The 285,489-nt window shown below is 34.6% G+C and overlaps 26 protein-coding genes, 8 long non-coding RNA genes, 3 other non-coding genes and 2 pseudogenes across 59 annotated transcripts; 25 read left to right on the top strand and 14 right to left on the bottom strand.

Annotated features, from left to right (window-relative positions):
• The first annotated feature begins 334 nt into the window (after positions 1 to 334).
• Positions 335 to 17,671, top strand: LOC103849037 (putative FBD-associated F-box protein At1g61330). 2 transcript variants are annotated; one of them, XM_033277950.1, is made up of 5 exons: positions 335 to 3,774; positions 4,127 to 4,291; positions 4,375 to 16,080; positions 16,433 to 16,597; positions 16,681 to 17,671. In XM_033277950.1, exons 3-5 carry the CDS (start codon positions 15,175 to 15,177, stop codon positions 16,966 to 16,968), a joined length of 1,359 nt encoding a protein of 452 aa, XP_033133841.1. In that variant the 5' UTR covers positions 335 to 3,774; positions 4,127 to 4,291; positions 4,375 to 15,174; the 3' UTR covers positions 16,969 to 17,671. The 2 variants fall into 2 exon arrangements, with proteins under 2 accessions (XP_033133841.1, XP_033133845.1); XM_033277954.1 differs by having other exon boundaries at positions 4,127 to 16,080.
• Positions 2,869 to 4,662, top strand: LOC103830539 (putative FBD-associated F-box protein At1g61330). Its single transcript, XM_033276058.1, has 2 exons — positions 2,869 to 3,774; positions 4,375 to 4,662. The coding sequence occupies exons 1-2, from the start codon at positions 2,869 to 2,871 to the stop codon at positions 4,660 to 4,662; spliced, it is 1,194 nt and encodes a 397-aa protein (XP_033131949.1).
• A 5,633-nt stretch (positions 17,672 to 23,304) lies between the features above and the next one.
• Positions 23,305 to 23,949, top strand: LOC103831498. The gene has a single exon (XM_009107380.1). It carries the CDS (start codon positions 23,305 to 23,307, stop codon positions 23,947 to 23,949), a length of 645 nt encoding a protein of 214 aa, XP_009105628.1.
• Positions 23,950 to 29,749: 5,800 nt separating this feature from the next.
• Positions 29,750 to 29,856, top strand: LOC117129072. Its single transcript, XR_004452642.1, has one exon. It is a non-coding gene; the product is annotated as a small nucleolar RNA R71 (small nucleolar RNA).
• A 2,077-nt stretch (positions 29,857 to 31,933) lies between these two features.
• Positions 31,934 to 35,839, top strand: LOC103830560 (F-box protein At1g61340). Of its 2 annotated transcripts, none has more exons than XM_009106367.3 (4): positions 31,934 to 34,165; positions 34,256 to 34,553; positions 35,211 to 35,285; positions 35,360 to 35,839. In XM_009106367.3, the coding sequence occupies exons 2-4, from the start codon at positions 34,290 to 34,292 to the stop codon at positions 35,561 to 35,563; spliced, it is 543 nt and encodes a 180-aa protein (XP_009104615.1). In that variant the 5' UTR covers positions 31,934 to 34,165; positions 34,256 to 34,289; the 3' UTR covers positions 35,564 to 35,839. The 2 variants fall into 2 exon arrangements, with proteins under 2 accessions (XP_009104615.1, XP_018512425.1); XM_018656909.2 differs by having other exon boundaries at positions 34,050 to 34,161; positions 34,254 to 34,553.
• Positions 35,840 to 42,154: 6,315 nt separating this feature from the next.
• Positions 42,155 to 45,421, bottom strand: LOC103860285. The gene is made up of 3 exons (XR_631340.2): positions 43,696 to 45,421; positions 43,459 to 43,596; positions 42,155 to 43,151 (listed from the first exon to the last, which is right to left on the bottom strand). It is a non-coding gene; the product is annotated as an uncharacterized LOC103860285 (long non-coding RNA).
• Positions 45,422 to 54,603: 9,182 nt separating this feature from the next.
• On the bottom strand, positions 54,604 to 57,827 carry LOC103830568 (G-type lectin S-receptor-like serine/threonine-protein kinase SD1-29). Its single transcript, XM_033277599.1, is given in 7 exon segments — positions 54,604 to 55,067; positions 55,147 to 55,297; positions 55,386 to 55,623; positions 55,717 to 55,927; positions 55,998 to 56,146; positions 56,149 to 56,328; positions 56,433 to 57,827. Coding segments are annotated over 7 exon segments (2,502 nt in total). The 5' UTR covers positions 57,697 to 57,827; the 3' UTR covers positions 54,604 to 54,758.
• A 1,568-nt stretch (positions 57,828 to 59,395) lies between these two features.
• On the top strand, positions 59,396 to 71,457 carry LOC117127802. Its single transcript, XR_004450753.1, has 3 exons — positions 59,396 to 59,408; positions 66,388 to 66,393; positions 71,242 to 71,457. It is a non-coding gene; the product is annotated as an uncharacterized LOC117127802 (long non-coding RNA).
• On the bottom strand, positions 61,168 to 65,292 carry LOC103830577 (G-type lectin S-receptor-like serine/threonine-protein kinase At1g61490). Of its 3 annotated transcripts, XM_009106390.3 has the most exons (7): positions 63,016 to 65,292; positions 62,812 to 62,922; positions 62,545 to 62,708; positions 62,252 to 62,462; positions 61,928 to 62,165; positions 61,694 to 61,844; positions 61,168 to 61,604 (listed from the first exon to the last, which is right to left on the bottom strand). In XM_009106390.3, the coding sequence occupies exons 1-7, from the start codon at positions 64,310 to 64,312 to the stop codon at positions 61,311 to 61,313; spliced, it is 2,466 nt and encodes an 821-aa protein (XP_009104638.2). In that variant the 5' UTR covers positions 64,313 to 65,292; the 3' UTR covers positions 61,168 to 61,310. The 3 variants fall into 3 exon arrangements, with proteins under 3 accessions (XP_009104638.2, XP_033133452.1, XP_033133456.1); XM_033277561.1 differs by having other exon boundaries at positions 62,812 to 65,289; XM_033277565.1 differs by having other exon boundaries at positions 61,355 to 61,604; positions 61,690 to 61,844; positions 62,812 to 65,292.
• LOC108871938 lies at positions 66,069 to 70,186 on the top strand. Of its 3 annotated transcripts, none has more exons than XM_033278349.1 (2): positions 66,069 to 69,286; positions 69,394 to 70,186. In XM_033278349.1, the coding sequence occupies exon 1, from the start codon at positions 67,917 to 67,919 to the stop codon at positions 68,184 to 68,186; it is 270 nt and encodes an 89-aa protein (XP_033134240.1). In that variant the 5' UTR covers positions 66,069 to 67,916; the 3' UTR covers positions 68,187 to 69,286; positions 69,394 to 70,186. The 3 variants fall into 3 exon arrangements, with proteins under 3 accessions (XP_033134240.1, XP_033134246.1, XP_033134244.1); XM_033278355.1 differs by having other exon boundaries at positions 69,645 to 70,186; XM_033278353.1 differs by having other exon boundaries at positions 69,692 to 70,186.
• Positions 71,458 to 89,735: 18,278 nt separating the features above from the next.
• LOC103830602 (putative U-box domain-containing protein 46) lies at positions 89,736 to 91,990 on the top strand. The gene is made up of 2 exons (XM_009106426.3): positions 89,736 to 89,990; positions 90,281 to 91,990. Exons 1-2 carry the CDS (start codon positions 89,883 to 89,885, stop codon positions 91,256 to 91,258), a joined length of 1,086 nt encoding a protein of 361 aa, XP_009104674.1. The 5' UTR covers positions 89,736 to 89,882; the 3' UTR covers positions 91,259 to 91,990.
• A 294-nt stretch (positions 91,991 to 92,284) lies between these two features.
• Positions 92,285 to 99,373, bottom strand: LOC103830619 (annotated as a pseudogene).
• LOC108871940 lies at positions 95,651 to 96,493 on the top strand. The gene is made up of 2 exons (XR_001958599.2): positions 95,651 to 95,979; positions 96,068 to 96,493. It is a non-coding gene; the product is annotated as an uncharacterized LOC108871940 (long non-coding RNA).
• Positions 99,374 to 106,250: 6,877 nt separating the features above from the next.
• Positions 106,251 to 111,686, bottom strand: LOC103830629 (G-type lectin S-receptor-like serine/threonine-protein kinase At1g61500). The gene is made up of 7 exons (XM_009106445.2): positions 110,094 to 111,686; positions 109,845 to 109,955; positions 109,559 to 109,710; positions 109,274 to 109,484; positions 108,941 to 109,178; positions 108,704 to 108,854; positions 106,251 to 108,635 (listed from the first exon to the last, which is right to left on the bottom strand). The coding sequence occupies exons 1-7, from the start codon at positions 111,334 to 111,336 to the stop codon at positions 108,342 to 108,344; spliced, it is 2,400 nt and encodes a 799-aa protein (XP_009104693.1). The 5' UTR covers positions 111,337 to 111,686; the 3' UTR covers positions 106,251 to 108,341.
• Positions 111,687 to 111,841: 155 nt separating this feature from the next.
• On the top strand, positions 111,842 to 115,577 carry LOC103830648. The gene is made up of 4 exons (XM_018659000.2): positions 111,842 to 114,642; positions 114,766 to 114,816; positions 114,994 to 115,040; positions 115,123 to 115,577. Exons 1-4 carry the CDS (start codon positions 114,531 to 114,533, stop codon positions 115,261 to 115,263), a joined length of 351 nt encoding a protein of 116 aa, XP_018514516.1. The 5' UTR covers positions 111,842 to 114,530; the 3' UTR covers positions 115,264 to 115,577.
• A 5,358-nt stretch (positions 115,578 to 120,935) lies between these two features.
• Positions 120,936 to 122,229, top strand: LOC103830657 (photosystem I chlorophyll a/b-binding protein 3-1, chloroplastic). Its single transcript, XM_009106469.3, has 3 exons — positions 120,936 to 121,199; positions 121,284 to 121,345; positions 121,438 to 122,229. Exons 1-3 carry the CDS (start codon positions 121,056 to 121,058, stop codon positions 122,051 to 122,053), a joined length of 822 nt encoding a protein of 273 aa, XP_009104717.1. The 5' UTR covers positions 120,936 to 121,055; the 3' UTR covers positions 122,054 to 122,229.
• LOC103830668 (MLO-like protein 6) lies at positions 121,964 to 126,103 on the bottom strand. Its single transcript, XM_009106480.3, has 14 exons — positions 125,756 to 126,103; positions 125,354 to 125,411; positions 124,979 to 125,244; positions 124,776 to 124,892; positions 124,608 to 124,668; positions 124,361 to 124,524; positions 124,160 to 124,254; positions 124,026 to 124,075; positions 123,889 to 123,929; positions 123,624 to 123,797; positions 123,488 to 123,523; positions 123,336 to 123,403; positions 123,173 to 123,233; positions 121,964 to 123,088 (listed from the first exon to the last, which is right to left on the bottom strand). The coding sequence occupies exons 1-14, from the start codon at positions 125,900 to 125,902 to the stop codon at positions 122,639 to 122,641; spliced, it is 1,788 nt and encodes a 595-aa protein (XP_009104728.1). The 5' UTR covers positions 125,903 to 126,103; the 3' UTR covers positions 121,964 to 122,638.
• A 78-nt stretch (positions 126,104 to 126,181) lies between these two features.
• LOC103830677 lies at positions 126,182 to 133,440 on the top strand. Of its 7 annotated transcripts, none has more exons than XR_625769.3 (7): positions 126,182 to 128,461; positions 128,714 to 128,775; positions 128,891 to 128,947; positions 129,046 to 129,094; positions 129,166 to 129,315; positions 129,933 to 130,412; positions 130,574 to 133,440. It is a non-coding gene; the product is annotated as an uncharacterized LOC103830677 (long non-coding RNA). The 7 variants fall into 7 exon arrangements; XR_625770.3 differs by having other exon boundaries at positions 126,184 to 128,344; XR_625764.2 differs by having other exon boundaries at positions 128,357 to 128,775; positions 129,933 to 130,259; positions 130,342 to 130,412.
• A 1,378-nt stretch (positions 133,441 to 134,818) lies between these two features.
• On the bottom strand, positions 134,819 to 136,832 carry LOC103830716 (protein RALF-like 9). Its single transcript, XM_033282277.1, has 2 exons — positions 136,375 to 136,832; positions 134,819 to 135,039 (listed from the first exon to the last, which is right to left on the bottom strand). The coding sequence occupies exon 1, from the start codon at positions 136,699 to 136,701 to the stop codon at positions 136,474 to 136,476; it is 228 nt and encodes a 75-aa protein (XP_033138168.1). The 5' UTR covers positions 136,702 to 136,832; the 3' UTR covers positions 134,819 to 135,039; positions 136,375 to 136,473.
• Positions 136,833 to 141,463: 4,631 nt separating this feature from the next.
• On the bottom strand, positions 141,464 to 145,354 carry LOC117126872. Its single transcript, XM_033276071.1, has one exon. The coding sequence runs from the start codon at positions 144,026 to 144,028 to the stop codon at positions 141,464 to 141,466; it is 2,565 nt and encodes an 854-aa protein (XP_033131962.1). The 5' UTR covers positions 144,029 to 145,354.
• Positions 145,355 to 148,700: 3,346 nt separating this feature from the next.
• Positions 148,701 to 149,321, top strand: LOC103830706 (protein RALF-like 15). The gene has a single exon (XM_009106524.3). The coding sequence runs from the start codon at positions 148,834 to 148,836 to the stop codon at positions 149,059 to 149,061; it is 228 nt and encodes a 75-aa protein (XP_009104772.1). The 5' UTR covers positions 148,701 to 148,833; the 3' UTR covers positions 149,062 to 149,321.
• A 7,909-nt stretch (positions 149,322 to 157,230) lies between these two features.
• Positions 157,231 to 159,967, bottom strand: LOC103830735 (60S ribosomal protein L3-2). Its single transcript, XM_009106553.3, has 4 exons — positions 159,858 to 159,967; positions 158,909 to 159,015; positions 158,521 to 158,631; positions 157,231 to 158,428 (listed from the first exon to the last, which is right to left on the bottom strand). Exons 2-4 carry the CDS (start codon positions 158,991 to 158,993, stop codon positions 157,455 to 157,457), a joined length of 1,170 nt encoding a protein of 389 aa, XP_009104801.1. The 5' UTR covers positions 158,994 to 159,015; positions 159,858 to 159,967; the 3' UTR covers positions 157,231 to 157,454.
• Positions 159,968 to 160,472: 505 nt separating this feature from the next.
• Positions 160,473 to 163,691, top strand: LOC117128900. Its single transcript, XR_004452314.1, has 2 exons — positions 160,473 to 162,651; positions 163,265 to 163,691. It is a non-coding gene; the product is annotated as an uncharacterized LOC117128900 (long non-coding RNA).
• Positions 163,692 to 166,360: 2,669 nt separating this feature from the next.
• LOC103830747 lies at positions 166,361 to 168,878 on the bottom strand. Of its 3 annotated transcripts, none has more exons than XR_625792.3 (7): positions 168,426 to 168,878; positions 168,177 to 168,349; positions 167,873 to 167,961; positions 167,700 to 167,757; positions 167,496 to 167,632; positions 166,901 to 167,416; positions 166,361 to 166,829 (listed from the first exon to the last, which is right to left on the bottom strand). It is a non-coding gene; the product is annotated as an uncharacterized LOC103830747 (long non-coding RNA). The 3 variants fall into 3 exon arrangements; XR_625793.3 differs by having other exon boundaries at positions 166,901 to 167,390; positions 168,177 to 168,331; positions 168,426 to 168,872; XR_625791.3 differs by having other exon boundaries at positions 166,901 to 167,390; positions 168,426 to 168,871.
• Positions 168,879 to 171,554: 2,676 nt separating this feature from the next.
• LOC103830765 (probable serine/threonine-protein kinase PBL15) lies at positions 171,555 to 174,210 on the bottom strand. Its single transcript, XM_009106582.2, has 5 exons — positions 173,547 to 174,210; positions 172,920 to 173,055; positions 172,694 to 172,830; positions 172,437 to 172,560; positions 171,555 to 172,176 (listed from the first exon to the last, which is right to left on the bottom strand). The coding sequence occupies exons 1-5, from the start codon at positions 173,985 to 173,987 to the stop codon at positions 171,761 to 171,763; spliced, it is 1,254 nt and encodes a 417-aa protein (XP_009104830.2). The 5' UTR covers positions 173,988 to 174,210; the 3' UTR covers positions 171,555 to 171,760.
• Positions 174,211 to 174,797: 587 nt separating this feature from the next.
• On the top strand, positions 174,798 to 179,270 carry LOC108870615. 2 transcript variants are annotated; one of them, XM_033272674.1, is made up of 5 exons: positions 174,798 to 177,585; positions 177,657 to 178,179; positions 178,252 to 178,351; positions 178,420 to 179,113; positions 179,201 to 179,270. In XM_033272674.1, the coding sequence occupies exons 1-4, from the start codon at positions 175,509 to 175,511 to the stop codon at positions 179,110 to 179,112; spliced, it is 3,393 nt and encodes a 1,130-aa protein (XP_033128565.1). In that variant the 5' UTR covers positions 174,798 to 175,508; the 3' UTR covers position 179,113; positions 179,201 to 179,270. The 2 variants fall into 2 exon arrangements, with proteins under 2 accessions (XP_033128565.1, XP_033128562.1); XM_033272671.1 differs by having other exon boundaries at positions 174,801 to 177,585; positions 178,420 to 179,250.
• A 252-nt stretch (positions 179,271 to 179,522) lies between these two features.
• On the top strand, positions 179,523 to 182,289 carry LOC103869222. Of its 3 annotated transcripts, none has more exons than XM_033272682.1 (6): positions 179,523 to 180,140; positions 180,222 to 180,502; positions 180,727 to 180,853; positions 180,973 to 181,260; positions 181,350 to 181,583; positions 181,717 to 182,289. In XM_033272682.1, the coding sequence occupies exons 2-6, from the start codon at positions 180,291 to 180,293 to the stop codon at positions 182,170 to 182,172; spliced, it is 1,317 nt and encodes a 438-aa protein (XP_033128573.1). In that variant the 5' UTR covers positions 179,523 to 180,140; positions 180,222 to 180,290; the 3' UTR covers positions 182,173 to 182,289. The 3 variants fall into 3 exon arrangements, with proteins under 3 accessions (XP_033128573.1, XP_033128578.1, XP_033128569.1); XM_033272687.1 differs by having other exon boundaries at positions 179,523 to 179,876; positions 180,268 to 180,502; XM_033272678.1 differs by having other exon boundaries at positions 179,523 to 179,871; positions 180,268 to 180,502.
• A 4,913-nt stretch (positions 182,290 to 187,202) lies between these two features.
• LOC103849404 lies at positions 187,203 to 192,929 on the top strand (annotated as a pseudogene).
• Positions 192,930 to 208,206: 15,277 nt separating this feature from the next.
• LOC103849692 (putative G-type lectin S-receptor-like serine/threonine-protein kinase At1g61610) lies at positions 208,207 to 213,090 on the top strand. The gene is made up of 7 exons (XM_009126412.3): positions 208,207 to 209,970; positions 210,063 to 210,170; positions 210,331 to 210,542; positions 210,640 to 210,850; positions 210,916 to 211,153; positions 211,230 to 211,377; positions 211,463 to 213,090. The coding sequence occupies exons 1-7, from the start codon at positions 208,674 to 208,676 to the stop codon at positions 211,760 to 211,762; spliced, it is 2,514 nt and encodes an 837-aa protein (XP_009124660.2). The 5' UTR covers positions 208,207 to 208,673; the 3' UTR covers positions 211,763 to 213,090.
• LOC103849691 lies at positions 212,979 to 216,418 on the bottom strand. Its single transcript, XR_629528.3, has 2 exons — positions 214,005 to 216,418; positions 212,979 to 213,597 (listed from the first exon to the last, which is right to left on the bottom strand). It is a non-coding gene; the product is annotated as an uncharacterized LOC103849691 (long non-coding RNA).
• Positions 216,419 to 216,446: 28 nt separating this feature from the next.
• LOC103849690 (putative G-type lectin S-receptor-like serine/threonine-protein kinase At1g61610) lies at positions 216,447 to 224,849 on the top strand. Its single transcript, XM_009126411.3, has 7 exons — positions 216,447 to 217,737; positions 217,827 to 217,946; positions 218,016 to 218,200; positions 218,371 to 218,581; positions 218,646 to 218,883; positions 218,979 to 219,126; positions 219,210 to 224,849. The coding sequence occupies exons 1-7, from the start codon at positions 216,447 to 216,449 to the stop codon at positions 219,507 to 219,509; spliced, it is 2,493 nt and encodes an 830-aa protein (XP_009124659.2). The 3' UTR covers positions 219,510 to 224,849.
• Positions 224,850 to 231,119: 6,270 nt separating this feature from the next.
• Positions 231,120 to 231,226, top strand: LOC117129075. The gene has a single exon (XR_004452644.1). It is a non-coding gene; the product is annotated as a small nucleolar RNA R71 (small nucleolar RNA).
• Positions 231,227 to 239,417: 8,191 nt separating this feature from the next.
• LOC103830773 (E3 ubiquitin-protein ligase CSU1) lies at positions 239,418 to 241,022 on the top strand. Its single transcript, XM_009106592.3, has 2 exons — positions 239,418 to 239,746; positions 240,139 to 241,022. Exons 1-2 carry the CDS (start codon positions 239,508 to 239,510, stop codon positions 240,830 to 240,832), a joined length of 933 nt encoding a protein of 310 aa, XP_009104840.1. The 5' UTR covers positions 239,418 to 239,507; the 3' UTR covers positions 240,833 to 241,022.
• A 223-nt stretch (positions 241,023 to 241,245) lies between these two features.
• LOC103830809 (equilibrative nucleotide transporter 3-like) lies at positions 241,246 to 243,961 on the top strand. Its single transcript, XM_009106627.3, has 8 exons — positions 241,246 to 241,448; positions 241,586 to 241,690; positions 241,968 to 242,123; positions 242,233 to 242,376; positions 242,463 to 242,568; positions 242,675 to 242,951; positions 243,184 to 243,445; positions 243,658 to 243,961. The coding sequence occupies exons 1-8, from the start codon at positions 241,305 to 241,307 to the stop codon at positions 243,769 to 243,771; spliced, it is 1,308 nt and encodes a 435-aa protein (XP_009104875.3). The 5' UTR covers positions 241,246 to 241,304; the 3' UTR covers positions 243,772 to 243,961.
• A 9,654-nt stretch (positions 243,962 to 253,615) lies between these two features.
• On the top strand, positions 253,616 to 256,550 carry LOC103830827 (equilibrative nucleotide transporter 7). Of its 2 annotated transcripts, none has more exons than XM_018658995.2 (10): positions 253,616 to 254,074; positions 254,259 to 254,405; positions 254,505 to 254,609; positions 254,717 to 254,872; positions 254,960 to 255,103; positions 255,189 to 255,294; positions 255,387 to 255,559; positions 255,665 to 255,828; positions 255,933 to 256,191; positions 256,278 to 256,550. In XM_018658995.2, the coding sequence occupies exons 2-10, from the start codon at positions 254,370 to 254,372 to the stop codon at positions 256,386 to 256,388; spliced, it is 1,254 nt and encodes a 417-aa protein (XP_018514511.1). In that variant the 5' UTR covers positions 253,616 to 254,074; positions 254,259 to 254,369; the 3' UTR covers positions 256,389 to 256,550. The 2 variants fall into 2 exon arrangements, with proteins under 2 accessions (XP_018514511.1, XP_009104893.1); XM_009106645.3 differs by having other exon boundaries at positions 253,617 to 254,074; positions 254,355 to 254,405.
• A 271-nt stretch (positions 256,551 to 256,821) lies between these two features.
• On the bottom strand, positions 256,822 to 259,594 carry LOC103830838 (uncharacterized aarF domain-containing protein kinase 2). Its single transcript, XM_033274540.1, has 6 exons — positions 259,220 to 259,594; positions 257,821 to 259,111; positions 257,468 to 257,731; positions 257,238 to 257,393; positions 257,018 to 257,153; positions 256,822 to 256,974 (listed from the first exon to the last, which is right to left on the bottom strand). Exons 1-5 carry the CDS (start codon positions 259,234 to 259,236, stop codon positions 257,034 to 257,036), a joined length of 1,848 nt encoding a protein of 615 aa, XP_033130431.1. The 5' UTR covers positions 259,237 to 259,594; the 3' UTR covers positions 256,822 to 256,974; positions 257,018 to 257,033.
• Positions 259,595 to 259,874: 280 nt separating this feature from the next.
• LOC103830846 lies at positions 259,875 to 276,515 on the top strand. 2 transcript variants are annotated; one of them, XR_004457324.1, is made up of 2 exons: positions 259,875 to 272,849; positions 272,934 to 276,515. It is a non-coding gene; the product is annotated as an uncharacterized LOC103830846 (long non-coding RNA). The 2 variants fall into 2 exon arrangements; XR_625805.3 differs by having other exon boundaries at positions 259,875 to 272,489.
• Positions 276,179 to 276,260, top strand: TRNAS-UGA. The gene has a single exon. It is a non-coding gene; the product is annotated as a tRNA-Ser (tRNA).
• Positions 276,516 to 282,123: 5,608 nt separating the features above from the next.
• On the bottom strand, positions 282,124 to 284,660 carry LOC103830854 (transcription factor bHLH112). 4 transcript variants are annotated; one of them, XM_009106679.3, is made up of 8 exons: positions 284,161 to 284,660; positions 283,644 to 284,040; positions 283,450 to 283,548; positions 283,298 to 283,363; positions 283,112 to 283,177; positions 282,957 to 283,010; positions 282,711 to 282,838; positions 282,124 to 282,627 (listed from the first exon to the last, which is right to left on the bottom strand). In XM_009106679.3, exons 1-8 carry the CDS (start codon positions 284,478 to 284,480, stop codon positions 282,570 to 282,572), a joined length of 1,188 nt encoding a protein of 395 aa, XP_009104927.1. In that variant the 5' UTR covers positions 284,481 to 284,660; the 3' UTR covers positions 282,124 to 282,569. The 4 variants fall into 4 exon arrangements, with proteins under 4 accessions (XP_009104927.1, XP_009104936.1, XP_009104922.1 ...); XM_009106688.3 differs by having other exon boundaries at positions 282,125 to 282,371; positions 283,450 to 283,551; positions 284,161 to 284,616; XM_009106674.3 differs by having other exon boundaries at positions 282,128 to 282,627; positions 283,450 to 283,551; positions 284,161 to 284,621.
• Between the last annotated feature and the right edge of the window lie 829 nt (positions 284,661 to 285,489).

Here is a 285,489-nt window from a genome sequence, read left to right on the forward strand (position 1 = left end):
GTAAATAATTATATTAATTAAATTAATGATTTATACTAAAATCAGGATTATATTAACTAAATTAATGATTTTTCCTAAAATCATGGAGAAGATGACAAGTAAGCAAATTTACTTCTCAAATAATAATAATAATAATAATAATAATAATATAGGTGGATATTTATTTATTAATTAAATGATCTTAATATCTTGATATGTATATATATTAAAATATATATTTTAAATAATAGTATATATATATATATCAGTTGAATAATTTAATATTTATTGACTATCTTAAATATCATTATATTTATAAAATAAAATTTTAAATAATTATATTAATTAAATTAGTGATTTATCCTAAAATATATTTATTTATTTATTCAATGTTCTAAATATCTTGATAAGTATAGATATTTAAATATATATATATATATATATATATTTAAATAACAGTATATATATATATATCAGTTGAATAAATTAATGTTTATTGATTATCTTAAATATCATTATATTAACTAAATAAAAATTAAAATAATTATATTAAATAAATTAATGATTTATCTTAAAATTATGGAGAAGATGACAACTACGCAAATTCACTTTTTAAATAATAATATATATATGTTGTCAAAAAAACAATATATATATATATATCACATTTAAGTTCTATGCAATATATATTATATACACCAAATAATATAGTAAAATTAATATAAATTTCATATTTCAAAAAAGAATAATTAATTCTTTATACTAAAATCAAATATTTTCTTATCTTAGAATAAATATATCTTAAAATAAGAATTTTAATTAAGAAATTTTTTGAAAATTAATATTTCTATAAATTAATAAAATTTCAAAGTCCAAACATTATTAATTTATAGAGGTTCTACTAGTTTTTTTTTTCAAATTTTGTTTTTCCAGATATCTATTTACCACGAACAACTTTGTACGTGAGACATGAATGAAAAGGAAGGAAATTTAGACATAAATCATAATTCCATTGAAGACAAACATGTATAGTACTTTTGTTGATTAGTTTTTTTTCTTGGTTTAAATTATAGTTTGATTTACTTAATTTAATTTGTTGGTCAGAATGATTTTGGTTTAATTCAATTGAAACTATTGTTCTACTAAAAAAAATCATAATTTAATGGTTAAATTAATCAGGTTTTCAATAACCAGTGTGGTTACCTGTGGCCAAAGAATTAACAAATATGTAGCCAATGTAATTTTTTTTGTCAAATTGCATTAAATATGTGGTCAATGGATAAATAAATTTATCAAAATATAAAATCAGTCAAATTAAGTAAATCTGCGATCAAAAGATAATAGATGTATCAAATTCATATTAAATCTTTTAAAACCTAAATAAATCTGTCAAAAATAGGTAAATCAATGGCCGAAGAAAAAAACTTAATCTATCAAATTTTATAAAAATCTGTTAAAATTAAGTAAATTTGTCGACAAATAAACTAAGTTTAATTAAATTTGTAAAAAACATCATAAATCTGTGACCAAACGTGACAAATTTGTAGAAATCTAATTAGTTTATAGCATTTAAGATAAATCTGTCACAAAAAAATAAAAATAAGTTTGTAATTACATAAAACGTGAACAAAATAAGTCAACTAGTAATGTAATTTTCGTAGTTATTAGTTTTATATCAAATGAGCTAGGGGTAAAACATGTACGAAACTAAATTAGTAATTATAATAAAATTAGAGTCTTTCTAGTAATCAACTAATGAATTAGGGTTGAACTAAAATTTCCCCTTAATTTATTAAAAATATAATTCTAAATATTTAAACTATCTTTCTTACGTTGTATTCCGCCTAAAAATGTTTTTGCTGTCAACTCTCTTAGCGATTCCAGTGATCACTTTCGGCAATATGGACCATTTCATTTGATGAAAAAAAGATATGAAGAAGAAAAAAAAGGAAGAAGATTGTTGAACCAAAAAAGTTGAATCAATGTGATTCAATGTCACTCAATGTCAAAAACAATATCAGTTTAGATAAAATCATAAGGTTTTCTCAGATTTAAAACATAGAATGCATATCAAAAAAAAGAAGATAAAAAACGTATATGACGTTAGAGTATAAATTCTAATGTGTTTAGAAGGTAGCATACATGTAAGGAGTAGTTATTTTATCAACGATATATGATATAGTAAGAGATAGAACATAAATGAATGTTATCTATATTTTTCAACAATGAAGTAAAAAGCGTACAATATATGTTGTACTTTATAATAATAAATACGTTTGGTTAGAACTGAGGTACCCATATTCTATATTTAGATATACCATAGAGAATACTTTAAAATATGAATAGTAACCTTTATAAAAGGTTGAAGCAATTAGAACATTTATTTAATCCTTGTAAATAGTTATAATATGCAATCTAGCAAATCTAGATCAACATATCCAAATTCTTTTTGGAAATAAATTTTTGTATTCCAAAACTTGTAAAATAATATAAGGATCATATTGATTTTCCATAATTTTTTATTTATATTTAGTTTTAATATTTTTTTGGTATTATTAGGATAATTATTTTAAAACTGACTATTTAATACAAAATTATAAAGAGACAAAAACATTCTCATTATGGCTTATTTTGTGGATTTCTCTTTTATAAAAAGGTTAAAAAGCAGACTAACAACTTGTTCTTCACTAAAAAAAAACTTAAATTCTCAATTCAGTGTTTCCTAATTTGTGAATATATATTGCCTAAGTGATTTATTGACTATATTACTTCCATTTACAAAAGCAAAACACAAAAACATATCCAAAGCTTCCTTTTACCATGAAATCATCTATATAAAGATCATTACTACTGAAGAAATAATTTATCATTCCAAGAAAAATATTAAAAATGTCAGAGCCCAAAAATAAGAAGATCAAACACATTGACGAGCTGCCTGAAGATCTCACTGTAGAGCTGCCTGAACATCTGGTGGAGTACATCATATCAACATATTTGCCCATCCAATATGTTCTACAAAACCATGTTGTGTCCAAAACATTCAGGGAAGCAGCAATTCGATCCCGAGACCTTGATTTCGGCAGGATATACTCCAGGAGACGTAGTCAATCAGAGGTTGTACATATAATTGAAGAGATTTTTAATCAACACAAAGGATCAGAAATCAACCGATTTGTTCTGATTCTCAATCATATTGGCGTAGAGGATAAGGTACTCTCGTGGGTAAAAACATGCCTAAGTAAAAACATTCAAGAGCTGACGTTAAACTTCTCCAAATCCAAGAAAGTCATGGATCTCTCTGTTGATTTCTCGGCCATCGAGACACTAACTGTCTTGAATCTAAGGTGGTGTAAATTCGAAATACCGAATAATACCCCAAAGGGTTTAAGACTCTTGAGGACACTTGCGCTCATGAAGTCCAACGTAACACCAGAGATGATAGATGCAATATTCAGCAACTGCATTCACCTCGAGACGCTTGAACTAACCAGATGCATAACGCATGGGGTATTGAGCATCAATGCTCACAATCATAAGAAGTTCAAGGAACTGGTCCTGTATTGTATGCCTAATCGCTTGCAAATCATTTTAGATGCACCTACTCTTGAATGCTACAAGTATGAAGGATTTGTTAGGATTCTTGACTTTTCAAAAGTGGACGCACTTAAGGAGGCGAAACTCCATTATATCCAGAATTACAATTGGCGTTATTACGATTCGTCTAACATGGTGCTTGCTAACATGGTGGCCTATACAGGAGTTCATGTCCTCTCAACGACAAATATCTTTCTTGAGGTAAACTTTTTCGAATTTACTTTTCTTATATTTATAAAAGTGTTTCCTGTTTTTATTGCAATGTCTGAGGAAAATTTATATAAGGTATCATTTTTCCACAAAATGAAATATAGGATAACTTTACAGATAGAGACACTCTTGAGTGAATTTTTAGAGTTCCTTCTGCAGTTTTGCACAAATTCTTTAGGTGATCAACTGATCATGATAGAGGATGTTCATCTTAGATAGACTATGCAACATTCACATGCGTTTGTTTCCTGTGTTTATATAACTCACTTTGTTTTGTTTATAACTTTGGCAGTCTTGGTTTACGTACATGAATTTTTATGTTTCCTTTGACATGTATATATAGGCATTCAAGGAAAGATACATAGAGGGAGAAATGAGAAGCCCCATTTTCAAATTTTTGAACTTGAAAGAATTCAGTATTCTTTTTAAAGCTCCAAACTTGTGTACTCTTTATCACATTTCTGAATTCCTCAAAAGATCCCCTAAGGTCGAAAAGGTTTTGATCGATGTACGTATCTCTCTATCTATCTCAAAATCAATAATTCTCTAACTCTAATTAAGTTCATTAAAATTCTCGTTTGGTAAGTGCAGATTAAGGAGTTCACATTTGAACCTGGTATGCTTTGGATAATTCATCAAATGTCATATATGGAGAGCAGCAACTGCGAGTTTAACTCTATCAAGGAAGTCACGATTGATGGCTACAAAAACCATTGGCATGAGCTTGATATAGTGGAGTTCTTTTGCAGGCACGCAAAATCGCTAAAGAAGTTGAAGTTGATCATTCCAAAAAACGTTAAGAAAAGAGCTCGCGGACTCGATTATGCTAGGCTGGATTACCTAAAAAGCAGATTTACAGGTGTTATAGTGGAAGTTTAAATTCAGGATATGACCAAGCATGGCAAACTATAATAGCTCTTCTGATGTGTTTTTTCTAAAAAAAAATTTAATGTTATTTTCTGAGATTTGAACTCTTTTGTTTTTAGTTTTGGTAATGTTTAAGCTATAAACTATGTCATGATCCGCGTAACCTCGCAGATTTCTTTTCTAGCGAATGGAATAAAACATATAAAAATATAAATAATATGATGTGTGGTGTTATATAATTTTGTTCTATAATATTTATTTATCTAAATTAATTAACATTATTTTAATTTATACAAAACTAATAGTGAATCAGTTATTTTATAAATCTGTCGAAATATTAGGAAAGTAAAAATAATGAATTTGTTAGTTTATAAACAGACAAAATGGATATATTAAATTGAAAAACATACAAAACAATAATTAAGTTCAAATGAATGTTTATGTTTAAATAGTATAAGATTTATTGGAATCATTGATATCAAAGTGGTTTTGGTCTAATTTGCTCATAAACTACTCATACAAAAAAGTTTAGAGTCATATAAAATTGGAAAAACAATAATAGATGCTAAATTTTATTACAATCAATAATTATTTCTTATTGTGAAATTACTATAAATTACTGTTAGTAATTTGTTTAGCATCCATTAAGTAAGAAATCAACGTTGGTCAGTATTACTTCATTCATGCTTCAGTTGGTAAAAATTAGAAGAAGAACAAATAAGAGGGAACACAATGCTCCTTAAAAATTTACACCATTGGGAGAAAAATAATTTGAACATCCAAACTTGTTTTTCTTCTTGTTCACGAGAAAAGCAGTGATATAAACAATGAGAAAAAGTGATGAAATCAAAGAGAATAGACTTGGAACTGCGAAGATAACAACATCCTTTTGACTTCGGAAAACCCAGATAAAGAAGAAGCTTTCTGATCAAGAGAGAACCTCTGATTGCATACTGACATTTCTTCATGTCTCCGTTGAGCGACTCGTAGTCTACTAGTTTGAGATACATTTTCAGAATTGACTTTTCACACAAATAGCAAACACGCTTAGCTCGATTATGGAGTGAAGGCGGAGATGATTAAAGTGGTGACGATGGCGATGGTGATGAGCGGCGCCAGAGATGATGACGAACGAGATAATCGCCGAGACGACGCCGGAGATAATGATGACCGAGATGATCGACGCCGGGGATGACGCAATCTGTCATCGTCGATTTCGTGATTTAAATTTTATTTCAATTTTTAGAAAAATGTAAGTAGAGAAAGAAAGGGGTAAAACGGTAAATGCCATATTAAATGAAACATTTTTGTGATTTTGAGCCTTCATGTCTAGAATGAGAAGAAAAAGTGGATATAAGGCTATCTAAGGCCATTTCTTGTTTTTTTTTTAATGTAAATCTTAATTATAGATATATTTGAAAAGTTGTTTGTTGTTTAAAATTATGCCATTATATTACTTTTTACAATACTTTTAGGTTGTATAATTTTGTGAAGTAGTTTTTTGAACTATTTTATTAACTAGTTTAACCAATTAACGTTGATATTAACCTACCAACTATGATTTGATGCCACATTAAATATAATTTTATCTAAAGTGTTAAGAAGACTAAACGCCATTAACAAATATTTTAAAATAAGCTTCAGATTTAATGGCAAACTAGAGTTGGAACCGCGCGCCCGCGTGAATGTTTAGTTTTACCATTTACAAATAGTCTTAGGCATTCGCTTCTCGGTTCGGTTCAAGATCGTTTCTTTTGTTTTTTTTTGGCTTTAGAAATTTAAGATCCATTAGGGTATTTAAAAAGTTTGGTTTAGTTCCGGTTCAGTTTAACTTTCGGTTAATTTGGGTTGAAAAAAAAAATCAGCTTTTCGGATTAAATATCAGATTTTTGGGGTTTTCAGATACTAATTTGGATAATTCAAATAATTTTAAATACTTTTGATAAATAAATATTATAGTAATTCGATTTTTTGGGTATTTTGACAATCAAATAATCATAAAACAATAATATTTTATAAACATATAAATTATAATATAGAAATTTGGATATCCACTTGTTTCTCGGTTTGGTTTGGTTTTGATCCAGTTCCTGTTTTTAGCTCTAGAGATATAGAATCCAAAAATAATAATTAACAGGATTTAAATCTGAACCAAACCTTTTTTTCGGTTTGGCTCGGTTCTGTTCTTCGATTATGGGTAAAAGTACCCAAGCCTAATTACAAAGATCAATAGTTTATATACTATATGTTTGTTTATATATTTTTATATATGATTGTACATTATAAAAATAGAATCTATAAATACTGAATAAATAAATAATAGAAAATAGAATGGCCGTTCGATGTCAAAAAAAAAAATAATAATAATAGAAATAATTATCACTTTATATATATAGTGATATAAATAATCACTTTTATATATATATATATTTACTCTTGAGCTACATTCACTTTATATATATATATATATATATATATATATATAAAGTGTTGTTTTTATTTGTAAATATATAAAAATAGGAATACATAAAGTGAATGAACCAATTAAAACAGAAATTATGTTTATTAATTATTTAATATACATTCCTTTTATTGTTAAATAATTAATAAACATAATATTATTTTTTATATAAGCCAAACGTGATTTGCAAATTTTAAAAAGAGAATATACAGATTGTGCTAGTAAGATTAATATCCTTTTAGTTATGATGATTGCCTTAAAATAGGATTTCTTTTTCTGTAAACTAAAATAGCAAAAGTTTTTAAATTTTAATGGTAAACTAAATATTTACCGGTAGCTAGGGTTTAATTCATTAAGTAAAATTAGTTTGAGAGTTTTACGTTAAATACTTAGAGGGTTTTACCCAAAACAAACTTAGTTAAAGGGTTTTAACATTAAAAATCCAATTTTAAATATATTTTGCATTTTATACAAACCTATTTAATGTAGAATCTTATATTTACGTCTCTTCTCTTGGTATTGTTTTTGTATGAGAAGAAAAGTGCTTTTGAAGGTCAAGCTTTCACTCAATAATGTTTCGTACATGTTTTAAAGAAACCTGGAAAAATACACAATTGTAACAAAAACATGAACCATACGTAATTGATTTTGTGGTATACGTGAAAATTTTCTTAGATGAGAAACAGTTCCTCGATAATTACACTCTTGATTAATCATGATATATATTGGATCAAATTTATGTGGTAGGTCTTACACAACTGATGTATAATATAGCCTATTGAATTTTGTATAAATTGGATTTGATTCTGCACTAACATAAACTGATGTATTTTTGGAATTGAATCTATATTAAAGACCAATGGCATAGGATTGTAATTGTTTTGGAAAAATCAGGATTATTTCTTTCTTATACTCTTATTTTAATAGATTAGATTATGTTGTTTTTTTTTTGAACAAAATCTAGTCTATACTATTAAAAGGGAGGCATTCTTAAAAAATCTATTTATGCAAGGTTATTTGGACCTATTAGTTAGACTACCTATTAGTTAGACTAACACCACATAATTCAGCATATTTTTAAGCCAAAGTAATATTTCATACATCAACTCATAATTTCTTTAATGTACAAAAAGAGATATTGTAACTAACAACGATATTTTACGTAAAGATTTTATTATTTTTTTTAATACAGAAAATAACTTAAGGAAATAGTCATAACAAACGGATCAATATTAATGTACTTATTTTTGGACCCTACATATAGATTATCGAACATATGATGCATACCTTTGTATTACAAACTTAACAATATTCATTCCACTTTTTAAGTGATGTGTTATTCATGTATATCTTGACTCTTTTAATGAAATGTTATCACAAATTTAATATCTGAAATTGAAAACTATATCAATACTAAAAATAATTGGTTTTATAGTAATGTAAATTCATAGTTGTAACTATGATATAAATATATGCGAGGAAAATTCATTTTTAATTTAAATTTGATAGCTTGTGTGTTAATGACAATATTTTGAAAACCGAACGGGGCACTGATTCAACATTGCACTTGGATCAATGGTCGGACAGGTTTAACCGCTAAATTTTAATTTAATTTTAAATTAAGTAACTATATATGTAAGTATAACTATAAATTAATTTTGATATAAGTTTATATCAATGTTATATTTTAAAACTGATATGGAAAAATAAAATGAAAAATTCAAAAACTAAAACTAATTTATTTATATATGTAGTAGAAAACAATATTAAATTTTGATGAAATCTTATTAAAATTTACAATTTTTTTTTAACTTGAATTTGCCAAAACTGGGTTTTAATATTGAACTAGGTCCGATTTAACTCAAATTCGGTTTTTAGCACAACTCAGAACCAATTAGAAGAGCGAGTCAGAATCCGACTGGTTCGATCGTACGGTCCGATCAGATTTTCAAAACATTGGTTAATACAGTTCAAGAATTAAAATATATATTTTTAATAATGAATATCTTTACTACTAAAAACATACATATCATCTTTAAATCTATTTCAAACAAATCTCACACTATAAAAAATAATGAATAATAAAAACATTAAAAATCAATAGTTATAATGTGAAACAAAAAAAAATATACTAGATTTAAAATTTATTAAAGATTATAAACCTCAAACCCGCGCTTTTTAAGCGCGGATCAAAATCTAGTCTATACTATTAAAAGGGAAGCATTCTTAAAAAATCTACTTATGCAAGGTTATTTGGACCTATTAGTTAGACTACCTATTAGTTAGACTAACACCACATAATTCAGCCTATTTTTAAGCCAAAATAATATTCCATACATCAACTCATAATTTCTTTAATGTACAAAAAGAGATATTGTAACTAACAACGATATTTTACGTAAAGATTTTATTATTATTATTTTAATACAGAAAATAACTTAAGGAAATAGTCATAACAAACGGATCAATATTAATGTACTTATTTTTGGACCCTACATATAGATTATCGAACATATGATGCATACCTTTGTATTACAAACTTAACAATATTCATTCCACTTTTTAAGTGATGTGTTATTCATGTATATCTTGACTCTTTTAATGAAATGTTATCACAAATTTAATATCTGAAATTGAAAACTATATCAATACTAAAAATAATTGGTTTTATAATAATGTAAATTGATAGTTGTAACTATGATATAAATATATGCGAGGAAAATTCATTTTTAACTTAAAATTGATAGCTTGTGTGTTAATGACAATATTTTGAAAACCGAACGGGGCACTGATTCAACATTGCACTTGGATCAATGGTCGGACAGGTTTAACCGCTAAATTTTAATTTAATTTTCAATTAAGTAACTATATATGTAAGTATAACTATAAATTAATTTTGATATAAGTTTATATCAATGTTATATTTTAAAACTGATATGAAAAATAAAATGAAAAATTCAAAAACTAAAACTAATTTATTTATATATGTAGTAGAAAACAATATTAAATTTTGATGAAATCTTATTAAAATTTACAATTTTTTTTAACTTGAATTTGCCAAAACTGGGTTTTAATATTGAACTAGGTCCGATTTAACTCAAATTCGGTTTTTAGCACAACTCAGAACCAATTAGAAGAGCGAGTCAGAATCCGACTGGTTCGATCGTACGGTCCGATCAGATTTTTAAAACATTGGTTAATACAGTTCAAGAATTAAAATATATATTTTTAATAATGAATTTCTTTACTACTAAAAACATACATATCATCTTTAAATCTATTTCAAACAAATCTCACACTATAAAAAATAATGAATAATAAAAACATTAAAAATCAATAGTTATAATGTGAAACAAAAAAAATTATACTAGATTTAAAATTTATTAAAGATTAAAAACCTCAAACCTGCGCTTTTTAAGCGCGGATCAAAATCTAGTATTCTATTAAAAGGGAAGCAGTCTTGAAAAATCTACTTAAAAATGTTGTTTGGACCCTTTCATTAACTAACAATATTTTTGGTCTTACCATAATAATTGACTAATAATATATTACCTTATATTTCTCTAACAATAATTTAGTCACTGCTATATATCTTTGTTTTTTTTTTGAACTGAGCTATATATCTTTGTTAGACTTATTAAAATCAAATATCTTACAATAAGCATAACACCAACTTATTTGATTTTAATAAGTCCAACAAAGATTTATGGAAAATAGAAGTTGGAGCCCTGATACCTTTTGATAAAACCAAATATCTTACCATACGTATAACACCAACTTATTTTGATTTTAATAAGTCCATTCACCAACCAATAAGTTTAAAACCAAACATATTGTTAATTTTGGAGTAAACAAACCTATTTACTATACGTACTGATATATATATATTTAATATTGTATTCTAATGTTTGTGGAATATTTATACAAACAAGTTAAAAAGTAATGATATAATATTTATATAAACAAGTGAAAAAAATGATCTAATATACATTAAAATACGAGTCGTTTAAATCCATAACTTAAATACCTGTAAAATTCTTAAAATTTTCAGGTATGTAACTGATTCGATTAGGTTTGGGTATCTAAAACCCAAAGTACCAGTAAGCCTGAAAATACCTGAGACTCCAAATAAATACCCAAATAAATATGCGAAAAGCCCGTATTTTAACCTAAATCATGAATCGAAAAACTAAAAATACTTAAAATTTAATTTGAATACCCAAAATATATTTTAAAATTGGAATTTTACCCAAAACCTGAAACAATAACCAAAAACCCAAACTTAAAATTTAAAAGAATATCCAAATTTAAAACATATACGAAATACCCATACATACCTAATATACTAAAAAGATCCGATTAATTTGGGTACCTGATCAGGTCTCGGCTATGATCCGGACCAGATCAAAACCTGTGGGTCTTAAAAAATAACCAATAGATACTTTGTCCTGGACTCGAACCGAACCTATATTTTCAAGTCGGTCTTGGTTTGTGTTTTTGGATCCAGATAAAATAGACAGACCAAAAGAGTTAAATAAAAATGTACACACAAAATCTTAAATAAACTTATTTATGAATTATATAATTTTACAAAAATTATCTGCCTCAATATAATAATATTTTGTAACATAATAATGTACAACAATCTACAAATATTAATTCATATCATATTGTTATACTTTAAAAAAAACCCGCGCTTTCTAAGCGCGGGTCAAAATCTAGAAAGCGCGGGTCAAAAACTAGTTATGTGGTTAAAGACCCCTTTAACCATTCTTTTTAATGAACGTTCATGTTTCTTTATTGTTCTCATAAAAGCAAAACACAGGGGTTTCTCATCCTTCATCGTTGTCGGTTTCTTCTGAGGGTGTAGAGAGTTGAGGCTCGATTTCGTCATTCCTCGGACGATCCCCCATTTAACAGGCGGCGTGGGAAGCCTCAGTTCCACCGTTGAGGAGCATAGATTCTGCCTCCGACAAGCTAAGGGTTACTGATGCTCTTGGAAAGGCTGCTCGTTAAATTTCCTGTTGACGTCTTTTATAATCAAGAAATTTGATTTCATCTTTTCCATTATGTATATGATTTGAATCTGAGGTCTTTGATGTGTTTTGAGCGTGACGTCTCAAACTTCTCCTTTTTGTTTGTTTGCTTGATCTCTAATAATTTTGTTCTTCAGTGCTTCGGAAGATGTCAAACCTGATGGTACCATCCAACTATACGCCTATGCATGTGAAATTCTTGAAGAAGATGGGATAGAGCAAATAGCCTTTGATCTCGAGAAGTAAGTTCTTGCTTACCTTCCCAAGTTCAAGTTCAAGTTCCATTGCACATGGATATGTTATTAATAATTTGTGAAAGAATAAGCTTTTCTATGCTTCAGATACCTACAGCAACAAGAAACATGAACAGTTTAGTATAATTTGAAAATGTGATACCAGTTCCTGTATCTGATCTTTTCATTTTTGTCGGTAGGATTGATGCTTTTCTGAAAATGATCAGAACGGAACTGCTAGCAGGTTGTTCACAGTCTATAATGAAACCTACATCGATCAAATCAAGAAAGTGCAAGTTCAGATGAATGCTGGTGAAGATCTCGACTAGGATGATCTCACTTAAAGATTCTCCTATTTGTAAAGTTAAGACTCCTACACTTGGCTTATGTTCAAGCCAGAGTACTTAAAGAAAGTTATCATTTTGGTCCGATCCTGGTTATGTGAATGATTTGATTATAAAGGCTCTGAATAACGTTTTGTGCTTGTTTCTATACTAAAACCCACTTGAGCACTCTTTCAAGCCTTTGTTTTAATTTGTTTTAATATGTTTAACATATTCTGGTAATTTCTTCATTTGTGGTAATGTTAGCGAAACCTTCGTATATCTGCGTATCAATATCATTTTCGTAACTAGTTTTGTCGTTCACTGCTATAGTTTCACTCTTCTTTCCTTTATGAACACCAAATAACCATTTGGAGTTTCCAGATATCAATTTACTACAAACAACTTTTACGTGAGACATGAATGAAAAGGAACGAAATTTATGACATAAATCGTAATTCCATTAAAGACAAACACGTCTGGTAACTTTTGTAGATTAGGTTTATTTTTCTTGGTTTAAATTATAGTTTTGGTTATAGTTTGATTTACTTAAAAAAAAAATTTGATTTACTTAATTTAATTTGTTGGTTAGAAAGATTTTGGTTTAATTCAATTAAAACTATCAGTATACAAAAAAAAATCAGAATTTAATGGTTAAATCCAGTTTTCAATAACTTTTGGCCAAAAAATTAACAAATATGTTGCCAATGTAATTTTTTTTTGTCAAATTGCATTAAATATGTGGTCAAGGAATAAATAAATTTATCAAATTAACATTAAAGCAGTCAAAATTAAGTATATCTGCGATAAAAATATAATAAATATATCAAACCCATATTAAATTCTTCAATATTACGTAAATATGTGATCAAAAGATAATAAATCTGTTAAAACCTAAATAAATCTATTAAAAATATGTAAACCAGTGGCCAAAGAAAAAAAAAATTAATCTACCGAATCTTATAAAAATCTGTTAAAGTTAATTAAATTTGTCGGCAAATAAACTAAATTTATTTATTTTTTTTAAAAAACATAAATATGTTGACCAAACGTGAAAAATTCGTAGAAATATAATTAGTTTATAGAAATTAAGATAAATCTGCCACAAAAAAAAGTTAAAAATAAGTTTGTAATTACATTAAAACGTGAACAAAATAAGTCTACTAATAATGAGGTTTTCGTATTTATTAGTTTTATATCAAAGGAGGTAGGGGCAAAACAGGACTAAATAAAATTAGTAATTATAATAAAATTAGAGTATTTCTGGTAATCAACTAATGTATTAGGGTTAAACGAAAAATTTCCCATTAATTTATTAATAAAATAATTATAAATATTTAAACTTTCTTTTTTTACGTTGAACATCTTGTACTCCGCCTAAAAATGCTTTTGCTGTCAACTCTCTTGGCGATTCTGGTGATCACTTTCGGCAATAAGAACCTTTCATTTGATGAAAAACAGATGCGAAGAAGAAAAAAGAAAAAAGATCGTTGAATCAAAAAAGTTGAATCAATATGATTCAATGTAACTCAATGTCAAAAACAAGATAAGTTTAGATAAAATCATAAGGTTTTCTCAGATTTAAAACATAGAATACATATTTAAAAGAAAAAGATAAAACACATATATAACCGTAGAGTATAAATTCTAATGTGTTTAGAACATAGCGTACATGTAAGGAGTAGTTGTTTTATCTACGATATATGATAGAGTAAGCGATAGAACATAAATGAACATTGTCTATATTTTTTAACAATGAAGTAAAAAGTCTACAATATATGTTGTACTTTATAATAGTAAAGAGGTTTGGTTAGAACTGAGATACACATATTCTATATTTAGATATATCGTAGAGAATACTTTAAAATATGAATTATAACATTTAAAAAATGTAGAAGCTAGATCAATTAGAACATTTATTTAGTCTTTGTAAAAAGTTATAATATGCAATCTAGCAAATCTAGATCAACATATCCAAAAACATTTTGGAATTAAATTTTTGTATTTTAAAACTTGTAAAATATTTTAATGATCATATTGATTTTCCATATTTTTATTTATATTTAGTTTTAATAATTTTTGGTATTATGAAGATAATTATTTTAAAACTGTCTAGTTAATACAAAAGTGTAAAGAGACAAAAACATTCTCATTATGGCCTATTTTGTGGATTTCTCATTTATAAAAAGGTTAAAAAGCAGATTAAAACTTGTTCTTCACTAAAAAAACTTAAATTCTCAATAATGGTAACTTTATATTTTATACAAAAAGACAAACAGAAAAGAGACTACAATTCAGTGTGTCCTAATTTGTGAATATATATTGCCTAAGTGATTCATTGACTATATTACTTCCATTTACAAAAGCAAAACACAAAAACATATCCAAAGCTTCCTTTTACCATGAAATCATCTATATAAAGATCATTACTACTGAAGAAATAATTTATCATTCCAAGAAAAATATTAAAAATGTCAGAGCCCAAAAATAAGAAGATCAAACGCATTGACGAGCTGCCTGAAGATCTCACTGTAGAGCTGCCTGAACATCTGGTGGAGTACATCATATCAACGTATTTCCCCATCCAATATGTTCTACAAAACCGTGTTGTGTCCAAAACATTCAGGGAAGCAGCGATTCGATCCCGAGACCTTGATTTCGGCAGGATATACTCCAGGAGACGTAGTCAATCAGAGGTTGTACATATAATTGAAGAGATTTTTAATCAACACAAAGGATCAGAAATCAACCGATTTGTTCTGATTCTCAATCATATTGGCGTAGAGGATAAGGTACTCTCGTGGGTAAAAACATGCCTAAGTAAAAACATTCAAGAGCTGATGTTAAACTTCTCCAAATCCAAGAAAGTCATGGATCTCTCTGTTGATTTCTCGGCCATCGAGACACTAACTGTCTTGAATCTAAGATGGTGTAAATTCGAAATACCGAATAATACCCCAAAGGGTTTAAGACTCTTGAGGACACTTGCGCTCATGAAGTCCAACGTAACACCAGAGATGATAGATGCAATATTCAGCAACTGCATTCACCTCGAGACGCTTGAACTAACCAGATGCATAACGCATGGGGTATTGAGCATCAATGCTCACAATCATAAGAAGTTCAAGGAACTGGTCCTGTATTGTATGCCTAATCGCTTGCAAATCATTTTAGATGCACCTACTCTTGAATGCTACAAGTATGAAGGATTTGTTAGGATTCTTGACTTTTCAAAAGTGGACGCACTTAAGGAGGCGAAACTCCATTATATCCAGAATTACAATTGGCGTTATTACGATTCGTCTAACATGGTGCTTGCTAACATGGTGGCCTATACAGGAGTTCATGTCCTCTCAACGACAAATATCTTTCTTGAGGTAAACTTTTTCGAATTTACTTTTCTTATATTTATAAAAGTGTTTCCTGTTTTTATTGCAATGTCTGAGGAAAATTTATATAAGATATCATTTTTCCACAAAATGAAATATAGGATAACTTTACAGATAGAGACACTCTTGAGTGAATTTTTAGAGTTCCTTCTGCAGTTTTGCACAAATTCTTTAGGTGATCAACTGATCATGATAGAGGATGTTCATCTTAGATAGACTATGCAACATTCACATGCGTTTGTTTCCTGTGTTTATATAACTCACTTCGTTTTGTTTATAACTTTGGCAGTCTTGGTTTACGTACATGAATTTTTATGTTTCCTTTGACATGTATATATAGGCATTCAAGGAAAGATACATAGAGGGAGAAATGAGAAGCCCCATTTTCAAATTTTTGAACTTGAAAGAATTCAGTATTCTTTTTAAAGCTCCAAACTTGTGTACTCTTTATCACATTTCTGAATTCCTCAAAAGATCCCCTAAGGTCGAAAAGGTTTTGATCGATGTACGTATCTCTCTATCTATCTCAAAATCAATAATTCTCTAACTCTAATTAAGTTCATTAAAATTCTCGTTTGGTAAGTGCAGATTAAGGAGTTCACATTTGAACCTGGTATGCTTTGGATAATTCATCAAATGTCATATATGGAGAGCAGCAACTGCGAGTTTAACTCTATCAAGGAAGTCACGATTGATGGCTACAAAAACCATTGGCATGAGCTTGATATAGTGGAGTTCTTTTGCGGGCACGCAAAATCGCTAAAGAAGTTGAAGTTGTTCATGCCAAAAAACATTAAGAAAAGAGCTCGCGGACTCGATTATGCTAGGTTGGATTACATAAGAAGCAGATTTCCAGGTGTTAAAGTGGAAGTTTAAATTCAGGATATGACCAAGCATGGCAAACTATAATAGCTCTTTTGATGTGTTTTCAGAAAAAAATATTTAATGCTATTCTCTGAGATTTGAACTCTTTTGTTTTTAGTTTTGGTAATGTTTAAGCTATAAACTATGTCATGATCCGCGTAACCTCGCAGATTTCTTTTCTAGCTAATGGAATAAAACATATAAATAAATAAATAATATGATGTGTGGTGTTATATAATTTTGTTCTATAATATTTATTTTATTAAATTAATTAACATTATTATAATTTATGCAAATTAATAGTGAATCAGGTATTTATAAATCTGTCGAAATATTAGGAAAGTAAAACTAATGAATTTGTTAGGTTATAAACATACAAAATGAGATGTATTAAATTTAAAAACATACAAAACATTAATTAAGTTCAAATGAATGTTTCTGTTTAAATAGTATAAGATTTATTGGGATCATTGATATCAAAGTGGTTTTGGTCTAATTTGCTCATACACTACCCATAAAAAGAAGTATAGAGTCATATAAAATTGGAAAAACAACTAAATTTTATTATAATCAATAATTATTGCTAATTGTGAAATTAGCATAAATTACTGTTAGTAATTTGTTTAACATCCATTAAGTAAGAAATCAACGCTGATCAGTATCAGAAGAAGAACAAATAAGAGGAAACACAATGCTCCTTAAAAATTTATACCATTAGGAGAAAAATAATTTTAATATCCAAACTTATTTTTCTTCTTGTTCTTCCAAAAAAATTATCAAAAAATTGTTTCTTAAATATTGTTTTCTAAAAAAAATATTTACCAAAAAGGAAGAAAAACACACATCTCGTCCCCTATTATACCTTCCAATCTTCTACACCCATTTTTGTCCAAATAGTATTTAGATTAATGATAATCCTATTTTACCCTTATTTATAAACCAAATTAATAAAGATTAATATTAAAATGTAAAATAATAATGAAAAATATAAAGAGAATAACGGTCAAAGCTAGCGGGTGATCGAACAAGTTTCTATCAACAGAAGAAAAAGATAGTCATGCTCCAAATCTCTCCCATCCCGTCATATGTGATGACATGCTTCAAGCTCCTGGTCTCGCCATGCAAAAGGATTCAATCGGCAATCACTAGATTTTGATAGGATGCAAGAAGTGGAAACAAAAAGATGGCTTGGATCTCATGGACGACGACGATGACAAAACCGAAGGTGCATGGAGGACTTGGATTTCAGGATTTTCAAAGTCTCAACGACGCTTAGCTTGCTAAGTTTAGCTTGAGAGTTATCAACAATCCGTCATGTCTGCTCAGCAAGGTCTTCAAAAGAAAATACTGTCGGGATTCATTGTCCTCCAAGCAATCCACAAGTCCGTGGAACCTCATGGATGGAAAGGCTGCTAATCGGACGTGACCTCATTCTCAGGAACACCGGATGGGCTGTGGGGAATGGAGAAACAATCAGAAACAATCCACGGCTAAGCTACAATGAGCAGATTCGACTTATTGGTCCGGCTCAAGCAAATCAACAATCATTGACAGTTGTAATTCTACTCAAACTGGACTGATCAAACTGGGACAGAGAGGCTATCCAGTGTTTTATCCCTCATGAAGAGGAAAGGATTTTGATAGTAAAACCGATAATAACCTAATTTGTTTGGGTACCGAGTCAGGGGAGTACACCACAAAATCAGGGTATAGAACAACTTTGGCCTACACAGAACCAACCCATAATGAAGACCTAGTGGACTCTTTTAATTGGAATGACGACATTTAGAAACTGCATACAGTTCCGGAAATTAAGCTTTTCCTATGGAAAGTGTTTAGTGAAGCCCTCCCGGTGGGAGATTGCAGCAAGAAACATCACCTCATTTACTACCTGCAAAAGATGCAATAACACTGAATCTATCAATCATCTATTCCTCTATTTCTATCTAGCACAAAAGGTATGGAAGCTTGCTCCCTTTGCTATTGATGTTGATGCTAGAATATTTCTAGATTTATCTACTTGTTGGAGTATGCTCTGTGATATAGTATGTTTCCCGCCTTCGGATATTGTCACAGGCCAGTGATATGCCATGGAGAGTATATACTACGAGAAGGAAGAGGTCATTGGAAGAGGAAGCTAGGAAGAGATCTTTGGAGGAGGAAGCTTTACGTAATTGAAGAAGAAGTGTATTAAGTCAAACAAAGAATAAAGTCAACAGAGTTTGTTACAGATATTTGTACGTGGACCTTATACTATAAAAGGACTCCATTAGCTTAGGATTTGGTTATTGATGATTTGTACTTGGCTTAACTCTCCGGCTTGTGGAGATCAAGAGTGGGCAGTTGGGAGGATACTAATCAATATACATCACAGTTCATAACAAATTGGTGCGAGTGAAGTGTTCTGGATCGAACGATCGTGGCGGAAACGATGACGAGACCGACGCAATCATCAGGAAATCTTGAATCGCTTTCGATGCAAGTCGCAGAGCAGAGAGAGACGAGCGTACAGTTGCGAGAAAGTATTGACGAAGTTAGGTTGACGATGACGGAGCTGGAGCAGCGGCTCGATGTCAAGTTCGAAGCGATTCTGCGGAAGCTCGATAAAAGACCGATGGAGGAGACGAGTCTTCCTTCGAATCCGATCACTCTATCGCAAGATCCTCAGGTACATTTCTCAAACACGGAACCTGGCCGAAGTTTTAGGGAGAGTCGCGATAGTTTGATTAAGAAGGTTGAACTTCTGACTTTCTCGGGAGAGGATGTTTACGGTTGGATTGCCTTGGCTGAGCGTTTCTTCAGAATTGGAGGTTATGGTGAGCTGATGAAGATTGAATTGGTTTCTGTCACTCTCGGGGGAGACGTGTTGAGCTGGTTTAACAGTGATATTTTGCGACATCAATTCAGCAGCTGGTGTGACTTTAAGAACAAATTGATTGAACGATTTAGCAGAGTGAAACTTTGTGATCCGAGTCAGCCCTTCTTTGCCGTTCAACAGACGGGAACAATTGCCGAGTATATTCATAAGCTCGAAGATCTGTCGACACAAGTGGTGGGGTTAACTGATACACAAAAGGAGGGGATTTTCATAAATGGTCTGACACCAGAAATGAGAGAAGTTGTTACAATGTGCAAGCCTGTGAACTTGCCAGACATGATTTCAACTGCTTATCAAATGGAAGATAGCTCCTTGTTCAGTGTGATTCAAAAAGAAATGAAGAGCAGAAACATGGCGACGTTGAGACCCCCGGAGAATAAAAGCAAGTCTTATTCGAATTTCAACACAAATACAGGATGGAAGCAAGCTGCACAACCTTTGCAGCCAGTCACAACTCAAAAACAATGGAGACAACCAACGAAGCCACTTCCGCAGCTTAGATTGTCTTAAGCACAGATTGCGGATAAGAGTAGACTTGGTTTATGTTACACGTGCGACGCGAAATGGTCTAGGCAGCATGTGTGTCCAAATGCATCTTTACAAGTCCTGACTGTGATCGATGGATGTGATGTGGCATTATTGGATCAGGAGGTGAGTGAGATGGACGAAGATGAAATTGTGTGGGAACCGCAGTTAAAGACATTATCTCTAAGATCATTTCTTGGGCGTTCTTCACCAACTACAACTAAAATGACAGGATTTTTGAAGAAGTTGGCGATGATAGTGATGTTAGACAGCGCAGCAACGCACAACTTTATCACTCCGGCGTTAGCTTGTCAAGCTAAACTGAGAGTAGAAACGCTGAGAGGATTGGACATATTATTGGGAATTGGAGTGGCAGTTCAAGGAGGCGGGGTGTGCAGAAATGTAGTTTTTGATCTACAAGACGTGAAGTTTGTAGCAGACTTTATTGTCTTGGAGCTGGGGCAGATCGATATGATTTTGGGCATGCAGTAGCTGAGAACACTTGGTAGATGCCAAATTGACTGGGAGAGACATGAATATGTGTTTTGGTATCAAGGACAGAAGGTTAAGCTAGTGGGAGATCCTACTTTACACTTGATGCTAAAAGGAGGCAAGCCTGGTGTTGCTCAACTGGAGATTCATGAGACGATTCTGGAAGTGCTGAAGTCCTTTGAACATATTTTCAGGGAGCCGACTGAGTTACCGCCGATACGGGGCAGAGAACACGGTATCACTTTGCAACCAGGAACGGGACCAGTGAGTGTAAGACCGTATAGGTACCCTCAGATACACAAAGACGTTATGGAGAAGAGCGTTCAGGTGATGTTAGCTAGTGGTTCAATAAGACCAAGTCACAGTCCCTATTCTAGTCCCGTATTGTTGGTTAAAAAGAAGGATAAATCTTAGAGATTCTGCATGGATTATAGGGCGGTGAACAGAGTAACAATCCCTGATAAATACCCTATTCCGATCGTTGATCAGTTGCTGGATGAGTTACATGGAGCTAAATACTTCTCTAAGCTTGATTTGAGGTCGGGTTATCACCAAATTCGAATGAAAGAGGCAGATGTGGAGAAGACTGCGTTCCGTACTCATGAAGGTCATTATGAGTTCTTGGTCATGCCTTTCGGCTTGACCAATGCACCAGCCACTTTCCAAGCATTGATGAATGAGGTGTTTCAGCCGTTCCTGCGAAAATTCGTTTTAGTCTTCTTCGATGACATACTTGTATATAGCTCAACATTGGAGGAGCATGTGCAACATCTAGCAGCGGTTCTAAAGGTGTTTGAAGAGCAGTCGTTATTTGCTAATAGAAAGAAGTGTGAGTTTGGCCAGAGGAAGGTGGAGTATCTTGGACATGTGATCTCTGCTTTGGGAGTTTCAACAGATCCTAAAAAGATTGAAGCAGTTACAAACTGGCCAAATCCGAGAACGGTTAAGGATTTGAGAGGGTTTTTGGAGCTCACTGGATACTATAGAAAATTTGTTCAAGCTTATGGGATGTTAGCTAAGCCAATTACCAAGTTTTTAAAGAAGGAGCAGTTTTTGTGGGCAACAGAGGCGCAATTAGCATTTGATAAGCTTAAGGTGGCGATGACAACAATTCCGGTAATAGCGCTACCAGACTTCACTAAGATGTTTGTCATCGAGTCAGACACTTCAGGGTTTGGATTAGGAGCGGTTCTAATGCAAGATAGGCATCCAATTTCCTACTTCAGTCATGCCTTGACCTCAAAAGAGCAACTAAAACCCATTTATGAACGGGAACTGATGGCTATCGTGATATCTATACAAAAGTGGCGTCATTATCTTTTGGGAAGAAAATTTTTGGTGCGAACTGATCAACAAAGCTTGAAATATTTGCTTGAGCAAAGGGAGGTGACGTTGGATTATCAACGATGGCTGAAACGTATATTGGGGTATGATTTTGACATTGAGTACAAGGTGGGAACGGAGAATAAGGTAGCATATGGACTCTCTAGAATTGTTCAGTATTCAGCTGCTGAATTACAAACGAGGTTGTGTTCTTTGACAATTCCGGCAACACTACATATGAAGGACATTTTAGCGGAGATTTAGACTGATCAGGGTATTCAGGAGATGATTGCTAAATTGCAAAATGGTGAGGCAGTGAAAAGTGGCTATACGTTGAATCAAGGCCGGCTGTTATATAAGGGGAGTTTGGTGTTGCCAAAAACATCGCAATACATTCCTCTCATTTTACAAGAGTGCCATGATGGATTGCTAGGAGGACATGCGAGAGTGTTAAAGACGTTAAAACGTATTCGAGAATGCTTTTACTGGCCTCAATTGAGGAAACATGTCAGTGAGTATGTGGCTGCTTGTGAGATTTGTCAGACGCATAAGTATTCCACATTGTCTCCTGCTGGTTTGCTTCAACCAATAGAGCTACCTACCAGGATATGGGAATACATTTTGATGGATTTTGTTGAGGGCTTACCTTCGTCACGAGGCGTAAATGTTATCTTGGTTTTGGTTGATCGCTTGAGCAAATACTGTCACTTCTTGACATTGAAACATCCTTTCACAGCAGCTGAGGTGGCTCAGAAGTTTCTTTCTGAGATTGTACGCTTACATGGATATCCTAAGTCGATTATATCGGATAGGGATAAGGTGTTTTTGAGTAACTTTTGGAGGGAATGTTTTAAAGCTTCAGACACGAAGTTGCGCTTTAGCACAGCTTTCCACCCTCAATCAGATGGTCAGACTGAGGTTTTGAATAGATGCTTGGAAACGTATCTACGGTGCTTTGCGTCTACTCATCCCAAGACATGGGCTAAGTACTTAATGTGGGCTGAATTGTGGTACAATACCTCTTACCATACAGCAACACAGTGTTCTCCTTTCAAATTGGTATATGGCCGTGATCCACCGTCGTTATTACGATTTGAAGACGGTTCACGCAAAACTTTGAGCTGGAAGTGATGTTGAAAGAAAGAGATGCATTGTTGAATGATGTGAAGAAACATTTGTTGCGAGCGCATGAGATTATGAAAAACAATGCTGATAAACATCGTCGAGATTTGGAGTTTGATGTTGGTTCATTGGTTTATTTGAAGCTGAGGCCGTATAGACAGCAGTCGGTGCAGAAGCGTATTTGTCAGAAGTTGGCTGCTCGTTACTATGGGCCCTACGAGATGCTAGAGAGAATTGGAAAAGTGGCTTATCGACTACGTTTACCGGTAGAGTCGAAGATCCACCCAGTGTTTCATGTCTCTCAATTGAAACCAGTGATAGGGCGTGGTGAAAGGGTTACACCTTTACCACCTGTGTTGTCTGTGGAAGAGGAGTTGATCGTGGAACCGTTGGAGTTGTTGGATACTCGTTATAGTGGAGATGGATTTTTGGAAGTCTTGGTACAGTGGAAGAATCTACCGGCGCATGAGACTTCTTGGATGAGGATGAAGGAATTTAAGACGCAGTTTCCATCATACGAGCTTGAGGGCAAGCTCGGTCTACGAAAGGGGGGTATTGATATGCCATGGAGAGTATATATTACGAGAAGGAAGAGGTCATTAGAAGAGGAAGCTAGGAAGAGATCTTTGGAAGAGGAAGCTTTACGTAATTGAAGAAGAAGCTTATTAAGTCAAACAAAGAATAAAATCAACAGAGTTTGTTACAGATATTTGTACGTGGACCTTATACTATGAAAGGACTCCATTAGCTTAGGATTTGGTTATTGATGATTTGTACTTGGCTTAACTCTCCGTCTTGTGGATATTAAGAGTGGGCGGTTGGGAGGATACTAATCAATATACATCACAGTTCATAATAGCCAGGTGGCTCCGTGGATCCTATGGTCCTTATGGTGGGTTAGCAAGAAACAACCTTGTCTTCAAAAATAGAGAAGCTACCTCTGAGGAAATTATTTGCAAAGCCACTGTTGCGGTATGGGAATGGCTAACGGAACAGAGCATTAGCACCCTTGTCTCCCACCAGACGCAACCATAATCGATCTGAAAACAGGGTCTCTTGGGGTAGGTGCTGGTTTCAGGCGAAAACAGAGTCTCCTTCATGGCTCACTGTCATCTTGTTAGCTCCCTGTTGGTTGCGGAGAGCTTAGCACTTAGGGAAACTATCCTAGCATGCATTTAGAAGGGACTCCGTCAAGTGAGGTTTGAATCTGACTCGCCCAAGCTGGTGAAAGCCCTCTCCTCCGATGGGAGCAGAAATCTATGGGATTGTAGCTGATATAATTTGTTTATCTTCAGCTTCTGAATTATCTCCTTCTCGTGGATTCATTGTGGTAAAAACAGAGATGCCGTTTCTTTTGGAAAGCAAGCTCTGTGGGATGATGAATCTATTGTAATGACTCCTATGAATAATGGAGTCTAAAGTTATGTTTTAATGAAAATTTGTGTTACCAAAAAAATAAGCAGAATATTTAGTCTATGTAGCGGTCATCTCTTCTCTCTCATTCTTTATTTTCGGTAAGTAAATTCTCATCTAAATTTCCTTATCCTTCTCTCTTCCTTTGTCTATCCTCGTCACCCTTATTTTCTTTTTGATTTGTTCAGCATAATCTTCTCTTCCGAAGGATTGCATCTCTAAAGCAATAGGCCATTTTCCCGTTTTGAGGCCAACCCAAAAAGATCAAGAATTGTACGTGTAGAATGATGTTAGGAGTTTTCAAGGCTCCTAAGACAAATGTTGTAGTATAAAAGATTGTCGAACCAGTTCTGAGGGATATCAAAGCACTGAGAATGCAAGTACTCACTTAATCTAAGTGCAACCAATGATTTAGATGGGTTTTAAGCTATGACTAAAACTAGAAAGCAATAACAGAATGATACTTTCTTGACTAAGGAAAAAGAGAACTCATGGGCATAGGGATTAGACCTTGGGTGATCAAGTATCGAACTAAGGATGGCAAACGATCAATCAAACTATCAACCTTAAGCCTAGACACAATTCTAAGCAAGCTCTATGTCTAGATGAATGCTCATTTGCTAACATTTCTCAAACATCAAATGTCTTTGGTTGAATAATATGAAAGCAATCATTACTAACAAGTCTATTAGCTATCTTAGCATCTTTAACAACAAATGTCTTTGGCAAAGTATACTAAAAGCCTAGGAGAGTTGTCTCAGGCATTTCATCAAACACCTTTTGGGTGGGAAATGTCTATTGATCAACTTTTGAGTGGCCAACTCAGAAGATGCATTATGAATACTCTACTAGCAAGGAACAAGAATGATCTACACTAAAACATCCTAGAACTAACCTAATCACCCTTAATCTCCCTAACCCATGAATTCAAAAGGTGATTACTCACTAATCTCCATGATTCCTCTTAAACCCATATTGGATTTTAGATTAACCATGTAGAGAAATAGATAAGAAATCAACAAGAACACAAGATGAAAGCAATGAAATCTGAATCAAAAGAGGTTTTTTTACTAGTTCTTCTCTAGAAAAGAGATTCTCTTGCCTCCCATGGCTTACAAAGTACTTAACTTAGGTTTAGAAAGTGTAAAACATCAAAACAAATGACCAAAAGGCCCCTGAAATAACATAAAAATTGTCCAAGCAAAACACGCGGAGCGACCTAGCATAGTCGCTCCAGGAGGTCGCTCCCGACGCGTTTTTTTGTGTCTCGACGCGTCAAAACGCGAGTGACTTGAGCTGGTGGCTCTGGCTGGGAGTGACTTGAGGTAGTCGCTCTGGACTGGTCGCTCTGGCTGGGAGCGACCTCGGTAGGTCGCTCTGAGAGGTCACTCTGCGATGCTCGACCAGGATGGATATGCCTCTAGTAAATTGATCATAACTCCTTCATTACACCTCCAAATGACTTGAAACCACTTCCATTAGAAAGCTAACTCAATTTTCTGTGTCTCCACAAAATCTTAGCAACAGAAGATTTCTCTAAAGGCTCCATCCATGCTCATCTTTCACCCCCTTTTGGATCACAATGCTCCCAAACATCTCAAATCACTCTATGGCACACTCCAGCACCTAATAAGGACAATGAATGCAAAATTCAACCTAGACATGGCTAAATCCTAATCTATATGATGAAAATGCTCATGGATGAATGGATAAAACAATGTAAATATGCAAGATATCAACTCTCCCAAACTTGTTCTTTTACTTGTCCACAAGTGAACTTTCTAGAACTCATAGGGAGAGAGGTTTGAAGTTGGGAGCTCATAGCCAAAAGAAACACAACTAGCAAACACAATTAGCACACTCTCTTATTACACTCTAGCTTCTCTAGGCCTATCTCAACTCTTTTTGCCCTTACACTCATCATCAAGCATCCACACATTCAAATCAACCAACTCTCACATTCATTAAGCACAAAACATCAGGTGAATTCTTGCAACTGGTCAGTTGGTCCAAGTCATTTGGTTGGGTAAGGGAAGGCTTTTATTCAAGTGATTCAAGAGGTTCAAAACATATGATCTTTAAGGTGGTTTACTCTCGAAACAAGTAGCCTTGACATTGCACATAATATATCTAAGAAAGGGATCAACTCATGCATACAATGCTCAATCTCCATTGTTCTACCCTTTTTCTAAACATACAATTACACAATCATTCCCAAATGTCAAACCCAACTCACATCTCTCACCAAAAGATCCTAAGAACTTTAACTCCTTCTCTTTGAAATCTACAAGGGATTTTTTCAGAACCTCAAAATATTTCTTAGCTCCTAACAACTTTGCTAGCCTCTTTTTCTTTTTTTTTTCTTTTTCTTTTCTCTTTTTTTTTTTTTTTAGGTTGGGGGCCAATACTTTCAAAACTTGAGCTAGAGGCTTCTCTACTTATCCCAATAAAACAATTCACTTAAGCACAAAGAGTCTATTCTTTTTCTTTTTCATTTCTCCCAAATCATAATCACAACACTCACCCCCCCCCCCCACCTATAGCTAGACAATAGAGTGCCCAATCTAGCATGAATGAAGATCAAGCATTGTCGTTCCCGATACTCTCAACATTATGCACATGTAAGACTTTCCGAAAAAGGCCTCACTCATCAAACAATGAAAGCTTAAAAGGAGGGAAAGGTTTTGGGAGTGGTCTACCACTAGAGTTTGTCAAAAAAGATTGGCATAAAAGATGTGACAACTCAAGTGTGTATAGCCATGACTTAGTACACAAGGGACCATGAGCAAGAAGCATTAAGTTCGTTCAGTTCAAATAAGGTTGTAGTTAGCTTCAAAGACTGAGTTTCAGCAATCAACAAGTTTCAGGAAGAGTTTTCAAGGCTCGAAACATACAAGTCTTTTTGAGAGGTGCAAAAGCTACTCAGGTGCAACGTAGTGTTCTTTACAAGGCATTTAAAATCATTGCTCCTAATGCAAGTGAATGCAACCTATATGCTCTAGACTCTCCTAGAAATGCAAATGATGCAAACTAAATGAATGTTTTTTTTTATATGCAAATAGGTATGCAATGCATGACTCAATGAAACAACATCAAAGCAAACATGATCAAATACTTGGTACCTCCCCCAAACTTGAGTTACACAGTCTCTGTGTTGTCAAGTAGAGAGAGCTACCCAAAAGAAGACTAATATGCAAAAATGAAATGGTATATACAAGGGAGTGTGGTGGTTTACCTTCTATGGGGAATGAGTAGAGAGAGATGCTCCCTCCTCGTCGTCCTCAGGTGGTAACTCTTCAAGATGCTCGTCAGCAGGAGTGGCCATCTCTTCAATGTAGAAGGCTTGCCCGAACACAGTTGGTTTCCTCATTTTCTCCTTGATGTCAAAGTGTAGGATGTTCTCTTTACCCAAATGGAGATCAATCGTGCCTTCCTTCACATTAACAATAGCTCCTGCTGTTGCTAAGAATGGCCTTCCTAGAATCAATGGGTCTTGAGCCTCCTCACCCATCTCAAGCACCACAAAATCTGTAGGTATCTCATACCTTCCAATCTTCACAGGGAGGTCCTCTAAGATGCCCACAGGATACTTCACTGAACGATCAGCTAATACCAGAGAGAGTCTACACTTCTTGTACTGAGTGAATCCAAGCTTTTTGCAACAGACAAAGGCATCAAGCTGACACTAGCTCCCAAATCGCAGAGACATTTCTCAAATACCATAGGTCCAAGAGCACAAGGTAGTGTGAAGCTTCCTGGATCCTCTAACTTCTCTGGAACATCAAGCCTCTGGATGATGGCACTGCACTCATGGGTAAGAATCATCATGCCTTCCATCTGCTTCTTCTTTGCAGCTACAGCATCTTTCAAGAACTTGCTGTATTGAGGAATCAACATAAAAGCATCGATGATGGGCATTGCAACCTGAGCTTCACTCATTTGCTTCTCAAACAGAGCCTTGTATTTCTCTAGCAGCTGCTTCTTGAATCTACCAGGGAATGGAAGTTTGGGTTCATAGGGAGGAGGAACAAAATAACTTTCACTTGCTGGAGTAACAACTTCACCATCCTTTAATGTCTTCTTCTCTTCCCCAACATTTCCTTTACCTTTGGCTTCCACTATCTTCTCCAAGATCTCGTCATTGATCTTCTCATCAACAATCACCACTTCATCATCTATGTTGATGGCAACCCCCTCACTTAGTTTCTCAGCATCCTTGGTGAGGGTTCTATGAGGTAACTGCTTACCACTCCTAAGGGTGATAGCCTTGGCCTCCTTGGGGTTTTGGTCAGACTTTCCAGGTAGAGATCCTTGCTGGCGATTCTGGTGAGTGTTCATGGAAGCAAACGGATTCTCTAAATTCCTGACTGTAGAAGCAAGGTGTGAGAATTTGTTGTTGAGCTCATTGTAACTCCCATCAATCTTGGTATGAAGGTTCTTCAACTCATAACCAACATGCTTCTCACTTCTAGTCTGAGACTCCAAGATTTGTTTCAGTAAGGTATCAGTGCTGCTCTCTTGAGGAGCAGAGGAACCAGACGAGGGGTTTTGCTGAGGCTGATAGCTGCCTTGCTGGTTGTTTCTAGGCGGATAACCACTCTGGTTGTTGGTTGGATAGGATTACTGTTGGTAGTTGTTGTACTGAAAGTTGGCTCTTTTTTGTACCAGCTACCATTGTTGTTAATGAAACACAACTCCTCTTGACCTTCCAAACCATCAACCTCATTGACAGCAAGTGGATCTTCCTGCTTGGAGTTACCAACAAACTTCAGCTGCTCTTGGGTGGCTTTTTCAGCAATGAGTAGGTCGATCTTGTCTTCCAAAGCTTTGATCTCTTTCCTCGTCTGCTTATCATCTGTTCTATTGCCTCTGTCATGGTCTCCACTGTAGACTGCATCACTCTTTACCATGTTGTCAACCAGCTCTTCTGCATCCTCTTCAGTTCTCTCCAAGAAGAATCCATTGCTAGCTGTATCCAGTCTGGCTCTGTACTTAGGAAGAGCACCACGGTAGAATGTGCTCAGCAAGCTCTCCTTAGAGAAGCCATGGTGTGGGCATTGAGCTTGGTAGCCCTTGAATCTCTCCCAGGCTTCACTGAAACCTTCCAAGTTCTTCTGTTGAAAGTTGGAAATCTCGTTTCTCAGCTTAGCAGTTCTTGAAGTAGAGAAGAACTTCTCCAAGAATGCTTTCTTGCAGTCATCCCAAGTGGTGATGGAGTCGCTGGGTAGAGACTTCTCCCACTGACGTGCCTTATCCCCCAAAGAGAAAGGGAATAGCTTGAGCTTTAAGGCATCTTCGGACACACCATTTGTTTTTGACAACCCACAGTAGCTGTCGAACCTGTCCAAGTGATCAAATGGATCCTCTAGAGCCAATCCATGATACTTGTTGTTCTCTATCACGTTGAGGAGTCCTGATTTGATCTCAAAGTTGTTGGCTGCCACAGCTGGTGCTCGGATTCCCAATCTATGACCATGAATGTTGGGGTGGTCGTAAGTGCCAATGGGTCGAGCTGCTCGCTGTTGGTTTTGTGGAACGTTGTTAGCTTCATTGACACCCGCATCATTTTGAGGTATGTCTTCCATATCAGTGTCCAATCTCTGCAAGTGAGCCTGTTGCTCTTCTTCTCTTCTCTTTCTAGCACACTCTCTCTCTAAAGCTCGGATGTCTGCAGCTCTTGGAACTTGGTTTGATGGACCCCTGCTCCTCAAGTTCATGCACCTGTAGATTAAAGGGAAATGAAGAAGAATCAGTAACAAAATAAAATAAAAATGACTTAGTCTCAAGCAAGTGACTAAATCTCAATGTTGAAATCTACTCAGAATTTGGCAACGGCGCCAATTTGATGTTAGGAGTTTTCAAGGTTCCTAAGACAAATGTTGTAGTATAAAAGATTGTCGAACCAATTCTGAGGGATATCAAAGCACTGAGAATGCAAGTACTCACTTAATCTAAGTGCAACCAATGATTTAGATGGGTTTTAAGCTATGACTAAAACTAGAAAGCAATAACAGAATGATACTTTCTTGACTAAGGGAAAAGAGAACTCATGGGCATAGGGATTAGACCTTGGGTGATCAAGTATCGAACTAAGGATGGCAAACGATCAATCAAACTATCAACCTTAAGCCTAGACACAATTTTAAGCAAGCTCTATGTCTAGATGAATGCTCATTTGCTAACATATCTCAAACATCAAATGTCTTTGGTTGAATAATATGAAAGCAATCATTACTAACAAGTCTATTAGCTATCTTAGCATCTTTAACAACAAATGTCTTTGGCAAAGTATACTAAAAGCCTAGGAGAGTTGTCTCAGGCATTTCATCAAACACCTTTTGGGTGAGAAATGCCTATTGATCAACTTTTGAGTGGCCAACTCAGAAGATGCATTATGAATACTCTACTAGCAAGGAACAAGAATGATCTACACTAAAACATCCTAGCTCTAACCTAATCACCCTTAATCTCCCTAACCCATGAATTCAAAAGGTGATTACTCACTAATCTTCATGATTCCTCTTAAACCCATATTGGATTTTAGATTAACCATGTAGAGAAATAGATAAGAAATCAACAAGAACACAAGATGAAAGCAATGAAATCTGAATCAAAAGAGGTTTTTTTACTAGTTCTTCTCTAGAAAAGAGATTCTCTTGCCTCCCATGGCTTACAAAGTACTTAACTTAGGTTTAGAAAGTGTAAAACATCAAAACAAATGACCAAAAGGCCCCTGAAATAACATAAAAATCGTCCAAGCAAAACACGCGGAGCGACCTAGCATAGTCGCTCCAGGAGGTCGCCCCCGACGCGTTTTTTTGTGTCTCGACGCGTCAAAACGCGAGTGACTTGAGCTGGTCGCTCTGGCTGGTGGCTCTGGCTGGGAGTGACTTGAGGTAGTCGCTCTGGACTGGTCGCTCTGGCTGGGAGCGACCTCGGTAGGTCGCTCTGAGAGGTCACTCTGCGATGCTCGACCATGATGGATATGCCTCTAGTAAATTGATCATAACTCCTTCATTACACCTCCAAATGACTTGAAACCACTTCCATTAGAAAGCTAACTCAATTTTCTGTGTCTCCACAAAATCTTAGCAACAGAAGATTTCTCTAAAGGCTCCATCCATACTCATCTTTCACGGCCTTTTGGATGACAATGCTCCCAAACATCTCAAATCACTCCATGGCACACTCCAGCACCTAATAAGGACAATGAATGCAAAATGCAACCTAGACATGGCTAAATCCTAATCTATATGATGAAAATGCTCATGGATGAATGGATAAAACAATGTAAATATGCAAGATATCATAGAATCAGCATTAGGTTTTTCAGAAATATAGGTTAATTTGTATCATTTTCTTTCTTGCCACTCTCACATGTTAAAAGAGTTCTGAATAATTTGTAGGTCTCATTGTCAAAAACCTTAAAGTATTGAAACTGAATTAGCTTCCGGCTCTTCTTGATCATGTGACTGGAGGTTGAGATTAACTGAATGATAGACGGCGGAAGCGGAGCGGTAAGAATGCTGAGGAACTGCTGAAGAATGTTGAAATACAAATATCTGAACTCAATGTCTTCACCCATTAAAGGTGCCGAGTTTGTAAAGAGAAATCCAACGTGTTGAAAGAGTAAGAAACAAATATATGGTGGTAAAAGATGAAGTTGAGTTGGCAAAAAGAGAATAAAATATATATAAGAATTTGGGATATAAAGAATGTATGTTCCAATCTGGATGGAAAGAGAAAACAAAAAAGCACATAAAGCAAAGAAAGAAGAAATGTGGATAGGGTTTTATAGAAGACTATATAAAACTTAATTGAAAACCAAAATGTCTCGAAGTTGAAAGTGTGTTAGATTAATATCACTGAGTCTGAAAACATGTTACCAAAATAATATTTTTTTTCTTTTTAGCATAAATAATACATTATTTATTTCATTTCCTTTAAAAATACTTTGACCAAAATATAATTTTTATATAAACAAAAATCAGGAAAATGTATAATTATCTATGTTTGAATTTGGAATTTCATTGTAATAGAAGAAGAAAAATATCATAGAAAAGCAATACCAAGTTTTTATTACAAAATAGCTCATAAAGATCAAAGTTACTAAAATATTTTTTATTAAAATGGTAAAAAAACACTTATATTTCCACGGTTACTAATCTAAACTAAATATTTAGATTTGACGGTGGAGTTTGAGAAATCTGGTTTAAGATTTAAAATTTAAGATCTCAAATTATATTTACCTAAAATTTCTTTTGGTTTTATTCTTTTAGTCAAAATAACATTTCTTAGATATTTTTTTGAAGAATTTCCCATAAAAAACATTTCAATTAATTAAAGAGATAGACTTAAAACTAGTTGAGTTTATAGTAAGATTCTGAACTAATGTATGTTTTCAATAAATTAGAGGGGGAAAAGAAAGAGTATGATAGAAATGATGTTAATATATGCATATCTTTGGATATTGATTATCAATGAGTGGCACAAAATCATACTTAGTTTTGTTATAGGAGAATTTTCTATTATTTATTAATAGTTAATCTCTTATTCAGAAGAAAACATTGCCCAATTTGTTTTAGCAAATCCTTAGACTGTTCATTAGTTATATGCTACCTAAGAACTTCCAGTAGTAAAACACACAGTTTTCCTTTGATTGAAGAGATGCAACAAAAGATAGTTAACATGTTATTCTCAATTAATGGCATGCATATTTGTTACTCAAGAAGATGATTGTTAAATAAAAAAGGAAGAGATATATAATAATATGATGTATGCATATTTTTTTTTTCTCTTTTATCTTTGTGAACTTCATAATGTTATAAATGACATAACAAAATCAGTTCCATATAATATTTTTGTTAGAACTTAAGTTCCAATAAACTGCACAAAAATTCAATAATAAACATTATATGGATGAAAGACAGGAGTAATTTATTGAATCATTTGGTCGGTGATAACTGATAAAGTGTTTAGATTAGGCATTAAAGAAAGAGGACTGTGTCAGAGACCAGAAAGATTTCCTCTGCTGCTGGTGGAATCCTAAGAACGAAGCCGTGTGAGACCAAACCGACAAACGAACAACTTGTCGCCACGTCAGCACGTTGATTCCTACTCTGACTCAGGGTTCACCACGTGTTTGCCCAACGGCTAGTTTTTGGGCCGTCTTTTGCTTACCACAAGAAAGGAGGGAGAACGAAGGGTAAATAAATTTAAAATTAAAAATGAAAGATATTTTGGCCAAGGAAGTTTCGGGCGTTTTCTCGTTCTAGAAAATAAATTAATTTGACTTAAAAAGTAAAAAATAAAAAATAAAAAAAGATAATATCTTTACCATATAAGTACAGACAGGTGAGAGGTAATCTCTTGTCACAACTCGAAAAAGAAAAATCAATCATTTTTCTCAGCTCTTAGTTCATCAAACATACTTGGAGACATTTTGAGTATATATAGGTTCGCTTCTTTTATTTAAATCCCCTGTTTTTCGAGTTTATTAAATTCAAAAACAAATATCTGAGTTTTTTCAATTGTTTTCTGGTGCAGATACTGTGAAGTAAGAATCGATTTAGCAAAAGAAATGGCATTGGGGAAGAAGAGAATAGTTGCCCAGAAGTCGAACTTGAAGCAACGTCGTGGTGTGGAAGAAGGAGGATTAGGAATAGAGTTAGAGTTGGTTCAGTACAAGAGAGGTTTCGGGAGGAAGAGGGTTCTCATTTCAGAGACAAGAGATTCGGTTTTCACTTCACCTGTTGGAACAATCTCATCGAAGAAGCTCTGTGATAAAACTTTGGGTACAGGTGGTCAAAGCCGAGAGCTTGAAGATCTTCCTCTAGATATTCTGGTTTGTTTCATCTCTAAAGCTTTCTTTTAGACTGAGCTTAAAGATTAACACCCTTTTTGTTGTTCTGAGATTCAAAATCGTATTGAAAATGAGAAAGTTTTGTTAATTTGATCACATTTTGTTTCATGGGTTTTACTTAGTTAGTTGAGATTTCATCTAGATTTACTGAGTATTTATTTGATTGAGCTGAAAGTTAAAACCTTTTTATTGTTTTAAGATTCAAAATCGTAGTTCACCAAAAAAAAAAAAAAGGATCCAAAATCGTATTGGCCATGATTCTGTTTAATCTCATCAATTTTTTGGGTGATTTCTTGTTTCTGTTAGTTTGTTGAGATTTTACCTCATTTAATCTGATTGAGCTAAAAATCAAACTATCGTTTGTGGATGAAGTGTTTAACTTCATTAATAACTGGTTGTTATCCCTTTATGATCTGTGGGTTCTATTAATTTTTTTTGGTTAGTTGGTTGGGATTTTATTTTTTGTTACATAAAAGTTATAGATTAAGCTGAGAGTCAAAGCTATCTCGTTCTGTGAAGGTTAAATTTATACTTTCCATATCTGGAAAACTTTTATTACTATGTATATTTGGTTTGAAGTCAAACTTTGACCATTTCATGGTATAAGACTTACCGACAGATTTTTGGATACTATTACAGGTGAAGATTATCTGTGGGGTCGAGCATGAAGACTTGAAACAACTGTTTCATGTGTCAAAGACTATAAGAGAAGCAGTAAGTAAAACTGGGACCATTAGTAGAATTCATGATATTCCATTCTGTTGATCTGACTGGTTTTGTTATCACAGACATTAATAGCGAAGCAGTCACATTTCGCGTATAGTACACCTAGGAAAACTTTGATTTTCCAACTTGGCAGATACGGTTTAGACAAACCGTTTGATTTAGGCGAGGATAAGATCGAAGCTCCAGCAGCCCCATTGCAGAAAAGGTATAGGCGGATAAACCGCAACGAGGACAACTCTGGAGTCTCAGTGGCTCTATTCAACTGAATCAAACAACTTGGTTAGAGGCTATCGACTTTGTTTCTTCATGATCCTTGATTGAAGAAAAATGAGTTTTAAGTTATGTTCTTATGTTTTGATTTGGATAAATCTCTGTAAATTCTTGTTAGATAAAAAAAGAGAGATAGAGTCTTGGAAAGGCAAGCTTGTTTAGAAGGTGGTAGATAATGGGATTAAAACTTTTGTGTTATGTAATGTAAATATAGTTTATTTGGATTTATTTATTACATGAACTAATAATAGATGAAATATTTTATGTCATCATTTGTTTGTGTTCTTTAATTTCATTTGATTATCCGTTTTTGTTTATCTTGATTTTCTTTTGGAATCGATGACTGTAATTTGACTGACATCTAATAACCAATGGCTTACATATGACCTGATCTTAACCTCTCCTCTTTTATCAAACAAGGCTTCAAATAAACGATGGTATTGAAAAATGACAAATAAATCAACGAGGAATGTTCACTAAAAAGGAATGAAAAATGCTTATTTGTTTTGAAACGACAGTGAAACTTGTCCGAATTCGGGTATTTACATAACTACCAATGTTAGTATAGTTAATAAGATATTTGTGTCAAAGCTTATGTCTAGTATGTTCGATCCAGATTTCGGTCCAGTTTCATTTTTTTTTCATTTTTTCATTTTGGTTCATTTTTAAAACCATAACTAATTTGGTTTGGTTCAGTTTTTATATTATCGATTTTTGGTTTATTCGATTTTATACAAAAGCACATTATTATTTGGTTTGGTTTCATATTATATAAAATTTAAAGAGTCATGTCAAAAGCTAACGTTTTATTAAAAATTCCCAGAAGTCATACATAAAAGAATGTTAAAGAATTATAAAAAAAGAATCGAAACGCTTCCACCATCAAATAAAATAATTAATCTAAAACTAAAATCAAAGCTCAAAACTGTGATAGTAAAATAATGAAAAACAAAACACAAGTATGAAAGAAAAAAATTCCACTCTCCGATAGTTAGCGACATTGTTCATCTGAGTCATGCCTCCTCCGGCGAAACGCAAAATTCTGTTCAATTATATATAAGAAAAAATTGTAAATAAGTCCAATGCTTGTAAATATAATAAATCAATGCTTACAAACTAAAAATGATTACCTCCTACTAGAGAGTCCATGAATTCGTATTCATGCAAACATATGTTCGCATATTTATGCATCATATGTTCGATGCTCTTTTGTTTATCAGGCAAAACTGCAGTTTGGATCCAATTTTGTTGAAATTTTAGAAACACTTACATATTAGAAATATTTTAGAAAATTTATATATATATAAAATTGTCTGCCTCTCTCCTAGGCCATCCAGCTGGAAACTCGCTCTCTGAGGGGTTGACACGTGTCCGCTTTTCCTGAAACGCGCCGCATCATTTAAACTTATCAATAATGGGCCTTATTTCTTCGTGTTGGGCTTAAGTTTGCTCACTAATATTGTATTTTTTTCGGGGTTTAAAAAAATATTATATTCACGGGCTTTACCTTTTGGGCTTAAAAAATATTATGTTCACTAACATTACTTTTGGGTTTAAAAAATCAACGCAAGCTCACAACATTTTCACGTTTTCCGTTCTCCTTCTTTGTTGATGTCGACTGTAAATTCTGGTTCTTCGTATTTTCAAGCTCCAAAAGGTCAAACTACAATAGAAGTTCTTTAATATCTGTGTCGATCTTCGTTCCTGTCGTTTCGTCTGCAATAAATATCTTCTGCTTCATAACTGGATGAAGTGCTCCATCGCCATTAAGAGCTTTCTTAACTCCTTGGACCCACACAAACCACGATTCCTCATTCAATGTTTTTTATCCCCTATGAGTCGGTGAAACTCGACCTATAAAAAGGTTAGTTTCTGTCCCATGATCATCATCCTCACCATCTTACTAATCTTACAATGAAAGGTCCATCCAGTTATATATGGTTGTTTTGTCGTTTGAGTCATCGTATTCGATACGTTCTTGGCCTTATCTCAGGTCGGCTGATGGGTTTCAAACGAGAGGTTTAGATCATCAGAGAAGAGACGGAAACGATCTGTGACGACGAAGGAGGAGAGAAAAGATTTGACGGTGGATTTCATGCGAGTTTGTTGCCTGAGGCATAGATTGCCGTAGCAGTTGGAGCAAAGATTCATGGTTGCGGAGAGGAAACCCCAGTTGTTAGAACAGAGACGGTGGCCTTCGGCGTTTGACATCGATGATCTTCCGCTATAGATCTTGAGAGAAAGTTCAAGGCTTTAAATCGAAATTGGAAAAAAAGACATCTGATTTAAAGAATCAACGAACCTGCAGAATTTTAAAAAACATAATATGATACGAACTGGACAGAGACGAGAAGGAAACGTTGAGATAAATAGAGAGCCAGCTTCAATCTTCTCACAAATCGACTCCCTTATCAGAAACAAAATCTCATTCTTTTGGGATCAAAATGAGAAATTCGCATCTGAAACTATGCAATTCTGGTTTTCGGTTTTACATCTGATGACCACCATTGTCGATTAATCACCTTCTATCGGGCTTCTTCAAACTAAGGAAAGAGGCTCCTCTTCTTGAGCTTTGTATTCGGGCTTTCTCTTCTTCGCTTTATTTATTGGGTATTTTCATATCTCAAATTTGGGCCATATTAACTCTTCGGGTTTCTTATTTCAGTTATGCCTTAAGATTTTGAGCATGAGATTATCTAGAGCTTATAATATTTTGTAATCTCTTGCTACTTTTATATCAACTAGGGTTAAACCCGCCCTACGGGCGGGTAAACAAATATACAAATAATTTAAATATATTTAAAATGTTCAATTCATTTTTAGCTAAACATTAATTTACTTTTTATATATTTATCATGTTAAACTTGTCTATCTATTTTACAAATCATAAATTTAATTAACTCTTAAAATTAGGGCTGTTCAATATGGTAAAACCGAACCGTACCGAACCGAACCGAACCGAAATAGACAATATGGTTTGGTTTTGATATATACCATATAAACCGAATGGATATAATTTTATAAAAACCGTAGGATTTGGATATGCTTTGGTATATAACCGATTAAACCGAATAAACCGAACAAAAACCGATTAAAAGTAGAAACATGTAAATATGTATCTATTTATAACAATACATGAAAATCTATTTGTTATATAAGTTAAATTTGTGTTAATAACTATTACCATAATTTTATAGTAATAAAAAACTTTAATTTGTAAAACACTTGAACTATAACTAAATAACAATACATCGCAATTCAGACATCTTATTTTCTAAGTCTTTTTTTGATCTTTTTGATTTATTTTAGTCTTCACTAAATTAATATGAAGATTATAAATTTGATGGAAAATTTTCAATTGAAAAAGCATGACTTTAATGAACACTAAATATGGAAGAGTGGAAAAACTTTTCTTTCATGTTTCTGTTTTGTTTCATATTTTTATTTTCAAAATTTCAAGCTTTGATTTTAGTTATAGATTTGATTATTTTATTTGATGGTAGAAGCATTTTTATTTTTTTGTTCATTTATTTAAACATGTAATATATTTTTAATAAATGACTGTGTTGACAATATGACTAAAATTCATATAATATGATCTCAAACAAAATAATTATGTTTTTTGGTATAAAACCGAATACACCGAAAACTGACGGTATATAAACCGAACCGAACCGAAGTAAATATGGATTTAGAATGGTAGTTATATTTTACTAACCAAAATACCGAAAACCGAAAATAACCGAACCGAAACCGAACCGATATCCGGATTGAACACCCCTACGTAAAATCATAAAATAGATTTTTTGTTTAAGTTTGTTATAATTTAGCTTATAACGATATGTCACCTCAACTATTTTTAACAAAACAACATCTTTTTTTTTCTGAACAACATCAAAAAAAACATCTAACAAATAGTTGTAGACTTAATCTAAATCGAATGTTAAATTTTCTAAGTTGCTCTCATTTTTATATACAGTCACACACAAAAAGTATTATCGTAAACTAAGTTTGTCATCATCTACCTTTATTGTGGAAAATCATCATCTGTCGACTTAAAAGAACCGTTTCTTATGTGTTTGCCTCTTAAAATTTTCCGACAAACAATAATGTTTTTTTTTATTTTAATATATATGAAGATGTTTAGTTATTATGTATTGTATATTTTATATTTACTTATTCGTATATACAAAATAAGAAACAATAATGTTTACCTTGTTTTCTAAATTAGCACATCTCATTTAATTTTCGATGATCCTAGACTGCTTTTGTTACAATGAAACAATAATGTGATAAAGACCAAACGAATATTATTAAAATTAATCACATTTTTTGACCGAGCTACGATTCATTAAAATAAAAGCAAGTTTACCCACCACAAAAAATTGTCAAGTTTAGAGATAAGAGAGTTGATTTTGCCACTGCATCAACCTCTTTATTACATAATATAGGGATACGATGGAAAGAGCAAGCTTTAAAGAAGCTGCTGAAATGGTCAATATCAAAGAGAATGCCATTACTCTCCTTGATGAGTGTAGCTTGGAGAAAATTAGACAACATGGATGCCTTAAAATCGAAGAAAAAAATATGAACAATAGTTTGTCATTTACTTGTGCAATAAGTTGATCATGCTAACCGTTATCCGTATATACCTATAGATATTATATATTAAAATTTGTATAACTTTATATATAATTTGATAGTAAATGTGACGATAACGTTTTACAATAATACAATGTTTTCTAAATTAAATTCTTATCCTAAAAAATGTGTAAATAAGAATTATGATGTTAATATCTGAATGATGAAAATCAACTGATAAAATCTACACTATTATTTATGAAGTGATTTTGCTTATTTGTCATGTTCTCCATGATTTTAGATAATTTTGCTTATTTTTTTTTTTTTTTGTCATCAACAAACAGACTCATATAGATTCTGCGAACCAATACGGTAACTCCGCATCCATGTGAATGACGAAAGATGATTGTTTTCTGGCACATCGTGCTAGACTATCCGCCTTTTGATTTTTCGTCCGGGGTACATGAATGATCTCTGAGCTAGTAAAACATGTCTTCAGTAGCTTTATGTCGTGCAGATAACTCTCAAACGCCGGCCATTCCTCTGGTTCTGAAACCATCTTCACCAATTGAGAACAATTCGTAGCAAAAGTAACTTGAAACTGATGTAAATTCTTCATACATTCCATTGCCCATATCAATGCTTCCATCTCTGCATGAAGAGGTGAAATACATGCCCTAGAATTCCTTGCACCCATCAATCCCTGAAAGCCCTCGAGTATGCTATACCATCCTTGACCTGAATAAGGTTCTTCATTTTTCCAGGAACCCTAATTTTGCTTATTTGTCATGTTTTATTAGGTTTTAACTAAATTATTGATTTATTATCTGTTATTAGCTGAGTCATTAATATATTAATTTAAAAATATCCTTAATGAATCTTGTATATAATTAAAACGAATGTTAATAATATTAAATTTCTGTGTTATATTTTTAAAAAAAATAAACAATATCTTCACTGAATTTTATATATTATTAAAAATGAATTTTATTTTAATAGTATAAATTTTATATGTTATATGTTACATTAAATAATTGATTATAAAATAATATAATAGAATTATAAAAAATAAGATTATTCTTATCTATATTGTGTTGCTATCTGAAAACAATATTTTATTATAAACTTTAAAAATTTAAGATAAAAACAATTAATAATAATATTACTCAAGCAAAAAAATCATATAAAAAAATTTTCTAAACTATTTCTAAGATATGAGTGTTTTAAAAAAAATAACACAATAGTAAGTATATATTTTGATAAAAAATATTTGACATATATAAATACTTTGATGTTTGATTTAACTATTTAAAACAATAAATAATAATTTATTATGTTGGTTTTAGATTAATAAAACATAAGCTAATAAGTATCCATAAGAAGTTTATGCCCGTATGTGCGGGCAAAATACCTAGTAAATCTTTATTAGTAAAGAAGAGTAAGCCAAACCGATGGTTACGTTTTTGTACATGCAATAAAAACATAAATTATAAAAGAAAAGTAAAACATATTTATGGATATTAATTATGAAGTAATCGAATTATTAAGTAATCGATTGAAGTTAAACTTGTGATCACTCTAAAGTCTAATGCCATTGTGCTCACTCTAATTATTAATTATTAAATTATAAAAGGAAAATATATTTATGGATATTAATTATTAAGTAGTGCCATTGTGATCACTCTAATTAAATGGATGGTATATATTTTACATTCAGAAATTTCTTACTCACCTTTGTGAATAGTAACATATTTTGTTATTATTAGTGGTTGTGATAATGCTTATTAAGACGTCGGCTGCTATTCCGGATGAGTTTTAGTTTTGATTTACTTGCATGAGAAGTAAGGAAGAATATGTGTTTTAATTTTGTAACCATATATGAGAGTGAATAAAATACCATTAGAGAGGATGAGTTTAACATTTTCACCGAAGCAACATATAAACTATCCCTCCACAGCTTTAAAGTGATTTGTTGTCGTTCACGCATGATGTTATGTGTCATTCTTTTTTTTTTTTGGCTTAATGTTATGTGTCATTCTTGCACTCCTAATGTTTTGTTTTCAATATATCTCGTGGAATGTTGTTATTATGTAGATTTAATGAACCATATGTAACTTGTTTGAGATGTTAATGATGGTATCAGGAAGTGTGGTGTCGCAGGAATAAATTATTCATTTAGATAATAATGCTTTCGATGTGCAGACGATTTGAAGTGAAGTGTGGTGCTTATTTCTTAACAAATAGAGCTAAAGAAATAGATGTGCTGACGATTTGAAGTCATATGACTTTGTAGTGATTTGAAATTAAATTAAAAACTATAAGGCGTTGTGAGTGTAAGCCGGTAAGGTAAACTGGATAAGGCCAGTCTGGGTGGAAGTGCAAATTTATTAACTTGCAAATGTCTGAGCGGTGCAAATTTAGAAAATATAGAGCAACAAAACATAATCTATAAAAGACTTGAAGTGCTCTGACTTCGTTGAACTTGGAAATAAAATAAAAAAGCTAATGCAACGGACAGTCCACATGTCTTGCAACTTCAGCTCCCTTTGTTCTTCTAAATTACTTATTGTGTTGTTTCTTTCCAGAGGACTCAGCTTTCTTCTCTTGTCATCATCGCTTCTGTTCCTATAAAGACAATGCTTTAATTAGATAACAACTTGCTTTTGAAATCGAACATATCAGACGAACAAAAGATCATAGAATGAGAGAACCACACAAAAATCCATTTTTAGAATGAGAGTTCAGAAGCCTGAAGTTTATAAAAAGTGACTCTTGGCTACCAAAAAAGTTTTGCAGAGAAGGTGAAAAAAGAAAAATCAATCAATTGAGCAGACTCTTGGAAAGGAAAACACTTCGGAAGAGATTTTTCAGTGAGTAAACGCCTCCTTGTCAACCGAGAGTAACCGAGTAGTCAGTCGTCTTGAACGGGTCGATCAATTATTTCAAGGTGAAGTGAGAGCTATCATCCTCATCTCAACTCCATCTCCTCACATAGCCACGTATCTAAACAAAGATAAACAGCAGAAAATTATATTTTTGGCATCAAAAACACATATGGATTCAAACACTAAATTTCTCTCAAACAGAGCTACAAAAAAATGTTGCGCTTGTGGTTAAACACAAACAATCCAAGACCTAAACTTTCTATGTTAAATAGACAAAACAATAAGCCTTACAGACAATCAAGCAATATTCAGGACATCAAGGATACACTTTCATTTCGTAGACGAACTAAAACTCCATAATCCATAATCCAATATCAAATTTCAATTTCAGATTCAAATCATAAGAAGAAGAAGAAGAGAGTGACCATGATGACCGAGATCCCGAGAGGAGGAATGAGAGGTACAGAATCAGAGATCTCCACGACTCCTTCGTGCTTAGGGCTGATTCGAACCGATGAGGACTCTCCGTTCATCGCAGTTTCTTGTGTTGCAGCGAGAAGCCACTAAAGAAGAAAGATTGATTAGTTAGCCATTCACACAATAAAATTAACTTTGGTGTTATCACGGATTGAGAGGATGATGTTCAAGGAAAGAGGGCTTACCTTTTATAGGTGCATAGAGACCAACTTGCAGAGGGATAAGATGCATCAATCTCAGATCATGCTCGACGCGGATTGATGGTATTAAGAGGTTTGTTAAAGCGATGAATTAATAACCTCTAACGTTTCGAAGAATTAGAAAGGAACGTGTAAAGACGCAACCGAAGCTTCTTACAGATAGGCCGAAAACAATATATGATTGGCCCACAAACAATGTCCAATTCGATGATCCAATATTCGGTGGTGATGTGGAGAGATGAAGCTATATGATTGGCTAGAATTTATAGTCCTACGTGGACAGGCTAAATGGGGTTTATATTTGGCTTTTTAGTATAGGTTAGATGTACCATTTTTTTTAGCGGAGAGGAAATAGGAAATTAATGTTTACCTGTTCTAGCAATAGGAAGAAGATGAGGCCTTAAAATGGAATGGATCTTAGAAATGTCTACAAAGTTATTTAAGAAAAAAAAAAAGTCTTTCGTGGAAGATATTTAAGAAATAAGAATGAAAGAAAAAAAAAACATTAAAAGGAAGTGGGTCCACCAAGTAATATGCTTTTCTTAAATGGGCCGGATGACTTTAGGGTTTCTCCAAGTTGGGCCGGATGTAATGGGCCCATTTGGATAACGAATTTTAACCCGAGTTGGTTTTTTAGTGGGCTTTTTTGTAATATGCTTTCTGGGCTTGGCCCGATTCCTTTAATATAAAAACTTATTGATGGGAAAAAAAAAAAAGGAAGTGGGTCCACCAAATAATAGTCGCCATTTAATCCCACGATATATAAACCAAACATTTAAAACATCAAGAACTGATTATTAAAACCCCAAAACTTGGACAAACTTCTTACATGAAAAACCAAGTCCAAGGCCACACACACAACATTAAAACACAGATAACGATTAATTATTTAGAGAAGACACATGTGGTTAACGTGTTTTAGCAAAAATAAAAAAAAAAGAAATAATTATTTGATTTATCTATTTTCATCCATTTATTTTAAGGTCCATAATTTCATGATAAATAATGCTCATATATTTTTTTTTCCCATTTACATCAATTTATTTTTTAAGATCCATAATTTTACGATCCATGATTTTATGATAAATGGTGCTCCTAACTTTTTTTGTTCATACAATAGCGCAAACATATTATTATATATTACTCCTACTTAGCTATTTGAATAAATGAACACTCTGAAATTTAAAAATATTGTACGATTTCCTTTGTACGATAAACAATTTTATTTCAAAGTATTAATACATCAATGCAAAAATATATTTTGCAAGATAATACACTACAAGAAAACATCGGGATACTGAGGGAAAAAATCGTCGGTATGTCGTCGGAATAACGCTATTCCGACGACATACCGACGAAAAAAGTCCTCGGAAATATCTCCTCGGAAATTCATACTTCCTCGGAATTCCGTCGGAAATTTCCGACGGAATTCCGAGGAAACAAAATTCCGAGGAAACTCCGAGAAACATATGTTCGTCGGATGGTTCCTCGGAATAAACCGATGGAATTCCGATGGTCAAATCCTCGGAAGTTTCGACAAAACATTCCTCGGAATGTTTATCGGAAAATTCCGAGGAACATATGTTCCTCGGAAAATTCCGAGGAACATATTTTCCCTCGGAATATTCCGAGGGAATGGAGTTCCTCGGAAAATTCCGAGGGACAAAACTCCCTCGGAATTTTCCGAGGATTCCATTCCCTCGGAAAATTCCGAGGGAATTATGTTCCTCGGAATATTCCGAGGGAAGAAAGTTCCTCGGAATTTTCCGAGGAACTACATTCCCTCGGAATTTCGAAAAAATTTATTTTTTTAAAAAAAATTTAAATTTTTTAAATTTAATTTTAAAATTTAAAATTAAAATTAAAATTGAATAAAACATTAAAAAAAAAAAACTACGGGTCTTGGATGTTCGGGAACACCTCGTTCGGGTACATCCTCTTCATCATCTCCATCATCTGCTCGTTGAGCCTCTTCTGGGTCTCATAGCCCGCCTGTTGAGCTGCCATCTGGGTCTCCAACGCAGATATCCGATCATCCTTGTCCTTCAGCTGAGCCGTAAGAACTTCCGGATCAACATATGGCGGTGGTGCAGAAGAAGGAGCAGCCGACCGGGAGCGACGACCCAAACCGACCATACGTCCCTTCTTCTTTGGAACCGACTGAAATATAAAAAACCAAATTTAGATAATATAAATTGATGATAAAATAAAAATCAAGAAATAAATAAATTGAACTTTTAAAAAAAAAACTTACCGATTCAACGATTTCGTTGATTCGAACCCGGGACAAGTTGGTCGAAGCCGTCGAATCGTCATCATCGGTTTGAAGCTGAGACACTTCGTCGTACACCTGAGTTTGGACCAGGTCGACCACGTCCCTCACAAGACCATCATCAATCTGACCGGTCTTCTTGTTGGTATACGCCCTTTTCATTAGGGCGAGATCATCAACCGGCTCGCCCTCATTTTCTTCCGCCTTGAAAAAAAAATAAATTAAACAAACATTAGAAATTTGAAAAAATGCATAAAAAATAAAATTCTGAAACTTAAATAATTAAAGAAAAAGCGGTTGAACTTACCATGCGATCCGCGAGAGTGGCAATAGATTGGGCACCCAAGTTATGCTTGTAGATGCCCTTCCCTTTACGGTCGCTCCTGCGGTTGTTGGAGTTGGTGGAAGAAGTTTCTTTCGTCTCTTCCTTATCCCAATGCTCACACAACTCCTTCCATACCGTGTCGTTCATCGACTTTGGGACCTTTTAATTTAAAAAAAACAAAGTTTAATAATTTAAAAAATAGTTTAATAAATTAAAAATTGTTAATAAATTAAAAACTACCTTGTTTGCTTCCCACTTCTTCTTCCACTCGTACATCTGCTTCCCATAGTTGTCCATAACTTTATGGACAAAATGGTTATAAATAGAGAGCGTATCATCGGAATTCCAGTTGAATTCTTGCTGAAATAGTTTAAAAATAGTTTTTAAGCACAAAAATATAAATAGTTTAATAATTACAAAAATAGTTTTAATAAATAAAAAATAGTTTAATAAATATAGAAAATAGTTTAATAATTACCAAAAAAAAAGTTTTAATAAATAAAAATAGTTTAATAATTAAAAAAATAGTTTTTAAAATATTTAAAATGTTTAATAAATATAGAAAATAGTTTAATAATCACAAAAAATAGTTTTAATAAATAAAAAATATAAGTAAAAATTTTGAATACTTACCGCAAACTGACGAAACCACAGATGCTGCTTCTCGACGGGAAAGTGAGTGAAAGTCGGATGTCCCTTGTCGAGGGCAGAGTACATCATACGGTTGATCCATGCGCTGATCCCGTTCCCGGATCGGTTGAACCTAATAAAAAGAACAAATTATTAATAATCAATCAAATTTTAAGGATAAAAAATAAAAGTTTAAATTACCATGTTTGACCATGTCCATGTGGATACTCAGTGAGATAGGGAAGATGGTCACGACCGGGCTGTCGAACCAACTCCGCAACGCTCATCACTCCCGGAGGACCGGGTGCAGCAGCGGGACCAGGAGCGGGTGCAGCAGCGGGAGCGGGAGCAGCAGGAGCGAGTAATGGAGAGGGAGATGTATGGTATGAGCTGTGGGGCGAAACGGAATCCTGAACATGGCTGGAAGAACCCCGAGACTGGCTCCCCATACCACCCCGGCTACGACGCTGGCGAGGCCGGATCTGATCATCATTAGACCTGTAAATTAAAAAAAAAAACATATTTCAAAATTATAGTTTTTAATCACAAAAATATAAATAGTTTAATAATTAATAAAAAAAGTTTTAATAAATAAAAAATAGTTTAAAAATTTTAAAAATAGTTTAAATAAATCCCAAAAACATAATAATAACGAAAAATAGTTTTAAAAATGTTTAAAATGTTAAATAATTACAAAAATAGTTTTCATAATATTAAAAATGTTTAATAAATATAGAAATTTATATTTTACATATAAAATACATAAAACGTTTTATAACCACAAAAAAATGTTTTTAAATATTATATAAATGATTTTTAATCTTAAAAAAAGTTTTATAGATTTTAAAAATGTTTAATAAATATATAAATGAATTTAAAATGCAAAAAATAGATTTTATATACAAAAAACGTTTTCAATATATATATATAATTTCAAATTCGATTTTTATAACCACAAAATTAATAAAAACTAAAAAAAAAATTCAAATCAAGTGAAATACATAATCAAACTCGATTTTACACAAATCTACCATTCACCCTAACAAAATCTATAAATCTCATTCCAAAATCATCAAATCTACTTAAAAACCATACAAATCTAACCTAAAAGAGTGGGATAGGGTTCTTACATGATTATGGGGGAGGATTAGGGGAGATTCGCCGGAAAAACGCGAGAGAGAACGGTGGAGTCGCCGGAAATCGCGAGAGGAGAGGCTGTGCGGCGCGGAGAGAAAGAGAGAAATGGGGAAGAAGATCGGGCTCGCCCTAATATTATGAGGGGTCCGACGGAAACTATCCGTCGGAATTTCCTCGGAAATATTTTATATTTCCGTCGGAATTTCCTCGGAATTCTTTGATTCAATTTTCCCGAAATATTTGGCGGCTAGGTTAACCCGGTTAAATGAAAATATTCCGACGAACAAGGATTCCTCGGAATACCCTCGGTAATCTCCGAGGAATTTCTGAGGAACCAGGGTTTGGGGTTTTAAAACATCGATTATTTTCGCCGTATTTCATTTCTTATACAATTATAATGCATACCATTGAGGATTCTTTGTATAGATGATCATAAACCATGAAATAACACAATTTCAAAAATAATTGTAAGTATTCCCTTTACCGTTTATTAAAGTGTATAAGTGTTTCTCTTATGTTGTGTGGTTTTCGTTCATGTAATCGTAAAAAGTGTTTGTTATTGGATAAAACACCAAAGTTCATAGTTCCAAACATCATAATCTGGTTATGACACTTAATGAAGGTTATATACGTGTTATTCAATCCGTAAAACGTTGTTTTCAATTTAAAACCCCAAGTTCCTCGGAATTTCCTCGGAATATACCGAGGAGATTCCGAGGAGATCCTTATGTTCGTCGGCATTTCCTCGGAATATACCGAGGAGATTCCGAGGAAAAAGAATCTATAATCAAATCCCCAATTCCTCGGAATTTTCCGAGAAAATTCCGACGAACATAAAGAGTTCCTCGGAATTCCCTCGGAAAATTCCGAGGAAATTCCGAGGAACTTTGGGTTTTCAATCGAGAAGATCTATTCCGAGGAAATTCCGAGGAAAACCTATTTGTCCTCGGAATTTCCTCGGAATTTTCCTTTAAAAAAAAAAAAAAAAAAAGGTCGACGCTAGTCTGTTTCCGAGTCGTCATCACCAGATGAATCTGAATTTGGATCTTGGTGAAACTCTCCAATCACTGGTTCATCCTCTACGTGAACGGCGGCTTCTTCTCCGAAGTCGGTTAAATCGACTACAAGGCCAACTCCACCTAAATCTTCTGCTTAAATTTTTCACCATCTTCTTCAAATGGAACATATACCGCTCATACAGATACATCCATCTATACTGCACAGGACCACCAAGTTCCAATTCTCTTACCAGGTGAATAACAAGATGCTCCATAACATCAAAAAATGAGGGAGGAAATATCTTCTCAAGGTTGCACTGAATCACAGCTATATTAGTCTTCAAATTTTCAATACCTTCAAGAGTCACTGATCTTGTGCATAAATCGCGGAAGAAACCACTTATCCCTGCAATTGCTTCATGAACATTTCGTGGTAATAGTTCCTTGAAGGCAAACGGAAGGAGGCGCTGCATCATTACATGGCAATCATGGCTTTTCAAGCCAGTAAACTTTCCTTCCTTTCTGTCGATACAGTTACGCAAATTAGATGCGTAACCGTCTGGAAATTCCACATCGTTTGAAATCCAATCAAAGAACGCATCCTTTCCCGCTGCATCAAGTCGGTATATGGGAAAAGGAGCCCTACCACTCTCATCAACATGAAGTTCTGAACGATCACATATATCGACTAAATCGAGTCTTGACTTCAAATTATCCTTTGTTTTACCTTGAACATTAAGGATCGTGTTCATGAGATTGTCAAAAAAGTTCTTCTCGATATGCATGACATCTAAATTATGCCTTAGTAGATGATCCTCCCAGTATGGCAGATCCCAAAAAATACTTTTTTTGTGCCAGTTATGTAGGTTTCCAACACCATCTACCGGAAAATGCTCATGTCCACCGACGTCTGGCGTCCTTTCTGCACCAAAATCTCTAAGTTGTGTCTTCAAATCTTTCCCACGAATTTCCGGAGGTGGACTGTCAAACACCCTCTTGTTCTTCGTAAACAAATTCCTACTTCTACGATATGGATGATCTGGTGGTAGAAATCTCCTGTGACAGTCAAACCAACACGTTTTCCTTCCGTGTTTTAGTTGGAAAGCATCAGTGTTATCTTGACAATATGGACATGATAGCCTTCCATGCGTTGTCCATCCAGATAACATACCATATGCTGGAAAATCACTTATTGTCCACATTAGTACTGCCCGCATTTGAAAGTTTTCTTTACACGAAACATCGTATGTTTCAGCACCTTGAGCCCATAGTTGTTGCAACTCATATATTAGTGGCTGAAGAAACACATCAAGTGATCTCTTAGGATGCTCTGGTCCGGGAACGAGAATCGAGAGAAACAAAAACTCTCGTCGCAAGCACAAGTTTGGGGGTAGGTTGTATGGTGTAAGAATGACTGGCCATAGAGAATACTGTCTTCCACTCTTGCCAAACGGGCTGAAACCATCAGTACATAATCCAAGGTAGACATTTCTTCTCTCATACGCAAAGTCGGGATACTTTGATTGGAAATGCTTCCACGCTTTTGCATCTGAAGGATGTCTGATCTCACCATCTGTTGAGTGCTCCGCATGCCATCTCATTGGTTGCGCTGTGCGTTCAGACAGATACAGCCTCTGCAACCTTTCCGTCAAAGGCAAATACCACATCCTTTTATATGGTACTGGAACTCTTCCACTCGTATCTTTATAACGAGGCTTCCCACAAAATTTGCATGAAACCCGCTGTTCATCCGCCCTCCAATAAATCATGCAGTTGTCTCTGCATACATCTATTACCTGATACGATAAACCAAGACCAGCTACGAGTTTCTGAACCTCGTAGTATGAGCCAGGAGCTACATTATCTTCGGGTAGAATACCTTTTACATAATCAGCAATCGCATCCACACAGTCTTCAGCCAAATTATAATCCGTCTTAATGCCCATCAATCTTGTAGCAGATGATAAAGCTGAATGACCATCTCTGCAACCTTCGTACAATGGTTGCTTTCCAGCATCCAACATATCATAAAATCTCCTAGCTTCGGCATTGGGTAAATCTTCCCCTCTAAAATGATCATTTACCATCTGCTCAGTACCTACACCGTAATCTACATCCGTTCTAATTGGATCTTCTAATCTAACCGCTGGCTGAGGTTCGCTAGTACTACCATGTTCATAATCAGTTTCTCCATGATGATACCAAATTTTGTAACTTCGTGTAAACCCACTCAAATATAGATGAGTCCAAACATCCCATTGTTTAATAACTTTTTTATTTTTACAATTAGAGCAAGGACATCTTAACATACCTGTTTTTGCTTCCGGTTGTCGGTGAACTAACCCCATGAATTCGGTTATACCTTGTTGGTATTCTTCCGTAAGCAATCTCGTGTTCGGATCCAAATGAGGTCGATCGATCCAAGAACGAAAATAATTTGAAGAAGACATGTTTTTTATGAATCAAATTCGTGTGTAAAGAAAGTGAGAGGGAGGATGAAGATATGGAGTGAATGAAGAGGAAGAGGGGTGCTTGTATTTATAGTTGAAATCCTGCCGACAGTCCGAGGAAATTCCGACGGAATTCCGATGCAAACGGCTAGTTCGTCGGAATTTCCTCGGAATTTTTAAAATCCCCCAACGGCTCTCCAACGGCTCTCTAACGTCTATAATATTTCCTCGGAATTCATCGGTTTTTTCCGAGGAATACTAGTTTCCTCGGTATTCCGTCGGAATATTCCGACGAGATGAATTTTCCTCGGAATTCCGTCGGAATATTCCGAGGAAATTCCGAGGAAGCCAAATTTTGTGTTTCCTCGGAATTGCCTCGGAAATTCCTCGGTATATTCCGAGGAATTCATTTTCCGTCGGAACGTCCGTCAGAATACCGCTGTTTTCTTGTAGTGATACACGCATCTGCAGTATAAGCTCTTTATTACATACGAGTATGAATGCTATAAAAACATCCGTGCAATATTATCATTTAATTTAAATATATTGTTAATTCATAACGCAAGTTTCCACTATATTCATAACTTCTAAATTAATAGTAAAACTTATCTAATAAATTCTAAACTTATTTAATAACGATATACCATATTCAATTTAAAGAGTGGCTAGGAAGTTGAAGTATAATTTTCATTAGGAAAAAACTATCATATTTTAATTAAAACATACACATACACAGACCAAGCTACTCACACTAATAGAAGGCTGTTTTGGTTTAGATAATTCCATGATCATTGCATAATTATATAGGGACATCATTAATCTTATTATATTAGATTGTTCTTCATAGAATAATGAAAGTTACTGTCATTTTAATTCAGTCTAAAAATATTTTATTAAAAATAACAACATGATCTCTGAATTCTATTTATTTATTTTTATTTATAATATCGTTTTCAATCTATATTTTTTTTAAAAAAAATGCTTCATAAAATTAATGTAAATTCATATAAAATAGTTTTTTTCTAACTTCCCGCCCGTAGGGCGGGCCGACCCTAGTATCTTTATACAAATATTTTTGGTTGATTAATATTTAATTGTAAAAAAAATATCTTAATTTTTATAACTTAATAGTTAAAAACTATTAATATATTTTTTAATTATATAATAAATTATATATATATAAATATATTAAGGATAGCATAGACTTTGGTGAGTCCAACTTTTAACGTGAGAGCTCGATTGCGAAAAAACATTTAAAATTTTATATCTTAATTTTTAATAATAGTAAAATGTTATTTCAATATAATAACACAATATATAAGAATTATATTATTTTAAAAATCTAATATTATTAATATAAAATTATTTTTTAATTATATAATAAATTATATATATATATATATATTAAAGGTAATATAGACTTTAGCCAGTTTAACTTTTAAAGTGAGAGCTCAAATGCAAAAAATCACTTGTCAATAATATAGACTTTAGCCAGTTCAACTTTTAACGTGAGAATTCAAATGCAAAATTTTTTTGCAAATATAGACTTTAGCCAGTTCAACTTTTAATGCGAAAAATCACTTGTCAAATAAGTATAAATGGATATAATAGTTTTTTATCAGTTACATACTATTTTCATCTGATGTTCAGCTTTATTAATTCATGAATGTAAATGGTGAATAATCTATTCTATAAATTATAATAAGGTTTATAATTCCATACTATGTCTTGTACATGAAACAATGTTATCAGTGGCTCATCCATCATTGTTCCTTCGCCTCAGTAAACTGCATTTGCATCTTATCTTTCATCGTCCGATCTTAGATATAAATCAGGAGGCATTACATTTGCAACAGTGTCGAAGACATCAGCATCATTGTTGTTTTTTACAGAAGAGTTCACACGACAAGATAAGTCTGCTCTTCTCATACAATCACCAGTCCAGTTCCTTCTACTCCACTCCTCATCTGATTTTGGTATAAAGCCTATCAAGCATGCACACTTCGGAGGATTAGATCTCACACACAGCCCATAAAGTCCACACATGTATTATAAACATCACATGAGCTTACTGGAGCCTCAAAATCAGTAACCCAACCAGAGCTATTATTCCAAATCATCTTCAACGATTCCTCTAATGTTAGCGTAGTGTACGCGACAGGTTAGAGTTTCTTTGTAACTCAGAGACCACTTTGACCTCTAAAAATCAGAATCTTTCCATCCACACCAAATAACCAAAATAATGTTTATATTTTCGTCCATGTCCCGTCAGCAGATAACTTTGAATATTATTCATAAAAGAAATCAAAAGCTTTTCATCTAACCAATCACATCACAAACAAGGCATTCACATTCCACATCTTCTAGGAATGTAACCAAAAGACAAAAACAAAACAGAGCTAAATTTCATTTGGAGGGAGAGAAAGGATAGGAAGCATCACAGCCCAGCTAAGCCGGTGGAGCAGCTGGCTCGCTTGATTGACAAAATAGTGAGGAACGGTATCATGTACTATATGAAACTAAAGTTGCATCTCCTAGTTCGTTGGTTTGAAACTCACCAGTCTTAAAATAGCTCTGGAGTAGTCATTCTTTGGTCACTGGTTTTGAAAACCCACACTTTGTACATATATTTTTGCAAAGTTGATCAATAAATTAAATATTTCATCAAAAAACAGAGCTAGATTTATGCAACATCCTACTTGCAATATTCAAGGATACAACAACATCTTGTAGATTCATCAGCTCTGACAGATAAACCCAAAAAAACTTAGCGAACTTCATCAGCTCTGACACATAAACCCAAAAAGTCTTACCTGTTCGCTGACAATGGAGGTATAACTTTGATGGGCGGCTCAACCATTGTTCCTACTGCTGGACTTTTAAACTTGACATCTCATTCACCCATTTCATGGAACCCTTTCAGTGCATAACCAAAGAGTTCCAGCATTTAACTCAAAGGCCTTTACAGAAAGAGTCAGCTCTTACCCAGAAGTATGGCGGTTAAATCCAACTCCGACCATCTGGGCATCAACTATTGTAACCAAAGTCGCAGACTTTCACTGCCGAGAATGCAAGAGAAGATGACATCAACAGTAAAAATGCCCACTATATCATTGTGATGCACAATTAATAACAGTATTCACCAAACATTGTGTATAACAATAACAAAACATGAGATCTCAAAATCTTAGGCTCATGAATCTATAGACTGAAGTATATATATATATAATAAGAGCTTATCGCCCTTGGATCACAGAGTGTGTCAAGTCATTGACAGAGAAAAGATCTTTAGACATTGACCCATCGTTCGAAGTTTCCACATTTTGAGTTTGCACAGCAAATATTGGCTGCTTCGGAATGGGAAGATCTGTTGTTGAAGTAATCATAGACATTACTTGAAGAGTGTTTGGTCTGTCTGCAGCTTCGTGTTGTACACAGAGAAGACCAACCTGAACACATCTGGCAATTTCAAATGCTTTGCACGAATGATTAAGATCTCTATCCAGAAAAGTAAATCCCCCGGACTCGCACCAAGATTCCCAAGCCTGATACACGAAAAAGTAATTTGTAATGGTGACTAGAAATTGTCTACACTTGAAGAGAATCTCAAAATCATTCACTTACATATGCAACAAGACCTTTGCGCTCATCACCAAAGGTGAACCTTGAAATCTTCTCTCCGCTGATGATTTCCAACATCAGAACTCCAAAGCTATAGATGTCAGACTTCTCAGAGAACAACCCTGCCCATGCATACTCAGGAGACATGTATCCTCTGTTCAAATATCAAAACAGTTATCATCAGATTGTTATTAATAGGATGATAAAAGAATGAATCATTTCGTTGAAGACAATGTTCTTACAAAGTTCCTGCAACCCTTTGAGTGCTGTACTGAAATTGGGTTCCCTGAAACATCCGAGCCAATCCAAAATCCGATATTTTCGGGTTCATCTCCTCATCCAGGAGAATATTGCTAACCTTCAGATCTCGGTGAATGACCCTAAGGCGTGAGTCACGGTGGAGATAGAGAAGTCCACGCGCAATACCTTGAATGATGTTGAATCTCTTTGGCCAGTCGATCTCAAGCTTCAGAGTTGGATCTAGCAAATAACATAGAATATGTTAATGACAGAAGCACACCAACTAGTATTTATATGATAGAAGGAAAACTGTAAATGGAATAAAGGACAGACCAAATAGAAAGATATCGAGGCTTTTGTTCACCATAAACTCATAAATCAATAGCTTTTCTTCTCTTTCTATGCAGTATCCCAAAAGCCGAACCAAGTTTCTATGTTGTAGTTTTGAGATTAATGTTATTTCATTCATAAACTCCTCTGTACCCTGACCAGAGCTACTAGAAAGGCGTTTAACGGCTATTTCCTTCCCATCTAGCAGGATTCCCTGGAAGCATAGTTTCAGATTAAATATGGAGAACAAGTAGGAGAAGCAAATAGAAGAGAATGTCACAAACCTTGTACACTGGTCCAAATCCACCTTGACCAAGTTTGTTTGAGGAACTGAAGTTATCGGTGGCGGTTCGTATAGTATGCATCTGAAAGAAATTTACGCCTGATATATCTTGTGGCTCAAACTCATCCTTCCATGCATCTTGCACCAGTTAGTGTAAAACTCATTAAGAACAAAATACTGGGACAAGGAAAACAAAAATGCTAAGTTTTTCTGTGTCTCACCATTTTGTTTCCCTCTGTATCTCCAGAACATAAATGCGGTAAAGATCAATATTGCGACAATGGAAAGGCTGGTGATAGCACCTACTATAATCTTGGTTCGACTGCTTCCAGCTGAGATATTCACCAGAAAACAGAACGTTATAATTATATTAGGCAGAGTTCCTAATCCAAACTGTTGTAGTCCCGGCGCTAAAGATCAATAAAACAATACTTACCCAATTCTGAACGTGCGAGACGGAGGGAGAGAGTTTCTCCATTAGACAAAAACTGAACGGTGTCTACTAGCTTTCCATTCCATACTAAGCATCCAATTCCACTTATATAGGCAAATGCTGTGCAAGAACAGTTGCCTAGACAACCTTGGTAGCACATTTCTGCGTCGAGAAAGCTTACAAATTGGTGCATATCCGGAGTCTTTACATTGTTCATATGATAGAAGACGTCTGTATCTTTTCCTTGAGAGTTCGCCTGGCAAGATAGCTCTTTACGTCTCACACACCCACTTGTCCAGTTCCTTTTTCTCCACTCCTCATCTGACTTTGGTACAAACCCTTTCACGCATATACACTTCGGGGTGCTGGATCTCACACACAGACCAAAAGGCCCACAAGCACCGTATAAATCACATGAGTGTTCTGGCTCCGTAACGTGATGCATCCATCTTTTGCCTTGATCCCAGTAAATCTTCATTTCCCCCTCCGGTGTTAGGTTAATATACGATAGGTTGAAGTTTCTTAACGTGGAGTAAGAGAAAGATCCTGCACCAGCTGCTAAATCCTGGACAACGGAGAATGGACTCACATATGATTCATCAAACTGTGGAAAGCCAGTGAATCTTGTTTTCGCCCATGGACCAGTTCTCCAGTAAGGCGCTGAGCCTCTTCTTATAAGGCCTTGCAAGGGGACTTGTGGTGTGATCTCCAGTGAGAAGCCCCCAGGAGAAGGATCTCTGTTACTTTTCCATGAGGTCAATACACGCTTCTTGCCGAGGGAGAGATCATACATCAACGATGACTGAGGCACCATAGTATCACCAAGATTCTCGAAGCTTTGCCACAGAGTTTTTCTTGAAACATCATCGATAACAACAAGGTTTCCGGTGTCTTGAAGCTCGGCATGACACTTGGTAGATGTGAAAGCCTCTCCTGTTGACCAAATAACATCTTGTTTCCCATCAAGCAAGATCAGGCTACCGTTGCTGCTGCTGATGGTGAGATTTGCCGCAGAGTTTGTAACTGGTTTGTCTCTGTTAGCCACCCACACAACCACCCGAGGAACAATTTCCTTGAACCAGATCCCAACATACAGATTCCGGGTATTATTAGGACTGAAGAAGCCTAACTCATAGAACCCACCAGGGGAGCTCAGAGTTTGTCCTATTGACAAGGGGCTTGATGTGTTTATAGCTGCGTAACCACAGGAAGGGAAGATGATTAGTAAGAGAGAGCAAGCAAATAAAACCATACTCATCTTTCTCATATGTTATTCCTATTTCTGTACAAGATATAATTCTATATGAGCAAATGAAAATCCATGTAAACGGTTAAGTCAATGAAAATTAATATTCAACCAAAATGAAACAAAAAAAAATCGAAAAAAAAAGTTGCTCTCATCTTACTGTCCACAAAGAATAGCGTGTAGTAGTCAACTTTCTACATTCTACAAAGAAAACAAGTTTGGAGCTTTTGAAATCTCCAAGAAGGACAATGCAGAGCTGACAATTAATTCAATTTTGATGCAAGTTGCAAAGCTAAGTTCCAAAAGAACTTACAAAAAGCTCAGTTAAACCATTTTTTTACCATCAACTCCTCTGTTCAGACATTTCATCAAACACTTTCAGTGCAGACTTTAGAATACAGGGCTGTTAAAATTAATCACCACACCTAATGTCCCAATCAAGACAGAGATTTCAAGGGAAGTGTGGACGATTTAGACAAGTCCCACCATAAGTGTTTCTGGCCGACATCGGCCGACTTTGGTAAAGACAGGAAGCGACTTATCAATAGTAATGTGTTCAGAAAGATATGGGCTTGTAGCCAAAAGTTGAAGACTTTGAGCATAAAAATGCCAAGAACGCAAGAGAAAACGACACCATTGACTCACAAGTCACGACGCGTCAACATTTTTTGATCTTTTTTTTCATTATATATTAAGTAGGTTTCTGCTTTCGGGTATGGATACCGTCTCTTTGGATATTGTTTTTTTTTCCTGAAAAAAATGGTGTCAATCAGATATTACAAAAGAAAAAAACTACGTCGGGTTTGAGTTGATCTCCTCGAATTCAGGTGGTTTCAGGTTTTAACCGAAATAACCAAACTACTTGATTCGATTCAGATATTTTATATTTAAACTACTTAAACTTATCAAAAAATAATTCAAAACAAGAAAATATTCAATATATGATTCAAATTGGTTGTTTTTTTTGTTTGAAAATATTTTATTTTATCTATTTTCTTATTAAATTTGTAACAAATATTATTATTTATAGTTTAATACAATTCATATTAAAATTTATGCATTTAAAAGCTACCAATCGATAATTTACAAAACTGAAAAAGATTTTTTTTTATAAAATTGTAAAATGACCATGATTTTTGTAACGCCCTGACCCGCCAACGTTCGTGAGTCCGCAAGTCAATTTTTGATCCATGAGCCTCATTTTCATTCAAGTCCATTGTGTTATCGGAAAGACCCGATAGACTTGATATACTGATCATGCAAACACGATGTAGCCATGCAAACACGACGTAACCGTTCCTCGTGCTTTGTCCTCATTCACATAGTATATGGATTGACCAACTTGTACTAGATTCTCGATAGGTTACATATTCTTTGATTGCTCCAGCTTAAGCACATTTAATTCTTGAGTTATCTCCGGTTAACCGAAAAAGTAAGTGCACTTTGTGTCATAGTTAGCCAAATCAATTCTTATAAGCTACTTCAACCGAATTAACTACCACAAACACGTGGGTACTACATTTACCCCCACTAACAGAGTGCAACATTCTCATTGCACATCTGTATTGTCACCCTCCGATGGTGAAAGTCCACTCGACTACACACTCTCATTAGGTTTTGGCTCTCGTACTAATTGTAACGCCTCGCCCGTCAATGTTTGTGAGCCTCTACATCCACTTCTGGCCCATGAGCCTCATCCTACTGATTATGCAAACACAACGTGACTATTCTCCGTGCTTTGTTTTCATTCATACAGTACCGGGATTGACCAGCTTACACCAGTTTTCCAGTAATTCACATATCTATTGATTGTTCCAGTTTGGTTATTCTAAAATTCTTTCCAGATAGTTAATCGAAAAAGTAAGCGCACTTAGGATATTTATTTATTTGCCACTGAGAATTTCAACTTTTACTCTATCAAAGGCTGAAACACGCAACAATTTAGTTCACATATCAGCACTGTCATTTTCGTATCAACGAATCAAACACTGGAACACAAAACATTGTTTTATCCTGAGAAAAATAGACATGAATCAAAAGATGAGAATTGTCAGTCTGACCTAGTTAAAGGAATCCAGCATGTAAACTGATTAATACTCTTACAGATTATGGTAATTAGAGCAGAGTCTTGAAACCTTGCATTTAAGCTAACAATTACGACGCATATTCAACATTTGTGTCACCCGTGAGAGCATAAATTGCAAGACGCTTGGGAAGAAAATACAACAGGAACCGTTTCAGTCTTCTGCGGCATTCACACAACAAGAAATGTGTGGAGCTCTTGGAATATTGGTTTGGCACAAGGTTGTAAAGGAATCTATAACTAAAATTACATTCAGCTTTTAGTTGCATTTGATGTACAAACTATTTTTTGATAAATATAATTAAACATTCATTCATAAAAAAAAAATACACCAATAAAGTTCCTTTAGTCTTTTAGGCTTAAAACAGAGACAAATCACTAGGGGTGGGCATTTCGGTTATTTTTTTGGCTCGGGTTCGGTTCGGTTTGGTTAGTTCGGTTCTAGTATTTTTTTAATTGAAGTAAACCATAGTTAGTTTGGTTCGGTTTGTGTTTGGTTCGGTTTGTGTTCGGTTCGATTTGTTTTTTGGATCCGTTTAATTAGGTTCTTCTTTGTTTAATTTTTCTAAGAGAAATTAAAATTTTGTAAACTAAATTCAATATAAAACTAAAACAAAAACCTTTAATTTCACAAAAAATATAAGAATTAAAACAAATGAAGTTAATTAAAGTAAAAAAAACCAACATCATTAGTAATATCTCTTATACCATTAAAAACCTGCAATGAATCATCTTTCGTATGATATCATAAAAAAAACCTGCAACAAATCAATAACTAGTAGATGTTATACACAAACTGTACGAGTATTTATTTATTACTACTCTCTTTTTTTAAAATAAAATATTTTGATGATTGCATATTATGTTAGAAAATATATTCTAATGAATAAAAAATGGAAAATACGTGGGTTTAGTATTAGAATTTTAGTATGTTAGTATTACTAATATTTTTAATTTAAACAATTACAAAAACACATCGGTTTCTCGAATCTTCAACTGAATGGTTTGAAATAGATTTTGGTTTGGTTTGAATCATTTTCGGTTCGGTTGGTTCGGTTTGACTCTGTTTGGTTCGGGTTTTTTGCCCGCCCCTACAAATCATAATAAAAATAAAGAAAAGTTTTCTCAAAAGACTTTAAAATAGTTTTCTTTCCATCAAAACAACTCACAAGGAGGAAAATGATCAAATGCAGTTTTATTAAAGAGCCAAAAAAACCCTTATACACTTACTTTATAAATAAATAAATATAAATAATTATTTAAATAAAAAATAGATTTTTAATAGTTTTCAAATTATGTGTGTTTTGAATTATAAGTGTCTATATAGCTATTTAATGAAACATTTTGGTCATTTTAACCTTGAGAACTATATTTATGTTAAAAAGATATTTTATGGTCATCCTAGTGAATTTTTCAAAAATAAAATAAACATTAACTTAAGAACCATTTTGTTCCAAAATGTATTTAAATGAAAGAGCGTGATGTTGTTGAAGTTATCGACATTGAAATAAAAAATCAATTTAACTCAACAACTTCCATTACACATCGTTTCTTAACGCCCAAGGATAGCAGATTGTGTTATCTCATTAACAGTGCTCAAACCCTTACACAAGTATCTGTCATCTCTCTTGTGCAGTGAAAATGTGGGTTGTTCTGGTGATTGAAGGTCTGATGTAGTGGTGAGCAGAGACAGCAATTCAAGTGTATTGGGTCTGTCTGCAGGTTGATGCTGAACACAGAGCAGACCAATCTGAACACATCTCTTAACTTCTAATGGCTGACATGTGTTAGCAACATCTTTATCCAAAAGATCAATTCCTCCATTTTCATACCACGATTCCCATGCCTGTTTTTATGTTTCAGTTCTTAAGAATATGAGATCACGAAACTTCTTTTTAAACCTTGGCAAGTGTGTGAAAGCTTAGACTTACTTACATATGCAAGAAGGGGTTTTCCTTCTTCGCCATAGCTAAATCTTGAGATTTTCTCTCCGCTGATGATTTCTAACAATAGAACTCCGAAGCTGTAGATGTCTGACTTCTCTGAGAACGTACCAGTCCATGCATACTCAGGAGCCATATATCCTCTGGTAAATATAAAAAAAGTTCATCCAAGTTTTAGTATATGACTATGGATCTTGTTAAGCGTGTTTAGATGTCAGAGTCTTACAAAGTTCCTACAACCCTGCGAGTGTTGTCTTGATATTCGGTTCCTTGATACATCCGAGCCAATCCAAAATCTGATATTTTTGGGTTCATCTTCTCATCCAAAAGAATATTGCTCACCTTTAAATCTCGGTGAATGACCTTGAGGCGTGAGTCACGGTGGAGATAGAGAAGTCCACGCGCAATACCTTGGATGATACTGAATCTCTTAGGCCAGTCAATCTCAAGCCTTTTTCTTGAATCTAAGCAATAATAGAGTGTAAAACGCATCAGTTCTATACATGGTGGAAAACTACTAATAGGAAAGAAATGAGGGAAAAAGGATAACCAAAGAGAAAAGTGTCAAGGCTTTTGTTCAACATGAACTCATAAATCAATAGCCTCTCTTCTCCTTCAATGCAGCATCCCAAAATACGAACTAAGTTTTTGTGTTGTAGCTTTGAGATGAGCACTATTTCATTCATAAACTCCTCTTTTCCCTGCCCCGAGCTGCTAGAAAGCCGTTTGACAGCAATTTCTTTCCCATCCTGCAGCTTTCCCTGGAACAGATTGGATAAAGTCATCCTGAGAGCATAAACAAAGATAAGAAAATAGCAAAGAACACAGAAATTATTATCTTACCTTGTAAACTGAACCGAAACCACCTTGTCCGAGTTTATTTGACAGGCTGAAATTATTGGTAGCAGTTTCAATGGTATTCATCTCAAAGAAATTTAAACCCGGGACATCTTGTGGTTTCAGACCTTTCCTCCATGAATCTTCTGAGGCATCCGTTGTTATAATAGCTGGATTAGAGTACAAGAATAGAAAGATACATGGTAAAGTCATCAGTGTGTTATTGTTAGCAAGCAAATGTATAGGCAAACAAGTAGAGTTTGAGAGAGTTACCATTATGTTTCACTTTGTATCTATAGAAACCATACGCAGCAGAACCCAATATCACAAAGAGAGAAATGCTAACAGCAATGGCCAAAATAGTTTTCTTGTGCTTATTTCCACCTGAGAAATTGAAAAAAAAAAAAAAACAAATAAATATTAGAGAAATTAAGCAATGCAAGAAGTAGCAATCACGTGTTACTTTTTTATCCATACCTAGTTCAGAGCGTGCAAGACGAATGGAAAGAAGCTCCCCTCCCGCATAAAACTGCATTACGTCTATAAGCTCTTGATTCCATATCAAGCACCCAATTCCACGAATATGAGCAAAGGCTAAGCAAGAACAGTTGTGGAGGCAACTTTGGTAGCAGTCTTTGGCATCCACAGAACTTACAAACGTGTAAAAGTCTGGAGGCTTTATGTTGGCAACAGGATGGAAGACATTTACATCTTCACCGGTAGAGTTCCCTTGACAATCTAGTTCAGTACGCCTTACGCACCCATTGGTCCAGTTTCCTCTATTCCATTCCTCAGGGAATTTTGGTACAAACCCTTTGAAGCATTTACACTTTGGAGAATCTGACATTATGCACAGTCCAAAAGGTCCACATACACCGTAAACATCGCACGGATTGGCTGGAGCCTGATAGCTTACTTCCCATTCTGTCCCAATATGCCGGAACCTCATCAGAGTGCCCTCGGATGTTATAAGTAGACGTGAAAGCTTTGAGCTTCTATCTACATAAGAGAAAGACCCTGACCCATTTGCATCCTGCTGGAAACTAAATGGACTTGCTAATGTTTCATCCATTAGTGGTATCCCGGAGAACCTTGTTTTAGCCCATGGACCTGTTCTATAGTAAGGCGTCGAGCCTCTCATAGTAAACAGCTGCGATGGCACCTGCGGTGTAATATGAGCCACAACGTCACCAAGAGATGGGTCGGTGTAACTTTTCCAAGAGGTCAATACACGCTTCTCACCGGTGGCTAGATTATACGTCAAGGGTGAGAAAGGTAGCAGAGTATCACCAAGATTCTCAAAGCTTTCCCATAGCCTTCTTCCTGAAACATTGTCTGTGACAATAAGATTTCCTTCGTCTGAAAGTTCGGCACGAGACCTGTTAGATGCAGAAGATTCTCTGGTGGACCACACAACCCCATGTTTTCCATCCAATAATAGAAGGCTCCCATTTATGTTGATAGCTAGATGTGCTGTGGAGTCTGTAACAGGCTTTTCTCTATTGGCCACCCACACAACCACCCGGGGAATGATACCCTTGAACCAGATTCCGACATACTGATTTTGTGAGTTATCAGGAGGACTGAAGAATCCCAATTCATAAATCTCATTAGAGGAGCTGAGTGTTTGTCCTATTGACAACGGACTCTCTGTCGTTATCCCTGCGAAGCTAATACCTGAAAACATGGTAAACAAGAGCAAAGAAGTAAATAACTTCTTCTCCATCTGCTTTCCAAAAACTAACTTCTTCGGATTAGTTGAAGAAGCGACCATATAACAAGAGCATATATATAAACAATGTTGACCACAAGTATAAAACTTATTTTTAATAAATCAAAAACTAGTAGATCAATACTCACGTAACTGCCAAGAAGAAGTTCAGACTTTTACCAAACCAATCAAGCAATATTGTCATGTGCATGTCTTTACTAGCTTGTTGGGACACGAACCAATGAAAGATAGGCACCCATACCCTTGCACCAATCGAAAGATGAGAATTTTCAGTTTGAAATACAGAGAGTCCAATATTTGACCTTTTCAACCACGCATTGATTGGCCTCAGATTGAAATATTTGTTTCCATGTTCACACTGAAAAACAAGCATCTACACTGCATCAATTGAAAACAGTTGAGAATATTAATCAGTCAGACCTTTGTTATTGTTAGTGGTTTCACCCCTTACAAGTTACAATACACTTCAAAATAACAAAGCAGAGTATAAAAGGAAACGTGAAGACCTAAGTGTTGTTCTTATCTTCTTGCCTCGAATAGTACCCCTAAAACTCATCTCAAATTCTCACCCAAATGAAGGTGAGGCTTGATGATGCATCTAGTTCAATCCAAAATGATAAATAACAAAAATGACCTTTTAAAGTAAATATTATTTTCAAACAGTAAATTTTATTTTTTTGCAAATACATTTTTCCGCCAGAACCGAAAAATATATTTTTCCGCAAAAATTAAAAAGCACACTTTCTCGCCAAAACCGCAAAATGCGTTTTTCCTCAAAAAACGTAAAATGCATATTTCCATAAAACACACTTTTCGGTCAAACCAGTAAAACCGTACTTTTCGGCCAAAACCGGAAAAATATTCGCATATTCCCTCCAAAACCGAAATAATGCATTTTCCCGCTAAAACCCACAAACAAATTCCCGCCAACCCCCCCCCCCCCCCCCCCCCCCCCCAAAAGTATTTTCCAGGCAAAACCACAAAAATAAATTTCCCGCCAAAACCGGAAAACACACATTTTCCCACCAAAACCGAAAAATGTATTTTTCCGCCAAAGCCGAAAAACGTATTTTCCGCCAAAACCGAAAAAAAAAACTTTTTTCTGCCAAAACCGGAAAAACGTATTTTCCCACCAAAACCGAAAAGAGTATTTTCCCGCCAAAATCGAAAAATGTAGTTTCCCGCCAAAACCAAAAAACGTATTTTCCGCCAAAACCGGAGAAACGCATTTTCTGCCGAAACCGGAAAAACACATTTTCCCGTCAAAAACGCAAAAAGGCACTTCTCCCGCCAAAATCTCTAAAAAAACTTTTCCCGTCAAACCCCACAAAACGCACTTTTTCGTCAAAAACACATTTTCTGCCAAAACCGCAAAACGTACGTTTACCACCAAATCGCAAAAACGTATTTTCCGCCAAACCCATAAAAACGTATTTTCCGCCAAAACCATAAAAATGCTATTTTCCCGTCGACACATAAAAATATATATTTTTGTAATTTTATTAACAAGTCCACCTGGATGTACATACAAATTAAAAAACAGTCATATATAGCTGTATTCGAATGATTCATATAGATGCATTGACGAAATGAAGAAACGAACAACATCCAGATGAAGCATCTTGATAAAACATCTAGATAGACCATCTGAATGCATCTTCCAAATGTACAAATGAACATGGCCTTAATCTTGGTAAAAGTCTCTGTGTAGAGAGATTCGTGATTTCAGGATAAGTGATTCAACAGAAACGATGATGAAAAAAACACGGAAATTTAAAAAGCCAGACTTATTTCGCAATGTATTAAAGTAACTAGGTTGATGTAATCCTTTATACAAGGGGTTCCTTTTTAAATGCAAATAAAATAATACTCCATATGTTCCTTAATGTTTACATATTCTAGAAAAAAAATGGTTTTTTAAAGATTTATTTTTTACATTTTTAATACATATTTTATTAATTAATTGTAAACTTCAAAAAACTTAATTGCACTTATTGAATTTTTATTGACTTAAACTTATGGAACAAAAATAAACACAAAAAAATTATGTAAATTTAAAGTGTTTTATTAAAATGTGCGAAAAAACTAGAATATGTATTATTAAGGAACAAAGAGAGTATTAAGTAAACTTAATGAATCTCATTGGTTACCATTAGTGCTAACTGTATTGTTATCTTCTAAGTCTTCTGGTTCTTCTAGATCTTCTGGTAACGTGCAAGTTACGACCCATCTTAGATTCCTATTACCAGATTCGAGACCAGTAGACCAACTTCCAAATAAATAGATATGTTCCGTTTTAATTTGCTGGTCAGTACTGGGAAATGAATTCTGATGGAGGTGGAGTACTTAGCTCTGTTTACAGCTAAAATAACTGCTGTTTTTTTTTTTTTTTTTTTTTTTTTTTGTCAAATAAATAACTGCTGTTTATAGGTGAAAGATTACCAAAGAAGTTTAGGATATTTTCTTGTGAAAAGTGACATAGCTTCTAGTTGTAGTTGTTGCATATATTCTCCCACAAGAAGGACGAAGTCTTATTTTTAGTCTTTTTTTCTCCAAACAGATTCTTTTTTACTTCTCTTTTGACTGTGCATGTGCTTTTCCTTCTCTATTTTTTTGTTTAATCTTATATAATAATACTGCATCCCACCAAATTATAGACTTCTTATACTTACATTATCTAGTATTCATTTTGACGTCATATATGCAAATCACTGTAATATTCCAACTTGATACATGAGTTCAAAGAGTCATTTAAATCATAGTGTAGCTATAGATGTAAGTAATGTAGTTTTTATCGTTCGTCATGTTGAAATGCGGACATCTATAACTAACAATGTATATACACACGATGTATTAATTAATTTGATTCCATATACCAATAAAATAATTTGCAATATACGAGATACAAATGTCTGAAAAAATTTGCTCATAACTATCATATATGATATACCACACAAAGGTTTTGGAAAGCTCAATGAAAATAACAAACTAGTGAACTACGAGTAATTCAGTCCAAACAATTGATTTGGTTGAGGATATATAATTTTTACTTGGAAGATTTTGATTCTTTTGTGAAATGTGGACTGTGGTAAACACAGTTCAGTAGTGTTTGGAGAAATATCTTTCAAACGTTTGGGTTCAAAAATAGAAGATGATCTTCCGATCATAACGTGTATTCCATTCTAAAGTAGTATTGACCGCTCATAATTCTTCGGTCAAAAAAGTACTTAGGCCTAGTTTAGGATTTAGCTAGTAAAATGAAAAATGTTTTGGAAAAATGAATGTGGTCTTAGTTAGGCAAGAGTTGCTAAGATTGACGAGGAACGAAAAGAAGAAGAAAGTAAGGGGTATGTTTAATTTTTATAATAGTGAAAGAAATTTCCATTTAAATAAAAACAAATAATAAAATGATTTCTTAAAAAAGATTGGTCCAAAAAGAAATATTTCAAAGAATAAATTTACTGTTATATTATTGGTGCAGTCTTTAATGTATGAGCCATATTCCTTATAAATACATGCGTAAACCCACATCTCAACTTAAATCACCAACACATTAAACACGACCTCTAATTTAAAACCTCTCTCGTCTCTTTCGTGTCTCTTTTCGTTCTATTCCAAAACCAACAAAAATCAAGAACAACTACTAATGGGAGGAAACAGATCACACAGTAGCAAGAGGTTCTCTCTCTTCAGTTTCTTTAAGCCACGAAGATCTCACAGAGTGGAAGCAGACGCCTCTTGGGATGACTCCGTTTACACTCGAAAAGCATTGGCTAGTGACGAAGACAAACCTTATTGTGTGGCTGAACCAGGTATCAACCGTAAGGCTTCTGCCTTTATCGCCAAGTTCCATGCAACTCGTGTCTCTGAGTCTGAGCGACAAACTCTCTCTCCTTACCAATCCGAGAAGGCATGATGAATAACTTGATTATATGTAAATTGTTTTTGTTTATTTATTTGATGTGTCTTTATGAGAGTTTATTGATTGTGTATTAATTGTTGTTAATAATCAATTTTCTTTACCTTTGTCTTAATTGTTGTTAATAATCGATGTTGCTAATTACCGTTAAGAGTTTGTTGACGGGAATAAAGACTATCAAATTCACGTCAACAACAAAGTTTGTTAAACTTTTAAGAGTATATAAAACTTAGCACCAGCATATGTACATTCATCATTACCAAGAATGATATGGAATGACAGGATTTAATGAGGCTCTAAAACACCCAAATTCAGAATGTAGCTTGTTATGAATCTCATTGACTAAGTCAGAAAATAATCCAATCAATAAGTAGTTTACACCTAGTCATTCATTCAATTTGGAAGGCCATGGATTATGACGTTTACATATATAAGGTTTTCAAATAAACCAATTTAACCAAATAAACATCGCTTTGGTTTATAAGTATGAGTATTTGCTTTTATAGAAATAGAAGATCGATCATATACTATCCATTAAGATTAAGAGAAATTGGCGTCACTACCCCTCTTTTAGACATTAATAAGCAAACTACTCTCATCAATTAACCAACTTTTTCGTTACAATTTTTCCCTTCGCAGAACAGAGTTTAGGCGCGGGACCCAACTAGTACTGCTCTTCTGCCCACTGTCAGAATGCTCTCCTAGACTGCTCTCCTACTACTAGTGGTATTGAATTAAAGCATATGTCCTAAATATATTTTTTATTAATTGAATAAAAAATTGTAAATAACTAGTGAATGATTTTTTTTTTAGTTTTTCTATTCCCTCATCTCTCTGAACCAAACTTTCGTTCTCTCCTCTAAAGATAAATATTCACTAGCTGGTGGGTTTTATCTCGCCGTCAGTATTCCTCTGCCCTTTTTCTGTTTGGTTTGATTGCCTCAATCCATAGCTGTTTCATCCCATCCCCTTCTCTTTGTCCGCGCATCTGGATTTTTGTTGGGTCTATACGGCGAATCTATAAAAAAACCATGGCGAGGTCAGCTTGGTCTAAGAGTACGTCGGTGAGGTGTTGCGTTACTGCCTCCGATTATTCGGTATGTATCTCACTATATGATCCATTAAAATATCATTATATATATGCGTGTTTTTTTCTAACAATTCTAATCTACAACGAAACATTTTATGTGCAATCAATAAATAGTGATAAGCAAAAGGAGCGTGGAAGACAATGTAAATCTCAAAGCATTGGTGAAAATGTTACTTTTACAATTGCATTTAGCTGCTCATTTCATTATTTAGCGCCATCATAATTTAGTTACTTGTTAAATATCGTGTTATCAGATAATAATGGTAGTAACAGTGTAGCTAGTATATTAACCAATAATATTTATATTATTTGTTAAATTATTATTAAAATTAATCCTACCAAGTATATTTTGGATGCTCTCATAGATGGATGTGGAGTCTATTTTTGATGACACATAAGACGGCTAGTGCAGGTGGTACAAACTCTCGGTGGTTAGATGAAGAGGAAGATGGCTTGGTGGATAACATGGTTCCCTTCATCGGCGAAGGATATGTTTTCCGGAAAAAACATATTTAAAGATGGATTCGAAAGCAGACATTTAATTCTTAATGAGGATTAAGCAAAGGCAAAAAGAAAAACAAGCTAACAATGGCAATGGTATATTGAGGGAGGTCCGTAAATTGATCGAGCAGCTGCTTGGAGAAGGCAGTTAACCACTACATTTATGTTTGTTTGTGGCACATAACTAATCATGTTAACCATTAAAACGAAGTGATGAACCTATCTGACTGTTGTTGCACTCTCATGTTAACCATCAAAAGAAGTGACAAACTACGACCATATATTTTACTAGACTATTAGCTGTTAAATGTGTTCTCCTCCGCTAAAACATTATATTTGCGTATTTATTTTTAATCTTCTTAGTCATATATGTGTGTTAACAACTGGGGATGGCAGTTAATTGTATGTTTGTTCCGCTAAGACATACACTAACTTCTAGATTCCCACCACAATATTTAGAACATTACATACATATTTCAGTTACTATATTTATCAACCTATACACTAAAAATATATGTTAACTTTAGTATTGGTTGGTAAGTTCATACTTACATGCTAAGACGTACATTAGATAAAAAAATTTATTAACCGTAAACTTATATTTTATCGATCCATTAGATCAATGCTTTTCTTATAAAATGTACTGATTTAATCTTTCATTTTCTCGAGAACAATTAAATCACCGATAACATTATCAATGACCGTTACCATTTGATGTATCCCGCTAACACAAAAATTAGTCATTGTATTGTTAACGACTAACCAACTATGTAGCAAAGATACATAGTTGGTTAGTCGTTAATAGCACAAAATAGTCCTTAAGACTTTAAACACTATGATTATGAAGCATAATGTTTTAAACATAGGCACATATACATCTATGTTTATGCTTTTATATGTAAACACGATTTGATACTACGCTAAGCATAACGGATGCGGTTGACTCGGGTATAGTGTCGAATAGATTAATGATCAACTAATCATAGATTAATCCACGAATAGATTAATGATCAACTAATCGGAGATTAATCCACAATATTTTAAGAATTTTTAAAATATCTTAATTATACTTTCCTTCCGGGTTACAGTACATATGAGTTCGTCTGTCTTAGCGGTAAAGAAATGTCGTATTAAAATCCTGGGTGGTGAGTTCAAGCTACATCAATGTAATCTTTCTTTTTTCGATTTTCAAATAATAATGGGAAATCTACATGTTTTGTCCTCATCTTCAAACTCGTGATAAAACTCTAATCTATGGCCGCCATGCGTTTTCTACATGATTATGTACTTTATATTCATGATTTTTATTTGGGTTTAACAAATAATTGATAAATTTAACTTTAGTCATCACATTTCAAACAAAAATTAAGATAATTTGACGTTCTCTTAATTTTCTAATTTTAGCTCTCGCCACGGTGTTCCGCGCCTTATAATGAGTGATTATTTGGTTTTACGGGCGAGTTTAGCCATGTTCGTTTGTACATCTGAAAGATGCATCCAGATAGTCCATCTAGATGTCTTATCCAGATGCTTCATCTGGGTGTTGTTCGTTTCTTCATTTCGTCCATGCATCCAGATGAATCATCTGAATGCAACTATGTTCGTTTGCTTTTTATTTTTTAACTGCCATCTGCATCCAGGTGGACTTGTTAATAAAATGACTAAAATATAATTTTTCACGTTTCAGCGGAAAAATAGCATTTTTACTGTTTTGCCTGAAAATATTTTTGCGGTTTTTGAGAAATATGTGTTTTTTCGCGAAAAAAAATGCATTTTTATGGTTTTGGCAGAAAAATACATTTTATGGATTTGGCAGAAAATACGTTTTTGCGGTTTGGACGGAAAAAGTGTGTTTTGAAGTTTTGGCGGGAAAAGTGTTTTTGACGGGAAAATATTTTTTTTCACGATTTTGGCGGGAAAAGTTTTTTTTTCGCGATTTTGGCGGGAAAAGTTTTTTTTTTGTGATTTTGGCGGGAAAAGCAATTTTGTGATTTTGGCGGAAAAATATATTTTTCTGGTTTTGGCGGAAAAATACATTTTTTCCGGGTTTGGCGAGAAAATATGTTTTCTGGTTTTGGCGGGAAAATGTGTTTTCCAGTTTTAGCAGGAAATGCGTTTTTCCGGTTTTGGCGAGAAATATGTTTTCCCGGTTTTGGCGAAAAAATACATTTTTCGGTTTTGGCGGGAAAATGCATTTTTTCAGTTTTGCCGGAAAAATGTGTTTTTCTTGTTTTAACGGGAAAATCGTACAATAGAGAGGTCTAGACATTTACATACTATCATCAAATTCAACACGCATTACAAATAGTTTAATTAAGTAGATAAAATTTGTTGACAGAAAAAGTAGATAAAATTTAACTAATATATACTATTGTAAAATTAATTTTTTGGACGACAGAAATAACTATTCTAAACAAGCAAAATATATTTTATCACTTATAATCCCTCCTCAGCTAAAACTTTCAAAAAGACAACAATCATTATTATACACATGTTTGCAAATGCAAACCTATAAGATAAACCACAAATCATACAAAAATAATAATAATCTAGATCACAAGTGAAATATATCACAAGTTAATTTTAAATTTTAATTACACAGCAAAGAAGATTCAAGCCCAAAGGCAAACCAAAATGAAATAATGAAATCAAACTGATCAAACCGTAAACCAAATTCAAACTGGCGTCTAATAACTAGTGAATCTGTATTGAGTTTCGATTAACGAGTTCTCTCTCTCTAGTATTGCTCTGACTCTTCTTGGGCACTATGGTTCTCCCGGCAGATGCATTCAAGATTGCCGCGTGTAAAATAATCGAGGGAAGCGATGCTAGAGCTGACTACGTGGAGGCTATGAATCATCTCAGGGATTTTCGATCAATTCTTTGAACTTGTCGTTGTTTTTGGTTTAGTATTCTTCTTTAATTGTAATTGGAACTAATCTTTTCTTGTGTTAGACGTACGAGCTTCATTATATCGATCGCTGGCTCCGGGAAGTTAACAATAAGACATTGGATCCCTTAGACAGTACTGAGTATAAGATGATAAGTATCTTGTATATAGTTTAGATATCAGTAGATATTGTACTCAGTATATTCTCCTAGAATATCTCTCTCTTGTGTACTATATATTTACGTATCAATACAATGGCACATTCAAGGGAAACAATATTACTTACATGGTATCAGAGGGTTCTTCTTCCTGAACCTCTTATACGCAAATTCCCATCTTTCTCTCTTCTATCTTCTTCTTCTCTCTTTATTTCTTCTTTTCTGCGCAACAATGGCCGATCAAGCTGCTGCTGCACCACTCGATCGTGTCTATGGTGTCACGAACATCAAAACACACGTTCCCTTTCTCCTCGACATCGATGACGGAAATTACGACGCATGGCGCGAACTATTCCGGACCCATTGTCTGAGCTTCGATGTCGCTGGACATCTCGACGGCACTGTCTTACCAGACAACGATGCCGACGAAGCATGGACGAAACGTGATGGCGTTGTCAAGCTTTGGATCTATGGCACTCTCTCCAAAGATCTCTTTCGCAGCACGTTCAAGACTGGTGGAACGGCACGTGAGATCTGGGTTCGTCTTGAAACTTTCTTCCGTGACAATAAGGAAGCTTGGGCGGTTCAACTTGATCACAAGCTTCGTTCACAAGAGATTGGTGATCTCTCCATTCACGCTTACTGCCAGGAACTAAAGTCTATTGCTGATCTCATGGCGAACGTCGATGCCCCTGTTTCCGAACGAACAATGGTCACATACCTCCTCAACGGTCTCAACGCTAAGTATGACAACATCATCAACGTCATCATGCATCGTCAACCCTTTCCGACGTTTGACCAAGCACGATCAATGCTTCTTTTGGAGGAGGATCGCCTAGGCAAGGGTAAGAAGCCTTCACCCCACAAGGACGAGTCTTCTTCCTCTCCGAAAGTTCTCAACGTCACCACCAGCCAACAAGAGCCGAAGCCTTCTTCACACAATCAATCACGGAACTTTGGTGGCAGAGGAAACAGAGGTCGCAATCGAGGAAGAGGTCGCAACTACAATCAACAACGACCTTACTACAATCAATGGAACGCTCCTTATTGGCAAGCGGGATACTCCATGTGGCCTCAACAACAGTACGGGCCTTGGATGCAGTCCCCACAGACCGCAAACCCTCAACAAGGCTTACTAGGTCCACGCCCCCAGCAACAATACTTCGTACAAGGTCCACACAACAATGCTGCCAATCAAAAGTACGAGCCAACCGCTGACTTCGCCTCTGCTTTCAACACCATGACGCTTGTTGATCCAACCAATGTCCAGTGGTACATGGATTCTGGCGCCACGGCTCATCTTACGAACACAGCAGGTAATCTAAAATCTGTTTTTAAACATAGCATCGGAAATGCAGTCACGGTTGCGAACGGTGGTAAGATTCCGATTAGCTCCTCTGGTTCACATTCTTTTCGCACTCTTTCTCGTCCTCTCTCTTTAAATTCAGTTCTTGTCACACCATCTATTATAAAAAATCTAATATCTGTTCGTCGCTTTACAAAAGATAACTCTTGCTCTGTTGAATTTGATCCTCTTGGTTTCTCTGTGAAGGATCTTCAAACACGGAGGACGATTCTCCGCAGTGATAGCTCAGGAGACCTTTATCCGCTCCTTCCATTCAACAATAAAGCGACATCTCCCCCTCTGGCTTTGCTTTCTGCTTCTTCTAATATTTGGCATCGTAGATTAGCTCATCCTAATGAGCAAACTTTAAATTCTTTGCTTTCTTCTTCTTTGTTATCTTGTAATAAACGCGATGCTTTTCAGTTATGTTCTGCGTGTCAAATTGCCAAACACACAAAGCTTCCTTTCACCATCTCAACTTCTACGGCTAAAGAACCATTTGAAATCATTCACTCCGACTTATGGACTTCACCGATTCAGAGTCTAAGTGGTATAAAGTACTATGTTCTCTTCCTCGATCAGTACACACACTTTCTCTGGGTTTATCCCCTGCGGTATAAGCATGAAACGTTTTCAAAATTCCTCCATTTCTTTAACTATGTTAACACTCAATTTGGCAAAACTATCAAGTCGTTGCAGTGTGACAATGGAGGAGAATTCGATAACTCCAGTTTTCATGACTTCTTCGCTCAAAAGGGACTAACCTTCCGCTTCTCCTGCCCACATACTTCGCAGCAGAACGGAAAATCTGAAAGAATGATTCGCACTATCAACAACGCAGTGCGCAGTCTACTCTTTCAAGCTAATCTACCCTCTTCTTTCTGGGTAGAAGCTCTTCATACAGCGGTCCACACTCTCAACATATTACCATCCAAAGCAATCGGAAACGCAATACCATTCTCGGTACTCTTTCAAAAACCTGTCTCTTACTCTCACCTAAAAGTTTTCGGTTGTTTATGCTATCCAAATATCAATCATTCTAACCTTTCAAAGCTTTCGCCTCGTTCTTCTAAGTGTATTTTCATTGGCTATCCTCAAAATCACAAAGGCTATAGGTGCTTCGACTTGATGTCTAAAAAAATCATACTGTCACGACATGTGCGGTTTGATGAAAATTGTTTCCCATATGAAAGTCCAAAACGCAACAAAGATGCGCAATACGACTTCTTAGACGTCGACACTAACCCTTCTCCCATTTTCAAAGCCATTCTGGAGTCACCACCTGCAACTACAACAACTCAAGTTGCGACTCCACCTCAACCTGAGGCGCCAACTCAACCTGCTCAAGCAGCAGGAGAGGTACCGAGGCATGCCATGTCCACCCGCTCCAAACATGGTATTTCAAAAAGAAAACACATTTTCTCCCTTCATACTCAAACTTACTCACCACTTCCTACTAGCTATAAAAAAGCTCTTGCTGATCCTAATTGGAATCCATCAATGAATGTCGAGTACGATGCTATAGTTAAAAGCGAGACTTTTGATTTGGTCCCACGACCACCTAACACTAATATTGTGAGTTCTATATGGTTGTACAAGCATAAGTTTGACGCAGAAGGAGAGTTCAAAAGCCACAAGTCAAGACTTGTTGCCAATGGAAAATCACAAGAACATGGCGTCGACTTTGAGGAAACTTTCAGTCCTGTAGTAAAACCAGTGACTATCCGTGCGGTTCTACACATCGCGCTCAACTCTGGATGGAATGTCAATCAACTAGACGTCAAAAACGCATTCTTACATGGAACGCTCGACGAGACAGTATACATGACTCAACCTCCAGGATTTGTTGACAAGACAAAACCGGATCATGTATGTAAACTAAAGCGTGCAATCTATGGTCTAAAACAGGCTCCCCGAGCTTGGAATGCAAGATTTGTGACGTTTATTACTAACAATGGTTTTATACAAAGCAAGTCGGATGCAAGCTTATTTGTTTACAGGAAAAATAATCAGATGGCATATCTCATTCTATATGTGGACGACATCCTCGTTACTGCCTCCACGGAGCTTCTGAAGAACACGATCATTGCTGTTCTCAAGCGCGAGTTTCCTATGACTGACCTTGGCAGAATACAATCATTCCTTGGCGTCTCAGTCAAGTACAATGAAAAAGGCATACTTCTGAGTCAGTCTCACTACGCAGACGAGATCATACAACGCGCCGGAATGTCAGAATGCAAGCCTTGTGCAACCCCAGTCGATATGAAGTCAAAGCTTGCTGAAAATGACGGCAAACCTATCTCTGATCCTACAGAATATCGTAGCCTTGCCGGAGCACTGCAGTACCTGACTTTCACCAGACCGGACATTTCCTACGCAGTGCAACAAGTCTGCTTATTCATGCATGATCCCAGAGAGAGCCACTTCCTTGCCTTAAAACGTGTGATCCGCTACTTACAAGGTACGAAGACGATGGGGTTACAGCTGCTAAAGGGCCAAACTATGAAACTCACGGCGTATACGGACGCTGACTGGGCAGGATGCCCTTCGACAAGAAGATCAACCTCAGGGTACTGTCTTTTCTTAGGCGATAACTTGATTTCTTGGTCCGCAAAACGACAACCAACTGTCTCGAGATCCAGTGCAGAGGCTGAATATAAGGGGGTTGCCAATGCTGTTGCTGAGTCTTGCTCTCTAAGGAATTTGCTCCTTGAAATGGGAAGACCCCTTACGCAAGCAACGATCGTCTACTGTGATAATGTGAGCGCCGTGTATCTATCAACAAATCCGGTTCAACACCAGCGAACAAAACACATCGAGATCGACATACACTTTGTTCGCGAAAAAGTACACATGGGCACAGTCAGGGTACTTCATATACCTTCTTCACTTCAGTACGCCGACATCTTTACCAAAGGATTGCCATCTTCACTGTTCCAAAATTTTCGATCCAGTCTTGGCGTAACGGAGTCAACGCTGCGACTGCGGGAGGGTATAAGATGATAAGTATCTTGTATATAGTTTAGATATCAGTAGATATTGTACTCAGTATATTCTCCTAGAATATCTCTCTCTTGTGTACTATATATTTACGTATCAATACAATGGCACATTCAAGGGAAACAATATTACTTACACTGAGCTCATACCTAACAAAGCAGTCTCGCGTCTGATTCTAGGATGGTGCAAAGAAAACAATGTTATTCTGACAAGGCGCTTGTCCATAACAAGATAGGATCTTCATCAGTTTCTTCTCAGAGGGAGGCGGCTAAAGAACTCCATCGCCAAGCAAGACTCTTCCCCATTTTCTGCTTCTCTTTGGTCACTCGGAGGAGCTGACATTGATCATGAGCTTCAAAGGGAGCTCGTTAAGACAGTCTTTCACGTGTCAGTTCAGGAGGAGAACAGAGTCTTCATAGCTGAAAACGCTCATGTCTTCTCTGAAGCAGGGTTCTAAGGAGACACAAGAAGACGCTGCTGCTACATTATCTCTGCTGTCTTCTTGTGACTCTAACATGCAGCCTATAGGTCGTGCTGGTGCCTTAAAGCCCCTAATTGATGTACTCGATGATGATGACGCATCCGCTTTCAACACAGTGTCAAACCGAAAACAGAACCAGGGTTTTACAAGAAGGGGTTGTTTCCATACTTACCAGAAAGGCCAAAGCTGTAGCCTGGGTTGACCGCATTCTACCTCTTCTGGCTCTACTCTCTGCACACCAACAGGCTGCCAAAGAAATGAATGATCCAGATTTTCAAGAAAGAAGCTGTGGAAAAGGCTGTGGTAATAATCTGCAATGTCTGCAAGCAAGATGAAGCCAGTCTGCAACTTCTACAGGAAGAGGAAAATCTGATTGCCACAGTTTCTAGACTACGGGACAGAACGGGTTCAGAATATAGTATCTGCGTTTCTAAAAGACTATTGAGAATAAAATAGGTCTTAGATCTTCCTTTGAATACCTACTCTTCCATATAGATACTGGTCAATATTGATCTTTAGAATACTTGCAGAAATATTGGATCCATGTTGATCTTATAAATGTTGTGGAGACAATACTTAATCCATCTTTGATCTTTTGAATACTTGTACAGATAACATTTCATTCTTATGATATAAGCAAACTTTTACTCGTCCCTCTTTCCACTACTGGGTTGATTTATCTTTGTGTGGCATCAATAGTCACTCCTAAAATAGTCCTATAAAGTCATGAGCACGATACCTGTCACAAGGCAGGGGATAAACAATATGTTGTGTATAGACTTGTGGGACCTTCAAGCCAATGACAGGTAAACATCATCTTCTTCTAAAATGCATAGATGTAGAAATGTGTATCTTAGATATGTACAGTCCATTATTATCTAATCTAGAAAAAAACTCAGTGCTCACAGCAATTAGATCTCCAAATTGTCTTGTGAACTTTGTTCCGATGGGCTGTAGACTAAACATAGTACTGTTGCACCTGCAATATCCACCTTCTTGTACCAGTAAACAAAACAGAAAAGCCAGGGTTTGGGACACAAAGGCCTCTTCACCTAAAGTTAAAACAAGGTACAACGGGGCTTAACGGTCATTGACATCAACTAGTCGTTAAATTTTGTCACGAACCATATATTTACACTCTTCAAAGCTAGAGGCAGGCATGCATACAAGATTTAAAGTGCATATCGAGAGCACTAACAGCTATTGTCCCATTACCGACTTGTTCTTCCTGTGTATGGCTAAGCTTAATCATCCTACAAAAAGAACATTTCAGGCTTATATAATAATGACTTCACAGAAAATAATGGTGTGTAGTATACCTGAAGAATTTTTGCCACTTCGTCGAGGAGAATCTTTACTTTGTCTTCTTAAGAGTACGGTACATGCTTTGGGTTTTTCATAATTACAGCTCCACAGGCATTCGCAAGTCTATTGTTGTCCATCTTTCTCAGCCTTGCGATTGCACTAACCTCAGATTTACTGAGGTAGTGACAAAAACAAGTCATCTTCCAGTTTGACCAGAACTTCTCAGTGCTCTTCTCTAACCAAGTCGGCATTGGTTTGGTTTTCACCTTTCTTGTACTAAAGAAGGCAACCAAGAAGAATAATCCATGCGCTGACAATCTTTCTCTTCATTTTACCAGGAGCAATTACGTTTTTGTTAAATATAATTCCTCTCAGAACCACGAGGAACCTCTCCACCTCCACACTGTTACACATACGTAAGGACAAGGCCATAGCCCATTATACCTAAAGCCTGAAGATGGTACAAAGCTTCTAGAAGAATGAAGGGGATCTTATCTAGGAGCAAAGATTCCAATTATGCAGAATAAGCACCACATGAAGATAAGACACTTGCTCTCAACGGTTTCAAAAAAAAAAGTGTGACAAGGCTGACTTCATTATTTAAGCATGGTGAGAGAATGAGATTTATTCAGAGACTAGATCAATCAAGTGTAGTGAGGTGAGAGAAAAATAATCACGGCAGTGCCTAATACACTCTTCAAAGCAAAACTAGTGGCAGACAACAAAAGAATGAGTAGATGTAATGTACATACCAAGTAAAATATATCAGATGTAGCCCCATCAGTGACTTCCGAGAAAAAATAAGTCAGGGACAAAAAAAAACAAATAAGAAGACAGCAATGGACAAAAGAGACAGGGAAGTCAAACCTTAGGTGCAGGGTGAGCAACATTAAGTTCACGCAACTAGGCAAATTTGGGTTTTAGAGAAATCAAAAAAGCGTTTAACAATGCACTCCTCGCAAAACTGAGCTCGCCACATCCGGACAGCCTCCTTACTGGTAGAGTATTTGTCCCCATTGGAGAATCAGAAATCCTCGGTCAGTCAACACACACTTCGATAGTCCCAGACTCTTTTGTTGTTGGATTTTTACTTTAAAATTAAAAAAAAAAAATTAAAAGTCGTAGGCCTTGCTTAACTCACGTGACCCTTTAAAAAGTGACCCCATATTATTATTTACCTTGTCCGTTTAGAAACCCTAAATTTTACTTTGTTTAGTTAGCATCATTCTGAAAATTCAGTCTAAATGGGTAAACGAGCCGATGAGGCGACGGTCAAGTATGCGCACTCCCTAAGAGACGAACTCAGGAAGGTCTCGACGGTGATTTTGGATGAAAAAAACCATGGTAGAGCCGTCGAAATTGAAGCTATTGAGGAAGCTATTCGGATCTTGAATTGTCTGGAAAAGATCCGATCGAGTCTGTGTTCTTCAGCTCCGGAAGAGTTTCTCTGTCCACTCTCCAAGGAGATAATGCGTGATCCTGTCGTTTTGACTTGTGGACAGGTTATTTTAGTTTCCCTTTAATTAATAAGCAGATAGGTCGGAATTCTAGAATGCCTTCTGATTTTCCTCTGTGTGTTTTCCTTCTTATACATATGAAAGAAAAAATATCGAAAGGTGGCTGGAGGAGATTAGTGACCAGACTTGTCTCCACACTACAAGAAAACATCGGGATACTGAGGGAAAAAATCGTCGGTATATCGTCGGAATAACGCTATTCCGACGACATACCGACGAAAAAAGTCCTCGGAAATATCTCCTCGGAAATTCATACTTCCTCGGAATTCCGTCGGAAATTTCCGACGGAATTCCGAGGAAACAAAATTCCGAGGAAACTCCGAGAAACATATGTTCGTCGGATGGTTCCTCGGAATAAACCGATGGAATTCCGATGGTCAAATCCTCGGAAGTTTCGACAAAACATTCCTCGGAATGTTTATCGGAAAATTCCGAGGAACATATGTTCCTCGGAAAATTCCGAGGAACATATTTTCCCTCGGAATTTTCCGAGGGAATGGAGTTCCTCGGAATTCCGAGGAACTTTCCCTCGGAATTTTCCGAGGATTCCATTCCCTCGGAAAATTCCGAGGGAATTATGTTCCTCGGAATATTCCGAGGGAAGAAAGTTCCTCGGAATTTTCCGAGGAACTCCATTCCCTCGGAATTTCGAAAAAATTTATTTTTTTAAAAAAAATTTAAATTTTTTAAATTTAAATTTAAAATTTAAAATTAAAATTAAAATTGAATAAAACATTAAATAAAACATAGTAGATAATATTCAAAGTTAAATAAAACATTCAGAGTTTTTGGTAAAAAAAAAAAAAACTACGGGTCTTGGATGTTCGGGAACACCTCGTTCGGGTACATCCTCTTCATCATCTCCATCATCTGCTCGTTGAGCCTCTTCTGGGTCTCATAGCCCGCCTGTTGAGCTGCCATCTGGGTCTCCAACGCAGATATCCGATCATCCTTGTCCTTCAGCTGAGCCGTAAGAACTTCCGGATCAACATATGGCGGTGGTGCAGAAGAAGGAGCAGCCGACCGGGAGCGACGACCCAAACCGACCATACGTCCCTTCTTCTTTGGAACCGACTGAAATATAAAAAACCAAATTTAGATAATATAAATTGATGATAAAATAAAAATCAAGAAATAAATAAATTGAACTTTTAAAAAAAAAACTTACCGATTCAACGATTTCGTTGATTCGAACCCGGGACAAGTTGGTCGAAGCCGTCGAATCGTCATCATCGGTTTGAAGCTGAGACACTTCGTCGTACACCTGAGTTTGGACCAGGTCGACCACGTCCCTCACAAGACCATCATCAATCTGACCGGTCTTCTTGTTGGTATACGCCCTTTTCATTAGGGCGAGATCATCAACCGGCTCGCCCTCATTTTCTTCCGCCTTGAAAAAAAAATAAATTAAACAAACATTAGAAATTTGAAAAAATGCATAAAAAATAAAATTCTGAAACTTAAATAATTAAAGAAAAAGCGGTTGAACTTACCATGCGATCCGCGAGAGTGGCAATAGATTGGGCACCCAAGTTATGCTTGTAGATGCCCTTCCCTTTACGGTCGCTCCTGCGGTTGTTGGAGTTGGTGGAAGAAGTTTCTTTCGTCTCTTCCTTATCCCAATGCTCACACAACTCCTTCCATACCGTGTCGTTCATCGACTTTGGGACCTTTTAATTTAAAAAAAAAAAGTTTAATAATTTAAAAAATAGTTTAATAAATTAAAAATTGTTAATAAATTAAAAACTACCTTGTTTGCTTCCCACTTCTTCTTCCACTCGTACATCTGCTTCCCATAGTTGTCCATAACTTTATGGACAAAATGGTTATAGATAGAGAGCGTATCATCGGAATTCCAGTTGAATTCTTGCTGAAATAGTTTAAAAATAGTTTTTAAGCACAAAAATATAAATAGTTTAATAATTACAAAAATAGTTTTAATAAATAAAAAATAGTTTAATAAATATAGAAAATAGTTTAATAATTACAAAAAAAAAGTTTTAATAAATAAAAAATAGTTTAATAATTAAAAAATAGTTTTTAAAATATTTAAAATGTTTAATAAATATAGAAAATAGTTTAATAATCACAAAAAATAGTTTTAATAAATAAAAAATATAAGTAAAAATTTTGAATACTTACCGCAAACTGACGAAACCACAGATGCTGCTTCTCGACGGGGAAGTGAGTGAAAGTCGGATGTCCCTTGTCGAGGGCAGAGTACATCATACGGTTGATCCATGCGCTGATCCCGTTCCCGGATCGGTTGAACCTAATAAAAAGAACAAATTATTAATAATCAATCAAATTTTAAGGATAAAAAATAAAAGTTTAAATTACCATGTTTGACCATGTCCATGTGGATACTCAGTGAGATAGGGAAGATGGTCACGACCGGGCTGTCGAACCAACTCCGCAACGCTCATCACTCCCGGAGGACCGGGTGCAGCAGCGGGACCAGGAGCGGGTGCAGCAGCGGGAGCGGGAGCAGCAGGAGCGAGTAATGGAGAGGGAGATGTATGGTATGAGCTGTGGGGCGAAACGGAATCCTGAACATGGCTGGAAGAACCCCGAGACTGGCTCCCCATACCACCCCGGCTACGACGCTGGCGAGGCCGGATCTGATCATCATTAGACCTGTAAATTAAAAAAAAACATATTTAAAAATTATAGTTTTTAATCACAAAAATATAAATAGTTTAATAATTAATAAAAAAAGTTTTAATAAATAAAAAATAGTTTAAAAATTTTAAAAATAGTTTAAATAAATCCCAAAAACATAATAATAACGAAAAATAGTTTTAAAAATGTTTAAAATGTTAAATAATTACAAAAATAGTTTTCATAATATTAAAAATGTTTAATAAATATAGAAATTTATATTTTACATATAAAATACATAAAACGTTTTATAACCACAAAAAAAATGTTTTTAAATATTATATAAATGATTTTTAATCTTAAAAAAAGTTTTATAGATTTTAAAAATGTTTAATAAATATATAAATGAATTTAAAATGCAAAAAATAGATTTTATATACAAAAAACGTTTTCAATATATATATATAATTTCAAATTCGATTTTTATAACCACAAAATTAATAAAAACTAAAAAAAAAATTCAAATCAAGTGAAATACATAATCAAACTCGATTTTACACAAATCTACCATTCACCCTAACAAAATCTATAAATCTCATTCCAAAATCATCAAATCTACTTAAAAACCATACAAATCTAACCTAAAAGAGTGGGATAGGGTTCTTACATGATTATGGGGGAGGATTAGGGGAGATTCGCCGGAAAAACGCGAGAGAGAACGGTGGAGTCGCCGGAAATCGCGAGAGGAGAGGCTGTGCGGCGCGGAGAGAAAGAGAGAAATGGGGAAGAAGATCGGGCTCGCCCTAATATTATGAGGGGTCCGACGGAAACTATCCGTCGGAATTTCCTCGGAAATATTTTATATTTCCGTCGGAATTTCCTCGGAATTCTTTGATTCAATTTTCCCGAAATATTTGGCGGCTAGGTTAACCCGGTTAAATGAAAATATTCCGACGAACAAGGATTCCTCGGAATACCCTCGGTAATCTCCGAGGAATTTCTGAGGAACCAGGGTTTGGGGTTTTAAAACATCGATTATTTTCGCCGTATTTCATTTCTTATACAATTATAATGCATACCATTGAGGATTCTTTGTATAGATGATCATAAACCATGAAATAACACAATTTCAAAAATAATTGTAAGTATTCCCTTTACCGTTTATTAAAGTGTATAAGTGTTTCTCTTATGTTGTGTGGTTTTCGTTCATGTAATCGTAAAAAGTGTTTGTTATTGGATAAAACACCAAAGTTCATAGTTCCAAACATCATAATCTGGTTATGACACTTAATGAAGGTTATATACGTGTTATTCAATCCGTAAAACGTTGTTTTCAATTTAAAACCCCAAGTTCCTCGGAATTTCCTCGGAATATACCGAGGAGATTCCGAGGAGATCCTTATGTTCGTCGGCATTTCCTCGGAATATACCGAGGAGATTCCGAGGAAAAAGAATCTATAATCAAATCCCCAATTCCTCGGAATTTCCTCGGAATTTTCCGAGGAAATTCCGACGAACATAAAGAGTTCCTCGGAATTCCCTCGGAAAATTCCGAGGAAATTCCGAGGAACTTTGGGTTTTCAATCGAGAAGATCTATTCCGAGGAAATTCCGAGGAAAACCTATTGTCCTCGGAATTTCCTCGGAATTTTCCTTTAAAAAAAAAAAAAAAAAAGGTCGACGCTAGTCTGTTTCCGAGTCGTCATCACCAGATGAATCTGAATCTGGATCTTGGTGAAACTCTCCAATCACTGGTTCATCCTCTACGTGAACGGCGGCTTCTTCTCCGAAGTCGGTTAAATCGACTACAAGGCCAACTCCACCTAAATCTTCTGCTGCACTTAAGTTGCCGGATGTGCTTGGTTGTAGTGGGTCTTCCAGCTCAGAACTTCCCTGAACTCGGCCTCTCGGGTTGAGTCTTGTAACAGTAACCCATGGATCATCTCTGTTCCTTACCCGGGGGTACTTGATATAACAAACCTGATCGGCCTGAGAAGCAAGAATGAAAGGATCATAATATTGCAGCTTCCGTCTTGAATTTACTGATGTAACACCAAATGCATCTGTTCTCACACCTCGATCTGGAGTGTTGTCGTGCCAGTCACAATAGAAAACAGTACAGCGCAATCCAACCATGCCCAAATACTTGATTTCCAAAATCTCATTTATGTGTCCGTAGTATACATCATCTCCTGATGCAGAACAAACACCAGCATCGTAAGTCGTACTCGAACGTCTCCTCTTCTGAGTTGTGAATGCATATCCTCGAGTACAAAATCTCGGATATGACTTCACAACAAAGTTTGGTCCAACGACCATCTCGCGTATCCAATCGTCAAATGTTTCACCTCTGGCCAAACCATCACTCACATAAGTAAACATCCATCCACCAAATTCTCTCTGCTTCATTTCTTCTAGTTCGTCCTCTGTGGCGTATCTATATTCTAACCGCTTTTCTGCCATGAAAATCCTTTCATATTGAAGAACATCTTCGCAGTTGGTGAGTAAATATGTTTGCAAATGACTGCGCTCCTGATCAGTAAGTCGACGGTCCTTTGGTTTTCCGCTAAGTCGTCCAACGTCTGTGAAAATGTCTGGAACCTTCCAATGATATGTTGCCCGTTCGCCTCTATCATCATGCCGAGCAGGTCTTCTGTTTTTGGTCTGAACTTCTGCTGGAAAGTAGTACTCGGCAAAGTTTGAAGTTTCTTCATTGATCATCTGTGCGACTATAGACCCTTCCACCCTACTTAAATTTTTCACCATCTTCTTCAAATGGAACATATACCGCTCATACAGATACATCCATCTATACTGCACAGGACCACCAAGTTCCAATTCTCTTACCAGGTGAATAACAAGATGCTCCATAACATCAAAAAATGAGGGAGGAAATATCTTCTCAAGGTTGCACTGAATCACAGCTATGTTAGTCTTCAAATTTTCAATACCTTCAAGAGTCACTGATCTTGTGCATAAATCGCGGAAGAAACCACTTATCCCTGCAATTGCTTCATGAACATTTCGTGGTAATAGTTCCTTGAAGGCAAACGGAAGGAGGCGCTGCATCATTACATGGCAATCATGGCTTTTCAAGCCAGTAAACTTTCCTTCCTTTCTGTCGATACAGTTACGCAAATTAGATGCGTAACCGTCTGGAAATTCCACATCGTTTGAAATCCAATCAAAGAACGCATCCTTTCCCGCTGCATCAAGTCGGTATATGGGAAAAGGAGCCCTACCACTCTCATCAACATGAAGTTCTGAACGATCACATATATCGACTAAATCGAGTCTTGACTTCAAATTATCCTTTGTTTTACCTTGAACATTAAGGATCGTGTTCATGAGATTGTCAAAAAAGTTCTTCTCGATATGCATGACATCTAAATTATGCCTTAGTAGATGATCCTCCCAGTATGGCAGATCCCAAAAAATACTTTTTTTGTGCCAGTTATGTAGGTTTCCAACACCATCTACCGGAAAATGCTCATGTCCACCGACGTCTGGCGTCCTTTCTGCACCAAAATCTCTAAGTTGTGTCTTCAAATCTTTCCCACGAATTTCCGGAGGTGGACTGTCAAACACCCTCTTGTTCTTCGTAAACAAATTCCTACTTCTACGATATGGATGATCTGGTGGTAGAAATCTCCTGTGACAGTCAAACCAACACGTTTTCCTTCCGTGTTTTAGTTGGAAAGCATCAGTGTTATCTTGACAATATGGACATGATAGCCTTCCATGCGTTGTCCATCCAGATAACATACCATATGCTGGAAAATCACTTATTGTCCACATTAGTACTGCCCGCATTTGAAAGTTTTCTTTACACGAAACATCGTATGTTTCAGCACCTTGAGCCCATAGTTGTTGCAACTCATATATTAGTGGCTGAAGAAACACATCAAGTGATCTCTTAGGATGCTCTGGTCCGGGAACGAGAATCGAGAGAAACAAAAACTCTCGTCGCAAGCACAAGTTTGGGGGTAGGTTGTATGGTGTAAGAATGACTGGCCATAGAGAATACTGTCTTCCACTCTTGCCAAACGGGCTGAAACCATCAGTACATAATCCAAGGTAGACATTTCTTCTCTCATACGCAAAGTCGGGATACTTTGATTGGAAATGCTTCCACGCTTTTGCATCTGAAGGATGTCTGATCTCACCATCTGTTGAGTGCTCCGCATGCCATCTCATTGGTTGCGCTGTGCGTTCAGACAGATACAGCCTCTGCAACCTTTCCGTCAAAGGCAAATACCACATCCTTTTATATGGTACTGGAACTCTTCCACTCGTATCTTTATAACGAGGCTTCCCACAAAATTTGCATGAAACCCGCTGTTCATCCGCCCTCCAATAAATCATGCAGTTGTCTCTGCATACATCTATTACCTGATACGATAAACCAAGACCAGCTACGAGTTTCTGAACCTCGTAGTATGAGCCAGGAGCTACATTATCTTCGGGTAGAATACCTTTTACATAATCAGCAATCGCATCCACACAGTCTTCAGCCAAATTATAATCCGTCTTAATGCCCATCAATCTTGTAGCAGATGATAAAGCTGAATGACCATCTCTGCAACCTTCGTACAATGGTTGCTTTCCAGCATCCAACATATCATAAAATCTCCTAGCTTCGGCATTGGGTAAATCTTCCCCTCTAAAATGATCATTTACCATCTGCTCAGTACCTACACCGTAATCTACATCCGTTCTAATTGGATCTTCTAATCTAACCGCTGGCTGAGGTTCGCTAGTACTACCATGTTCATAATCAGTTTCTCCATGATGATACCAAATTTTGTAACTTCGTGTAAACCCACTCAAATATAGATGAGTCCAAACATCCCATTGTTTAATAACTTTTTTATTTTTACAATTAGAGCAAGGACATCTTAACATACCTGTTTTTGCTTCCGGTTGTCGGTGAACTAACCCCATGAATTCGGTTATACCTTGTTGGTATTCTTCCGTAAGCAATCTCGTGTTCGGATCCAAATGAGGTCGATCGATCCAAGAACGAAAATAATTTGAAGAAGACATGTTTTTTATGAATCAAATTCGTGTGTAAAGAAAGTGAGAGGGAGGATGAAGATATGGAGTGAATGAAGAGGAAGAGGGGTGCTTGTATTTATAGTTGAAATCCTGCCGACAGTCCGAGGAAATTCCGACGGAATTCCGATGCAAACGGCTAGTTCGTCGGAATTTCCTCGGAATTTTTAAAATCCCCCAACGGCTCTCCAACGGCTCTCTAACGTCTATAATATTTCCTCGGAATTCATCGGTTTTTTCCGAGGAATACTAGTTTCCTCGGTATTCCGTCGGAATATTCCGACGAGATGAATTTTCCTCGGAATTCCGTCGGAATATTCCGAGGAAATTCCGAGGAAGCCAAATTTTGTGTTTCCTCGGAATTGCCTCGGAAATTCCTCGGTATATTCCGAGGAATTCATTTTCCGTCGGAACGTCCGTCAGAATACCGCTGTTTTCTTGTAGTGCCAGAACCAACAAGTCGTTTCTGATATTGATCTTACCCCAAACAAAGCGCTTGGCCGATTAATTTCACAATGGTGCGACGATAACAAAGTTATATTGCATGAATCAGTTTCTGAGTAACACGTTCCTTATTGCCTTATTGGTGGTGGTGGAACAAGTTTGATCTTCTTTTCCCTTTGATCTCCGATTTCTTTTCCTTTTTTTTTCCAAAAGTTTATACGGCTTCTTAGTGAAATATTATATAGCATCAGATATGTGATCACAAAATATTTGATGGTGCTACAAAAGAAGCTTATAAAATTGTTAAACATCCCTAAATATATTAACCCATATCATCTAATCTATATTATAGACTTAACTGTGCAAATTCTTATGTTAACCGTAAATTATTAGTATTTAAGAATCTTCTCCATCAAAATGCACCCTGATCACCAAATTGGAAACACCACTTGCAACAAATGCCAACTTGTCACAAACACTTTTATCTCTGGGGATAGGCGTGATGCTATTCTTTTGTAAAGTAACCAAAGTTAACTAATATTCTCCTGTTTTTAATTACTCTTGTGAACACCCGTTTAAAAAATACTCAATTTGTATATTTTCTAAGTAAAGTTTCTGTATAACCAAATGAAAAACGAAATGCAGAATCTGAAGAATTATACACAATAAAAATTAATAATTTATTTATTAAAAATGAAAATGTCACCTAATTTTTTTCAAAAAAAAATTCTCTAAAATATTATTAAAAACGGAAAGAAAATAATGATGATATATTCTCTTTTTCTTTTTGTAACTTGTGATTATGAATTACGTGGGGAGAAGTTGAAAACAAATTTACCAATTAAAAAATAGCCTTAAAACTATTTATTATTGTCGATTCGATTATAGATTATCTAGTGGATTATTACATTTTAATCTTTTAATACTTCAATACACAAAAAAATAATAAAAATCATAACTTTTCAATCTATACTATGTTGGTGTAGTTTGAAGTAGTTTTTCATTTAAAATATAAAGTAAAAATAAAAAGACGGTCGGTATAAGTGAGTAGGAGTTGATTTCTTTCGAAGCCGGCCGAGAAATCAAAAACTCACTTCCGTCTCTTTTGATCACAAACGTATTCCCATTCTAGATTCTAGGGTTTCTTTCTCTACCTTGGACTTTTGGCGAACTTCCGATAGATAAGGGAAGTTTCGCAATGGGGGCGAGATTCAAGAACTTGCAACAAGAACTGACAAAGGTGCTGAAGGACGGAGATGTGATTACGGGGATTCTAGAGGTAGATGGCGAGAGGAAACCCATTTTAGATGAAGCTGCCAAGATGCTGGAAGGTCTGCTCAAAGCGAGGAAGGCTTCAGCTGAACGTGCCCGATGAATTCCTCTGTCATCTGTCCAAGAAGATGATGCGTGATCCTGTATGAATCCTTTTCTTGTTTCTAATAAAATCGTTTATCATGGAATCTTTAAGCCTTTCATGGTGGCGAGTTTGATGTACATATAATCCAGTAGATTTGTTAAGGCTGTGACTGTGAATGTGTCGAGTTTGAAAAAATTGTTTAGCTTTCTTTCATGGAATCATTAAGACTTAGCAAACACAACGAGTCCATATTTGACTCAGTGTAACTGTGTTATATATGAATTGTAAAGATGACTCAGTATACGTTTATACTTGCTCATTGTTTCTGTGTGTTTATCACTTTATCAGAGCTACGAGCGATACTACATTGATCGATGGCTGAGGGAAGTCAACCACAGCGTTTGTCCCAAGCCCTTATCTCACACAAAACTAATACCAAACAAAGCACTCTCCAGCCATATCCGTCAGTGGTGCAAGGAGAACTTAGTCGACCTTCCTGAGACTGTAGCAGCTTGTTCTGATATGTCGATTGTCAAAACACTGATTGACAAGATATCCTCTTCATCAGTCTCATCTCAGAGGCCCACTGCCATGCTAGGCTATATCCAACATTTTCCATCTTCTACGCTAACCAAGTTGCTTGATCCACTCTTAAAGCCTGATGTCGACATTGATCCTGAGCTACAAAGTGATCTCGTTAAGACCGTCTTCTACCTCTCTTCCCACGAGGAGAACAAAACCTTCATAGGTCAAAACCCTTCCATCATCAACACTCTAATGTCTTGTTTGAAACAAGGGTCGAAGGAAACACGACGAGATGCAGCTGCTACTTTCGCGTTGCTGTCTTCCACAGGAAGTTCATTGCGTGTGTTGGCGCTCCTAGTAGATCTTCTTGCACAAGGCGATGACTCAGCATTCGATGCTGTCTCAAGTTTATGTGTCTTGGAAGAAAACAGGGATAGGGCTGTGCTGGCGGGTGCGGTACGTGTACTAACCAAAAAGCTCCAAGCTGATGCAATGGTCGACCATTCACTTTCTCTCCTTGCTTTGCTCTCTACAAGCCAAAATGCGGTTGAGCAAATGACGGAGCTCGCGTTGGTGTTCACTCTCCTAAAGTTCTTGCGGCGTTCAACCTACCAACCAAATGTGGAGAACGCTTTAGTGACCATCTTCAATGTAAGTGAAAGAGATGGATCCGGTTTAGAGTTCGTCAGTAAAGAGGAGAAACAGAAACGGACACTGACGAGCGTTGTTGTCAACGGGTCTGAACATGCACAAACAATGGCCCTAAGAATTCTCCAGGTTGCAGCAGGAAGCCGACGCTGAAACAGAATCCCCATACATATAGAGATGAAGGAAACAGCTCCATCTTAGATACCTACAAATGCCATTCTCTGATTTTTTTTTCTTTTTGGAGTCAATGTATAGATATGATACTAGTTGCCTACAGCCATGATTGTGTTTACAGGTTTTACCTTTTCTTGTTTGCAGTTTTTACTCTAAATGGACTCCAATATTCAAAGTGTAATCTAGTTTTACGCATTTTACGTGGATAAATCTAATGTTTTTAGTATAAAGCTTTCTGCCTTATATATTTCTGTAAATAATAAATGATATACAGTAACAATATAATAACATATTGATGCGTGTGAATCTGTAGTTAAAACGATATTATTTCGTTTGAAGAAAACGATATTATTTCGTTTGAAGAAAATGATATTTGTGATAAGAGAATCTCTCCACCGTCAATCCTTGTCTAAGATTAACACTAACCAACACACTAGATGGCGTCAAATCAAATAGCCACGTAAAGTCGTGTAAGTATTTGAGCACAACAGTAATTTCTCTAATAAACAAACCAACTCCACTAGGGTCTAGTAGCCATCTGCTTATTCTCTCGACTCTGCTTTTTTCATCCACTGAGAATTTTTGAATTTCATTAGCCTGTATAATAGAATTGGGGTTTCCATGATCTGTTGAATTCAAGAGGTGGGTTCCGTTAGACAAAAGTGGTCTGATTCTGATTTTTTTTTTTTGTGAAGCAAACTTTCAATTAAAACTTAGGAGGAAACAATCAGGTTTGGTACAGAGGAGAGAGCCCGTTTGGCAACAGAGTGATACATAGAAATGTGAAACCAATGAACATTACATACATACTATGGCCTTTTAACTTGTGATGTTTATCCATCAATTTGAGGGATAATAAAAACAGAGTTCATAATATGGTTCTTTCTTAATAGTTCAGTAGATGAATGATTCTTCCACATCAAATCTTGGTGAAAGATTAGGGTAACAAAAATTAAGAAGGAAGAAGACTTGATATCATCAGAGACACGAAGTTTACAAAAGAAATATCGACTCCAAAAAAATTGGTTATGAATATATAGTCTACTGTTAAAACTGAAAACTGGTCTCAGTATAGCCAAAAAAAATTAAAAGAGTATCTACAACATTCAAAAAATATTATTTACAAGCACTTTTTTCTTTTGGTTAGTAGTCATTTTTTTTGTTTCATTATTCATTGATGCATTAATGGGGATGGTCTGAAACCTAAATTTATTTCTTGATTGGGAACTTACCCTTAACCTTTTGGATCTCCTGTGGTTCTAAATAGAAGGCCTTGGCAAGCAAGTCATCAGGAATCGGGGGGTTAGCACCAAACAGAGACAGTCCAACACCTTGAGCCCCGGGGTTCTGACTGTCAAAAGCAGAGAGCACGGAAGCAGGAGCATTGTTAGGGTTTTGCTGGAAATGGAGAAGAGCTCTTGGGAATACAAAGACCTCCCCTTGTTGACATGTTTGTAGATGAGTTTTCCAGTGGTGGTCAAGAATCCAACGAAGAGACGTCCTTCAAGGACGAATATGGCTTCAGAGGCTCTGGGATGAAGATGCGGCGGGTTGAGTCCGCCTGGTGCGTAGTCGACCCGAGACATGGAGACACCCAAAGTGTTGAGGCCAGGGATTTTTTCAACGTTGGCACTTGTAACAGCTGAGCCCAGTGTGGTGTTGGTGGTGGATGCAGCATTGGCTAAGCCTATGTAGTAGATATTAGTCTATCTTCCTCAAAGACTCCAGCTCGCACAGAAGGTTTCGCAATGGCATCTGGGCCGATTGAGAAACGTGTTGACAAGCCCATTAAGCCCACTGAAGTCTCAATACTAGCTGTTGATACAGTTCTGAGTAAAAGGAAGAACTTGAGCTCTTGTCGTCTTCTGTGTACGGAGAACCCAGCTCAGAGGAGATCAGAGCATCCTATCCTTACCGTGAACAGATTCCAGCTACTTGATGCTGGCGTGTGCTAACTTAAGCTTTAGGTTAAGATGTACCCTTGTGTCTCCTCATGTATATAAGAGGCCTAGCGATGTATTAGGGTTTTCTCAAGTTGAATGAAGTATTAAAGTTATTCACAGTAGAAGTCTTCTGGTGTTACTTGTGCTGGGTCTTTGCATCGGTATCCGTTGACTTTCTCACCTATTAAGAACATGGTTAAAGTCAACGACAACCAAATTATAGTGTTGTAAGAAAATTAGTGATTCAAGTTCATACATAACTTTACAAATAAAAAAAAAGTTCTAAGAAGAGACGTATCCTCTTCATTATTCAGAAATGTGGCATGAGTCTACTTTTTTTCCAGAATATAAATGTTAGAAGAACAGATAAAGAGAGAGGTGATACCTTTGAGATCAGCAACACAAAAATCTTGGAGCATGTTTGATTCGGCAAAAGCCGTGTCAGCGGCCACAAGCAAGATGGTAACAATAAGATAAATCATGGAAGTCGCCATTTCTAGAAATGTTATTGATGAGTTTGAGAAAACCCTTTGACCTTATTTTCTCAATTTATATTTCTATCTCAAGAAGATCTAACCAATGGAGATAGGGGCTCGTTAATTTTAACTTTTGCTATAATTAGGTTTAAGTGTGATCGTTGGTTTATATTTGGTGATTAAAATGGCTCTTGAATGTTTGAGACATCAATGAGAGCCTATAGTTTTTTTTTTTTTTTTGCTAAAATATTTTCTAGTGAGCCTATAGTTATAGGTTGACATTCACCATAAATCAATACTATTAAAACTGAAGGGCCTTTTTTGAGATTCCCTTGGAATTTTGAAATATTTACAGATCTCTGCCACTGAAATATTTTTAGTCTATGATTTTTTTTTTACATATATTCACTACGCCTTTTAATTCAACAAGAACTATTTTTGATATTTTTCCTTTTATTTTACTCAATTAACATATCTATTTATCTACACCAAAACTATACGACGTTAACAAATTCAACAACTATAGAATACATATCAAATGTCTTTCCTTCGATCGTAGCCATAAAAAAAGATTAAATACACTTTTTTTGTTAACTTTATATGTTCAAAAAATTGTATATTGAAATTTAATTCATCATGTTCCATCAGCACTGACACTTGAACATTTAAATTCATGTGTTCTCCTCACGAACTTTGGATTCTGCAGGTTTCAAAATTAAAACTTACAACTTTGGATTCTGCAGGTTTCAAAATTAAAACTTACATTATTCGATACAAATGTTTTATCTATTAATATGTAATTCAATGTTTTAATTACAATCATTAACTTCAACCATACATTTGTATTGCAATCGATAATAAACTTCAAGTATATATAACATTCGTGTTCATAGATTTGGAAGCTTCAATTTTTAGATGTACAGTATGAAGCTACAAACGAACCCCTAAACCCCAAATAATTATTTGTTTATTTTATTAATTAAATTATTAATTTTTACAAAATGTCAGTCATATGTAGGGATAACTATTGGGTTTAAATGCCGGTATATTAAAAAAATGAATAACAAATCCCCAAATTTTGAGAATTAAACGGGATTAACAACTGTGCAATATATTGTAGTTGCAAATATTTTTTCCAGATCAATAACCAAAAAAGGCGCAACATTTTAAACCAAACCTATATCGAAAAATAGATACCCAACCAATTGTTATAGTTCCATATCTTGAACATATCAATATTGTAGTTGCTAATCTTTTTTCAAATCTTTAATTTTCCAACTAAAATATAATTTTTCATAACTTGAAAAAACTAGGGTGATGATTGGTTCGACTGTGGCTTTAAAAATTTAGCTGTAGATGTTTAGCTGTAGATAAATTGGTTGTAGCTGTAAAGTTGTTACTGTAGACTTTTTCTGCAGAGACTTTTGCTGTAGTTAAATTTGTTGTAGCTGTAAGTTATAGGCTGTAGATATTTTAAAATAAAATATATGAAATATGTGTTGTATATATATAATTATTATTTTATATGAATTAAAATAATTTATATTAGTGTTTTTTTATAGATTATAAAAAATTATTGTAATTCAAAATGTGATATGTAAATAATATTTATATTATTTAAATATCTTAATAATTAAAAAACACTCAAATTCAAAATTAAAATATTTATAAAAGCTTTTATTATGATTATATAACTTATTTGATATTATAGATATTTTTTTCATTTTACAGATTCTACAGCTTATAAAAAGATGATGTAGCATTTTTGCCTAAAATACATAAGAAAAAGTTTTGCTTTATTTTTTTTGCTGTAGCTTTAAAAATAAAGCTAAAGCATGATTGGTAAAACTAAATAAAAACTTGATGTAGACTTTAATTTTTAAAAGTAAAGCTACAGCATGATTGGTAAAATTTAGTGATTTAAAAATAAATAAAGCTAAAGTATGGAGATAAAGCCCAACCAATCACCCCCTAGATTCTCAAGCTATGATATTTTCCTAAACTAACGGCCTATATTTTCTAACTAAATTTAATAGGAATATCCTAAACCCTCAGCCTCCCTTTGCGTTTCCTATATATATTGGCCATCTAGCCTCAAAGCAAACACGCTGTTTTCTATTCTTTTTCATATAATGTCTTCCAAGCAAAAAACTGTTTACCTTGATGATATTAAACCATAGAAAACGGTGTGGCTTATCCAAGCGCCAAAGTGGTGCATACCTGGAAACCATCCAATCTCAGGTTTGGTGAGACTTAAGAAATAATATTTGTAGACAAAAAGGTAAATACTTAGACATGTTAACATGTTTTTTAATTTTTTCGTGAGATCATGGACTAACATCTGTGGTAAAATAAATATGTTTTTCCAGGGATAAAGATTCAAGCTACATGTAGGAAGAACTATTTGAAGTCTTTGGGTGATGAATGCAATGTTGGCTAATGGAAGACTCTATTTATTTTATGGCATAGATTAATTTATTTTATTAATATATAAATATTAAATTAACTTTTTTGATTTATATCAACTATTTAACTATTATACAAAGTAACTGTTAAATAATAAAATCTTGGGATAATTAAGATAAGAAATACTTTTTATCTAGAAAATAAGAATATTTTTTTAAAAAAAATTATTATATTTTACATATTTAAAATAATTATATATTGTTTAAGTTTCTACAATTTTAACAAACGTTAATTGTATAGATTGTATACCATTTGAGTAGTTGTGACCATATTTGTTTGTACGGCTTAAACTTTCAATAAAAAAGGCATTGTAACATGTTTCCAGCTCATCGGAATAACCAAGAAAGTCATCAGATCCAACATGCAAAAGAGATTAAAAAAGGTTAGATCTGATTTATGTTTGTTCTTCGTAAAACACTTTCAAAGGGGACAAGATATATATGACAGATTAATAAGAGAAACTAATGTAACTGAGGATTTACCATTAAAGATCGGATGATCAGGATCCTGTTGGAGATCGCCATCTTCTTCTCTTTGGGAAGAAGGAACGGACAGGTGAGAGATAAATTATTTTGCTTTTTTGTCGAAACTATCCTGAAAAAAAAACAAATATATTTCTGTCGGTTAATTTAACGGGCTTGAAACCTTGAACCCATATTTTTAAATTAAAAATTAAAGAGCCCCAAACAAATGAATATGGATGTAACATTTAACTAGATTTTGATCCGCGCAACCGCGCGGATGTTTATTTTTACTTTTTTATACATAAATTATTATTTTTAAACATTAGTGATATTTTTTTTAACATTAATCATATACTTAAATGTTTATATAACTATTTTAAATATAATAATTTTATAATTTAGATGTTATAATTAATCATTTGGTTAAAACCGTATGTATTTTCACTTCTTATTATATATTTATCTTATTGTATTTGCATTTAGTTATCAAGCAAATTATTATATTCATGAGAAAACATATTTGAAAATTATTTTATATTTAATTTATGCTAAATTCTGACCCGTGTTTCAAAGCTGTATTTCTTTTTACTAATATTTTTTATACTTATTCATTTTAGATAATATATTATTGTATATACAAAAGTATAAGATATGTTAATTTTTAGACATGTATTATAAGGTTTGTTAATTTTAAGTCGTTCTATCATCATATTATATTTTTAAAATAAATAATTTATATTTATGAAAATAAAATTTATAAATTTATCAATTGAATATACTTTTATCATATTTATTTAAGTATAATAATTGTATTTTAACATGATCATGACTATAAAGTGGGTAAAATAGGATATAATTTATTTATTTTTTATTTTGTAAACGATAACTTAAAATATATTAAATTTTTGTTAAAATACTTTTACACAGATTTATTAGAATTTTTAAATATAATATATAAATATATATTATATTTAAAATGAAAATATATTATGATTAAAGTAGTTACAAAGATTTTATATTATAAGCTTTAAAGAAATACATGTTAATTTTTATACATGTATTATATATTTTGCTTAATCCATCTTACCAACATATTAGATTTTATTTTTGAACATAAATATTTTATACTTATGAAAATAAAATTTATAAAATTTATAAATTTAATACAATTTTATTATACTTAGCTCAATATAATAATTTTTTTTTAATATGATTGATTATGATTATATAATATATAAAATATTACAGAATTTTTTATTTTTTATTTTATAAATGATTACTGAATTTATTAATGTATAATAATATTTCAAACTAATTTCAAAATTAATGAAAAATATTTAAATATAATTTCGAAAATAAAGATCTTGTAAAAATCTTTTAAAACAGATTTGTTAGATTTTTCAAATAAATATATTTATATTTTAAATAAAAAGATATCAAAATATATTATGATTAAAGTATTTTAAAGATTCTATGTATTATTATTCTTAATAAAATGCATTTAATAAGATTTCTAAGTAATGGTCCAAATAAAAAAAATCACACATGAAAAAAGTCCTGACTTATCTTTTAATATATAAGATAGTATAGATTAGGATTAATTTATTTTATTAATTACTAAATTTTAAGTTATCTAAAATATTTATATTAGCTATTTAAATATTATACAAACTAACTGTTAATAATAATTAATATTTTGGGATAATAGGTTTCTAAAATAAATGATTAAAATAATAGAAAAGCCAATTGACCGGAAAATAAAACTAGATTTAAAGAAAAAAAAATATTTTAACAGAAAATTCTTATTTTTAAAATTAAGACACATAATATTATCTTCATAGATCCTTGCAAGAGAAAAAAAAGATTAAAAAAAATGGAATGAAATGATTTACTGGCAATCTGAACCCACACCTTTGGAGATTTTTCTTAGTTGAATACTAAATCGAACGACCTCACCAATATGTTCTGTGAATGCCTCAGATCGGCTTCAATTTCAACGGATCCATTCCTTTTAAGCCATCGGACATGACTCGCAAAAGAAATTAGAAAAGGAAGAAATTGGTTAAGTAGAATCTAGGATGCCAACTATCTATCAACGACGGAGAAAATACAGGAAATGAGCAAACCTTGGAGCCAACTATCTATCAATTGCGTCTTCTGCTTCAATCGCCATTTGAGTTTACTTTTTTGGGTGATACCGAAAAGTTTTTTGAAACATGAAAACAGAAAAAGGAGCTCTATTGAAAACTGAACCAAACAATCGACTGGGTTTGGTCCAATTTAGAAAATACGGGCTTTGATAAACAATCTGTATTCAAAATACAGCTCATTTTGATAGTTTTATCCAAAATTAAAATAAATATTTAGTTTGCCCATTAACAAGTCCAGTCTAAATTTTATAACAAATTAAATTAATTGAATTGAAAATTATAAACATTGTAAAGTATTTCTATTAAAACATTACAACTTATTATTTTTAAATTTAATGGTTAAGATAAAAAAACCATGTTATTCTATTTCTAGCAAAAGAATAATAATCATATTGTGTTTCTAAGTTACACTTTAAAACATAAATATTATATGTGTAAGATTATATTTATGCATAGTTTAAAATTCAAAAGGTATAGAAATCATAATTTATTTTGTGTTTTAGTTACCGATATAAAATCTATACTGTTAAACTAGAGATTTATGTTGTCATTAAGAGCATGACTGATTTCCCTGCTACCATCCGCAAACACAACTTTTACGGTTGTTAGCGGTTGTTGGTATTTTGCAATAATCATTCAAACCGCTCTTAACAGCTTCAAACCGTTCTAAACTTCTTAAATTCAAAAGTTGGTTTCAGCTATCGTTTGCAGGCGGTTGCGAGAAGTTAAATTTTTTTTCTTCTTTTCAAAAAATATAAATACAACAATTAAAATAAAAATTTAAAATTGAAATAATAGAAATACTAAAAAATATATCTATTATATTTTAATTTATATTATAAATTATTAAAATAAAAATATTTTCTATAATTTTTTAAAAAATAAAAAAATAATTTTTATATTTATTATAATATTATGATGTTTAATATTTTTATAATTATATAAAATGTAAATATTGTTAAAAGCACCAAGTTCTAACCGTAGTACCAATCGTATAAAGTTCCTGAAAATCGCGTAAAACCTCCGTCCAACCGCAACCATAACCCGTTGCGGTTACACCAGGCCTTAAGTCAAATATATGAACAGTTTTGTCAACTATGAATCTCGAAACATAATTACACATCTTACAATTTTATTTCCTAATACAATGGAAATATACATGTTTTGATATGTTCACTTAACAGAAAACAAATCCCGCGCTTTCAAAGCGCGGGTCAAAATCTAGTACACCTTTAAAACCTAATAGTCAACAAACTTGAAATGATAAAGAAGGGAGGGTGATTTTGGTTGCTTATTGATTATAGAACTCAAGAGGTTTCTTTGGTTCAGTGAAATCCTAACCGATCCTTCTGTTTTGACTAGGTAAGGAAACCCGTGCGATGTCGCACGGAAACTCATTTTATAAAAATAAATAAATTATATTTTTATCAAAAAACTTTCAAAAAACTTGTTTACAATTGTTTTCAAAGAAATACATGTATTACAAAAATATCTTGCATGTAGTTATATTTATTGATAAATACCATGAAAAAATATTTTCATATGTACATATAAATTTATGAACAAATTACAATGAAAATTTATTGGTATGGACTATTTAAAAAACTTCAAAGTTCTATACGTAAAGTCACAACTTTTAGATTTGAGATAATTGTTTTAAAATAGCACATTTACAATGTATTATGAAAAGACATATCGTTATAAAAAGACACCATATTGCATATGAAAAAACACATAATTATAGAAAAGACACTTATTAAAATATTTTAACAGTTTTAAGTTTTTTTTTGTCTTTTATAATGAGAAGATACAACTCTTAAAACAAATAGTTATAAAAAAACATTTATTGATTAGGGTATTTTTAAGGGTTATTAGTGATTTAAACCTCCAACTATTTTCAAATCGGATAAAAAACCTACAACTAAAATTTTATGTTTTTAAACCTCCAACTATTAAACCGTTAATACCGTTAACCTTCCGTTAACAAAATCATTTTTTCTTAACAGAGACCCGTTAAATCGAAACGCAGCGTTTCATGTAATCACAAAAACGACACGAGGTTCTTATAATCCGTGGATACTTTAGTGATTTAAACCTCCAACTATTTTTAAATCGGATGGAAAACCCACAACTAAAACTTTATGTTTTTAAACCTTCAACTATTAAACATTTAATGCTTTTAACCCTCTGTAAACAAAGTCAAACCCGCCCCGCTGACCCGCCAACCCGCGGGTAAACTGATTTTTTTTACTCAAAAAATTTGACCCGCTTGACCCGCAAGAAGAAAATATAAAATCCGCACCCGCCCCGCTAAAACCCGCGGGTGATCCGCTAGACCCGCGGATAATATTAATAATATTAAAAATTATTAATTTAAATATTTTTTATTAAAATAACAATAAAATTTAATATTTAAATATTTTTATTAAAAATAACAATAAAATTTAATATTTTAAATATTTTTTATTAAAAATAATAAATATTAATCTATTTATAATTAAAAATTAAATTATTTTTAAAAAATTTTCTATTTAAAAATAATATTTTAAAAAAAAATCTTTTTTTTTTTAGTTTTTGCGGGTTGGCTGGTACCCGCACTGAATTTTGGCTGACCCGCACCCGCCCCGCATAAAAATCACTCAACCCGCACCCGCATCCGCGAACCAAATTTTTCAAATCACTCGATCCGCACCCGCCCCGCAGCGGGTCAAATGGAGCGGGACCCGCAGATAATGATTCATATTCCCAGCACTAGGCGGAGTGAACATTCTCCAAGAGGAAGGATAAGGTTTCCATTAAAACATACACGATCTCCAGCGAGCGTTAGAAATTTTTTTGTATATTATATATTGTTTTTGGTCGTAGTCAATTTTAAGATATATGGGCTATTTGTACTTGAAAATTAAGCTTTATATTATGTATGAATTGGAACACTTATATGGATAGCTTTTATTAGTAATAGACATAAATATGCTCTGTTTTGTTTTATTTTGAATTGATAAAATTATACCAGTCAATAAATTAGCCTAAATTAGCATTTAATATGAAGTTTTGATTAAAAGGCTAATAGTCAGACATAATTATGTGACAAGCAAGTTATTAATGAAATCAATGCAAGTTCAATCCCAAATGATCTTTTTTATTTCATCTAGTATAAAAAAAATCGAGACTAATGGTTTCATTATTTACGTTTTGGATTTTTAGCTATCCAAACATGTAAAACTCTTCCTATTGTTTTTTGTTTATAACGTTTCATTTGAATATCTTCGAAAAATTTATATTCAAGTAACTGCTTAGAACTTTTTTTTTCCACCATTTTATTATAATTTTGTTATAAGATCGTTTAGTGAAAATTATATTTTGAGAAATGCATGGCAGATGCTATTTATAGATTAAAAAATCTATTTGAAATGATACAACTCTTTAATTTGAATAGTCGCATTTTTTTCAACTGAAATGTAGTTATTTTGAAAAGATACTTACAAGAATAGTCACAACTTTTCACTTATTAATAGTTACAATTATGAATAGTCACAAGTTATCCAATTATAATTTTTCAAAATAAAAAAAATGACATTAAATAACCCATTACACAAAAATATACACCTCACATAAAAAATGTTTTACAGACATTTATGAATATTTACAACATAACAAATAACAGTAATTTTTAGACAATTTTTTTTAAAAAATACAACCTTTCAACATTGAACTTTTAGAAAAGACACAACCTTATATACATCTCTTAAAAGACACAACTTTATCTACATCTTTTAGAAAAGACACAACCATTTAACATAAGTGTAATTCACAAACTTTAGATTTAATTGGGATTTCTATTAAAAAATACAACTTTTCAACATTGAACTTTTAAAAAAGACACAACCTTATCTACATCTTTTAAAAAAGATACAACCTTTTAATATAAGTGGAATTCACAACCTTTGCATTTAATTGGGATTCCTATTATTAGTAGTATTAAAAAATATAACTTTTCAACATTGAACTTTTAGAAAAGACACAACCTTATCTACATCTTTTAGAAAAGATACAACCTTTTAACATAAGTGGAATTCACAATATTTGCATTTAATTGAGATTCCTATTATTAGTAGATTAAGAATGAGTAAATGTTGAAGACAGATCCTTTCAGACGAATCTAACACACTTATCGTTGGTAGCGATCAAAGCATTAGCCTGTGATCCGTCAACTGCCGTATGCTGTTTTGGTGATGGAAGATCTGATTTCGTGGTGAGCATAGACAGTAACTCAAGTGTGTTGGTGTGAGGCTTCCACATTGGAAGTTAAACTGGAACATGAATAATATAAAGGTTTAGTCTAATCTACGTATCATCAAGTTGGAAGCCTGAACACACTCTGCCAGATCTATCCTGAACCTACATGTGACTCGATAGGTCCGTCGGAGTTGGATCTATTTGTCTAGCACCTGAACTGAAATCAAGGACTTGTGAGAACTATTTTCAGCCACCTATGTTGATTGTTGACCCACAACATACTTTCCTTCCGTTTATATTCAACGTACTACTTCACATCACGATCAATTTAAACCTAATTTGTCAAAAAAAAAGAAAAAAAAAAGGCTATGAATACTTACATAATTCCCACGAAGAAGTCCAACTTTTCTATCAAATCAGTAACGCAACTTTTCACTAGTTTCGCCAGGAACCAATAGTGACATATAGGAACAAGGAGAAAGAGCCACCATTAGAGCGAAACTTGTAAACCTTGGAGATAATGAATTGTGAGCTAAGTATTTCGGAAATTAATCTGAAAACTCGTAAAAATTTTGTTAACCTTGGTGATTACAAGATTATTTTCTTCACCAGAAAGGAAGTTGAAACTTTCAATGTACTAAGTAAACTGTACCCTTTTTCTCTGTGCTTTGGCCAAATGCCAATGTTTTCCTTCTTTATGTTCACTACATGTTCTGCTTTGGCTTCATTTCATAATATCCTGAATACATTTTGATAATACATATAGTAAAATCAATTCTTTTCAAAAATTTCATTACACCAAAAATCAGGATATTTCATATACAATATTTATTATAATAAACCCAATCCCACTTTCGGTTATATTGGGGATACGTAGCCTAAGTAAGGCGTAGTCTTGTTGGCACATGTTTTTGTGAACACGTTTCTAGGTAGTTGATAGGAGTTATCTGGTCTAGAGAGCACATGACCGGATCAGATGGTAGGCTAGTTGATATGCTTCATTAAGCATGGTGGGTTTCTGCTAACGGGCCGAAATCATGGCCTGAGCCGTCATGATACAGTGAGCATATATCTTGGTATGGATGATAATAATTGTAGAAATTCACCTATTATAAGCATGTCGACGAAGATAAGTCTTCTAGATCAATTCCTGTCCAGTGGCAGAGCCAGCATGTAATTAGGGTGGTCAAATGATCCATGTAAAAAAAAATTATTTGTATTTTCCTTCTAAAATTTGATGAAATATTAGAAAACTAACCTATTGATCCTTGTAAATTGTAGTTGTTATCAAACTGACCCTAGTGGAAAGCTATCCTGCCTCTGGCACTGTTCCTGTCATGGCAGCTGTCAAATTGATATGTTCTGTAAATAGACGAATTCTCTCCCTTTTTAAGGATTAGGAACCCTATCCTACTATATAAAAGAAGCTAATTTGAAAGATTTCTAGACATGACACATCAGCAAAAATATTCAGAACCAATCAAAATTACACATCAGCACACTAACGTGAGTTTCATGAAAAATATTTCGCCGTCTGCGTCGAACCCTTGAAATTCTTCTCACCTGCTATGAAAACTGGCACAGTTACGAAACTCAACATCATTCATTTTTTTCATTAACATTCTATTTAACATCATCTCCCCCATTCTTTCCACGATTTCTCATTCAATATATCATCTCCCTTCTTCCAGACGGTGAATCTAGAGTTATAAATATGTAATTTTCTTCCTGTAAAAATCAGCATTTTCTTTTTCTCAGTCATTAGTGATTAGTTTGTACATGTTCTTAAAGAGAGGCTTCGATGGTTGATGAGAGCAGAACAGGTCTGTGTCTTTTGTTTTGATTTTTGTATCAGATATTAAAGATCGTAACTTTTGAGCTCACCTTACTTCAACTTTGCATTTACGTTGATGTTGGTTAAAAAAAACTTAATTCACGGTTCTGGGTCGTTCTTTCTTTAATTATATGAAGAGGATTTTAATCTACTTTTCACTTTATTTGAGTTTAGATTGTGGATGGAATCACTTTGTTGTAAACTATATGGTACAAGTTGAATCGATGTGGGTTGTAGAGCTACGATATTCTTAGTGTTCTGTCATGATTAAATCTTCTGTCATTCTCTGATTGTTATCGGTGAAAGTTACATGATCTTTTGGCTTTAAAGATTCTGATTCATGTGTAAGAAAGTTTCTTAGTACATTAAAAAACGTTTACACTTTTCTTATCATGAAAAAACAAAAACTTTATTACTTGGATTGTTTTTTGTTTGCTTCTATAATAATTGTACTTGCTTTGTGAGCTCAAGGTGGTTATACAATTACAGGTATTTGATCTTAAGAAGTGAAACCCATTGTACGGTACAGTTTGGCGTTTTGCAGCGAAACGAGATGAATGTGCAAGAGAGTGCAGAGAAAGGATGCAGTTTATGATGAGTAATATATATGCATCTTTAACTTTTAGCCTATGGGAATTAGATTTTTCAAGTTAGTGGCAATGATGATGATGATAGATGGCAGGTGGTGATGATTCAGTTGGTTGGGTTCCTGGTTATCTCGATACAACTTGGCTCTAAAAATTCTTCAATCCAAATTGTATCAAGAAACATCAAGATTCTACCAGAGACGAGCCAGGTTTTGATTTGTCTACACTTGATTGATATGTAGAAAACTTCCTGCACAATAATTTGTAGCTTTTGTTTTTCTGATTGAAGTGGTTTTTAATATATCCATTTGTTTAAAGTGCAGTAAGATTTTTTTCGTTGGTAGCTTCGTTCTTTGCTGCAATGTATGTAACAAAAGCGAAAGCATATTTTCCCCAAAAAAAAAATTAGAATTCAGCTCAAAGTTGTAATGTCTGCATCAGCAGAGGTGCTTCAAATGTATCTCGCATGGAGACAACAGGTCTGTGAGACATTCTGACCTCAGGTGATGGTGATAATAGGTGGCAGGTTGTTTTAGTGGCAATGATGATGATGAGGATAGGTGGCAGGTTGTGATGGTCAAGTTGGTTTGGTTCGTGGTTGTCTCGATGAGATACACAAAGGATGGCATGATGCTTTTGACATACACAACTTTGCTATGTAACTCTAAAATTCTTCAATCCAAATTATGATAAAAATATATGTTTTATACATGGATAATAACTTGATCGTAAAATAAGAAAACATGATGTTCAAAAAAAAAGCAAACATAAAAAAAATATAGCAGTAACAAACAACACTAACTTTTATATTGTGAATCTAATTAAGATACTAACTCTATTACATTGAGTCAATTATTTCTTCTTTCGCAATATCTAAATCAAATTTAAGAAAAAAAAAGTATAACAAAAAATCAAAGTAAATGTACAAGAGTAAAAAATAAATCATGATTTGTGTAGATTCAAAGTATATACGTAACTGTTTGCAGTTTTGGTGATATATTCTTTGATTGTTTTGGTCTGGAATATAAACCTAACATATTGTTTTGTTCCATTTAATTATGTAAGTATACATGCTTTATGATGTTATGTTACTATGTGGAAACTGAGAATGAGATATTTAATTACATAGAAACATTCAATACATCACCACTGAAAAGATTAAATGATTTAGTTACTTCTTTAGGTTTTAGTCTTTGAAAAGAAAAACAAATTTCAGAAAACATTTGTACGCTGTTTGGTTTCTCTTAATGTCCATATTATTAATGATTACACTACAAAGTTATTTGATTAAATTATGTTTGGTTTACTCTAGCTTATTCAAAGTAAATTATTTGTTATGATAGGGTGTGAAATTCAAGTAAAATTCTATTAGAAATGTAATATCTTATTAATTTATAACACTATTTATAAAAATACTTTTAAATAGCATGAGTGACATTTCAATAAAAAAAATTTAAAAACATTCAGAAAATGCTAAAATAATTTACAAAACATAATTAGTAAAACACTAAAAATTAAGGAAAACTTCATTATAACTTGAATATCTAATATAAACTGAAAACATATATTTGAAAACATAATTTTTGTTACATAAAATATTCTAATTATCATTTATGAAATTATCGAAACTTTTTACATTTACTTTAAAAATATAAATATTTATAATTTTATCACATTACATTTGATTTTCGATTGATTTAGCTTGGAGGTGGATGTATTATTATCGCGAAAAAATAAATTATTGTAATACTATTAAAATCTGGTACTAGAAATAAAAAAAATATTTGTTATTCTTGCTTTAGATTTTCTTAAATTTATCAAATTGCAATGGAAATAAAATAGAAAAATATTAATCAATGCATTTTTCTTAGTTTTTATTTAATAATTTTGTATCTAATGGTCTTTTCAACTCAAACCAGCAAAATTTAATAAAATTTACAATATATATGATCTTAGAATAAAAAAAGTTTAAAGTAAATTTTCAAATGTTTTATAAAATTAAAACATATTTTAGTATAAATAAGTTTTAATGTATACTCACCCGCCCGTAGGGCGGGCCAACCCCTAGTAATAGTAAAGATTGTTTATCTCTTACAATTAGAAAACATTCACTGTATCATTAGATAATAGAATATTTCTAGTTTTCTTGAAAATAGCTATAGATATTATAATACTTCTATATTCAGGTAAATTTAGGAAGATTAATGCTATTTAAGATGTTTACCTTAGCTAAAAAAAATTTGTATTTATCTTTTGGCAGAAAGAACATGGGCGAATCTAAAGATTTTTTTCAGTGGGTGCATAAATGCTAGAATATGTGTAAACTTACATTTGATTATAGGTGTAGACATCAATTTTGTTAAGAAATATACTAAAATTTTAAATTATTATGGGGGCAAGTGCACCTATTATTCTCTACATGCCAGTGAAAGAATCATTTGACCCGGAACCTGGAAGTAGAAACCCTAAAACCAAAATTTGGAACCAAACGATTGGCGATCTGCTCTAATCCGAAAGTTCTTGTTCTTGAATTAATTTTTCCCAACATACCCAATTTTGGGGTTGTTGAAAATTAATGAAATATATTATTTAAAAAAAAATGTTGACCACACTGCACTTATGTTCCATTAGTCTCTTGAACAACACTAAATATTAAAACCAATTTGAAAGTTGGGCCCGTTGCAGAATATATCACGATTCAGTTAAAAAGAATCACACAGGAGTATAGAAGAAAATGTGAAGGAGAAAAACAACCGTTAGAGCGAAGCTTATAAGCTTTTGAGAGATAGTGGTTACAAGTGATTGGTATCAAAGCATTCAGACGCCAGAAGGCATCAAACGATATTTTTATTTATCTGGAAATGTTTTCAAGAAGGATGAGTACCTGCAGAACTTGTCATCGTTTCTTAACGCCCAAGGATTACAGAATCTGTCATCTTACTGACGGTGGTCAAACCCATAGCCATGAATTCTTCATTTCTCGTCTGCGCTACAAATGTGGGTTGTTTTGGTGATGGAAGATCTGATGTTGTAGTGAGCATAGACAGTAACTCAAGTGTATTGGGTCTGTCGGCAGGTTGGTGTTGAACGCAGAGCAAACCAATATGAACACATCTCTCAACTTCTAACGGGCGACATGAATACGCAACGCCTTGGTCCAAGAGATCAGTTCCTCCATTTTCACCCCAAGTTTCCCACGCCTGTTGTTTAGTTTCAAATCTTAAGAACATAAATATGAAAACGTAAATTCTTACTTAAGTATACTTACATATGTAAGAAGGTTTTTTCCTTCTTCGCCATAACCGAATCTTGAGATCTTTTCCCCACTGATGATTTCTAACAACAGAACTCCGAAGCTGTAGATATCGGATTTTTCAGAGAACATTCCTGTCCATGCATACTCAGGTGCCATATATCCTCTGTGGAAACATCAAACAGTTTCCCTTTAAATTTTCGCATATGATTATGAATCACGTTAAGCATGTTTTTGAAAATAGATTCTTACAAAGTTCCTGCAACCCTGTGAGTATTTTCCTCATGTTCGGTTCCCTGATACATCCTAGCCAATCCAAAATCTGATATTTTTGGGTTCATCTTCTCATCCATAAGAATATTACTCACCTTCAGATCTCGGTGAATGACCTTGAGGCGTGACTCACGGTGGAGATAGAGAAGTCCACGTGCAATACCTTGGATGATACTGAATCTCTTAGGCCACTCAATCTCAAGCTTTCTTCTTGAATCTAAGCAATAATACAGTGTACACACTATCAAACAAAGTGTTGGACGTGAAGAGAAAACTGCTGCTATGAAAAGAATGAGGCAAGAAGAGACCTACCGAAGATAAAAGTATCAAGGCTTTTGTTCAACATGAACTCATAAATCAATAGCCTCTCTTCTCCTTCAATGCAACATCCTAATATCCGAACTAAGTTTGTGTGTTGTAGTTTAGAGATGAGTACTATTTCATTCATGAATTCCTCTTTGCCCTGTCCTGAGCTGCTGGAAAGCCGTTTTACAGCAATTTCTTTTCCATCTTGCAGTTTTCCCTAAAGCAGAAATGCACAAGGTCATCTCGAGAAAGAATATATAAAAAGAGCAAAGAGGATTAAAAGTTTCTGACCTTGTATACAGAACCAAATCCACCTTGTCCGAGTTTGTTTGACAGACTGAAGTTATTGGTGGCAGTTTGTATGGTATTCATCTCAAAAAAATCTAAACCTGGGACATCTTGTGGTTTCAACTCGTTCCTCCATGCATCTTTTAATATATGAGCTGAAATTTGAGTTAGAAATTGTGTGTTAATATGTCATCTCTAGTAGTAAAAATACTCAATGATTTTATTTTAGATTAGTTTGCTGACAACAAATGAATAGATGAAAGCGATAGATAGTAAGTCAATGTGTTACCATTATCTTCCAGTCTGCATCGCCAGAAACCAAACGAAGCCAAGCCCAAAATCACAAAAAGGGTAAGGCTCACAGTACTAGCAACTATTGTCTTCTTGCGCTTATTTCCATCTGAGAAATATATGGCAACAAATTAAACAATAAGCCATATACACCTAACAAAAGAGAAACAAATTTGTTCTATATAATTGAAATAGAAGATAAAATAGCAAAAGACAAAGTTCTTTTATTTTGTCTTCTAAGCCATACCTAGCTCAGAACGTGCAAGACGAATGGAAAGAAGCTCTCCTCCTGCAGAAAACTGCACTGCGTCCATTAAGTCATGGTTCCATACTAAGCACCCAATTCCACTAATATAAGAAAAGGCCAAGCATGAACAATTGTGGAAGCAACTTTGGTAGCATTCTTCAGCATTCAGAGAATTTGCAAATTCGTAACTATCTGGAGGCTTTATGTTGGCAACAGGATGGAAGACATTTACATCTTCACCGGTAGAGTTTCCTTGACAAAGTAGCTCGGTTCGCCTCACACAACCACTCGTCCAGTTTCCTCTTTTCCACTCATCAATGGATTTAGGTACAAACCCTTTGAAGCATTTACATTTTGGAGGAACTGAACTAACACACAACCCAAAAGGTCCACATACACCGTATATGTGGCATGAATTGGCTAATGGAGCCTCATAGTACAGTTCCCAGTTCGTTCCATTGTAACGAAAAATCTTCATTGATCCCTCTGGTGTTAAAATTATGCGTGAAATTTTGTATCTTCTTTGAAAAAAAGACAAGTATCCTGACCCATTTACATCCTGGTGAAGACTGAATGTACTTGTGTATGACTCATCCATTAGAGGTACCCCAGTGAACCTCGTTTTAGCCCATGGACCACTTCTCCAGTAAGGCCTCAAGCCTCTCATAATAAACCCTTGTGATGGCACTTGTGGTGTAATCTCACCCACAAAGTCGCCAGGTGATGGATCAGTGTAACTTTTCCAAGAAGTCACAACCCGCTTCTCACCGGTGACGAGGTTATACATAAGAAATGAGGAATGTAGAAGAGTATCACCAAGATGGTCAAAGCTTTGCCATAGAATTCTTCCTGAAACTTTGTCTACGACAATAAGACTTCCACTGTCTGAAAGCTCTGCATGAGACCCGTTAGATGCAAAAGTCTCTCCACTGGACCAGACAATGCCATCTTTGCCACTAAATAAGAGAAGATTTCCCTTGCTGGTGATAGCTAGATTTGCGGTGGAGTCAGTAACAGGCTTTTCTCTATTAGCCACCCACACAACCACCCGAGGAATGATGCCCTTGAACCAGATTCCAACATACTGATTCTGGGTGTTATTAGGACTGAAGAACCCCAGCTGATAAACACCATCAGAGGAGTTGAGAGTTTGTCCTATTGACAAAGGACTTGTTGGCGTTATAGCTGCATATGTAAAACTTAAGAGCATGACAAACAAAAGCAAGCAAACAAACCTTGTCATCCCCACGAGCGTTCTTGTGTCTCTGATTAAGAACAATCTCTTTAAGATTAATGTAAGAAACGAACAAGTATCCAAGAGAAAAGTAAGCCAAGAAAACAAAACTCAATACTTAGTTAAGTAAAATTCTCTAAACTATGTTGACCAAGTGCCGATCTTTCAAGATTCTACATTACTTTATTCACGATCAACTTAAACATTGTTCTATAATACAATTTAAATAGTAATACTAATGCTTACCAGTTAGCCAAATGCATTGAATCTTTGAATTCTATTATTTAACTTAAATTAAGGAATTAAGCGTGCAATGGTTGACCTCATATTTAAAACTGTGTCATTTGCACGTACTCCCTCCTTTTCACAAAAGTAGATGTTTTAGAAAGAAAAAAATATTTCACAAAGATAGATTTTTTGTGTTTTTTATAAAAAAAAATGTAAATTTCAATAAAATTAATTGATTTTATTGAATTATTATTAGTTAAAAATTATTAAAAATTGAAGATATGATACATTTATTATAGTGATTTAGTGCATTTTTTTAATGTGTGAAAACACTAAAAAATCTATTTTTACGAAATGAAAGGAGTATTTTTCTTTTGTAAACTCATGAAAGGAGTATTTGTTAACTAGATAAACGTAATTTTGTTTTAGCTCGTTACCCAGAACCAGATATATAAATATATATATATATATATATATATATAAACATTTATGCTCTGAAACAATTAAAATAGAGACAATGTGTGAAATATCTTCAATTAAGGTCTAAATTAGCTGAATGCACATAATTATGGATAACCCAAAAAGAAGTAATTTTTTGACACTGTGCAGACGAAAATGTCCTCATGCTTTGTCGAAAACAAGTAACTGTAGATTTATCAACTAAATATTTACATAGCAGGTAACAATCTACATACCAACTAACATATCAGCTAATAATTTCAGTATCATCTAACAATCTAAATGTATCGACTAACAAATCATATATCAGTTAATGAAACTATTAACAATTAATTAGTTATCTATTAAATATCTCCAAATCTATTTGTAACAGTTAAAACTCCATGTATCGATTAAGAATCCATTAAAATCTAAATAATAGCAGGTAAGTAATAAAATACCTATCAACGTATATATTATCTAAAAGTTGATTGTGATTCGAAATTGGAAATATTGGAATTGGGGTGAGATAATAAGATTAGCATTATGGTTGTCAAAAAAATCAGAATAAAAAAATAAAGATTTGTGTTGAATTAGAAGATGATTTGAAGAATTTGTACGAGAGATAAAAATATTAGAACACATAAAAAGGATAAGAGGGAAAGATAGAGATAAAGGTATTATAATCATAAAAATATTAAAAAAAAATAAGGATATATGGCAAATTATATGGGCTTCTAGATATATCCACGCCACTTTCTCAATAAAATATGCGACTGGGATCCGTCGTCTCTTTGCGCACGACCAACATAAATCGACAGACCAATTAAAATATAATTAAAAGAAGGAAAACAAAACCGAAGGGGCTATTGGACTGTATACAAATCTGTTTTTGGAACACACCTCAATTTCATTAAAACTCAAATATCTATGTTACAAACAATAGAGGGATATGCATCATTTAAACAAGCACAAACTACAATAGCAGTAGATAGAACCTTCAAGAAACAGTCAGATAGCTAAGAAATAGTCACAACAAAGTGCAGCGTAGATAACCAGTTCTCACCAGGTCAAGTTTGAACTAAATTCTTGCTTAAAAAGTTTATTAAAAGCTTTTTTTAATTTTTAAAGGTGTTAAGTCTTTTTTTTTGGACAGCAAAGGTGTTAAGTATAAGTTTAATTTTTAAATAGGACTTCTAAAATTTGGGAACCGGCTCTGGCCCTCACCTACAAGAAACTTTGGAATACTCTTGATTGCATTTTCTGCTCCCGTACAAATCACTACACAATAACAAAAAAAAAAACGGTGAACAAACTTAAGTAAATGCTCGGAAATTAATGACGATAACACATCTGATCCCTTCCATAGAAAGGATGGTAGTGAAATACAATACTACAGAACACGATCATTTAATACTATTAAAACAAAAGCACAAAGTTGGATCCAATTTACTTCTAAATGAAACGCTTTTTTTATAAACTATATACTATAATTAATACAATTACAAAACTATTCTTAAGTCAAGAGATAAAAAGAATTTTTTTTTTTGTTTCAAACCGATGGCATGAGGCTTCTATATCTCTGACATCGACTTGTTTAATTCGTTTTGCTTTTCTTTTTTGAATTGATTTATTTCTGATTATTTAGTTTGTTGGATTGCCAACTTATTTTAAATCTAACAAAGTTTTTGATTGTTCTTTTGTATGCTTCTTCCAATGGATTTGGAAAGACAAAAATTTCGGTTCAGTTAAACAGTTTAGAAAAGGTAATTGACAGATCTATTGCGGATGGTGGCAAAAGGTCTTACCGGCTTCATTCGTTGATTGTTCTTCATGTGATGGTGATGGAGCTGCAAACTATAGTTACTTCAAAATGCTGCATCAAATTCTATGGAACGGTAATATTTTGATTCTGTTATTATTATCAATAGAGAAATATAAAGAGTTATCTTGTCTCGGTGGCTTCTGCTAGAGTATTAAAAAGAGAGTGACAATCATTCTCAATTCAGTCTGAAGTGTGGTATTTTTGAATATATATGATGATTATCTCTTTTGAGCTTCAATTATTCCAGAAGCAAATATGGAGCTTTGTATGAAAAATATTTAGTCATCTATAAGCAAAATAGTTGTGTGTTAGTTTATTTTGGACACTAGTGTATCTTTTTTCTACAGTTGTTTTGCTGGTTCTCATTATTTAGAACTTTTTATCTAGAAGATTTAATAATACAATCCATCATTAAAAAAAAGGAAAAATTGGTAAAAAAGGACACTCTCAACTCCAATTTGTCTCAATAAGATTTTGTCTAAGATTTTTGTTGTTTTAAGATTTTAATTACTATTAATACGATTATACCCTTAGATTAATCAATTTCAACTTAATTAAAATATATAATGTAAAATAGAAAAAAAAGAGAACACAGTTAACCTAAATCTATTATTCTCTTCTAGCGTCTTCTCCGCCAAGAGCTTCTTCCTCTCTTCAATGGCGATTTGTTCTTCTTCGAACGGTTAAATCCGTCTGTCTCTCTTCTATATTTATGCTTAGTTGTTCATATGCAGTAAACTGTCTAGCAAATCTGAACAGAATTTGCCATGTTTGCATCCGCTACAAAGTTTCTACAGAAGCTCTAGAGCAATATATTATGCTCGGTATGGTTTAAGTGTTTCAGTATCAATGATTTGTACATTAGTGATACACTTTTTGTTGAGTTTGTCAATTTGATTCTGATATTTCTCAATGAATCAAGTTGTATTCTTTTCTTTGCTTGTCAGTGTTTTGGTTCAAGTCTTGGTTAAAACATTTCGGCGGAAAATCTCCTCAAGGTATTGAAGTTTATCAGAAACTAGTGGGATCGGTTTATGGATGGTGTATGTTTCTTTTCAAGAATTTCAAAGATACAGAACCATGAGCGCGAGAGACTGTGTGGTCCTCCATGGTTAAAAATATGATACGCATTAATGATCCAACGTCTGACATCACTGTTTCTGATATTAAATAAGACAGTGCAGGGGATCTTCTTAGTTGTTCATATGCGGTACTTGACAAGGTTAGTAGCATTCCAAACAATCTTTTTTCTTCTCTTTACAGACAAAAATTAGTATAACATTTTTCTCTCTTGTTTACTGCAGACAAACTCTATTGACGGAACAGTTCGAGAAGAAGTTATGTTTCAGAGTGAGGTGAAGAAGCTACAACAGGAGCAGTTCAGGCCAGCAGAGCAAGTTTCAATTTCATCACAAGAGATGCTGCAGTACATCGTCTTGGAGTGAAACATGATCGTACATGAGCGATCTATTGTACCAGCAAGACCTCTAAAACAGCTTTGCCTTCCATTTTTTTCTTCTGGGCACCAACAGCTTTGCCTTCCAAATGCACGTTTCTTCACTCTTTTTTTTGTCCTGATCCATATTATCATCATTACTTCCCGAACAAACAAAATGTTACCAAGTAATCAATTAGTTGTATCTTGTAAGCTTTTGTTTCCTTGTTCATGATCCAACTTTTGTAACCGTCACAAAAATGAGCAAGTAATTCTCAATGTACATGAAATGGTTTTGTTCAACTGAAACTTCAAGTTTTTTCAGCTTTTTTTTGTAATTCTATGAACGCTTTTATATGTCAACCACGAAGCTCCACTAGCCACAACAACTACATCACGAATGAACCACACCTTTCTTTCTTGGTCAACCATGAAACTCCACTTGTCATGAAACTCCACTTGTCACTGCAACGAGATATCCATATACCGAATTTGAGAGAAACACAAACGTTGAGAAAAAGATCGTGGAAGGAGGAGGAGGAGAATAACGAGGAAAAAATATTCTCAAATATATTTTGAGAGATTTAGGTTAGATTTAGTTTAGATTTAGAAAACTTCTTTAACCGAATATGGAAGTTTACATATTTTCACGATTTGTCTAGAATATGTACACTATCTAAACAGAACACCGTATAGTTGGTGAGAGTTGTATTCTTCCTGTAGGCGTCATATAAGGTAAAAGGCATAACAAGTTATGTCACGTAATATAACCGACCTATATCATTAAATTGTGCCTATATATCGTTATCAAGCTGTAGGTATACCTAAGACATCTTTTTTGATTATAACGTAACCGATTCTATCTTTGCTAGAATATATAAAAAAGGGTAGTTTACGGTATATACCCATGATATATCTATGTTTAATACTTAGAATCAGACATATAAACTACACAGATTACCAGAATGAGTATTCTAACTATAGGTATAAGATAAAATAAAATATGTTTCTAATTTTTTTTTAAAAAGTTTAAACATATATATTATCATACTTATGTTTTCAACACTTTTCATATTTTTTTACATTTTTAAAATTTAATTAACTATTTTTCCTATTAGAAAAGGGTAAAACATGTCTAAAATTGCCAAAAGTATGAGAAGTCTTATTGTGACAAACAAAAGTTTAAAGTGTCTCATTTTTCCAATTCTCCCTAAAAAAAAACTATTGTTAAGTCTACGAAACTAATATTTATGGTAAGACACTAATGGAGTGATTATTAGTAATTGATTTTATAGGGTAACAATTTTTATAGTAAGACTTTAAAATATCCTAATTTTATACCACATATATTTATATTTTTTTTAACGCTGATTTATTATGATATGAAAAAAATTACATAAACGATTCGACAACTGACAATACTACCTGCCTTATGAGGACCTACGCCTAACTGCATCACCTGAGCCGTCCTATGAAGATCCACGCCTGACCAGATTTACTTGCAGTGACCAGATTTACTTGCACCATGTTGAAGATCCCTTGTAAGCCTTTCTTCCGTAGTATGCATAATTGTTTTAATAAATCGCTCTCTCCGGAACTTGAAACCTGAATTTTCTGTAATCTACAAAAATTGTATAGTCTGGAATTCGAACCCAAACTTGGATGTAGAAGCCTTTAAACCTTAACCACTAGGCTATGGTGCTTCCACACCACATATATTTATATAGAAAAATGTTAATACAACTTTCCTATGTTATTTATAAATTTCATATTGGTCAATTAAGGTGTTTGTTTATAACATAATATTTTATATACCGCAAGTCAAAAATACTATTAATAAATTATAAACATTTAAAATAATTTTTTGACCAATGTGAAATAAGTTAAAAAAATATGGAATATTTTATTTCATATTCCTTTTAAAATAAAATATTTACTTTTATTTTTCATATAAATAAAATTATGCATATATTTTTATATAAAAAATATGAAATACTATATATTAACATGGTATATATATTAAATGATTATTTAAAAAAAAGGTAAATGATGATCTCATGTTATAATACGTGCTATAACCTAACACAACAACAAATATATTTTGTATATAATGGGTAAAAATTCTCTACAAAATTTTAAAAAATAATAATTTATTTAAAACTTATTAAATATAACATGTACAGAAATTGAAATATAAATTGCATATTTAAAATTTGGTAGTTAATAAATCTTAATTAAACAACTCATATATTTAAATAACTGTTTGAAATAGTAATAAACAAATACTTTTGAATATTCTTTATGTCCTCTAATATTCGGTTTCTTTATACCTAATACTCAATCATTATAAATATAAGCATAAGCATTTTCATAACCATTAAAGTCTCTTTAATTTTTTTAAACTTAGTTATGGGTTCCATAACCAAAATTTCTAACCTAACCAATGTAAAATATAAAATCAAAAGTTTAAAATAATATGTGCGTTAAACTCACGGATCAAAATAATAAAATATAAAATCAAAGAAAATCCGCTCTTCGAAAATGCGGATCAAAACAATTAAGATCTTATAAGTATATTAGAAATGAAGAAGGAAAAGTCGTTTTAAAAAAAAAATAGTGTTTTCGTATACAGGTCTAAGGAACCCCGTATAAATTTTAAAGTTTACCGGGTAATACCCAGATTGACATATACAGAACAAATAATACTTGTTTTGATAAATAAAATATATAGTTTCAAATTTTCTTCGTATTCTTTTATCCTTAGAAAAATATGTTTTAACTTTTTTTTTAAATATGTTTAACTTAGGGTCTATTTTTTTGTAATAACAGATCTATATTACAAAACAAAGACCCCATATATTTAACTTAGAGTCTATGTTTTGTAATATAGATCTGTTATTATATATTTGATAAATAATGTTAAAACAAAATTTTGAATCATAAATAAGTTGGTATTTCAATATACTCGTCGAAGGCACAAACTTTTCAAACGTATGTCGATAGGATTATATAAAAGCTAAGTGAAAATGACTACAATATAAATAAATAAATATATATATATATAGCTTTTATTTAAATGTGAATCAATGATGAACTACTTCATTGCTTTTATACAAAAAGCTTTTATGCAAATGTGTTTTATAATAAGAGTGAATTCATTAGATGCGTAGGAAGTCAATGTAATGTGCTGAATAATAAGTAATGCTCGTCGAAGGCACAAACTTTTCAAACGTATGTCGATAGGATTATATAAAAGCTAAGTGAAAATGACTACAATATAAATAAATAAATATATATATATATAGCTTTTATTTAAATGTGAATCAATGATGAACTACTTCATTGCTTTTATACAAAAAGCTTTTATGCAAATGTGTTTTATAATAAGAGTGAATTCATTAGATGCGTAGGAAGTCAATGTAATGTGCTGAATAATAAGTAATGCTTGGGTTCCCTATGTATTTAAAGATCTTTTTTTTTTTTTTGTAATTTATTTGTCAAATGGTTGCCAAAATATGGGGTAAGTTGATTGAGATATAAACGTTTGGTAAACATTGATATTTATTAGATTTAGTTTTACCTTAGTTAGACTTTTTGTGTAATTTTTTTGTTAAATAGTTGCTAAAATATGGGTAAGTTGATTGAGATATAAACGTTTAGTAAACATTGATATTTATTAGATTTTGTATTACCTTAGTTAGACTATATTTAAGGAACATTATTTAGTAATAAAACACAATTTTACCTAGAACTAAGTTGAATACAACTTTGTGCTTTTGTTTTAATTATATTGATAATTAAATGTGTATATAGTTTACCTACAGTAGAACCTTTATAAATTAATACTCGATAAATTAATAATCTTTATAAATTAATAAATTTCACCGATTCCAACTCGGACCGGTTCAAAATTTGACACAATCGATAAAATAATAAAGATAATAATTTTTTTTAGAAAATGCTATGTAAATATATGGTCCCATTAAAATTATAAATTAATAATTTATATGTATATATATTTTATATGACTAAGAACCTATTATAATATTCTTTGTTTTATATTCACAATAAATTTATCTTTATATTTTCTTAACACTTAATATATTTTTGATGAGTTTTAGAAATATTATATCCAAAACATATTTAAGTTCTATGAAATATATATTATATACACCAAATAATAAAATTTAATTAATATAAATGTCAAATTTCAAAAATAAAATAAAAATTAATGTCTATACACTAAAATCAAATATTTTTCTTATCTAAAACTAACAAATCTAAATAAGAAAACTTTTATAAATTAATATCTCTATAAATTAATGAAATTTCAAAGTCCCAATATTATTAATTTATAGAGATTTTACTGTATTTAGTTTATTATTAAAATAATTTTAAATAATTTGTGTATTTTTTTCTCACGATCAACTTCACGCTTTTCGCTTAAAAAAATCCTCTTAACCTTTCTTCGCGATTCCGGTGAACTCTCTCTGGAAATGTTGGCCAACTATCGCAGACTTAACTCCATCCTCTTCTTGCTCTGTCGGAGCCTCTTCTATTTCCGGCGATTCAAGACGATGTTCAGATCAAACCTCATCAAAAGGCCTTGATTCCTCTGAAGAAAGAAAGACAAAACGTTGGATAAAAAAAAAATGAATTCAACGTGATTTAGTGTAACTCAACGTCAAGAACACGGTAAATTTGAATAAAATAAGTTAGACTTCCTTAATTTTCTCAGATTTAAAACACAAAATATATGAAATATAGAATGTAAACAAATATTAGACTACATATTATAAAAATGATAGAACATAGAGAAAATGATAGAATTTAAATTCTACCATATTTAGAACATTTCATACAAGTAAGAACATAGAGAAAATGATAGAATTTAAATTCTACCATATTTAGAACATTTCATACAAGTAAGAACTCATTGTTTTATGTACGATATATAAAAGAGTAAAAGATAGAACACAACTTAACGATCTCTAAAAAATTTTACAATAAAGTAAAAAAAACTTACAATACATATTATATTTTATAAATAACAAAGACATTTGATTAGCTCTCATGAAGACATATTATATATTTAGATAGATCACAGAGAAGACGTTATAATACGAATTATAACTTTTATAAAACGTGTAAGATAAGTTAGAATCTCTATTTTATCCTTTTAAAAAAGTTATAATATACGTTATGACAAATTTAGATCAACATATCCAAAAAAATTAGATTTAATTTTTGTATATAAAAATGTGAAATATTCTCATGATGGTAAAGTTTTTTTTTCTTATTTTTATTGATATATAATTTATAATTATTCTTTTTGTTATTATTAGGGAAATTATGTATAAAATTGACTAATTAATGCAAAAAGGTAAAAAGGAAAAAAAAAACATTCTCATTATGGCCTATTTTACCAATTTTCCGAAAAATAAAATCAAGTTGTTCTTTTAACTGCAGAGGTACATATGCATTCAAATTTTCCAATCAATTAAACATTTGATAAATTTTCTATCCAATTGGCCTCAACGTAAAGATTTTTTTTGCTCGTGTGTGGCAGATAAGAAAAACACAAACAAAATCTCTTATCTAACTCATGTTGCCACGTGGACAGATATAGTTGGTGAAGCAGATACTAATCTAATCTGACCAAAACCAGTTGGGCTATTTCAAAGCCACAAGTAGTTCTAATGGACCTTGTTCCTTCTACTCTTTAACACTAGGTTCCCTGCAGACCATTATTCAATAATCATCGTCTCTTGGTGACAGAAGAAAAGAGTTTAAGCAAAAAAAATGGCAGCACAAGCGCTTGTATCTTCTTCATTTACCTCCTCTGTTCAGACCGCTAGACAGATATTCGGCGTAAAACCAGCTGTGTCCGTATCACAGAGGAAGGTTTCCTTGGTTGTTAAGGCTGCATCAACTCCACCTGCCAAGGTACATGATACTACTCTCTAATTATTTAACAAACAGTGTGAAATGAACAATTGTCCGATCTTGGATTTGTGTGTTTGGTTTCAGCAAGGAGCAAACAGGCAATTGTGGTTTGCATCATCACAGAGTCTCTCTTACTTGGATGGCAGGTAATTCCAAATATTTGATTTTTTTAAAGCTTCAAGACGTGTAGAGTTTATAGAGAACGATTCTTAACTGGAGAGTTGTTGTGATTCTGAAGCTTACCTGGCGACTTCGGATTCGATCCGCTTGGTCTTTCAGACCCAGAGGGTACTGGAGGCTTCATCGAGCCGAGATGGCTAGCCTACGGAGAGATCATCAACGGGAGGTTTGCTATGTTGGGTGCAGCTGGAGCTATTGCACCTGAGATTCTAGGAAAGGCCGGTCTGATTCCTGCAGACACTGCTCTTCCCTGGTTCCAAACCGGTGTGATTCCACCTGCAGGGACATACAGCTACTGGGCAGACCCTTACACACTCTTTGTTCTCGAGATGGCTTTGATGGGATTTGCCGAGCACAGGAGGTTGCAGGACTGGTACAACCCAGGATCTATGGGTAAACAATACTTCTTGGGTCTAGAGAAAGGTTTCGCGGGTTCAGGTGACCCGGCTTACCCCGGTGGACCATTCTTCAACCCTCTTGGGTTTGGAAAAGACGAGAAGTCGATGAAGGAGTTGAAACTCAAGGAGGTCAAGAACGGTAGACTGGCAATGCTCGCCATCCTAGGCTACTTTGTGCAGGGATTAGTGACCGGTGTGGGGCCTTACCAGAACCTTCTTGATCATTTGGCGGATCCCGTCAACAACAATGTCTTGACCAGCCTCAAGTTCCACTGAGATGATCATATCGTATTCATCTCATGGTGTTTTATGTTGGTTTCCCATTCTCTTGTATCCTACAATCTTGTTTGTTTCTCTTGGTACCATCAGTTTCTTTGTGTTGTAACACCCTGTGTAAACATATTCGTCTTTTGTAAGAAATAATGGCCATAAAGAACAACTTCTAGGATTAATGGTTGGTATTTAGAAATAACCAAGAAACTCAGTTAACATATTTAAAAGAATGTTATGGAATTATTTACAAGTAATGCTTAAAAAGAACTCATCTCAAAGAATATCAAACCTGAGACCTATTTTGGTTTCAGATAATTCCATGCATCCTTTTGATGATATGTGTGCCAACTTCATAGTGAACATATTTTTTAGCTAGCTCAAAGCTTTTTTTCCCGGCCCATAGATTTCTTCCTGAAACATTGTCTATGACAATAAGATAAACACTTTGGTAGCTGAAAAGTGTGAAGTGACAGATAAAAACGAGAAATAATTAATGTATAAATAAGGTCAAATTTACACAATAACACTGTTTCCATATAAACTTATAAACATACGTATTAACAAATCATCACTAAGAAATATAAACAATCACTTAAACGAAAAATCCCTCAAGCTAATACTACTAATCTCATGCTGGTGAGTTCTTGCTTGTCCAGTTCCAGGAGGAAGCTCCACAGCTGAAGAAGATGCTGGCTTCTTCTTCTCTGAGTTTTCTTCCCTAAACCTAGAATGATACTTCACGGAAGAAGAAGAAGGTTCTTGTTGAGACTCAACATCCCACGTATCGAAGTCAGAGTTTCTCCTCGGAGACATTGAGTTAGCGAAACTTTCATCAGCGCTTCTGCTTCGTTTGTGGACATTGTGGAGGAGATGGATCGGAGAAGAACCGTGTGTTGGTGTAGCTGGACGACTAGAGAAAGGCGTAGTCGACTCTGAGGTTCTTCCATGTTTCATTTGCTTCTTAGCTGTGTGGTGCCAACTCTTTAAAGCTACTGCTACTCTCTCGTTGAACACTGTAGGTTTCATTTTGGAACCCATCTAAACAAATATTCACCAAAATCAAAACGTTTAGAATTTGAAACTGAAAAATTTCCACTCTTTGCTTAGTTTATGTCTTTGTACCTGAGTAACTAGAGCGTATAGAGGAAGAGTAACGTAGCTGCAAAGAACCTGTACAATAACTCTGCAAGAAGAAAGAAATGGTTGTGACTTTGTTAATATTTAAAGGAATGGTTTGATTTCTCAGTTTCTATGATTGGTTAAATCTTAAAAGCTTTTTACTTACCCAACTGAAATTCTGATGACCACATCTACTGTGTTCTTGTGGAAACAGTTCTTGAGCTTGAACTCATACTGTAGAAACAACAAGTGTGTATTTCAGTAAAGGGTGCTTGAGAAACTGGTAATGGAGACCGTGGAATTATTTTGTTTGCTTACCGTAGTCCAGGCAAAGAAAGCTAGTTGAAACGCATTCTGCAAATTGGCAAACATGTTTGTTTATTAAATTTGTTTTCAAGCATTTTTCTGTTGTTGTAAGGATGAAGGATAAAGAGTGCGAAAGTATGTACTATACCGTGAAAAGGACTAAGTGAACGAGGAAGAGAATGAAACGTGGACGACCGAACCAGAAGAGATGATCACCGGGCTGAACAAGCGGCATGCCTTTCACTATGTCCCCTTTCTCTTGGATTAGAAGTCCTAGTTTTGTTATTATCACTTGAAGTTTTGTTCCAACTATAAGTATCACCTGCAGTTTGTTTTATACCATTCATTCTTGTTAAAGAGACCAAACTGTAACCAAAAGAAAATGTTTCTTTGTATAAAGTTTTGTTGCTTACTACTAAGGGAATGAATGGTTGCCAGACGTAAGAATTCAATCCTGTTCATAACAAAGGCAGAGCAAGTATATCAGTTTTTTTTTGGGATTGTTTTTAAGTGTTTAAGAATGTAGCAACGTTTTGAAGATGAGTTGTACCGTTTGTGTTGGTCAGGAGGAATAGCACGGCTACAAACCATATCACAGGACTGGAGAAAGGCAATTGGTAACATCAGATTATGAAGTAATTAGTGAATTTTTTTTCTTTAAACAAAAAATATTAGTAGCCATACCTGATTTCAACGATTGTTTTGAAATCTTCCTCTAATGATCTCTGAATGTACTTTCGGAAATCGAACCTCGCATCGCTCCCTGGAGCCAAATGGGCCTGAAGAAGAAGAAGAAAAAATCGTTTTGCTATGCCGTTAAGACCTTAGCTTTTCCAAACAATGTGAAAGGTTAAACAGAAATAAAAAAGATTTGAGTTGTTTTACCATAATGAAACCATGTCTCAGCGTTAAGTAATCAACTTTGGTTACAGATCCAAAAAACTGTCTAAAGAAACATGCAATCCACAGTGTAATAGTCGATTTGCTCCAGAAGTTCAGATGTCTACGCCCGAAAGATGTATCCCTCGCAAACCTAAACCTCTCAGGATCTGCATTACATATGAAAAGATGCCTCATTAAAGCTTCACACTCAGTTTCATCCATTCAAAGTTCGTAAGCTATATGTATATACCGTGTGAATACTGATATTCAATTGTCTTTGTCTCCTCTTCCCACCTCTTCCATCTTCTCATCTGATGTTGCAGAAAGAAACAAAATGCAAATCCATTCTTTAGCAAAAAAATAATCAAGATCTCAACCGGTTTTGACCATAATGTGGATGTAATGTAAGAGAATGTACCTTGGTCTTTCCCAAAGCATAAGTAAGAATGCAGTAGATCACATGACAAACAGCAAGAACGAAGATGAATATATGAAGCTGATGCATCCCGTAGGACGATACAAAAGCCACTTGTCCCTGGAAACAAACATCAAACGAATCATATGTCAAATTTTGAAAAAGGGTTTACATAAAGATAAGATTTCGGAAGAGTGAAGTGTTACCTTTTCTGCACACTTGTCATAGCCTTTGGTAGCCAAACTCCTTCGAGGAATGAAAGATTCGACTAACTCGAGAAGCTTTCGACCAGAGTTTTCTTCATCTCCTAGGTCCTTCCCGGTATCTTTTTTTGTATTGGGATACTTCTTCTCTTCTTCGGATCTACTGCAAGGGCGCATTGATGCTGCGACGCTCTCGGAGACGCAAATTTGTGAGATATAGTTTTGTCCAATTGTTAGCAGTAGTGATATGAATCCCATCAGCATAAGCTCTGCATGTTTTACATTTAATTAATATCTAAATACGATTAATTAATATAGTTGGTTACATGAATATTTTGGAGGGAAATTATATGTCTTATATTAATACTATTTTTTTACCTGCTTTCACTTTTTCAAGAGCTTCATACAGTGCTTTTTTGTTCTTCCTTTTAAACCACTATCATAAGAAGATGATAAAGAACATAGATTGTTAGTCATGATTAGTATCAGAAAAAGAGGACGCATGTAACCAACACAGAAACTGTAAACCCTTTTGGGTTTTGGCGGTTAAAATCAGTGAGATCAATTTTGACTTAATAAAGAAGAACTAACAAACAGAAACAGATCAAGAAGAAGAACCAGAGAATCAATAAGAACGAAACAGACACAAAGAACATAGGAATAAGAAGAAAAAGATAATCAAGAACTAAACAGAAAAAGAAAAAGAAAATGAAGAACTAAACAGACACAGAAACAGAGAACAAAGAATCAAGACGAAGAAAAGGTATAAAAAGAACTTACGTTTCCTAATTTGTGGATCAGTTTCTCAATGACAATTGAAATTAGAAGCAAGAAGAAGCAAACAACGGCGACCGCCCACGTGGAAGTCTGCTGTAGCGTTCTTTCAGCCACCTTTTCAGCCACCTTATCAGCCACCTTATCAGCCATTAGAGCTCACAGAACAACCTCAAGCGAAAAAAGCCTTCCTTTGGAAAGTTTTCTCCCCCGTAAATAGTAGCTAATATAGTATAGTCAGAAAATTTATAAAATAAAAAACGCAGTTTGATATTATTCCTTTTGTTTGCCCTCTTTTTCTTTTTTGTTTCTTTGTTTATTTGCAATCATGAAATTCGTCTTATGTCATAATATAAGCAGAGCGGTGAAAGAAGACGACCGGTGAGTAGGCATATTTTGAAAAGTTCAAAGTTTTTGACTTTGAAACCATTAATATGACTTTTTCAGAAACATCCCCTGTGATCCGTTATGTATTGTTGAGTTGTCCATTAAATTTAATGTTTCTGTATAACCATTTTTTGGTCTAAATGTTAAAATGTTCCTGTTTCTGTATAACTTATCCTCCTGCATGTGTTTCTTTTGTAGTTTGTTTTTAAGTGTGAATTAATTATTCACATTTTGATGTAATCGAAAAGAGAGATTAGTTAAGTTGCCGACAAATCAAATGATTACTCAAAGTAATGTTTTTGTTTTTTTTAACTCTCAAAAGTAATGTTTAATCCGAAAACGGACGAAATTCATCGTCTCTTCAAGACGTTGACGTATCGAGAGTTCCCTCCAGGTTAGGGAGATTTCTCGCAAATCTGAAACTCGTTGTGCATAACTGTGACTGGGCCATGACATGAAGTTTACTTTTTGGAATTTCAAATGTAAAGAAACTTTGATAATATATCCAAGTCAATGAATTGTAAATCAAAACGAACACCAAAACCTATAATAAATAATAATTTTAAGATGACATTGATTGTTTGTTTGTTTTACATTTAGTGTATACAAATACTTTTTCTAATGAAACACAACTTTTAGTATCTATATATAATAAGCAAACCTGTTCTTGTTTTCGTATGACATCATTTTTTATACGAAAAAAAAATCTGATCCAATGATTAGAATTCTCTCGTCCCTATCTCTCCCTTCAACCGTTCAGCTCTGCAACTCCGATGACCTGCGCGTGGTGGCTCCGTTAGCGCCACCGCCGGTCCCTTTAGCTTTATTTTGATTGTCTTTAGTAGATCTCGTGTTTAGATTATGTTAGGGTGGGTTTCTAGTTAGGTAGAGGGCTTTGGTTCGAGGAGCTTGTATCGGGTCACGATTTTCATGGAGGTCGTGTGGCTAGTTGGTTGGGTCCGCCGCCGGTTCATGGTGGTCCCTTATCGAATCGTGTCTCGGATTCCTTCGTGCTTGTTTGGGTTGGTTAATCGGATGGTCTTGTAGCGTCATGGTCTTGGCGGGGGTTTTGGAGTTGATTGCTGGTGTTGGTCTTTCCGATTGGTGTGTGTTGTATCTTTAGCAACGGGTTTGTTTTGGCGGGGCCAAATGTTCCGGCTTTAGTTTCTATAACAGATTTCTTGTTGGTTTGGCCTGGTCTTGTTCCTGTGCTCGGCTTTTTTTCTTATCCGTATCAAGGTCGCCATGCTAGGAGTTGGTTCAAGTCTGGTTCGTGGTTCGTCTTTTGTATGTGGTCTTGTTACGGGAGCATCTACTCTCTCTTCCTAGAAGCTGTGTGTTTCTAGTGGGGTTATTAGCGTCGCAGTGGGTCCGTTCTTCAGTTCTTCTCTTGCGAGGAGGTGGCCATTCTTCAGTCGGTAGATGGCTGAGTTTGGGATGCGAGGGTCCGCGTGTAAGAATTGGAGGTCTTGGAAGGCGTTTTCCCGGTCAGAGTTAAAGGTTTTTATCTTGTGCTTGAGCTTGTTTTCGGTTTTGGCTCCTCTTGGTAATGGTCGTGGTGAAGTTTCTGCCTTTGTTCTGTGTTATGTTACAACTATCTCGGCCGTTTAGAGTCTGGTGGGGTTCTTGGTGATCACGCTTCGCTTTGTAGCTGTGTGGTTATACTCGAGCTCTTGTCTTTCAGCTCTGTTGGCGATGTGCAGATGGTTTATTTGAGTATTATGGATTTGGAGACCCTCTAGTGATTAGTCTCAAGTTGGTATGAATGTTGTTATTTTGTTTCTCTAGATAGTCTGGTTCCCATAAATCTCTTGGGTATAGGTTCCCGTAAATCATTCGGGCTTTGTTTGCCTGAATATGGCATTATGTTTGTAAGTTTCGTTTCAGAACTCTGTTTAATCAAATTCCACTTGTGACGGAAAAAAAAAAGATTAGAATTCTCTTTATTTTATGATTTAATTGACATTAAACATTTTTGTTATGAATGATGAAGTCATCAATGTTTTGGCAACTCTTCTTTCAACAGTCATTTATTTTAAACAACACAACTTTTTAAAAGACACAATCATAAAATAAATTAATATCCAATGATGGAGTTTACCCTGAAATTACAATCCAATGGATACAATTTTGTTTAAGATGAAGAGTATGACATCATCAAGTCACTTTAGCATACGACGCTCTTCAGAGGCGTCCCCTAAATAAATTGTAGGAATTTTTCACACTTAATAGTTGTATCTTTTCACACACAGATTTCCTTTATGAGTTATATGTTTCTAAAAGTTTATATATTGAAGAGATTGTACGCTTTCAAACTTGTTTCAGGTTTTCTATGATTATCTCTTCTGCTTATTATCTTTCTCCGTTTGCTCCAATTTAATTTTGCGGCAGCAGATCTTTGTTTCTATAACCCCTTCTCTCTTCTAGCGATAATTTTATATTCGGAATATTGCTATTTATCTGCAATTTGCTAATTATTAAATTTATTCTTTTTTGGAGTTTTTGCTATTACAATAAACATACTTTACTTTTGCTTAGATGTCCTCTGGTAACTCTTCTTATTCATTGTTTGATTAGGATCCACAATTCAGAACAACTATATCATTTGCTGATGATCCATAATTTAAACTCAGATTAAGGTATTTCTATTTCTCTGCTGTTTGCTAATTATTAAAATTTATTGTCCTTTGGAGTTTCTGCAATTACAGTAAGTATGTTTTTTCTTTGATGTCATCTGGTTCATTATTTGATTAGGTTATGTTGGATCCACGAATCAGAACCACTCAACCATTCGCTCTTCTTATCGTGAAGGTATGTCTTCTGATATCTTCTCAAAATCTTATATAGGATGGAGTGTGTTTGTGGTATTTTTAAACGTTTTCTGACACGTGAGGAGGTATATCTTCAAGGAGTTAGAGCAGGTATATGTCTTCAAGATAACAATTCTGATACGTGAAGGTATGTCTTTTGGTATTTTATGATTGTTAGTATCTCCACATAATCATTATTCATTTTTAAATATTGATTAGGTGGAAATACTAACAATCAGATAATATATCAGCCGCATCCCCAGAGTGGGCTCCTTCTCCGGCGTGTTCCCGACCACGGCTCCTCTCTCTGATAGAGTGATAGGTGGCATCTCATCTTCACAGCTTCTGCTTAGAAGTCCCACATGATCAGTAATTTTTCTTAGATGTCTTTTGGTTATTTGTTACTTTATCTTTTTTCTTCATCATTAGTTTTACTCCCATCCAGTTTTATTGTCCGATAGCTTTTCTGTGTCACTTACTGTGGTTTTTTTTCTGTGTGGAAACAATTGACTCTTTCTCTAAATTTTTTCCTTGTCTGTTTTCACCACCACCAACTGTCACACTCTCTTAACTTTTCCCTTAGGAAAATATTTTTCTCATAAACTTATTGATCTCTTCTGGTACCATTTCTCCAAATCAAAAAGGTACTTTCTATACTGAATCACCGTTGAAACACAACTAAAAGGAAGATTTACAACTCTTAAAATTGTTTCATATAGCAAAAGATTCGAAGTGAAGAGTTATGATTTTCTGTTTTTATGAAGTTGATTGTAGTCATTTATCCATTTTAGTTCCATGAATAAGTTCAAAATGGTATTTTACCAAGTTTTTTTGGTCTTCCACGTTAGACAGAAGAGAATGGATCTAACTTATTGCATATAGTGTAGATATGTTTCGCTAACGAGAGTATAATATTATAGATTTGGATGTCTGTTTCTTAGGAGTTGTACATATCACATTGGCTCAAAAAGTTTTTTCGTTTCCAGTTTGCAGCCGAGCAAGAGGAGGGAGATACATGAATCAATATGTTTTCTTCTCACCGAACATTTGGGTTTGAACTTGCGCTTTGGGACCAGATTCTGTCGGGAAAGTGGCTCTTTCCTTTTGTATCGTCTGTACATGCGAGAAAATCGTTCGTAGTGGTAATAATTATGTAATGTTCACTAAGACTCAAGATTTCCATGGAAAATTATACAAGGCGCTCTTCCCCTAGGCTATAATCTCCCAAAACAAGGGATTTTCCTTGACACGCAGATGCAACGAACACTGGACAACTCTCCAATTCCTCTTTCATTGTGAAATGGCTAAAAAAGGTTTCTAGTACTTTGCTGATGAGACAATGCCCTAACGTACATAATCTAGCCTCTTTTGAACAAGCCTTTGATGCTTTTAAAGGTGTTACCTATCTACCACCATTGGGAATCTCGGTTGACTTGTTCCCGTGGATATGCTGGAATTTTGGGATGGTAAGAAAAATAGTCTTATTCAAGATCCTATGCCTTTCCATTCGAAGTACTAGAGAATGGCATAGGCACAGCCGCACAGTCATCTTTATCACCTCCATGCAAATCCCGCCTTAAACAGAATCCTATACTTACTGCTTTTAATTGTTTAACGCGTTAAACAGATGCAGTGTGGAACCAATGTAGTAAAGCTGCAGGTTGTGGATGGCTGTTTCAGAATTCCAATGGTTTCTATATTGGACAAAGATTGTGCCTAGAGCAGCATGTCGTTTCCCCCTTCCAAGCAAAGGCTTTAGCAGTCTTCTCAGCCATGTACAACCCAAAGGACTTCCTTCGGCTGAGATCTATGAAAAATATGTATCAAATCAAATTGTCAAATGCTTATTAAAGCAATTAACTCGAAGCTTCCTTCGGCTGAGATCTTCGAAATCTTCTGGGACATCGAGTCTCTATCTTGTTTATTTTTGTATGTGCCTTTCGTTACGACTAGAAAGACACTACGTAATGCTTCCTTTGTATCTATCATCTAGTGCTGATAGCTTTGAATTAATATGTTTTATGTTAAAAATGTAACATTAATCTACTAATAATAGCAATCCCATTTAATTCCAAAGGTTGTGAATCCACTTATGTTGAAAAGTTGCGTCTTTTGTAAAAACTGTTTAAAAAGTTGTCTTTTATAAAAATGTTGGAAGGTTGTGTCTTTTCTAAAAATTGTTTAAAGATTGTGACTATTCATATAAGTATCTTTTAAAAAGTGAAAAGTTATGAGTATTCTTATAAGTATCTTTTCAAAATAACTACTTTTAAATTGGAAGAATGTGACTATTCAAATTGAAGAGTTGTGACTATTCAAATATATTTTTAAAATCTATAAATAGTCGATGTCTATGCATTTGTCAAAGTAAAATTTTCACTAATTTCACTAATTATAAAATGGTGAAAAAAATTTCTATGCAGTTATTTGGTTATAACTTTTTAGAAGGTATTTAAATGAAATGTTGTCAACAAAAAATAATAGAAAGAATTTTATGTGTTTGGATAGCCAAAATCCTAAACGAAACAACAATGTTACTAGATGAAAAGGTTTGTCTCCCACTAAACAATACACTAAAGAAAAAGAAAAAAATTTCCTTCACTTAAATCTGGAAAGCATCGTCTTCTTCATCTCTCTCACATTTTATTTGTTATTTTCTCCAAGCCTCTGCACCCTCTCGTATTTTTAAATGTATATCCTGAGACTCGTCTTCATGCTCTGTTAGTTTCTATCTTAATTTCCATTGGATTATTAGATTTTTTAGTTGCTTATTTACTTCTAAAATGTATTGTGTTAGTGGAGGATGGTTCTACGCTTTCCACCATTTAATGGGATGATATCATGATGATGACGAAGCATTATAAGAATGATTTTGTTGTTGTTGATTAATAAAAGATTGTGTCTTTTCATTAAAAATTGTGGTTAGTTTTGTTTTTCCAACATGCAACTATTGGAAATATTTTTAAAATATCACAATAAGTGTTTTTTTATTTTTTTCAACATGCAAGTATTAATTATTTTTAATTAATTATAACATCTTGAAAAGTGAATTCTCTTAAAAAAAAGAGTTATAATATGTTAATAAGAGTCTTTCTACAATTAATAATTTTAAGAGTTGTGTTTACTTATTATTAATATTCTGTCTTTTTCATAAAAAAAAAACATTGATAGTTTTGTTTTTCCAACATACAAATATTAGAAATTTTTTTAAATAGTTAAAATTCACAATAAGTGTCTTTTTGTATTTGTTCAACATGCAAATATTAATATATTTTTCAATTATTTATAACATCTTAACAATAGGATTCTGTTAAAAAGTAATTATAATATCTTAATAAGTGTTTTTCTACAATTAGTAATTTATGAGTTTTGTCTACTCTTTATAAAAATGATGTATTTTCATTAAAAACTGTGAGTATTTCTGTTTTTCCAACATGCAACTATTGAAAAAAGTTTTGGTTAAAATAGTTAAAATATCACAATATGAATTCTTTCAAAAAGTAGTTATAATATCTTAATTAGTGTCTTTTTACAATTAATAATTTGGAGAGTTGTGTGTCCTCATTATAAGAACTATGTCTTCTCATAAAAAAATTGTGATTAGTTTTATTTTTCCAACATGCAACTATTGGAAACGTTTTTATAAAATGGTTAAAATATCACAATAAATGTTTTTTTTTTGCATTTTTTCAACATGCAAGTATTGGAATTTTTCAGTTAGTTATAACATCTTAACAAATAAATTCTTAAGAAAATAGTAATACTATTTTAATGAGTGTCTTTTTACAATTATTAGTTTAAGAATTATGTCTTGTCATCATAAGATTTGTGTCTGTTCATAATAAACTGAGATTAATTTTGTTTTTCAAACATAAAACTATTGAAAAAAATATCTATTAGTAGTTAAAAATACACCAATAAATAAGTGTCTCAATCCTCATACGGCTAGTGTTCCAAGTTACTATCTATATGGTTTGGAGGGAGAGGAATGATAGGAAGCATATGAAGAATCCGAGACAGGCCGGCCAATTGGCAAAGGTCATCGACAAGACTGTGAGGAACAGGATCACATCCACAAAGTACACTCAGAAGCCACGCTTGCGAGGCCTACTTCAGCTCTGGTTCACAGCTCACATGTAGATTCATAGCTCTGATTTGATTTTCTTTTTTTTTTCTGATTCTTTCTGTACATAAACATTATTCTCATTTGATGACTAATAAATTTAAAATTTCATCAAAAAAAAAAAGATAAAAAAATTAAAAATGTTGTTAAATATCTCAGTAAGTGTCTATTCTAAAATTATGTGTGTTTTTCATATGCAATAGAGAGTCATTTTTAATGATGTGTCTATTCATAATGTATTGTAAATGTAGTATCTTAAATTAATTAACTCAAATCTAAAGTTTGATTTTCCATATAGATCTTTGAAAATCTATAAATAGTCTATATAAAAAAGTTCCTCATTGTATTTTTTCAAAAATTTATCAAATAATGATGAAAAAACTGTTTGCATTCCCTATTTATAAATTCTTAGAAGATATTCAAAAGAAACGTTGTCAACAAAAGATATTAGGAAAGGTCATTCAAGTTTGGGTAGCAAAAATCTTAAATGAAATAATGAAATTATTAGTTTTAGTTTTCTTTTACTAAATGAAAATTAAGGTATGTTTGACAAAACATGAAAAGTACATTTTTTTTTGAAAAACTGCTTTTCTTATTATATATCTTCTACTAACACATGATTCATGTCTTATATTTTCATACTTTTAGGTTATATTAAAAAAATTGATCATGACAATGTTGTTATAAATTTATAAATATCTTAAATATTCTAATAATTCGATTTGTTGTGTAATTAAATTATTATTATTATAATATTATATTATATATTTTACAAAATTATCTATATGGTTTTCAGGTATATTGCATGGTTTGTAATATCATGCTTTGGTGTGGATATTGTTGTCTTATCCAGTTTCATTTATTTGTTTTTAAGAAAAACTTCTAGGTCCTATTTAGATAATTTTATTTATTAATATATTAATATTAAGAAACTTAAACCATGAAAAAATATTTTTATATATGTACTTTTTAATTTATGCATAATTTTTATATATGTACCATTTATTAATTGACTATCTAATTACACATAAATGGGAATGATTGTTGGAGATTTAAATCATTCTTTGAAACCAACAACAAAATCAACAATTGCAACTAACTAAAGGAAACATTACATTTGTTCTTGATTTTAACCTTTGGTGATGGACTCCTGCAATATTTGGTAATGAACCATTGTAATTGTTGGTAATTGTAGCATCTCGTGATTATAGCATTTGGTTATTGTAGTAGTCAGCGATGAGCCATTTTGAATTTTTGTGTTATCTATTGCAAGCACTAACTAGCGATTGCAATGTTTGGTTGTCAACTATTGTAATCCTTAGCCCTCTATATAAAATAATAAAAATAATAATCACAACTAAAATAAAAATTTACAACAGTCAAAAATAAATTAGAAAAAGATACATTTTTAAAAGTTCATTAAGGATCTTGGGAAAAACATATAATTTCGGAAACTTTGATTAGTTTGAAGAGAATGTCAAAATATTTAAGGATGTGTCTTCTCATTCTAAAAGTTGCATAGATTTTTAAAAAAATATTTTTTCATTTATTTTATATCTATTTATCTACATTTTAAATAATATTTAAAATTATATAAAAATAACCTGGTAATTATATTTGCTGAGTGATTTAATTCATTTGATAATATTATATATTTATAAAATTAATATATTTAATACTTGTATCTTCTGAATTTCACACTATTTTTCTTTGGTCGGTTATTCCCAAATTTTCAGTTAAGCACAAAACTACTAGTGCAAAATACATGTATTATCAATAGAGAAGTATAACTGCATGCAATATATTTATGCAAAATACATGTATTATCAATAGAGAAGTTTTTTCCGAATTTCGACCACTGGGGAATTAACATTTCGGCATCGCCAGGGACAGAGAACCGCCAGGGACAGAGAACCGACACGTGGCAACACGTGACTAGTCTGGATCACTTATGTGGGGCCAGAATACCTCTGTATAATTAAAAAAAACAAGTTTTTAAAAAAAAAAAATTAATTGATAATATAGCTTATTTGTTTTTATAAAATGAGTTCCTGTCCGATATTGCACGGGTTCTTTACCTAGTTATGAAAGTAAAATAGCTCCAAATCCCCTATATATTATTTGAGAAGCATTGCAACATTTTTTTGTAGCCACGTGTCATCACTAGAATGATTCTTAGAATCCTTAGAGAAATAGGTTGGTCCATGTAAATATATAATAAGCTTTTTATTAAACCACAATAAATACATTATTAATGTGCTTCATTATTTCCTTAAATAAGATTACGAAATTACCTAATGTTGCTAAAGTATATATGACAATTAATGATTTTGAATAATAAAGATTTGATAAAAATAAGTATGTATTATAATTATATTTGTTAAATTTTAAGCTATTAAAATAAATTAAAAAATCATAGTAACCATATAATAAAAATAAAAATAAATAAAAAAATTATTTATATATTATATTTTAAATTTATAAAAACGAGTATAAACTACTAAAACTGTTAAAAGTTTCACATTCAAATTTTGTGATCTATGATTTAAAACTTTTGTTATGACATGATACAAATAGTTAAAAAATAATATAAGTTGAAATTATAAAGTTTCATTTAATAAGTATCAAAAATAAAAAAATATATAAATATATGAATCATTTTAAATTAAACTATATGCCATAAAAAATACATAAATATCTTAATTTTGAAATTTACTTTGAACATTTTTTGATAAAAATTTTGAAAAAATATTGACAATTTAATTTTTTTAAATATTATAAATTGCTTAAACCATTAATTCCACAGTGAAAATTTTGTTATCACTAATTTAGATTTTTTGCTATAACAGATACAAATGATAAAAAAAAATAAGCAAAAAGCATCATCTAATAAATATTAATATTAACATATACCATATATATGTTACTATCATTTAAATTTAATTATATATCATATCAAATAGAAATTTTTTTTTTTTCGATTTATAAAATTTATATATATGTTCGCACAAATTTAATTATATAAGTAGTAGATAATGATTTTTTTATTCAATATATATTTATTATTTCATAATATGTTATAAACATATTATATATAAATAATTTATATATATAATGTTCATTCCGCGCAAGGCGCGGATCTTAACCTAGTTTAGTTTAAACAGGGAATTATATATTTATATTTGTTTGATCGTAACATCATCGTGTTAATTTAATACAAAACCAATAACAGACTAATTAAATAATAAAGGAAATCAATTTGATCATCTCAAATCAATACGAGGATTGCATTTCTATAAACTAACCAAGATTTGTTCTCCAAGTTAGAAGCCTGTCAATCTATTATAGTAATTAGGAAACTAATTTGATACATGAATATGCTCTTCGGTTATCATCTGTATAAATTAACGAGATTCACGGCACCGATCGGCCGACTCGCATCCTCTTTGGTAACGATTGACTTCTTGCTTCGTGCAGGTGCTAGAATTCGCCGTATCGCAAGCCAAACTGTGATCTCCACTACGAAGATCGCGATAATTTATGTATCTTGCCTCAATATTGGTTGCTGCAAGAGCCAATAACACTACAAGAACTAGAGAGACCAACACTTTGACATTTTTAGACATCCTCATTTATTACTAATGATTTGTTATTTTCCAAATAAATTAAATAAATAAATTTGTAAAAGAAACCCCGGGTAAGAGTTCAATTTATTTTATTTATATATTTAATTTATTTGGAGTTGGATCTGTGGGATTATGAGTAAGAGTTTATTGGTGTTTATATAGTGGAGAATATATGGAATTTAAAAGTTGGTTATTCTTGGATGATGATTAGTAACCACATAACTTTTAGAAAAGGGATATTTTTAGAAAAGAGAGCTGGCAAATGTGTTTTAAATTAATCTAAACATTATATCTCTTGCAACAATGCTACACGTAATTAGCTTTTGCGAAAATAAGGTGAGTTTACCATTTCAACAAATTAGTCACTGGAAACATTTTTGGTTATATTTAGGTTGAAAGTGATAAGCGATCGATAACAATATTTTATTAAGCCCAACTAGATTAAGATCCATAATTTGCACGGAATGAACATTCGGTATATAAAGGTTTTTACGTACATTATTATTAACATATTATACAATAATAAATAATAAATATATACAGAATAATTAAGAAGCAAATAACTATTACATAAATAATTAAATTAGCATGTACACATAAATCAAAATAATCACTATTTTTATTTACAATCTTTTTATACTCATTATGTTTCATATTAAGTGCCAGATAGACTTTTTCGTTACAAAATAAGTGTCGTTTTTAACTTTCAATGCAAAATTTATTAATTTATTCATCAATTTTTTTTATTGGTTTAAATGTGGTTAGGTGTATAGGTAATTTTATTTTTATATAGAAAATATACAAAATTAATTGTTTCCTTAATTTGTGTGCACAAACCCAAAACAACACTTAAAATGAAACAGATGGAGTAATAAATAAATAAAAAAATCATATTTACCTATTTTCTATGGTATATAGTTAAAACTAAATGATATTAACATATATATATAGTATAATTTTTAATATGGTTATCAATTAAATAAGACTTACTACTCATAAGATTTTATGCTTATTTGTATTTTATAACAAAAAACTTAAACTCCTGAAAACAAAAATTTTAATGTGGACTTTTAATAATTTTAATAATTTATAATCGTATTTAAAATTCAGTGTAAATTAAAAAAAAATATTAAGTTCTCAATACTTGTTCAATGCAAATTTAAGAACTAAAATATTTATTTTATATAGTATATATTTAATTTAAAGAGTATTAAATTATACACATTTAATATGAACATCTAATAAATGAGAATTACTATTCATATAGTTTTATGATAATCTGTATCTTATTATAACAAAAATATTTAACCATTCGATCAAAAAAATTTTAATGTGAGACTTTTAACTTTTTTAGTAATTTAAATTAGTTTTAAAAATTCAAAATATAACATATACGAAAAAAAATTAATTTTGATTATTTGGTGAATATGATTGTTTAATTTGTTTTAATAGTATAAAATAAAACAAAAATGAAGAAAGATTTAAAAATATTGTTACCAAATCTTTATCATCAAAATAATTAATTGCAATATATACATTTAATCCTATTAGGTAATTCCATAACTAATATTTAAGGAAAGAAGGAAAATATTATTTTCTACATTAATAATTAATTTATGATTAATTGAATAAAAGAATAATATATAATTAAAGGACCAACTTAATTCTCTAGTAATTCTATGAATCGATGACACGTATCATAGGCTAAAATTTGTAACGCTTTTCTTTTAATATATACAGTAGAACCTCTATAAATTAATAAATTTTGATGGTTCCAACTTGGATCGGTTCAAAACTTGACAAAATCGATAAAATAATAAGTTAATGATTTTTTAGAAATTTCAATGTAAATTTATGGTTGCATTAAAAATTATAAATTAATAATTTATATGTATACATATTTTATATAAGTAAGAACCTATTGTTATATTATTTTATATTCACAGTATAATTATATTTTTTATTTTCTTAACACTTAATATATTTTTGATGAGATTTAGTAATATTATATCTAAAATCACATTTAAGTTCTATACAATATATATTATATACACCAAATAATATAATAAATTTAATATAAATGTCAAATTTCAAAAAAATAACAATTAATGTCTATACACTAAAATCAAATATATTTTTTATCTTGGAATAAATATATTGGATGATCTCTCTGGTAGGTTGGCAACCAAAGAAGACCAAAAATATCCCTCGGAAATTACCTTATGGATCAAGGTCTTGGGAGTTCCATTGGAGTTTTGGGAAGCCCCTACGTTTCGGAGTATTGGCGATGCAATTAGGGAAACAAAAGAAGTAGATTTGGACTATGGCCGGGTGCAAGTGGTGGTTGATGGTTACAAGGAGCTGACTTTTGAGACGACAGTGGATTTTACTGGTGGAGAGTATTATGAAGGAGAAGAGGCTCAGTTTCTTTGAGGTATGAAAAACTGTTTGGATTCTGCAAAACATACTTCAGCCTATGTCACAAGACTGAGAAGTGCCCACTGACCACAAAGAGTCCTAGCAAGACGAAGGAGATCAGAGATGGATCTAAAGGGTGACTAGATGATCAGGCTCGAAGCTACAAAGGTGTAGTAATCAACAGAAATGGAGGAACAAGATAGGGGAAGAGAGAAACGTGAGTACCACGGAAAGGGCAAAGGAAAAATGTTTGAGGAAGCGGACTCAAATTAAATGGGTCAGGGTTGCGGATAGAGATCATAAAAATTACAACAACCATCGCAGTGGCTACTGTGGGGAGGATGAAAACTCTCGTCAAAGAAGCTCCAGAAGGGAGCAGACACGAACTCACTATCAAGACGACCGAGCAAGAACCCCTGGAGGTCCGAGAAGTGATAGAGGTGCACGCAGTGAGGTTCAAATGGATGTGAGGGAAGAAGGGGAGATCAGTGAGCTGGAGCGGCCAAACCAAAAGGATGATAAGGTACACGATCAGGCACCACCTTCCCAAGCTTTCCTTGTTGAGTTAATGGAGACTCAAGGAGAGCTACCAAAGGTAACATCGAAACTTCCGGGTGGGGAACAAGAAACATAATTGGAACAAATGGGTTTAGAGGAAGGTAACAACTTAGTTTCTGATTTTGGTATGGGATTGGAAGAAAATCATAGTGGTAATACTTGAAATGGGAATAAGGAGAATTTGGAGGATGACTTTCACTCATTATCTGATGAGGAGATTGAGGAAGATGTTAGAATGCAGGATGTTGTGGCAGATGATCTCGATGAAAAGAAACATATGGAGGATGCGGAAGGGAGAGAGCAGGTCACTGGCGAGGTGGAGAAGAGGCAGGGAACTCGCAGAAAGGTTCTTAAGCCGTCACTAGCTACAGGAGCTTCCAACAAGATGAAGCTGGCCCAGTTGGTGGCTTCCAAACGTACGGTAGCCAAAGCCGGCATTCGTCATGGAGATCACTCCAAACAGGTGGAGGAAAAGGGTACATAAATCCCAAAGCACGATTCTGCAAAACACTCGAAAGATCCATGAATCAAGCTGATGGAACCCAAAGACTTAAGAAACAAGTTACGTCAATTTTCTTTTCATATCCATTCTCTTCACAAGGAGCCTTTTAAATACAAACTAAAAGTACTAGTGGATAGATCCACAATCCTATAAACTAGGAAACATAATTGCATAACTAAATAAATAAAGATATGGAGATCAAGCTCCTACACTTACGGAAACGTGAAACAACAATAAGGAAATTAGGAAACGCCTTCTATCTTCTTAACCAAGTCTGGTTTGATTTGGTTATCTTGATTGAACCATTTGGTTCGCATCAATACTCCCCCATTCAAAATGAACCTTGTCCTCAAGGTTCTTATGAAAGCTTGTTTATCTTTCCATGTTGCTTCAGTTGGTGAAAGTCCTTGCCGATACATCCATGCAAACGCTTGACTTGTAGACTTAATTTCTTGTTGTTGCTTCCTCCTCTTTGTTTGCATTGTTTTCTTCCTTTTCTTTTTTGGTGAGATCTTTATATCTTCAATGAACTCTTGATTGCATCCCATATCTTATATCACTACAATTTTTTTTTTTTTTTTTTTTGAAAAATAGAAAAACAGAGATAGAAGTTTTTGATACCACAAGGTGGTCCGGATCAAAAACAAAACATGCTTTGATGCCAATTAAGGCCCCTCCTCAAAGCTAAGAGAGTTTGCTCTGATACCAAATGATGGAACCCAAAGACTTAAGAAACAAGTTACGTCAATTTTCTTTTCATATCCATTCTCTTCACAAGGAGCCTTTTAAATACAAACTAAAAGTACTAGTGGATAGATCCACAATCCTATAAACTAGGAAACATAATTGCATAACTAAATAAATAAAGATATGGAGATCAAGCTCCTACACTTACGGAAACGTGAAACAACAATAAGGAAATTAGGAAACGCCTTCTATCTTCTTAACCAAGTCTGGTTTGATTTGGTTATCTTGATTGAACCATTTGGTTCGCATCACAAGCTGCTTCAACGGAGAAGTTACGTGGGCATTTACTGGCTCCTGTTTTTTTTTACAGTTTCTTTTTTTTTACAACAAAAGGCTAGAGAGAAACTAAGTAGATTCCTGATCCAAGAGCCACCTCGGGGGAATCGAATCAACATAAACCATAGCTGCAGGCTGATTTCTAGCACCTCGTGCTAACTTATCCGCCATTGTGTTCTGTGCCCTCGGAATATGCTGAATAGTAAAGGGATGAAAAAATTCCTTACATCGCAGAAACTCCTCCATATGTGTAGTGAACGCCGGCCATTATGTTGGTGTAGACACCATCTTCACCAGTTGAGAGCAGTCAGTTGCAAACACCACTTCTGAGATTCGTAGGGTCTTCATGCACTCCATCGCCCATATCAACGCTTCACATTCGGCATGTAAAGGTGATAGACTTTTGCGAATAGACATGGCACCCATCATAGTATCAGTTGATCCACTTGCTTTATAAACCCATCCTTGTCCTGTGCACACATCTTGTGCTCTCCATGCTCCATCTATATGAGACCTACTTATGTCACCCATACCAAGGGTATCCACATCGTATGACGATCCCACCGATGGAGAATCCTTGGTCTGTGAATCCGTCCACATGACGATTTCTATTTCCGCCGTCCGAAGGAGCTCGAAAGGATCCCTTGTCTGATTCCTATAAATTTTTCCATTCCGATTCTTCCAAATAAACCATAAAATCCAAGGAAAGCAATTCAAATCTGGTTCTTTTGGTAGCCTCCAGAATAGATAATCCATGTTTGTAAAAATAGATGAGGTCGGGAAAATCCCTGGGCAAGATGGAACATTAGATAGTGCCCAAATTTGAAGTGCGAAAGGACATTCAAAAAAGACATGATTAATAGATTCCTCCTCAGCCCCACACAACTGACACTGCGTATCACATTTAATACCACGTGAGTAAAGATTTTTATACACTGGTAAGCAACCCGAAATTATTTGCCAGACAAAATGTTGAAGTTTTGGTGAGCACCGCAGCCTCCACGAATGAGCCAATAGCGGTTTGGTATTGGGTCCCATATCAATATTTTGTTCACCCATATGAGGATAAGATTTCTCAGCACGATATCCAGATTTAACTGTATATCTACCATGATCCGTAAAATGCCAGCCATATGAATCCGGCTTAGGATTCCTACTAATGGCTAGACTCAGTATAGTACTCACATCGTCCTGATGAACATATGCATTGAGTAGATCCAGGTTCCAAGACAGATCAACTGGATTAATGAGATCCTCCACCTTAAGTAATGGATTCAGAAATTGATTTGCAAATTTTGGGGTTGCTGACCTCGGGCGAGGAGCGGGGATCCAAGGATCATTCCATACTGAAATGCTTGAACCTGTTCCCACTCTTTTGATTAGCCATTTGTTAACCAGAGATCTAGCGGATGTAATACTTCTCCACCCATACGAGGGAGAGTATGATCTGATGGGATCCAAAGGATCGGAATTCCGATAATATCGTCCTTTGAAAACTCTTGCAAAAAGCGAATCAGGTTTATCAATTAGACGCCATAGCTGTTTCGCTAATAAAGCTGTAGTAAAATTCTGAATATCTCTAAAACCGATGCCCCCTTCAGCTTTATCTTTACACCCCTTGTCCCACGAAAACCAATGCATACCTTTGGAATTACCATTACCGCCCCACCAAAAATGAGCAACTGTACTCGTAAGTTTCTTTGTCACCGTTTTTGGTAAACGAAAGCAAGACATCACATGAGTTGGCATAGGAGATGCCACTGATTTAATCAAGACCTCCTTTCCACCCTTCGTAATGAATCGAAGAGTCCAATGATTAACCTTATGATTAACCCTTTCATTAAGAAACCCAAAAATCTGTGTTTTAGAACCTCCAAGACTCTCCGGAATCCCCAAATATGTTCCCATACCACCGAGTGTCGTTATACCCAATATCTGTTGAACCTCCAGCCGTGCTACTTCAGGGACTTTATGTCCAAACTGTATGGATGATTTTGAAAAATTAATCTGTTGTCCTGATGCACATTCATAATCTTTAAGAATCTGTAGAATAACCTCACATTCTTGCCTATTAGCTTTACAGAAAAAAAGACTGTCATCCGCAAATAATAGGTGAGATATTGCCGGACTTGCACGTGCAACCTTTAGCCCAGTTAACATTTTTTCCTCTTCTTTCTTCCTAATATTTGCGATTAATGCTTCGGTACATAAAATAAATAAATAAGGCGATAAATGATCCCCTTGTCGCAAACCTCTATTCGGTATAATATGTCCTTTTGGTTGACCATTAATTAATACTTTATATTGTACCGAAGAAATGCAAGCCATTATCCGAGAAACCCATTGTTGTGCAAAACCCAGCTTTAGTAATATAGCTTCAATAAAAGGCCATTCAACTCTATCATATGCCTTACTCATATCCGTTTTTATAGCCAAAAACTTCTCTTTACATGAATTATTTGTCCTCAATCCATGAAACATCTCTTGTGCAATTAAAATGTTATCAGAGATCAATCGCCCAGAAACAAAAGCAGATTGTGTTTCCGAGATCAGGTGAGGTAAAAACCTCTTCAACCGTTGACACAACACCTTCGAAATAATTTTATAACCTACATTACATAAACTGATGGGACGCAGTTCCGTCATTCTACTCGGTCTTAAAGTCTTTGGAATAAGACAAATATTGGTCATATTTATTCTTTCATCCACAGATCCAGACCTGAAGAACTCATTAACCATGTCAATAATATCTTTTTTGATGATCGACCATGCCTGTTGAAAGAACAAAGCCGTCATCCCATCCGGTCCAGGGGCCTTCTCTGGGTGCATCATAAATAAAGCTGATCTCACTTCCTCTTCTGAGGCCCAGGAAGTTAAAATCCTATTCAAATCCTCGGTGATCAGAGTAGGTACCGCATGTAAAAATTCTTCATAACCCACTGGTGATGTCGTTGAAAACAAATCGTTAAAATAATCAACTGCAACTCCTTATATCTCCTCTTCCGATGTAACCCAGTCACCCCCACTATTATGCAACCCCACAATTTTATTCTGGATTTGCCTCTGTTTAGTAAGCGCATGATAAAATTTAGTATTTCGATCCCCTTTAGCATGCCAAGTCGTTCTACTTTTCTGTTCCCAATAAAGTTCTTCATCCCTATAAGCTTCCTTTAACTTCCTGGATACCTCTAATACCTCCTCATACGTTTTAGTATTGTCACCCTGAATTTCTTCCAAAGCCTTCTGCAACGAATTTATTTTTTCCTTACCATAGGGAGGGTTATTTTTCCTCCAAACCAAAATTCCGTGTCGACAATTTACTATTTTATCTACAACACCCGAATTATACCGTGGATTTTCCGTAGACCACCCCTGTGCAATGAAATCCATAAGCCCCTCCATACCAATCCATCGCTTATCAAACCGGAATTGTTTCCTTACTTTGATTAATTTCTCATCTAAACTTGCAACAATGGGCCTGTGATCTGATCCGATCATTCCTAAATATTCCACAAAAGCTGACGGGAACATATTATGCCATTCGACATTTCTTAAAGCCCGATCTAATCGACACCGGACCGTTTGTCCTTGTCGCTTCCCACTCCATGACAAAGTATTTCCTTTTGAAGGAAATTCCAGAAGACCACAGTTTGCAATCATATTATTAAATTGAAGAAAGGTTGATGCATGGCGAATCGCTCCCCCATCCTTTTCATGATTACCTGTTATTTCATTGAGATCCCCAATAACAAACCATGGCTCCACTCTGGTAATATCAATTCGTGTAAGGCGTTCCCAAACATAATCACGCAGACCCTGAACCGGCTCCCCATATACAAAAGAAATAAAAATAGTTTTTCCTTTATAGCTTGTTTCAATATCTATAATCCGATTACTCGAATAAAGTATTGTGACCGGAGAGTCATGACTATGATAAAGAGCCAATCCTCCACTTCTTCCATTAGGATCCACTGTGTGCAAATATTTGTACCCAAAATGAAACTGAAGATTTTGAACAAAGTTAAAACATTGTTTTGTTTCCGATAAAAAGAGAAACATCGGTCTATGTTTGTGCCAAATTTCTCTCAAATAGCTAATTGTATATTTGCTCCCTATTCCACGACAATTCCAACTTAGAATTTTCATAATAATAAATACTTATTTAATTTCTATAACCCTCCTTTATTATCGTAGTACGATAATTGAATTCCATCCAAATTATCACCCGTAGTCCAAATTGGAAAAATTCCATCATGGGAAAACCCCGTCCACAGGTTGGACCTGACTTGGTACCACCTAGCACCTTCTTGTCGGTTTTTATCAAATCTTAAATTGTTATGAGATTGTAGGCGATAAACAAATACCACATTAATCTTATCATATTCCTCATATCCTCCAAACCCACAGGAAAAATTAAACAAACTGCCGTGAAGAACTAACAAAGGCTGCAACATCCATATATACAAACCACATTTTAATATCACTCGCTTCTCGCATCCATCACCACCCCATGATACAAAAGAGATGATCCTAATACACTCAACTACACGATCATAATACCACACCTTATAGACAAAGCAAACAAATACAACCCATAACCTGAAGAACATAGCATCAATAATTGAACCATCTCGTATCACAATATAAACTGTCACCGTAAAAATCTTAATCATAAACATACATAGGTCAGCCCTAAACAGACAAAAAATCTTATCTTCCTGTTTCACTTGAACCCAAAACAAGCCGTAATGTATAGAACTCCAGTCCCAGCTCCAGAGCTCCACCAAAACAAAGGAGCCATTCCACCAAAAATTACTCCTCTTGTCATAAATCATGACTGAATCCGCTTCATACACATCAATACAAACCATACACCCATCAAAATGCTGCATAATACAGCACATATCCAAAGACCAACTTCTCTTTCTAATCACCTTCAAGAAACCAATCACATTTTCCCCCTCCTCTATACACTCCTCAAACCAACTCCACCAAATCGAACTATATCTGCTAGGATGGAAAGAATCTAAAAACACGTACAGCCGATATCCTAGTAAGCGCAACAGTAAACCAGCTACGTACACTTTCTTTGGAGCCTCAAACACACCAACCAAACCAAAATAAGAAAACCGAGAACCAACTCTTTTATTCCAAAACTCTGACATCCTCAGAGACAACATCGAACCAGGAAACAAAATAAAAGTAAACAAGAACTTTCTATCAAAAGCCATGCACTTATTCATACTTATATTAAATTAAAAAACCAGATAATCAGTCTAGGACCGGTTTCGGCTTGAGCGAGGGCTTCTTGTTAGGCACCGGACCCTTGTCCCCCGTCTTATGGCCATGTTTTGCCATTACCTTCTTCCTTGGAGAGACCAGGCTCTGAACCAGTCTCTTCTTTGCGTTCCCTCCCATTGCAGCAGCCGTTATCTTCCCACCTTTCTTCTTCGAAGTCATATTCTCTTTCTCACCTACTACATCAACCTCTTCAACTGTTGGAAAAGCTTCCTCAATCTCCATACCATTTTCATCCGCAGAGATCTCTTGATCGAGCCCTGCCACCTCCTCTTCATCCTCCATCAATTCAAACTCCAAATTGCCATCTTCCTCACCTAATCCTGCCACCATCTCCCCAATCCCCTCTTCTTCCTGAAGTACTTCCTCCAAAAGCTGCTTACCCTCAACCTCCAAAGATGAGAGCTCTACTACATTCTCTCTGTCCGCTTCCTTTGATTCATCAGTGGAGGCCATCTTAGTTGACTCCTCAATGATTTCCCGTGCCTGGATTATTGCTCCTTGATTCTCTTCCAACACCCCCGTTCCAGTCTCCTCTGCAATCTCATTCTCAAACAATAAGCTCTTTGAGCACTTTTATTTGCTTTATCTTTGGCTTCATGCTGGTTTACGTTTGGCTATTGTTATCCTGGTCTTTGAAATGGTCGTTCTACAAGTTTTCTTTATGGAATAAAATTGTTTCGTTAGATTGGTGGTGTTGGTGTAACTTAATTTTTCAAGTGTATGTCTCAGGCTTTATGGGGTTATTTATTTTCATTGTATGCTTTGCTGTCAATGGAAGGCCTTAGAGCACCATTAACTCTCGGTGCTTAAAGGGTGTTTAGCATTTTTTTAATTAAAAAAAAAAGAAGGAGAAGAAGGAGAAAAAGAAAGAGTGCTTAATTAGACATCACAAGCGGATGTTGCTTGTATTGTTTGCGGGTTTACGAACACATGGCGGCCCGCGATTGATCATTCTTTTAATTTTTTTTTTTCAGACAAAAAAATTAAAAAGTTTTTTAAGCACCCCACTTAATCAACTTTAGGATTAATGGTGCTCTTATGGTCTTCCTTCTTTAATTGGTACTTGTTTCTATACGGTAATTGGAGGCAAACGTTGGCTCACTCATCATCATCGCAACAATTAATGTGCTTGGTTTCATCACACCAAACACATGAAAGGACTGGTAGAGCAAACCAAACACATGAAAGGACTGGTAGATCAAAAGAAGATCGATATTTTTTGATTATGTGGAATTTTATCTGTTTAGGAGTTAGTATTTTATGTTTACACAAGAAAATTACAAAGGATCCGGCGGGTGTTAGTGTTTTCAGCTACAACGGCAGAATGTCTTTTTATTTTAACCGATGGGACATGCGTTGTAATAAAACTGGAATAAGGCTATATGTGATAACGGTCAATTCAGGGTCTCTTTATACCTGACTGTCCACATCATGGGTGCCAATCCTTAATTATATTTTAAATGAAAGTTTTAAGTTGGAATTATCGAGAAATGTGGAGTAAATGGACTATAAGTTATCTTAGAGAGATATGACACAAACATAAACCAGATCTTTTATTTTTATCTAAATTAAAACAGGACTTTGAGTTTGTACAAAGATTTCAATTACACTTTGGATTTGATAATCTGGTTACAGTGGTCCCAAATGGAAGGAGCGGTGGATTATCTCTTTTCTATAACAATGAGTATCAGATTAAGTTTCATATAGTTTACATAGTATTCATATAGTTTACATAATCTTATAAATTTCAATTTACATAGTATTCAGTTGTTTATTGTAAATATAAAGTTAGATTTGTACTTATTGTCTATTTTTCTTGTTAATAAAAAGAAATAAAGAACTTAGCATATGTAGAACTATTTTTAGATTCATATAGTTTAAAATATATGATTATATATGTTTATTTTTTAGAAAATAAAAAACCTAGTTCGACTAGTTGAACCAGTTCAACCAATAGCTATAGCGAGTCGATATCCGGTCCGGTTTTAAAACATTGTTTTAGTGTGCGTTTATTTTTAACCGGAGAAGATGTGATTAATTTAAAACACATTTTCGAGCTCTCTTTATTAGTTGGAGGCTGATTACGTCAACTAGTCCCCGTGTTCTTCGTTTCTAAAAATTATGTGGTTACTAATCATCATCCAAGAATAACCTAGTTTGAAATTCCATATATTCTCCACTATATAAACACCAATAAATTCTTCCTCGTAATCCCACAGAGCCAACTCCAAATAAAGTTCAATATATAAATAAAATAAATTGAACTCCTACCTGGGGTTTCTTTTATAAATTTATTTATTTAATTTATTTGGAAAATAACAAATAATTAGTAATAAATGAGGATGTCTAAAAATGTCAAAGTGTTGGTCTCTCTAGTTCTTGTAGTGTTCTTGGCTCTTGCAGCAACCAATATTGAGGCAAGATACATAGATTATCGTGATCTTAATAGTGGAGATCACAGTTTGGCTTGCGATAAAGCGAAGCCTAGCACCTGCAAGAAGCAAGAAGCCAATCATTACCACAGAGGATGCGAGACGGTCGAGCGGTGCCGTGGATCTGCTTAAATTATACAGATGATAACCGAAGATCATATTCATGCATCAAATTAGTTTCCTAATTTGGTCAATTTATAAAAATGCAATCCTCATGTTAATTTGAGATGATCAAATTAATTTCCTTGTTATTTAATTAGTCTGTTATTGGCTTTGTAATTGATTCTAACACGATGATGTTACGATCAAATAAATATGAATATTATTTGTTCTCTATTTAAACCAAATATTGTTCACTGAGCTATTATAAACAAACGATTTTAGAAACTCAATTAGCCAAAAGAAGAAATAAACCATTAATATCGAAAACATTTATTGTATATTCTTTTTCCACCTAGGAAATGCAGCTGTAAATCGTTTTACAAGAAATATTTTAATGTTTTGTTTAAGGTACATTTGTTGAAATGTCCTATTTTCAAAAATAGAAAAAAGAATGGTATCCCTCAAGGAAAAAACTGTAAAAAAGGTAAACCCTCTTCTGAAATTACCATTTAATCTTTTTTTAACCAAAATATCATTATTGGTTTTACAAAAAATTAAAAATAAAATACAAAATAACACTTTACTTTCAATTCTTCAACGGCTCTCTTCCATATCAGATACTTAGGTTCATACCTTCAAGCATCAGCATCATTTTCTCTGCTGTTAGATCTCCGTTTATATTTGATAAATTAAGTTAATTTATTGGTGGAATGCAAAAAGATTATATGCGATTTGACTGACAGAAACTTCAAAACCATATCTGAGACACTAGATATGATTTATGAACAAAGGCGTTTATATTTGATAAATTAAGTTAATTTATTGGTGGAAGGCGAACATATTTTATTTGATTTGATTGACAGAAACTTCGAAAACAGTCCATTGTTATAAGTTCTATGAACAAAGGCGAAGTCTTTTTTTTTTATGGTTGCCTTAACAATGTTGTTCTCTTACCGCTACGATTCACTATACCTTGTTGTCTTTCTAAAAAAATGTTTTGCAATGTGTCTTCGGATCTACTGACGCAATTTTTATTATGCAGATAATGTTGCACTTAATTACTGTTTTTGGACAGTGGAAGATAGATCATGGTGGCTGGGAGTTCATTCTTGATCCAAGTAAGAAGGGGATTGCTTTGTTTGTTGAAGACGATACAGAATATGAAGATTTTCTCTGCATGGTTTGTGAAAATTACAAGATTAGTGAGATGGAAGCGGTCGAGTTTGCTTATATGTTGCCTAAACGTATATTTCAGCAAATGCCTAGGAACACTCCTCCGATTTTCTTGAGGAATGACATACAACTTGCAAGCTTTATCACATTGTTCAAGACAGACATAATGTGTATTTATGTCTCATTGACTGCAAACAAATGTCATCATGATGTGAACATAAATCAAGAGTGAAACCATTAAATCTGGTATCAGAGAGAATGTTGCTGCAGATTTTGGTAGTTTTGGAAATGTTCCGTACGAGACCATGAAGCCATCACATGAGACTATGAATCAGCAACCACATGAGACTATGAAGCCATCACAACTGTGGAAGAGTGAAACCATTAAGTCTGGTGACATATTCAGTGGCAAGAAGAAACTAATAATGAAATTACGCAAGCTTTCAGTGATCAAAAGGTTTGACTTCATCATCAAAAAGTCTTGGAAGCATTTATTTTACGCAAAGTTCTTCGTTCCTGGAAGATATGTGCTGCAACTATGTCGAAATCATCTCTAGAATTCCTCATTCGTAAATATATTGATCTTCATACATGCTCTACGGCCAATAGGTATTCTCGCTACCGACAGGCAAATGCAAAATGTATTGGCAAGATGTAGGTTGAGGGATTTAGTGGTGGCAATGATCTTAAAGGAATCCGGCCTAAACATATAATGGACTGTATAAAGGCTGTTTATCAAATTGTTATCGTTTATTGGAAGGCTCATAGTGCATTAGCATATGCACGAGAGATGGTTAAAGGCACTCATGCATGTGGCTATAAGGACTTGCCTTCGTATCTATACAAAATAACACATGCCAATCCATGTACAATAATAGAGCTTGAACTTGATGCTGAGAAAAGGTTTAAGTATTTGTTCATTGCTTTTGGCGCATGTATCAAAGGCTTTCCGTTCATGAGGAGGGTTATTGTTATAGATGGAGCACATCTAAGTGGTAAGTTCAGGGATGTTATGTTAGTGGCTGCATGCCAGGATGGAAATAAAGGTATATATCTTATAGCTTTTGAGATTGTAAATGCAGAGGATGCAGCTGCATGGGAATAGTTTTTTACTCAGCTGCGTGGTGTGGTACCTGACAGTAAAAATATGGCTTTCATCTCTGACCGATGCCCAGCAATAGCCAAGGCACTTATGATTTTTTTCCCTGAAGCTGATAGGGACATAAGCTTATATCACATTGGACAAAACATGACATGTTTCAAAAAGCCAATGGTATATTTGGTGAAAAAGGCTGCCCGAGTATATCGACAGGTGGAATTTGACAAAATTTTTGAAGTCATTTGACGTCAAGACAGCAAACTACTCAACTATTTGGAAACTGCAGATATTAGAATGTGGGCTCGTTCACATTTTCCAGGAGACATATATGATATCATGACAAGCAATTTTACAGAATGCATTAATGGCGTGCTTAAGGAGGACAGTGCGTTTCCTATGCATATTTTGTGGATTCCATTAGAAATATGTTATCAGGATGGTTTGCGGAAAGACGAGAGAAAGCTGCCTTGTTCAAAACAAACCTCACAGAAGAAGCTGAACTTACACTGCATATGAGACACGCCAACATGGGTACATTAACTGTACAACATATTGATTCAAACCGTAGCTATGTTACTGGTTGAGATTTTAATTGTATGGTTGATCTAGAAAAGGTATGAAAACATAGACTTTCACTTCTGCCATGTTCTCATTTGTCTCAGTTTTGATTCATACACTTCCTTTTTTTTTTGCAGAGGAGTTGTACATGTAAGCAATATGATCTCGAAAAGATACCCTGTGAACACGCAATTAAAGTGGCTAAATGTCGGAATATTGTTGAAGCTACTGGTGGATCCTCTTTACACAAAGGGCTACTTGGTTGAAGCGTACACAGATCCTATAAACCCTACAAATGAAGATTTGATCCCACCAGCCGATGTACTTAGTCAAATGTGATTGCCATCCGCAATTGGCAAACAACTTGGCAGACCGAAGATAAAGAGATACTTATCTGCAATTGAAAAATCCAAGCGATTCAAGTGTAAACTATTAAAAAAGAAGAACCAGACAATGAGTACGAGAAATCCACCTCCAGCGACAAAGGAAGGTAATCAATCTTCACGTAATACATCAACAAAGAAACTTGGTTGTAGTCAAGCCCCCAGTACTCCAATAAGACAGAAGCAAACCAATATACCACGGAGGACGCCATCAACTAATCTGTCATCAAGAAAGAAAGAAAAATACTCGGTAAAGATTACTGCTCCAACCACTCCATCCCCCATGGTGAGAAAAGGACTTTTCCTGAGTAGCCCAACATCAAAGAATCCAACTCAGGGTGCTAAGCAAACAAAATCAAAGAAGCGAACTTAGGGTACTAAAAAACCAAAATCAAAGAAGGCAACACTTTCCCAGCGAAGTCAATCAACAATGAAGGAGAAAAGGTTGTACGTGTGTACCAAATGCAGCAAAGACAGACATAATAGATCTACTTGAAAAGTTGTGACATTGTTGTTTGGATGATATAAATGGAAGACTCTGTAATCATTGAAGACATCATTAGTCAGCTAATTAGTCACCCATTCAGGGAGAGTGTAGGTCAGTTTAGCGTTTATTTGTTGTAGTATTGTTGTTTTCCGTCGGGCTTAATACGGTTATTATGGTTTTTGTTAGGTTTGTAGTCACTAATACTTTGATCTTTATATTTGATGGATTTCATATTTACGATGAATGTTCTTGTTAATCAAGATTGAAAATTCTTGTTTTCCAAGTTGAAAATGAGATGACAAATAAAGACAAAAAGGGTTCAAGACTTGGGAAACAAGATACAACTTGGGTACCATTAATGTGTTTTTGAAAGAACCTGTTTAGTAATAAATTTCGTCGGTGGGATATAGAGAAAAGAATTATATATAGAGATACAAGCCAAAATCACGTAAGGAGGCCAATAATAGTTCGTTAATCCTTAAACTATTAATAAAAGCAACAATATACTAATATATTTGGGAAATTTGGAAAAAAGGAATATCTAATCTATGCTATTGTCCTATTCGTACATTTCATTTTTGGATTTTTACTACCCTTTTTGTAACTAAAAATTCATATCATTATATTTACAATGTAAAAAAATTAAGAAAAATATAAAACATGAAGTAGTCAAACATGTGCATATATTAAAAATATTTTTGGATTCGAAAATATTTTGGAATAATAAATTTAAAAATAGGCTAAAAGTGTTAGAATATTAAATCTACCATCTACGGAGACTTAGAAAATGCAGTCTAGGGACACAATGATCTACCATTTGTAGAATGCGCAATACACCAAAGATACAATGATCTACTATACGTAGAATAAACAATACACCAAAAACAAATCCACACAGCTTGGAAGAATAACAAATCTACAATTCATTTTATGTTATGTATTTTTGATAGATCACAGAACATACTAAACATTCTCATATCTATATTGACAGACTATACATTTTAGGCGGTTTTCTTTTATACATAAATTCGATATTCCCTATCTACGACTTCATCTTATTTCTAACATTGGTAGAATGTAAGTTCTACTAGAATTTTAAACAAAATCTGAAAATTTAGGAAAAAAAAAATTAGAAAATATTTCCTAAATCTCTTATATCTTTTTTATTTATTTTTAAATAATATTGCCTAAAATTTTGTTTACAAAATTAAAACGGTTTGTCAAACTAAACCAAAAAAATTGTTTACACTAAACAAAAAAAAATTCTAAACCTAATCTACATGGCTACCACCTCTTGCTCACAACCACCACATTCTCAACAGCGTCCAAATTCACCAACTGTTACGTATCTTCAAAGTACCTCGTGTTGAAATAAAAGCCAATCTCCTCTAACCTAGAAACAGAACCACAAAACACAAGCCTCAGCACATATATAAATGACTTAACAATAAAGAGAATAATAAAAGAAAAGAGCAACTAGCCTTCAGAGTTCAGGGGGAGTCAAAATTGGATCGAGAAGAGCAAATAAGAAAGCTGGAACGATGGTGTACCTTCTTAGTCGTCTCGACCCTTCAACCGTGAATCCGCCTCCTCACTGGATCTCAGAGATCTTCTTCATCCAACCTCAAGCTGTGTGACGTGAATCCAACGACCACCACATCGCCTTGACCACCATTCTTTTTCACTGCACCACCACTAATCTTCTTCTGCCACAACAACTCCTTTATAAAGAAGAAAGATAAATTCAGAACAAAACACACTATCATAGTAACCTCACCTGAAAACTGATAAGTGTTCCAGGTCCCCAATATTTCAAGGCAGCAGTAGCCTCCTCATCATAATAAGCTCCTGACAAGTATATAGGTAGTGGTTTTTAGTCAAAGCTAATCCAATCTGATACCAAGTGTGTTTCGATTTACATAAACACAAACAATAACTACAAAGGTTTTAACTTGCCTAGATAACAAACTGGTGCGGAAATAGGCATCAACCATTAAAACACTGAAGGAATAAAGAAAAGAGATGAGCTTTTATACTCCAAATACGAGACTAGCTACTATAACACATAGACAAGATAATAAGATAGTCAAGACCAGCGACAAGATAAATCATATACAATATAAACAAGATAGTGAAGACCAGAGACAAGATTAATCATGTACAAAAACAGAGACTCAAGACAGAAACAAATAGTCAACCAAAATCAAAACCCTACGAACAAAACATATTGTCAACCAAAATCAAAACCCTAGACACAGAAACAGATAATCAAGACAAATCGAAACCCTAAGAATGAACTAAAAAGATTGAACAACTTTGATTGTAATCGGTGGTTCTCAAAAGAGAAAGACAAAAGAAGGAGGACGACAGAGAGATGTAACGACGAGTTGAAGCTTTCCGACGAACTTAGACGGGCCAGAGAAAGAAGGTGTCTGACTGCGAAAACGAAATCGCCTCTTTGAGAAAAAAGAGTCGGAGACGACGATAGGGTTCTGTTTCTTTGATGTTTTTTCTTCTTAGTTTTTACTTTGTTTTTTATTTCATTAGGGTTCTGCAAACTTTAGCTTTTTGAGAACGGAAACAAAAATTGATTAAATATTCCAATTTTTTAAAATTTTAAACTCCGATTGGTGATCATTCTGGAAATAAAAGGAACGAATAGGAAAAAAAGGTAAAAGGAATAGAATTGCAAGAATGAAAAAAAATGGTTGTTCCATTACATATTTAACAAGGAATTAATTTGTTCTTTATTTCTCTACAAAAAAAAAGAATGGTAGAGAATGAGAAGGAAAAATTATTACTTATGAATGATGATATTTTTTAGGAACGTTAGAGAATGCATTATTCTTCACCGTTCCCTGGTCACCATTCATACCTTTAGATTTTTGAAAACCAAAACCAAATCCGATCCGAACCGAAATATTCCAGATACCCAAATGTATCTAAAATAGATTTATATACTTATATATTAATTAATATATATAAAAACATCTAGAATATATATGATACTCTTAAACTCGTTTAAATACTTGAAAATATATACAAATAATCAATATATAGTAAATATATAAAATAGTAAAAATATATTTAAAACACCAAAAATACTTAAAATAATGATTGATTTTCTATCAAAATATTTGAACTAAAATTATTTTTATGTTAAGTTTAGGTATTCTGACATATGTTATTCAAATTTATATTTAAAATATTATTTTGTTTATAGTTTTCGAGAAATTTAAAGTATATAAATATATAATAAATTTTAAAATTTTAAAAGTAATTTAAATGGGTTATCCGAACTCGAACCGAACCCATAAAAATCCGAAACGAACCTGAACTGAAATTTAGAAATATTAGAATGAGGCTGAAATCTTTGACTTGGAAACCTAAAACTCAAACAGACCTGAACCGAACCCGATTAGGTACCAGATAGATAGTTTCTCATAATATAATAGACATCCAAATTTTATTAAAAATATAAGCCCATTACTTTTTTTTTTTCTTAATATACTCTTATCCATGTTTCTAAACAAACCTATTTTTTTTTTAAACTACAATCTTTGTTTCCAAACAAACATCTTTTTTAAAATTGCAATCATGTTTCCAAACAAACTTTCTTTTAAAACTAAAATCTATGTTTCCAAACGAACTTTTATAAAATTGCTATACATGTTTTCAAACAAACTTAATTTGTATGTGAGTTTTAATAAAATAGATTCTACACCAAAAAAAATATTGTATATTATTATTGTCTTAATATTAATAATTTAATTCATAATTATTTGTAATTGACTAAATATATTTATGACATTTATATTTTATGTTTATTTGCTAAAGTTTGTAAGTTTTATATTTTCATATTTGAAAAATTATTTTTTACTTAATTTATATATTTATTTATTTATTTTATGTAAAATTTTAGTTGAAATTAAAATATATATTCAAAAATGAAGAAACATAAAAATGGTTTTTTATTTTGACACAATTGGATGTCTTTGATAAAACTCATTTATATAAATAAAATAATTTTAATAATGTAAAAATAAAAGTGAAAAATACAAAATATTATGATATATTTATTTTAACTATAAATCAAAACTATAAATAATACTAATTTATATACAATTAAATAAAAAGTAATAAAATATATTATTTTAATATTGTTGTGATGAATAGTGTTACAACACTATTAAAATAAACATTAAAGTTGGTGGGATAGAATCATTTTGGTGTTTTGTTAAAGATAATAAACATTAAAATTGGTAAGATAGTATCATTGTTGACAAAAAAAAAAGGTAAGATAGTATCATTTTGGTGTTTTGTTAAAGATAATTTAGTGTTTAATTGAAGTTGGCCTTAGAATGACTTCTTATGTGTGGGCGTAGTTTTAAGAGACATGAATGTCGTCCGTCGGCTTTAGATGCCGCGGTTAGTTTATAATGTCGATGGGTAATCTCATTTGTGTTCTATTCAAATATGTTGAGGAAAAATTTAAGACATTTTCAGAAATAATTTTAAACCACACAAAATTTAAGACATTTTCAGAATTAATTTTAAAAACAGACCCGAACCACACGGCGGTTTAGGTTCCTGCTCAACGATTTGGTTAAAATCTTAAATCATATTAAAACCAAAACGGAAGAGGATGGTAAAACGTCAAAAATGGCCAACAAAGAAAGAAACTCGAAATAGTGTTTTAATGGGACTTGAAAAGTAACAAAATCTAAGCCTTGACTCTGCCATAGAACTTGGCCTTCTCTTCAGCAGTCTGGAAACGACCGTGTCCCCCATTGGAAGCTGTGTCGATAAACTTAAGCTTTATCTCCTCCAACGCAACCCTAGACGTCTGCTTCAACAACGTCTGTCTCAATGTCACCACACGTTTCTTTGGCCCCACGCAACATCCCTTGATCAACAAATAATCATCTTTCACTATCCCATAATGAGGAAACCCTCCCATCGGCGTGATCTCCTTCTCCGTTCTGTCGAACTCAGTCATGGCGGTGTGAGTCTCTTGACCAACTTTACCAAGCCTGTAAATCTTCTTGTTCATCTCAGTACGGTGGTGGTACCCATTCTGCCCAGCTCTAGCCACCGTGTAGGAGACTCTAGCAGGGTGCCAAGCTCCAATACAAGCCACCTTGCGGAGTCCACGATGAGTCTTCCTTGGAAGACGGGTCACACCCCATCTTGTAACCACACCTTCATAACCTTTTCCTTTAGTAACACCGATGATATCAATCATCTCATCTTTCTGGAAGATAGCATCTACAGGGACTTGCTTCTCGAATAGACTGTACGCATAGTCAACCTTCTTTGCTGTGTCTCCACCGTTGACCTGAATCTCATTCAGATGAGCCTTCTTCTGCTTGAGCCCTTTCAGTTTCCTTATCTGAGTGTGGGCAAGGACTCTGATGACAGTGCAGTACTTCTTCATCTTCTCCAGTTGACTTTGAATGTCTTTTTTGCCATCTTCGGTTTCATGCTTCTTTGAGTATTTGGTGAAAGCCTTCTTCTTTGACTTGGCCCAGTTCTTGTAGAACCTCCTCCTCACTTCTTCGCTCAAATGCTGTGCCCAGACAGTGCTTAGAGAGCGCAGACCACGGGGTGTCTTCACGTACCCAACCACACCGACAACAACCATTGGAGGTGTCTCAATCACAGTCACAGCTTCACATGTTTCCTTCTTGTGGAGCTCTGGGAATCACAGTTAAAAGAGATCAGCAAAGAAACATTTAAGTACAAATGCTGGAAACCAATAAAAGAAGAGAGAGTGAGAGAGAACACACTTGATCCAGGTTTTTCAACTTCTCGGACAATGTGAGTCATCCCAGCTTTGTATCCCAAAAAGGAAGTGAGTCTACAAGGCTTAGTATGATCATCCTTAGGGAAGGCCTTCACTGAAAATACCAAATAAGATTGTTAGATCGAAACTACACCAACATTATTACATAACATGCTACGAAACCATTGGGGAGAAAGCAAACCAAAAATATAATATACACCAGTAATGCATATCATTTTAGAGAAAATAAACATTTTTATTTCACAACTTTAAATCTCTGTTCATAAGGTTACGTTGAATAAAGCAAATTACAAAAGTGCAAGAAATGGATGATGAAAAATGAAATGCAAGTAGACATTCTGAAAACATCTATATACAAGCAAAGAGATTACCTTTGCCACGTTGCCTGTTAGCCCTTTTCCTTGGAAGGAAACCCAAAGAACCATGTCTTGGATGCTCAAACTTTCTGTGAGACATACCTATCTACTTGAACTAAACACTGCCAAATTAAAGATTCATTTTTACACAAAGATGAAAAAACAAATCAAGAAATCAACAAACACCACCTCGTAAAGGATGAAGAATTAGACAGAAAGCAAATTGAAAGGAGAATATATGTTTCAGCTCCTAAGATAAAAAAAAAGTCTACACGATTGTAAGTAATTCGACGCCAATCTAAGTGATTCAAACTTTATGTAAGACATACATAAAGCACAGGTGACAACAGAGAATATAATTCAACACAATCTGCTAATCAATCTAATCAAAATACAAAAAACAGAAAACAATGCAAGTCCAACATATGCAAATATATGTCAGAAACAAATAATATACAAGAGTATAAAATAAAATAAAAAAAAGATAACCAGCAATATACAACAGCAGATAATGAACATACAAGAGTATAAAACAAAATAAAAAAAAGATAACCAGCAATATACAACAGCAGTATACTCTTACGACTTGTGTTAAGATGATACGAAATGTTCCCCCGGATCAAAGGCCTATGGCATCAATAAAGATAGCCAAATCTCAAGCTCATTTTTTAAGTGTTTCTCACCAGAAAGCCATTTTAAAAAAAAAAAATGTTTTCCAGTAACAGAGAGCAGATAAGAGATTACAGCCTTGATTTAAAATGTTTCCCGAGGGTTTTCATTCCGATCATCACCACAAGTACATGTGTATATACTGAATGCGCATCTCATAACAAACAAATCACAGACAAGAACAATACAAGAAGCTAGTGTGTTCAACTATTAGACATTAATATACAGGTTTCGAGGAGCAAAGACATACAGATCGAAGAAACCAAATGCAAATCAAAGAGTAAGCTTTGCGTACCTCACGTCTTCGGCGGCGATGAGCGTAAAGAACTTTTTAATGTCAAATAGTTGAAACAAAGAAGGTTATTTATATGCAAAAGTGTATGAATTAGGGTTTTCTGTTAAGAGTTAGGGCTACACCAATATAAATATGGGCTTGGCTTGGCCCGAAGTTTGTTTTAAATAGCCCGACCCGCAAAGGTATTGAAATTGAATGTTTTTGATATGCATAGACTTTTGTTTTGACTTAGAGCTTGATTGGTTTTCCCGCTACCACCCGCAAACGCAGCTTTTGCGGTTGGTAGTGGTTGAGAACGTTTCGAAACAATCATACAAACCGCTACAAATCGCTTTAAACCGCTCTGAACCTCTTAAATTCAAAAGCTGGTTCCAGCTAGCGTTTGCGGTTGCGGGCGGTTGCGGGAGGATAACTTTTTTTTTTAAACCATATAAATACAAAAATAAAAATATTCAATAAATTTTTTAAAATGGAATTATAAAAATACTAAAATATATCTATTATATTTAATTAATATTATAAAATTTTAAAATAAAAATATTTTCTATAATTTTAAAAATTTAAAACTATAACTTTAATTTGAAAATATAATTTACATATTTATTATAATATTATGATTTTTGATATTTTTATAATTATATAAAATGTAAATATTGTTAATTTATTATTTAACTGCTGCTGTATTAGGTAGTTAACCAGTCATAAGTATCCTGCAAACGCACCAATTTTTAACCACAGAACCAGTCGTACAAATCTCTTAAAACCGCTAGAAACCGCAACCACCCGCATCCGTAAACGCCCACAGCCGCAACCGCTGCGTTTGAACCAGTCAGACCCTTAATTGCAGGTCATTTATTTTGCAGGTTGTACTGCATTTTTTGTCCATTCACCCTTTTAAATTTTTGTCCATTCACCCTTTTAAATGCAGATCATTAATATGCATTACAATCTGCATGAAGATTTTTATTATAAAAGAAATTTATTGATATGCAAAAAGTAAGAGGTGGGAAAAATGCAGATGGCCAATCATGTAGTTTTTTTTCCTTGTTTTTTATAAATAGTTTATTTATCTCATTTCATTTATTTTCAAACAGAACACCAAACCTCTCATAATTATTGTTAATATTTAGACCATTTTTGTTTTATATCATAACTTAACTTTTGGAAATTATTTATAAAATTAATATATAAAATATGTAGTGTATTATTTATATCTTATTTTCTATGAAATGGTTTATAAAATAGTATATTTTTGTTTACATATTACACCTTTAATACAATTTATTTGCAATAAATAGTAATGCATAAAATAATAATATATTAAGGTTGTACATTCATATTTTTATAAAATAGTTGCAGTTTGTTATACATGTTATTTTTTTATCCTTTTCAAATTTGTGATCAATAAAAATCATGTATTATATATTCCAACAGTAATAAATATTTTATATAAATTAGTTTAATCAATTTATGGGCAAAGGTCATCTGGAGTCCTAGAAGTATACCCCGACAGAGTTTTCATGCTTGGCTGGTAGTCCAGAACAGGATCCCCACTCGCGACCGCTTGATCTCTTGGGGTCTCCAAGTACCATCGCTTTGTCTTCTTTGTAACCAAACGGATGAATCGAGAGATCATCTTTACTGGGATTGTGGCTACGCTTTTGAATTGTGGAATCGCGTTGCGGGAAGATGTGGGATCGTACCACAAAGAAGTTGGGACAACTCCCTCAATCAGATGTTATCGCTCTCACCGGTGGCTTCGACTATGCGATCACTGACTCTCCTTGGGTGGCAGGCATGCTTCTATTGGATTTGGAATGAGAGAAACAACCGCCTGCATGCAAATCAATTCCGATCACTTGATTCATTGTTCTCTATTATTGATCACCAGATAAGAAACAAAATACAGAGTTTCAGAGAAACTAACCCGAGGCGTTCTTCACAAATGATGCAGCGGTGGTTTGGGTAAAGAGGGATTGAATCATAAACTGGCTTCATGTCTTTTTCAGGCTCGGGGTCGGGAACCTTCCATTGTCGTCTGAAATCATCGTTCATCGTGTCTCATCACCATCTCTTCTCTCATTAACAGGCTTAGGACAAATGTGGGCTAAGGTCAAATTGTATGGGTTTGGGTTCTACTAGATGAGTTTTAAATTGGGCTTCGGCTCTAACACTAGAGCCATTGGGCTTTTGTAATCTTTTGTTTCTTCTGTTTTTAATATAAGTAAGCCAGTTACAAAAAAAAAAAAAAATTTATGTATATACTTTCATATTTGATCATTTATATTAATTGCATAAAATTATAAATGTTATAGGTTATTTATAATTACTTAATATCAATAAAATATCAAACATATTTTTTTGTTCTTACATATACATGTATGTATTTTTTATATTTTAAAGTTTCAAATGAAGATTTTTTATACAGTAACATATATAAAATTGATAATATTAGTTATATAGTTGAACCAAATGGTAAGAAACAACTGAAAGTCGAATAGAGATACAAACAATAAGAGAAAAACAAAAATATTCTTTATAATTTTGTAATTGTGATGAATTTTCATATAATTTATAATTTCAGCATATTTATTAGAATGATGGTATTTATTTTTATTTTTTCAACATGATATTTATTACTTATTTACAATAAGTTGCATTTTGTTTATATATTTATTTTTCATTTAAAAAATTCAACATTTTTATTACACTAGCTTGATATGCATGATCTGCATTTGTTCTAATTGATTTACATTTGTTTTGTTTGATCTGCATTTTTGTTTGATCTGCATTTGTTGGACCCCATGTTCAAGACTACGCTAGGCGCTAGTCGGTCGGCCGGTGTGGGCCTAGCGAGTTAACAGAAAATTGGGATATAATCGGGAAGTACACGGGACGTACTTTTTCATAAAAAATGATTTTTTAAATAAAAATATAAGCATCACGCCTTTAAAATATTTTTATGCCGAGTAATATCACTGAATTGTCGTAGCTCAACGGTGAGAGGAGTCTTTATTTAGCATTGGGACCAGGGTTCAACAGCCGCATGGTGTATAATTTTGTATTCTTGTCCTTTTTCTAAAGAAGAGTACAAAGGTAATTTCAGCTTTCTTCTTCTTCCTCAAACTCTAACCTAATTTTTGCGGCCGTTTTTCTGTGTTTTCAACACAAATACTTTTTTTTGTTTGCGATTTACTTCAATTTAACTTAGATTATCTATTACTAACACTAAACTATGAAAAATCTATGAGGTTATTACTGATATGGATTCGAAAACGCCAGATTTCGTACGTTTTTTTTCTCTGAACCGAGTTTTTGTCCGACTATGGTGAAATCGCGGCGGCGAAGCTCCGCCGAGCGCTTTTCCGGCGCGAAATCGGTCACTTCGGCTGCGTTTTCGAACAGAGGTTGGACCTAATCTTTATTTTGTGATCTATATTATTAAGAAAGAGACATTATGTTGGACCTAACATTTATTTTATAAGTTTTTAAATTAAATACAGATTCTACTTTATGGTTAAACCTACATTAGATCATTAATCTATATTATTAAAAGTGAAGTCTTTTTTAATTTTGTTTGGAAACATGAATAACAATATAAATGAGAATTGTTTGGAAACATTGATAGCAGAATAAAAAAAAGTATAATGTCATTTTAGTAACTTTATTAATATAATTATATTAATTGACTTTTCATATTTCACTCATTTCAACAATTTCATGAATTATATTACATTAACAATACATCACATCATTAATTATATTACCATAATAATAATAGTGCAGATTTTCATTTATTAGTTAATCAGCATTACCTTTGTACCAATTATAAAATCAAACATGTAAAATAACTGAGTTTTGCATATGGTCAAAATGTTCGGTTTAGTTAGTTTTACTAAAAAAATTTTTTAATATATTTTAGTTTCAGTCGGTGGAAAATAACATAGCCAAAAACATAATTCAAAAACATTTTTTATGAATAAAATAATTACTTAAATCAAAATAATAAAAATGTATTACATTTATTGTCACTTAATTTTTCACTCCATATAATTGTTTTACTAAATAAAAATCTCATTCAATTTCATTTAATTTAGCCAAACACATAGAAAGATTCATTTTTATTTACTTAATAAAATCAGTTAGGTATGAACATTGACTATTTATTTATGTACGGATTGTTCTTTTCGAGTATCATTATTTTTTTGTTTTGAAACTAGTCTCCGCTTGAATATTATAAAGGCGAAATTACATGTTTACTACTTTCATGCTATCACTTTTCATTTTTACCACCACTACAAGGACATTTTCAAAAATAACTTATTCATTAAGTGGCAAAAGACTATTATATCTTTGTTATTTATATATATAATAAATCATTATTTAAATAAAAAATACAAAAAATAAAAGAAAAATAAAAGTAATTTATTTTATGTTTTCGAATTATACCTTTTCAAATTCACTTTTTTATAAATTTTGTTTTTTTGAATTTTTCTTTTTCGAAATTTTTTTTATTGTTTTTTCAAATTTCTTTTTGAAAATCGAAAATTATGTTTGAAACTATTTTTAAATTTGTTTTATTATTTTTTAAGTATTTATTTATATATTTATTAGTTACCTAAATTTCACATTTCAAAAACCCTACCCCACTTTTCAACTCTAAACCCTAAGTCTAGATTAGTTAACCCTAAGAGTATAAGTGTTTTTTATCCTTCATTAAAAGTGAGGATAAAAATGATTAGTCTAAATATGAAAAGTGATACTATGAATGTGCTATTTGTGACAATTTCTCTATTATAAACTACTAAATAAATTATTTAAGAGAAATTAGATCTTATAAAACGATATTAAAATTTAGTAAATGACCATAACAAGTCATATGCTATGATATTCTAATATTTCTATAAATTTTTAAAAATCATGTTTGGTTAAGCAAAATGGGTTTTCAAGTTTATACTATATTATAAATCCATTTAGTGTGGTTTAATTTCCTTTTCAATGAGATTTGGATATATAGATTAAAGAGAATTTGATGTGAACTGATTTCATGATCAAAACTCTAAAAGTTCCTTATATTTTCTATATTATCGTTTTGTTTTCCTTAAACAACCGATCCGTTATAGCATACTGTAAATAATTTATCTATTTTAGTGAAATGGTAAAGGTTATTTTCATTTATGATTAATAAGATATATGGTTTTCACAATCTAGGATACGTTCAAAATATTTTTTTTTAAATATAAAAGTATATTCGCTGGTAAAGATTTTCAGTTTTCGTAATGCTGTTAATACATAATTGATTTCTAAAGAATTGAAGCATAAAGGTATGTTTTACAGAAAATTGTCAATTAATTCGAATTTCTAAATAAACTACCAAAATTATTTAAGAGAAATTTGATCATAAAACCATAACAATATTAAAATTTAGTAAACGACTATAACAATTCACATGCTATGATTTTCTAATATTTCTATAAATTTTGAAAAACCATGCTTGATTAAGCAAAATGGGTTTTCAATTTTATACTATATTATAAATTCATATAGTGTGGTTTAATTCCTTTCAAATGAGATTTGGATATATAGATTAAAGAGAATTTGATGTGAGTTGATTTTAGATTTTCACTAGGTCCGTGTCCGCATTACGCACGGATTATGTGTATTATTCTTTCTCCGTAAATTATGTTTAAAGTAAAATAATATTACAACAAAAATAACCATAAGATGTTTAACAAAGAAAATAGGTTTGGTATAGTTTTTAGTTGTCTTTTTCCTTTGGTTTAGTTGATTAATTTCTATCCAATAAAACTGAAATGTTCAACATTGTCTTCATATAAGTTGGTTTATTTTATTCTTCATTCGCAAGCTTTTGATAATGCCAGTTATGGTGTTAGGATAAAATGTTATAGTTGGTTGTTGAATCGAGCAATAATTTTTGTGAAATTATATAGGAAGATGATTAGAGCTTTGTTTTTACCTTTTATATTTTTGGATTAATTCTTATTATCAAGGCGATCTAACATTTATGATCATTCATGTTATGTAATGTCTAAAATGATTCATATGATCATTCATGTTATGTAATCTATTCATCCCACTTTGCTTTAATTTTAGGTTTTTATACTGCATTTGAGTTCTTGTATTTCTAAGATATATATAAGCATCAAACAAATGAGATTTTTTCCGCACTACGTGAAGCTTGTATATTTCAAATTAATTATATTTCAATTTTAGAAGATTTACTTACAGTGTTTTATGATCTTTTGTTTAAAAAACAAAAATTGTGCAAAACCATTGTTATAGTGGCAGCTTCTGACTTGCTTCTTCAAGTTTCTCTGCCTTTTCACAAAGGCAAGTTCTGATGAAACTTTTTCAAGGATAACATTCTCTCCAACATATAAAAAGATCTCACAAGGTGGTTACTCTTGTTTACAGGAGAAACTCAATCTTAAATTTGGAACAAGAAAACAATTCTATAGATAATGGTTAAAGAGCCAGACGAATACAATGAATCGATGGAGTGTAGTCATTATCTGTAACCTCAGCAAAAATATGTTATTGTCTTAACAGTATAAGTGACCTTTTAATCGGATGAAACAACATAAAAGCAAACATTTCAAAGTTATTTGACCTGAGGACCAATAGACAAAAATCTGTATGCACTTTTTCTAGTCTATTAATGCAACTAAAAGTATATAGGGATATCTCACTACTTCTGAGAAAACTTTCAAAAGCTTTGAAACTTCATAGAATTGCATTTGGACTTTGTACATCTGCTCTAGCTTGCTGCTGCAGAATGTGTTCAGAACTGGAGTCCATGTTTCACCCCGTCTCAATGCCCCTTCTATGTTGCAGGAAATGAGTTACGTCATTGAGGCAAGTGAGCATTCCCATCCAACCTGATTCACTGATGAAGTCAATTGAACCTCCTAGATCAACATTATTAGCAGTGTTGACATTTAAGCTCATTTCCTGCAAAGAACAACTCAAACACAAACGATCAATACAACTTTTTCTATGGATTTTGAGACCAAGAACCTTACATCTTGATCATCTTTCCAAATCATCATTGCTCGGTATGCTTCTGAAGCTATCCTCCTTGGAAACTGTTTGATCTTTATTTGCCTCTGACAAATCTGGTAAAGAATCTGTTAAGAGAATTGAAGCCATAAAACTATAGGTGATTAATATAGAAACTATTTTATCTTAAATCATTGTCTCCTTGAATCTTCTAAATCGTAACCTGCACATACCAAAAAAACAAACTCTTTTTTTCTTACTCTCTATAAGGGGAAGAGAACAGATACTATTTAATACAACACCAAAGTTAGCAAACTTGAGAGGGAAGGACGTTGTTAATGGCTCTGCTTTTGTAAGAATATAGCCCTTGAATGATTCCTCAAGTGATCACTCGTGTATCCAATCCCTAGTATTGAGGTTCGGAGACAATGGCAGTGGGATAAAACAGTACTTAGGCACCCTGTAGAACCATAGGGCTTGCTGCCTCGGGAAACCATTGATCTCAACATATACCTGAATAAAACATTGCACCAATACTTCTGTTATGATGTAATTAATCATGTTACCAAGTAGCATATGATAAAATAAGAAAAATGTTTCACTTTTAGTCAAAACTACCTTGAAGCTGGGGTATCCGGGATTGAAATAAACTTCTCTTGACAACCGGAAGTTAAGAAAAAGTGTCAGCAAAAGAAGGTCGAACTCTTTCCAACTCCAAACTTGACTCACATGGTCCATCAGGATTATGGGACTTCCTATAAGTCCCACGTCAGTTCCAACAGTGTCAATAATAGCATTTGAGTTGTAATGTGCATTATTTACCTCCTCAAGGAAGCTAACCGTTACCACTACACTCAGCTCCTTTGCTAACTTTTGCATCCTGTGTTAGTAACCCATATCCAACCATTAAAGCACTATAACAGATACATTTTGATGAAAGTAAAAAAAAGCACAACTTAAATATCAAAGGAGCACCATCGATAAAAAAATGTCACCTTTCAATGGTAGGATGGCCCTTGTAAAGTCCTCTCTTCGTGCTTGAGAGAAATAATATCCCTCAAAAAGTTATTGCATTGTTAACTCACTGAAAATAAATAGAGATATACGTGAGTTCATATGGTTCATGGCTCTACCAGGCTAATTATTGTGTAATACTTCAAATAGTCAGGAGAGGAAAACATAGATCACTACAAAACAGCACTCTACTTGTTTCCATATAGAGTTTCATTTCAAGACTTGAGTCAAGTGATCACAATCTGAACTAAATCTGAGAAGAAAACATTTAAGAGCAAGAATTACTTGAATGATATTTGCTCCTTTTTCGTGTACTTCTCTGTCCAGCTTGGAGAAAAGAGACCTTTCAGTGCAGCAACGTTAGGGTAGATATCCTCGGAGCAAGCGAACTGAAGAGAGTAAACAACCACTTCTCGCCTTCTTCTTTCTAGGACTTGAATCTTACAGGACGATAATTACTGGTTTACAAAGTTGATTTCGCATGATATGAGTAACTGGAACTGAATCTTAAAGAAGAAACTATTCGTTTTATACCTGTTCATCAATGAGATGAAGCTCAAGGCCAATTAGACTGCCCCTTTCGTGCTTCTTAGATATGAATTAACCGGAGTCACAACTCCGCCTCTCCCAAGCCATGAGCGACGTTGTTGAAGAACTGAGCGATTAAGGCTTTGTGAGTGGATTTCGTCATCTTCGTAGCCATAGCCTGATTAGGTTATTGATTATATTTTTGGTAAGAGTGAGAGGCATTGGAAAGAGATGGATATATAAGCTATGAAGCTGAGGGAATCACAAAGGTTGCATGCTTCTCGGGTTGTTGAAGTTATGAATGGAGCATTAAGAGCCGTACAGCCGTTGAAGTTGAGAATCGTAGGAGACGATGACGGCTGATATTCTCCGGTGAGAATAAAGAAAACGAAGCAAAAAAGTTAGGATCTCGGTGGTGATAAGTCAAGTAGATATTTTGGGCAACTAAAGCCAGAAACTTTCCAATGGGCTGTCGATCTTGTTAGTTTAAGGTCCAACAGCTTAACATCTACAATGACATGGCAAAATGATTGGCCATGAATAATTCATCCAACGTGGCATCTTTTAAAAGCTTCAAAAATAGCTTCTTTTATATAGTAGGACTAGAGATTTTTTTCCGCGCTTCGCGCGGATTGTGTCTTATAAATTTATTTTATTTATAATATTATTTGTCGGTTTTTTTATTTTACATTAACTTCTTATTTTTCCAATATTAGTTTTTCTTAATTTAAATTTATATGTTTATAATTTTTTCATTTCTCTTGTTGTAGATGGAGAATTATATTTTTTATTGATGGTTTTTTGTATATGACATAAACTTTTTGAAATTTTAAAATAATATTATATATAGTACGATTAACACATTAAAGAAGAGAAATATATTCAGGCACATTTTACACAGGTTTTATATGCATAATTTTAAACATTATATATGTATATATTATAAGTTTGAAACATGTAAATGCTTTCTAAAGCTAAATACTTGTTCTGAGTTTACATAACTTATCGAAAGTTTTATCTCTATTTAAATTCAAATCACAGAAAAAAATATCAAAAAGTCAGTATAGATGGGTTTTTTGGGCTTTTAAATCAATACTGGAAAATTACATGAATTAGATAACAATAGTTTTATAAACAACTGAATAAAATTTGACCGAGCCAAAGATTTTCACATAATATGTTCTTTCTTCTTTAAATTGCGAAGAGCCTATAGACACAAGAAAAAAATCATAATTTTTGTTTTCACTTATATAACATTTTTTCTCCTTTACACACGGAGTTTATTACACTGCTATAAGCAATGGAGAACTCTATTCATATAAGATTCACATCTATGCATTTTGACAAATAAGAATTTTAGCCATCTTTAGTTTCGGAATGGCCCAACTTCAGTCATATACACTATATTTTCTCTATGATTCAAATCTTACAATTTTAATATATGTGCAGATTTCTATGTGAAAAAGTATGTACGTCAACTATCATTCAACCTATTACTTTTTCCAAAGTAAACACTATAATCTTCGTTTGGTTAGCTCCACAAACTAATTTCTTTGGATCAGTTTACTAAAAAATATGGATACTAATGTCAGAAAAGAATATAAACACTATCAACAACAAATATTGGCACAAGACTATTTGGTTCAAAGAACATATTCCACGTAATGCGTTTATATCATGGCTGGCTTTGCGGAGAAGACTGCCAACCAAGGATCGCTTGAGGCGTTGGGGGTTAAATGTCTCAGGAACGTGCGTTCTTTGTAATCTGGAAATAGAGACTCACCATCATCTCTTCTTTGAGTGCTCTTTCTCTCGCTTGATATGGGAGCCTTTTGCTGATGAAGTTTGGATTTCTCCTCCGGCTGATCTACACTCTGTTGCAACCTGGATCAATCAACCTCGCGTCAACGCAGATGCGCATGCTACTCCAGTCATCAAGCTCTACTTTCAGTCAGCCATCTACCTGTTGTGGAAAGAGCGTAATGCTCGTGTGTTCACAGCTGTCTCCTCACCTTCATCAGTCATCCTTGCCTCTCTCGACCGTATGATGTGTGACCGTCTCTTCTCTTACCCGGCACATTCTTCTTTCTCCTCTTCTCTACTTCTTTTTATCTTTCTTGTATAAGACTTCCTTAAGGCTTTTTTTACCTTGAGTTGTTGTTGGTTGTTTTTGTTTCCTTGTTGTAATAAGTTGTTTAAAAACAACAGTGTAACCTTTCAGAAAATGATAATTTTAACATCTTACCAAAAAAAAAACAAATATTGACTTATTTATGTGAATATATATTTTATTTTAAATCTTTATAGTAGAAGAAGAAAGCACCATAATTTGTACAACAAATTTTCTTAGATTCACCTCATCATATGCACCATTTTACCATTTTAATTACATAATTTTACATGAGCGTCTTCACCGTTCCTGGTTATTTTCTCTTTATTTATAACTACAATATTAAGTTATAAACTATATATATTATAAATTAATAATTTATTTACCCTTAAAGTCTAACGATTAAAAATAGAACATAATTCAATATAGATATATGATTCTATTAATAAATTAGCAGTTACAAATTTGAAATTTTTAGAAATATCAAAAGTCGTATGTTAGTTAATTATCTTTTAAGAGACATATATTTATAATTTTTTTTGGATAAGAATATTTTGGCTGAGGTGGATAGTCCCAAAAGCCTTGAATTTAGTCCCTTTTATATAGTAGGATGATCAAAACTCTAAAAACTTTTTTTATATTTTCTATATTTTCGTTTTGTTTCCCTTAAACAACTGATTAGTTACAGCATATTGTAAATAATTTATATTATTCTATTTTAGTGAAATAGTTTAGTATGTTACAAAAAAAAATTTCTTCCTCTTCTTTTTCTTCACCAATTTTTCATAATTTCATATACTCTTTGTTCTTCTTCACACTTCTCTCTTTCTCTTTCTTTTGTTCTTTTTTCATGTCTTTGTTCTTTCTCGCTCGGCCCCTCACCTCTCTCTCCCCTTATTCTCTTCCTTCTCCTCTCATTGACCATTTTACTCCTTTTCATCCTCATCTAGCTTTTCTTTTTCCTTCTCTGCTTCTTTTTCATATCTACGAAACCGTCCCATTTAAAAAGAAAAACACACGACAACGATAGCTAACTTTTTGGACAAGCTTTCCTTTCACACAAATGTTTTGGACAGTGGCTAACAATAATTCCAATCACGGTGGAAGGACTCAAATATGGTCTTAAAAGTGACTTTGCTCATATACTTACACTATGTCACACACTTAGATATTTTGTAGCCAAATATAACACAAAAGACAATCTTTTATTGAATTTCTTCAATCCATATATTCAAGATCTTAGTGAACCCGGAGCTGATTTTCTACCGCTCCCACTATTTCCTCTAACCTTAGGCGACCTAGGAGACGGTGGCCAGTGGCCAGAGGAAACCGCCATGTCCTTATGATGCATGAGACTCTCTAGAACCTCCACAACGGCAAGCATCTTAGGCCGGTCCTTAGGGTTAGGGCTCACACACTGTAAGGCGAGAAGAGCCGTATCCTTAGCCGCCTTGACAGAGTATTGACCAGCGAGCCTCTGGTCCATAACGCATCGGAGACGACGGCTGCTGGTTAAATAAGGCTTTGCCCAATCGATGATGTTCTGCTGGTTTTTCGGCCGTGACTTTTCGGTGGCTCTTCTCCCCGTTAGGAGCTCGAGTAACACGACTCCGTAACTATACACGTCACTCTTTGTCGTTAAATGCCCTGAAAGTTTTATTCCCATGCATTAGAGAATTAAAGAAACAAAATTTACTATTTGATAATCATATTAAATTAAATGCCTACATGTCCAGATTAATTTATAATTGATTAACATTTATGTGTATTGCTTATTTCTTCGTTTTTCAAACCTCTAAATAACTATAAGAATTTTAATTAATAAGTATGCTTAAATTTAATTGCTGAAAAACAATTTGGCCAAACAAATTCTGTTGGAAAAGACAAGAAATTTGTGTATTTCACACCTGTTGAAACATATTCAGGAGCAGCATAACCATACGTGCCCATGACTCGAGTTGTGACATGAGATTTGGATCCTTCTGGTCCCATTGTTGCCAAACCAAAATCTGACAGTTTCGCAGTAAAATCCTGGAATTTTAACAACTCACATCAAATATATAAACCTTTTGTTAAAATATGTTGATAATATTATCAATAATATTTCTTTTCGTTTGACAATATGTTGTTGAAAAGAATTATTAAATAACAACTAAAAGGGTACCGAATCGAGTAGTATATTGGAAGTCTTAAAATCACGGTAGATTATTGGACTCTCTAAATCATGCAAAAAGGCCAAACCCTTAGCAGCCGCGACAGCTATTTTCAGCCTCGTCGCCCACGGCAGCGATATCGAAATCCCTGGTTGTTTATATAACAAAAAGATATGCCGGTTACAATAAGAGCCATGGAAGATATACCTACGAAATAATTAATTATTCTCTTCTTACGTTTGAAGAGGTGGTTTTCCAAGCTACCACGTGACATGAACTCGTAGATGAGGACTCGTTCTTCCTCCTCGCAGCAGTAACCGATAAGTTTGACTAGATTCGGGTGCTTTAGTTGTCCAAGGAGTATGACCTCAGACTGCAAATGAAAATAAAACATATGATATAAATCAAGTCATTATATTCATAGAGAATAAATTTGGAAAATACGTGTATATATGTATCATGCATGTATAGAGTATATCAAAGTTCTCTCACCAACTATTATATTCTGCTAACCAAAAAAGATTCTTACGTTTTACGTGACACCAAAAAATAGAAAACGACAAAGCTCATATATATGCGTACTTAATCCATAATATAAACAAACATATTTTTCCCATGTAGTTTCATACCCCCTACAGTACTAAAAGATAAGGACGTGAGTCCAAGCATATCTTTGACTTTGAAATACAAAATAAATAAATATGAGGAGTGGTTCGTTTCTTCAGAATTATATTCTAACGTAGCCTGTCGTTCCAACCAAATATGTGTCATATGGAAATAATTAAACACTAATAAGAGAACAGTGACAAAGTGAAAAGAACTCAGTAATTATTCAGGCATGCTATTACTAGTAAACGTTCTTACAAGCCATTCACGATGTCCTTGAAGTCCTTCAATGTCCAGTAGCTTGACAGCAACAGGCTGAGCTTTGAGGCTTTGTCTGAAATTCTCATCGATGTAACCTTTATAAACTTTACCGAACCCACCTTCTCCGAGAAGATAGTTCCGAGAGAAGCACTGCGTGATCATTTTAAGTTCACACATCTGAAAATCCACTAAATCGGCTCCAAGAGCCTCTGCAAGATCTTCGTTAATCCTAGCCGAAGAAGAACGGCTTAGATCGGCGAAGGAGAGTCGCCGGAAAGAAGGAAGTGGTCCGAGATGGTTCTTGGAGTCTGATTTGGATGGTCGGCAACGGCTTAAATTTCCCAAGACGGTTTGATCACCGACGGAGCAACAGTTTGAGGCAAAGGGTTTCCATAGCGGTGAGGATTTGGTAGATGTTGTTGGTGAGGAGTCTCTCATTGAGAAAGATAGTTTGCCTAAATGTTTTGTGCTTTAGATTTTTAAGGAGTCAAAAGAATGATAGGTGGGTTGGGTCTTATTTATACATGTGAGATAGGGACTATGCGTATAAGACATGACTATATGAGAGGATTACGGCTTATAACAAACAAGTGTAAAAAATAGTTTAGTAGAAACCATTTGTTGAAACTATTAAAGTGTAAAAAATAACTTAATTTGTCGAAACGATTAAATTAAGAGGTCCAATCATCTTCGAAATACATTGCTTACGTACGTATAAAGAAGGAAAATGTAAATTTGATAATAGGTTTACTAATTATCGTGTAGACTCCAACTCAATGTTATATTATTAGAAAATGTGAAATAGCGGGTTTTTAGTTCTCAAATAAGGATAAGACTGAATAAAAGTATAGGATAGGGGTGTGTTCTTTCTTTAACTGCCCTAACCACTCAACTCAAACTTGGGGTTTTTCGTCATGATGTCTTCTCTTTTGACTCATAGTTTGAGATATGTGTGTGTCATTTCTCTATTTTTTAATTTGGGTATTTCGTGCCAATGGAAAGATCCATACCAATTTTCAAGGAGAATTGCAGTTAACCGATGGATGTTTTTTAACGAGGCCTAAAATATAGCTTCATATCTGCGTGGTTAAAAGTTCTTCGATTATGAAACCAGGCTTATATCTCGGATTGCAAATTTATTCTTCTCTTCAAGAACTTTTCATTGTTTCATTCTAATCACCGGCTCCTGCTGTTCTCAAATCGGAGTCGGGTTAGTTTCTCTTTGTTTTGGTTTTGGAATATCCTCAGTTTCATATCATTACACTAGTAAAAAAAACTCAAATAGCAACGAAGTTGCTACGGTACAATCGTAGCTAGAAATAGAAAAGCTACGGATTTGCTACGTTTTAGCTACGAAAACATAAACGTAGCAAATCGTAACAAAATCGTAGCTAATTTGCTACGAATGTGCTACGTAAAAAAATCGTAGCTAGTGGTTGATACGATTTTGCTACGAAAAGTAACGTAGCAATTTACTACGTTTCATTAACGTGTCATTTCGTGTGTAACCTAGCTACGAATTGTTTCGATTCTATCGTAGGTTTAGTTTTAATTTATTTTAAAAAAGAAAACGTAGCTACGGTTACCAAAATCGTAGCAAATTCGTAGCAACCCACCGAAAGAAACGTCCCATCATCCATCGTGCGCAAGTGTCCGGAGAAAAATACAAAACGTAATAAGCCACGAGCAATTTTCGTAGCAAAGATCGTGGTTTTTTTCTGAATGCAACGTCCCCTCGGTCCGACAATGTGCAGGCAAAATAATTCAAGATATTTTGAGCAAGCTACGAAAAATGTTCGTAGCATTTTTCGTAGCATTTTTCGTAGCATTTCGTGGCAGATTTCGTAGCAAGGTGTTTTATATAAAAACAACCAAGCACTCCACTCTCATAACAACGAGTGAGATATCAAACATAAAACGCTTTCTTTCAAATGTGTTGGTGTTGAAATCGTGAGTACAATGTCTGATTATTTTTATTCGAGAGAGTGGATGGATCAACACTTTGATCCGATCAATAATTGTGTTTCTCGTGAGTTTAAGGAAGGTGTTGATGTTTTTATCGCATTTGCTTCCAATCAAACTTCTTTTATTGAGGGGAAAACCATGTTATGTCCTTGTGCAAGATGTCAAAACCGAAAACAACGGGACTCGAGAACCGTATCTCGCCATCTTTACCGAGTCGGGTTCAAAAGTAATTATTATTTATGGTCAAGCCATGGAGAAAATTACTATGACGTTGGCGAATCATCCACGGGAGGTCAATTTATGGGAGAAGGCACACTGCATACGGAAGAAGAACCATACCAGGAAAACTATCCGAATGTTATGGAAGGAGTATTGGAGGATGTGATGGAAGCACCCAATGAAGAGCAATATGGAGATGGCGTGTTTCAAGCCTTCGAAGCCGCTAATGAACCATTATACGAAGGATGTGTAGAAGGTATTTCTCAGTTATACTTGGCATCACGTTTAATGAAAGTAAAAACCGATCATAATTTACCGGAGTCGTGTTTGGATGAGATATCACAAACGTTTAGAGATGTTCTGCCACAACCAAACAAAGCTCCTGAATCATATTATGAGATGAAGAAGTTGACAAAGGCGCTTGGTCTTCCTGTTCTGAAGATTGATGTTTGTGAAGATAACTGCATGTTATTTTGGAAGGAAGATAAAGATTTGGTGGTGTGTCGATTTTGCGGAAAAGATAGATATCACCAGAACCATGGAAAGGGGAAAAAGCGGCCCAAACAAAGAATGTTTTACATGCCTATTACGGAAAGGTTGAAGCGATTGTACCAACTTGAAGAAACTGCAGCACAAATGCGATGGCACGCAGAACATGAGTCGCCCGAAGGAGAAATGCATCACCCTTCTGATGGAGCAGCTTGGAAGCATTTTAACAAGGTATATCCTGATTTCACTGAAGAAAGTCGGAATATATATCTAGGCTTAGCAACAGATGGATTTAACCCAGTTGGTATGAGTGGTGAAGCACACTCGGTCTGGCCAGTAATTGTTACTCCGTATAACTTACCTCCTGGGATGTGTATGAAAAGAGAATATTTCTTTTTATCCGTCCTAGTTCCCGGGCCAAGACATCCAAAGAAGAGCATTGATATATATCTGCAGCCGCTAATTGAAGAATTGCAAAGTTTATGGAGTCACGGGGCAGAAACATACGATATCTCGAGAAAGGAAACATTCACGATGCGAGCCGCATTAATGTGGACAATTAATGACTTTCCTGCTTATGGCATGATGTCAGGTTGGATGACTCATGGTCGTTTAGCTTGTCCATATTGTCTCGATGATACAAAGTCATTTTGGTTGAAACACGGAAGGAAGCATAGCTGGTTTGATTGTCATCGAATGTTTCTACCTAAAGAGCATCCTTACAGGAGAAATGTCCAAGCGTTTCGAAGGGGGAAGACAATAAGTGATGATCCTCCACCATGGTTGACGGGAGAAGAAATTCGCTATGAAAGAATCAACAACATCGTTGGGCTGAAGAAAACGGTTGAATGTGGAGGTAACGGACACGAGAAACCTGGAAGTAACATAGAAGGCTACGGAAAAGATCACAATTGGGTGAAGAAGAGTATCTTTTGGGAATTACCGTATTGGGAAAACCTTCTTCTTCGCCACAACGTTGACTTCATGCACGTTGAGAAGAATTTCTTTGATAATCTTATCAACACGGTGCTTAATGTTCCTGGGAAGACTAAAGATAATGCAAAGTCGAGGATGGATCTACCTGATTTGTGCAGAAGGCAAGAGTTACATATCAAAGATGATGGAAAGATGCCGGTCCCGATATTTCGGTTGTCAAAGGAAGAAAAAAAAGAATTCTTGCGATGGTTGAAGGAAGATATAAAATTTCCAGATGGGTATGCTTCAAAGTTTAGTAGATGTATAGATGAGACGAATTCGAAGCTTTCAGGCCTAAAAAGTCATGATTGCCATGTCATCATGCAACGACTTCTCCCATTTGCGTTTAAGGAGTTACTTCCAAAAAATGTCCACATCGCAATTTCAGGTTAGTTTTTTTTTTTAAATATTATAAGTTTTACTATTATTGCCTGCACTAACTCAAAATATTTTGTGTAGAAATCGCACTCTTCTTTCGGGATATCTCTGCAAAAGTACTAAAAGAAGAAGATGTCGCCATTTTAAAAGAAAACATTGCGGTGAAGCTTTGTAATTTGGAAAAGATTTTCCCACCTTCGTTTTTTGATGTTATGGAGCATCTCGTTATGCATTTGCCAGATGAAGCTGCTCTAGGTGGTCCAGTGCAATATAGATGGATGTATCCTTTCGAGAGATACATGTACCATCTGAAGAAAAATGTTAGAAATAAGGCACATATTGCAGGTTCCATTATTTCCCAATGTCTTACCGAGGAGATTTCTAGAGCTTCTGCACATCACTTTGGAAATCCAGAAGTGCCTGCTACCGTTTTGCAACCTGGAGATATTCGCTTTACATATCATGATCCAGATGTGCCAAATATGTTTTACCATGAAGGTCGAGTTAGTGGAAAAATGGAGCAGAGGCATCTAACCGATGATGACTATAATGTGTTACAAACGTTTTTGATGCTCAATTGTCCTGCATTTGAGCCCTACGAAAGGTATTTTCACTATTTTTTATATGTTACATTACAATGTTTTTATAAAATCATATTATAACCACTACGTAACAGGATGTTTGAGGAGTTTATGATGGACAACAACCCAAATATATGTGGTGATGATCTACAAATAGCGAAAGACAACCACTATGCGGAATGGGTGAAAAACTATGTAAGTACGTTTTGATATAATTTGATTTTGTTATGTGAATTTATCATTAACATAATTTTAATTAATAGGTTAACGAAGCGAGTAAGATATATCAGTTTCCATTGTGGATGTTGGATTTCGTACAAGGCCCGAAACAAAATTATAAAGCCTGGCCGATATATTTTTCGCGAGGATACTGCTTCCACACACATAGCCATGGCCAAGATAAAAGAACCCAACATTATGGTGTCCAAGTCCGGGGTACGACAGACACTGACTATTACGGCTTGATTGAGGAGATAATGATGGTTGAGTATTCTGGTTCTGTTGGGCTTAAAGCCATGGTTTTTAAATGTAAGTGGTTTGATACAATTGTGGGTCGGGGGATTCGAAAACATAAATCGGGAATCGTTGATGTGTCTCCGCGCTGGCAGTACGAGAAATACGATCCATTTATCCTATCTGGTAATTGTGATCAAGTTTGTTTCATTCCTTATCCGCGGGTTCGAGGCACATCAGCAAACGATTGGTGGGCATGTACGAAAGTTGTGCCTAGAGGGGTTCGAGAAACTTCTGAAGATGCTCTTACTGCGCTACAAGATGATACACACGACCAAGTTGTTGCACCAAGTGAAATGTTACGATTTGAAACTTATGTTGTGGAAGATGATTCAGATTATGATTCTACGCCGGTTGTTCCGCCCAATGACGAATATGTTTCTGAAGATGAGATAGAACCGGCATGTACCGATTCTGATTCAGGGTCTGATTCAAGTTCTTAGTGTTTTATGATATATGATTGTATAATATCATTAAGTTCTTAATGTTTTGTAAGATATATGAATGTATAATATAATTAAGTTCTTAAAGATTTGTAAAATATATGAATGTATAATATAAGTTTTTAGTGTTTTGTAAGATATATGAATGTGCAATATAAACCCTATTTAATCTTAATATTTTTTTCGGAAAACACTAAACTCTATCTATAAACTCTAATTTTTCTAATCAAAATCTAAACTTTATCTAAACCTTTTATATAAAACCTAATTATTTTCTAATCAAAATCTAAACCCTATTTATAAACCTAATTAAACCTATATTTTTTTAATCAAAACGTAAACCTTACCTATAAACCCTATCTAAACCCTAATTAACCCCTAAATTTCTAAACCTTCGATTCCCTCCAAATCCCTCTAAATTTCTAAACCCAAAATTAATTCCCTCTAAAATTCTAAACCCAAATTCAATTCCCTCTAAAAATTTAAGCCCAAACCCATTTTCTATACTTAGACAAAATTTCCCTAATTTTCTAAAGACAAACCTTTCTTCTCTCTCTCCCGTGTCTCGACTCTTCGAGCTCTCATCTCTATCGATCTCTCAAATCCCTCGATCTCATCTCTCTCTTGATCTCTCTAATCCCTCGATCTCTCTTACAGCTCTCTCGTTCTCTCTCAATCTCTCGTCTTCCATGCCTAATTCCTCCGCAAACGCATCCAACGACCGTCGTCGTTCTCGCCCTCCAGGCTTGAATCTTGAAGGTAAGGTCTCGATTTCTCTGTTTATTGATTAGGGTTTCGGTTTAGGATTCTCTTTCGGTTTTGATTAGGGTTTTGATTTGGGTTTCAAATTAGGGTTTAGGTTTGGGATTCGCTTTCATTTTGGGTTGCGGTTTCAGTTAGAGTTTGTATTGCAATTTCGGGTTTCAAATTAGGGTTTCGATTTAGGTTTCAAATAAGGGTTTCGATTTGGGATTCGCTTTCAAATAAGGGTTTCGTTTTGGGGTTTCGATTTAGGTTTCAAATAAGGGTTTCGTTTTGGGGTTTGGTGTTGCTGTTGGTTTCGAGTAGGGTTTTGATTTAGTGTTTTCTTTTCGGTTACAAGTTAGGCTTTTCAGTTTTTCAATCTTAACGCTTCTTCTGTTTCTCTTTCTGCAGATGTAAGAAACGTGAGACCCCAAATGAGAGCCGCTTCAATGCCTCCTGGTAGGACTCCTGCTTCTTCTCAACCAACAAGACCTCCTGGAGTGGTCGGCTCTTCAACTTCATCTGCGGCTCCTCCTCCTCCTCCTCCTCCAACCTATGCGACGAGAACAGAAGAGGCGCTGCTACGTGCTCCAACCCGAATTAATCAGCCACACCTCCATCCTGATAAGATCAATGGAGCATTGTGGTAAGTGAATTCATGTACCATGTGTTATGTATGTACCGTGAGAATAGAAAAACCAAATAAAATTTTGAAACCTTAGCTCTATCTATAAACTCTAATTTTCCTATGTAATAAATAAAGTTTTGAAACCTTAACTCTATCTATAAACTCTAATTTTCCTATTTGGTTAGCTTAACAGAAAGGGAATATATGTACTTTCGGTTAAGGTTTTTGTATTGTCTTTGCAGGATCGGAGTTGATCCTGAAGTCCATGAGTTTATAAGAGCAACATGGCAGGGAAACTTCTGGGGGCCGTGGCAAAGCTGGTTAAAGGTTCCAGTGGAGAAGAGAACAAGTTGGTGGCACTCTTTCATTGTAAGTGATCGTGAACTTCAATTCCCAATTCTCATTTTCATTATTAATTACTCAATTCTCATTTTCATTATTAATTACTCAATGTCTTTGCTATTCTAACTACTTCTCTTCTTTTGTAGCAACAATACTACTGGGAAGACCAATTTCATGATGAAATCTACTACAAATGGAAGCTTCAGACTCAAGTGACTATCTGCGGACGCATCAGCCAGAAAAGACAAAAGAACAAGCAGCCAAGTTACATCAGCGCTACTGACTGGGAAACGATCCTTGCGAATTGGTCCACAGCTGAAGCAAAAGCCAAGAGCCAATCAGCAGCTGAATCTCGTTGTGCTGCTCCTCCAGGGCTGAAGATGCACGTCCATGGTGCAGGACCACGCACCTTCGCAAATATTGCGTATAACATGGTCAGCTTACCATCTCTCATTCCCATTTCTATTTAATTCCTTCCTTTAACTGCTAATTATCTAACTTTCTCTTCTTCCCTTTGTTGTAGGTTGTTGAGGAAGGTCTGGAGGGACCAGTTTCATATCCCGACCTTGTGAGGAAGACTCACTGCCGCAAAGATGGGACCTTCCTTGACGAACGAGCAGAGGCACTGGTTCTGGAGGTTGAGCAAGCGGTTGAAGAGATGCTACAAGATGGATCTCCTCTTGGAGATAGCCAAACTGACTCAACGGCTGCCACAAGCACTTCAAAGCGCCTTCTCCTAAACGAAGAATACATCAAGGTAATAATCTCTTCTGCTCATTGTCTTAGTATTTTTCTCTGTATAATCAAAGCGCCTTCTGCCGTATATTTATGACTGATTGTTCTTGTGTCTGTATATTGAAAGCTAATTGTCTTGTGTTTGTAATTTTCAGCGTGGACAGACACGCAGGGGCACCATCTATGGTCTTGGCAATCTTCAGTACAAGAACAAGTGTCCTTCTGAGTCTGTCCCTGCTTCACTCAAGCGAGGCATAAACATGGAGATGCGGGTTTCTGGCCTGGAGACTCTCACACAGGAAATCAAGTCTGATGTTAATGCTTTGAAGAATGACTTCAATGAAGGCACAGCTCAAACTCAGTCAACTCTCAACATGATTCTGCAACTTCTTCAGCCTCAAGCTTCTGCTGCGCAAGCAAATCAGTCTCAGCATCACTCTCCCTCTCATTCTGCAGCTCCAACTCACGGTCAAGCTCAACCTGAAGGTCACGGTCAAGCTCCAACTCCACCTCACGATCAGCCTCAAGCTCCAGGTGATGCACAACCTCAACATCTCATCACCACTACCAATTTGGCTTTAGATAGGTGGTGTAATGAACTTGGATTGTAGGTGTAGATGTGGCAGTTTATGTATTATGGTTTCTTGTTTTGAACCTTTTGAATGTTTGAATGTTTTGTGGATCTTTTGAACTCTGTTAAGCTAATGTAATATATTCCCTTTCTGTTCTTGCTTCTTCTTTATATTGTTCAGAACCAAAACCAAATAGGAAAATCGGACCAAAAGGAAACAAATGAAAACTTTGTTTCCATTTTATTTCGTTGCAATATGCGACGATGCTACGAATATTAACGTAGCAAAACGTAGCAAGATGCTACGAATAATAACGTAGCAAAACGTAGCAAGATGCTACAAATAATAACGTAGCAAAACGTAGCAATTTGCCACGTTTCTTTTTGTAGCAAAACGTAGCAAGATGCTACGAATAAAAACGTAGCAAAACGTAGCAAGATGCTACGAATAATAACGTAGCAAAACGTAGCAACTTGCCACGTTTCTTTTCGTAGCAAGGTCGTATCAATTTGCTACGATTTTGCTACGATACAAAAATGGCTACGATCGTATAGCTACGAAAATAGAAACGTGGCTTTTCGTAGCAAAATCTCCATATAGCTACGAAAATTCCCCTATAGCCACGATTATATGTCGTTGCTATTTCAGTTTTTTTTACTAGTGTTAGTACACAATTACTCTTTAATTTCTTTATTTTAAGATCCAGTTTTCATTAAAAAATTATTTGGTGATGTTAGAGAGGGAAGTAAATTAATTTATTAACTCATAACCCAAAACAACAATCAAATTGTTAATGACATATAACCCAAAACTTTTTGTTGATAAATTGATTTTAATAAAAATATTGATAATCACAAGTATACCATAATTGCAATTATGTTATTAATATATTTTCATATATATAAATTTAGCATACTTTTTTTAATAGTCAGAACTTCTAAAATTTTCGATACCAATCACTTTTATAAATATTTAAAGTGATGACCACAATTTTTAAACTACCCAATATATTTTTGAACTTTAATTGAAAAAAAAATAGATTGCAATAAATAGGTAGTACATTTTGGAAATGAATTTTAATATATATGTATAACAGTCATAGTTTTTAAAGCTTTTATGTCAATCAAGTTTTCAAATTTTTCTAAAGTAACTGTTACGGCTTTTAAAGACAGAATCTCTACTAACAAGACCCTTTATGTGTTAAGAATCAAAGTTTGGCTATCGACCTAATTAATCCAAAATATAAAGAAATCCAAAATTAAATTATGATTGTGGCCATGGTTTTATAAATTTTGCAAGGAAGTTCCTGAACAGATGATTTTCCTTTTCAATCTATTTACTTCTTGATTTTTTTTTGTTTTTCTTTTCATTCTTTCGAAAATCAAAAGAGCAGTTAGATTGAGATAATGGATGATGTCTGCAAAATTGGATAATGTGAGCTAAATAAATTTCGTTGCAAATAATAAAGAAAAAACTTATTTTATCATTGACATCACGATTCGTCCTGCTCCACCTTTTCAAAACTACTGGGCATTCCATTCCATCTTATATATTAAAATGAATCGGGTTTTGGATAAAGTGATCTAACACTTTTTAAACACAAACCTTAGTTTTATTTATAACTAGTGGTGTGTCCGCGCTACGCGCGGATTATCTATATTTTTTAAATATTTTTTTATATTCCTTTAGTAAATTTTTTTTATTTTTTATAAAGTATTATTTTGAGTTGATATGTTGTGTCAGTATTAAGTTTTTTTAATTAAAACTACTTATATATAAAAACAGAGGGAGTATGATAGAAGCTAGGTATAAGTTATTAGAACTGTTTATTCTTGGGAGACAATAGAATTAGTAAACGCTTTAAAGGAAAAAAAAATACAATTATGATTTTTTTTTTAACTTACAACCCCTTTTTTATATTAGCCCTGTTCTTTTGATAGACGCTGCGTCTAGCGTCAACGTCTCCAATTAACCCTGCAATTTTGTTGCTTTAAAAGCATGATGGCAAAGAACCACTGAATCCGGTGTTAGTTAAACGAGACGCGGCGTCAGATTTCCGATGATATTTGATCGCTTGAAATTCTAGCGTCAATTAAACGAGACTGCGGCGAATCCTTTTGCTGTTACGGCGACATTTCTTTCTCGTCATCTCTGTCCGCGTTTCTTTCACCGCTTGAATATTTGGTGACGCTGACGCAAGATACTGCGTTTATCAAAAGAACATGACTATTGTAAAGATATCTGAAATCATAGATGTGTTTCCCTCCATACTGTACAGCTTATGTTTCTACGAACCCATTCATTAATGAAGTGAAAATAAAAATTATGACCGAAAGTAAGAGAGCATAGGTTGTTTTCATAGTTGTAATTTACGAAGGATATAGTGCATGTATCGTTTTCTTGTTCTGTTATCGGAGGCCTAATAGTTTTCTCAAATTGGTGATGATAAGGTTGACATCTAGTCTTGCAGTTGTGTTGGGATTATTGTATGTGATGGTAAGAGTAAATTCAAAATCAGCAGTTATATTATTGTTGCTGGATGTCAGTTCATTCATGAAATATTGGCTATTCTCATGAATAAGGAAGGTGGAGTCGGGATGATGAATCTCACGGTACGTTAAAGTGTATATTCTTCATGTATTTTTTATTTGTTTTATACTTTCTTTATTTCCTCTTTATGTAGTTTTTATTGTGTTTTATTTTTAAAGATATCGGTAATATATATTTTTGATTTAGAGGTTATCTTAGTTCATTGAAAACTGAAAGTGGCTAGATTTAAATATTTGATTGGAATCAATAAATTTGTAGTTGCGCTTTATATCACAATTTTTGTGATTATTTGAAAAAAATCTACTCTTCGCACAATGTTTTCTTAATTTTATAACAACTATTTTATAATTTTAGTTTTAATTATGTATTAACTTGTGTTGTGATTTTCAAGAAATTTCTTATTTATTTTTCTAAATTTGAGTTTCATAACCATTAAAATGGAAAAACAAATCCATGAGATACATCATCTAATAAATGGATTCCTTTAATTGTTTGTATTTATGAAATATTTTAGTTTTTCTTAAAAATTATTTATTTTTAAATTATATTATGTACTTTTACTAACTTTTATTATTTTTAGTGGGCGGGATTTATATTTGTATCTAAACTGTATTCCCTTGGTTGTTTATTCATGTTGCATTGTATGATAGAAGTGGCGATGGCTTTACCGTTGACGTAATTGTACAATACTTTAGATGTTTTTTTAAATGACTTTTTTTGTTGTTTGTGTTACTTTGTATGTTTAGTTTTTTTTGTTATATATTAAATATTTGTTGTGTAATCGACGATATTTGGAAGATTGTGATGGCTCTTTGGTTGTGTTGTATCTTGGAGATATAATTGTGAGCTATCAATTTAATATAATATGTGTTTTTCCTTCGTGTGATCTAGTTTTGATTTGTTAAATTTTTATAAATTAAATTCTCTCATTTCTTTGATGAAAAATAATGTAACAACTGTTCTTTAAATCATAAAAAAAACATTTTTGTTTGTTTATATTGGTATAAGGTGTTGCATATGTTTTCAAATGGTATACCGACATGTTATTTTTATCTTTGTATTTTTAAATTTATCATATAACAATTAATTTATCATATAATTTATCTTTGAAATTTTGATCTATGTTTTCAATATTATCCTAGTTGTTTATGGTTCCAATAGTTATTAGTATTGCTAAAAAATATAAGATGAACGTTTATAAAAAGATATATGCGATGGAATATGTACTAAAGCACAAAAAAATCATGAAATGCCCAATAAATCACAGTTTTACAAACAAGCTTCATGAAGAGAAATAAACGAAGCTCCCTTCCTGCTCGCCACGTGTCACGAAAAGGAACATGGTACGCTGAGGTGGACGCAGGAGGAGCCTTTCTGCTCAACTTTATTAATATAGATATGTATTAACATGAAATGCCCATTGGAATTTTTAAAACGGCTAGTAAATCTTCTTAACCATCAGCATTTGATCAAAAAAAAAAACATCAGCATTAGTATCTTTTACCAGAAATGATAATAATATAAATTACAATAACAATTCTAGTTTAAACTATAAAATTTTAAAGATGGAATGACTTTAGATTTATTTACACAATTTTCTTGTAAATAGTTGTCTTGTAACTTCATTCCTTTTTCGTTTATTTTTCTATTTTTATCATCTCTTTCTTCATCCACTTAATTCAAGAGGTTTTGGAATGACTGGGTTTTTTAAGATTATCAATACAATTTTCTTTCGTTCAGAATAAATTCGTTTAAAAGAAAATATAATTTTTCTTAACTGATACTCCAACCGGATTAACGGAATGCAAACAAGCAATATTTTTTCTTTCGTTCAGAATAAATTCGTTTAATAGAAAATTAATTTTTCTTAACTGATACTCCAACCAGATTAACGGAATGCAAACAAGCAATACTTTTTTTGGAATTATATAGAGGTATCCTGACCCCACAGAAGTGATCCAGACTAGTCGTGTGTTGCCACGTGTCGGTCCTCTGTCCCTGGCGATACCGAAATGTTGACCGGGATTCGAACCTAGATGACGGTACTCACAGCTGTAAACCATTTACCACTAGAACTAGAAACCCAGCTTAGCTGGTCGTAAAAATTAGAGACAACCCCTAATAATTTGAAAGATTAAACTTAGGTTACACCCAAAAAAAAAAGAGAAGACATATTTTTGAAGTTTAAATAGTAAAATCCTGTCTGATAGAACTGAGAAAGTGGAATGTGATTGTTATATTTCACTTTATCTTTTGTTCATTTTAGTAAAAACAAAGTCACGACTTGCCAATCAGCAAACACTTAACTTTTTTTTTTTGAAACTAACAAACACTTAACTTACTCAACTTAATTTACCCTCAACTATCAAAAGTTACATCGAGCCACTCCACTACTCTACAATCTTGTAATTTTCACCACCAACTTCATAAAATACGATGGTAAACCCCATCAAACTGATAGTAAAACCTACACATAATCATAATTCCCTTACATCTTCAACTACAAACGATGTACTTGACTGACGAGGACATTGTCGCAGTTCAGAAAATACCAGAAGACGCTCTCAGAGGAGTCACCGGAAGGTCCATTCTCGGCCGTTCTAGTTATCACAGACGAAGAAGCAGAAACAGATGATACGTTCTGTTTCGGGATGTGCAAGAGCACAAAAATCGAGATGCTTCCGTTCCCTCAAGACAAGATCATATCGGTTGTTCACACAGATAGTTCCGGAAACAGAGATACTTCGGTTAAGAAGGTCTTATTCATACGTTGTTCACGCTAGAGGCAGACCACAAAGGGTAAGATACAACAACAAAAAAACATGACAATCTAAGTCATAAGCAATAAGTCATATTTGAGTTGGTGTCTTTAGCGGTTTGGTGATAAGAACAATAAAAAATTTAGGACTGAGTGTAGTGAACTCTCCTTCTTTTTTTTTTCCAGGAAAGTTTGTGTATTCTAAGGAGATAGAGAAAGGACTGTGTTGTTTTCTAGATATCTTGCACGTCAAGAAACCTAAACCTTTGGATCCAAGAAATATTTATCAGACTGTGAAGATCAACCACCGTCATCATGACCATACTTTCTTTTTCGAAATCTGTTGCTCCAGACGGTACACCACCTTTATTTCTCAAGAAGAAAGGATGGGAGCTACCAACCTCGAGGAGCTTGCATCCGAAGGGACCTAGAGAAGCTCTAGGCCTAAACAATGATCTAAGAGCCCGTCTCCCTGAATTCGGATTCTCAGTCTCAAAAATTTGGTCCGGGAGTGTGATAGAAGGAGAATGGTATTGCCCATTTATGTCTGTGAAGGAGAATTGTAGTGTAAGTCATCAGATGAAGAAGTCAATGTTTTATAGGATGACACTATCCCAATACTGGTAGCGGATCTACCACTGCGAAAACAATAACTTGGATGAAACCAACGACGAAAACAATAATGAGGATGATTGAGTGGTGAGGGTAGAGGCGAATGTGGTGAGAGAGGCTAACTATGTGATGATTATGGAGCTGGTTAAGGGAGAGAAAGAATGGCATGGAGGGGTTTATTGATTATGCAACATGGACATTTGTCATTGGTCTATAAATTTTTTTGTGTTGTTTTAAAGGTCCATTTCAATCTGTTAAATGATAAAAAATGTCTAAAATTAAGTAAACCTAATTTACTTATTAAAAGCTATGTTGCATGGAATCGGAAGCGGGTACGTGGAAGCGGAATCGTTTGGAAGCGTAGAATCGAGTTTTTAAAAAAAATTAGGAAGCGGGTACGTTATGGAAGCGTGTATATATATATATATAAGAATTTATACACAAAATATGAAGACTAGATATTGAAAAACAATGTGACTAGAGTAGTAACTATTAAAAAAAATTGACTTAGTAAGTTAACGAGCTAGAAAAAAATCAGATAGCTACGGACAAACATTCATATTAAATGTTTCTCAAAAGAATAAAGTTCGTATTATGTGATAGATAATTAGGTATTTTTATTAGGCTTACAGAAAGTTAATAAATTAAATATGTGTGCAATTATAATTTTAATTGTGTTAAATAAATACTGGGCCGTGAATATTTAAAAGCCCAAGTTACGTTTGTGAAACTGTTCACTTTCTTCTTTACGTTGAAATCGCCGTACGCTTCCGGTCAACACTGAGTCCGCTTCCAACTCTGAAACGTGCGTTTCTATTACGATTCTAAACACCTCTTTTTAAGAATCGTGATTCCCATGCGATTCCAAGCGATTCCGTTTTGGCTTCCGATTCCGGAGCGGGAATCGTAGCTCCGTCGACGATTCCGTGCAACGTAGATTAAAAGACAAGACAATAAAAAATTTGTACTTTCCCCATTAGTTTTGGGATACTTTTTTCTATTTGTTTCATGTCTTAGAGTTCAAGCTAAAAAATGCAATAAGAAAAAGTATAGAGAAAATTTATAAAAAGGTCATATTCTGTGTTTCGTCCATGATTATTATATTGGTTAAGATGACACTGTTTGGTTCAAGGTTTTCGCGGACTGGGGGAGAGGAGGAGGAATACGGGTTTTGTGTCTGTTGTGGGGCTGAGGTTCTTGGTGGTGGAAAGAATGAGAAGGGTAATGGAGGAAGGAGGATGGGTGTTTCTGGAGTGGAGTGAGATGAACAAATTGGTGTTTCTGGAGGAGATTTGGGTTGAGAAGAGCAGATGGAGTGTTGTTGGTCAATTGTTTATTTAGACATACTCAGAGACTTACATGTAAGTGGGAGTGAGCCTTCATCATGTTGTAAAATATAAAGAGATATGATATACTAAAATTCCTAAGCCTTATGGACTATTTTCATTAAATATTAAATACGATTACTTGTAAATAAATAAAATAAACCAAAAATCTTAACCATACATGATAAATTTTAATTTCTGTTGTGGAGAATTGAGTATTTCAATTTTAAAATATATTAGTAAATAAAGTTTATAAATATAGTATAATCAAAGATATGTTAACCATATGGTATTTTGTTATAAAATAATTTTTTTATTGTCTGTGATACCGAGATGTATAAACCATATAATATTTGTTTTTTTTTTGTTGAAATGTGATATGTGTATATTATTATATTAATCAACAAAAGGTAAAGAAGAATACTTAGAGCAACCGCAACGGCGGTTTATACTCAGTCCCTAGGTGTTAATCCTTAACTATTAACAATATAATAACATTATTTATCTTAGATAAGCTAAGGATGAGTCCTAAGCTAAGGATTAAAATTGGTTAGTCCTTGTTGACGTGGCAGGGGAATTGGTTCCGTCTCTTCACGGGTTTCGCGACGCTATCGAAGGTAAGTTACCAAAAAATTATATGAATGTGTATTAAATTAAAAGAGTTATTATATAGTTGGAAGTCACACCTTTAATTCTATTTATACAATTGACGGTTCAATTCTAATATTAGAATCTAATAATTGTAAAATTAAAATCTAATAATTGTAAAATAAAAATATAATACTTGTGCAATGAACAAATCAAAAAAGTCATAAAAAAATTTTCATTTCATTTTCATTTCAGGTGATGAAAACTAATAATTGTTGTATTTCATATTTAATCATGTAATAAATAAATATTTCAATTTAATAAATAAATATTTCAATTTAACATGTTTTAATTTATTTTAAAAATGTTTATAATATTTTCAAATTTATTATTCTTTTATTCTTAAGGATTCCTAATGGATAACACCATTGGACATACTAATTTGATTAGAGTCCTTAACTATTTAAAAAAAAAAAATAATACTATAATATACCTAAGGATTCCAATGGTGAGTACACCATTGGAGATGCTCTTACTGGAGGTTAGTCAATGTTCGAGTTTGGAGAAAACAACTAAAAACTCATAGAGCAGAGCATTATAAAAAAAACAGAGCAAAGAAGACTTGAAGACGGCTTTCAATATATAAAATATGAAGGCAAATGCAGATGTCTCATTCACTTATCTCCAGAACCAATCTTGGTATTTTGTTTTTTTTAATCATCAACATAAACAGATTTTTAAAACTCTACAAACCAAAATGGTAACTCCTAGCATTGGTTTTGTAAGAGGAAATAATATGTCCTTTTATTTCCTTGTAAAAGGAAATAATATGTATAAACATGTTATTTAACATGATTACCAAGAAAAGAAAAATGTATAAACATGTTTAAAAAGGGTTTGTACCAAACACGGTTGAAAGAGGAGATAATAATTTGTGACAATTATTCCCTTAGAACAAAGTGGTGGTGTGATTGTTCGAGAGTCAAGCGATCGCTCGTATCTTGTCAAATTCTCGCACGTATGTGATCCCTGCACAATGAATACATGTCTCGTAATACAATTAGGCTAATTTTCATTTTCCACAATTGCGTTTTGTAATGTGAAATTTCATTATTTTAAGAGATGCTTTAAGAAAAAACTTCAGATACATTTATGCTTTAATTACTATAACATTCTGGTTTTATACAAAACTAATACAATTTTTTTCTACCAGTGCAGCAAAATTCTATCATGCTGTTGTTACCATTACACATCACTATTTTATATTTATATAAGATTTGAAAAGAAAAAAAGTGACGATTAAGAGAATTTGCACTCTATAACAAAGATATAAACATAACTAAATAACTCATAAACACTATTGAGCAACTTTTCAACTTTGCATAATCCTATTATACTCCTATGTCTATATGTTGATGTACATATCATATTTCAACTTCGTTGTTTTTCTTTCACGTCTCTCTTTCTATTTTGTCAATGGAGAGAAATTGATCGTTCACTGACACTTGTTAAAATTCAGCTTATTTATTCAAATCATACACAATTATAAGCACTTAGACATTTAAATATAAAACCTTTTTTTAAAACATATAAAACTTATTTGCAAAAAACTCTCTTAAACTTTTTATGACGAAAATAAAAAATATTTTGAAAGCGATCGTTATAACTCTCTAAATTTTTCTGTGAATTTTCATCGACCAGCTCAAGCTGCTCAACATTTTCAGATTTGAACAATTCTAGATTTCTAGACAATTGGTTCTCATCTTGCATACATGCACTTAAATTCATTAAAAGAACAAAATCATTGGGTCAATTTGGTATGCTAGGATTAACTAAAAATGTAAGATTTTTTTTCACGTACCATCGTCATCATCAAAACTTTGAGCGTCATCAAATATTTGTCATTCACCTTCAATCATGAAATGAAAGTAGTAATGTCGCCACATGTAACCTCAATTGACGTCATATATTTTCTTTTTGTTTCAAATAAACGTAAACTTTTATTCACTAAAAAACCTTTTCTAAACAACTTTGTAAACATCAAAGGCATCATATTTTTTTTATTTGCTAAATATCAAAGTGTTAGATTCGGGTTTATTATGGGCTTCCAACTCAAAACCAATTGGCAATTAGTGGATTGGCTCTAACCCTTTATATATTACTTAATGTCCCATTGATTTTCCAATGTGGGATACATATCCCTTAATACCCCTCCTCGAGATGATGGCTCTTATCGGCCAGAAATCTCGGAAACTTTTTTTTTTTTTTTTTTAAGACAGTTATACTCGGTCGAGCGAGTCAATTACGACCTATATACCCGGTCGGGTAGGGTTAATATTACTTAGGGGTTTAACTTATTAGGATCTGGGTTCTGATACCATGTTAGATTCGGGTTTATTATGGGCTTCCAACTCAAAACCAATTGGCAATTAGTGGATTGGCTCTAACCCTTTATATATTACTTAATGTCCCATTGATTTTCCAATGTGGGATACATATCCCTTAATACAAAGGCATCGTATTTGAAAGAGGTAGAATTTACATCTTAATTTACTTTGGAAAACCACAAATGAGTACATATTCATCTTTTTCATTTTCTGGATTTCATATTAGACTAAACCGGTTTCCCCTTTATTTTTTATCAATGAGTCTTCGACCCGGAGATGATGTTTCACTATATTGTTGTTGGATTGTAAAAGGGAATTTGCCAAAACTAATCTACAACTTGATTTTAACCCTAAATCTATACCCAAATTTGAATCAAATGCAAAACTAACCTAAAAACCTTGTCAAATTACAGCTCAGCTCTTTGTGACCAAACAAAAAAACAGAAACTATTTTTACGAATATAGTCCTAGTAAGTCGTCTGAGATGTTGGAAGTCGTCTAGACAACTTTAAAGTAAGTCTTCTAGTGTAGTTGATCTTAAAAATAATTTATAAATTTTTAAAAAATATTTTGATAAGCGAAAAATTAAAATCATGTAATTATAAACAGTTTTAAATGATATAAATTAAAATGTAACAAAATTGAATTGTTTTCAACATAGATGAGTGTAGGTAGTGAATCATGGTATTCTTTGGTCTAGGGTTTGGCAACATATGTTGTAGTATTGTATGTATTCTTAGGGTTAGATTTTGGAAAGCTTGAATGTTTTTTTGAAAAATTAATTTTTTACCTATACGTGTTTATTTTTGTGTATAGTAAACATTTTTGAAGTTTAATTTGATTTTATGAAGTGTTTAGTTAGTTAATTAAGTTTAGAGGTTATGTTTAGGGTCTAGACGACTTACATTTCAGTCGTATGGTGAAGAAATTAAAACAGATGACTTACATGTAAGTCGTTCAAAAATTCCCGCCTAAAATTTTAAGAAAAATTATTTTTCCGCTTAAATAATTTAAACTAAGTCGTCTGGAAAGTCTTCTATTTTAGTTTCCCACTAAAAATATTTTAATTTCCCGCTAAAATATTAAACTCTTTTGGACGACTTACACATTCTCTCTCCTCCTTTTAAATGGCTGCAACAAAAATGTAATGTTCATCATTCTAAAACTCTTCAAACACCAAACTTTATATGAATTTTTCAGTTTTGTCTCATGTATTTCTTACTAATCTATCTGTTTTACAGGTTTTTAATCAGATGGTACTCATCTTTCACTAATTTAAAGGTAGATCTATTAATTTTAGATATGTATTTTTGTGTGTTCTATAAAGGTAAATTTATCTAATCTTCCACTTATCTTCTCTATTTTTAAGTCATTTGAACGTTTTTGGATATGCAGGTTTTTCAGATCTGGATTTGAAGTCCAGATGACTTCCATGAAGTCCAGACGACTTCGAGGAAGTTTTCCAGACGACTTCCAGAAAGTCGTCTGGACTTCCTGGAAGTCATCTGGACTTCATGGAAGTCTTCTGACGAAGTCTTCCTTTCATAATAGATCTGAGCATTTTGGTAAGTTTTTATGTCTGATTTTTCTTCATTTGGTAACTTCTTGTTGTATAAAGTTCTTACTTTTTTTCCAAACTAAAACTCTCCAAATCCACTTTAATCTATTTGACTTGAAAACACCAAACTTTATATGAATTTTTCAGTTTTGTCTCATGTCTTTTCTACTAATCTATCTTTTTTGCAGGTTTTTAATCAGATGGTACTCATCTTCCACTCATTTAAATGTAGATCTATTAATTTTAGATATGTATTGTTGGGGATGGATTTAACCCATCCACAAAGCCCATCGAACAAAGGGCCCAATCCAGCAGATCGAGTCAACCTCGGCTCGGAAGCCGATTCTCGGGGTATCGGCTTAGCCAGGAGTTAGTCGAAGCGGAGAGCAAACGAAGCGGGACCAATCGACTAAGCGGCTCAGAGCAATCACCTCCTAATCAGGCCCGAAGGGCCGACAAGGCCCAATCGGTAAAAGGAGATTAGGTTAAGGTAATCGAACAAATTATAAAAGGAGAGGAAAGCAAAGGAGAAAGGGATCGACACTTAGCTACACAAACTTAGCGGCAAGATTAGGGTTTATCATCCGTACAATCATCTCTCTGCTATTTGTACTTTTCCGGTTTAAGCTCTCACGAGCTCCGGCTTGCTTTTACTTTCTTCACCTTTGTAACATCATCTCGAAATCTAATAAACGCCTCTGTTCGACCCATTTCTAGTATTGTTTACTTCACCCGAGACCAAACTCACCTTAAACAATTGGCGCCCACTGTGGGGCAGAACAGACCCAGCGTTTCTAGACCGATATGACCACCGGAGGTACGAACCCAGATACCTCAGGAGAGGAGCCGGCACTCACGCCTCCTCCGCCTCCTCCCCTCCTCTCGTCGGAATTCATGAGTTCAGTCATAGCCCGACTTGCTCATCAAGAAGAAGTTCAGAAGACGACGAATGATCAGCTCGCCGCCATTGTCGCTGCTCTTAGCGCCTCCACCGGCAACTCACAACCGCTCCGTCGTTACCTCTTCAATACAAACCCTCCTACTCCGGCAGAAGGACGAACGACGAACCCAGTCGATCCCACTCTTCAACTCGCGGAAACCCTAGCCGCCGATGCTTCTCATACAGCGTCAGATCCATCAACTGTCCGAGAAATCGCTGAGCTTAAACTAAATTTCCAACAAATGAGTTCGAGGATCCACCAAGCAACGAGTGCAGTACCCGAGATTGACAGTGTCATCGCATCAACATCGCGTACTCCTTTCACCGAGGAACTGACGGAGGTCAAACTCCGAAAGATGGACAAGTTGCGTCTTACGGAATACAAACCAGGAGGAGACCCCGTCGAGCACTTGACGGCTTTTAATATTGCGGTAGCGAGGGCCAGACTCGCCCCCGATGAAAGAGACGCGGGATACTGCCAACTTTTCATTGAAACACTCAACGAGCAAGCCTTAACCTGGTTCTCGGGACTCGAAGAGAATTCAATTAGAAGCTTCAAAGAGCTCTCCTCGGCTTTTCTCAAGACTTACATCATGTTCACCAAGCGTGAAGCAACGGCGTCGACTCTCTGGAACCTCAAGCAAACGAAGGATCAGAATCTTCGCGATTACATGGAACGTTTTAAGTCGGTCGTGTCAAGAATCAATATCCCAGACCACATCGCCGTCGATGCCTTGAGGAACAATCTCCTTGTGGAATGTAAGTTCCGAGAAGATCTCTATCGATGCACCGCCACGACGTTGCAAGATGCCGTTGCTCGTTCTCACAACTTCATTCGTATGGAAGAAGACACTAAAGCCATCTTGAGCAAGCACAACTCGGCGAAGCAATCGGCGCCTAAAAATGCCGCCACAGCTCACGTCGAACCTCGTCAGCATGCTCCAAGCGATAAAAACAACCGTAAGAACGGTCTCCTTTACGTCGTCGACGAAAACGGGAAGAAGTGGAACACCTTTCATCGGGAAACCGATCCTCCAAGCGAATCCCCCCGAGCAACAGCGCCAGCCACGGTCGCCCAGGTCGATTCGGCAGCGGGATCTTCCCGGACCCCACCAGGGCTTACTAAATCGTGCAAACTCCACGGCGTAAAAGGTCACGACACTTCAGAATGCAAAACACTTTTTGCGCAATTCCTCTCCTCACTCGAAAGCGGTGAAATTAAGATTCCTCCTCCGAAGCCAAAAAGCGAGAACAGTTGGAGCAGAAACAAGGACAGGAAAAATCAGCGAAAAAATCAAGCAAGACCGCGTCAAGACGACAAAAAACCAAAGGTCGCCGAGCAAATCCCACATCAAGACGATGATGGTGACGCCTCAGCTGACGAAGATCCACCAGCAGCCAGACAAAGGATTGAAGTCATTCGAGCCCAACCGGAGTCCTCATCAGACGAAGAGAGCGATCTCGAGGAAGCCCTCGACCCGTTGGACTTACGTGTACTCCTCAAACGAAAGACCACGTCAACGAATGACAAGACTCCCGGATCTTCCGATCTCCGAGTCGAGCTCAATGCTAAAAGAACTAAGCATTCGCTGAGCCCAGGATCTTCATTGGCAACTACGGAAGGCAATCCTATCGTCGATCTACGAGATCAGCTTAACGCGCGAGTCAGTGATTTGCGTGCAAAACTGGACCACAAAAAGGCCGGGTCGCCGAAAGAAAGCGAAGACCTCCGAGCTCTTCTCACCAGGAAGCAATCAAGCGTCAGGCCGCGGATCAACGTGATTATGGGAGGATCTCCACCTTGCGGGGACTCCGTACGAGCAGTCAAAGATCACCGACGAATGGTGGACACCTCACAGCGCTGGCCGCAGAAGTTCCCAACTGATCTCCCAATCTCCTTCTCAACTGAAGACCTTGTCGGAGTGACTTTTCCTCACAACGACCCTCTTCTCGTCGTTTTTGCTATCGATAAGTACGACGTCACCAAAGTGCTGATCGATACTGGCAGCTCGGTCGATATCATTTTTCGCGAAACTCTCGTAAAAATGGGAATCGACTTAAAAGACGTGAAACCGTCATCCAGGACTCTCACCGGCTTTAACGGTTCTTCCGAAGTAATCATGGGAACTATCCGTCTCTCGGTACAAGCAGAGGGAGTAGCTCGGATGGTCAAGTTTTTGGTAGTCAGCACCAAGGCTCCCTACCACGTGATACTAGGCACTCCATGGTTGTACTCCATGCGTGCAATCGCATCCACGTACCATCAGTGCGTCAAATTCCCGGGAATGGATGGCACGACTAAGACAGTGAGAGGAGATCAACGGGCCGCGCGAGATCTCTTAATCGCCACGGTCAAACTGCAGCGATCTCAGTCACTAGTCAACTCGATCTCACCTCCTATCAGCAAGATCTGCCCACAAAAGGAAGAGGTGCTCGAAGTCCCAGTCGACGAATCGGATCCAAGTAAAGTGCTACGAGTAGGCGCTTATCTATCGGACGAGATGCAACGTGATATCACGGATTTCCTGAAGCAAAACTTGTCTACCTTTGCCTGGTCGATGACTGACATGCAGGGAATCGACCAGTCCATCACGACTCACGAGCTAAACGTAGACCCAAATATTAAGCCCATCCGACAGAAGAGACGAAAGTTGGGTCCCGAAAGATCCAAAGCAGTTGTCGAGGAAGTCGAGCGCTTACTAAGCGCGGGCTCGATAGCAGAAGTTCGTTACCCGGAATGGCTCGCTAACCCGGTGGTTGTCAAGAAGAAAAACGGCAAGTGGCGCATGTGCGTCGATTTTACTGACCTCAACAAAGCCTGCCCAAAAGACAGCTACCCACTTCCGAACATCGACAGACTTGTCGAATCAACTGCCGGCAATGAAATGCTCACGTTTATGGACGCTTTCTCGGGATACAACCAGATCATGATGCATCCCGACGATCGAGAGAAGACGTCGTTCATAACGGATCGAGGAACTTACTGCTACAAAGTAATGCCCTTCGGGCTGAAGAATGCCGGTGCGACGTACCAGCGACTTGTCAACCGCATGTTCGCTAAACAGCTCGGTACAACGATGGAAGTCTACATCGATGACATGCTCGTCAAATCAGTCCGAGCAAACGACCACCTGGCACACTTAAGGGAGTGTTTCGACATCCTAAACGCGTACAAGATGAAGCTAAACCCGGCCAAATGCACTTTCGGGGTATCGTCCGGAGAATTCCTTGGCTACATAGTGACGCAGCGGGGAATCGAAGCAAACCCGAAGCAAATATCAGCTGTCCTTGATCTCCCCAGTCCGAGAAACTGCCGAGAAGTCCAACGACTAACAGGCCGAATCGCAGCACTTAATCGTTTCATCTCCCGATCCACCGATAAATGCCTCCCATTCTACGATCTCCTCCGAGGAAACAAGAAATTCATTTGGGACGATAAATGTGAGGAAGCTTTTAATCAGCTCAAACACTACCTTACGACGCCTCCAATCCTGGCTAAACCAGACATAGGCGACGTTTTATCTCTCTACATTGCAGTCTCGTCTCCGCAGTCAGCAGCGTACTAATCAAGGAAGACCAAGGAGAACAACGACCTGTTTTCTACATGAGTAGAAGGATGACCGGACCGGAGACCCGGTACCCGACACTTGAAAAGATGGCCCTGGCCGTCGTCGAATCAGCAAGGAAACTCCGCCCCTATTTCCAGTCACACTCGGTAGAAGTTCTCACCCACCAGCCGCTCAGAACTGTCTTGCAGAACACTAACAGAGCTGGCCGCCTTACCAAGTGGGCGATCGAACTCGGAGAGCTCGACATCACTTACAAGTGTAGAACCGCCGCTAAGGCCCAAGTCCTCGCCGATTTCCTCGTGGAGCTATCTCCGGAACTCACTCAGGATTTGGAAACTTCGGATTCGACCTGGATCTTGCATGTCGACGGTTCCTCAACAAACAAAGGCTCTGGTGCAGGAGTTCAACTTCAATCTCCGTCAGGAGAACTCATTCGACAATCGTTCAGTTTCGGTTTCCCAGCATCAAACAACGAGGCAGAGTATGAATCACTCATCGCCGGTCTTCGCCTCGCCAAAGCAGTCAAGGCTAGGCGGCTCAGTGCATACTGCGACTCACAGCTCGTCGCCAGTCAGTTCAGCGGTGATTACGATGCGCGCAACGATAGAATGGATGCTTACCTCCGAGTCGTACAATCGTTAGCTAAAGAGTTCGAATTCTTCGAGCTCACAAAGGTTCCCCGCGGAGAAAATGTATGTGCCGATGCATTAGCAGCACTCGGAAGCAAGCTCCGCGATCAAGTCAAAAGGACTATTCCAATCCATCGAATCGAGAAACCAAGTATCGACATCTCAGCGGAATCGGCTAACTTCGTCACCACTGAATCCGAAACAACGTCCTTATCTGAGACCAACGACGACTCCGAGATGACAGAACAAGATCAACTGATACCAGATTGGAGGACTGAATTCATTCAGTATCTCACCAAGGGCACGCTTCCTACTGATAAATGGGCCGCAAGACGACTAAAGCGACGCAGTGCGCACTACGTCGTCATGGAAGAAGAACTCCACCGGGTAACAGCTAACAAGGTTCTCCTCAAATGCATTTTCGCCGAGCAAACACAGTTAGTAATGGCAGAAACTCACGAAGGAGCGGGTGGAAACCACTCTGGAGGTCGATCACTAGCCTTGAAAATTCGGAACTTGGGATTCTTCTGGCCAACTATGAATACCGACTGCGAAGCATATGCCCGGCGATGCGACAAATGCCAACGACACGCTCCGAGTATCCACAGTCCAACCGAGCTACTACGAACTTCCGCAGCACCTTACCCATTTATGCGATGGGGGATGGATATCATCGGACCAATGCCGAATTCTCGCCAACGTCACTTCGTGCTGGTATTGACCGACTATTTCACCAAATGGATTGAAGCAGAAGCCTTCGCGCAGGTTACAGAGAAGGAGGTTCGCGGCTTTGTTTGGAAGAACATTATCTGTCGCCACGGCCTACCATACGAGATCGTGACGGACAACGGATCACAGTTTATGGCCGGAAATTTTAAAGATTTCTGCAACAAGTGGAACATCCGACTAAGCCCTTCAACGCCGATGTATCCTCAAGGAAACGGACAAGCAGAATCCTCGAATAAGATCATCATCGACGGAATCAAGAAGCGCCTTGATCTCAAAAAGGGACATTGGGCCGATGAACTCGACGGCGTGCTCTGGTCGCATCGGACAACCCTCCGAGGAGCAACAAAATCTACTCCCTTCTCACTCGCTTACGGGATGGAGGCGATGGCTCCGGCCGAGGTCAATGTAACGAGTCTCCGCCGGTCTAAGATGCCTCAGCACGTTGAGCTTAACCAAGAGATGCTGCTAGATGCCCTCGATGGGCTAGAAGAGAAGCGCGACCAAGCCTTACTTCGGATCCAGAATTACCAAAACCAAATCGAGAGCTATTACAACAAGAAGGTCCGCTCGCGTCCTCTCGAGCTCGGTGATCTGGTCAATGAGAAAAGTCTTCGAGAACACCAAAGAGCCCAACGCTGGAAAACTCGGCGCGAATTGGGAAGGACCATATAAGATCACTCGAGTCGTCAAACCAGGAGTATACCGACTCGAGACTTCCCGCGGAGAGGCAGTCCCACGAGCTTGGAACTCCATGCATCTTCGCCGTTTTTACTCATAAAGTGAGCAACTTTTAAAAAGCGAGTAAAATGATCTACATCACCTTTTTGCTCGCGCCAAAAAAAAAAAAAAAAAAAAAAAAAAAAAACCGAGCAGATGCACCCTACGGTCACTTCTACTCGCCCAAGTAAATGACTACCAAGTCACTTTTACTCGGACTAAAACGAACTACGAAAGGCTTGATCCTCTTCGGAGGTACGTAGGCATCCCCTCTACGGGGTCCAGCCCCAACAACCCAAAACAAAAAGAGTTTTACTCATCTCGTTCCTCTCACGAGCAAACGATGCCAGCCCCTTAACTCGAAAAGCGGCGCACGAGCACTCGCCCAAATTAATCGAACGTATCCTGATCAGATATCGAACGAAGGGAAAAACAGAGTCACCGATGATGTAAATCATTGACCAAATTCACGAAGTGGAATTTCGGATCTTATCGCAAATCGAAAAATAATGAGTTGGCCGACCAAATTTTCTCGATTACTGCGTAGCATTCAGATACCTTTCCCTCGGAAACTTATCAAAAAGAAAATTCTTGCCTTAATTCTTTCCCGACTTATCACAAGAAAGAATAGTGGGATTGAGTTAACGAGCAACGAATAATTTCATAATCGACTAAGATGTTAGCGGTTATCCGTAACATACTTAAAAGAAAAACACTTGGTAATCATTCAAAGTTTAAAAAAAAAAAAAACAAAGGAAACCTTCCGAGTACTTAAACAACAACAGAGACAAGTTCAAAGGCTTCAAGGAGCCGAAACGAGAAAAAAAGAAATTTTACAACAGATGACGACAGGCATTAATCAACCACGGGAGGATCCTCATTGCCGCGGCCATCTCCTTCTCCGGAACCCGAGACACGACCAAATTTGGTTGGGGCTGGCGCAGTCGCGTCTGCAGTAGGCATCCCCGCAAGAACATCATCACCTTTCTCCGGGTCCTCTGACGACGAAGCAGATGAGCTGGCATTCTTCGATGCCTTAGCAGGGGAATCCGTTAGCACGATAGTCGGCACGGCCCCGTCCTTCAGAACAACCGCTCCCGCTGATGCCTGCTTCGCAGGATCAATGTCTTGATCGGTGGGCTGGTTGGAGGATACGGCAGTTTGAGCGAGCTTCTCCACCGGATCTTCAGGACGAAGAGGAGTACGCAGAGCAATAGCGGCCTCCGAATCGATCAAATTAATATTCGACCCAAACGGGTCAAGCTGACGCCAAACTTCTTCGATCAAAAATCGAGACTCCAACACTAGCGGAGAAAGGCAAAGATCTTCCGCCGGAATCTCCTTTACCTCCAAACGCTCTGCTTCTTCCTCGTAGTGCTTCTCTTGCCCGATGAAGAAGTCGATGGTTTCCTGCGGGATCTCTACACCGGAGGCCTTGATCTGCTCGAGACATTTCCTCGTCCCGAAGGCTTGACTATAGAGACACCGAGCATCGTCGTATTTGTCCCTTTGGTCCTCACGAAGGGAAATCCTGTGAAAACGTTTCTCGGCTTTGGCGATCATGGCAATCAGCACGCGAATCCTCTCGTGCGTGACCTCGTATTTACGAGATTTCCGAAGCCTGTCCATCTCCTCGGAATGCCTTAGCAATTCCGCAGCCATTTTTGCCTCTAGATCAGCCTTTTCCTTCCGCTGCTTATCCACCACGAACTCAAGATTGTTCATTGACTCCTTGCACATCTGCAACTCAGCTGCGTCGGATGTCCGCGTCTCGTCAAACGCCTTCCTAAGGGCTTTTTCACGAGCAATGGCGTCTGCCTTTTCTCGCGTAGAAACCCGAAGAGCCTCCTCCATTCTCTTCTTAGCCTCCTCGCTCTCACGAATCTGTTCTCTGGCCCGTCTAAGAGATGAGTCGTACTTCTCGACCAAAACGTTCCAATCACCATGGCTCTGATCAAGACACGACAAAGAAGACTTAGCTAAGATAAAAAAAAAGGGGAGAAGGGAACGAACAACCGCTTACCTTTACAGACGAGCAGGAGGCGTGCTCATACTCATCTTTGAAGATGAGATCTCCCACCGAAGGGAGTTGATCGGGACCGCCTTTGACCAACCGTAACAGGCGAGCACAATCTTCCGGGTAGCAAGCCAGCGGAAGCTCACGGTTAAACTCGAATCTGAACCCATCTGCCGGGGTTTCCTTAGGGCGACCGGATACTCGGGTCTCGGATCCCTCCGTGACATGAGCAGGGGACTCATTCCTCAAGCGGTCCCGTTGTCCTCCCGAAGTCGATATTCCCCTCGGAACCTCAGTAGAACGCAGATCACCGGCCAAGGCTCCACGGGATACCTCCTCGGTGACTCGACTCTCCCGTCTCCATCGGCGGAGGGCGATGGTCTCGTTCTCATCATCCTCCGAGGTCCCAACCTCAGGGATAGCTTCAGGAACTAGAACCTGAAGTTCCTCTTCGCAGACCAAGGATGAGCGGGGCGGAGCCAGTTCTTTCTTCTTCATCCTCTTCTTCTGGGGAATATCTTCAGTAGGCGGGTCCCCGGCTTTCCTTTTTTTCCCCCCTTTCTTAGAAGAACCCCCCGCACCAGGATGTTCCGGCTCGGAGGAATCCTTCGGACCCCCGGCACTTTTCTTGCTCTTCTTTGAGCTTTTACCCTGCGAGGAGCCGCCAGTACGCGTCTGCTCAGTGGCAATTGGAGTCGCTTCTACGACCTCCAGTCCCGAAGGACCAACCCTGCTCTCAGAAGCGCCTCGCTTGGCACCGACCTTCCCGGCTACAATAAGACTAAGGTCTGGTAGTTGCTTCATCGTTTTAGCTCGGTTGATCTCCTTCTGCTCGGCTCTCGTAAAGAGGGATAATCTCTTCGATGTCGATTGGTTAATATGAGGATGCGGTTCCGAGATCCAGCTTTCTGCAAAAAGAGAAATCCTTAATAGACATCGTTCATTTACTCGAAAATATAGAAAGGTAGTGGAAACTTACGGTTGGCAATCCGGTCTACAGATCTCTGAATTCTCTCCAGAGTAAAATCCTCCCAGTGATCTTGCTTCTGCAACGCAACAATTCGAGCACTCTCCCTCCAATCCTCGGGGTACGTGGCGAGATTCGGGTGACCAACTAAAAAAAAAAAAGAGAAGAAAGACACACGTTAGACGAGCACACGCTACAATCATCACGAAAGGCAGTGTGCAGTACCCATCTCCGCATTCCAAAGAACGCGATAACCAGACTTCGGAGGTTCCTCGAACGCTGACCTGTTCGACTTCACATAGAAGTACGAACGTTGCCAATCCGAGGTTTTGGACGGGTACCCCGTGACCACATTGTAGTTTGGGCGCATCCTCGTCGAGACGAGCCCATCATCGGAAATTGAAACCGAGGTCAACTCTTCAAACGACCTCACACTCATCGACGTCCCCGCCTCGGACGCAATTACCGATAGAACGACAATCAACCGAAGAGACCCGTTCATCAGCTGACTTAAAGCAACTCCTCTGCGGAACGCATAAGTCGTGACGATTCGAGGAATCGGGAACCACAGCTTCGTGTCGTTCCGGAAATAGGACTCGTAAATGCACTGATACCCCTTCGGGGGCGACCAAGGCCTCTGATCCCGCTTTGGAATGATGAACGAGACCACGTGTGCATTGAGATCTCGGAGAATAGCCTCCACCGACTCCACGGTGGACTTCGTCCTCTCGACGTTGGACCAATCTTGTCCATCGACGACCGAAGGTCGAATTCTCCAAACCTCCAGTGGGCTCTCCTCGGCGAAGATGTTCCCGGGGTAGTAGCTGATCGGAACAATCGAGGCGTCGACCGCTTCTTGACCGTCGTCGTCACCCCGGAACTGTTCTCTTGCTTCCGAGACCAAAAGACGCTGCGCTAAGTCCATATTCTCCGTATACATCATTGCTCCGTGATGGATACTGTCGGGATTCTCAGCAGAATCCTGCGAAGATACCGCCCCCTTTCCTTTTTGTTCTCGCGTCAAACGATGCGACGACATCTCGGATAATCGCAGATCTAAAAACAGAAATAAATAGAGAGAAGGAGCATAGAGAGAGAAAGTACCTTTAGCGCTGCGGAGAAAAATGAAAAGAAGTGGAGAGGGGTGCGCTATTTATAGGGAGAAATAAGCGCAGGGATCAAGGCGTCATCATTACGCCTAATAAGGCCTAAGTGGGCCTAAACCCAATTAGGCGCGTGATCGACAGATGCGTCGATCCGTCTTCTCGATCCGTAAGCGTTTATCTCACGATCGCAACGCGTGATAAACAGATGCGTCAATCCATTTCCTCGGTTGAGAAGCGTTGATTAAACGGATTGACTCCTCAACGATCAGTCACTTGCTCGGATTGAACCTTTTGTTCTCCGAACTGAAGATACCAAATTCATCGAAGATCGATTGCCCGACCATCAATGAACTGGGGGGGACTTACTGTTGGGGATGGATTTAACCCATCCACAAAGCCCATCGAACAAAGGGCCCAATCCAGCAGATCGAGTCAACCTCAGCTCGGAAGCCGATTCTCGGGGTATCGGCTTAGCCAGGAGTTAGTCGAAGCGGAGAGCAAACGAAGCGGGACCAATCGACTAAGCGGCTCAGAGCAATCACCTCCTAATCAGGCCCGAAGGGCCGACAAGGCCCAATCGGTAAAAGGAGATTAGGTTAAGGTAATCGAACAAATTATAAAAGGAGAGGAAAGCAAAGGAGAAAGGGATCGACACTTAGCTACACAAACTTAGCGGCGAGATTAGGGTTTATCATCCGTACAATCATCTCTCTGCTATTTGTACTTTTCCGGTTTAAGCTCTCACGAGCTCCGGCTTGCTTTTACTTTCTCCACCTTTGTAACATCATCTCAAAATCTAATAAACGCCTCTGTTCGACCCATTTCTAGTATTGTTTACTTCACCCGAGACCAAACTCACCTTAAACATGTATTTTTTCTGTTCGTTAGATTTATCTAATCTTCCACTCATTTTTTCTGTTTTAAGCCATTTGAACGTTTTTGGATATGCATGTTTTTCAGATCTGGATTTGATATGCAGGTTTTTCAGATCTGGAAGACTTCTGGGATGACTTACCTGTTAGTCTTCTAAAATATAATGCACTAGAAGACTTCCAGGAAGTTTTCCAGACTACTTCCACTTCAGTCGTCTGGACTTCCTGAAAGTCGTCTGGACTTCCTGAAAGTCGTCTGGACTTCCTGAAAGTCGTTTGGACTTCCTGGACGTCGTCTGGAAGTCGTCTGGACTTCTTAAAAGTTGTATGGACTTTCTGGAAGTCTTCTGACAAAGTCTTTTTCCATATCAAGTGGAGTCTAAGCTTGTCTTTGTAGAGGAATGATCTATAATAGTTTTGTTTGTGGTATGTTTTGTGAATTGCATGCCTACTCTCTTAGTTGTGAATTTTTTGTAAAATCAGTAATAATGTTTCCCAAGATGTAATACATGTGCTAACAATGTGTTTACACATTTACAAATCAATGAAATAATAGAGTTCAATAGCCTTTTTCTTATCTTTGGATCTCTCATATGCAATAATAAACTCCAATGGCCTTTTTCTCATCTTAATAAATAAGAATGTTGGTAGCTTCATATTGACACAACATTTTAAGAAGTATTTTAACCCTTCTTCCAACTCATAACAATAATCATCATTATTTTCTATAACAATAATACTTAAGGGATGGAAACAAACAATAGTAACTAGTCAAAGCATATCGTATTTTTTATAAGTTTGCGTTGAAAAACTTAGTCAAATTTAGTAAACATAAGGGAGATAACATATTTTGTAAATATGAGTTTTACATATCTTGAAGTTACTTATCACTCTTAAAAATACAAGTTATTCAAAAACTAACGTAGAAGACTTAAAAACTAACGGAGAAGACTTTCACGGAAGTCTTCTCGGATCAGTTAGAAACTTTTATTAATGTGAATGTTGGTAACCTCATAAATATCACCAATTATGTTATAAATTTCATTCAGTAGCCCAAATATTCATTAATAAACATGAATTAACAAGAAAATGTTAAAAAGTCTTTATAGTTTTAGAGGAAATGTAAGTTTATTAAACATTGACGCAGACGATATCCACGGAGGTCATCTTGTAGACTTCCAGAGAAGTCGTCCATTTAGGTCGATGCGGACGACTTCAATCTAAGTGTTCCAGATGACTAAAATACTGGTCAACGCAGAGGTTATTTTTGCAATTGACTTTGAAATCTATTATTAGAGACGACTGAAAAATAAGTCGTTTACTTTTGTTTGGTTAAAAAAAACTCCAAAAGGCTAGACGACTTACATTTCAGTCGTCATAGGTTAGTTTTGCATTTGACTGGATTATTTCAGAAGTTTGACTTTCTTGGACGACTTACATTTCAGCTGTCTCGTGAAAATTAAAATATCGATAATTTTTTTTAAAAACTAGACGACTTACAATTAATTCGTCATAAGTTAGTTTTGCAATTGAAAAAAAAACTTCAATATTTAATTATATATAGACGACTTACAATTCAGCCGCCTGTCAGACGACTTACTTGTAAGTCATCCAGGATTTACGAGGTTTGACCAGAATCTCGGAATAAAATCATGGACGACTTACATGTAAATCGTCGGGCGGATGACTGAATTGTAAGTCGTCTGGGTATAATTAAATATTAAAGTTTTTTTTTTCAATTTCAAAACTAACCTATAACGACTTAATTGTAAGTCGTATAGTATTAATAAAATATTGATATTTCAATTTCACCAGACGACTGAAATGTAAGTCGTCCGGGAAAGTCAAACTTCTGAAATAATCCAGTCAAATGCAAAACTAACCTATGACCACTCAAATGTAAGTCGTCTAGGTTCTTTTGAGATTTTTTTGTAACCAAACAAAATCAGACGACTTATCTTTCAGTCGTCTCAGAAAACAGATTTTAAAGTCAATTGCAAAAATAACCTCTGCGTTGACCAGACGACTTCCAGGTAAGTCGTCTACTGCCAGACGACTTCCCATGTAAGTCGTATGACGAACAAATCTGGAAAAGAAAATTCGATTCCATACTTTAAATTGGTGAGATAACTTCCTTAGCACACATAAGGCTTCTCCAATCACACATAATCTCAAACGAAAGTGACCCACCCAGAATCGTTAGCTTCTATGACTTTATGAACCATAAAAAATGTAAAATCAAAATCTTGAGTTTTTTTAGCTCAATGTGGAGAGAAAGTGAGAGATATGTTGTGTTTAGTTTATAAGAATGAAAAAAGAAGAAGGGTAACTCGATTTTGGGAGCATTAAGAGCTTCAAATTGGTTGTTCATGGTGGTTAGGGTATTGATGACAATGTCAATCTTGTAATTTTTTGAAGATGATGAGGGTGAGAGAGTAAAAATATCATTTTCGAAAGAAAAAAAAATTGATGGCATTTTCGTAAATTATATGAACTTGTGGGGTGAATAGAGCAAAACTAATTTCCAAAAAAAAGTAGGTTAGTTTTGTGTTTGAATTTAAGTTGTAGGTCAATTCTGCAAAAAGCGATTGTAAAAGGGTTTTCAGATTGAATTATAATTATTATTTATAATTAGACTAAATTAATATCAACTAATAGAAATATTACTGTATATTAATACTTTGAAAAGGAAAATAATTTTTTTAATATATAATAGTATGGTACTAGATACTAGAAAGACTCGAAAAAGAAAAATAGATTGTGGAATAATAAATCTTGGATTTTTCACAACGACCAAACCAAAGAAGTCGCATCTTCAATAAGAAAAAAATTGATTGACACAAACATTTCTGGCCTTGCAAGTCACAGTTCTCCATTAAAAGTCTAAATAAAAACGTGAAAAATTCATAATGTTGTCATTCGTCAACAGTCAAACACGATACGCTGGTTGTCCTTTTTCAGTCGTTGGTACTGTATTTTGTTTGGATTAATACAATTCGTTTCTAGAATATAAATACATATATATATTCATGACTTAAATCTCTTTATATACGAAAACAAATACAAGTCGCTAATTTTGGAAAGTCCAATTAGTATAGTCTTCCTGAAAAATCAGCAAACTTACAAAAAGATATAAAATTCGACGGCCACTATTATTGCTCTTTCCATTAATTTCTTTCATGATATATACAGACATCTGAGAATCAAATCTCAGATATGGCAGAGTTTAAAAGAAACCTTACCTTGGTCACGACCCTTTCGATTTTGCTTCAACTATGCAGCATCGTATCTTGCACCACAAGCACCTCAATCACCAGAAACAACACCATACGAGACGGAGACGCACTGATCAGCGAGGAAGAAGTCTTCGAGCTCGGATTCTTCAGCCCGAAAGATTCAACCTTAAGGTATGTCGGAATCTGGTACAAGAACATCGAACCTCAAACAATTGTCTGGGTAGCAAACCGAGAGAGGCCATTGTCTGATCACAACGGAGCTCTGAAGCTTGCAGATGACGGGAACTTGGTGGTCGTAGATGGACAAAACAACACCGTTTGGTCCACAAACGTGCCGCCCAAGTTGAACAATACCGTTGCTGTTCTATTGGAAACAGGGGATCTGGTTTTGTCTTCAGATTCAGACAGGGACACAAGGTTTTGGGAGAGCTTTAACAACCCAACTGATACTTTCTTGCCCGGTATGAGGGTTAGGGTGAACCCAACAAGCGGAGAGAATCGCGCTTTTACACCATGGATGTCCGAAACTAATCCTTCACCAGGAAGGTATTCGTTAGGGATTGATCCTATTGGACCACCAGAGATTGTGATTTGGGAAGGAGAAATGAGGAAATGGCGAAGCGGTCCGTGGGATTCGGTTATCTTTACCGGTATACCGGATATGTTCCGTGTCACAAACTTTATTTACGGGTTTAAGCTTTCTTCTCCTCCTGAACGAGATGGTAGCGTGTACTTCACGTATGTTCCGTCAGATAGCTCTGACTTGCTAAGGTTTCAGATTACGTTTGATGGTGTAATAGAGCAGTTCAGATGGAACAAAGATGCCAGGAACTGGACTTTGCTTCTGTTGAAACCGAGCACGGAATGTGAGAAGTATAACCGTTGCGGTAATTACAGCGTATGTGATGAGAGCAAAGAGTTTGGTTCCGGCAAATGTAGTTGTATCGATGGGTTTGAGCCGGTGAATCAGAATCTGTGGGACGATGGAGATTTCTCGGGTGGCTGCAAAAGAAGAGTGCCATTGAACTGTAGCCAGAGTCTGAGAGAAGACGAGTTCATGGAACTTAGGGGAATGAAGTTGCCTGATTTTGGATCATTTGTTTCCCTTAGAAACTCAGAGACTTGTAAAGATGTATGCGTTAGGGATTGCTTGTGTAATGCTTATGCGTTTGTTAGAGGGATCGGATGCATGATTTGGACTAGAGATTTGATAGATATGGAGCGTTTTCAGCATGGTGGACAGTCTATTAACATCCGGCTAGCGGAATCTGAACTAGGTCTGTAAAATGTTTGAGTAGTCATAATACATTTTGAAAGATTAAACATAACTGATCCTAAAATACTTGGATTTCTTTTGTTGTGTGAGTAGGTGGGAAGGAAAACTCAAAGCTATGGGTCATTATTTTAAGTGTTATAGGAGCCTTCTTGCTCGTATTATGCATTTGGACCTTGTGGAAGTTCAAGAAAAGAGTTAAAGGTAAAGTCTCTAGTCACACATTGCTTTAAAAAGAGTACGTGCATATGCTAACTGATCAATTATTTGTTGGTTGTGTCATGTAATATTTTTTTCGTTATTTTTAATAAAATAAATCAGCTTTATAAAAAAACTAAAGAATCAATTGTTTAATAATATGCAGCTATATTGTGGAGGAAGAAACACCTTCCAGTTTTCAAAGAGAACAAAGACTATTCGGTGAAGTCCTCAAGCTCGACGAGCCAAGTTCTGGAAGGTGGTCTAGTTGACACACCAGATTTTCCCATTTTCAGTTTCAACAGCGTTGCCTTAGCAACAGGAAATTTCGCCGAAGAAAACAAGCTTGGACAGGGCGGATTTGGTACTGTATATAAGGTCAAGCAATGGAATATTACTAGTAGTAATCTTATTGAGACTAATGTTGGTGATAAAGTTTTAATCCTTATCTAACAATTGTGTTGTGTTTGAACAGGGAAACTTTCCAGGGGACACAGAGATCGCGGTGAAGAGATTATCAGGGAAATCGAAGCAAGGGCTAGAGGAATTCAAGAACGAGATCTTACTGATTGCCAAACTCCAGCATCGAAATCTTGTTAGATTAGTAGGATGTTGCATTGAAAACAATGAGAAAATACTTCTCTATGAATACATGCCAAATAAGAGCTTGGACAGTTTCATTTTCGGTATGTTTTCTTCAAAACAATTTGGAAGTTTTCTGGATTGAGTATATAACTAGTCCTTTGCGCAGATGAGAGTAAACGAGGAAGTTTAGACTGGAAGAAACGATGGGAGATCATTGGAGGAATCGCGAGAGGATTGCTTTACTTGCATAGAGACTCAAGACTAAAAATCATTCACCGTGACCTAAAAGCTAGCAATATCTTGCTGGACAAAGAAATGAATCCGAAGATTTCGGATTTTGGTATGGCTCGGATCTTCAACTACCGACAAGATCAGGCCAACACGATCCGAGTTGTCGGCACATAGTAACTAAGCGAACCTCTTAGCTGTTTTTTCTTCTATATCAATCTCTTATGGTTTTGATGTTGGTAAAATGTGTAGTGGTTATATGGCTCCGGAGTATGCAATGGAAGGGATGTTCTCAGACAAATCTGATGTGTATAGCTTTGGAGTGCTGATACTGGAGATTGTAAGTGGAAGCAAGAACTTTAGCTTTCGAGGGTCTGAACATGGAAGTCTCATCGGCTATGTAAGTTTCTCTTGATATTTAGGTTTGGTTCCTTTTTTCTTCAAATCAAGAAACTAATGTTTTAAAGGACGTAACAAAAACTCAGGCGTGGAATTTATGGAACCAAGGAAAGACCAAAGAGCTAATAGATCCAACGGTGAAGGACACTCAAGACGTGAACGAAGCAATGAGATGCGTCCACGTGGGGATGTTGTGTACACAAGACTCGGTAATAAACAGACCAAACATAGGTTCGGTTTTATTGATGTTGGAGAGTCGAATGAGTAACCTTCCACGACCGAGACAGCCTACCTTCCACTCGTTCTTGAACTCCGGCGAGATCGTGGAAGGTCAGGATGTTGCTACGGTTAACGATATTACTTTGACCACTGTTGTTGGTAGATAACTACTTTGATGAATTAGTTTGTTCTTCCTAATGATCTTTTGCTTCTCATTTTTTCTCTCTGGAAGTCTCTTTTTTTTTCAACTTTTGTACATAATAAATTTTCGTCTTGTTTAACATTTTCAAATACACACTTGAATTTGAACATTGTCGAGGAAAATAAACAAGTCGGATTTATAATCTAGCTGTTTTTTGGGGTCAGCATATTTAATTGTGATTTGTGAATGCCAAATAAGAGATGTTGGAGCATGTGGAAGACATGTAAACTCAACCCATGCATGGTTTCGTAGATAGGTTTTTGAATTTTTTTTTATCTGATAAAAAACAAATTAATTAAAAGGGAACCAATTGTAGATCGCCATGTCGGTGGAGTCCGCGAACAGTCCAAAAACCACCCAAAATTCGGTTTTTACAGAAAAGGAGGAAGAGCAGTTCTTCAAAAGTGAGTAGAATCCACTAATTTTTTAATTATTCTTTTGCTAAAACTCATGTTTAAGAGCCAGGGTTAATGGTGCTCTAAAGCCATTTCAACTAGACTTCATGCTTTTTTTATTTTTTAATCTCTAAAGTCCACACGACTTTTTAACACTAAAAAGCTATACCGATCGTCAGGAAAATAAAGGATTTCCTTGAAAGCTAAACTGACAGAAATAAATTATTTGGAGACAATACTTTTACAGTTTCACGTAAGAAAATATTTTGGTACAAACTTAAACTAAACTCAGGCCCGTTTCAAGTATTATAGGGGCCCTGAGCTAAAAAAATATTTCCGCATACAAAAAAGAACTTTAAAAATATTGAACCTTTATTTTTGTCAACCTATTCAGCTCTAATCTAGGCTAGAAAAAAGTCAAAAATCGTAAAGGTCCTGTATAAATGCATCATCATCACATGCACAAGACTGAACCTGACTAAACTACATAATAATTAAGAGGATGAAGCTTAGAGCAAAGATTAAAACCCATCACCAAAGCGAAGTAGAAGAATGCTCCAATAAAGTATTAGTAGACTAATAAGCTAAGAGCATGATTATCCCTAGAAACCCATTAAGTTTTTTAATGATTATTTAAATATTAAATTTTAGTTAAGGAATTTAGTTAAGAGTCACTTAGTTTTCTTGCTCCAATGGGAGTTTCTTAATAAGAGATTTCTTAAAAAAATAAAAATTTTAAATAGGATTGGAGAAAGAAGAAACACATTAAAGAAGGAAGGATTCAAGAATGAAGAGAAGTGTTATTGGGAGGTTCTTCATCAATATACACTTCAGTTCTTATCAGTATACACATAGTTTGTATTATATAAATCATACAAAAGAGAAGTATTCTCAACCATTTGGTGATGTAGTTTTTATTACCATACAAAAACAATTCTAATACAAGCGTGTCTCAAGAACACAAGAATCGTTTCAGTTTTTATTACTTCTCGAGCAGCTTGTACCGAGTGTCGTTCAAGTAAAACGACTGAGCCGTCTCCATGATCCATTTCGCCTCCTCGTCAGTGAGTTTGCTTGTGAACACAACATCACCTCGGATAAACACCAAGGTGTGTTACAAGCTGTCAAACATACTAGATCATTAAGCATGATATACACAAAACAAAACAAAAAACATTGAAAAGATAACAAGAAAAACAAAAAAACATTGAAAAGATTGAGAATGAAGAATATGACGACAATGATACAAAAGTTTGTATACTGATAATACACTAGCATACAAAACGTGAGTGACGACAATGACACTTCTTCACTAGGCCGATGATACAAAACGTTGCTGCTCCCACAGAAGCATACAAAACGTGACTGATACAAAACGTAACCACTTTTATTCCTTTGTCATGTCCTGCATATCAGCACCATACACTCATATCATACAAACCCAGAAATCACAGTCTCATAGTTTCGTTACAAAGCCTATATATAAGGATATAATCTATTAATCTCAAGCAAACCGTACTGGTCTTGTTTTATTTTCCACCTAAGTGACAAATTACAGACAAGCGAAACAGAACAAGCATAAGAGCTTCAAGATGATGCTATTCTATTAGGCTAATACACACACGATCTACAAGCATCGTATATATCATTCAAATCGAAGAAAGTAATAATCTTTCTAACAGTATCTATGGTCTAAACCAGAACCCAATGAATTGAAGCAAAGACCAGTCATTTATCGGAAAAAAAAATAAAAAAGTGGAATCGAGAATCAGAGGAAACGAAAGAGAGATTAGAGATGAATCAGATACAAACCTGGAGAGAAAGAGGATTTGGTAGCTGAAGAAACGAAAGAAGAGTGCTTTTGTTGTTAACTCAGGGGAGCTTGTATCGTCCAACGAAGAAGCCTAGAGGAGAAGGAGACGACGAGAAACAGAAGAAAAGAGAGATAAAAAAATTGAAATTTCAGAATTTTCTGACACGTGTTTTAAAAACTCCACTCTAAATCGGTTTCCAAAGTCTTCTATTAAGGATCGACTACTGCTATTTTAATTACTTTTGATTTAAATAAATCACTGATTTTCTTAAAAACTCCACTTAAGGACCTGGGATAATGATGGTCTTAGACCGTGACAACATGTCCTGCGGAATTCAGATTTCACAGCGCTGCAGCGCAACGACCCTAACCCTTCACCGTGGGAGGAACTGCCTCCACATCCACCGGTAGGTTATTGATGCGGTTGGCGTTACTCGAACCCAAGACCTCACCCTTTAAAAACTCTCCACAAGACAAGTTGTCACCAATTGCAGCACTGTGAAATCTGGGGTCCGCAGGATAGATCGTCACATAAAAAGTCGATTTTTTTTGTGACAATCCATCCCGCTCATTCGGAATCCGGCTCACAGCCTTGCAGGGCACCGACACCAACCCCTCTATTATGAGTTCTCTCTGACTCCATAATTAGGTTGTTTGTGAGTTTCAAACCCAAGACCTCACCCTTTAAAAACTTTTCGTAAACGCAACATTCATTCCCATACCATAGCATTTTCAGATCAAATTTACTAAAAACATTATGCTAACAAGTTTGCCACAAATCAAGTCCTCACCTTAGCTAAATCTCAAAGATTCAAAGACTCTGAACTTCCTAGGATTTTCCGGCGATGAACTCCTCAGCCCCTCTTTGCTCGATCCCTCTTCTTGAACTTCTCTCTCGCTACTGACTCGTTTCTCCTCTCTAACTTCTCTCTCGGACTCGTTTTCTGAGTTGTCAGAGAAATGAGAGTTGAACATCCTTTTTATAACGTTCTGTATACTTCCTCACCAAGACAGGCTATCAAGTATCAATGTTGTTTCCTTATCTGTCATGGTCAAATCCTACCATAAATGTTTCGACTCTGTCTCTAAGATTCTTTCCTTATTTGACTCCTACATAACTGAACTTCATGTTGTATAATCCCCATTGCGATAACTTAGTCAAACTTGTCTTACTTGGAACTCACATTGTCCAACGGCCAAACTTTCTTAATTGGCTTTGTGGCCCGTTATTCCCTTAATTAGACTTCCATCGTTCCATGATAAGTTTATCGTCTCTTGGTCTATGCCAATATCATTTTAGTTAACAAAAGACATTCAAATTCAATACTTAGATAAAACTATTTTCTTATTCCTTTAACATCGATTACAAGTGCTCTGACACTTAGAAAAATATACTCCTAAACAACTCTAAGGCATAAAGAACTTGTTGCGAAGGTACTATTCAGGTCATCATATAAGTACAAGTTATTTTCCGACTTCAAACATTAACTCGGAAAATAAGGGTCAGAATTTTGGAGATAATTAAGCCCAGAGCAAATCCTCCTTGGTAAAGAAGGACGCGGACCTTCTGTCTCCGGATTTCTAGCTTTCGGCCTCTGGATAGTGCATTTTTCTTGCCTATGGGGTAAAATGAAAACTTCTGGATACAGAAAGATAGTTCATATCTTAGGATATAGTCAAATCTAACAGAGATCTCGCCCAAAGCTACCTATATAAAGGACTCTAAAATCTTAGAAGACTGAAACACTTTCGACTAAGAAGCTGACATGTAACAAAGGGTTTATAGACTAATAAGTTGTACTCATGCTCTTAAGATTAATAAAAAAACGGCATTTGATCTCCATAATTATCTTATTTTCTATTTTTGCTGTATCACGAAGAACTAAGAACCTCATATTGTTTTATCCTAACAATTGTCATGCGTGTCAAACACGATCCATGGGTTTTCCTTTTACTCGTTGGTATTATTTATTTTTGGATTATTTTAGTTCATTTCTAGAATATAAATATATTGGCCAACTGCGACCTGTTACCAAATGTTTGTTTGTTTGATTGTCGAAGAATCTTGCGCGACTAGATGCAGGTCATTGAAAATTTTATATTTAGTCGCTAATTTTTTAACTATATGAAATAAGACTTTTGACTGATCAAGCGACCAGTCAAGTGACAGTAAAATGAATACAAAATGCGATCTAAGACTAGTTGCTGGTTGCAGGCCGCGGTGTCGCAGCCGCAGTGACCTCACGAACATGGCCATTTTCATGACTTAATCTCTTTTTATATAAAAAAAAATACAAGCTGTTCGAAAGCAATTAGTTTAGTCTTCCTGAAAAATCAGCAAACTTAAAAAAAGATAAAAATTCAACGAGTACTATTTGTCTTCTTTCCATTTATTTCCTTCTTGTAACATACAGACATCTGAGGATCAAATCTTCTCTGATATGGCAAAGTTTAAAAGAAACCTTACTTCGGTCACCACCCTTTTGATTTTGCTTCAACTATGCAGCATCGTATCTTGCATCAGAAGCACCTTAATCACTAGAAACAACACGATACGAGATGGAGACACACTGATCAGCGAGGAAGAAGTTTTCGAGCTCGGATTCTTCAGCCCGAAAGATTCAACCTTAAGGTATGTCGGAATCTGGTACAAGAACATCCAACCTCAAACAATTGTCTGGGTAGCAAACCGAGAGAGGCCATTGTCTGATCAGAACGGAGCTATAAAGCTTGCAGATGACGGGAACTTGGTGGTCGTCGACGGAAAAAACAACACCGTTTGGTCCACAAACGTGCCGCCCAAGTTGAACAATACCGTTGCTGTTCTATTGAAAACAGGGGATCTGGTTCTGTCTTCAGATTCAGACAGGGACACTAGGTTTTGGGAGAGCTTTAACAACCCAACTGATACTTTCTTGCCAGGTATGCGGGTTAGGGTGAACCTATCTAGCGGAGAGAATCAAGCTTTTATCCCGTGGAGATCCGAAACTGATCCTTCACAAGGAAAGTATTCAATGGGGATTGATCCCTTTGGGGCAATAGAGATTGTGATTTGGGAAGGGGAAACAAGGAAATGGCGAAGCGGACCGTGGAACTCAGCGATCTTTACCGGTGTACCAGATATGTTTCATTTCACCAATTATATTCATGGTTTTAAGCTCTCTTCTCCTCCTGATCCAGATGGTAGCGTGTTCCTCACGTATGTTCCATCGAATAAGGACGACTTATCAAGGTTCCGGATCAGATTTGATGGCATCGTACAGCAGTTAAGATGGAATAGGGATGCCAGGAACTGGACTTCACTTCAAGTGAAACCGAGCAAGGAATGCGAGAAGTATAATCGTTGCGGTAATTACAGCGTATGCAATGATAGTAAAGACTTTGATTCTAGTAAATGTAGTTGCATTTATGGGTTTGAGCCGGCATATCAAAATCAATGGAACAATAGAAATTTCTCTGGTGGCTGCATAAGAAGAGTGCCATTGAACTGTAGCGATAAAGTTGATGGGTTTAGGGTACTTAAGGGTATGAAGGTGCCTGATTTTGGATCAGTTGTTTCACTTAACCAGTCAGGGACTTGTAAGGACGTATGCATGAGGGATTGCTCGTGTATGGCTTATGAGGTCGTACCAGGGATCGGATGCATGATTTGGACTCGAGATTTGATCGATATGGAGCATTTTGAGCACGGTGGAAACTCTATCAACATCCGGCTAGCTGCATCCGAAATAGGTTTGTAAAATATTTTAGGTATCATATAATATTTGAATTATGACTAGTCTGAAATCTGTGTTTGGGTTTCTTTTCATATGTATACACAGGAGGCACGAAGGAAATATCGAAATTTTGGATCATTATTTTTAGTACTATAGGTGCATTGATGTTCGGGTTATGCTGCTTATGCATTTGGATCTTATGGAGGTTCAGGAAAAGAGTTAAAGGTAAAGCCTCTATTCACACGTTTCAAAAAGGGTCTGAGACTGAGACAAGTGTTATTTCATGATCTACAGATTTCTTGTGGAAGAACAGAGACTCCTCAGTTAAGCCCTCAAGGTCGCGGTTCCAAGTTCTAGTGGGGGATCAAGTTGACACACCCGATTTCCCAACTTTCAGTTTCAACAGCGTAGCTTCTGCAACAGGTGATTTCTCTGAAGAAAACAAGCTTGGAAAAGGTGGATTTGGTACTGTATATAAGGTGAATCAACTAAACTCGATCTTCCAGAGTTTAAGGTTAATTAGTTTTAGTTCTCCAAAAAAAAGTTATAATTAGTTTTAAAAAATGTTAATTTTTATGTGACATTAATCTTTGGTTGGATAATTAGGCTTAGTATTTATGCAAAACATATATGTTTTATGTTTGGACAGGGGAACTTTCCAGGAGGAAGAGAGATCGCAGTGAAGAGGCTATCAGGAAAATCTAAGCAAGGACTAGAGGAATTCAGGAACGAGATCTCACTAATTGCAAAACTCCAGCATCGGAATCTCGTTAGATTACTAGGATGTTGCATTGAAAACGATGAGAAAATACTTCTCTATGAATACATGCCAAATAATAGCTTGGACCATTTCCTTTTTGGTATGACTTCTTTTACAACATTATCAAGAAACATGTGTGAAAACTTCGTATTATCTATGCGCAGATGAGACTAAACAACGAAATTTAGAGTGGAGAAAACGATGGGATATCATTGGAGGAATTGCAAGAGGACTGCTTTACTTGCATAGAGATTCAAGACTTAAGATAATTCACCGTGACCTAAAAGCCAGCAATATCTTGCTCGACAAGGAAATTAATCCTAAGATCTCGGATTTCGGTATGGCTAGGATTTTCAACTACCGACAAGATCAGGCCAACACGATCCGAGTTGTCGGCACATAGTAACTAACCGAAACTCCTTATTGTTTTATCTTCTATAAAACATTGTGAAGCTGTATCGATTTCAAATGATTTTTGATCTTGAAAAATTGTGTAGTGGTTATATGGCTCCAGAGTATGCAATGGAAGGAAGTTTCTCAGAAAAATCTGATGTGTATAGCTTTGGAGTGTTGATAATGGAGATTGTTAGTGGAAGAAAGAACATTAGTTTTCGAGGATCTGAACATGGAAGCCTCATCGGTTATGTAAGCTTCTCTTGATAATAAGTTTGGTTCGAACTTTTTTTTTCATTTCTCGAAACTTATGTTCTAAAAGGAGAAAACTTCAGGCGTGGCATTTATGGAGCCAAGGAAATACCAAAGAGCTAATAGATCCAACGATGATGGCCAATCCAGACGTAAACGAAGCGATAAGATGCATCCATGTAGGGATGTTGTGTACACAAGACTCGGTGATTTACAGACCAAACATGGGTTCAGTTTTGTTGATGTTGGAGAGTCAAACCAGTCACCTTCCACGACCAAGACAGCCCACCTTCCACTCTTTCTTGAACTTCGGCGAGATCGTGGAAGGTCAGAATGTGGCCACGGTCAACGATATTACTTTGACCACTGTTGTTGGAAGATAACTAATTTGACAATAAATTGTTCTCCCCCCCTCGCTCTTTGATTTTTTCATTTTTCTCAAGGGAAGTCTCTTAGTTTTCAACTTTTTGTGCATAGTTAATATTTTGGCTTGTTTAACATTTTATAATACGTACATACTTGAATCTAAACGTTGTCAAGGAAAAAAATAAAATCGGATTTGTACTCTAGTTTTTATTTTGGGTCAGCAAAACATAATTTGAGATTTGTGAAAGCCAAAGAATCGACCTTGGAACATGTGGGAGATGTCACTTCATGATTCAGGCTTCATTTTTCATTTTCAATGCTTCATGCTTCATGCTTCATGCTTTTATCAATCTTAAATTCTAAATGAGTATGTAAAGATTATTTTATTTTCGTAACTAAAATGCTTTTATTAATTTGCAACGTCACAAATCCGGAATTAGAAAGGTTTGCAAAATTTTTTTGGCCAGCTATAGTACAAAGTTGAATATTTACACTTGCACACTTTTTGGCTAATGATTTACACAAAAGAGCACTTACAGTCTTTAGCTCATTTTGGAAAGCATAAAAATTGATTTTTCATCAAAATAGATTTTTCATCAAAAATAGATTTTCATCAAAATAGTTTACAAGGAGGAAAACTACTAAAAAAAGTTTCATTAAAGAGGTAAAAGCCTCATTTATTCTTAATTTATAGATATTTAAATATGCATAATTATTTAAATAAATAATAAAAAATATTTTATTATTATTTTTGAATAATACATTTTTGAATTCAAACTTTTTTTCTTTCAAATTTCCTTTTTCAAATATTTATTTTTAAATCCGGAAATTATTTTTGAAACTATTTTAAAATTTTTATTTTAAATCTTTAGTATTTGTTTTTTTTTAAAGAAAAATCATAAACCCCACTTTTCACCAAAATCTACCCTTTCAAATCTAAATCCTAAATCTAGATTAAAAACTCCTAAAGATATAAATGTTTATTTACCTTTTTAATAAAATATTTTGGTCATTTTAATCTTGGTAAGACTATTTGTAATAAAAACTTTTTAGCGTTATTTTAGGGAATTTCTCAAACTAAACAATCTAACAAAGATAAGTACGCATACACACTATCTCTACACCATCGTTTTCTACGATTTCGCTTGTACCATTTTGAGATTCACCCACGATGGATTCACGGGCGAACATCGCAAATAATAAAATTTATGTCAAAATAGGTAGCAACATCTATCTATCTATATTATTAAAAGAGAAATACTCATTAAAAATACCTCTTAGCTTTTAAAGTTAATTACACTTTCATGCCACTGATAATTAAATTAAATTTTCTATTTTAATGCTTGTCTTTTTCAGTTAGATTAATGTTTTCTCCTTAAATAAATTTGAGTTAAATATAATTAAATCAACTTTAAAATACATTTGTATTAACAAACTATAGAAACAAATATTAACAAAAACAATTTAAAAGTTAGTTTCCACGTTTTTGGTCTTATAATACATATACATTACCATATATAAATCTATATTATAAAAGAGAAGTACTCATTAAAATACCTCTTAGCTTTTAAAGTTAATTATACTTCCATGCCATTGAGAATTAAATTGAATTCCATATTTTAATGCTTGTTTTTTCAGTTAGATTAATGTGTTTCCTTAAATAAATTTGAGTTAAATATAATTAAATCAACTTTAAAATACAACTATATTAACAAACTATAAAAACAAACATCCTACCAAAAAAAAAAAACTATAAAAACAAACATTAACAAAAACAATTTAAAAGTTAGCTTCCACGTTTTTGGTCTTATAATACGTATACATTACCATATATAAATCTATATTATTAAAAGAGAAGTACTCATTAAAAATACCTCTTACCTTTTAAAGTTAATTACACTTCCATGCTACTGAGAATTAAATTGAATTCCATATTTTAATGCTTGTCTTTTTCAGTTAGATTAATGTGTTTCCTTAAATAAATTTGAGTTAAATGTAATTAAATCAACTTTAAAATACATCTATATTAACAAACTATAGAAAAAAATATTAACAAAAACAATTTAAAAGTTAGCTTCCACGTTTTTGGTCTTATAATAAGTATATATTACTATATATAAACAAAATTAATGCTTATTACTATAACTTACCAATAAAATATGTTGCATATATATTATCGTCATTTTTTTAATAAAAAAAATATTCCAGCAATATCAGCTTCATATTTTGAATATAAATTTAACTGTATTCCCATGATTTTAGTTAAAATAGGCGGGTAAATTTATATCCCGTCCAATTGAATTTTTAGAATAATTGTAACTCATTTTTAGTTTAACCCAAACGCATAATATACTAATAATACATTTCAATCATACAGTTAAATATGAAAGAAATGTCAATATAAATTTGATCCAACATAGTATATTAATATATATATATATACACATCCAATCTTTTTATTTAGTTACATAACTGCTCCAACACATTTTATATATATATATATAACATGATACAGTAACAAAATATATAATATACATAAATCATGGCATAAACACCGGTGCGGTCGCTCGGGTCAAGCTCTAGTGAAACCTATATCTGGTTTCGATTTCGTTTTTTTTTTTGCTTCAAGTTTAGTTTAGGGATTATATGATTGATTTGTCTTTGTTTTTTTTTTACGACTGGCGACCAACTGATAACTCATGTAACTAATTGGTTTCTTAGCTAACATTTATAGCAAAGATTTAGATGTTGGAAAAGTAAATTTAAGTGAAAGCATATTTCGCCAATGGTTGATGGCTATAACCCAAATAATACCATCTACTACATGATAACCCGCGCACATGCGCAGAGTGAGTTTTTATAATAATGTATGTTCATTAATTGGTTTTAACATTTTGCAACACTATAATATTTATCTTTATCGATTGTAAAATGACGAATACAAATGTTGGTATCTTAAATATACTATCGTTGTTGAAGAGTTAATCTATTACAACTCATTTTAATTATTTTTAAGACTTCATATGCATAAAAATAAAATAAATTTTGCGGCTGACACAAATCAGCAAAACCAAATAACCAACATCAATTGTATAATCACAAAAGGGGATTAGGTTTTCTGCTCTCAGTTTGTTTACTATTGACTCTCCATAAGCGATTTCACTATGTAAAGTTGTGCTTTCGTTCTCGTCTCTGTTTTATTGATATGAATTTAGTTTCTTTTTAACTTCTTCTATGAATTTGGTGAATTACATAAATGTCAATTTAAAAAGATGGACATCGGTAAAAATTAGTTCCACACCATATACATATCGAAGAATTAAAATTTTGAAGAAAATCACAGGCAAATTCAAGTTAATGTTCAAATTTAATACATTAAACTGTTATTAAATATAAGTGCATATGTCTAGTATATATTCTCCAGTTCGGTCTAAAAATCATTTAATTCTATAACAACAAAATAAATCACTTATTTTATTAGCATATTCTTTTGAAATTTAGTTACTTAAAATATACAGATAAAAATATATATAATACTTTACCATTCTAGTATATGTAACCCATGTATAAACTAAGAACTGTTTGATTTATTAAATGATAAACTAGAAAACTTATAATAAATAGTTCAAATATTTCATTCTTACAATTATAATAACTAGATACGGTACTAGGGAGAAACAAATATTAGACGAATGATCAAACCTCTCATTCTTTAAACAAACTCAGAAGGAGTGACTGAAATCTTGTCATGATATTTCATTAAAAGTTTTTTAGGAATAAAAATCAAGACTAAATTATTTAATCTAAATGAAATAATATATATAGTGCTTCCAATATTAAAATTCACTTGATTTGAAGAAATGTGTTTTTGAGATTGTCATGATCAAATAAGATATTTGAAACCACCTATTTAAAAAATAATTTATATGCATAAGAGAATATACATTAGAGTAAGCATATAAATCAAAACCTATTTTTTTTTGTTAATTTACAATCACGTTTTTGGTAAATAAATCAAAACAATCATTTTATTTACTTTATATAGAACAAATTAAACTTTTGTGATATTGACATATATAAATAGTATATTTTAATATAAATATTTATTATTGACACTTTCTACTCATATGATTTTTTAACATTTGTATATTGCTATAACATTTAAACCGTTAATCAAAAATATTTAATGTATATTTTCAATAAAATTTTCAAAATTAAAATATTAAAATCTCAATAATTTTTTACTGCAAATTTTGAAATTTACATATTTATGTAGCAATATATGAAGTCTCATTTATATAGTGTATAATTTATTTCAAATGATATTAATATATATATATATAAAATATGAATATTAATATATTTATATATAATATGAATATTTATTAATGATATTCAAATGATATTAATATATATATATATATATATAATATGAATATCTATTGATGAGACTTCATATTTATTCGATTTATTAAAGATGGACATTTTATCCGATACCCAAACCCGTATCTGAGTCTGATCCAAAAATTTGAACCAAAGTAGCAAAATACCCGAACAGTTATTGAATTTGGAGAGATTGGATATCTGAACCCAAACGGATAATATCTAAACCTGAACGGATAATATCTGAACCCGAATGGATATCTGAAGATAACCAAACATAAGTATACTTAGCCCTATATTTCTACTTTACTTCTCTCATTTTATTCAACATATTTATATTAATGATGCACATTTCTCAAAAATAGATAATATACATATAGTTATGGACACAATCATTTTTTATTCACTTAAAATATATATCAAAGCTCTTGTTTTTTGTATTAACAAAAATTGCAATCTAAAATTTCAAAACAACAACTAAATTAATGTCTTTCTATTTTTAAAATTTTATCTTCAAACCTATTAATATTTTAATCTTTTAAAATTAGAAAACCCGTAAAGTTAAAAATATATTTTAAATATAGAAAACTTAAACAATACATGATTTATTTATTTTTCTTCAAAATTTAAATATCTGAACCCGAACATAAAATACCCGAACCCGACCCAAAATATAGAAATACTCGAATGCTTTCTATACATTTATAATGAAATACCTGAAAATCCTAAATACCCAATACGGACCCAAACCGGTATCCGAACGTCCACCCCTACGATATATGATCATTTCTATCTTGTTTTAACAAACAAAAATTAAACTATTGATCACAAAATTTTCAATGTGAGACTTTTACCATTTTTAGTAATTTATAGTCGGTTTTAAAAATTTCAAAATAAAATATATAAGTAAAAATATTTTTTTTATTATATGCTTAATGTAATTGTTTAATTTCATTTAATAATATAAAATTAAACAAAAAAGTGAGAGGATACAAAAATTGTTATCAAATATATATTATTCATAATCATTGATAATCATATTAGGTAATTCCGTAACTTCTATTTAAGAAAAGAAAAATATTGTTTTGTACACTATTAATTAATTTGATAGTTAGTTTAATAAAAAACATAGTATATGTTTATATGAATCAACTTATTTTTTAAAAAATTCTAAGAATCATATTCGTGATGACATGTGGCTACAAAAACATGTGGCTACAAAAACATGTTGTAGTGTTCCAAGATTAATATATAGGGGATTATATAAAGACTGAGTTAAAATTCACAGTAATTTCAGCACATCTTTATCTTAACATAATGCAAACTAAAAAAATCTTATTTTACCATGCGTGTTAATAAGGTGTTAAATTGTTTAAGCCACTAAGGAAATATTCAACAGCCTCTTGCTCCCTCATTTTTTGATAGAGTTGAACTTCAACAGCCCCTCATTCCCTCAAATTTTAAGGGGGTGAATAATATACTCTCTAATTTGAAGATGTACTATTTACTCCACTTAAAAAGCTATTTATTTTTTACTTTAGTCCCTATTGTTGGGATTGTGAAATCCCGTGTCCAACTCTGTATTATCCGATTAGTACGATATTGTCCACTTTGGGCCTAATTGGCAAGTCCGCATGGATTTACTTTTGGTTTCCATCCCAAAAGGCCTCGTACTATTAGAGTTGGACATCTTTTTATATATTAGACACTTCTTATCTAATTCTCCAATGTGGGACTTAGTTTGTTATATCACATTCTCCCCTTCAAACTAAGGATCATATTCATCTCGTGTCCCACAACTGACTTCCAGAATCTTCTGACTTGATTTCTGCCACACACTTCTCATTCCTAACTCATAGGATACCCATTCATCACTCATTCATCACTCAAAGGGTATTTCGGTCCTTCTTGCAGATTTCTCGTCAACCGGCTCTGATACCAATTGTTGGGATTGTGAAATCCCGTGTCCAACTCTGTATTATCCGATTAGTACGATATTGTCCACTTTGTGCCTAATTGGCAAGCCCGCATGGATTTACTTTTGGTTTCCATCCCAAAAGGCCTCGTACTATTAGAGTTGGACATCTTTTTATATATTAGACACTTCTTATCTAATTCTCCAATGTGGGACTTAGTTTGTTATATCACACCTATAATTATGTATGTTCGATAATAGCATGGATATATCATATTTTAGTATGGATCGTTATATTTTCTTAAAATTATTTTGATTAAAACTACTTTATTAACACTTTTTGTACTAGTTATAGTTTATTTGATTATTTTATCGTCATATTTTAGTGTTAACCAATTGAATTGATCTTACTATAGTTTTAAACTGAGATTGATCTCTCATATATAAGAGAGCGAGCTGTACAACAGAATTGGTTAATCAATAACATAATCTTCTTTCATTTTTAATTGTCTTCTTCATTTTCTATGTTACTTGAGTTTCACTAACATGTATATTGATGTTAGGCTCCTAAGACAAATGTTGTAGTATAAAAGATTGTCGAACCAGTTCTGAGGGATATCAAAGCACTGAGAATGCAAGTACTCACTTAATCTAAGTGCAACCAATGATTTAGATGAGTTTTAAACTATGACTAAAACTAGAAAGCAATAACAGAATGATACTTTCTTGACTAAAGGAAAAGAGAACTCATGGGCATAGGGATTAGACCTTGGGTGATCAAGTATCGAACTAAGGATGGCAAATGATCAATCAAACTATCAACCTTAAGCCTAGACACAATTCTAAGCAAGCTCTATGTCTAGATGAATGCTCATTTGCTAACATATCTCAAACATCAAATGTCTTTGGTTGAATAATATGAAAGCAATCATTACTAACAAGTCTATTAGCTATCTTAGCATCTTTAACAACAAATGTCTTTGGCAAAGTATACTAAAAGCCTAGGAGAGTTGTCTCGGGCATTTCATCGAACACCTTTCGGGTGAGAAATGCCTAAGGATCAACAACTGAGTGGCTAACTCAGAAGATGCATTATGATTACTCTACTAGCAAGGAAATATGAATGATCTACACTAAAACATCCTAGCTCTAACCTAATCACCCTTAATCTCCCTAACCCATGAATTCCAAAGGTGATTACTCACTAATCTCCATGATTCCTCTTAAACCCATATTGGATTTCAGATTAATCATGTAGAGAAATAGATAAGAAATCAACAAGAACACAAGAACATAACAAATCAAAACCCAAGAGATGAACTTCTCCAGAGAGTTCTTGTGTATTTCTCAATAGATCAAAAGATCAAAGATGATCTGCCTCCTGGTGGCTTACAGAGTATTAAAACATAGGTTTAGAAAATAAAAACGTGCATAGTGAAATGACCAAAAGGCCCTTGAGAAATCATAAGTTCGAGTGAAATTGAGACGCGCAGCGACCTCGGCTCGTCGCTCCGACAAGTCGCTCCAGGCTTCGGGAGCGACCTCGCTGGGTCGCTGCGAGAGGTCGCTCCGAGAGCGATTTCGTGTCTCCGAGAACCAAAATGGCGAGCGACTTCTCCCTGTCGCTCTGGTAAGGTCGCTCCAAGCTTCGGGAGCGACTTCAGCACGTCGCTCTGGAAGGTCGCTCCGAGGTCAAAATGTGTGTCTCCGGACGTGAAAACGCGAGCGACTTTGTGCAGTCGCTCTGGATGAGTCGCTCCGGGATGTGGTGCACAGCGACCTCATGCCGTCGCTCCGAGAAGTCGCTCCAGGCAGTGCTCGTCCAAAGACCACTCTAATCACCTCCTTTGAGCTCCAAATGCACCCAAATGTCTCCAGAAACTCCATGTGGTACTCAAATACCTGATAGAGACATATGTATGCAAAATGCAACCTAGACATGGCTAAATCCTAATCTATATGATGAAAATGCACATGAATAAATGGATAAAACAATGCAAATATGCAAGATATCAACTCCCCCAAACTTGTTCTTTTACTTGTCCACAAGTGAACTTTCTAGAACTCATAGGGAGAGTGGTTGAAGGAGGGAGCACATAGCCAAAAGAAACACAACTAGCACACTCTCTTATTATACTCTAGCTTCTCTAGGCCTATCTTAACTCTTTTTGTTCTTACACTCATCATCAAGCATCCACACATTCAAATCAACCAACTCTCACATTCATTAAGCACAAAACATCAGGTGAATTCTTGCAAATGGTCAGTTGGTCCAAGTCATTTGGTTGGGTAAGGGAAGACTTTTATTCAAGTGATTCAAGAGGTTCAAAACATATGATCTTTAAAGTGGTTTACTCTCAAAACAAGTAGCCTTGACATTGCACATAATATATCTAAGAAAGGGACCAACTCATGCATACAATGCTCAATCTCCATTGTTCTACCCTTTTCCCAAACATACAATTACACAATCATTCCCAAATGTCAAACCCAACTCACATCTCTCACCAAAAGATCCTAAGAACTTTAACTCCTTCTCTTTGAAATCTACAAGGGATTTTTCACAACCTCAAAACATTTCTTAGCTCCTAACAACTTTGCTAGCCCCCTTTTTCTTTTCTTTTTCTTTTTTTTTCTTTTCTCTTTTTTTTCGTTTTTCTTTTTCCTTTTTTTTTTTTTTAGGCTGGGGGCCAAGACTTTTCAAAACTTGAGCTAGAGGCTTCTATACTGGTCCCAATAAAACAATTCACTTAAGCACAAAGAATCTATTCTTTTCCTTTTTCATTTCTCCCAAATCATAATCACAACACTCACCCCCACCTATAGCTAGACAATAGAGTGCCCAATCTAGCAAGAATGAAGATCAAGCATTGTCGTTCCCGATACTTTCAACATTATGCACATGTAAGACTTTCCGAAAAAGGCCTCACTCATCAAACAATGAAAGCTTAAAAGGAGGAAAAGGTTTTGGGAGTGGTCTACCACTAGAGTTTGTCAAAAAAGATTGGTATAAAAGATGTGACAACTCAAGTGTGTATAGCCATGACTCAGTACACAAGGGACCATGAGCAAGAAACATTAAGTTCGTTCAGTTCAAATAAGGTCGTAGTTGGCTTCAAAGACTGAGTTTCAGCAATCAACAAGTTGCAGGAAGAGTTTTCAAGGCTCGAAACATACAAGTCTTTTTGAGAGGTGCAAAAGCTACTCAGGTGCAACGTAGCGTTCTTTACAAGGCATTCAAAATCATTGCTCCCAATGCAAGTGAATGCAACCTATATGCTCTAGACTCTCCTAAAAATGCAAATGATGCAAACTAAATGATTGGTTTTTTTTTTTTTTTATGCAAATAGGTATGCAATGCATGACTCAATGAAACAACATCAAAGCAAACATGATCAAATACTTGGTACCTCCCCCAAACTTGAGTTACACAGTCTCTGTGTCGTCAAGTAGAGAGAGATACCGAAAAGAAGACTAATATGCAAAAATGAAATGGTATATACAAGGGAGTGTGGTGGGTTACCTTCTATGGGGAATGAGTAGAGGGAGATGCTCCCTCCTCGTCGTCCTCAGGTGGTAACTCTTCAAGGTGCTCATCAGCAGGAGTGCCCATCTCTTCAATGTAGAAGGCTTGCCCGAACACAGTTGGTTTCCTCATTTTCCCCTTGATGTCAAAGTGGAGGATGTTCTCTTTACCCAAATGGAGATCAATCGTGCCCTCCTTCACATTAACAATAGCTCCTGCTGTAGCTAAGAATGGCCTTCCTAGAATCAATGGATCTTGAGCCTCCTCACCCATCTCAAGCACCACAAAATCTGTAGGTATCTCATACCTTCCAATCTTCACAGGGAGGTCCTCTAAGATGCCCACAGGGTACTTCACTGAACGATCAGCTAACACCAGAGAGAGTCTACACTTCTTGTACTGAGTGAATCCAAGCTTCTTTGCAACAGACAAAGGCATCAAGCTGACACTAGCTCCCAAATCGCAGAGACTTTTCTCAAATACCATAGGTCCAAGAGCACAAGGTAGTGTGAAGCTTCCTGGATCCTCTAATTTCTCTGGAACATCAAGCCTCTGGATGATGGCATTGCACTCATGGGTAAGAATCATCATGCCTTCCATCTCCTTCTTTTTGCAGCTACAACATCTTTCAGGAAATTGTTGTATTGAGGAATCAACATGAAAGCATCGATGATGGGCATTGCAACCTGAGCTTCACTCATTTGCTTCTCAAACAGAGCTTTGTACTTCTCTAGCAGCTGCTTCTTGAATCTACCAGGGAATGGAAGTTTGGGTTCATAGGGAGGAGGAACAAAAGAACTTTCACTTGCTGGAGTAACAACTTCACCATCCTTTATTGTCTTCTTCTTCTCTCCAACCTTTCCTTTACCTTTGGCTTCCACTATCTTCTCTAAGATCTCGTCATTGATCTTCTCATCAACAATCACCACTTCATCATCTATGTTGATGGCAACCCCCTCACCTAGTTTCTCAGCATCCTTGGTGAGGGTTCTAGGGGGTAACTGCTTACCACTCCTAAGGGTGATAGCTTTGGCCTCCTTGGGATTTTGGTCAGACTTTCCAGGTAGAGATCCTTGCTGGCTATTCTGGTGAGTGTTCATGGAAGCAAATTGATTCTCTAAATTCCTGACTGTAGAAGCAAGGTGTGAGAATTTGTTGTTGAGCTCATTGTAGCTCCCATCAATCTTGGAATGAAGGTTCTTCAACTCATAACCAACTTGCTTCTCACTTCTAGTCTGAGACTCCAAGATTTGTTTCAGTAAGGTATCAGTGCTGCTCTCTTGAGGAGCAGAGGAACCAGACGAGGGGTTTTGCTGAGGCTGATAGCTGCCTTGCTGGTTGTTTCTAGGCGGATAACCACTCTGTTGGTTGTTGGGATAGGATCTCTGTTGGTAGTTGTTGTACTGAAAATTGGGTTCTTTCTTGTACCAGCTACCATTGTTGTTGATGAAACACAGCTCTTCCTGACCTTCCAAACCCTCAACTTCATGGACAACAACTGGTGTCTCTTGGCTTGGGTTGCCAACAAAGTGCAGCTGCTCTTGGGTAGCTTTATCAGCAATGAGGATGTCTATCTTATCCTGTAGAGCCTTCAATTCCTTCCTCGTCTGCTTATCATCAGTTCTACTGCCTCTGTCGTGGTCTCCACTGTAGACTGCATCACTCTTAACCATGTTGTCAACCAGCTCCTCTGCATCCTCCTTAGTTCTCCCCAAGAAGAACCCATTACTAGCTGTATCCAGTCTGGCTCTGTACTTAGGAAGAGCACCACGGTAGAATGTGCTCAGTAAGCTCTCCTTAGAAAAGCCATGGTGTGGGCATTGAGCTTGGTAGCCCTTGAATCTCTCCCAGGCTTCACTGAAGCCTTCCAAGTTCTTCTGTTGAAAGCTGAAAATCTCGTTTCTCAGCTTAGCAGTTCTTGAAGTAGAGAAGAACTTCTCCAAGAATGCTTTCTTGCAGTCATCCCAAGTAGTGATGGAGTCACTGGGTAGAGACTTCTCCCACTGACGTGCCTTATCCCCCAAAGAGAAAGGGAATAGCTTGAGCTTTAAGGCATCTTCGGACACACCATTGGTTTTTGACAACCCACAGTAGCTGTCGAACCTGTCCAAGTGATCAAATGGATCCTCTAGAGCCAAGCCATGATACTTGTTGTTCTCGATCACGTTGAGGAGTCCTGATTTGATCTCAAAGTTGTTGGCTGCCACAGCGGGTGCTCGGATTCCCAATCTATGACCATGAATGTTGGGGCGGTCGTAAGTGCCAATGGGTCGAGCTGCTCGCTGTTGGTTTTGAGGTATGTCTCCCATATCAGTACTCAATCTCTGCAAGTGAGCCTGTTGCTCTTCTTCTCTTCTATTTCTAGCACACTCTCTCTCTAAAGCTCTGATGTCTGCAGCTATTGGAACTAGGTTTGATGGACCCCTGCTCCTCAAGTTCATACACCTGTAGATTAAAGGGAGGTGAAGAAAGAGAATCAGTAACAAAAGAAAATAAAAATGACTTAGTCTCAAGCAAGTGACTAAATCTCAATGTTCAAATCTACTCAGAATTTGGCAACGGCGCCAATTTGATGTTAGGAGTTTTCAAGGCTCCTAAGACAAATGTTGTAGTATAAAAGATTGTCGAACCAGTTCTGAGGGATATCAAAGCACTGAGAATGCAAGTACTCACTTAATCTAAGTGCAACCAATGATTTAGATGGGTTTTAAACTATGACTAAAACTAGAAAGCAATAACAGAATGATACTTTCTTGACTAAAGGAAAAGAGAACTCATGGGCATAGGGATTAGACCTTGGGTGATCAAGTATCGAACTAAGGATGGCAAATGATCAATCAAACTATCAACCTTAAGCCTAGACACAATTCTAAGCAAGCTCTATGTCTAGATGAATGCTCATTTGCTAACATATCTCAAACATCAAATGTCTTTGGTTGAATAATATGAAAGCAATCATTACTAACAAGTCTATTAGCTATCTTAGCATCTTTAACAACAAATGTCTTTGGCAAAGTATACTAAAAGCCTAGGAGAGTTGTCTCGGGCATTTCATCGAACACCTTTCGGGTGAGAAATGCCTAAGGATCAACAACTGAGTGGCCAACTCAGAAGATGCATTATGATTACTCTACTAGCAAGGAAATATGAATGATCTACACTAAAACATCCTAGCTCTAACCTAATCACCCTTAATCTCCCTAACCCATGAATTCCAAAGGTGATTACTCACTAATCTCCATGATTCCTCTTAAACCCATATTGGATTTCAGATTAATCATGTAGAGAAATAGATAAGAAATCAACAAGAACACAAGAACATAACAAATCAAAACCCAAGAGATGAACTTCTCCAGAGAGTTCTTGTGTATTTCTCAATAGATCAAAAGATCAAAGATGATCTGCCTCCTGGTGGCTTACAGAGTATTAAAACATAGGTTTAGAAAATAAAAACGTGCATAATGAAATGACCAAAAGGCCCTTGAGAAATCATAAGTTCGAGTGAAATTGAGACGCGCAGCGACCTCGGCTCGTCGCTCCGACAAGTCGCTCCAGGCTTCGGGAGCGACCTCGCTGGGTCGCTGCGAGAGGTCGCTCCGAGAGCGATTTCGTGTCTCCGAGAACCAAAATGGCGAGCGACTTCTCCCTGTCGCTCTGGTAAGGTCGCTCCAAGCTTCGGGAGCGACTTCAGCACGTCGCTCTGGAAGGTCGCTCCGAGGTCAAAATGTGTGTCTCCGGACGTGAAAACGCGAGCAACTTTGTGCAGTCGCTCTGGATGAGTCGCTCCGGGATGTGGTGCACAGCGACCTCATGCCGTCGCTCCGAGAAGTCGCTCCAGGCAGTGCTCGTCCAAAGACCACTCTAATCACCTCCTTTGAGCTCCAAATGCACCCAAATGTCTCCAGAAACTCCATGTGGTACTCAAATACCTGATAGAGACATATGTATGCAAAATGCAACCTAGACATGGCTAAATCCTAATCTATATGATGAAAATGCACATGAATAAATGGATAAAACAATGCAAATATGCAAGATATCATATATCAGAGCTATTGAGGCTTAAAATTCAATTGATTCATTCATCTTCATATATTATGCTTCATCAAGCTTGATTCGTCATGAATCTGCCGGTCAAGTTCTATTTAGAAGTTTTTGGCTAATCGAAGCTTTAAAATTGTAGCAATTTTGATCACTTATAAAATCATGCGACACATTTTAGAGAAACTTCTTCGGCTCGACAAAACTCTGTTCCAGCTCCATACTCACTGGATTCTCCGATCCCATAAATGGATTCTGAACATTATTGTCGTTTCGTTCACTGTAGATATGTCAAATTTTGGGCTATTGTTTCCAATAGACCATATGTGTTAATTAACAATGATGTGGATTTTTGCAACGTGAGAGTTGGATGTAGAAACATGTCTTACATCAAGTCACCCCATAAAAGGACAATGTTGGTGAGGAGTTCATCTAGTATTTCCACCATAACTACTTCTTCTATAACTTCAACTTAAACATCATGATTCATCAAAACATGCTTATTCTCTGAATAACATTTGGTCCTTATTTGGTTTAGAAACATTTGGTCATTTGGTTTAGATGACATTTGGTCCTCTTTTTACGAACACATGCTTCAACAGCTTTTAGTCATGATTAGTTTCCTGAGTGTCTAAGGTATCAATACTTGTTTAATCGCATCCTTTATTTTTGTTATAGACCTGCGAGTTTAATTTTACGCTGGAAAAACTATTTCGATCATGTAGTGCAAGATACATATTATTGAGTTCGGGATAATAATATCAAAAAAGTTCTCAACATATGCTTCAAATCCACCATTCTCAATAAATCTAGATTTATGAGGAGAGGCTGTACATCCCTAGAGATAAAACTAAACTGGCAACTATAGAATCACAAGTAATAAGAAGTCCTTCTCTTATTCAATTTCAAAGCTCTCAAATCACAAATCACAAATCACAAATCATAAGTTATGCAACATCATATGCATCTCCTTATATATAACTCATAGTTTCCTAATCTTATTAGAAATCACACAAATAGATATTTTTCTAATTCTCAAAGATAATCATAACTCAATATAAAAGGAAACTTGCAAGTCAAGCTTATTCAACAATCTCTCCCGTAAGCTTGAATTCACCTTCATCTACGTCCTTGACACCGATCAAACTTCTCATCTCGACAAACTTGGTTCTTCCCAAAGACTTGGTTAGTATGTCTGCTCGCTGCTCAGTTCCGGGTACATGTTCCACTTCAATTTGCTCTTTCTCAACACATTCACGTATGAAATGAAATCTTCGATGTATATGCTTGCTTCGGCCATGAAAGACAGGGTTCTTAGTCAAAGCGATTGCAGACTTGTTATCTACCATTATCTTCACCTTCACGCAAGTCTTTCCTACAACCTCACCAAGCAATTCTTGCAACCATATTGCTTGTTTTGCTGCTTCCGTAGCAGCCATAAATTCTGCTTCACACGATGATAGAGCAACAATCTCCTTCTTAGTTGAACACCATGTTATTGGACTTGCATCAAGATAGAACACGTGTCCTGTAGTGCTCTTACCGTCATCCTCATCTACGTTATGAGAGCTATCACTGAATCCGACTACTTCCAACCTTGATGACCTCAAGTACACGACACCAAGAGAGACAGTTCCTCGGATGTACCTTAGTACTTGTTTTAGTGCTGCACCATGTGACTCCTTTGGTTCCTGCATGTATCGACTAAGTAGTCCCACGCTAAATGACAGGTCCGGTCGAGTGTGCAACAAGTAACGCAGGCAACCTATGTTCCTTCGGTACTCTGTTTCATCAACACCCTTCTCTGCAGGTGACTTGGATAGTTTTGCGTTGAAGTCCATCGGAACATAAGTCGAGTTGCACGTCTTCATGCCGCTTTCATCAAGAAGTTTCATTGCATACCGGCTCTGTTTCAGTGTAATACCTCCATCAAACTGATGTACCTCAATGCCTAAATAATATGTTAGTCTTCCAAGATCACTCATCTCAAACTCGATAGCCATACTTTTCTTAAAGCTATTTATAGCTGTTAGCGAAGAACCTGTGATGAGTAAATCATCAACATATACTACCACGATTAGGAGGCTCGTCTTGTCTTGCTTTCTGTATAGAGAAGGTTCTTTGGAGCATCTATGAAAGTTCAACCCAACAAGAATCTTGTTTAGCTTAGCATTCCAAGCTCGAGGCGCTTGCTTCAAACCGTACAACGCCTTTCTCAACTTATAAACTTTCCCTTCTTGTCCTGCGATCACAAAGCCCTCAGGTTGTTGTACAAATACTTCTTCCTTAAGTTCACCGTGCAAGAAAGCCGTTTTCACGTCGAGGTGATGTATTTCCCAACTAGATGAAGCAGCTAGCGCGATAACTAGACGGATTGTCTCTACTCGAGCGACTGGTGCGAAGACTTCATCATAGTCAATCCCATGCTTCTGAACGTAACCTTTAGCTACTAACCGCGCTTTGTATTTGATTACACTTCCGTCGGCATTACGTTTTATTTTAAATACCCACTTCAAACCAATTGGTTTTACTCCTTTAGGCAACTCAACTAAGATCCAGGTATTGTTCTTCTCAATGGAGCTTATCTCGTCTAAACACGCATCAATCCAGACTTGTAGCTTCTTTGCCTCGGAAAAATCCCATGGCTCATCATTGATGATCATAAGAAGACGTTCACATTCTCCATCGGCTAGGAGGACATAGTCTTCTAAGTACAGAGGTTTATTACTTACCCTTGTTGATCGTCTGGTTTGTGGCTGAGGTTGATCTGTATCAGGATCATCATCGTTTTCTTCTTCTCCTTCACTAGTTATGGTGATAGCTTCATTATCTCCTACTGCTCTTGCCTCTCCCGTTTCTTTCTTGTCATTGAGTGCCTTTAGTTCAAGTTCAAAATCTTCATCATGATCATCTTCTCTCGCCTCCTCTGTATTCCAACTCCAACTCTGATCTTCCTTGAAGACCACATTGCGGTTCACAACAATCTTTCGAGTTAATGGGTCCAAAAGCCGGTAGGCTTTAGACCCTGGCTCTGTTCCGAGATGTACTAGACATCTTGACCGATCATCGAGCTTCTTCCTCCCTGATACATCAGTTGTAGCATAACATACACACCCGAATACTCTTAGGTGGTCGAGATTTGGCCTCTTGTCTCGTAGAGCTTCATATGGTGTTTTCCCCTTAAGTGATCTTGTCGCAAGTCGATTTATCAGATAAGTAGAGTGTCGTACTGCCTCTCCCCATAACAAATTTGGAACATTCATGTGTTTTAATATGCTTCTGGTCATCTCTAATAGCGTACGATTCCGTCTCTCTGCAACTCCGTTTTGTTGCGGAGAGTATGGTGCTGTAAGATGTCTCCTGATGCCATGTTGAGCACAATAGAGTTCAAACTCCTGAGATGTGAACTCACCGCCTCTGTCCGTTCTCAACGTCTGGATTGTAGTCTTTGTCTCTTGCTCCACCATCACCTTAAAACGTTTGAAGCCTTCAAAAGCTTCACTTTTATATTTCAACAATATGGTCCACATGTAGCGAGAAAAATCATCAATAAGAACGAACACGTATCGTTTCTGTCCTGGCGTAGCAGGAGTGATGGGTCCACATAAATCGGCATGAATGAGTTCTAGTGGATGACTTGCTCGATATTGGGTTGTCTGAGGGTAGGGTTGTCTAGCTTGTTTTCCAAGTAAGCATGACGTACACGTTTCTTTCTCAACTGCGATATGAGGAATGCCAATGACAAGATCTTTATTTATCATCAGTTTCAGCGTCTCAGTGTTGACATGACCAAGTCGGGCGTGCCATGTTGAAGATTCAGTAGACGTTATTTGCAAGCATTGAGTATCATCCGCATGTAAGATGACTTTATAAAGTCGGTTTCTTGATCGTATGCTCTCTATCATGAGATGACCTAGGCGATCAAACAGCATCAGTGTGTTACCTTTCATTCGTACCTCACAGCCAACCTCAGTGGCTTGTCCCAGACTCACAATGTTGCTTTTTAAGGCCGGAATATAATATACATCGTTCAAGATTTTCTTGGCACCTCCGGCGAAAACAAGACGAATGGAGCCCTTTCCTTTGATATCAACCCGTGAATCATCCCCAAAACGTACTTTTCCTATGATCTTCTCATCCATTGTATGAAAGAATAAGCGGTTTCCACTCATATGGTTGCTTGCTCCATTATCAAGATACCACAAGTTTTTGTTGTCATGATCAGAATCGAAGATGCTTGGATTGACCTTTTGTTCATTAAGATATACTACCTCATGTACCATTAACTCATCAGCTTCTTGAGTATCATCATCTTTCTTCTCAATAACTTCTTGAAGCTTGAGTAACTTGTCCGGACAGTCGCTTGCGTAGTGTCCAAGCTTATCGCACTTGAAGCACGTAATGTGTGAAACGTCCCGTTGAGTTCCTTGTCGATAAGCTTCACGTTGTTGTTGGAAGTTGCTGTATCTCCCACGACCTCGGCCTCTCCATGAGTTATATCTACCTCCTCATCCGCGGCCCCACGTCCTCCATATCCATCTTGTTGTGACTCCGTATTGGAATACAACAATTTTGTTTTATCATCTTGTAGTTCTTCCTCTTCTTCTCCTATTCGTTCTTCATATGCTTTCAATCTTCCTACAATATCTTCAAAGCTTGTGGTTTTGAGATCAAGAACTTGTTCCAAAGATGCAACAATATGGATATATCTTCTCCTTGGTAAGCTTTTAAGAAATTTCTTTACGATCTTGGGTTCTTCGATAATCTCTCCCAACGAGGCTGACTTTGAAGAAATCTCTGCTAGCTTTCCAACGAAAGCATCAATTGTATCTTCTTCTTTCATCTTAAGTCTATCAAACTCTGCCATTAGGGTTTGTAATCTTGCTTCTCTAACTCTCTCTGCTCCAACATGTCGGGTTTTGATCGCATCCCAAACGGCTTTGGCTGTGTCTAGGTCACCAACTTGTAGTGTCAAGGCCTCGGGTATAGACTGAAATATTAAGGCGATAGCCATATCATTCTTTCCTTCAGCTTTACTTCCGGGGTCTATAGCTTCCCATACTTTGTTGACCTTGAATGCTATCTTCATACGCATAGCCCACACCGTATAGTTCGAGGAGTTTAGCATCAAAAATATTATAGAGGAAGGGCCGTGCTCTTTGATCTTCATCTCCGTGATGTCTTCTTTCTCATCTCCCATTGTTTTGTAGTTTGTTAGGCTCTGATACCAAATATAGAATCACAAGTAATAAGAAGTCCTTCTCTTATTCAATCTCAAAGCTCTCAAATCACAAATCACAAATCACAAATCATAAGTTATGCAATATCATATGCATCTCCTTATATATAACTCATAGTTTCCTAATCTTATTAGAAATCACACAAATAGATATTTTCCTAATTCTCAAAGATAATCATAACTCAATATAAAAGGAAACTTGCAAGTCAAGCTTATTCAACAGCAACGAGAACGAGATAAGCGAAAAGAGGAGGTAAGGCAGCGACACATCCTCTAAATTCAACATCCTGAATAGTCAGATAATGCTAACATCATAATACAAAATGGGTGAATCCAATCATAACGAAAAAGAAAAGGCTATTTGTTAGTCTCTCGGTTGAGATGGTGATAATGTAATCTATCTCGCTACATAGGATATTGTGCAAAAGAAATATACGTCTAATAATTAGTTCTAGTTTGTGAAAAAGCAGGTTATAAATGGGCTCTAACAAAATAGTTTTGATTTTGTTATGCATTTGATTTGGAAAGACTGGTTTGCGAGTTATTGGTTAACAATAGACCAGAACTAACCAATGCTTGTTTGATTTTGGGTTTGGAACTTTAAAATAAATAGACAAATTGAATTCGAACTTCCATAGTGGATATAAATTGGATTTAAACTTTGGGATACAGAATGGGCTTTAATTGTGTGGGACTATAGTGATATACTTCTGAAGGGAGGTGAACAGTTACGAAAACCATAAAGAACCGTCAAGATTATTATTAATTATTAAATTGGACGGTGAAGGATGCGGTTGTAAAAGCATCTTATATGAGTGCGAAACACAGGAAAACTCGAAATCAGTTTCCAATCTGAAAAACCAAAACTTCTAGGGTTTGCGATTTGGATCCTTAAATTTCTCTCTCGAAACATGCCGCAAAGACACTCGAAGAACAACAACGATCTCGCCTACTTCACGTACGACGAGAAGAAGAAGCTAGGGTATGGGACCCAGAGGGAGAGGTTGGGGAAAGACTCGATCAAGCCCTTCGATGCTTGCTCCCTCTGCTTGAAACCCTTCATCGATCCCATGTGTTGCCACAAGGGTCATGTCTTCTGCAGAGAGTGTATCCTCGAGTGCTTCCTCGCGCAGAAGAAAGACATCCAGAGGTACTAAAACAAAGAGTCTTCTCTTTTTTGTTGTAAAGTTGACTTCTTTATACGTTCGTATGCTGTCTGTTTCGAGATATAGATAGGGTTGTGGATTAGCTTTATGATTCTTAAGTGAGTTAGGTATCAGTTTAAGTCATTGTTAAGTTACAAAGTTAAGTTCTTTATTGGGCCATATGTTTCCTATGATGTTGTTGCTCAACTATTGTTGTAGATGATTGTGACGTTGCCATTTTGGGTTAGGTGAAGTATGGTTGGTTGCATATAATTTTGTTTGTGCTTGTCTATGGTAGAAAGGGGCTTAGAGTTGTCTCTCCTCACTTGTATATTTTGTTTGCTCTCTATGTTAATATCCTGAGAGAAGTGGTACTAACATGTGGATTTGTTCTCAGGAGGCTTGCTGCCCATGCTTCTCAAAAGAATCAAGATAAGGACGAAGAAGAAGAGAGGCTAATGTTACAAAAGGCTAGAGAGCTCGACGAGTTTGATCAGCAAAACCATGGTGCTTTGCCTCGATACAGTGACAAGAGCCAAAGCCAGGACAAGAATGGTTTTCACGGGGCCAACAGTGTGAAGGCGACTTCTTTTGAAGAAGAGGCGCTTAGGACGATGAAAGCCTTCTGGCTTCCTTCGGCTACACCTGGAGCTTCAGTTAGAGTTGAAGCTCCTGAAACTCATACGGTCTGTCCAGAGGGCAAAGAGAAGCTCAAGCTTAAGAACCTCTTTGCTATCCGTTTCACCGAAGATAACAGCGAAGAGGAAGAGAAGAAGGCGAAATCGTCATCAACAAGCTCTTATGACAAAACCTACATTTGCCCGAGCTGCAAAGTCACTCTGACTAACACCATGTCTCTTGTGGCACTTAGCTCATGCGGACATGTTTTCTGCAAGAAGTGTGGTGAAAAGTTTATGCCCGTGGACAAAGTCTGTCTTGTGTGTGACAAACCTTGCAAGGACAGGAACTTGGTTGGGTTGAAGAAAGGAGGCACTGGTTTTGCTGAGCATGACGATCATCTTGAGGCTAAAGAGTACAAGCATTTGGGTAGTGGCTCTGGTTTAGGGATGGTGAGGATGGGTAAGACATGATGATTGTGGAAAGCGCATCAAATGTTCGATTTGAAATTGTATACAACTAAGAGACTGTTTTCTCTATTTGGCTTTTGGTTCTTGTTCTTTTCATCCGATCTTATTTGCACTTGTACCATGAGTCTTTCAAAGAATTTTCCATGAAGTTGAACTCTACTACAATTTGATTATAACAAGGTTCGAATATACCCTTTGAGCTGTACAAAATGTTAGACATGATCTCAAACACATACAGCTTGTAACAAACCAACAATCATATTTTAAAAGGCAGCCGTACAAAACAAGTGTATTATTTGTTTTAATATCTCTTGTACGTGGCTGAGACGTTTAGCAAGTCACAGGATGGCAGTTTCTTTAGCTATACTAAAGTAATAAACGAGAAAGACCTGTACTATAATTTATAAATTGTTTATTTGCAAAATATCACGTATGGAGCATACAAAACGCCAGATAGGTTTCTAGTTTTCACTTCATGATTCTGAATTCTCTTCTTTGTCTTTTGTTCATTTTTCCTTTGTTCACACTTCTATTCTTACTTCATCTAAACATTTGTGACAACAAAGAAGAAGTTAAAAACATGAACATTGAAACTGAGAACATCCCAAGGAAGCTCGAGGTCAGTTAATGTACATAACAAGAATAAATTTTCAAATTTTGCTGATGTGTATTTTTGTCAGAAAAGAAAAACATTTGCACACTTGTGTATAATAAAAGACATTGATTGGGGTTGTGATGAGTGACTATATGGAACAGGGTAAGTTTGGAGCTATGGTGGTATGTTGTATCTTAGGAGTAGGACAACTTGTGGCATGGAACACAATACTCACTATTTCCGATTATTACTATCAAGTATTCCCTGTAAGTGTAGCTTCTTGATCATGAATCATCAATTCTTTTTATAAATTGTTTATCTATTTATATTGAGGAAAACTATACACATATTTAAACTCGTGCAATATGTAGGTAAAATCATGAGCTTTATCAAAATTTCCTATATTATATTTTAATATTTATATACTACTGAAAACTAATTACTTATCTATATTTGATTTTTAGGTCCACGATTATATAGTGTTCTAACATTTTGTTTCCATGTTCTTTTGTTTTCTATGAATCGTGATTTGATTCATCAAAGGAATATCATCCTTCAAGAGTTCTTACTCTAGTTTACCAGCCATTTGTCCTGGGAACTATATTCATCTTGGTTTTCATGGGGAAAAAGAAGAAGAACCAGAAGCAAATTGCTATCGGTTATACCATTTTCTTCATCGGCTCTCTTCTTTTGATTATTGTGAGTAATTTTTATATATATGCATGGTATTTGTTAGCAGAAATTTCTTCATTAAATAATACAGCCAAAGAGTACATTTTCTTCTTCTTTTGTTTTTTTTTTCTTATAGTTAGACGTGGCTACCAAAGGAGAAGGAACTCTATTAGCATACATCTTTTTATGTTCGATTGTTGCATGTTTTGGGATGGCGAATGCTCATGTAGAAGGGGCCATGCTCGGAGAGCTTTCATTCATGTGTCCTGAGTTTATTCAGGTTTTATTCTTATAAGAAAACTGATATAGGCATAAAACTTTGATTTCTAATTGTTTCTAACTAAAATTTATAATTTTTCTTGTAAGTCATTTGTCGCGGGTCTAGGCGTAGCCGGAGCCATAACATCTGCTTTGAGGCTTGTTACCAAAGCGGTATTCGATAAATCTCCGAACGGTCTTCGAAAAGGCGCTTGTAGGTCACTTAACTAGTGAACTTGAGATTTTTCTCTATATATGCTAAATGTGTGTTCACGTTAAATCTTTGAAGTGGTTATAAACTAATATAAGATCAATTGCAGTGCTATTCTTGGCATTTTCGACTTTGATCGAGTTCATTTGCATGCTTCTCTATATTTACATGTTTCCAAAGCTACCAATTGTTAAACATTATTATGCAAAGGCGGAATCAAACCATGTAGAAGCTGACGAAACGAAAATCACGCAATTAAGCAACAAAGAGTTGCTCGATCAAAACATGGGCCTTGCAATCAATCTTTTCCTCATCTACGCCCTGACTTTGTCAATATTTCCTGGATTTTTGTACGAGAACACTGGAGAACACAAACTTGGTTCATGGTATATGCTTATAAACTTTAATTTGATACCTTTGTTTCTTTTACTTCCTTAATGACACGAAAGTTAAACATTTACTCATACTGTGATGAAAATAAATTCATACATATTTAAACTCGAAAAGAATATGATATATAATATCATTATATATATATTATTCATTCTACTGTTATTTCTTTAACCATATTCATCTCATTTTTGCAATAATTAATCGTCATATTTTCTCAACATATAGGTACCCTCTTGTACTTGTTGCTTCATATAATGTGTGGGATGCTTTCTCGAGATATATTCCTCTTAGCAAACACCTAAAAATTGAATCAATAAAATGGATCACTTCATGCGTGCTTGTGCGGTTCTTATTTGTCCCAGCTTTTTACTTCACTGCAAAAAGCGCAGATCAAGGATGGATGGTGTTACTGACATCTCTTTTGGGACTGACCAACGGTTATCTAACTGTCTGTGTTCTCGCAAATAAGCCTAAGAGTAAATACAATGTAAGTTTTTCTATCAAAACCATATAGTTCTATTTTCATATTTTTTTTTTTGTGGTTGCAGTCTGGGGTCACTGTTTAATTTAATGATCAAGTGTTGTAAATTATTATTTATGATCATAATCAACAAAGCAAATTACTAAATTTAAAACCAAATAGTTTTTTGAAACGTGAATTTCATTGTTTCTTGACATTTCATTTTATATGATTCACAGGTTTTGGAGACAGATGCTTTGGGGAATTTGCTAGTATCTTTTATGTTAGGAGGAATATTCGCAGGTGTTTGCCTTGGTTGGCTTTGGCTAATAGGCACCAAAAGTTCCTTTTAGATGGGTTCAAAGTTATATTTTCTTTCGGAATCGCACAAATCGTATGATTTACATGTAATAAAACAAAATTCATGATACTTTTACAAAAACATTTATCGTTAGCTAACAAAAATGATGTTAAATTATCGTGGAAAATTATATCAACAGTGTTAAATTTTTTTGAAAATATAATATTTTAACAAATGAAACACTTGGACATGTAAGACTGAGCAATTAATTGTCGTTCCAGTGTTTGGATTGATTGTTGTTCCAGTTGGAGTTGTGAAGAGTAGTGTTCCGTTGTGTCTGTCGAGAAATGTTTTTGTGTTGATTAGAAGCAATATTTGCGGAGACCGAAAGTTGTATGAGGGCATGTGGTGAGTGTTTTTGCATCATGATTCGAAGACGTATGTGAAGCTTAATAAGTAAGATATGGTGGAATGTCTTCCCGTATTTGTAGAGACCATTCACTTGATCAACAACTCATTTGTATTCTTCGGGAAGAAGACCTTCAAGAATGATTTCAATTTGGTATTCATGGTCAAGCTATTTACAAAGGATGGCGAGTTGATCCATACAAGTTGTTAAGCTGTGGTAGTACATTATCGATGGAACTTTTTTTTTTTTTTTTTTGAAAGAATGTTAAATTAATTCAACCAAAAAAGCTGTTTTACACTTTGTGTTACATTGGTATATAATTTTTCAGAAAACCAGTCTTAAAACTCCATGAGTTATCTCGTTCCAAACCAAAGAGATAAACCTCCTGTGTGCGCCCTATCACGAATGGAAGAGAGCCTGTTGCGAACGTTCTTGTCTACCATTTTGATTACTTGTCCTGGTGTCATCGGTTCTTCTCCATGCTTACGTTGATTGCGTTCCCTCCATATAGCATACAGAGTTGCTTGGAACACATATCTCACAATGAAGAGCTCTGTTTTGTCTCTGTTTTGATCAAGCAGCAGTGGTATAACTTGGTCCCATTGGCAGGTATAGCGCATATCTAACAGCTTATGGGTTAAACCTTTCCACACCTCCTCTGAAAATTTGCATACAAAGAAAAGATGATCTCTTGACTCCATTGGATCATTGCAGAACACACAAGAGCTGGTGTGTTGAGTGTTCCATTGTCGAATCCTGTCTCCTGTTGCAAGTCTGTTGAGGATTGCAAGCCAAGCCATGAAAGAGTATTTAGGTGTATTCAAAGCAAACCAGATCCCATGGCTCCAATTCACCTTCACGCGAGACACTCTTGTCAGTTTCCAAGTTTCCTTAGAACTGAAAGTTGATTTATATTTGTCTCCTCGCCTCCACAACTTAATATCGTCCCGTTCAAACAGTCCTCTCTCCTTTAGTCGTTCTATGTGATCCTCAATCTCATTAAAGATTTCCACCCGGTGCCTCCTTCTTCGATGCGTTCGGATGACCACATCAACTGTTGCTTCCAGTCGTATACCCATATCTATACAGCCTCCTCTCCCTGTGATATCAATCAGTCTTCCAGCTGGTGTCCTGACATCAAACCAGAAAGATGTTGTTGCACCATTTTGTACCTCTGATTTCGAGAAACCCTTTGCTATGTCCCTGTATTTTAAAAGTTTCTTCCATATCCATGAGCCCAGCGTGGAGTTCTCTTTAACCGTCCAGATAGAACCCTTTTTAATCAAGTATCTAGTGACCCATTGGACCCATAGAGATGATGGGGATGAGGTTAGCTTCCAGAAGAGTTTCAGACTCGCTACCTTGTTTGCTTCGGCGATGGATTTCAATCCCAAACCACCTTCATCTTTCGGTAAAATACAGTCTTTCCATGCAACTTTCGCTTTCTTTGGGTTAAGCTCTGGGCCGGACCACAAAAATGCAGCACAAAGGCTATCTATTTCGTGAATACACTTCCTTGGCAATCGAAACGCCGAAATCCAGAAATTTGTCAAACTGTGTATTACAGAGCTTATCAATTGGAGTCTGCCTGCAAAAGATAAAAATCGGGCGTTCCAGGATGTTATTCTCTTTCGAATCTTCTCGATAAGTGGAGCATAATCAGCCACTGTCATCTGTTTCGTCATCAATGGCAATCCAAGATAACGTACTGGCAAAGAACCCGCAGCAAACGAGAAGTGTTCATGAATAACATTACTCTCTGTTTCATTTACCCCCGCAAGATAAAGCGTTGACTTTTCCATGCTTATATTCAGGCCCGAGAACTCTGCAAATCGCTTAAAGACCTCGAGAATACCTTCGACTGAACGTTTTTTTCCATCTGAGAACACAAGTACATCATCTGCGAAACACAAATGAGTGAGTTTCACACCTTGACAATAGGGATGAAATCCGAATTGGCGGGATATGGCTGCTTGATCTAGCATCCGAGATAGCACTTGCATACATATGACGAACAAGTACGGTGATAAAGAACATCCCTGCCGAAGCCCTCTTCTACTATTGAAATAGCCAGCTAATTCTCCATTTACTTGAACCGAGAACGAGGCCAAAGTGATGCACTTCTCTATCCAGGTGATAAATTTAACCGGGAACCCCAAAGCCTTTAAAGTACCCAGTAGAAACGGCCATTGCACTGTGTCAAAAGCCTTGGAGATATCAATCTTGAGAGCGCAACGTGCTGAGACTGAATCTTTATGATAGTTCTTGACCAGTTCTGATGCTAGCAGGACATTCTCCATCAACAATCTATCCTTAACAAAAGCTGATTGACTCGGAGAGATAAATTTCGGTAGAACTTTCTTCAGCCTGTTTGCCAACAGTTTTGAGATAACCTTGTACAAAACATTGCAGCAAGAAATAGGCCGATAATCTTTGAATAGTATGGCCTCGTCTTTTTTAGGTATCAATGCCAAAATGGTAGAGTTAACTCCTTTCGGTAAGAAACCATATTCAAAAAAGGATGTTACTGCGACCACAACCTCTTTGCCGACTATTGGCCACGCTGCCTTATAGAACTCACATGTGTATCCATCAGGGCCTGGGGCCTTGTTTCGTGCCATCTTGAATATCACTTCTTTAATATCATCTGCAGTGACATTCTGTACTAGCATATTCTGGTCCAGCTCCTCACACTCAAAATTCAGTAACTCTTTCAACGCCTCTACTGAGATGCCTTGATAATCCTGCACCTGGGTAGCTAAAAAGCCATTAAAGTACCGGACTGCTTCTGTCTTAATGTCTTCTTGAGTGGCTGCCGTAGTACCATCTTCCCGCTGGATCTCTCGAATAGTATTTCTAATCTCCCGAGTCTTTGCTGCATTATGGAAATGTATGTTGTTTCCATCTCCCACCTCTAGCCAATGAAGTTTCGCCTTTTGACTCAGAACCTTTTCCTCGATACCTGACAGACGAACCCATCGTTCATAGAGCATATTTTCTTCAGCTGAATTAGCTTGTGATGGCGTGGAGAGAGTCTTTTGTTGGCTAGCGCACAGCTTTTCAAATGCCTCTTTTGTACGCCGAGTAATGTCTCCTACCTGAGCCTTGCTTAGGTTCCTTAGGACAGGTTTAAGCTCTTTGAGCTTTTTTGCTAACCGAAATATGGCAGATGTGGAGCTATATATCTCTGGCGTATCTGCCCAAAATTGTTCCACCATCGGTAGGAACTCTGGCGAGTCCACCACTGAATTAACAAATTTAAACGGACGTTTTGGTCTCAGAACTTCAGTCTCAATCTGTATTCGACATCTCAAGTGATCCGAGCATCCTCCGGCCTCGAAAACACAGTGAGATTGAGGGAAAGATTGCAGCCACTTAGTATTCATCAGCGTTCTATCAAGTTTCTTACAGATCAGCTCCGAGTCTCTCTTATTTGTCCATGTAAATTTGGGACCATGGAAGCTCATGTCAAGCATAGAACAGTACTGTATTACTTCCTGAAACTCTCGCATTCCCGGAGTTACCAGTGGTGAGTTGGTATATCCTGAATGTTCCTCTATCTCCAAAGTTTCATTGAAATCTCCCATCACAATCCAGGGTTTATTTCGTATCATAGGAGAGTCTTGGTGATTTTTTAGATCTTCCCATAGGACTCTTCTCTCTTCTGCCCGATTAGCAGCATAAACAAAAGAACATATGATGTCCTCTTGGGCTCCCTCCATCAAGATAGAACATGTGATCAGTTGAGCACTTTTAAAACAGGGCGTGACCCTCACCTTGGGGCTCCATACCACCCAAATTTTTCCCAATCTACTATATTCATAGTTAGATAGCATTGACCAATCTCGGAATATCGAGGAAGCAATCCTATCAGCTTTACTTTCCCTAACTCTTGTCTCCAAAATACAACCAAACTGTAGAGAACTTTTCTTGATCCATTCTCGGATTACAGGATGTTTATTGGTCTTGTTTAATCCACGAATGTTCCAGAAAAAACCCGACATTAAAAGTTCTTTTTGAGGGACTTTGTATTCGAATAGCTGGACGCATCCTTTGCTATTTGAACCGCAGAGTTTGATAGAACCTTGTGTTTATCTTTGGAGTTTCGAGGAAGAGAAGGCCTCAAAATTGTTTCTCTGCCTTTATTTCCCGTAGCCACAACTGTTTGTGAAACTCCCTCTGTAAGTGGCGCTTCCTTTGTTTTCTCATTATCTTCTGCAGGAAAAACAGATTGGACTATCTCTACTTCTTGCTCTGTTTTCGGAGCTACAAGAATCCTTTCCTTCTCTTTTCTCTGGTCCGCCTCATCTTCAGATTTCTCTAACTCTTCATTTATTAAGCTCTCATGTGATTTAATCCCCTCCATAGATGTAGTTTGCTCGATAGCTTTCTCAGGCTCCTCTGAATTCTTTTTCTCCAAAACCTCCAATCTCTCTGTTATTTCCCCGTCCTCCTCTTCCAAACTTAACACCGAGAAACGTGAGTTGGATAGTAATGAAAACTTCCCAAACTCTAGCTCTCTTCCTCTCTTCTCAGCTGATCTGCATACCTTGCCTGGAGACACTGTTTTCCACTCATTCCCATGGACAGTTAGCTCATCCTCCTTGTCCATGTTTTCATTCTGATTAACACTTGTCTCCCTCTGAGCTTCAGCAGGAGCATCTTTCTCTACATGTTCCTCACCACTTACATTATTTTCTCCACACTTTTCTTGAGCTACTTCCTTTTCCACTGCGTTTTGTGTTCCATAATCTTCTCCACTGTTCTGCTTGACTCCATTATCGTCTCCACTATTTTGTTTAACCACACAAGTTGAGACAGAATGTCCCCATTTCCCACACCTTGTGCATTTCGAAGGCAACCAAGGATAAGAATACTCTACTCTTACTTCCTTTCCTTGGACTTTGAAATTCATTGCCCGTGGAAGCTCCTTTGTAAGATCTGCTTTGACGAATATCTTTGCCACTCTAAAGTCCGCGCATTGTGTTGTTTCTGGGTGTAGACGATCCGGTACTCCCACTGGGCTAGACAAAAAACTGAGGCCCTTCCATGAAAACATGTTCATTGGAACTTTGCGCATATGCACCCACATTGGTACCGAAGTTTGCTCCGGCTGTATATCCTCTGCAAAAGGCATCCACTTGGACATCACAGCAGGAACACCTGCCAAATTCCACATTCCTCGTTTGAGAACCCTTTTTCGCATCTCCTGGTTGATAATCCGAAACTTCATAGTCGTAGGGTTGAGCACAAACACTTCAACCATCTGCGACTTATCCATTGCCCATATCTTGTTGACAATAGCGTGAACTTTCCCCACATGAGGAGCTTTCTCGAGAAATTTCCCAATCAGAAAATCCTCCCACAGAGGAGATGGATCCTGGAAAACTTCATCTGGAACCACAACTGAATCAACCCCATCATTCTTCGTGATTTCCACATCATACTTCTTTAACGATCTTTGATCTTGCGCAACTTTAACCCATGAGCGATTCAAAACTGGTGTTGTCAACGTTTGGGAATTGGTTGGGACCTCTTCCCTCTGCTCCGAGACGGCCAAGCCCTCCGACGGAGGCATAGGCGGCGCCGGAAAAGGTGCCTTGATGAAGCGGCAACTGAAAACCCTAATCGCCAAAAAATCCCCCTCAGACAAAACGGTGCATTTTTTTCCTTTTAAAAAAATATAGATATTAACTAAATATCACTCCTGCTTTCTTTTCTATCGATGGAACTATTTCCTTTAGTCCATTGCGTTAGTTGATTATTGTTTTTTTTGAAGCACTTTTTTTTTATCGAAACACCTTTTTGTTTTTTGTTTTTCTGCTTTTGCGTCAGCTGATTATTCAATTGTTTATGTTGATGCTTAGATGTGCCAGATCTTTGTTGAGGTTGTGGCACATGACATGCACAACTGGTTGGATCAGGGAGAAGATGGCTCCTAGCCATGCACTGAATATGAGCTTGTCTTGTCTCTTCCAGAAAGAGAATTCAGGGTTGACAACAATATCCTTGTTGACAATGATTGTGGCATTCGGGATTGCAGAAATACCATCATGGAAACCAGATAGATCATAGCCATGGAGGAAATCATGGATCTGAAGACTATAGTTTGTTGATGTTAACTTCTTAACGTTGGATGTGTTAACATTGAAAAGTTTTGCGTTTGGATTTGAATGGTGCCGCTAGCCTTGGCTGGAGAGGTTTGTCAGAGGTGGTTGCCTTTGCAACATCAGCGATGATTGATTTAGAGGATAAGAGGAGAATAACTGATTTTTTTTTTTTTTTGGTATGGTTTACTGATATCATGTAAGAAAGATAATATTGAAAAAAATGTTTACACTATATAACTAGGAGGGTCCATTCTCGGAGAAAATTTGATTTCATTCAATTTTTTTTCATCTAATGTTTTTATCTTGAATAATTTTATTTTGTATTTTTATCTAATCTATTAATTTAGATTCATATTTTATCTACGGTTGAAAATTGTCATTTAAATTTTGGACCTGTTAAAAATTACTATTACGCTACTTAAATTTTGGACTTTTTCACGTTTGTTACAATATTATTAAACACTACTTAGATAATACAACCAGTCTATATAAACTAAACCAACATCGTCTACTTAAACTAAATCAAAATTAAGCTAAAATCATTTTCTAATATTTGAGCTTAAAAAGCTTTTGGGATCCTCATAGCAGACAACTGAAAGTTTGGTTTTAGCTTAATTTCGGAATATAACATCGGTTAAGTTTTATTAGACGATGTTGCTTTAGTTTAAGTAGATTGATTGTATTATCTAAGCAGTGTTCATTGTACAAATATGAAAGAGTCCAAAATCTAATTAGCGTAGTAACAATTTTGAAAATGTTCAAAATTTGATTGACAACTTTCAACAGAGAAAAAATAGGATCATAAATTAATAAATTAGGTACAAGATCGTTTATTTAAACTAGCCAAAAACAATTTCAATAAATTATATACATACATTTGAACATAAAATACATATATTATGTATAGATTATAAATTTTTAAAATAAAATTGTTAACCAATAAATAAACTATAGTATTAAATTACAATCTATCTATCTATACAATAATTTATGAAGTGATTTAGCTTATTTGTCATGATTTCCATGATTTTAGGTAATTTTGCTTATTTGTCATGTTTTAATTAGGTTTAAACTGAGTCATTAATTTATTAATAGTTTTTAGTTGAGTCCATAATTTATTAATTTAAATAATATAAATATAAAATATGTAATTAGATATATAATTATTCTGATATTTCTTATTTGTCATGTTTTCCAAGCTTTTAGTCAATTTTGCTTATTTGTCATGTTTTTATTAGGTTTTAGCTTAGTCATTGATTTATTAATAATTTTCAGCTGAATCACTAATTTATTAATTTAAAAAAATATTTTAATGAATTTTATATATAATTAAAAAGAATTTTGATTTAATAATATTTAAATCTATATGTTATATTCAAATTCTTATTTTCTTATTTGTCATATTTTATTAGGATTTAAGCTTTTGTATAAGTTATTGATTTATTATTAGTTTTTAACTGAGTATTTATTAATTTCACAAAACCCGTAATGAATTTTATATATAATAAAACCCACATTTTATTTTAATAAAATTAAATTTCTACGTTATATTAAATAATTAATTATAAACTAATATAATAAAATTGTGAAAATATATTTAAAAATTAAGAGAATTCTTATATATATATTGTTTTGCTATCTGAAAATAATATTTTTATCATAAATTTAAAAAAACTAAGATATAAAACAGTTTATAATTAAATATTAGTCAAACAAAAATATTTATATAAAGATATTTTCTAAACTATTTCTAATATATGAGTGTTTTAAAACTTTTAACATAATAATAAGTACATAGTTTGATGAACATTTTTTGACATATATAAATAATTTGATGTTTGATTTAACTATTTAAAATCATAAATAATAAGTTAACTTGTGACTGAGTTTAAAACAAATTTTCTTGCTTTTACTTTAAACCAGTTTAAGTTTAATCCGTGAAACACTATAGTTTCAGTTGGTGACCACTAGAAGAATGAAAAAATGAACAAAATAGAAAATAAATTTCATTTGAGGAATTGGAAAAATAAAAAATATGAATTTTTGTTCGATTTGTTTCTTATCAAAATTGCATAGGGAAATTTTTTCTTATAAAGTCATTCTTCCATGAGAATTTAGAAGAAAAAAGTGATATCTACCTTTCAATAATTTGACTAAAATTTCAACATAACTGGTATAAATTTTGAGGAACAAAAAATTCACCATAATATTTTTCCTTCAACATATTCACCAATTAGAGTTTTATATTACCAATTTTTGGATTAATAAGATATAAAATAATAAGTATTCGTAAGATGATTATGTCCGCATGTGCGGGCAAAATACCTATAGTTGAAAAATATTAACCTAAATGTTTTGTTAACAATAGTTGATTACTTAAAAGAAATTAATGTGCTAAAAACTTTACAAAAATAAAAGCAACATGTAGGATAAGATTTTCCTGGCACACGTGACGTGAAAATGTGCTTTGATTACTTCATTATCTTTTTTTTTTTCTAAAGCGGCAAGCTTTTCTATTTCCTGATAACATTAAGATATTCCCTTATTTGCATATATATTATGAATATTTTTCTCTAGATCCTATAACATGTATATTATGATATTCCCCTTCTTTAACACTAAGAGTCTAAGACCCTTCTTTTCCTGATAACATCCCTTATATATTAATTGATAAACATTACAATATTATTTTGTAACTACGTGTCATCATGAAAATGAAATTCAGAATTTTTAGAGAAATTGGTCGTTTATCTTAACTTATAATATACTTTTATTAAACTAACTATTAAATTGATAAATAGTGTATAAATGAATATTCTCGCACTTTCCTTTAATAAAAGTTACAGAATTGCCTAATATGATTAACGTATATATGATAATCAATGATTATGAGTAATAAATATTTGATAATAATTTTTATATCTAAACTCTTTTTTGTTTAATTTTGTACCATTAAATAATATTAAAAAACGACATTAATCATATAATAAAAAGTTATTTTTTTTCTTATATGTTATATTCTGAATCTTTTTAAAACGACTATAAATTACTAAAAATGTTAAATGAGTCATAATAAAATTTTGTGATTAATGGTTTAATGTTTTTGGTAATAACAAGATACAAATGAACATAAATCGTATGAATATGAAGTCTCATTTACTAGACATTCATATTATATATTAATATAGTTTAAAATTAAAATATATAACATAGGACAATACTTAAATATGATAATTTCTAAATTTGTACTGAAAAAGTATTGAAACCTTAATATTTTTAATTTTGAAATTTGCATTCAAAAAATCGCACATTAAAAATTTTGTGTTATCATATGAGTATGAATTCGCAATAATATATATGTATACTAAAAGATACTATATATATATATATATATATATGTCCATGTCATTGAAATTTAGTTATATAGCATATAAAATAAAAATGATTATTTTGATTAATTTACCAAAAAAGTATCGTAAATAAAAAAGATATATTATTTTGATTTATGTCTTTACTCTAATTTAATTATATACATAATACATAAATGAATACAAAAAATAATAATAGATAAAAATTAGTTATATATATAACATTCATCCCGCGCGGGTCTTAAACTAGTATATATTATGAATATTTTTCGAATTTTGTTTCTCTTCTTTTCTTTTTGTCAATAAATCCTTTTCGGATTAAAGCCGTTACGATTCACGCGAATCATGCAAATCCATTGATATCGAAAATCAAAGAATCTTCCATAAAAAAACTTTCATATATGCTTAGGTATCGGGGTTAAACCTCATACATCTTTTCCCTCTACCTTTAAACTAGGTTTGCCTAAGGTGAGTTTCTTTTTCTTCTTCTTCTATTACAGTCATAACCTTAATTTGTGCAAGTGTCATGTAGTTCTTTAATGATATTCCAACTCATTCGAGTTCTGTTTCTTAGTGATCTTCTAATCTTAGATTGAAATCAAACTCAACTAAGATAGTTAAGGGACTTAACACCATGTCTTTGATTTGGTAGTCGAGGATCTTGGTGTGAAAGGGAAGAGGCTGAAAGTTTCGGAGCCAAACGAATATAAAATTATATTGATCTATCCTAAGCTTCTGAAATTTGCAGGATTGTGATCCTCCAATGAGTAATTCAGAGGAAATCCCAAGCAGGCTTGAGGTAGATATAAGTTATATAAATCACTAATTCATATAATCTACAGTGTATGTTACTTCCTATGCTAAGTGTATATGATAATTGGATATTGATGATGAACAGGGCAAGAATATAGCACGAGTTGTGTGTTGCATTCTAGGATTAGGTTCTCTCGTGGCATGGAATGCAATGCTGACCATCACCGATTACTATTATCAAGTTTTCCCGGTATGATTCTCTAAAAACATTTTTTTGACAGACAAATCTATTCAGTTGTTATATATAACTTTAATTCACTTCATTTTTGTTTTGTATTGTTTTTGTGTAACAAACAGAAATATCATCCTTCGAGGGTGCTAACCATAGTTTACCAATTGGTTGCCAATGTGTTTATATCAACACTTGCTTACAAAGAAGCCAAGCTCAATACTCGATTTCGTAACATTTTGGGGTACAGCATTTATACTGCTGGCACATTTTGTCTGATCATTGTAAGTACACTTAATTTTCAACAAAATGTGTTTTCTACATGATATACAACTCCCTGGTTTTGATTCATTGTTTTCGGTTTGGGGAAGTTGGATCTTGCTTCGCATGGCAGTGGAAGTGTAGGAGCATATGTCGTGTTGTGTTTGATTGTTGCTCTTTTCGGGTTGGCTGATGCTTTTGTACAAGGTGGAATGGTTGGAGATCTGTCTTTCATGTGCCCCGAGTTCATACAGGTTTAGTTTTGGTCTTTTAGTGATGGATTGTCTCTCTTCACTAAAATCAATTTAGCTAAAAGTTATTATTATCTTTTATTTTCAGGCATTCATGGGAGGCTTAGGCATAGCCGGGGCTCTAACCTCCGGTTTAAGGCTTATTACGAAAGCAATCTTTGACAAGTCTTCTGATGGTCTCCGAAAAGGCGCTTGTAATGTCTCTTCTAACTTCTCCTGTAACTTTTTGTTACATCTTATTATATAACTAAAGCTAATCTTAATCATCATCACGTGTTTCTTGTAGTGTTGTTCATAGGAATAGCAACATTGATCGAGTTAGGATGTCTCATTCTATATGTGACTGTCTTCGCTAAGCTTCCTATCGTAAAATACTACCGTTCCAAAGCAGGGAAAGAAGGGGCTAAATCCGTAGCAGCAGATCTAGCTGCGGCCGGCCTCCAAGAGCAAGCTCAACAGGTTCAGTTCTAAATAACTTTGAACCTAAAACAAACAAAAAACACCAGTGCTGTGGTTTTTATTTCGCTAGTTAATTATCTGTTTAACTTTTGATCCTCACAAAAGGTTCAACAAATGGACGAGACCAAGATCATAAGACTAACGAAGAAGCAATTGCTACGGCAAAACATTGATCATGGGATGAATATATTCATGATTTACGTTGTTACGCTATCGATTTTCCCTGGTTTTCTTTATGAGAACACAGGAGAACACCGGTTGGGCGATTGGTACGTAACACTAACAAGCATTCAGTTCATATTTTTCATTACTATACATATATATTGGTTATGTAAAAAAAAACATTTTGTGTGTTTCATGTGACAAATAAAAGGTATGCACCAGTCCTAATAGCCATGTACAACGGATGGGATTCAATCGCTAGGTTCATCCCCTCAATCAAAATTTTAGCAATGGAATCTAGGAAATGGATCACGGGCTGCGTTATTGCGCGTTTCTTGCTCGTTCCAGCGTTTTACTTTACAGCTAAATACGCGGATCAGGGATGGATGATTTTCCTCACCTCTTTCTTGGGATTGAGTAACGGTTATTTAACAGTCTGCATCTTCAGCATTGCACCAAAGGGTTACAATGTAAGCTACTTTATATATGTCTCCAATCGATTTAGAACTAGTTATATATGTCTGATTCTGTAATCTATTGAATTTCTTCTTAATAGGGACCCGAGTCGAATGCATTAGGGAACTTGTTGTGCGTGTTTCTATTGGGAGGTATCTTCGCTGGTGTTTGTTTGGGTTGGCTTTGGCTCATTGGTAACGGCTCCTTCTAAGCGAAACCATTGGTGCAAACTATTAGATAAAGTCATTCCTTCGATTGGTGTTTATGTTTTAACCTTTAAACTTTGACTGAAACTTTTTTTTTTCTAGAGCAACTTCGTTTGTAGTAGCTACATATTAAATACTTGCAAAGTTAAGATACTTTTTGAGTTTCCTACCAATAAAAAATGCGTCGATTACCATTTCATTGGTTTTTAGATCCATGATTTATTTACAAATATTAGCTAAAAAAATGTTTTGGAACCTAAAAGTGATTCTTTAATTCTTCAGCTCATAAGAAAACCGTCCATCACAAAATTGTCATAAATTTTAATTTATGCAGAAAATGAAATAATAACCAAAACTGAGACACATTTTGATTGAGTTTAGGTTCATAATAACCAAAACTGAGACACAAAACTGATGTGGTGATATATACCGCAAAAGAAAATACAAGTTTGATGTAATTAGAGAGATGATTAAACTCAATTCAAAAGAAAAGAAGAAAAACAAAATTTGAATTTATCTTTTCATTTTTTCTTCTGTAAAAGATGGTGTTTCATCAACTCCTAAGTCAAAACAAAAGTTGGCTCTCAAAAGAGATTCAAACGTGTACAAAATAATAATAATAATAGAAAAAAAATAAACCTTTGTCAAATCTAGGGAGCCATCAGTCCATCGACCGTGTAGGAAAGTGACTTCATCCAATCCGTTTTCAGCAGCATTTTCTGTAGCGTTCGCATTATATCATATCCCGGATCCAGCTTCCGTTGCCATCCCTAACAGAACATACATACATACCTCAAAGCCTCAGTCTTGTTTTAAGATATGAACCAAACTCTATAAATCAACAATAAACTCACCTCGAGAACTAATGTTGTAAACATCACGGTGGAGACATTGCCATCAATGTTAACTCTATGATTTCTCATTTTCTCGAATAACTCGTGCATACAATCTGCTGGATGAACTGATTCTCCTTCTGCTGTTCCCCAGAATCTAAACGCTTCTTCTACTTCCTGTCACAATATGTGTTTTATATATAAATATAAACAACACCACATAGATGAAGAAACTTTGTATGTGTTCTCACCTCGACAAAGGCCTGTGGGTTAGGACACTTCTGTTGTTTAGATAACTTAAGTGTCCGTTCAGCGGCAGTCCGACCATCTCTACGCGCAACCGCCTTGAAAAAACCGAGTAGGTTGTCTCTGTCCGTTTTCGAGAGCTCTGCAGTCATCCCTACATCAAGGAAAATAATGTGTGGCTTCTTCGATCTGAACAGACCTCTTTTAGCACCGTTCTTCCTGACAAGAATGTTCCCGGGGTGCATATCTGCATGAACGAAGTTGTCCACCTGCAAAAAAAAAAAAAAAACAAGAATGTGATAAAAAAATCTTTAAAAGTTATATAACTAAACTGAAACGAACAAAAAAGAGGATTCACCAGGAGCATCTTCAAGAGAGCATTAGTTCCGATATGAGCCACTTTAGACTTAAGCCATTCATGTCCTTCTGGTCCATCCACATAACGAGCCACGCTCTCTCCGTGCTCGAATGACTCAACCAGAACAGAGGGATGCACAAGGGGAAAGACAGGCTTAGGGAAAGAGACATCTTTCCATCCACGGAAGTTATATATAAACCGACTCAAATGAGAAGCTTCCCTCGAGAGATCAACTTGAGACAACATGTAGAGGCTAAACTGCTGCACGCACTCATCCAACCGAAGCCAGTTCAGACCCGGGACGAAAGTAGTTAGCTTTGCCGCCATTTTGATTATCACAAAGTCTCTCGTCATCGTCTCCTCAACGCAAGGATGCCTAACTTTAACAGCAACTTCGGAGGACTTCACCTTTTGTCCTGGATACTGAAACTTCAAGGTGGCTCTATGGACTTGAGCTATGCTCCCGGAAGCCACTGGCGCCTCATCAAACTCCTCGAATATATCAGAGAGCTTACGACCAAAGGCTCTCTCGATGGTTCTTTTGGTGAACTCAAAGCTGTGCTCAGGGGCGTTACTGTGAAGCTTCGAGAGCTGCAAACACAGATCCTTAGAGAACAGATCAGGTCTCGTGGCGATCCATTGTCCGAACTTGATAAAAGCAGGACCAGCTCTCTCCAGAGTTCGATGGAGGACCTCATGCCGCAGCTTCCTGAACCGTGGCCCGCATGAGAACTCCAACAACGCCATCACGAGATTAGGAGAAAGCAAGACTGCTAAATAGAGAGCTCTCCCGAGGAGAGCCACACTTCTCACCGCGGAAAGAACCAAAGTGGAGATAACAACAGGGATGTTAACAGCACTTCTATAAAGAGAAAACTGCTGAGGAGACCGTATTAAAACGGGAGGACTTGGAGCGGGCCTTTGCGCATAAGCGACTTTCCTACAAGTGAGAGCTAACACGCCAGGTACTAACAAGGGCGAACGGGATACAGACAAGCAAAAGGCTTGAGCAACCATGCTTATGCGAGGTAAGTTCCATTGGTGGGTAGAGTATCTATTAAGAAGCCATTTCAAAGAGAATTGAGCACGTTGCTTGACTACATAGCTTCGTGAGAGAAGACTATGACCGAAAGATCTTCCTTTAGCGTAAGGGACAAGGGACAATGAATGAAACCCATTACTCGAATTTCTGAACTGAGGCAAAACTAAAGAGACTTTAACAGATGTCCCATGTTTCTGGTTAGAGTAGAGAGATTGTGTGTATCTGGTAACCACTTTGGTGACCAAGAATCTGCATGAAACAACTTTTTAGAAGGAAACAATCAAAGGGAAAGAGTAAAGGTTGAAACTTTGTAACAGGGAAGCAAAAGCGGAATCGGATGATAAAGCAGAGACGAACCTAGAGAGGAGAGTCATGGCGAGAGACGAGCAATTCGAGGAGAAAGGTTGTTGATCTTCAAACCGTGAAGCGTACGGAGCATTGTCTCATCGATTAGGACTCGGTCTACGGTGGCTCGCCGTTTCGTGGGGGTTTTGGAGGCTGAAGACGATACGGAGAGAGAGAAGGGACCCACAAAAGGCGACCTCGTGGGCTTCACGCTAAAAATATTTGTCGTCGGTCCAAACAATCACGCTAACTAAATAAAATATCTTTTCTCATTTACATATTTAGTAATGTCTCGTCGGCTTACCAAAAAGTACTTTTTTTCTAGGGTTAAGTTAACTAGGTGTTTTCTTGCACGTGATAAATTTTTTAAAAGTTAAATTATATTCAAAATGAAATTTATTAATATTATATATTTTATTATTTTAATTAATATTTAATATAAAGTTGATTATTTAAGCATAAAATTAAAAAAAAAAATTTGTTTATTTTAAATTACATTTAATAATATATATGTAATATATTTAAAATTTGAATCTTAGATAAATTTTTTATCTATTTATTTTGGTTAAATGTATTAAATCAACTTGTATAAAACTACTAAAAAATCATATAAAAATTGCATAGTTATTAAAAATTATAACTAAATAATATTTATAAAATTTCTAGATATCTAAAAGAAACTAATGAAATTATGATTAAAAATTTATTAATATTTTAAAAAAGATGTAGAAAATTTTGAAAATATTAGTAATAAAAATTGTATAATTATAAAAATACTATTAAATAATGTATTTCGAAATTTATAATGCATATTTCAATATATTTATTTTAGTGATGATTTATGAATTATTACCATATTTTAAGAAGTTTACCAAAAATATAAATCAACATTAAATGCAATGTATTAGTTATTGTCATATCCTATAAAATTTACCAAAAATATATGTCAGTAATAAATGTGATTGTCCATGTCATATTAACTATAAACCATGTCATCAATCTTGTTAATCATGTCATCATTGTTTTTGTAAAAATGATTGTACAGAGAACATGTAAAATCTCTCTCTCTCTCTCTCTCTCTCTCTCTCTCTCTCTCTCTCTCTCTCTCTCTCTCTCTCTCTCTCTCTCTCTCTCTCTCTCTCTCTCTCTCTCTCTCCCCCCCCCCGTCAAACCACAAGCAAATCACTCTTTCTTTTCCACATAGAGATAAATTACCAAACACTAAATAATCAATTTTTGAAATGGGAATCCTCTCTGTTAAATTTTTTTATCATCTTTAGATTCATTACCACAAATTCACACATTCACCTTTCAAATTTCTCTCGCTCGAACTTGAGGTTATTACACGACGGTGAGTAGACTCGTAGAAGCTGGAAAGCATGGCCTTATTTAACAAAGAGCTCCTTAACTCTTCACGCTTCAACAAAAGGTTTCTTTCTAACCATCATTATTTACCGCCGCCACATTACCATCACGTTACCGTCGTCAAGTACCATCTCGGGCAGATCAGTTCCAAAGATGAGAGTCTATTAAGGATGAGTACCGACTGTTAGTTGTTACTATGATTCCTGGAAAGATCTTTCACTTTTCTTTATGATGTAGCTTGTAAAATAACCAGTTAAGATTTTACTTGATTTTTATATTGTTATAGTTAGCCGGTAATGTATTCTAACTATCTAGATATCATTATTCTTTGTTAGTATTTTTAATCAATGGTTGGTTAACACTATAGTTATCCGATTATGCATGTTTTCTCGATTATAATTATCCGGCTAAGAAATTAGTATTGTTATATTCTGATTTATCCGGATACTTTACATTTTAGGTGGCATATAATATTATATTTACTGGCTATTTGATCAGTTGATGGTTTGTATCAATTCAGATAAACAAAAAAAATGAACTCTCTAGTAAATCACAAAACATATGATTAGATTTACATGTTCGGCTAAACATAAAATAAACTCATTAACAAATCACAATACATATGATTAAAATGGTTGTTTACCCGGTTAAGATTTTACTTGACTCCTTTGTTATACTTAGCTGGTAATATATATTAATTATCTAGACATTGTTATAGTTAGCCGATAATATATACTAATTAACGGAGGGTTAACACTGCAAACCCAAAACAAAAGATATATTGAGTAATTAGTGTTGTGGCCAATTTGAAAGCCATCTAGAAATGAGGTACAATTGTGCAAATACAAGAAGAGCTAGATTGCACAATTGAAAGATTTGGGGGTTGATTCACGAGGATGTTTTTGTAAATCTAAAACATTTGGGGTCAAATTGAAAAGAACCATAATTTCAGGTACTTATTGTGCAAAAACATATAAAGTCACCATTGGAGAGATCAACCTTTCTCTTCGCCGAACTAGATGGCGACGGCAAGGATGAACACAACGGCAAGGCTTGATTATGAGCATGGCGACGTTGTTAGAGCAAGGCGACTGAAGATCCACTGACAGAGGAGTAAGCCATGTGAATCTCGCGACGATATCGAACTCGACGTAAACAGAGGTGAATGGTGAAGCACGACCGTGAAAGGAATAAACTTGACGTGGCGATCTACATTTAGACGCGATGGTGGACATAATAAGTCAAAGCTCATGTTCATGGCGAGTGGGAGGCAGTTGCAGATGATGACAAGTGAAGCTTAACAAGAAGAGACACTCGACTCCGGTGAGAGTGAACTAGACAATTCAGTGGAAATCTTGCGAGAAGAGAGAGAAGGTACCGATGGATTAAACGAAGAAAATGTGGAAGTAGAGAGAAGAACAGTTTTGATTTTGAAACAATACGTGTATCGATTATTGTGCTATCTACTGACAAACCTTTTCACGCGTGATATAACAAGAGTATACCAATATAGAGAGTTCGTAAATGGGTGACAATTTTAGTGTAACATACGAGATATAGGGGCAAAAGGGCCATTAAAAAAGACACATAAGCGAGAAATGACAACTTCTATCTGTGCAAATTATGCACTTATGCTTGTATATACACTGCAATTTCCCTTAATTAATTAGGTATATAGTCAGATTTTTTTGTTAAAAAAAAATTAACCATGTAATAACTGATATGTGTGGAAGCCTCCTTGGTTCAGTGGTTTGACCAAGGGTTCACTAATACTTCTACACCATGAGGTATGGGTTTCAATTCACGGGAAGGCAGAATTATGTGAATTAATGGACAAACGGTTTACAAGAGATCTGCAGCAAGGCGCAAGGAGTACCGCAATCATGGATCCGATAGAACGACTCAGGTGATGCAGTTATGCGTAAATTCTCATAAAACATATAGAAATATCGGTTGTAAATAGGGTCTCAGATCAATAAGCACATAAGCATCTTATTTCTCAGATTCGACCAGAAGAGGAAGTAGAAAATAAGCCCAAAGGGTAAAGTCAGAAAGGCAAAACATTTAGTATGATATTGGTCTCACTCACTCACCATTCTTTTTTTTTTATTATAATTCAGTGAACAATGTGTTAAGATTGCTGAGAAAAGACATGTTAAACCTGCAAACTATTTGGATTCGCATCAGAAGATTCTTATAGGTGTTGCTACTAAAGGAGGTATGTTTTCCTCAGTGCTGAATAAAGACATGTTAAACCTGCAAACTATTTGGATTCGCATCAGAAGATTCTTATAGGTGTTGCCATTAAAGGAGGTATGTTTTCCTCAGTGTTGAATTCAGGTCAGCTATATCTCTTTCAGATGGTTTGTGTTTTTAATTTATAATCTGACTCAGTTTCTTCAACCAAGTCCTGAAACCACAGTTGCCAAGCTTATTAAAACGTTATATTTGTTTATCTTTATCATTCCAGTGGCCAAGTGTCACACAATGTTGTACGATATAAGTAAAATAGAAACCGGTTAAGAGAAGACGATGGCACTAAAGATGAAGAAAACGAGGATGATGATTGTGACGAAGGTGCCGACACGAAGAAGGTATAAATACACGGTAATGGTTACACTTTCAATATATCCTAATTAAGTCTTATGAATTTTAATGTACAAAACGAGCCAGAGACAAGCAGAGGAGAGGCTAGAGAGATTTGTAGTGCTGGACCAAACCATGTTCAGGTCTAAGCAAGCTCAAGAGGAGGATGAAGCTCGGGTAATGAAGTAATCATTCGGAACAATTAAGAAAGATATCTTTTTGTAACCTTGGATTATATTCAGCTATGGAGGAGTTCCTTAATCCGTACAAGTGCGAAATGTTTATATACATTGGTTATATTGTAGAGTTGTTGTGAAGGAAATAATAGAAGATTTTAAGTACATCACAAAACCGAGAAAGATTTCTCATACTATCATGAGAGAAGAATCAAACCTTTCATATTGTGTTTGCTGATTGTTATAATTCTATCACGGATTGTTCTTTGGACCTCCAGTTACTCCTTTTGTCAACTCATTAAGCTTAAGGAACAAAACACCACATAACCTCCAAAGCTGCTTAGACCAGTGGGATAATGAAAAGTTCTTCGCTTAGAACAATTGGAAGGCATGGGATGCTTTTCTTAAAGCCGACTGAGAGAAACTGGGTAATTATAGAGACTACTCATGCTGCTGCTTTTGCTGAGAAGTTACTGTTGCCTATATCTCAGCTGAGCCCATAATCTTATTTTGAAATAAGAGTCGATAAGGAGCTCACATTCATATTATTTCCAGCCCTAAATCAGCTTCTCAAGATTCAAGACAAGTCGGTAGCCAGTCATTAGGTTCTATGCACATTGTAAAAAATGAAGAAATACTATAAATATGCATTGTGAGTTAAGATAGACAAGATTATGGGTTCTATTTCTTATTACCTCTGATGATGCTAATGTCTTTGATCGGTAAACAATAGACATTTGTGTCCTCAAAGCATTAGATGGAGAGACAAAGCTTTAAGTCTTATCGCACTATAGCAGGCACGGAACAGAGTTGCGTTATAATTACAAAGCCTAACTAACCTTTATGGGGATAACTACCGGGTGATAAACGGGAAATGAGTTTGATTGTCAGATTCACTGGGAAACTGGAAGTGTCTTTGTTATTTTCTTATTTTGAAAAATGAACTGAATATCATCAGACAAATATTTTCGGCCATATCCTATTCCACTTTTTAATTTTGACTTATACATTACAAATTTATACATTGTAGAACTTGGTTGAGTTGCTCAGTTTGCAATTCATATATCTATTGATAATTTGATATGTCTCATCAAACGTATGATTGTTCATATACATGGGAAAATAAAATTTCCCTAATAATATTTTACTTGAATTTGACTAATTAAGATTATTTTATGTTAAAAATAACTTCTAAAATTTATTGTACATCTTTTAAATATCAAAAGATCAAATATATGACACATTTACAATTATATAATGCTAAAAGAATGTCTGAAATATCTCCCCCTTACTTCATCTGGATCAACAATAGAATAACATTTAATGGAACAACAAGATTCAAGATATTATATCACTAATAGAAAATATGTTAAATAATTTCATAACATACAATACCTCACAGACTCCCTTTGAATTCATAGTCGCAAAAACAAATCAAGAAATAATGGAATATACCTTCTCAATGCGATTAGATGAAATCTAAAAATATAGTAGAAATGCAAAAATAAAACTAAACCAAAACTAATCAAACGTTAAAGTCAATAGATTAATAAGAAAACAAGATTAAATTCAAGGGAAATCCAACACATCTAATTATATAAAAAATTGTTTGGTTCCCTCCTGTGATGCCACGTCGGATCCAGGCTGGAAAGTCGAGTTTTGTGGTGCCAACACGTGTCCCCTCTATCAAAGTGTCGCGTTTCATTTATTCGAGGGTGTAATAGATTTGGGCCTGGGTTTGTAAACTGGCTTTCCTTCGGCTTAGTGGACCCCAAAACCAAATAAAGAGTAATATATTGAAACACGACGTTTTTGATATACGGCTGAACCAGTTCTTCATCCCGGCCGTACGAGAGCTAAACTCGATCTATGGTTTCGAAAGCGTTCCACTGATCATCGCTGATTAGCTATATGAAGCACGATTTCACATTGAACGCGAGTTATCCCTCTGAAAGGCGGTGTATCTACCTATAAAAATATTAGCTTTGCTCCATTGATCATCGTTCTCTCAATCCGTAAAAAAACCAAACAATCTGATCCATGGTTGTAGGGTCTCATCTCTCTATCATATGCCGCAAGGTCCGGCGCATCTGAGCTGAAGTTTGAAATGAAGAAGAAATTTAAGAGGCTGCAGTCGACATCCACTTATAAGCATTCAGAGTATACCCAAATCTCATCGCTTTCGGTTAACCGAGCTAACCAGTATCGCCGAGTTACAATTGACTTCGTCCAGCTAACGGAGCAACCGACGGAGCAAGCGGCGAGAGCGTTGGAGCAAGCGGTGGAGAGCGACGGAGCAAGCGGCTAGAGCGGCGGAGCAAGCGGCTAGAGAGGCGGAGCAAGCGGCGGGAGCGATAGAGCAAGCGACGGGCAGATCAAGAAACAGAGAGTGTGGAGAGAGATAGAGAGAGAGAGAGATAGAGAGAGAGAGAGAGAGAGAGAGAGAGAGAGAGAGAGAGAGAGAGAGAGAGAGAGAGAGAGAGAGAGAGAGAGAGAGAGAGAGAGAGAGAGAGAGAGAGAGAGAGAGAGATCAAAAGCAATTGATACAGTTCAAGCTCTCACATGGGAGGTCGATAGGCTCTCGCACATGGTGAGTTTATATGAGCTGCAATCTTTTCTTATTTGTTTTTGCACGAAAAAAGGAACGAAGAATTGGTTTGAATTGATTTCTTTTTGCAAAAATTAGGTTTGTGCTTTTGAAGTTTCTGTAAATGGGGGATGGAGGTTGCGGTGGAGGAGGCTGACATGACTGCATAGCGTCTCATGAGGCTGTTGCTCAAACTTGATGGCGTCAAAGCAGAAGGGAAATCTAGAGTACAATAATAACGCAGACGTTAATGTTTCATCTCATGCATTCTTCATTTGTCTGCATCAACTATGTTTACAAAATAAAAATGTCAACAACAATGGTAAACAATATGAATCAGGTATTTACGATTAATGAGTTCTAGGCTTTCGGATGAGTTGCAATGATATGATCAGTGACTTTGGTAGATATACATTGAGATTCTGTTAAGTGATCATTTGTTTGTATGAATTAGTGGAATGGCTAAGACTGTTGAGAAATATAGAAAACATAGTTATGCAACAATGGATCCAAATCTATCATCTAAAAACTTGCATGTATTTTCCTATCTCTATATATAGATATGAATTGTCAAGGATTAACCTCGGCTTTAAGATTGTCCTTAATTTATTTCCTCTTAAGCGACTAGAGAAGTATGAGGACTGCTTGAAGCTCAGATCAAGAGTTGAGATCCTACAACATTCACAACGGTAAATGATTACTTCAACAGTTTAGTAATCATTTTTGGACATAAAAACATAGCGTGCAGTTTTACTTATGCGTTCAAGTGGTGTGCATAAGACCATTCATAAAGGCATCAACCTTAGAGGTGACGATGTATATTAATTACTAAGGTTTTACTTAAGGTATTGGCATCAACCTTAGAACTTCTCATTGTATATAATTACTACTGTTTTTATTTTTTTAAATATGTGTCTCTTGCATGTACACCATAGGCATATACCAAGATATGTGTATACATCTAGAAAGTCCTCTTCTGCAGCTGGGTTGATTGCAACTGTTGCTAAAGAACATGAATGCTGAATTTTGCAATGATAAATGGTTCCTTGCAATGAAACTTACAAGTAACCTAGAATTTCTGACTAATGTCATCTAACTCTTTAACAGGCTGGTGCTTTAATGTTTGCTGATTATGGAATATGTTGCATTCACGAGTTTGACAATATGGATATCAAAAATCAGGTTAGTGATCATCAGTTTCTTATTAGTACGACTACAGAGTTTTCCTGTACTGTACTTTAAGATTTATGTTAGATTTGGGGACAAAGGTTGCTATTCGGTAAGCTATGGAGTGGAGCAGCAAACAATAATCACTACGAAAGCTTGTATACAAGCAACTTTCTAGCTCACTTGATTACAACAAATGTACCCAGCTAGATATTTATGTGCTCTTGATTGATCACAGGAGAAAGAATAGATGCAGATGCTTGTGTTCCAGCTTTTCACCACCACAGCTTTTGCGAGACAAATAAAGAACACATGTTCTATAAGACATAGCGGTCAGTCTCAATGACATTCATAAAGCTTTGCTGTCACCTCTGGAAAGATTCTTAAACAGAGACTAGACATGTTGCTTATGCATGTCTGAATCTGGAAACTCAGCTAGAGGGCAACGCATCAGCAACACGAGCAATCAACGTCATCTTCACCATCCGGGCTTATTCCTTATTCATTAACAAACTCACTGAAATTATCATAAAGTGATCAAGTGCATCAACATTGGGTTGATTTGAATTCAAGTGCTTCGGACAGAGTAAATATGTCCACTTTCCAAAGAATTATATGAATCTAAATGTAAGGGAGGCAACTGAGCTACGGATTCATACTCCGTTGTTTGAGAATATATGGAGTGTTTATTATACTTCTGTTTTGTCCACAAATAGTTTGTTCTACTGTAATTAAATTTTAACTATTTTAAACAATTTTTTTATTTTTTTGAAAATAGGCTTTGCTATTGAATATTAGAAATTTTACAAGAAGCTGGAATAAAATATGTATTAGTGTTTAAAAGTTATCTTCTCTCATAAAAAATTTTCAAATAATATCTATAGTGAGTGACACAACTAATATATTAACATAAAGTATATAAGAATATAAAAACTACATTACATTTTGTGTCAAATGTCAAATTTATTTACTACAAACAAACTAAACAATTTGTGTTCATGCTTTAAAGCAAGAGAACTCGATTTTTTACTTAAAAAAATAAATTAGAAGTTTTTAAAATTATAACCAATCAATTTAGCAACAACATTATACTTAAATTTAGTCTTCAGGTGGAACTTAAAGTAAACAATCGTGAATTTTTTGAAAATCCCTTATTTTCAAAAACCCAATAATGATAAAATTTAATACACACAATGACATATAATATTTCATATCATCTATCAAGTATTATATGTATTAAGAAAAAATCAAATAGTGTTATCTTTTTATTACCTAATAATTTCTATCAAAAATACAGAATGCAACTATTAAAATCAAAATTTACATTATAAATTAGTTTATATGGAATATATTTTACTGTAAACTTTTTTCATATGTCTTTGTGATCATTTGTATTTTGTTAAAAATATTTAATCAGAAATCACACAATTTCAATGGAAATTTAACAGTTTTTAAAGTAGTAAAATATAATCAAGAATAAACATAAATCAATAATTTACAGTGTAATATAAGCACAAATAAATTATATATATATATAGTATAGTTTTAACCCAACAAAAATTTGACTAATTGTCACTTATATATCAAGTTTTATACTAGAAATTTACTCTAGCTATTTTAATTATTTTGATATATAATCCCGCCCGTAGGGCGGGCCGGTCCTAGTAAACTTATAAAAAAATCTTATATCACTTTGATGTAATTAAAAATAAATACCAGTTAATTAATAAATAACTCAACTATTACATTTTAACAATCAATCACTATTCATATTACTGAAAATTTTCTTAATGATGTAAACATAACAAACAACTAGACAATAACCCGTGCAGCTGAACATGTGTTTGTTTTTCTTTTTATATGCGTAAAAGTTTTTTCTACATCGTTAATGGTAAATATTCTTAACATTAACCATTTTTTCGAACGTTTATATTTTTGTGAATAAAATAATGTTATAGTCAACATGTATGGTATTCTCTTTCCTTTACGTCTTCTAACATTTTTGAAGATAATTTAATAATTTTTCAAGTCATATATTTGTTTGATCTTACTCCATAAAACTTTGTAATATATATTTTAAATTATTTTTCACAAACAAATATGTATATCACAAAATAAAGTTGTACATTCTATTCATAAAGGTAGATTGAAGAGTAAATTATGCAGTTATAACAAAAAGTAAAATTTTAATTTTAATAAAATATTATGATATAAATTTCAATTACTCATACTAAAACAATATAGGGTTGGATCATAAATCTTTCTAATTCTAAAATTTTAGCACCCCTTAAAATAAATTTAAAAAATTTATAATTATAATTTCTATTATAAATTTTTTTATCTGAGCTGTTATTGTTTATTCCTAGAGTTTGATATGTGACCGTCTAAATATTTGTTTTCACTTTTAAGAAAATTTTACTAAATGATATAATAATATTTGTAAATTAAAATGTATTAACTAATTTTTTGTATAACATTTTAAAACATAAATGTTTATTTATTACTTTGAATACTTATATTTTTGGTATTTTAATCACTTATTATATCACATTGTTTCATAAATTATTGGTATAATGTTTTCTCATATATATAAGTCCAATTAGTTAATTGTACTTATATTTATGAAAATATCATACCAATAATTTATGAATAGATTATTTTATATTTTATTTATCTATTATATAAATTGATTATTACTAATAAATATCGGAAAGCATTTAATACATTAATACAAAATATATTAGGAAATCTATGGGAAATTTTATTTTGGTTAAGATTAGATTAATGAAAACTATAATTTAAATTAGGAAAAGACAAACATACTTAAATATAGGTTCAATTTCATTGTAAATAAGTGGTAAAACTAAATGGTAATCTAATTTTGTACTCCTCTTTTAATAGATTAGATATAAAACTGAAATAAACACCCATGAAAAAGTAAAATAAATAAAAATTTAGTTTCTTTTCTTAAAATTTAAGTATTGTAATCTTAAGTTAATATACAAATAGTAGGGTTTAATAATAATTTCATGATTTAAACAAAAAAAACATATAAACCTATGTTAAACTTTTAAACAGTGCAATACATTTTAAAAATTCTCGAGTCTTCAATGAATTTTATTATATATACACTTAGGTTGGCTAGCTTTACAAAAACAATTGACTTTTTTTTTAAAATGTTAGATTTAGTATAATAATGCTAAAAATGTAAGGAAATTGCCACAAATACCACATTCATAATACCACTTTTCATGTTTACATTAATCACTTTTGCATTCACTTTTAATGAAGGGTAAAAGAAACTTATACCCATGGGGTTAACTATTCTAGACTTAAGGTTTAGAGTTGAGGAGTGCGGTAGGGTTTTTGAAATGTGAAATTTAGGATTCTAATAAATATATAAATAAATACTTAAAAACTATATTTAAATTTTTTTAAAATAGTTTCAAACATAATTTTCGATTGTCAAAAAGAAATTTTGAAAAAAAAATAAAAAAAAGTTCGAAAAAAGATTAAAAAAAAGTATAAAAAAGTTCGAACTTGAAAAAGTATAATTCGAAAACATAAAAAAATTATTTTTATTATTTTTATATTTTATTTAAATAATAACTTATTATATATATAGATAACAAGGGTATAAAAGTCTTTTGCCATTTAATAAAGAAGATATTTTTGAAAATGTCCCTTTAGTGGTGGTAAATAAGAAAAGTGGTATCATGAAAGTGTTAAACATAAAATTTTCCCAAATGTATTAAAATATTGTTTTAGTATAATCAAAACTAGCAAATTATGAGCAAGTATTGCATTATGGACAAAATCAATTCTTGATCAATGATAAAATCATATATAGTTTGCTAAATTTTCACATTTGAAAGTCTCAAATATCCATCACAAACACAACCTTAAATCTTTCTCCTTTTCCCTACTCTCACTCGAATACAAATGACAAACCGATAAACTATTAACTTTCACAAAGCAAAATTGGAGGCGAAGCCAAATGCAAGTTTCTCAAATGATCCTTTAGCAGTCACAATGAACTTGAACAAAGAACCCAGACATAGCAAACATAACAAATCTTCTATTCTTGATCTCCTTAACCTTCAATTTTGCAAAAGTCTTTGGGTCATTTGGCAAGTCTAATGGGCCAAAGCTGATATTTGGGTATAGCAAATCCTCCTCTTCTCCCAACAGCTCATTTCATACTATATAAATTCAACCAACTTCCAACAAGATTATTTGAGTGGTTTGTTCCGAGTATGAAGTTTTTAAGAAACAAATCTGGTGAATATATAAAAGTTTTAGGATCTGAACTTGCGATGTATGAATTAAAAAAAAAGGAGATAATATTTTTACATTTATATACTCAAATTTAAGTTCATTTAAAATATAGCTGAAAGCTCGGGTGTAGCCCGGAAAAATCTCTAGTTCTTTTTAATAATTCTTAATAACTCAACTGTAAATTCAAATATTAAATCTTAAAATAATCCAGTAGTAAAATGATAGGTACTTATCAAAATAAAAATATTTGTATACAATTACATTAAAATGATACAATATATAGCATTCTATACATAATCTACATAAATGTTATTTTTTACCAAAAAAATATGTATGATGGAATGAAATATTTTTTCTAACTTGAACTTCATACATGTGAGTTATGCTCTATTTCTTCAAATTTGACATGTAAATTCTGCTCTAATCCATTGAAATAGAAAAAATTTGGTATATTTTTGGGTTATTTTGTCTTTATATATTATATAAAAAATATCATTGCCATTAGAAAATATGGTCATTCAACTAATTACAGGTTTTATAGTTATATGGTCTAGTTTATATCCAAGATAAGAAGATTCAACATGAATAATTTGTTGCAAACAAACAATGAATAGTGTTAAGCAAAAAAAAAGCAATGAATAGTGTTAGTTTTTTGGGAAATTTGTAAATATAGAACAAAAAAACAACTACATTGTCCCTATACCATAAATTGATCTATACATTGTCCATATAGTATAATCTTTTGTGTTAACCCAATTAAGCCCTCCTAATTTATAATCCAATAATTTTTTTTTTTTTTTGGTAAAATTATAATCCAATAATTGATATAATTATATATAAAACACAACAATTTATAAAATTAAATAAAGGTAAAAACAAAATAAATACATCTTCCCGATGAACCCTAAGCCCTTTTTATTACTGCAACTTTGATCATATCTTTAGGTGCCATTGATCCCAAAGGAGAAGTCAACGGAGCTGAAAACCAAGATCCTTATTTTTCTGGCAAGTTTGGAACCCACGCGTCGCTCCCTCCGACTTAAAAAAATTAAATCTCCGTGCATTGGTAAAGAAAGTAGCAATAGAGAGGAGCACCCTGAAAAAGAAGAAACAAAGGCTATAGGTTTGTAGATGATGTTATTAACATTTTTTCCTGGGTAAAATCATATCTGAAACTTTATTATTGCTGCAGTTCCATGTTGCTTTCTGTGTCTTTGCTGTGGTTGCTCCACCTATTGTATTCAAAAGAAACTATCTTGCGTAATTTTTTTTTTCTTAACATTAGAAGTTGATCTTGTCTTTGCTTTTGGTAACTTGAGTTTGGAGAAAGCATTTGAATTGATCAGCTTCAACACAAAGACAAGTTTGTTACACTCGCATTTAGGTTGGATAAGCAATCTGCTAGCTATTGTCCTTATCCTTGCAATCAATTATTTTTGTTCATGTAACAGTGGGATCTTACTTGCAATAGATTTCTTAAGCGGTAATACATTAGAGCCAGTCTCTTGTCTTTGATGCGGTAAGCATCACAGAGTCCTGAAATCTCATTTGTTTGGAACATTGGCAGATGAACCTGATGGTGTGCATGAATCACAAGCCCTCTCATTGGCTCATATCAAAACTCTAGCAGCCAACTCCATGTACTGAATCTGTCAAACCATTCTGCTCATGCACGAAACAAGAGATTGTAGAACAGGAGATCTCTCTTAAGAAAGCTGGATACCACAATCTCGGACATAGTTTCAGATTGTTTTTGCAACGTCGTACATGTTAAAATCTAGATTATTTGTTAACCCAAACTATTGATCTGTATTTTACTATCAAGTGGTTCAAAACAGTCTTTGTTCTTTCCTTGTTATGCTTTTGTGAGAAAGCACTGATCTTCGATGATTAGCTTAATAATCTTTTGGTTTAGCTTAATGTAAGATGAACTTTTGATTGTTATAATTTAGGGAGATGCAAGGGAGACGATCCCTGATTTCATTACAGAGTGTGGAGCTTCACATTTGGTTACTGACTTCTCTCTTTTACTGGAAATTAGAAGCCGTAGGAACGAGGTTATGAAGAGAACGAATGATTCACTAGAAATACATGAATTTTGTACTTATTTTGCTAATATAGAATGAGGAACTACAAATAGACGAAGATGGCTGAATGAATAACCCATTTTGTGTTTTTCTTTTCATGGCATATGCAGAACAGGTTGTTAAAATGGTTTTGTCTTCTTTTCAGGTTGCAGAACAGGTTGTTAAAATGGTTTTCTTTGGATTTAGTTACTGGTAATCGTTATGTGTGTGTTACGTGTTGTACTCGGAATCTTGTAAACAATAGTAAATGTGTTTTAGCTGTGAGTTGTTTTACTCTTTTCTCATGATTTTCTCTCACAAGAGCCATTCTAAGGACTCCGTGGCTCTCTATTATTACTTTGCAGCATGTCTTCGATACACCTCAAAAGAAAGCTTGTCCATATTTTTGAATCCATTATTTCAAAAGTTATGATTAGGGTAATACAGTTTTCAGGGTTGACATGAATGTACTTGTGTTACTAAGAATACTTATTCAGCTGCGGCCATTTTCAGAGACTCTACGAGTGTCATCAACTGAGATAATATGAGAATATGTGTGTGAGTTAACAAGCAAGCTATACACATTTTTTTTTACAAATCACAATGATGAAACAGCTATTTATGTGTCTAATAAGTCATCACATCAAACATGTTATTTGACTAAGATTTACAAATATAGTTGACACCACAAATAGGGTTTAAACCCTAAACCCTTAATCACATAGGGTTCAAACCCTAAAGCCGAAATCAAATAAATAGGATTATGAATTTAATGTTTAATAAGTTAAAGTTAGTGTTTAACAAATTAAATTTAGTGTTTTAAAAATTAGAATTTAATGTACTTGTTGATTTAAAAAATATTGATAAAGAAACACGAAAATTTTGGAAAATTAAGATTTAGAAAATATTTTCTTAACAGATTAGGAGAGATTTAAGGAATATTATGATTACGAATTTGGTAGAACTCATATTTTGTCGTCCGTAGACTGAAGATATACTGGTAGACTACGAAATCCCGCTAAGGTGGAATATCATATTGAGGTAGATAACACAATCACAATGTCGTTGAGTATAAATATATATGCAGATTTTATGTTTCAGTGTTAGTAGATATAATAGTAAAACGTAGTTCATCAAATCTACCGTAGTTCAGATCATAGGGAAAACGGCAGTTAATTCAATCTGCGGTGGTAGACCAATGACCATTAAGTTGATATTACGTTCTAAGAGCTGCAGATACTTATTTAGTTAACTGAAACTACAATCTACATGCTCGTAGACACTAGATTTTGTTTTCTGCTTTTCGTAGATCAAAAAATGAAATTGTGTTCTCCTAATATTTAGTCAACCAAAATATTTTTCATATAATTATTTATTTTTTATATACATTTGGAATAATTTTCCATATTTTTCTGACTTTTAAAATAATTGATATGAATTTTTAAAGTTAGCCAGGGGTATCTAAGTCCAAAACGGGCCAAAAAGAGATTTATGGCAAAATGACAATGTAGCTGTTTTTCTGTTCTGTTTTGGCAATTTTTTCTAGTTTTTTTTGGTCGAATGAATAGTGAATAGTGTTAGCTGGTGTTATTGGATTGTGGATTTAAAATTACTTCTTTAGATTTTAAATTCTAGTGTTATTCAAGGATTGATTTTAAATTTTTATTTTTAAATCTAGTGTTATTGGTTATTGTATTCAAAATATTTCTATTAAGTGATTATAAAATCTTGTGTTATTAGTTATTGTATTCAAAATCTTTCCAATGAATGAAATTTTAATTCCTTTGCTATTCAATCAAATATTTAAATACACCATTTCAAATCTAGTGTTATTCATGTTTGATAGATTTGTACAATTCATTTGACTTGAAATAGTTTGAATGGATTGGAATCTACTTTTACGTATAACACCTTTCAATCAAAATCTTCCATTTTAACTTCAGATTTATAAAACCAAAACTCATCAAACAAAAACTTCTAACGTCAAACTAGCTAATAAACGTGTTCAAAACCAAAGCTGACTAATGGACAAAAAAAACAAAATATAATAGAAGGAACATCATCCATAATAAATCCTAATAAAAGTTTTTTGTTTTTCATCGAACAAGATAGATAGCAAATATAAAAATTAATTGTTCTTTCATCAAGCCTATCTTCCAACAGAAAATAGCTTTCATTCTTGGACCCAACCCAGATTTTCTTTGTATCAAATTCATCAAGTTAAAATTTTCCAAACATAAACTCCTCTTTTGATAATTATATGTGCTTTTTAATTTTTAACTTGATGATTTTTTTTTGATGAAATTAACTTGTGGATTCACATGGAATAACATCATTTCCTTTTTACTGTCATAATAATTATATACAATACTATTTTCATTGTCTATTAGTAATCTTATGATAAAATAGTTTGTGTTTAAAAGTATTTGCGTTTCAGTTTATATTTGTGTAAAAGTTAATTTAAAATCTGAAATTGAATTTCAAATTAGAATACTCTCAGATGGAGTTCAATTCTATTATAGAAATCAAATGATATCATGTTGATTTTATAAATAAAATGATAAGGATTTTAAAACATCTATCAAAAATTGTAAATCTTATCTATTTTACTGTGAAAATGTTTTTTCCTGTTTATTTTTGTCGACTTGTTTGCTTGTAGTATACCAGATTACCAGCCTTGTTCAACATTCCTTTGTTATAGTAGGTAGCATGTTTACAATAATATATTCATTATATAAACAAATTGGTCAATATGTCCGAGTGGTTAAGGAGACAGACTTGAAATCTGTTGGGCTTCGCCCGCGCAGGTTCGAACCCTGCTGTTGACGTTGTTTTTTGTTTTCTTTAAGTTTTCTTCATATGACATAAACATCATCACCTAAGAAGATTATCGTAAACTTCACTAAGAAAGTGTAAACATTTTAAGAAGTGGTTGTAAGAATGTGGCTGGCTCCAAATTTTAAGCAAAAAAAAAAAATGTGGCTGGCTCATCTTTGATTGTTTGCCATAAGAGCAAGTTGGAGAGATGGGGGCTTCATATTAGCTCCCCATGTTGCCTCTGCAACACTTTCATATAGGACAGAGATAATCTTTTCCTCCGCTGCGCATTGAGTAGTGACTTCTGGAGTTTTTGTCTCATACGACTGGGTTACAGTTCTTTCGGGTTTCACACTTGGACAGCTTTTAATCATTGGCTCAGCTCGCATGATGACACCTCACCTACACTCCTCAAGTGTTTGGTTTCATTAGCGTCTGTTTATTGTATCTGGTCTGAGCAGAATAAGCGACTTCACGATAGCATCTCCACGCCTCCGACTGCCACTTTCAAGCTTTTGGACCGTTTCACCCATGATGTGATTCTGTCAAAGCGTAATCTAAAGCAGAATTGCAGTATGATGCAACACTGACTGCGGAATGAGTAATTGTTTCTCTGTTCTTAAATGTTATACTTTTACTTGTCCAAAAAAATGTTATGCTCTACTTTGTTTTTGCTTTTTCGTCAAGGTAGACCATAATCTGTTTTAACTGTTATATATTTTTACAAACACTTTCTTTTTAATGGAAATTTCAATTTTTGGTAAAAAGGAAAAAAAAAAATAGAAATTTCTAAAATTAACAATTCACGTATTGAAAGATCCAATACATTTTTTTTTCTTCTTCTGAACGGTGATCCAATAAATAATACATTCATATTGTAAGTGTTTAGACATTTTTATTTTTGTTTTATTACTTTGAGATCTTTCTTTAGATATCATTGCTCTAACATGATAGGTGTCGGATCAAAAACGCATATATTTTTGATTCATGAAAGTAGACAAACAGTATTTATTTTATTTTTATTTTCTTATTTTCAGATATTTCCTTAGATATTTGCTTTAGAGTTTCTCTATAATATATGATAGGTGTCAGATCAAAAACGCATATATTTTGATTCATGAAAGTAGGCAAAGAAGTAAATCCTTTGGAGGAAAATAAGCCGTGTGTCTTTGTGATTCTCTAAAGCTTAGCAGAATTAGAATAAAAATGTTCTATTAGTTTCCTACAGAAAAAGGAATAAGGCTTTTAAGCTTCAATCAAACAAGCTTATAGCTGAAGACACTATATAAGAACTTGTCTTCAAATTAATAAAGCAAGAAAATGACGAAACTTGTTCGTCCTTTATTGTACATCTAAAAGACTGAAAATTATGCCCATAATGTTTTCTTTTGCCTTTTATATTCATTTTTCATTATACATATCCTTATTTCTTTTGGCGCATGGCATAGCTTGTCAAAATCTATTACAAAATTTATTCTATTCGATCCACAGTTGAAACTAGTGATTTGAAATATATTCCGGGTTTATGTTATAACTTTCTCATCTGTAATATTAATTCAGATATTCCAAACTAGCTCACTCATTTTTATCAATGGTTTTTATTTGTTATGTACAATAAATGAGCCAGGAATTATATAGTTGTAATTAACTTAAAGTTTATCTTTGGTTGTTAAGAGGGATCAAACAAAACTACCTAGTTTCACAAACTGGCTACTAAAAATTTACATGAATTTTCATTTCACTTTGTAGAGATGGGCATTCAGGTATCCATTCGGATTCGGTTTGGATCTATTCAGATTTTGAATTTTCAGGATTGAAGATTTCAGCTCCATTCGGGTATTTCTAAATTTCAGTTCGGGTTCAGTTCGGATCTTTGTGGGTTTGGTTCAGGTTCGGATAACCCATTTAAATAATTTTTAAAATTCATTATATACTTTAAATTTCTCGAAATCTATAAATAAAATAATATACTGTATATAAATTGAATAACATATGTCAAAATACATAAACTTAACATATAAATTAGTTTGGTTTGAATATTTTAATAGAGAATCAATAGATATTTCAAGTATTTTTGGTGTTTTGAGTATATTTTAGCTATTTTAGACATTTACTTTTGACTATTTGTATATATTTTCAAGTATTTTAGACAACTTAAAATATCTTATATATTTTGGATGATTTTTTAATATACATTAAATCTAAAAATAATTAATATATTTAGGTATATAAATCTATTTCGGATACATTTGGATACCCGAAATACTTTGGTTCGAATCGGGTTCGGTTTCGATTCTCTAGATACCAAAATTTTGAACCCGTTCGGATATTTAATCAATTTCGGTTCATATTCACTACTAATTTTTTGGATCGGGTTCGGTTCAGTTCTTCGGATTCGGTTTTTTTGTCCAGCCCTATCACTTTGTAATCACGCGGATATAGAAAATTAGTTTGACTATCTAAAGAAACGATTTTTATCGTGGACTGCATCTTTATTTGAAGATTAGTCTGTGCCTTTCTATAAGCGTAGAATACTCCCAAATTAATCAAAAACTATTTACATGAATCTTCATTACACATCAAACTTTAACTAAACCTCATAACAACGATTATTACAAGAATATATTAGTGTAGTCATATATACACATGTTTATAGTAATTATGGCTTTCGTGTAAGAAAAATATTGGAAAATAAAATTATTGTTGCTTTTATGGGTATAAATTTTTTAATTACTAAATTCACCAAATAACTAAATAGTTTATAAGAAAGGATGAAAATACCAACAAATTCTTAAACCCTAGCTTCGTAACCTATGTCTATGCATGGTATTAATTAAGTTTGTTTTTTGACACTAGCTTGAATACTGGCTGGCTCTACATGCCATGTTCGTTGGTTGGACTTTGGAAGAACCCAGGGGCGAATCCAGGGAAAAAAATTAATGGGTGCATAATGTAGGTAAACCGTATTGTATATACACATATTAGTAAAAAAATGTAAAAGGGGTGCATTGAACTCCCCAAATACAAGAATTATTGGAGTAATATATAGTTATAAAATTTCTGTATGTAACATAAAAATTATCAAAATTTTATGGGTGCGCTTGCACTCACAAGCACCAATGAAGATTCGCCCTAGAGGAAACCAGCAATTCCAGTGAAGTACAATCAAGAAAAGAAAAACATTATGAATACGTACACTAATATAAATTTACACATGCGTAGATTTATTTAATTCAAATAACCGTGTAGATATGACCTGAGTATGTATCGAGTTTGATATCTTGGTAAGAATTTAGTTCTTTCATACATATATATTTTTGGCGGCATTTGATAGATTAGACACATACAAGTCTACATAATAATAATTGAACTATCTTTTTATTTAAACATGAATGATGATTTTTTTTTATCAAACTGAAGCATACAAACTAATCTTTAAAAGAAGGTGCATCAAATGGATGAACTTTTTCTCCTTATATTTAAATAAGAGTTAAAATATTATTTCATATTTACGTGGCCAAAAGATGAAATGTAATGAAATACCTTCAAATCTGAATTACTTAGTTTTTCAAAGTCTGTCTACGACTTAAAACATTATTTCATGTTCATGCTATTGAACGTCAAATTGGTATATATATCAGTATACAAATACTAAACCATATCTGTATATTTAAATAATAAAGTAGGAAGAGTGGGCCTGTTGTCTACTGGCTTCCACTATCAAATTTTGATAATATTAGTTCAAATCGAACGAATAAAAGTTCAATACATGGACACATGTATATATGCATGGATATTTACGAACATAATAAATACATGGGTATCAGAAATGTAAATCAGGAATTCTAAAAACATTAAACTCGATCAAGTCTAATTTGTGTCATCTTTCCTTGTTACCTTTTTTTTCGAACACCTATTTCCTAGTTACCTAATTATCAAATTATCACTGTTATAAAGCTATTTTTTTATCACCATTGATATTAACTAAAATAACTCATTTGTAATATCAATTTATTGTAATCTTATAATCATTAATCTGACATTGCTAAAACCACTCATTTGATTAGTGTTCTCTTATCCACTACTGGTTTCAATTTACCTACAGTTATCTATAGTATTAAAAGAGAAGCATTCTTAAAAAATCTACTTATGCAAGGTTGTTGAACCTATTAGTTAGACTAACACCACATAATTCAGCATATTTTTAAGCTAAAGTAATATTCCATACATCAACTCATAATTTCCTAATGTACAAAAAAGAGATATTGTAACTAACAACGATATTTTACGTAAATATTTTATTATTATTTTCTTAATACAGAAAATAACTTAAGAAAATAGTCATAACAAACAGATTAATGTTAATGTACATATTTTTGGACCCTACATACAGATTATCGAACATATGATGCATACCTTTGTATTACAAACTTAACAATATTCATTGCACTTTTTAAGTGATATGTTATTCATGTATTTCTTGACTCTTTTATGAAATGTTATCACAAATTTAATATCTGAAATTGAAAAATATATCAATACTAAAAATAATTGGTTTTACAATAATGTAAATTGATAGTTGTAACTATGATATAAATATATGCGAGGAAAATTCATTTTTAAAATTGATAGCTTGTGTGTTAATGACAATGTTTTGAAAACCGAATGGGACACTGATTCAACATTGCACCTGGGTCAATTGCCAGACCGGTTTAATCGGTTTAACCGCTTAATTTTAATTTACTTTTAAATTAAGTAACTATATATGTAAGTATAACTATAAATTAATTTTGATATAAGTTTATATCAATGTTATATTTTAAAACTGATATGAAAAATAAAATGAAAAATTCAAAAATTAAAACTAATTTATTTATATATGTAGTAGAAAACAATATTAAATTTTGATGAAATCTTATTAAAATTTGCAATTTTTTTTATTTTTTAACTTGAATTTGCGAAAACTGGGTTTTAATATTGAACTAGGTCCGATTTAACTCAAATTCGGTTTTTAGCACAACTCGGAACCAGTTAGAAGAGCGAGTCAGGATCTGACTGGTTCGATCGTACGGTCCGATCAGATTTTTGAAACATTAGTTAATACAGTTCAATAATTAAAATATATATTTTTAATAATGAATATCTTTGCTACTAAAAACGTACATATCATCTTTAAATCTATTTCAAACAAATCTTACACTATAAAAATAAGAATAATAAAAATATTAAAAATCAATAGTTATAGTGTGAAACAAAAAAAATTATACTAGATTTAAAATTTATCAAAAATTACAAACCTCAAACCCGCCGGTCAAAATCTAGTAATAATTTATAAAATGAACACAAGAACAAATTTCAGTGGTAACTTAAAACAATTTTATTAATACTAGAAGATAACATCATAACATATATAAAGTGTAACCAAACTAATACTTCATACTTTACTATCATGGCATGTTTTTTGTTGATAACAACATATGGATATAGGTTTGTTGGTTCTCGAAATAACTTAAACTTTGGTATTCCAGGAAATGTCAGTTTCACTTAGTCGGTCTGTAAAATTTTGAAGAATGTGGATACGGATTTTAATAATTGCAGTTTATTCATTTTTAATTAATAAAAAATATTTATAATGGTATTTGCTTCTATCAGTTTAACTCTTTAAATTTTTGTTTTTTAGTTTAATTGGTCGGATTTTCTCAAATTTATACATATTATATCTATGTAATTTGTACATAAATATATATATATATATGTTCTTGTTATCTCTTCACCATATATAGAAGTTCGCATACGGAACGAAAGATCAGTTTATACAAATACAAATCAGAAACATACTAAGAGCTTTCTCTTTAATAAGTGAATAACAAAGACGGCACCAACGGCAAAAATATGTTTATATATAAATTCAAGAACAAGGACAGGAACAAAAGGTTCTTCAACATAAAACAACCCATATCTGCTAAATTCAGCAATAAAACTCCCTACGAAATACAAGATTAAAAGACAAGAAAAGAAGAAGAAAATACATTAAAATTATATCCATGCTTTAGAGTTTGCAAGCTGAATTTAGCATATGTTCCGATCCGTCTTGACAACCACAACCCTCTCTCTTTATTCACCTATACAGAAGTAAAAAAAAGTCGTAATTATTACATGTAAAAACGTTTATATTAAAGTATGTATGTTTCTTTTTCTAAAACGTTTATATAGGTAATTCCATTTTCTAAGCCCTAAATCATTCTTGCTTTTGTAGTTGGTCCCCTCCAACACCATAGTTGTCTCTGCCACCTTTGAAGAGTCACCTTCCTCTTCCATCTCTACTTTTTCTCCAAGTAATGATTCAATCTTTGATCATGACTTGCGAATTTTATTTTTCTTTATATTATTTTAAAACCACGCAATTGATTAGTATTTTGATGGTAATAAAGAACCGTGTGATAAATGTTCATCTTCTCTACCTGAAATTGTTTCCCCCAAACGTCGGTGTCCAAAAATCGGCGGTTGTTTCATTAGCCACCGGAAAAGTGCTTGATATCGGGACGAGACATAGACCGTGTGCTCTTAGTTCTTGATTATCGTTTCCATCCTGGTTTTAAGATTTACTAGATATCAGCATGAATCCATATTAAAATAAACCTAGACTATATATTGAAGACTCCAAAGCTGGGTACAAATCTGACACAAGATCGAGTATTTTATTAAACCTGCTGTTGTTGATGGATCGGGGCACCTTGTTTCATGTATGGAGTACTTAGAACCTGTATTTAAAACATTAATTATTATGCTCAAAATGTATTCATTCCTAGGGTTTCTTGATATTTTTTTAAAATATTAAACAGAGAAACCGTTAGAAACATACAGTGACTTGATCGTGAAGGAACTTGATGTACTCTATAGCTTCTTGGAGAACCGATGCGGTATCTGTCTGAAAATTAACCCACAGAAAGAAAAAAAGAAGGTCTAAATAATCCTGACCAAGAAGATGAAAACAAAAACTTTGATTTGTGTATATTATAATCAAATAAATCGAATCTAAATCATTCACCTTTCCGAAAGGTGAAACCAGCTGTTGCAATGAAGTAATCTGGTCCCTTAGGTTCTCTTTTCTCACCTGTTACATTTACAATCAATTTTATCCACCAAGAAATTTAATTAAAATAAAAGGTTACAAACAAATCGTGATTTATGATTATCTACCTTAAAATTTGGCAAGGGTGAAGGCGTGGTAACTCTCTGTTTCTTCGACGCAGGTTCATTGTACTTTCCTCTCTTCAAAGACTCACTCTGGCCTCTTGTCTTCTGATTATTCAAACAAAAAGAAAATTTAATCAATTGGCCGCAAAAATTATATATAAGAAATTTTTTACATATATGTACATATTATTTATTACCTTGGTTTTATCGTCAACACGAGGGGGTATTATCAGCGGAGTGGTTACATAACTGTTATGCGTCGTGTTATTTAAGTTAGTGGTTAATGAAGAACTCCAAAAGGGTAGAGAGTTTGTGTTGTCAGAGAAGTTGTTAATTAGTCCATAAGAAGCTTGATGATTAGGATTTATCTTTTTATTAGCCCAAGAGGCGTGAGGGTTGTTTAAGGAGCAGCTAGTGGTGGAAACGAAGCTGTACGGGTTCGGTTCGGGATCATAAAAGGTTCGTAACAAGCTCGAGGAAGAAGAAGTTGAAGAGCAAGCTGGATTAAGAAGATAAGGTGAAGCAGTTGTCGATGAGAATCCTTGGCCATGATTTTGTGAGCTCCTTAAGAAGCTTGAGTTTAAGTCTTCCTGTCTGAAAAATACAAAAGCAATAATCAAAAATGATATCATAAATTACTGAAGATTTCAATATCATCAACAAATTAAGAATTGAATCAAAATTAAGGTTAGGGTTTTTTCTTGAGAAGTTTACAAAATTGTGTGGTTCCAATCTGAAGAAGAGTTCGAGGAAAACCCTAGACCCATCATTTGCATCGTCGAGTCAATCGTCACGGTGCTTCCTCCACTGTCGGAATCGGCCTCTCGCTGCCCAGAAATGATGTTGTTGTCTGTACAAGTATTCCTAGATTTGATATTATTCTCTTGAAAGCCAAAATCATCGGAAGTGATTGTAGCTCCGAAATAAGGCGACAAGAAATGATCCGAAGGAGACATAACGCTTCTCGGCGAGCTCCACCAAGCACCGCCTCCGCTACCGCAAATTGCTGCCGTAGCTTGAAACTCATCAGCCATGTATGTAAACAGAATCAGAAAGTTTTACTATATGCTCACCCCTAGATCGTTATTAGACAAAGGTTACGAGTTTGTGTATTATGTGATATGAAGGGCGTGAATGTGAAACGCTGGTATATTTTTTATGAGGGTGTGTATGTTTGTTTATATAGGCAAGTACGGACAAGTGTGTGGAAATTACCAGAAATGAGTTGACATTTGAAACAGTTTTAGAGGAAAAAAAATACTACTGTATATCATCATAACATTCCCAAGTGATTTTTTAAGTAGTCTTGAATTTTTAACTAATTCCTAATTAGAGTAAATTTTTCAAGGCTGTATATTTTATTTGAAAGGAAGATGTAATAATCATATATAGAGTGTTCCTAATCCCTCGGTCTTTTTCTTTTCTATTATTCTAAGAACAACTGTCTTCGTGAGAATTGTTTCTTTGCTGCTTACCTTTTCTAGGAGGCGATACTTATCTACTTATATCAATTAACTAAGTTTTTAGTTTGAGATTAGTAGGTATTTGGTATTACGCAAGATACCAAGAGGGGGATTATATCTGTTTAAGACATTATATAATATCAAAATTATCTACGATTGGTTGACAACAAAACGCTATAAATCGACATATATAGTTTACTAAAGTGGTCGGAAATAGAGACCTGTCAATACTCTTTCCGTTTCATAAAATATTATCTTCGTTTCGTAAATAATGTCACTTTGACATTTTCACATAATTAGAAAAAATATTTAAAATACATTTAAGTTTTTATTAATTACACTTATTCAACCAATAATATTTGAGATAAATGAAATTATTTATAAAATCATTGTATTTTCAATTAATATTGAAATGAAAGTTACATTAAAATTCTAAAATGACACTCTTTTATAACAAGAAAAATATGTTAAAATGACATTTAATATAAAACAGAGAAAATATTATTTTGATTTAATCATTAAAGAGGTGTAAATCAACCATGAATTCTATTAAAATTAAAATCCAGGCACAATTTCATGA

Source organism: Brassica rapa, chromosome A01 (genome assembly GCF_000309985.2).
Source record: "Brassica rapa cultivar Chiifu-401-42 chromosome A01, CAAS_Brap_v3.01, whole genome shotgun sequence".
NCBI lineage: Eukaryota > Viridiplantae > Streptophyta > Magnoliopsida > Brassicales > Brassicaceae > Brassica > Brassica rapa.

Bases quoted from the DNA above. Each gene is read 5' to 3' on its own strand.
- LOC103830602 (XM_009106426.3), top strand. From the start codon at position 89,883: ATGAAGCTGCCAAGATGCTGGAAGGTCTGCTCAAAGCGAGGAAGGCTT. The intron at 89,991-90,280 runs GTATGAATCCTT...TCACTTTATCAG, and splicing joins AGAAGATGATGCGTGATCCT to AGCTACGAGCGATACTACAT.
- LOC103830668 (XM_009106480.3), bottom strand. From the start codon at position 125,902: ATGGCTGATAAGGTGGCTGATAAGGTGGCTGAAAAGGTGGCTGAAAGA. The intron at 123,930-124,025 runs GTACAACTCATC...TGTTATGAACAG, and splicing joins CCTCCTGACCAACACAAACG to GATTGAATTCTTACGTCTGG. The intron at 123,404-123,487 runs GTAAGCAAACAA...TTGTTTCTACAG, and splicing joins CTTTCTTTGCCTGGACTACG to TATGAGTTCAAGCTCAAGAA.
- LOC108871938 (XM_033278349.1), top strand. From the start codon at position 67,917: ATGGGAGGAAACAGATCACACAGTAGCAAGAGGTTCTCTCTCTTCAGT.
- LOC103830539 (XM_033276058.1), top strand. From the start codon at position 2,869: ATGTCAGAGCCCAAAAATAAGAAGATCAAACACATTGACGAGCTGCCT. The intron at 3,775-4,374 runs GTAAACTTTTTC...TGGTAAGTGCAG, and splicing joins CGACAAATATCTTTCTTGAG to ATTAAGGAGTTCACATTTGA.
- LOC103830577 (XM_033277561.1), bottom strand. From the start codon at position 64,312: ATGGTCGCTTCTTCAACTAATCCGAAGAAGTTAGTTTTTGGAAAGCAG. The intron at 62,463-62,544 runs GTAAGATAATAA...AATCTGTTCCAG, and splicing joins GTTTCGGTTCAGTTTACAAG to GGAAAGCTGCAGGATGGGAA. The intron at 62,166-62,251 runs GTTATCCTTTTT...ATTATTGCTTAG, and splicing joins CCTTGACACTTTTCTCTTTG to ATTCAAGAAAAAGGCTTGAG.
- LOC103830657 (XM_009106469.3), top strand. From the start codon at position 121,056: ATGGCAGCACAAGCGCTTGTATCTTCTTCATTTACCTCCTCTGTTCAG. The intron at 121,200-121,283 runs GTACATGATACT...GTTTGGTTTCAG, and splicing joins CATCAACTCCACCTGCCAAG to CAAGGAGCAAACAGGCAATT. The intron at 121,346-121,437 runs GTAATTCCAAAT...GTGATTCTGAAG, and splicing joins CTCTCTTACTTGGATGGCAG to CTTACCTGGCGACTTCGGAT.
- LOC103830716 (XM_033282277.1), bottom strand. From the start codon at position 136,701: ATGAGGATGTCTAAAAATGTCAAAGTGTTGGTCTCTCTAGTTCTTGTA.
- LOC103830838 (XM_033274540.1), bottom strand. The intron at 257,732-257,820 runs GTGAATCCTCTT...TTTTTTTTGCAG, and splicing joins CTCTCTTGAAGATGCTCCTG to GTGGACAACTTCGTTCATGC. The intron at 257,154-257,237 runs GTGAGTTTATTG...ATGTTCTGTTAG, and splicing joins TTACAACATTAGTTCTCGAG to GGATGGCAACGGAAGCTGGA.
- LOC103831498 (XM_009107380.1), top strand. From the start codon at position 23,305: ATGTTGAAAGAAAGAGATGCATTGTTGAATGATGTGAAGAAACATTTG.
- LOC103830765 (XM_009106582.2), bottom strand. From the start codon at position 173,987: ATGAGAGACTCCTCACCAACAACATCTACCAAATCCTCACCGCTATGG. The intron at 172,831-172,919 runs GTAAGAAGAGAA...ATAAACAACCAG, and splicing joins GGAAAACCACCTCTTCAAAC to GGATTTCGATATCGCTGCCG. The intron at 172,177-172,436 runs GTGTGAAATACA...TAAAACTTTCAG, and splicing joins TCCTGAATATGTTTCAACAG to GGCATTTAACGACAAAGAGT.
- LOC103830809 (XM_009106627.3), top strand. From the start codon at position 241,305: ATGATTCTGAATTCTCTTCTTTGTCTTTTGTTCATTTTTCCTTTGTTC. The intron at 241,449-241,585 runs GTCAGTTAATGT...TATATGGAACAG, and splicing joins ACATCCCAAGGAAGCTCGAG to GGTAAGTTTGGAGCTATGGT. The intron at 243,446-243,657 runs GTAAGTTTTTCT...TATGATTCACAG, and splicing joins AGCCTAAGAGTAAATACAAT to GTTTTGGAGACAGATGCTTT.
- LOC103830773 (XM_009106592.3), top strand. From the start codon at position 239,508: ATGCCGCAAAGACACTCGAAGAACAACAACGATCTCGCCTACTTCACG. The intron at 239,747-240,138 runs GTACTAAAACAA...ATTTGTTCTCAG, and splicing joins CAGAAGAAAGACATCCAGAG to GAGGCTTGCTGCCCATGCTT.
- LOC103849037 (XM_033277954.1), top strand. From the start codon at position 15,175: ATGTCAGAGCCCAAAAATAAGAAGATCAAACGCATTGACGAGCTGCCT. The intron at 16,081-16,432 runs GTAAACTTTTTC...ATGTATATATAG, and splicing joins CGACAAATATCTTTCTTGAG to GCATTCAAGGAAAGATACAT. The intron at 16,598-16,680 runs GTACGTATCTCT...TGGTAAGTGCAG, and splicing joins TCGAAAAGGTTTTGATCGAT to ATTAAGGAGTTCACATTTGA.
- LOC103830827 (XM_018658995.2), top strand. From the start codon at position 254,370: ATGAGTAATTCAGAGGAAATCCCAAGCAGGCTTGAG. The intron at 255,104-255,188 runs GTTTAGTTTTGG...TTTTATTTTCAG, and splicing joins TGTGCCCCGAGTTCATACAG to GCATTCATGGGAGGCTTAGG. The intron at 255,560-255,664 runs GTTCAGTTCTAA...TCCTCACAAAAG, and splicing joins TCCAAGAGCAAGCTCAACAG to GTTCAACAAATGGACGAGAC.
- LOC103830560 (XM_009106367.3), top strand. From the start codon at position 34,290: ATGGCATTGGGGAAGAAGAGAATAGTTGCCCAGAAGTCGAACTTGAAG. The intron at 34,554-35,210 runs GTTTGTTTCATC...ATACTATTACAG, and splicing joins ATCTTCCTCTAGATATTCTG to GTGAAGATTATCTGTGGGGT. The intron at 35,286-35,359 runs GTAAGTAAAACT...TTGTTATCACAG, and splicing joins CAAAGACTATAAGAGAAGCA to ACATTAATAGCGAAGCAGTC.
- LOC108870615 (XM_033272674.1), top strand. From the start codon at position 175,509: ATGTCTGATTATTTTTATTCGAGAGAGTGGATGGATCAACACTTTGAT. The intron at 177,586-177,656 runs GTTAGTTTTTTT...TATTTTGTGTAG, and splicing joins TGTCCACATCGCAATTTCAG to AAATCGCACTCTTCTTTCGG. The intron at 178,352-178,419 runs GTAAGTACGTTT...TTTAATTAATAG, and splicing joins CGGAATGGGTGAAAAACTAT to GTTAACGAAGCGAGTAAGAT.
- LOC103830629 (XM_009106445.2), bottom strand. From the start codon at position 111,336: ATGACAAGGTTTGTTTGCTTGCTTTTGTTTGTCATGCTCTTAAGTTTT. The intron at 109,956-110,093 runs GTATGGCTTAGA...TATATTTCTCAG, and splicing joins TCTTGCACGTTCTGAGCTAG to ATGGAAATAAGCGCAAGAAG. The intron at 109,179-109,273 runs GTAGGTCTCTTC...ATTATTGCTTAG, and splicing joins CCTTGATACTTTTATCTTCG to ATTCAAGAAGAAAGCTTGAG.
- LOC103869222 (XM_033272678.1), top strand. From the start codon at position 179,802: ATGCCTAATTCCTCCGCAAACGCATCCAACGACCGTCGTCGTTCTCGC. The intron at 179,872-180,267 runs GTAAGGTCTCGA...CTCTTTCTGCAG, and splicing joins TCCAGGCTTGAATCTTGAAG to ATGTAAGAAACGTGAGACCC. The intron at 180,503-180,726 runs GTAAGTGAATTC...TTGTCTTTGCAG, and splicing joins AAGATCAATGGAGCATTGTG to GATCGGAGTTGATCCTGAAG.
- LOC103849690 (XM_009126411.3), top strand. From the start codon at position 216,447: ATGGCAAAGTTTAAAAGAAACCTTACTTCGGTCACCACCCTTTTGATT. The intron at 217,738-217,826 runs GTTTGTAAAATA...ATGTATACACAG, and splicing joins GCTAGCTGCATCCGAAATAG to GAGGCACGAAGGAAATATCG. The intron at 218,201-218,370 runs GTGAATCAACTA...ATGTTTGGACAG, and splicing joins GATTTGGTACTGTATATAAG to GGGAACTTTCCAGGAGGAAG.
- LOC103830854 (XM_009106674.3), bottom strand. From the start codon at position 284,480: ATGGCTGATGAGTTTCAAGCTACGGCAGCAATTTGCGGTAGCGGAGGC. The intron at 283,552-283,643 runs GTAATAAATAAT...TTGAATAATCAG, and splicing joins GTGTTGACGATAAAACCAAG to AAGACAAGAGGCCAGAGTGA. The intron at 283,178-283,297 runs GTGAATGATTTA...GTTAATTTTCAG, and splicing joins TGGTTTCACCTTTCGGAAAG to ACAGATACCGCATCGGTTCT.
- LOC103849692 (XM_009126412.3), top strand. From the start codon at position 208,674: ATGGCAGAGTTTAAAAGAAACCTTACCTTGGTCACGACCCTTTCGATT. The intron at 209,971-210,062 runs GTCTGTAAAATG...TTGTGTGAGTAG, and splicing joins GCTAGCGGAATCTGAACTAG to GTGGGAAGGAAAACTCAAAG. The intron at 211,378-211,462 runs GTAAGTTTCTCT...ACAAAAACTCAG, and splicing joins ATGGAAGTCTCATCGGCTAT to GCGTGGAATTTATGGAACCA.
- LOC103830648 (XM_018659000.2), top strand. From the start codon at position 114,531: ATGCTTAGTTGTTCATATGCAGTAAACTGTCTAGCAAATCTGAACAGA. The intron at 114,817-114,993 runs GTATTGAAGTTT...ATATTAAATAAG, and splicing joins CGGCGGAAAATCTCCTCAAG to ACAGTGCAGGGGATCTTCTT. The intron at 115,041-115,122 runs GTTAGTAGCATT...TGTTTACTGCAG, and splicing joins CATATGCGGTACTTGACAAG to ACAAACTCTATTGACGGAAC.
- LOC117126872 (XM_033276071.1), bottom strand. From the start codon at position 144,028: ATGATGCACCCAGAGAAGGCCCCTGGACCGGATGGGATGACGGCTTTG.
- LOC103830735 (XM_009106553.3), bottom strand. From the start codon at position 158,993: ATGTCTCACAGAAAGTTTGAGCATCCAAGACATGGTTCTTTGGGTTTC. The intron at 158,632-158,908 runs GTAATCTCTTTG...TGGTATTTTCAG, and splicing joins TAACAGGCAACGTGGCAAAG to TGAAGGCCTTCCCTAAGGAT. The intron at 158,429-158,520 runs GTGTGTTCTCTC...TGTGATTCCCAG, and splicing joins AGTTGAAAAACCTGGATCAA to AGCTCCACAAGAAGGAAACA.
- LOC103830706 (XM_009106524.3), top strand. From the start codon at position 148,834: ATGAGGATGTCTAAAAATGTCAAAGTGTTGGTCTCTCTAGTTCTTGTA.